General features: G+C 58.8%; 3 protein-coding genes and 3 long non-coding RNA genes across 17 annotated transcripts; 3 read left to right on the forward strand and 3 right to left on the reverse strand.

The window, feature by feature from the left end:
* Positions 1 to 425: 425 nt before the first annotated feature.
* Positions 426 to 25,581, reverse strand: ULK1 (unc-51 like autophagy activating kinase 1). Of its 3 annotated transcripts, XM_008253189.4 has the most exons (28): positions 25,098 to 25,581; positions 24,775 to 24,867; positions 24,632 to 24,673; positions 16,347 to 16,379; positions 16,096 to 16,132; positions 13,646 to 13,819; positions 13,501 to 13,574; positions 12,978 to 13,079; positions 12,314 to 12,372; positions 12,153 to 12,235; positions 11,749 to 11,799; positions 11,351 to 11,439; positions 10,644 to 10,791; positions 9,752 to 9,812; positions 9,504 to 9,593; positions 9,012 to 9,137; positions 8,584 to 8,741; positions 8,406 to 8,492; positions 7,386 to 7,654; positions 6,275 to 6,468; positions 5,945 to 6,054; positions 5,722 to 5,865; positions 5,043 to 5,215; positions 4,796 to 4,968; positions 4,469 to 4,587; positions 3,917 to 4,074; positions 2,231 to 2,366; positions 426 to 2,157 (listed from the first exon to the last, which is right to left on the reverse strand). In XM_008253189.4, the coding sequence occupies exons 1-28, from the start codon at positions 25,206 to 25,208 to the stop codon at positions 2,102 to 2,104; spliced, it is 3,150 nt and encodes a 1,049-aa protein (XP_008251411.2). In that variant the 5' UTR covers positions 25,209 to 25,581; the 3' UTR covers positions 426 to 2,101. The 3 variants fall into 3 exon arrangements, with proteins under 3 accessions (XP_008251411.2, XP_017195724.2, XP_051685806.1); XM_017340235.3 differs by lacking the exon at positions 24,632 to 24,673; XM_051829846.2 differs by lacking the exons at positions 24,632 to 24,673; positions 24,775 to 24,867.
* On the forward strand, positions 23,779 to 28,513 carry LOC138847451 (uncharacterized). Its single transcript, XR_011385292.1, has 2 exons — positions 23,779 to 24,204; positions 28,286 to 28,513. It is a non-coding gene; the product is annotated as an uncharacterized lncRNA (long non-coding RNA).
* Positions 28,514 to 37,472: 8,959 nt separating this feature from the next.
* MMP17 (matrix metallopeptidase 17) lies at positions 37,473 to 56,174 on the reverse strand. Of its 3 annotated transcripts, none has more exons than XM_070066272.1 (10): positions 55,931 to 56,174; positions 48,233 to 48,365; positions 47,769 to 47,898; positions 46,805 to 47,088; positions 46,202 to 46,378; positions 44,911 to 45,010; positions 42,495 to 42,577; positions 42,247 to 42,399; positions 38,849 to 39,106; positions 37,473 to 38,359 (listed from the first exon to the last, which is right to left on the reverse strand). In XM_070066272.1, exons 1-10 carry the CDS (start codon positions 56,090 to 56,092, stop codon positions 38,052 to 38,054), a joined length of 1,788 nt encoding a protein of 595 aa, XP_069922373.1. In that variant the 5' UTR covers positions 56,093 to 56,174; the 3' UTR covers positions 37,473 to 38,051. The 3 variants fall into 3 exon arrangements, with proteins under 3 accessions (XP_069922373.1, XP_069922374.1, XP_069922375.1); XM_070066273.1 differs by lacking the exon at positions 55,931 to 56,174 and adding an exon at positions 52,295 to 52,388; XM_070066274.1 differs by lacking the exon at positions 55,931 to 56,174 and having other exon boundaries at positions 48,131 to 48,268.
* On the forward strand, positions 52,449 to 79,334 carry LOC127488405 (uncharacterized). 2 transcript variants are annotated; one of them, XR_011385293.1, is made up of 5 exons: positions 52,449 to 53,047; positions 63,490 to 63,612; positions 68,231 to 69,266; positions 71,151 to 71,504; positions 73,003 to 79,334. It is a non-coding gene; the product is annotated as an uncharacterized lncRNA (long non-coding RNA). The 2 variants fall into 2 exon arrangements; XR_007916106.2 differs by lacking the exon at positions 52,449 to 53,047 and adding an exon at positions 56,195 to 56,344.
* On the reverse strand, positions 74,437 to 151,812 carry SFSWAP (splicing factor SWAP). Of its 4 annotated transcripts, none has more exons than XM_008250412.4 (18): positions 151,442 to 151,812; positions 149,298 to 149,467; positions 148,583 to 148,714; positions 142,730 to 142,815; positions 135,219 to 135,429; positions 133,948 to 134,060; positions 130,380 to 130,515; positions 108,308 to 108,590; positions 107,549 to 107,680; positions 106,982 to 107,075; positions 106,081 to 106,252; positions 99,131 to 99,361; positions 97,523 to 97,713; positions 91,694 to 91,959; positions 85,397 to 85,522; positions 76,249 to 76,449; positions 75,252 to 75,324; positions 74,437 to 74,810 (listed from the first exon to the last, which is right to left on the reverse strand). In XM_008250412.4, the coding sequence occupies exons 1-18, from the start codon at positions 151,657 to 151,659 to the stop codon at positions 74,745 to 74,747; spliced, it is 2,901 nt and encodes a 966-aa protein (XP_008248634.2). In that variant the 5' UTR covers positions 151,660 to 151,812; the 3' UTR covers positions 74,437 to 74,744. The 4 variants fall into 4 exon arrangements, with proteins under 4 accessions (XP_008248634.2, XP_002722731.2, XP_051693590.2 ...); XM_002722685.5 differs by having other exon boundaries at positions 135,204 to 135,429; XM_051837630.2 differs by having other exon boundaries at positions 135,204 to 135,429; positions 149,345 to 149,467; positions 151,442 to 151,784.
* Positions 151,813 to 153,042: 1,230 nt separating this feature from the next.
* Positions 153,043 to 170,766, forward strand: LOC127488406 (uncharacterized). Of its 4 annotated transcripts, none has more exons than XR_011385290.1 (6): positions 153,043 to 154,614; positions 160,629 to 160,781; positions 165,608 to 166,677; positions 166,832 to 166,903; positions 167,284 to 167,479; positions 170,372 to 170,766. It is a non-coding gene; the product is annotated as an uncharacterized lncRNA (long non-coding RNA). The 4 variants fall into 4 exon arrangements; XR_011385289.1 differs by lacking the exon at positions 153,043 to 154,614 and having other exon boundaries at positions 158,874 to 160,781; positions 165,608 to 165,794; positions 166,566 to 166,677; XR_011385291.1 differs by lacking the exon at positions 153,043 to 154,614 and having other exon boundaries at positions 158,874 to 160,781; positions 165,608 to 165,769; positions 166,566 to 166,677.
* Positions 170,767 to 278,992: the final 108,226 nt, after the last annotated feature.

Below are 278,992 nucleotides of genomic sequence, written 5' to 3' on the forward strand. Positions count from 1 at the left end.
GGCCGGCCGCTCCTGCTCAGACCCAGGGCCCCCCTCCACCGCCCGCCAGCACCACCGGCTCTCCCGCGACCTCAGTGCTGACACTGCGCTGGCCTTTCTGGGAAGCTGGTGAGAATGATCTCAGGTTCAAATTTCGCAACAAACTCAACAACAAATAGGCAAACCCAACGAAAACAGGCTGAGGACGTGGACAACCCTCCAAAGACAGCCGTCGTGGGGGTGAAGCTAGGTGCTGCCCGTAACTGTGGCAGCCCCGGGAGAACCCTCCGCGGCCCAGGGCCCTCCGTGGGCACGCGCCCTGGGGCGTGCTCCCAGAGCTGGGTCCACCTGACACAGGCGTGAGACCCCGGGCTCCTGCACTTTGGCTGGAGGAACAGACAGACGCCTCCTCTGAGAAGCGAAGTGACCTTCCGTGACACCAAGGCAACAATTCCAAAGGTTTATTTCCATTTAACCTGACGTCACACGATGTAACGAAAAAGGGACTCACAAAATGTGTTAAAACAGACGGAGGGCAGAGCACTGTCTCTCGGAGAACAGGCCACGCAACCACAGGCAGCGTTCACGGCCGGGGCCCTGGATCCCACTTGGGACACACACACGCACACACAGGGGCACACAGGGTGGCCACGGGACAAGGGCACACCGGGATGCCGGGCGGGGCCCCAGCCGTGGCGCCAGCTTCTCAGAGGCTGGGCTGTGGCAGCCGCAAAGCAATAAATACTAACGTGGGACATGCAGCAGGGAGGGACGGAGTCACGGGCGGTGACAACACAGACGCGTCACGGGGATTCTGTCTTCTGAGTCCAAGCACAGTGGCGATATTTCAAGTATTGCAAAGAAAAACACGTGTATCTGTGTCTGTGTCATATGACCTCTGAACACCTTGCTCTGGGTGCCACGGACCCACGTCTGCCTCCTGTGGACTCTCCGGGGTACATTCAAGTAGATTCAGGCAGAGCTGAGCCACAGAGGCCACACAGGCCCCAGCCTGTGCCTGTCCTGGGAGCTGGAGGGGGCCTCTTCCTACCCCCTCCAACAAGGACTGCCTGCCTCGGCAGGAGGGGCGGGGCCGCCCCCAGGTCCGCAGTGACCCGTGACAAGCAGCCATCTTGACACCAATCTGACAGCTAGAGCTCGGCGGGGGAGGGTCTTGCATGTTGTTGTGTGTGTTGTGCCTGTCCACCACGTCAGGTGTGGGATGAGTGCTATCCACCTGCCTAATGTGTCCCCTGGGCAGGACAGCGGGTGCACACAGCCACAGTCACGCCCTCACACACGCACCCACACGCAGTCACACACACGCAGCCAGTACCGTCTGCCCCACGGTAAGGCCAAGGCCCAACTCTGTCCCTGTCCCTGCTTTCAAAAACAATGCCTTAAACGTTTGCAAGTTTTCTTCTTTAAAGAAAAAATCAGCTTAAAAAAATGAGACACGGCCTGGGGGGAAGGCAGACGGCGACCTCCATGGCCGGGGCGGGAGCTCGGAGCTTCACCCGGTCTGCCGCTGCACACCGCACCCAGGCCAGGCCCGCACTTGCTCACGGAGCTGCGTACACACGCACACGCGTGAGAGGAAGCAGACACACACCTCGCAAGGCCGCAGCCAGACAGCAGATCCTGCCCCTCGGTCCGTGTGGTGGGCCCAGTCTCCATCTGCATAAAGTGCTCAGGTGATTGACAAAGCTGGGCGGGCGGTCTCTGAGGGGGGGGTCCTGGAGAAGAGGAGGCCACGCCCCTCTCCCGGGGCAGAGCCACCGGGCAGCGAGGCCGTGAGGACAAGCTCTCTTTGGCATGGAGTCAGCGGTGCTGTCTCAAGGCCTTGAACTGTCCGGGGGTCTTGGCAGTAGCAGGGTCCCCGCGTCCCACCTGCCCCCGGCACCCCTGCCTGGCGGGAAAGTTCCGCGAGTCCGGCCACAGAGGGAAGCAGCGCTCTGAGCAGCCGCAGTCCTCCACGGCCAGGACGCCTCCCGCCCTGGCTCCGTCGGGGGCCTCAGCACCATCCAGCAGCCCCGGGGCCGGCAGGCTTGTCCCGGCAGGTCCACCAGCACACTGAGCCCATCCCGCGGGGCTCGGGCACGGCGAGCTGGGCTCCGGGTGGTCAGGCACCAATGCCGGTCAGCAGAGCCGAGAGTCTCCGCTCGATGCACAGTTTGCCTACGGGAGGAGGAGGCGGCGGCGTAAGGCGGGAGCACCGCTGGGCCCGCCCCCACGGGCCGCCCCCACTCACACTTGGCGATGTTCTCAATGTCGGCCTGGTCAGACAGCAGCTGCTGCAGCCCCTCCAGGAGCAGCAGGGCCTTGTGGTAGCGTGGCACGCAGCCCTCATGGTGCTGGAACATCTCGTCCAGGGCGGCCGACTGCACCTGCAGGGGAAGGCAGAGGCTGGGCCGGATGCCGTGTGTTGGGATGCCATGTGTCGGGATACTCCTGTGTCGGGATGCTCCTGTGTCAGGATACTCCTGTGTCGGGATACTCCTGTGTCGGGATACTCCTGTGTCGGGATGCTATGTGTCAGGATACTCCTGTGTCGGGATACTCCTGTGTCAGGATACTCCTGTGTCGGGATGCCATGTGTCGGGATGCTATGTGTCAGGATACTCCTGTGTCAGGATACTCCTGTGTCGGGATACTCCTGTGTCGGGATACTCCTGTGTCGGGATGCCATGTGTCGGGATGCTATGTGTCGGGATACTCCTGTGTCGGGATACTCCTGTGTCGGGATACTCCTGTGTCGGGATACTCCTGTGTCGGGATGCCATGTGTCGGGATGCTATGTGTCGGGATACTCCTGTGTCAGGATACTCCTGTGTCGGGATACTCCTGTGTCGGGATACTCCTGTGTCAGGATACTCCTGTGTCGGGATACTCCTGTGTCGGGATACTCCTGTGTCGGGATGCCATGTGTCGGGATGCTATGTGTCAGGATACTCCTGTGTCGGGATACTCCTGTGTCGGGATACTCCTGTGTCGGGATGCCATGTGTCGGGATGCTATGTGTCGGGATACTCCTGTGTCAGGATACTCCTGTGTCGGGATACTCCTGTGTCGGGATACTCCTGTGTCGGGATACTCCTGTGTCGGGATACTCCTGTGTCGGGATGCCATGTGTCGGGATGCTATGTGTCAGGATACTCCTGTGTCAGGATACTCCTGTGTCGGGATACTCCTGTGTCGGGATACTCCTGTGTCGGGATGCCATGTGTCAGGATGCTATGTGTCGGGATGCTATGTGTCAGGATACTCCTGTGTCAGGATACTCCTGTGTCAGGATACTCCTGCGTCGGGATACTCCTGTGTCAGGATACTCCTGTGTCGGGATGCTCCTGTGTCGGGATACTCCTGTGTCAGGATACTCCTGTGTCGGGATACTCCTGTGTCGGGATGCCATGTGTTGGGATGCTATGTGTCGCGAGTGCATAGGAACCGTGCGGGAGCCCTGGCAGAGGCGGCTGTGGGGACCAGCACTGTGGGTGACCACAGGCTCAACGGCAGCCACTCCTGACTGAGCAGGAAGTGGAGCAGTCAGACTTCGCCCTGCACATCGCTTTGGGCTGGATTTCGTGCCGAGTGAGTGGCCCTCAGTGTAGGGGCTGCAGGCCGGGGCCCAGCAGTCCGCGAAGGACCTCGAGGCCAACTTGCCTGAAGACCAGGTCTCACCTCAACTGGGGACAGAGCTGGGAGGCGGGGCACGGGCACAAGCTGCCTGGGCTGCGGCTCTGCGGTGGACAGAGGCAGGGGCCCAGTGCCAAGCGCCCTGCAGGGCGACTGGAGGCCCCTCCTTGGGCATGCTGGCTCTGGAGTTTGAGACCCCACGGGGACAGTACTGTCCCAGGAGTGACAGCCTCACGCCCGTCAAGGCCCTGGCTCAGGCAGCAGACCTGGCCTGGGAGTGGGGACCCTCTCGCCCCGTTACCATCTGCACGGCGTGGCTGAAGATGAGCTTCTCGGCGGTGATGCTGTGGACGCGGTCCAGCAGTCGCTGCTTGTCCAGGAAGAAGCGCTGCAGGCGCAGGCGCAGGCCCTGGCAGGACACCACGCTGGCCTTGTACAGCGCGTTCAGCTTGCGCACCACTGTGGGCAAGTCCTGAGGTCAGCCCAGGCCCTCGGCAGGGGGCTGGTGTGACCGCGGGCAGGGGAGGGGACCAGACGCGGGGCTCGGGTCGGCAGAACAGCACACCCAGTGGGGCCTGCCGGGCCCAGCAGGGTAGAAGGTTTATGAGATGTGTCCCCTCTTGCTCCCTACACTCTCTCCAGCCCTTAGCAACCAGCCAGCTCCGTACCATGTCCCAGGGCCACCGTGTGACCTCACACCCTCTGTGCTCTGTACCTGAGCACTTGCCCTCCCAGGTGGTCTCCCAGCCAGCCCAAGGGCCCTATCACCCTCCCCCTACCCACTGCCACCTGACTCCTCCCCCACACCCAGCGTCCAGCGGCTCCCAGGGGGGCTAGGTCTGCTCTCCCTCACCTTGCTTCACGGTAGATGACAGGCAGAGCTTGCCGGCCCGGATCTGGTCTATGGCTGTCTGCAGGCCAGCAGACAACAGCTCGGCCACCTTCAGGTACAACACCAGCTGCTCTGCGAAGCTGGAGGGGGCAGGAGGGGCAGGGTCAGCAGAGCTGGCCCCCAGACCAGCAGCCCCCCCCCACCTCCTGAAATCACCAGCGGGCCCCCAGGCCAGCCCCCCCCCACCTCCTGAAATCAGCAGTGGGCCCCCAAGCCAGTGCCCCCACAGTCCCCCACCCCCACCCTGTAAAATCAGCAGTGGCCCCAGGCCAGCCCCCAGTCGCCCACCCCCACTCGCGGCTCAGCAGGCTGATCTGGTCGGCCACCACGCTCTCCTGCAGCTGGGACTCGGGGGCCGCGGCCGCCTCGCTGGCGCTGCCCTTCAGGGCGGCGATCTCCAGGACGTGCTGGACGAAGACGAGCGTGAAGCGCAGGCTGTGCAGGATCTCCGTGTGCTCTTGCTGTGGAGAGCGTGGGCGAGTGGCGGGACCGTCCCGCCGGCAGGGAGCCCCCCCGCCCCCCGCCCAGCGCTCACCTCCATGAGCGTCTCCTCAGGGAGGTCGGGGGCTTCAAAGGTCACAGCCCCCTCCAGGTTGGCGGCAATGGGGTCGGCAAAGCTGCAGCAGTGGCCAGGGGCCGGCAGCTCTGGAGCAGCCTCGCCGCAGGCCCCGACCACCAGGGGGCGCGTGGAGGAGCCGGCAGGGCCCACTGCGGACAGCAGGCAGGTGAGGGCGCCCGCCGCAGACCTGTCCCCACCCCACCTGGGCCCCTCACTCCCCACTTCACCCCCGCAGCCGGGCCCTGCGACAGAGACCGGGCCTCGGAACGCCTCCCGTCTGCAGGAGGCGGGGGGCGCGGACTGAGGGTGTCTGGGTGAAGAAGTGGGGACTTGAGCAGGGGCTCGCAGAGCGCAGGGCAGCCACCACCCTGCTGCACACGTGGCGGGACCCAGGACTGGAAGCCCACCAGCACAGGATGGCCTACCAGGGCAGCTGGGCATGGGGCTGGGCGCCCCTGGGGCAGGGGCTGCAACCACACTTTTCGCCTGATCTGGTTTTGCTGATCCAGGCCGACCCCCACTTCACAGACGGGAAGACTGAGCAGGGATTTCTGAGGTGTGCACCCTGCTTCCTCCATCTGTCCCTGCTGACAGCCACAGTCCAGTGACTGCCAAGTCGAGGCTCCCCAGGGTGTTGCGGCCAACAGGCCCTCACCTGAGAAGGCTGCAGTGCGTGGGCCCTGGGGCGGCGTGGTCCCACTTGGGGGAGAGCCCACGGTGAATACCACCGGCGCCGGGCTGCTGGCCCCGCCAGCACGAGCTCCTGGGTGCAGGTTCCCTCCGAAGCCAGCAGAGGGCGCTGCGGAAAAAGGTGCTCAGGGGCCGGTCCTTTCTTCACCTCCTAGCCGACACCCGGTTCCCACAGCCCAGATGCCCACCAGTGTCCATGGGCTTCTCCTGCAGGCTGTCTGTGCTGCCCCAGTCCGAGGCCTGCGTCCCAAATGCTGCCCTGAGCAGCAGGTCGGTGAGGCGGCTGGTGCTGAAGGACCTGCGGGAGGTGGCGCAAGTGGCCTGGGTGCCCGTCGGGCAGGTGGGTGGCAGGAGCTGGGGGCCTCCCTCCACAACACGACCCGGCTGGGCACCTGCACTGGGCCAGGCGCCACGGTGCCTGTCTTACAGATGGGCATGGCAGGGCAGGGCCTCAGGGCAAACCAAGTGCAGGCCTGGGTCTCCCCAGCCTCCCAGGAGTACGACACAGGCCAACTCACCGGCCGACGGGGCCCCTGGCATCCTCTGTGGGCCGCAGGCCAGGGCCCAGCTGCTGCCCCTGGAAGGGCCCCACCTCTGAGAGGTCGGGCAGTGTCCGGTTCCGTGGGGGCGTCATCACCATGCCCTGCCGGGCCAGGAGGGTCAGCAGGTTCTGGGAGCTGGGGGTCTTGGGGAAGTCGAAGGAGGACATGGCCTGGTGAAGGAGGGGTGGCGCTGAGAACGGCCCGGCTGGCACAGCAGAGCCTCAGCACCAGGGCGGGGGGTGCTGGCACTGGGCCTGGCTCCTCCCAGGGACAGTGTGTGGCCCAGGGACAGCATCAGGGTGGGGGGCGCTGGCGCTGGGTGGGCCTGGCTCCTCCCAGGGACAGTGTGTGGCCCAGGGACAGCAGGTCCCGCTCCACCCCAGAGGACCAGCACACACAGCACACTTCACACATGTGCACATGTAACACAACACATACGCTTACGCGCCTACGGCTCACAGGCATTATGTGTGTGCACACACTCACAGAGTGTAACACAAAACACCGCATGCATGGGCCTGCCCTCACAGCCCTGGGAAGTGGCCACTGCTCTGGGCCTATTCTGCAGACTGGGAAACTGAGGCAGGGAGATGGGAGCTATACCATTCCCCTGTGGTGACCCGCAGCCTGGTGCTGCCACAGCCCCACACCGCACAGCAGAGCAGGGCGGCCTAGGGGCCTCAACGGGCAGGACATGGGACGTTGGTCAAGGTGAGACGAGCCACGTGTCCCCACCCCACCAGGCCTCTGCCCAGGGGGGTGCAAGGCCGCCAGGCCCTTCGACAAAGGAACACTGCACTTCCAGGCAGTGTGGGGTACAGGCCTTGCAAGCCCCAGGCGGCTCTGCCCCGGCCTCCTACAGGGAGGCCCAGGGACACGCAGTGAGTGCCAGGTGCAGCGACTGGCTGTGCTGACCCATGCAGCAGCCGAGTCTCCACCTGCCCCTGGCTCACTGACCGGCTCAGAGCCTGGGCCACATAGGAGGCCCGGTGGCCCAAGCCCAGGCCCAGGCCAGTTGAGGGAAAAGGGCAACCCAGCCATCTCCTTGCCGGGGCTCTGTGGCCCAGACTCGTCTCCACACTGTTACCTTGGTGGGGGAGCCCAGGATGGGGGGCAAGGGGTTCCTCTGCAGGAAGTCGGGCAGCTTGGGTGAGCCGCGCAGGGGCCGGCAGGACTGCAGACCATGGGACGGCTGGGGAGGGCTGGCCTGTGGGGGGCTGAAGGCCACGCCTAGCGGGTCCGTGGGTGGCTTGGGCAGCTTGGGGCGGACGACATGCAGGTCAGACAGGTTGGGGGCGCTGTGCAGGCGATAGCCCAGGCCGGTGGAGCGGGGCGAGTGCTCGGGAGCAGAGGAGCCTGGGGACGGGACGCACCTCATTACCACACTCCTGGCCGCCAAGAGGACAGCAGGTCTGGCTACTGCCAGAGACCACCAACACGCACGAGGCCTCGGGACAGCCGGGCCCTGCTGCAACCCCACCACCACAGGCACCCAAGGCCGTATGCCCTACTCCTCATCTGTTTTTCTTTTTTCTAATTTGAGAGGCAGAGAGCTAGACCACCACACTGCTGGCTCACCCCCAAAACGCCTGCAGTGCCCCCCCCCAACCAAGCAGGGACCTCACTGCAGCTCTCCCCCGTGGGTGGCAGAGACCCATCTGCTGGAGCCATCCCGCCTCCCCCAAGCGTCCGCAGTCACGGGAAGCTGGAGCCAGGAGCCTGGGCTGGTCAAGCCCAGGCCATCCAATGAGGGATGTGGGTGTCCCCATCGGCACCTTCACCACGAGGACAAATGTCCACCCACCCCCATTCTCCATCTTGCACAGGGAAAGGGTGGTGAGGCCTGCCACGCCCCAGGGCTACACCGCTGCAGAGTGACCTGGACGTGGCCCTACAGCTGGGCTCTGTGACCCCCAGATTCATTCGTGCCGGTCACGCCCATCTCATCAAATCCCTGACTTCTTAACTTGGAAGAAATCAGCGCTAAACACAGAAGGACAGTCCCCCAGGCAAGGGTGGCCAGCCCAGTTCCCCTGTCCACATGCCCAGCTCAAAGCCTGCAGCTGCACTACCTGGACAGGGCACCTGCCTGGACACGGGGACATACCTGGACGCGGGGACCTGCCAGTCCGCATCTCAGCTGCTTGTGGGGAGGGAGCCCTGCTCCAGCCCAGCCGCTCAGGGATGGCTCCAACTGGGGGAACGAGGGGCCGCCAGGGTGAAGACAGACAGAAATGGCAGGCTCTCCCCCACCCCACCACGGCCCTGGGAGACCTCAGGCTCACCTTGCGGAGACGGTGTGTAGGGTCGGCCCCCACCCAGGGACAACTTCCTGGCCAGGAGGGCTCCGTCAGTGTGGGCTGGGGGCGAGGGGCTGGCCCTGGCCAAGCTCAGAGGGCTGGTGCTGCCTGACCTGCGAATGGCAGGAGACCTGGAGGAGGACCTGTAGCAGGGCGGGCACGAGGAGGTGAGCCCCCCACTCCCCGCTCGGCTGTGGGCACCCTCCCCCGAGGTCACGGTCCCTGCAAAGGTAACCACAGCCCAAGCGGCCTTCTGTGAATCAGAGTGTCACTGAAATCTGCCAAATTAACATCGTCTTTGTAAACTCACGATGTTACGCTGCTATCTACCAGGAAACTCAGAAGAACCCCAGCACGTCCACCAGGAGAATGGTGCTGCAGAATCAGGCAGTGTGCCGGGGCCCTGCACTCACCGGGGCGCCTGGTGCTGGGTGGGGGACTGCAGGTTCTGCTCGATGCGCTGGTAGTTGTGCACCTGCGTAGGCACTGGGATGGGGACAGAGGCACCACACCTGGAGCTGGAGAACGGGCCAGCCCGGCTGTGTGGAGAGAGGGGGCACAGGCACAGGGGTACAGCGTGAGCCCAGGCCCGGACACGCCAGGGTGAGTGGAGCGGTGGCCACTTGGGTCCCAGTCACCAGGTAGCTGGCCCTCCACCCTGGGCGCCCAGGCTGCAGCCAGCCACGGCAGGAGTGGGTAGGTCTGTAGGTGGTCCCAGACCCACCCAACCCCAGATCGGGGGCCATCTGTGGAGGCGTGGTGTCCAGGCAGGTAGGAGGGAGGCAGGGCCTCTGGACACACTGTTCCTGGCCTGGCTCTGCCTCATCTTGGTGGTCTCAACTGGGAAGCAACCCAGACACAGGCTCAGAGATTAGCCCACAGCCCATCCCGCTCAGCCTGCTCACCCTGAGGGGCTGGGGGTGCTACTGCATGGGGGGGATGGAGAAGGAGTCCGGCCGTGGCTGTCCAGGCCAGCAGAGGCCACCAGCGAGCTCCTGGGGACGGAAGGGACAGAGAGGGGCGTCTTCAGGCCGAGCACTCAGACCTGGAACATCCCCTGTCCCGAGTGTGGCACCTGTGTCCTTCCCAAACCTCCGACCCCAGCCCCTGAAGATCACCCTCCCTTGCCCTAAACAGAGGGCTAGGGGCTCACCCACTGTACAGCAGGCTGTCCGGCAGGGGCTTGGCACCAGCCGCCTCAGCCACCAGGTCACCTGTGGAAGAAGCGCACGTCTGCCCTGGCCATCTGCTGCACTCCCTGAGCGCCCCACACTTGGGTCCACAGGTCCTCTCCTCAGGTGGGGGGGGACTCCTGGTAGGGAGGCCACTGGCTCACACGTGTCACATGGGGCACACAGCACAGGCGGTAAGGTCCTGGCTACACTGGCCTGCCCCACACAGGGCACCATGTCCCTTCTCTTGTTCACACCCAACAGACTGGCCAACTCCAGGAGGGGTGACCACAGCCCCCCTCTGGTCCCACCCCACTCAGAACACCCAGGTTCCTGCCCCTGAAGTGGCTGCCCTGTGGCCCGGCCCCATCAGGAACCCTCTTCCTCTCTGCCTGAGGCTGGGCTTGGAACTCGCCACCCTCATTGCCACTGCGTAGCCTGTGCACGCCCAGGGGCCGAGCCTTGAGGTCTCGGGTGGCTGGGGACAGACGGAAGGCTCAGAGCACAGGGTCAGGACAGCTGTTGTGGCCCCGGTCACTCTGAGGAGGGCAGGTCCAAACGCACAGCAGTGACCGGGGAGGGCAGATGGGGGCACTGCGGACCGAGCCAGCTGAGCTGAGGGCCAGTCTGTGGGAGCAGCAGGAGCAGGCCCCGCACAGGCCAGAGACCATCTGCTGACCACTGCTGACTCCAGCAGGGTTTGGCCTGAGCAGGCACAGGCAGGCCACACAAAGCTCCTGACTGTCCATAGCAGACACGGGGTCTGCACGGCGCACATGCAACATGCGCACACATGTGTGGGGTCCATCCAACATGCCTGCTGCACCCCCCCCCAAGCACCTGGAGCGTGTCTGCCCCCCGCAGGGCCCTGACCTGGAAACTGGGCGGGGACCATGACGAAGTCGTCTGTGTCGCAGGAGTCCTTGCTGCTGCCCCCTGAGTCGCGCGAGCCATGCAGGAAGCCGGCAGCCGCAGCCGGGGAGGTGAGCGTCTTCTGTAACGGGGGCATCTCCCCCAGGGACTGGGGGTCAGGACGGAGCCAGTGAGTTTGAGGGGTGACTTCTGCCTCTTCTCGGCCTCAGGAAGCCCAGGGCCCAGTGCACTTCCCAGGAAGACGGCCATCTGGCCCTGACCTCACAGGGACGCTCACCTAACCCACGGGATGCCAGTTTGGGGATGGTAGCTTCCTGTCCCCTGGCCATGTCGGCGGCCCTGCCGCACGGCCAGTGCTGCACTAGGCACTCAGGACACCGAGAGTGAGGCCCAGGTCCCAGAAGCAGGTCCAGCCACTGCTCCAGGGCAGCTCTGCCGAGGGCCACACCCCCACATCTCAGCCGTCTCTTAGCTCAGACCCAGGCACAGTGCAGAGACCACGGAGCCTTTCCCAGGCACAGGCCCGTGTACAGACCCCACCCTTCGAGTCACCCCAAGGCGGGCCACTGCTCCCCAGCAGACGAGGGGAGCTGGAGCACAGGTGCCAACGGGGGAGGCCCCAGGAACCAGCCCCTCCCACAGGCAGGCCAGCACCCACGCACACGGAGCGAGCGCTGCCACGAAAGCCAGCGAGCAGGGGGACTCACCGGTGGGGAAGCCAGATGGGAGGTGCAGCTGCTGCTGGAGCTGCTGCCAGACCCTGAGCTTGGGTACGAGGGCACAGGCACGGGCGGGGCTGGGAGGGGGAGCTGCCGTCAGTCTGCAGGCCTTCTCCGACCCCCAGCCCGCCTGTGCGCGGGGCCTGCACTGCCCCGGAGGTTGAGCGTGAGTACCGGATCTGCACCAACCCTCGGCGGCCCCTCCACGTCACTGCCACCACCACGAAACCAGCTGGCAGCTGTCCCCAGGCGGCACAGCCCTCCCCCCACCGCCCCCAGGACACCCCATGGGCTTGGGGCCCACCCTCCCCAGTCCAGCACGTGGCGGGTGGGTCCAGATGCCGAGGCAGGAAGGGTACAGGCCACACGGCCCACACAGGACTCACACTTCTTGACCGAGGCGCTGGCGTCGAGGAAAGGGTGATGGAAGAACTCATCTGCGGAGAAGCAGCGGCGCCTCAGAGGGGCCCCGCCTGGGCGGCAGGGGGCTGGCCGGAGCTCCAGCGGGCTTTGGCACCTGTCTCCATGGCACCCCGCCTCGCCCACCAATGCAGGTGTTCCCAGCGCTGGCCCCACCCAAGCCAGGTTTCAGCCTTGCTGCTGGGAGAAGCCCGGGCACCCCGGACACCAGGGCACCCGGCCCATGGCCCACTGCTCACCCAGTGCCCAGGCTGGGGGCGCAGGTGCATGGGACCAAGCCAGGTGGGCCCCCGCCCAGACAAGCAAGTGCTGCAGACGGCTGAGGCAGAGGGGCGCCTGTCGGCTACGGCCGCCTGGGGCCTGCACTCACCGAAGTCCATGCGCTCTTTATGGTTGCGCTGCAGCAGGGCCAGGAGCAGCTGCCTGAGGGGGGCTGAGGTCTCGCGGGGGATGCTGAGGGATCAGGACAAGGCAGGGCTCAGCAGGGAGCCTGGGAACAGAGCCCTCCACGGGAGCGGGGCGGGTGCTTACGTGGGGACCAGCGTCTTGTTCTTCTCGTAGAACAGGCGGAGGTCCTGGGGGCTGCTGGCCTGGTGGGGAGCACAGCTTCAGCACCCCAGCGGCCCCGGCCCACCTCCCACCACGCTGTAGATGAGCAGGACCATGGTCTGGTCTCCAGCGGCCCTCAGCTGCCACGCTGCCTCCACATCTCCCCTCCCAGCCCCACCCCCGCCACGTAGGGCGGCCAGGTGGGCCAGAGGGAGGCATCACGCCTCCCTGCCACCCAAGGCAGCAGGGGTCTGGCGCCAGTGCTTGGCTGCTTTTCACGACTGATGGGTATCCCGCCCCAGAAAGGAGCCTGGGACAGTGGTGCCTGCTGGAGACCTGGCCAAGAGCCTCGAGGGCTCACATCCAGGACCACAGAGGGCAGTCAGAATGGGCCATGGCCAGTACAGGGCCCCTGCAGGAAGCAGGTCTGGGTCCTCTCGGGCTCAGGGCAATCCCCCCATGCAGGGGGCTAGGGCCACTGGGAAGGGAGGTGGGGGCCAGCAGCCTGTTCCCCCATGTGCACACATGAGGTGGGCTGACCAGTGGGGACTAGGCCCATGGGGGACACTGCCTTGGGGCTGGTCCTGCCCACTTACCCACACCCTCACTGTCCCTAACCAGGACTCCCATCTGTGGTCCCACACACCTGGAAGGGCGCCTTCCCCGTCAGGCACTGGTAAACGATGGTGCCGATACTCCACAGGTCTGCCTTCCCATCGTAGTGCTGGGACATGATCACCTCGGGGGCCTGTGGGTGTGAGAAACAGCTCAGCGCCACAGCCAACAGCAGACACCTCACACACTGACCAAGGAGCAGGTGCCAGCCACACAGCAGCCAATCCGAACAGAGACCCACCAGACTAACCAATCAGAGCAGACATCAGCCAAGCACCAGCCAATCAGAGCAGACACCTGCCAGTCTCCAACCAATTAGAGCAAACGGCAGCCAAGTTACCAGCTAATCAGAGCAGATGCCAGTCATGCCCCACAACGATTAAGACACCTGTTGGCAGCAGCCAATTAGAGCAGGCAACGCTCAAGCACCAGTCAGGCACCCACCCATCAGAGCAGGCGCACAGGAAACAAGTTCAGCCCACACTGCCGGCTGCAGTGAGGCCACAGAAGGGCTCTGCTGTGGCCTCGTGGGCTTGCGTGCCAGGGCCACGTACCATGTACATGGGGGAGCCGCAGAGCGTGGCCGCCATCATGTTGCTCTGGAGGTAGCGCGCGAACCCGAAGTCAGCTGCGGGAGAGACACGGTGAGCAGGCGGGAGCCCAGGCCGGCACGCGCCCGCGCCCGCGCCGGGGCCTCACCGATCTTGACGCGGATGTTGCTGGGGTTGGCGCGGCGCCCTCCGGGGTTGGCCAGCAGGATGTTCTGGGGCTTCAGGTCGCGGTGGATGATGCCTTTGCTGTGCAGCAGCCGCATGGCGCCGGCGATCTGCTGCAGGAACAGCCGGATGGTGTCCTCGCTCAGCGTCCGCATGGCTGCGGGGAGAGGCGGACTCAGGCCTGCCCCACGGGACACCCCAAGTCCAGAGGGGTGTGGCCTGGTCCTCCCAGCCACAGGGACCCACGCCCAGCAGGAAGCAGGCAGACCTTCACCACAAACCAGTCACCATGGGAGACCAAGTGCACCCGTGACCTGCAAGCCGGCAAGGCAGGCCCTCCACCCTGGCCTCCGGCTGTCACCCTCCCCGACATCAGCCCAACTGCCAGTACTCTGTCCGCCAAGGCGTGTCACGGCCGCCCCTGGCTCCAACTAGCCTGCTCTTGCCCATGCAAACACCAGCATGGCCGCGCTGCGAGGGGAGGGGTCCCCAGGGCCCAGGCCCACTGTGGCCTTCAGTGAGAGAAGCCTGGACCCATGAACCTGGGGCAGGGCCAAGGTCACAGCACAGCTATGGGCTCAAGGCAGGGAGCTGCTCGGGCTCGCAGAGGCCACCAGCGGCCAAGCCCTGGGGGCTGCAAGGAAAACACAAGGGCCAGCAGCAGAGACAGGCAGAGAAACTGACATAGGCCCCCCCACGCCACACAGACATGCAGACCCAGTCACACAGCATACAGCACACACACACACATATCTCACAGTCACACACATACAGATATACACATCTCACAGACCCAGTCTCACACACACACACACACACACACACACACCACACAGAGATACAGGGCACACAGACCCAGTCACACAGCATACAGCACACACACATCACATCTTACAGACCCAGTCTCTCTCTCTCTCACACACACACACACCAACACACCACAGAGGCCAACAGCCCCAGAGACACACACTGATCTCCCACTACTATCCGGGCCCACTCCTGGCCTCTTCAGAGTCAGGCTCACCCCAGCCTCAGTTCTGGGTGCCCTACACCTGCCCCAGGTCTCCAGCCCCTCCTCCGGAATAAGGAGGCTTCCACAGCAGAGAGGCAGCCGTGGCACAGGCCCACACACAACACAGGCACAAGAATGGATGCGTGGCCAGCGTTAGCATTAACCTCGATGCCAGCTTGTGGACAAGTGCCCTGGGCCTCCAAGCTCCTCCTCTCCAAGGGCAGGTGGCGCCCACGGCTGGCCTGGGACCAACCTGACACCTGCGCAGCCTGGAGGCAGGCCAGGGACCGCCTGGTCACTGAAGGTCAAGGGCTCAGCAGGCAGCGTGGTAGCCACGGGGGAAGAAAGCACTCAGTGAGCAGGCAGAGCCCAGCATGGTGTAGCCATGTGGGCAGCCAGGTGTGGCTGGCAGCTGAGTGCCCAGGGCCATGGGCCTGAGGGCCAGCAGCCTCACCCTGGCCCCTGGCCCACCCTGCACACCACAGCAAGGAAGAGCTCTCTGCTGGCCGCCTGCACTGCCTCCTCTCCCACTGCCAGCTCTGGAGCCCCACCTGCCCACTGACCTGGATTCCTGATCCCCAACCTGCTGGACTCCCCACCCCTGAGTGGTGCCGGGTCTGCAAATGTGCCCCCCCAATCCACGTGGACTCCTCGTCCTACAGCGATGGACTCAGAGGGGCCCTATGGCAGGCAAACAGGCCGACAGGACCACTGCCTTGTAAGGGCCCGTGGGCACGTGTCTGTCCCTTTAGCCACGTGAGAACACAGCAGCTTCGCACAGGCGCAGGCAGGCAGTCTGTGTTGTTGACAATCAACCTGCTCTGTTCTGTCACTCTGTCCTCCCAGACGCTTGGGCCAAGCCCCTGGAATGATCTCTGACCATGTCTGCACCAGCTCCAACCAGATACCCTCACCACCACCAAGGCCCTGCTGGCACCTCCAGCCTGGACAGTCTGAGCCCCTACCCACAGGGTCCCTGACCTGTCCTTCCTGGCACCTGCCCTTTAGCCTCCCTGCTCTGTGGCTGTGTCCCCTGCGCCCAGCCGGCCACACACTCAACCCCACCACTCAGAAAACTGCAGGCCCACCCCCTGCATGGCTGCCTGCCAGGGCACTCGCTCCCTCCCACGACACCGTCACTTACACATCTGGCTCACGCCAACCCCTGCCCCAAGCTGTGAGAACAGAACCCTGGGCACAGTGCCCTCCCCAGGCAGGTGGGAGCTGCTCCAGAGCCGCTGGTGGGGACGGCTCGTGGACAGCATCACAAGACGTGAAACACCAGGGCCCCCTTCCATCTACCCCAGGGTGCTGGGCGAAGAGAAAGCCCAAGCAAATCACCAGGGGCAGCTGGGGCCAGGCCACCTCCCAAGTGGCACCAGGGTGACCCACAGCCCCCGGCAGCCTCAGGGCCCACTCACTGTGCAGGTAGTCAGCCAGGTCCCCGCCGTTACAGTACTGCAAGAGAGCACACCCCATCAGGAAGTGGCCAGAGGCCCAGGATGGACCTTCCAGCCCTGCCCGGTACCCCCAGGCTCATCCCCAAGTGTGCCCAGCAACCCCGGCGAAGACGCTAACAGTGGGCACTCGTCACCTCCGCAGGCCCTCACCACAGCCCCCCTCTGGTGCCCAGTGCTGTGGACATGCAGCCGTAGGGTCGCAGGATACTCACCTCCATGACCAGGTAGACAGAGTTGGCCATTTCCTGCAGGTCAGAGAAGGGCTGTAAGAGGCGGAAGTGCCTCCGGATCCCGCTGGGCACCACCCAGGGAGTAGACAAAGCCAGGCCACCAGGCTGCCAGCCCATGGTGCTGGGCTTGCCTGCTCAGCAGCCGGGAGGCAGCCCACGTGAGACAGTGGGCTCTGGAGGTGGCGTTGGCTGTGTCTTGTGGCTACTTGGAAAACGGGCTTGAGGGGCAGGAACAGAGACCAACGGGGTGGGCTGGAGCCAGCAGGCCTCGGCAGGGTGGGGCCTCCATCCTAGCCATGACAACTCCTGGCTCGGGTGACCAGCCAGCAGGAAGGGTTCAGGTGTGTGGCAGGCTCGACCCTCAGGCAGTGGGAACTGCTCCGTTCCAGCTCCGGAACCAGAACCCGAACCGGAACAACAGATTACAGAGGCATCCAGCCTCTCTGATAGGCCTCGTGGGGGTCTGGCTATGGTCCCTGGGCCTGAAAGCCCCCAGCGCTGGTGGGCCAGGGCAGCATCCTACCCAGCCCTGGGCTCAAACACAGCTCAGCCCAGGTGGTGCCAAGCACACCCTCATCTGGGAGTCACTGCTTCAGAGTGCCTAGGGATGCCGAGTGGGTGTGGCCTGCGCCCGAGCCAGCTGGAAGCAGGGACTTCCCCGTAGCACATCCCTCACCCACGTAACAGGCGAGCCTTCCTCACCCCACTTCACAGATGTGGATGCCGAGTCAAACCTGGCACCCTGTGTTCCACCTCCAGGTGGGGATGCCCCAGCCCGGGAGCAAGGTCCCCTCACCCCCAGGAGTGCTCGCCCTTGAGGACAGGAGGAGGAAGCCCATCCCAGGCCCCGCTTCCTCTAGTCTGCTCCAAGGCAACTCTGGCCGGGGACGGACCCAAACACCCCAGACTGTCTCCAGGCGGTGGCTGTGAGCCACCAGGAGCTACAGGTGAGCTCCACCCCGCAGCCCAGAGACCTGCCCCTCCCACCACACCCCAGGGTCCTTGCTTGCTGTCACTCAGCCCATCCCCTCACCCTGGCAGGACAGAGGACCCCAACGCCAGCTCAGCCCACAGTCCTAGGAAGCCCAGGCCTGCGTCAGAGATGCTCCGGGCAGAGGGATGTGGAGCTGCTGAGTGACCAGTCCCTGAGAACGACAAGCCTCCACCCTGCCCCAGGGCTGCCAGTGCACGGCTGCATGCCTGGGCCCTGCCGGGTGAGTAGGCGGCAGGCTTGCAACCTCACAGCGAGTGGCTTGGCAGGGAGGTTGGGAAGCTGAGACAGGGCCTAGGGAAGGAGGGCGCTGTCCACAAAGGCAGGCCTCGGCCCACCCGACCCAGGAGTCCCTGGCAGGCTCTGCCCCACCCAAGTGAGGGAGGCCAGCTGCTGGGGAGAGATAACCCTGGCAGCAGGGGCAGGCACCTGGTGGTCAGGCAGGAGATCCAAGGCTAGGGCAGTGAGGAGAGAGGTGGGGCCCGGAAGCCCTCAGAGCCCACACTCCCCAGGCCCTGCAGCGCACTGTCCACACCTGCCTCGCGCGAGCGCCAGGGGCAGGCACCCAACTGGACAGACCAGAGAGGCTGCATCCCCTCGCACTGGGAGATACTCCGCAGTGGCAGAGCTCATTGGCCCTGCCCTCCAGGGCCCCAACCCACCCCGGGGGCCAGGACTGACCAGGACGAGGGCGTGGCACCAATGACAGAGGCAGCGCTGGACCGGCGGGGACGCTAGGCCAAGGTGGTGCGGGCGCAGGAGCCCTGCACCTCCTCACCTGGGGCACCATGAGCCCCACCCACCCACAGCAGCCTCCTCCCACACAGAAAGGCAAGGCTCATGGGAGCACGCCTGCCACAAGCTGTCACCTGCCCACAGAACTCTGCTGCCACCCCCACCTGCTGCCCCTGCCACCCAGGCCACTTGGGTCTCGCTTGTGTACACAGCCTGTGGCTCTCCATCCACCTCACTGATGCTGGAGCCCCCGGCCACGGCCTTGCCCACTGAGACGCACCTTCCCAGAGGGGCCCCTGCCCCCACCCCACCGTGCTGGCCTGCTTCCCGGCTCCCTGAAACCACGGTGGGTGTGGCCCAGGCTCACGGCTGCCAGAGCTGTGGGTGCCAGTGGCTCCATCCTTGTCTCTCAGCTGCTCCTTGCTGGTCACCTCTGCCCAGTCTGCCACCCCACAGCCTCCCCAGGCACAGGACCTGGGGCAGCGGGGCTGGGGGCCACCTCACCACAGGGCACGGGGGCCTGAGGATCCCACGCACAGCTTCCCACCACCCTGAGGTGGAGGGCAGCTGCGGACAGCGCCCACTAGGCTGTGCGCCTATCTCCCCACCCGCGAGCCGGATCCTCGGAAGCCCACAGGCCAGCCCCGACCCAGGTGACTGGGATGCTCGTGAGCACGCTGTGTCCACTGGGATGTGGCAGGGCCAGGCCAGCTGCTCTGCGTCCCGTCCCGTGCGTCCGCCTCCCCCTTCCAGAGGAGGGGACACGAGAAGGCGGGACCAAGCATCGCAGCAGCAGCTGCCCTGGGCCACCACGCCAGGCCGGGCTCTCCCAGCTCTCCCTGCGACCTGCACTCTCGGGCTCTCCCAGCTCTCCCTGCGACCTGCACTCTCGGGCTCCTGGGGCAGCAGGGGCCACAGCTGTCCACCCCACAGGACCCACCCAGAAGCCAGACACTTCAGGCCCCACTGCCACCAGCCTCTGCAGGGCCAAGTTTGGCTTTCACAGGCATCCCCGGGGAGTGGGGGCCAGGCGGGCACCAGGCACCCAGCCAGTCCCCTTAGACGATCGAATGGCCAAGAAACGGCTTCACCACTTTCACCCACCTGATCGCAGAGGCCCTGGCCACATCCCACTCGGTGGGGTGGGCGGCAGCCACCAGGCGGGTCCTGCCCTTGGACCTGTGATACCCGGACATGCACGCCCAGACACAGTGAGAAGACTCGGTCTCTCAAGTGAGCACAACAGGCTCCCCACGTCATCACTCCCTCCCCTTGAGGGTAGGTCCACCCAGAAGGAACGGGGTGGAAGTCAGAACCAGTCCTGGTTACTGCTGGCCCTCAGCAGAGCTGGAAAGGAAACCCAGACGCCCAGCGGGGCGGACCCTAAAGAGTAACCCCAGCCTTGTGCACCCAGGCTCTCAGGACAGGGGTGGGAGTGTAGCCTAGTGGTTAAGACGTCCACCTCCCACACAGCACTGTGGGGTTCAGTTCCTGGCTCCGGCGTCAGTTTCCTCCTAATAGACACCCTGGTGGGCCACAGTGATGGCACAAGTGCCTGAGTCTCTGCCACCCACATGGGAGACACGGACTGAGCTCCCGGCCCAGCCTTGGCAGAGCTGTTGCAGTACCTGGGGACTGAACCAGGCGTGGCAGCCTTCACTCTGTGACTGTCTCCCTCTCACTCTCTGCCTCTCAAATAAATGATAACACTTGGGGCCCATGCTGCGGTGCTACAAGTTAAACTGCCACCTGTGACACCAGCATCCCCTATGAGTGCCGGTTCCAGTCCCGGCTGCTCCACTTCCGATCCAGCTCTCTGCTGTGGCCTGGGAAAGCAGTAGAAGATGGCCCAAGTGCTTGGGCCCCTGCACCCACGTGGGAGACCCAGAAGAAGCTCCTGGCTCCTGGCTTCAGATCAGCACAGCCCCGACCGTTGCAGCCACTTGGGGAGTGAGCGGCAGATGAGAGACCTTGGTCTCCTTTCTGTTTCTCTCTAACTCTGCCTTTCAAATAAATACATAAATCTTAAAAAAAAAAAAAAAAAAGGCAGGCCAGCGCCGCGGCTCACTAGGCTAATCCTCTGCCTTGCGGCGCCGGCACACCAGGTTCTAGTCCCGGTCGGGGCGCCGGATTCTGTCCTGGTTGCCCCTCTTCCAGGCCAGCTCTCTGCTGTGGCCAGGGAGTGCAGTGGAAGATGGCCCAAGTACTTGGGCCCTGCACCCCATGGGAGACCAGGATAAGTACCTGGCTCCTGCCATCGGATCAGCGCGGTGCGCCGGCTGTGGCAGCCTTTGGAGGGTGAACCAACGGCAAAAGGAAGACCTTTCTCTCTGTCTCTCTCTCTCACTGTCCACTCGGCCTGTCAAAAAATTAAAAAAAAAAAAAAAAAAAAGGCAGCGAAGATGGCCCAAATGCTTGGATCCCTGCCACCCATGTCAGAGACGCAGATGAAGCTCCTGGCTTCTAGTAGATGGAACATTTCTCTGTCTCTCCCTCTCTGTAGCTCTGCCTTTCAAAAAAATAAACAAATCTTTAAAAAATAAAATAAGACTTAAAAGGGGAGCGCTAAGTCAACACCCTTGGGATGAGGCTGGCCAGGCTCGCCGCCCTCCACACGCAGCACGGCTGGCTCCAGAGGCCAGTGTCGCAGGGAGCCTGGCACGGGCATCTGGGCACGTAGGAGGCCACCTCACCCCACCCCTGGGAACACTAAGGTGCTTTGCTTAATAGGATCCCTCTGCCAATCCCAGTCCTGTCTGCTGATCCTGGGCTGGGCCTGGAGGGCAGGCACAGACCCAGTTAACTCTTCCAGAGCCGGCCTTCTGGGTCCCGGGAGGCAGCAAAAGCCACAGCTGGGGCCTGGACAGAGCCACCCTGCCCCCGAAGCCCTGTGTTTCTGGACAGCTCCCAAAAGGGAAGAGATGCTGGCCCCACCCTGAGGAGGAAGCCCTGCTGCTGCCCATTGTTCACCGGCCCCTACTCCGGCCACCAGCTTCCCTCTCTGCCCCTCCCTCTTCTCTGACCAGGGTTCTACCAGGGAGCTCAGCAGCAGGGGGCTGGCTGCTGCCTGGGCCCCTCAGAGCCCGTGGGAGCCAGGCAGACACAACCTACACATGCCCCCCAAACCTGCTTGTAGCAGCGCGGTCCAGATGGACCCGCACCCCAGGGAGCAGTCCCACGACACCACACAGCCACACAAGGCACCAGCAGCCACCCGCAGAAGCCCCGAGCACCCCAGACGTAAGGCGGAGCCTCCGCTCCGAAAGCTCAAGACCGGCAGGCATCCCGGTGTCGGCAGCCAGGCTCCGCCAGGAGGCGAGAGCAGCAGGACAGTGACCACCGCTGGAGGACCAGCGAGGAGGGCGGGGGCCGGGCTCGGGGCAGCCACGCCCATGCCCACTCCACACGCGCCACCTTCAGTCAGGAGTGCTTCCTGTTTCAAAACCTAAAAGCAAGGCGGGGGGGGGGGGCCTAAAACAATGCCACATAAAACAAAACAGTGTGGCAGGAGCCTCCCAGAGCCTGCCGCGAAGACCATCCCAGGCCTCATCTGGGCTCAGCCCAGCCCCCACCACAGTCTGGAGGGCACCAAGTTAGCACAGGTGTCCACCAGCAGCCGACGGCGCACAGGAAGCAAGGCTGCGGGAGGTGTCACCCCTCTTCCCCGGGGACACTGGAAGCCCCCAGCACCTGTGCCAATAACAAGGCAGGTGACACAGACAAGAGAGCAAAGGCCACGCGGGCCTGCCGTTCCCGTTCAACACGGCTGAGCAAACCAACCTAACACAGTGAGGACAAAACCCCCCACCTCAACAGACAAGAGACCACCTCGGCACCTCCAGGGCTCCCAGCACAGCGAACACTCAGGCGTCAACCCCACGTGGGTGGGGAAGGGAGGCACCAGGAGCCTCCTCACCCAAACTCACAGACAGACTGCGTGGCTCCCGTCCTAGCAGTCAGGGAGACCCCGACCCAGCAGGGGTGCCACTCCCCACCCTGCACACGGCCCGATGCACAGGCCCAAGAGCCCAGCCGGCAGCAATGTGGGGGGCCTGTGGCTGAGGGACCACGTTGCCTCCTGGAGGACCTCGGACGACGGCTCCCGGGAACACACCCTACTTCTACAGATCTGCGATCCGGCGGGTTGGGCCGCAGCCTGTGACGCCGGCATCCCACAAACGCAGCACCAGTTCTGATCCCGGCTGCTCCATTTCTGGTCCCGCTCCCTGCTGACAGCCCGTGTGCTCAGGATCCTGGGCCCACGCAGTAGGCTCGGATAAAGCTCCTGACTTCAGCCTGGAGTCAACCAGTGGATCGAGGATCTCTCTCTCTCTCTCTCTCTAGTAACTCTGCCTTTCAAACAAATATCCACCTAGCAGCGCCGGCACACCGGGTTCTAGTCCCGGTCGGGGCGCCGGATTCTATCCCGGTTGCCCCTCTTCCAGGCCAGCTCTCTGCTGTGGCCCAGGAGTACAGTGGAGGATGGCCCAAGTGCTTGGGCCCTGCACCCCATGGGAGACCAGGAGAAGCACCTGGCTCCTGGCTTCGGATCAGCGCGGTGCGCCGGCCACAGCAGCCATTGGAGGGTGAACCAAAGGCAAAAGGAAGACCTTTCTCTCTCTCTCTCTCACTATCCACTCTGTCAAAAAAAAATCACAAATCTTTCTACAGACTGACAGCTGGCACGGCGGAGTAAAGGCACAGTCTCAACCACACGGCCTGGTGACAGCCCAGGGGACCACACACATCCTGTGAGTAGGGGTCCACCCCAGTCTACCGGCAGGAAGAGGTGCAGGCGGGACACACCGCCCCTGCACAGCAGAGCCAGGGCTGCTGCCTGGCGGCTCACCACGGTCCAGCTCAGAACCACTGTGCTCACGGCGACTGAGAAGGTGCAACCCTTCCGGTGCGGATTGAGACAAAAGAGAACCTTCTCCAAGATACATGCTTACAGGGAGAAAGGCCACAGTGCGGAACAGCAGCTGGGGCAGATCCGGGGGCCACCTATGGCGGCGCGTGAGGGCAGCAGCGGACCCCAATAAGGGGTGGGGGCCCCAGGATGACTTGTGACCTGTACTGCTCAGGGCTTTCTTTTCTTGGTCAAATCATCTGTTGCCGATTTTTAAAAACAAATCCGTTGTTTCTGGACCCTGGTGTCTGGGTCAGCCCAAAGCTTTAAGGACACAGGGAACAATCCCCAGATCCAGGGGGGGACCCCAGGCCGTCCAGGGAGGCGCCGGCCGGCACTTCTCAGCCCGTCCTGAGCGGGGCAGCCAGTGTCGCTAACGCTGGAGGAGGTGGCAGGTGCTCGGAGCCAGGTGTGTGGCCCAGAGGTGTGTGTGTGCAGAGGTGTTAAGGAGGCAGCCACTGGGAGCCCAGCATGGAGGGAACACAGGTGGGGGGTGCAAGGCAAGCGGAGGGTGCGCGAGGGGGTCCGGGTCCCACAAGTGCGGATGCCAAGAGGCTTCAGAAAATGGAGAGGGGAGAGAAAAACAGCGGTGAAGAGGGTGCAGAGGGAGAGGGAAGGGAGGAGGGAGGGCGGGAGGCGGCTCCTGGACCCAGAACACGATGTCTCTGCTGGGTTCCAGGTACTCGCTGTCACTCTGGACCTGGGCCCTCCCCACGTCACCCCATGACACGCCACAGCCCCCAAGGCCATAGCACACTGGACAGCGAGGGAGGGAGGGAGGGGAGGAAGGAGGGAGGCGGCCGGCTGGGAACTTCCCTCAGCCAGGGCTGGTCCCGTGGCCTCAGTAAACAGCTTTCAAAACCATTAGTCAGCACTTCGACTGGCAGATCTGCGCCTCAGGTTCCTGGTCCCCAAGCCGGGCATCTAGGGTCCCCGACCTCTGCCTGCCGCTGCCGCGCCCAGGGGCTGGGGGACAGCACGGCAGGCAGGCCAGCTCCTCGGCCTGCCTGCTGTCCAGGGCCAGCCAGACCTGGGGTGGCCTCATCGACAGCAGACGGCGGGTGGCTGCTCCGTGCCACCAGCCCAGCCCCCGCTGCCAGCAAGAAGGCATCGCCTGCAGCCCCTCCCCCAGGCTGACGCAGCGAGAGGCCAGCCAATGCCAGGCCACCGGAGCAATGTCAACAAAACAACCACCGGCCAGACAGGTGGGCCAGCAGGGGGCCCCGCTGACTGGCAGTCGGGGCTACCACTGGTTCGGACTCCGGGTGGGGGTACCCACCACCGGCCACGCTGCTGTCAGCCCACCCGTTGTCCTCTGCCCGCCCCCCCCCCCCCCGCATCGCCCGCTCAGGCAGCCGGACAAGCTGGGAGCTCCCCAATACAGCAAGGGGAAGCCAGGCCACAGACCTGGGCTGTTGATGGGGTGTCTGGGGTCCCCTCAAGGCCTCAGAACTAGCTCGGCCAGAGACACACCACGGCTACAGCCAATGCCCAACTCCTCCCGCCCGCGAAGGACACAGGCCCGCGACCCCCCATGACTGACCAGGGCCTTGGGCGCCTGGCTGCCTGGGGCTGAGGCCCGGGTGGCAGCCCTCCTACCCTACCCCCACCCGCAGCAGCCCGGTGGCTCACCTGGAAGTCATATAATGCCACAATGTTTTCGTGTTTCAGTTCCTAGGACAGAAACCCAGGTTCCCGGTGAGCTGGAGGGAGGGAGGCCGGCGAGGACTGGCCCTCACCCTGTCTCCCGGCCGCTGCCCGGCCAGTCCGCTCACCTTTAGGATTTTAATCTCCTTCCCCAACAGCGTCTGGGACTTGGCAAGGTTCTTCTTGTTAATGCACTTGACTGCGACCTCTAGGTCATGCTTCTGAAACCCAGAGAGGGACCCTTCAGGGGGGGCTATCCCGGGGCTGACCCCAGGCCTGGGACACGCAGGTGACCCGCGCCGTCCCGGAGAGGTCTCGGGACGGAACTCCACCTCCGCAGGAGGCGGCCCAGGGAGCTCCTTTGGGGGAAGGGCCCCCCGGCCAGGGGTGCCCCCGGGGCCGGGGCTCCCGGATGCCGGTCCCAGGGCGGGCCGCACGCGCCGGGGCTCACCTCCCGGTGGCGGCCCTTGAACACCACCGCGAAGGCGCCGTGGCCGATCAGGTCCTTGCGGGAGAACTCGAACTTGCCCACGGTCTCGATGCCGCCGCGGCCGGGCTCCATGGCGCGCGCGGGCCGGGGGCGCGGGCCCGGGCGCGCGGGACTCAGGCGGAGGCTCGGGCCGGGGCCCGCGGGCCGGGGGCGCGGGGCCGGGCGCGCGGGGCCGGGCGCGGGCGCATCGCCGGGGCCGCGCGCCCCATCGGGCAGGCCGGGGCCGGGTCCCAGCCCCGCGGGCCGACGAGGCCGGGAGAGCGCTCCTTCTGAGGGCTCGCCGCGGCGCTGCGGATACGAATCCGAGTCCAAACCCGACTCCGGCCGAGGCCCCGGCTCCAACTCGGGCTCGGACTAAGACTCCAACTCGGGCTCCGACCCCGGCCGGGAAACAAAAGAGCTGCGGCGCTTGGGCCTCTGAGCCCCAGACGCCAGCGCAGCCGCACTGCGCGCCGGGCCGGGAGGCGGGGCCTTGGGGAGGCGGGACCTAGGGGAGGCGGGGCCTGCTGCCGGCCAGGCCTAGTGGGTACCGGGGCGGGGGGGCGGGGACTGGCGGGGGCGGTGCCTCGAGGAGGCGGGGTCTGGAGACCGGCGGGACATAGCGTGCGTCGGGGCGGGGCCCCTAATGGGCGGAGCTAGATGTATGGGCGGGGCCAGTCTGTTGTGGGCGGAGCTAAGCCGGGGCCGTGCAGCCAGCGGCCGGGCGTGGGCCCAGGGTCCCTGTCTGGGCCCCGCCCGCCGGGTTTCCTTCCGCGGCCCGCAGACCTGGGCGGTGGCTTCTCCCCTCCCTGGTCTCCAGAGAGACGCCAGTAATATCTGGGGCGTGGCGTGTGCGCCCAGGGACCGGGTCGCGGTGGAGTGAGTCACAGCGCATGCGTTTCTGTCCAGCTGTAGGCGGGACCGGCTGCACCGAAACCTGGGAGCCGGCGCAGGTCCACCGGGTCGCGGCCGGTGCTCTGCGGGCGGTCCATGGCCTTAAATAAACACGCGAGTGCGCGCGCTCCGAAGAGACGCAGGTGCAGAGCCCCGTGCCTGCGGCTCCGCGCTCTCGAGGCAGGCCGCGTGCCTCGCGGAGGCCAGCGCGCTCACCACGGCGACCGCCTGGGGGGCCTGCCCCCACATCCCGGTGTAAGCTGGGGGGCTTGCTCGCATTCAAGAGCAGGACTCACAAGCACTGCATTTGCAAATGCGGGGTTCTGATCCGCCCTCACCACCCCGGGCCTCAGCCAGTCCTGGAAGCCCTCTCCCAACACCAGGGTTCCCTCAGGCCCCCACCCTGGGGCCCTGGGTCTCCTGGTCCAGCCTTGGCTTTTTCAAATGAGGAGACTCCAAGGGCCACGTGGTCAGCACAGCCCCATTTCCTTCCCGCCTTTGTTCCACCAGTGTTTGTGAACACCCACTACCATGCACTGTGAACAGGGCTCCTGCCCTCGGGGGCTTCCAGCCCAGGGGCTGGCTTGGGGGCAGGGGACGCTAAGGTGCCAGGACTGCAGGGACCACGCGAGGCTGTGCCTGTGGACATGCTTGGTGGGGACAGCGAAGGGCAGAGAGGAGGGCCCGATGGCAGGGTGGGATTTGCATCTGGAAGATGGTTCAGTCCACAAGAAAGCTAGGGGTCTTTGCTTATATTTTTAAGATTTGTTTATTTATTTGAAAGGCAGACTGAGGGGCTGGTGCTGTGGCATAGCAGGTTAAGCCTCTGCCTCCGACGCCGGCATCCCATATGGGAACTGGTTCAAGACCCAGCTGCTCCACTTCCGGCCCAGCTCCCTGCTAGTGGCCTGGGAAAGCTGTGAGACCGCCACAACACACACCAAACACCGGAGTACGGAAAAGGGTTTATTGGAGGAAACCCAACAGACCAGAGGGAAGGGGCGAAGAATCCCATGAGGACGGGGATGGGGCTGACACCGGGGGTTGGGCCATGTGGCTACCTGGCTTCCAGCAATGGCGGCAGGGCGAGAGACTAGGATGGTGTCAGGGCTGCACCATTTTACTAACAAAAGCAGCCGAAGATGGCCCAAACGCTTGGGTCCCTGCACCCACGTGGGAGACCCAGAAGAGGCCCCTGCTCCTGGCTTCTGCCTGGCCCAGCCCTGGCCATTGCAGCTCTTGAGGAGTGAACCAGTGGATGGAAGACTCTCTCTCTCTCTCTCTCTCTCTCTCTCTCTCTCTTCCCTCTACCCCATTCTGGATTTCAATTAAAGAAATCTTTATAAAAACCTAAGTTGTTAGTAAAATGGCACAGTCTTATCTGTGGTGCAACCTACGCCCCAAAGCCATCCTAGGCTGTAGCCCCTGGCGCCAAGGCCCAACCACAGCTGTCGGCTCCACCCCCATCCTAATCAGATTCGCTGTTCCTGCTTCCCTGCCCGCCCGCTGGCAAAGTTTTAAGAGGACCTGTTCCTGAACACTTGGCTCGCTCTCTCAATCTGTCTCTCTCTCCTACACTCTCCTCCTCTTTTCCCGCTTCGCCCCTGCCCTCCGGTCTGTTGGGTCTCCCCCAGTAAACACTTCTGCTGACTCCGGCGTTTGGTGTGTTCTGCGGCGGCCTTACAACAGTGGCCACAGATACAGCCAAAACCCTGGCAATCAATCACCCTGGAGCTAGGCGACCGTGGGGGGGGGGGGGAGGGGCTGACCGGCTTCCCAGATGCAGTCCTCACAGCAGGCTGGGGCCCAGGCCACCTGAGGCCCTCCAGGCCAGGGTGGAGCTGGGCGGGGCTCTCTGTGCCCCCGGGAGCAGTGATGATCAGAGAGAGGACTGGGCTGAGTTCTCCAGAGCTCTCCAGACCCCCCACCCGCGGCCCCAGGCTAGGTCTGTCCTGGATCCCAGCCCTCCAGACAGCTTCTCAGAACCAGGGCTGGCACCGGAGGCTTCAGCCACTTCGCACCAAAGGAGAGGCATCAGGGAAGGGCCCACCCTTGGGGCTGGGGCTGGGGCTGGGGCTGGGAGGGGGCTTACCTGCTGGCTCTGGAGGATTGAGTGGTGACAGCCTGAGGACCCAGGGGACGTCAACCCCAGTACCCGCGGGGCCCCAAGAAGCCATCTTATACCTAGGTGTTTACACAAAACCATTTCTGGGGGCTGGCACCGTGGCCGCCTGCAGCGCCGGCATCCCATAAGGGCTGCTTCTCTTCCGATCCAGCTCTCCGTATGGCCCGGGAAAGCAGTGGAAGACGGCCCTAGTGCTTGGACCCCTGCACCCACGTGGGAGACCTGGAACAAGCTCCTGGCTCCTGGCTTTGGGTTGGCCCAGCTCTGGCCATTGCGCCTATTTGAGGAGTGAACCAGCCGATGGAAGACCTCTTTCTCTCTGTCTGTAACTCTGCCTCTCAAATACATAAATAAAATCTTAGAGAGAGAGAGAGAGAAATGTTCTCAGCTTTATTCCTAATAGCCCAAAGCCAGAGGCAACCCCATGATGGAGTGGAGAGTCCTTGAGCAGGGACACTGCGGGGATACCCCCGCCACACCTGCCTGCCCTGCCGCAGGGCCCGAGAGCCAGGAGCAGAGGCTCTGTGCCGAGCCGAGCCGAGCGGTTCCTGTGCAGGGGTCTGGAAGGGAGGTCAGCGGATGTGGATGGTGGCTCCCTGGGAAAGGCAGCAGAGAGCCCCAGGGTGGTGGACAACTGGGGCGGGGGGCCGGGCACGCACATTTGTCCAAACTCACTGACCTGCCTGTGTGTGACTGCTGCCTCGGCGGAGTGGGTCTGAAATGCTCAGACAGCCAGGCCACCACGGGGATGAACGGCACTGCCCTCGGGATGGAGACAGACACACGGCCGCACAGGCAAGCCCAGAGAGGCTGGCGGGGCCAGAGTGACTGGGGTCTCCTCCGGTGGTGGTGAGAGGTTTGGGCCTGGACAGAGCGGGTGGTTGTACGGTGTCCTGCGACACCTCCGAATTGCCCACGGTGTCATTTCACATCACATGAAACTCAGCGAGGAGAGGAAGAAGGAGGATGGGGGAGGAAGGGGCTGGGGGTGGTCCAGGCAGTCACTACCCCTGAGTGGAAGGAGCCACCCCTGCCTGCCCAGGGGCTGAGGGCACCGGGGAGCCTTGTGGAGGTGGCCAGGGTGGCCAGGAGGGGGGTTGACGGGGTCCAGGCACACACGGCTTTATCCAGCCACCTTCCCAGCCTCCCGAGGCTCCAGTCCTTGAACTTCAGCCCCTTCCAAAGGAGGCCCAAGCTGGCCAGGAGCCTGCAGCTGGCCAGACTGGTTCCTCAGGAGGCCTCAGTCTTGCCGGTGACTCAGCCGGACACAGCCACAGCCAGCCCCGGCTCCTGCATGGACGGTCAGGGGCCTCGAGGGACATCCTAAAGACACGCAGAGCTCCTGCTGGGCTGAGTCACAAAGGGCCTGGGGCCAGCAGCAGGGCTGGAGCCTCCCCTGAGCGCCTCACCCAGACTCCCGTGCCAGCACCCCTGGTCCCCTCTCCTCATCTCCCCAACCTGGCAGTCCTGCCCTCCCACCTCGGCAAGTGGCACCACTCCCCAGGGGCTGCTCCTAGCCAGCCAACCACTCATCTACTTTCCTCTTCTGCCCAAGTCCATCCCCCATGGCCACCCCCAGTCCAAGCTGCTGTCATCTCTCCCTGGGCCACCCCAGAAGTCCCCTGATGAGCACAGCATGGTCTTCCCCCTTTGTCCCGCCCACCTGATGGGCACAGGGCCTTGGCACTGACTGGCTGTTTGTCCAAATGCTGCTTTGGCTCCAGGATTGCCTCCTGAAGTCACTGGCCGTCACTGCATCTAAGACAAGCCTTCCCCCAGCCCACCACTGCTCATAACGACGGGTAGCCCTGGACCAACGATGACAATAAGGGACCTCTGAGGTTGGACAAGAGACAGCCACCTCTTTTTTTTTTTTTTTTTTAAGATGTATTTATTTATTTAAAAGTCAGAGTCAGAGAAAATCAGCATGCTTCCATCCACTGCTTCACTCCCCAGATGGCCTCGATGGCCAGGGCTGGGCCAGGGCTGGGCCAGGGCGAAGCCAGGAGCCTAGAACTCCGCGGGCGCAGGGGCCCAAGCACTTGGGTGTCTCCTGCTGCTTTCCTGAGCACATCAGCAGGGAGCTGAATTGGAAGTGGAGCAGCTGGGACTTTGAACTGGTGCTCACATGGGATGCCAGAGTTGCAGGTGGTAGCTGAATTCGATACACCACAGCGCCGGCCTTGACAGTCACATCTTAATCCCTCTTCTCTGGACCTCAGTTTCCTGCTCTGTAAAATGGGCAAAGTCCAGGGCTGGTGCTGTGGCGCAGCGGGTTAGAGCCCTGGCCTGTGGCACTGGCATAGCACATGGGCGCTGGTTCAAGTCCCCAGTGTTGCACTTCTGATCTAGCTCCCTGCTAATGTGCCCGGGAAAGCAATGGAAGGTGGCCCAAGTGATTAAGTCTCTGCACTCATGTGGGATGCCAAATGGCTACAACGGCCGGAGCTGTGCTGATCTGAAGCCAGCAGTCAGGAGCTTCCTCCAGGTCTCCCACTCAGGTGCAGGGGCCCAAGCACTTGGACCATCTTCCACTGCTTTCCCAGGCCACAGCAGAGAGCTGGATCGGAAGTGGAACAGCCAGGACTGGAACCGGCACTCATAGGGGATGCCAGCACTGCAGGCAACGGCTTTACCGGCTACACCATAGCATGGGCCCCCTGACTTTCAAATAGACAAATAAATCTTTAAAAAAGAAAATGCCTGGGGCCAGCGCTGTGGTGCAGCGGGTTAATACCCCGGCCTGAAGTGCCGGCATCCCATATGGGCGCCGGTTTGAGACCTGGCAACTCCACTTCTGATCCAGCTCTCTGCTGTGGCCTGGGAGAGCAGTGGAAGATGGCCCAAGTCCTTGGGCCACTGCACCCACGTGGGAGACCCAGAAGAAGCTCCTGGCTCCTGGCTTTGGATTGGTGCAGCTCTGGCTGTTGCGGCCATCAGGGGAGTGGACCAGCAGATGGATGACCTCTCTGTCTCTCTGTAACTCTGCCTTTCAAATAAACAAATAAATCTTATAAAAAAATAACAGGTGAGAAGAATGGCAGCTCCCAGGGCTGGGGGAGGATGGTGAGGAGAGACTGTTCGTGACCGTGGGTTTTCTTTGGGGGTAATGGAATGTTCTGGAACTAGAGAGCATTGTGACTGTAATAAAGTCACTGCACTGGACACTTGAGGATGGATGATTTTGTTGTGTGAATGAATGTCACCTCAAATAAAAAGAGAAAGTTCCCAAGGAGGTTGCTCCGAGGGGTCTGGGAAAGGTACTAAGACCACTCGCTCACCGGGCACCAAACCCACCACAAAGGGCACCTGTTCGTCAGCGAGGGGCAGGGGACACGGAGAATGTGCAGGTTGGCCTATTTCCCGGGACAGAAAGGAGGCCGCAGTCGGGGGACAGATGGGCCTTAGGCGGGCTGCTCCCTAGCAAGTCCTCGCCCGCCTGCCTGGGTAACCGCAGCCTCAAGGCCTGGGAGTCTGAGCTGCCTGCCACGCCAGGGCTGCCCTTGCTCTGAGCTGAGTCCACTCGCGGTGGGTGGCAGGTGGCTGACGGGCCAGCAAGCCTCTCCCATCCGCACAGGTGCAGTCACCCTCCCTCCAGGTGCTCCTCCATTTGCAGGCTCCTTCAGTATCCTCTGTGTCTGCTTTCTGTCCCAGCGTCCTGAGGGCCTGGCTCCCTCCTCGAACAACAAGTGGAGTGAAATCTCTCACACTGCTTCACTCTGGATCCCTTCTGCATAAGCTCACACACGGCACACACCGCGCCCCGTGGCTGAGCCCCGCGCGCACTCGTCCGCGGTCCTGAGGCGGACGTGTTTCCACGGCTGTTCTGAAAGGGCGGTGGACACTGCTCTCCCCTCCTGGGCTGCAGGACTTCCTCGGGGGCGTTTCCCAGGCGGCATCGGGCAAAGCAGCCGTTTGCATTGGTCCAGGTTCAAGAGTGCAGAGTGCCTGTCTTCCCCAGCCTCTGCCTCCAGAGCAACGCTCTACGTACGAGGTAGGTGCCGGGGCTCCAGGCGGAGCCGTTCCTCCAGCCGGCAGGAGCCAGGTGCAGGAGGGTCCCCAGGGATGGAGTGGGAGACGCAGCAAGGAGCACTATCGGGTGCGTGCAGCTGACAGGTGGGAGAGTGAAGGGGGGGGGGAGCTGGGCTGTCGCTGTCCTCAGTGGGAGTGGGGGTGGGTGGGAAGACAGCGCACAGCAACGAGGCCAAGGGAATCCAAGGACCGAGAGCCATCCCGAGTCTCCCATCTCCTTGCCCTTTGCTCTGCACGAGGAGGCTGGGGTCCCTACAGGGCTGTCTGGGGCCTCCGCTGTGACTCTGACCAGGCAGGGCCTCTATCAGTGGCCTCCTTGGGCGGCCTGCTCTCTGCCATCTGTGCGCTTCTCCTGGAGAGGATGTGCTCTGACCTCACCCGTAGCCCCTGGTGGGGCCCTAACTGATGTTTCTGTGACCTGCGGGATAGGAGGGGCATTTGTCAGGCCGGTGCTCCTGGAGGCCCAGCTTGCCAAACCCAGGAGGTGCATGCTAAATGGGGCCCACTGGAGTGCAGGGCCCTCAGAGCGGGGTGCAGAACACGGGGGACAGCGTGGACGACACGTGAGGACCCCCACCAGGCGCAGGACAGACGGACCGCACTACAGGAGGTGCTGAGGTTCCTCCTGCACAGACAGGAAGTAGACCGGAGGGCCTGAGGTGAGGGTGGGGGCGGAGTGCTGGGCTCAGGGCTTCCTGCGGATGATGCAATGTCCTACAGTTGGGGGAGGGGTCGCCAGCACGTGAGTGACCTGCATGGCCCCCTGGTAGATGCCGCATTGTGCCTGTTTCACAATAAAGTGACCTTTAGGTCTGAACTGAAATGAAGAATCAGTGACCGAGGCAATCAGCCGTCTCGGCGACAGAACCGCAGGAGCCTGGTGGTGAGAGGTGGTGGGTGCACCGGGCCCCGGGGGCCACTCCCAGCCTGGGCACAGCCACCTGCAAGTGGCCTCTGTGTGTCTCCCCAGCCTGAGCCTTTTGCACAGCTGGGCCCTCCCCGGGAAGGCTCGTCCCCCCTCCTGGGGCCCTCCCTGACTGCTCGGCCTCAGCCTCTGTTAGTGATGGCAGTGCCTCTCTGACTCAGAGGTCGCCAGCTCCTGCGAGCCTGATACTGGGGTCCAGGGCTCCAAAGCCCAGGGTGCACCCCTGTACGAGGCACCTACTAGGTGGGAGATGGGGGCCCACCCACCCAGGTATACTTGATGCCAGGTCCCCCTCACAAAACTGGCTTTGCCTCGAGGGTTTGTCCAGCGACTGCCTGGGCGGGGGGGGGAGGATGGAAGACGTCAGCCTCAGCCATTCTCCCTCACGGCCCAAGAGATAAACACTGGAATGCATTCCTTGCCCTTGAATCTCAATTGGGCTCACACCCTATTGGCTTCATACTCCACCCCCCAGGGCCACCTGAGAACAGATGCTGAAACACTTGAAAGACCAGTTCCAGGAATTCCCCTCTGCCTGCTGCCCCCCACCCCACCCCCACCCCAGACCTCCTAGAATATAAAAAGGCCCAACCCCCAGGGCCGGGGCCGCGTGCTCTATCTGCGTGCACGGGCAGCTGGTCCCCACTACGAGTCTGTTTTCTCTAAATTCGGTCTGGCTGTAAATCCGCACACCGCCTCCTGTGTTCTGCGCCCATTTTTGTAACGTTTATGGTGCCCATGTGAGGAGGCACCGGGAGTCCCTGTGCTGCAACCACAAGGCCAGGTGTGGCCTGCACACAGCTCTCTGCTCCACACTCAGCTCACACCCGGGCCACACACCTTGCTTTCAGCAGATTCAGGCCTGCGGGGCTGGGGTGGGGGGCTGAGCCTGCAGGCCCCGGGAGGAGGGGCACAGAGGCCGTGAGGCTGGGGGCCCAGGGATGGCAGAGGCCAGCTGTGCTGCAAGCAGGGGGCGGATTGCATCAGGGTCTGTTCGGAGGGGCATCCCGGGTGACGCAACCCTGGCCGCTGGAGAGCCCCGTCTCCGAGCCCAGAGCCGGCCCCTGCGGCTCCACTCCCGCCCCGCCCTTCCTGGGCTTGTCAATGCTCCTGGGGCCTGCCTGCCTCGGGGGTCAGCACAGGCCTGCCTGTCACTCCCCAGGTGGGTGTGGCCCCGCACCTGTCTGCCTGTCACTCGGGGTGGGTGTGGCTGCTTGTGGATGGGATGGCGGCCACTGCAGCCTGGGTCTGGACTCCTCTCCCCTCCCAGGCTTCCTGTCAGTCCCATGGACTGCCAGGGGTGAGCAAGTGACTGTGTCCCAGAGGGCGCCTGTGAAGTGGGCCGCACCCAGTACCTCTGCCTGGATTCCCCTGGCCCTCAGAACAAAACCCAAAGTCGCCCACGGGGTGAGGAGCTGCCCCTGCCTCTGGGCCCTCAGCTCACTCGTGCCTCAGGGCCGTCCACACACAGCCCCTCCAGGTGGGTCCCATCCCACTCCCTGCTCTCCTGTCCTGCAGGGCATCCCAGCTTCAGCCCGCCCCTGCTGGGGGTCCAGCTCCTGTCTCCCCGGCTGTCTCCTCAGCGACCATACCGTGGGCTGATTTCACAGATGCAAGTCTGGCTGGTTGTGGCCACAAACACAAGTGCCAGGCTTCACAAATGTTTGTTCAGCGAATAAGCGATGACAGGGATGCCATGCGTACGGAGCTCAGCCACTTGCCCGTGGCACCAGGTGCTGTGCCGGGAGGAAGTCCAGGCCATAAAGAGGCTCTGGCTCAGAGCCAGTGAAAAACAGCCATGAGGGGAGCAGCCGGGCCTGTCCGTGGGACCCCAAAGGAGAAGGGAAAACCAGACAGACAGACAGACAGACAGCGCTGCTGCTGCGTTGGGGCCGAGCAGCAGGGTCCGGGCTCTGCTGGGCATCTCTCTCTGCAGGTGCAGCTGGGTCCTGCAAACCCTTCGTGCGCCCACAGGAAGGAGGGGACCGTTGAGCCAGCAGGGGCCCTGAAGACCCCAGGGGCTGGAGGACATGGACAGCCTGGCCCTGGCGTCCACTCAGTTCCCTGGGACTCCTTGGCCTGCTGCACACACCTGGGGCCGGGGCGGCTGAGACCCTGACCCCTGGGCTTCTCCCCAGCTGTGCTGCTCAAGAAGCACCTGGTCCTTGTCGATTCACTGCCCCCTCAGCCTCAGTTTCCTCATCTGGACAATGGGTGTGCCGCTTTCTTGCTAGGAGGATTCAAGGAGTTGTTTGTGAAACACCAAACAGAGCCTGGATTCCAGGGTGATCTGAGCCCCCATCATCTGCTCGACAGGTTTCTCAAGGAGGCCCTGGAAAGACAGCAGTGAGTGGGGAGCGGCGTCCAGAGCCTGGCCTGGGCCCCCCCTCCCTGTCTGTGGTGGGCTCTTTGCAGCCCCTCATCCTCACGAGGCAGCCCTGACCCCAGGGCAATGGTGTTAGCAGGCAGGGCCTCTGGGGGTGGTCAGGGTTGGGTGGGGTCACGGGGGCCTCGAGGTGATGTGGCTGGCTTTCCCCTCCAGGGCAGGACAGCTGACCAGATATCCAGCCCAGCCTGGGGAGTAAGCAGCTTGGGCCGCCCATGTGTGGTGTCCTGTGACAGAGCTGAGCTGACACCATGCCTCACTTTCCCCACCTGCAGCGGGCGTCGGTATAAACATGCTGTGGCCTCCACCCCATGCACACGGGGAACACGTGGGTTTGCTCGCAGGCTGGGCCATGCGGAGGCCTCCACACTTCCTGCCCAGGGCCCCCTGGGCTGCAGGCTGCCAATGCCACTTCCCCAGCAGAGCCAGCATAGCCGGCCTGAAAAACCGGACTTTCACAGGAAATCTCCAGGGGTTTCAATGGTGACCACTGGGGCATCGTGGTTCTTGGACATCCCTGCTCAAGACGCAGGACCCACGGAGGCAAGCACCAGCCCACGCCCCCCATAAGTGCTAGGTCAGACTGAGGGGCTATGCAGGCGGATGGCGAGCTGAGATGGCGCCACGCTGACCGGGGCCCTTCTGTGGACGGCAGAACCCGAGCAGGGCTCCACTGCATCCACACCACTTCCTGGAGGACGTCCTGGGAGAAACACAGAGAGGTGCCCAGGGTCGCCAGGCGGTTCAGGGGAGACGGCTCTTCTCGTCTGCTGGAGGGGCCCCCGACGTGCTCACACACCCAGGCCCCACCGCGCCGCTCACGGAGACCACGGCTGCGTGGAGAGGGCGGGCTGCGGCCTGGGGAGCCAGCTGCTGCCTCCTCACCGAGGAGCAGAACTGGTGGGAAGTTTTACAAAAGATCACAACAGCAGCAAGAAGCCAGCGGCACAGAGCCCGGCCGGGCCCAGCCCCAGGGTCCCCGCTGGGCCGGTTCCCTGTCGACCGCCCCGCCCCAGAGTGGCTCCTGCCACAGCCGATGACCCGGGGGACGCAGACAGGTGCCCGGTGCATGCCGGGGTGTCCCTGAGAAAGGCAGGGAGCCTGCTCCCGCCTGGGAAGGGAGGTGGTCCTTCCCATCTGCCTAGAGGCCAGAGACCCTCCTGGCTCCAAGGAGGAGGCAGCGGTGTGACCGGGACGCAGAGTGTGACCAGGCTTGGTGAGAAAGTGACCAGACACAGGGGCCCCAGGTGTGCCACTGGGTGCCGCTGGCCGGGGCCCCAGGGAGAAATCCTGCTCCGCAGCAGCCCATCTCTTCTGCCACCCGGCCACCCACCCCTCCCAACTGCACCCACTTCTGTTCCAGAAGTAGAAGGTCCCTCCCAGTCCCAGGGATGACCTGCTGCTGAGTCCAAGCTAGGGGGCCTGCGGGGGCTCTATGTTGCCATGGTGACCGGGGCATGGACAGGCAGGGTCAGGAATGCCCCCGGTGTCAGCAGCACCCCAGGAGGACACACACGTCAGCCAGGGGCAGCGGCTCTCTGGAGGACGAAGAGGCCGGCCTGTGGGTGAGCCAGGCCAGACGGCCGCCCCACATTTCCCCAGGTGGAACCCGGCCGCCTGGGGTGGGCAGTGTCCTGAGGAATACCACTGAGTGTGGACGTGCATCTGGCTCTGCACAGACCATGGCCCACACAAAGCAGGCTCAGCATTGCTGGCGAAGGGACACTGTGAGGTCCAGATAAGCGTCCCAACAACAACCCACTGACCCTCGCCCGCAGCCTGAGGCTCACTTCCTCACCCTGGGCCTCAACACTCCCACCTGTGAAATGGACAGAATGACTCCTGAGAACATGGACTCAGGAGCCACTGTACAGAAAGGGGCCAATGGCCTTGATAGACTGACCACCCACAGGCATCCTGAGAGCTCCCTGCCACCTGGAGCCCAGGTGGATTTGTGTCAGGGCCACGCAACCCCTCAGGGAGCCGAGCTCAGCCTTATGAAGCGGGGCGGGGGGTCATGTTTGTCTGAAATGCGGCACAAGAGGCTGGTTTGTGTTGGGGCCGTGGGCCCACTGGGGACAAAGCCCCACAGCGGGGTGGGGCACCAGGGCAGCAATGTGCACACGTGGGGGTGGGCAGCGCAGAAGGGAAGGGGGTCCTGGCCCCCTGCTAGGCTGCTCCTCCAGGCCAGGAGAGGTTGGGGGCAGCCGTGGCTTACTGAGCACCTGCTCAGGGTGGACAGCCGTCCGCTTGTCAGTCAAGTTTTGCAGGACCTGGTCACTTGCTGGGTGGCAGGGCAGCTTCATGGCCCAGCCTGGCCATCTCCCCAGCCCACAGCCAGCAGCCAGGGCCCCAAAGGTGCAGGCAGCAGGGAGGGCCGGGGTGCTGGGCCATGGGCAGCCCTGGGGTGGCAGGGGCAGTGTCCTCTGCTGGCCTCTTCCCTCCTCTGCAAGGCCAGGCTGCAGGGCACTGGCTCCGGGTACTGCAGGGGCAGTGGCGCCAGCCCTCGCCCTCCGTGGTCCCAGTTGTCCTGGCTCCTCTGTCCCTTCATAGGCTGTGCCACTGGCTGTCGTGTCAGGACCTGGCTGCTGTCCACAGTGCGCTGGGCGGCAGCAGCAGCAGCAGCAGCAGTGTGGCAGCTGCCCGAAGAGGGGGGGCGTGGGAGGTGCAGGAGCAGACCTCATAGCTGTTCCCTGAGCGGCTCTGGCCATGCTGTCCGGGCTGTGCGGCCCTGTCCACGCCTACTGCCTCAGTGTCCTCGTCCTGGGGCTCTCCGCAGACCAGCCAGTCCCGGGCCGTGGACTGCGGGTACCCGGGTGCTGCCTCCAGCTCGCCGTCCAGCACTTTCCAGTACTCAGGACCACGGAAGAAGTAGGAGGCGCCTGGGGAGGGGAGAGGCGAGCTGAGCTCTGGGCTGGGCTCCACCCACACCAAGGGGCTGAAGCATGAGAGGCCCCAGTGAGACAGCAGGAGGACGGGTAAGGAAGAACTGCAGGGCCAGGGGGAGCCCCGGGGGCTCTCAGACAGGGCCATCTTCACCTGAGCCTCAAGGGCACCCACGTGAGCCTGGAAGGCCCAGGAGGGGCTGCTGGAGGCTGGAGCTGCCTCTGAGCTGAGCACTTGGTCAGAGGCCTGCAGCAGGGAAGCCGGGGCTGTGTGGTTGTCTGGGAGGAGGGCACAGCAGGTGGCAAGGCCCTGGGGTGGGTGCACCGGGTATGTGAGAAGCATCACACGGGGCCGTGTCGTCTGTGGGGAACCTGTCCACGCTAGGGCTGGACACGCACTGGCTCTGGGTAGCCCCCAACCACCCGTGTGACTCCTGATCTGCAGATGAAGACAGGCCGCACAGCCCGGCCCCGCCCGGCGCTCACCGTCGGACCAGCGCATGGCGTCGTCCAGCATGCTGGGGACGCCCCTCCACAGGGGGCTCTGAGCGGGGTAGCCGGGGTCCATGCGCCGCGTGTGGTCATCGTAGCGCCAGTACCGCTGGCCCTTAAAGAAATAAGTCCTGTCATTGTGCGCCCAGGAGAAGGCGGCGTCGACGCCGCCGGGTGGGAGGCTGAAGTCAGAGATGGGCCGCGGGTATCCTTCCTCCACGTTATTGTCCTTAAACACCCAGTATCTGTCTCCTGGGGGCGAGAGAAAGAGCATGGGCCGGGGCTCGGCCCCACCCCAAGGGGCAGGGGGCCCCGGCCTTCCCTCCTCCCCGCCCAGGCAAGGGGACGGGGCAGCACGAATCTGAATGGCCATTGAGCGCCTACTGTGTGCCTGGCAGGGACAGCAGCCTGCAGCCCAGCGCTGCCGTGGCAGCTGCTGCACACAGGGCGCAGTGAGCGGGGGAGCAGCGGCCAGCGCTCGGCCTGGACACACGCAGCAGTTTGGAAATCCGCCTGCAGAGGCTGGAGTGGACGTCTCCCCAGAGAAGACGTACGGGTGGCCAACAGCATACAGCGAGGTGCTTGGCCTCACCAACGGCCACAGAGCCCAGGGAGGGCGCGGCACACCCGCGAGGACGGCTGTTGCCCCACACACAGATGATCCCAAGTGCTGGCAGGCAGGTGAGCCGTTGGAAGCCTTGGGCGCTGATGGTGGAGCCCCTGTGGGAAATGGTACATGGTTTCTTAAACAATCTAAAAACAGGATTACAGGGGCCAGCACTGTGGCGTAGCAGGTAAAACTGCTGTCCGTAGTGCCGGCATCCCATATGGGCAACAGTTCTAGTCCCGGCTGCTCCACTTCCGATCCAGCTCTTTGCTATGGCCTGGAAAGCCGTAGAAGATGGCCCAAGTCCTTGGGCCCCTGTACCCACGTGGGAGACCCGGAAGAAACTCCTGGCTCCTGGCTTCAGATCGGTGCGACTCTGACTGTTGCGGCCATTCGGGGAGTGAGCCAATGGATAGAAGGCTTCTCTCTCCCTCTGCCTCTCTATAACTGTGCCTTTCAAATAAAATAAATAAATCTTAAAAAAAAAAAAAAAAGCCACCAGAATTATACCATGATTCAGGATCGCACACCACCTGGCATCCATCCAGAAGACTGACCTCAGTGTCTCAGAGAGACAATGCTGCACCAGCGCTCACAGCAGCTGAAGAGTGAAGGCAGCCCAGCGTCCACCTACACCATGCTCCCCGGCACAAACCAGTATTACAGCCTCGAAAAGGAAGGAGATCAGGCCAGTGTGGCGGCGTAATGGGTTAAGCCCCTTTGCAAGACTGGCACCCCACAGCAGCAGCTGGGCTGGAATTCAGCTTCCTGCTGATGGGCGTGGGAAGGCAGTGGGACGGCCCACGTGCTCGGACACCTGGGTGGAGCTCCTAGCTCCTGGCCTCAGCCTGGCCCAGATCTGGCTGTGGCAGCCACTGGGGAACTGGACCAGCAGATGGAAGATCTCTCCTTCTCTCTCTCTTGCTCTGCCTTTCAAATAATCAAAAAACAAACAAACAAAAAACAGAGGCGGTGTGTGGTGAGAAGAAACCATCTCTAAGGGGATGAGGTGGTGCACCAGCCCCATTTAAGCCGCCACCCGCCATCCCATACTGGAACTCTGGCTCAAGTCCCAGCTGCTCCGCTTCCCTTCCAGCTCCCTGCTAACGCATCTGGGAAAGCAGCAGAAGATGGCCCAAGTAGTTGGGCCCCTGCTTCCTATGCGGGAGACCGAGATGGAGTTCCAGGCTCTGGGGCTCCGGCCTGCTCCAGCCCTGGCCATTGCAGCCATTGCAGGTGTGAACCAGAACATGGAAGATTTCTCTCTGTCCCTCCCTCACTCTGTAACTCTGATTTGCAAATTAATTAGTTTAAAAAGAGACAGTGAGGTGAACACAACATAAAGACGATGTTAAAATTGGATTAAAAAATCCTCTGGAATCCGCTGGACCCTGTGCTGCTCCTTCTGTCTCACACAGGTCCCTGTGGACAGCTTCCTGGGCCACCTCTGCCCAAGGCCTTGGCCTGTGCCTTCCACTGGCCCAGCCTCCCAAGTGGTCGCTGCTCAGCTCACCAGTGACAATGCCCATAGCCAGCACCTGTAAGGGCTGAGCAGGAGATGGGAATGGGGTGTGGGGGGGAAGCAGCTCCCCTAACACATGCGTCAGGCAGAGGGGCATCTCCTGAGTCTGGGAGCCGCCCTGCTGCACTGTGCTGCAGCGCCCCCATGCGCACATCCGCGCAACCTCAGACGTGGCTGAAGACGGAGAAGGTGTCTTTCCAGAGGTCATTAAGAGCAGCCACGCAGAATTAGGGCCAGCTAGGCCGGCGCTGCGGCTCACTAGGCTAATCCTCCACCTAGTGGCGCCGGCACACCAGGTTCTAGTCCCAGTCGGGGCGCCAGATTCTGTCCCGGTTGCCCCTCTTCCAGGCCAGCCCTCTGCTGTGGCCAGGGAGTGCAGTGGAGGATGGCCCAGGTGCTTGGGCCCTGCACCCCATGGGAGACCAGGAAAAGCACCTGGCTCCTGGCTCCTGCCATCAGATCAGCGCGGTGCGCCGGCCGCAGCGCGCCGGCCGCGCCGGCCATTGGAGGGTGAACCAACGGCAAAGGAAGACCTTTCTCTCTGTCTCTCTCTCTCACTGTCCACTCTGCCTGTCAAAAAAAAAAAAAAAAAAAAAAAAAAAAAATTAGGGCCCGCTCAACCTGGGGACTGGTGTCCTTGTGAGAAGCCCAGGAGTATGGCTGGTGCCACCTGCCGCTGAGAGAGGCCCCAGTGGGAGATCTCGGGCCTCTGTCCTCAGGATCCGTGGTCCACAGCACCACCTGCTACTCCGGTGTGGACACCTGTGCCCTGCACCGCCTCTACTCCTGCCCTTAACTCCCACGTGGACATGAGCGAAAGGCCTGCGCAGATACGACGACAAAGGCTGTCCACAGAGCTGGGGCAGGGTTCAGGGCCAGCTGGGCTTTCCTCCCCACCGCCCTGGGCACCCTCTCTGCCTCAGGGCCTTTGCCGGGGCAGCTCCCTTGGCCTGGAACTCTGCCCTGGTTCTCTGCTCAGACAGCGTCTCCCCCAGAGGCTGTCTGGGCAGCAGGCCTCCCTCTCCCTCAGCCCCTGAAAGTCACTCCTTACTCTCGCGGGCTTCACAGTGCCCAGCAGAAGGGGCACCTGCAGGCCTACCAAGGACGAGGCACACAGTAGGCGCTCAACACGCATCCATCCAGTGCTGCTCTGTGCACGGTGCCGGCAGGCGGAGCAAACCTGCTGCCCCAGCAGATCGCAGGCGCGTGAGCCGCGGGGGCGCCGGCTGCGGCTGCGGTCGGTGAGGCCAGTGGGCCGCCCACCTTTGAAGAAGACAATCTTGTGGTCGCTGGTGCGCTCGTAGACGGCGTCCACACTGTCCAGGTGCAGCGGCAGGCCCCGCCAGAAGCGGTGCATCTGTGCCGGCTGCAGGGACACCAGGTGCCGATCCCGGGTCAGGCGCCAGAAGTACTTGCCTGGGGACAGAGGGGAGGGCGGCCTTGGGCTGATGGGTCTAAACCCCAGGGTGCGCCATGCCCTTCGGCCGCCCCCAAGGGACGCCGGGGCTTACCTTTGAAGAAGAAGGCTTCGCCACGGATCTGGGCCACCGCGTCGAAGTGGGTGCTACACCGGTGAGGCACGTCTTTCCGGGGCCTGCAGGGCAGAGGGCCCCCACCCAACCTGAGCCACTGTGGGAGCCCATTGGTGCCCGCGGGCTCTGAGGTGTGCACAGCTGCCACATCACGGTGGGGGGCAGGGGAGAAGGTGAAGGAGACGGAGGCCCTGGCCACTGTTGCACAGGCTGGTGCAGCTCTCACCTCGGGGCAAACGCAGCAGCAGGGGCACGTGGGGATTGGTGGTCTCCTGCGCTCTGGCCAGCAGGTCCACTCTTGCTGCAGCTGTGCCCGCAGGAGGCCAAGTCCAGCCCCAGAACTGCACCCCTACAGAAAGCGCAGCCGCAGCAATGCTACCCATCACGCAGCAGAGAACCTGAAGCACACATGCTTCTCAAGGAGACGCAGGTGCAGGTCTCCAGGGTGTTAACACAAAGCCACATGCAGCAGTCTGCGGCCTTCTGCACATCCGAGCCCTTGCATGCGCGCCGGGCACCGGGGAAGGGACCACACACGGAAGTCTGCCCCAGGGAGAATGGGGTCGTGGGGCCAGGGCAGGTGTCTCTGCACCTTTTGCAGGTTGTGGCATTGGCATGTACCTCCCATCCCGTCAGAACGTGACTCAGAACCACTGGGACAGCAGCAGGTAGGGCAGGGCAGCGTGCAGCCAAGTGAGAGTCCAGAACCACTGATGGTTGCAGACCAAGCCCTAAGCAGACCGTGTTGCCCCACAGGCCCGAGTTGTGTGTCCAGGCAGCAGTAGGCGAGGGGTGGGGGCACAGGGACACTTGCTTTCCTAAGGGCGGGTCCGCGGCTGCCCCTTGAAAGTGGCACCTCTGTTCTAATCAAGTGAGGCTGGAGGGAGCCCTGTGACCTCGGGGGCTGGGTCACAAAGGACACAGCTGCTGCCTGGCCACTGGGTCCTGGGCCACATCAGCTCTCAGGAACATCCCCAGGAACCCGGTCACCACACTCTGAGCCAGAGCCCAAGGGCCAGCCACAGGCACCTGCCCAGGGCCACAGGCTGGGCCCCTCCAGTCAGCCCAGCTCAGGCACCTGACGCTGAGTTAAGATGCACCCAGCCTTGGGTGCCTGCAATGTGGCATCCTCTGTGAGAGCAGGGGATGAGTCCCAGCTGCTCCACTTCCGATCCCGCTCCCTGCTGATGCACCTGCCAATGCAGAAGACGACCCAAGTGCTTGGGCCCCGCCACCCATGTGGGAGACCTGGATGGAGTTCCAGAATCCTGGGTTCGGCCTGTCTGTTGCCACCATTTGGGGAGTGAATCAGTGGATGAAAGATCTCCCTCTTTGTCTTTGTAACTCTGCCTTTCAAATCAATAAATACATTTTTTTAAAAAAGATTTATTTATTGATTTGAAAGGCAAAGTTACAGAGAGCCAGAGGCAGACAGAAAGAGAGAGGTCTGTCACCCACTGGTTCACTCTCCAAATGGCAGCAATGGCTGGAGCTGGGCTGATCTGAAGCCAGGAGCCAGGAGCATCTTCCAGGTCTCCTATGTGGGTGCAGGGGCCCAAGCACATGGGCCATCTTCTATTGCTTTCCCAGGCCATAGCAGAGAGCAGGATTGGAAGTGGAGCAGCCAGGACTCAAACCAGCACCCATACAGGATGCCAGCACTACAGGTGGCAGCTTAACCCACTATGCCACAGAGTCGGCTCCAATAAGCAAATCTTTTTTTTTTTTTCTTCTTCCATTCGTTCACCCCCCAAGTGGCCACTATGGGTGGTGCGTTGTGGCCAGCGCACTGTGCAATCCGAAGCCAGGAGCCAGGTGCTTCCTCCTGGTCTCCCATGTGGGTGCAGGGCCCAAGGACCTGGACCATCCTCCACTGCACTCCTGTGACACAGCAGAGAGCTGCACTGGAAGAGGAGCAACCGGGACAGAATCCGGCGCCCCAACCAGGACTAGAGCGCGGGGTGCCGGCGCCGCAGGCAGAGGATTAGCCTAGTGAGCCATGGCACCGGCCTAAATAAATCTTTTTTTTTAAAAATTGCCCCTAGGCTTGTATTCCTTGGCCAACATCTCTGCCCCTGGGGGATAGAGACCAGCTGCTGGCTTCCTGGCCCCCAGATCCCTGAGCTTAATGAAACGGTGGTGGTGTGGTGGCACCGGGAGGGTTGCCTGTTCACGGTAGGAGAGGGCAGCAACTTGAACTGTGTGCAGGGACCCCTGGCGGGGTCGAGGGAAGCAGGTGCTCCCGTCTCTGACTGTAGGAGCTTGAGAAAATAGCGAATGTGGTTGTTGGCTCTTCCCAGGCTGAGCCACGGCTGAGGGTGGATGTTGCCTGGGATGGGGCGGCACCAGCAAGGACCCACAGACACAGCGTGTGGCAATCGTGGGCCATGCTTACGCGGTGCTGGAGCGATTGTCCGGGGGCTCCGGCAGTAGGGGCGGCTCCTCTGCCTCGGGGGTGTCTGGTTGCGCTGTGGGGGACACAGACTCCCGTACACCTGTGAGAGGAGGAGGAAGAGGGGACACTAAACCCTGGGCCACCCACCTTCCTTCAAACTCCCAGGCCCCTGGGATCCTAGGGGTGGACCCGAGGCCCCTTGGCTGATGTACATGATGACTATCTCATGGACCAGATGCGGGGGCAGCAGCGTGGAGCTGGGTGGACCCTACTCCAGAAGCCATGTTGGTCCCAGGAGGGGCTGGACCACCTGGGCATACCTGTGGAACGCACAGCAGTTCTCTCAGGGCACAAATGCTGCTACACTCTCCCACTTCACACATGTCCTCCAGAGAATGCAAGGGAGGGCACAACACGCCTGCACAGATGTCACAGCACAGCTCACAACGTGTCCACACACCATCACAGCACGGCTCACAACGTGTCCACACACCATCACAGCACAGCTCACAACGCGTCCACACACCATCACAGCACGGCTCACAACACGCATGAACACAGATGTCACAGCACAGCTCACAACATGTCCACACAGCACATCATACCACAGGTCACAACATGTCCACACACCATCACAGCACAGCTCACAACATGTCCACACACCATCACAGCACAGGTCACAACATGTCCACACACCATCACAGCACGGCTCACAACGTGTCCACACACCATCACAGCACGGCTCACAACGTGTCCACACACCATCACAGCACGGCTCACAACGTGTCCACATACCATCACAGCACGGCTCACAACACACATGCACACAGATGTCACAGCATGGCTCACAACACGCCTGCACAGATGTCACAGCACAGCTCACAACATGTCCACACAGCACGTCACACCACAGGTCACAACATACTTGCACACCATGTCACGGCACAACTCACAACACATCCACACACCAACATCATAGCACAGCTCACAACATACCTATACACACATCACAGCACAGCTCACACGGATGCCGGCACTGCAGGCAGAGGATTAACCAGCTGTGCCACAGTGCCGGCCCCGTCACAACATACCTAGACACACACCTCAGAGTACAGCTCACAATGTGACCACACACCACCACAGCACAGCTCAACACGCCAGCACACTGATGTTCACAGCATGGCTCACAACAGGCAGCGGGGGAAACAGCCCAGATGCCCACATGCCCTTGGGGTCCCAGGACCCTCCCAGTCTTCCTGGCGGCCTGTGGAGGGCGCCAGGGCACACTCACCATACAGCTGCCAGACGCGCACTCTGTCCTCATAGGGGAGCCCATAGCGCAGTGGGTCACCCACGGGGCCCTGGTAGTACGGCCGCATGATGGAGCGTGTGGCGGCAACATGGCCCAGCCCAATGGCATGGCCAAACTCATGGACAGCCACTGCAAACAGGTCCATCCCTTGGGCATCTGGGAACACAGGAGCCATGTGAGCCAGGGAGGGGTGGGAGGGACCCTGTGCCTGTGGGGTTCCCCTCCACCCTGGCTGTGCTGGGTGCCCTGTCCTGGTCACAGGCTCTGTGAGGCTGCATGGGCAGCCTGTGCTGCCTAAGGCCATGGACTCAGAGTTCTGACACTGCGGGGGTCAACCTACAGCCCATGTGACCGCCCTGATCTCCCCTCCTGGAGGAAAACCCACAGGGAGGGAACCCAGCTAGGCTGCCCACAGATGCCTGGTGACGACTTGGGAGCCCAATGGATGTGCAGATGTGCGAGTCCTGGCGTTTGGGGGCTGGCTATGCAGGACAGCGACTTGTCTGCTCTTACGGGGTGGGTGTGGCTCCTATATCTCCATGAGGTCTGCAGGGCGCCCAGGGATCCGTGCCCCAGACGTACCCGATGAGCGGAAGGTCCAGGCCTCGTCGTCATCAAAGTGGGTGTCCCCGGCCGTGTGGTGGTCGCCGGGGAAGAAGGCATGGGCCACGGTGCCGCCGGGGCCGTCGAAGGGGTAGCCATCGTTGTGGTCGGCCTTGGAGAAGTCGATCTGGATGTCGGCGGCGCTGCCCGCCACCTCGTGGAAGTTCAGCGGTGTGATGTCACTCCAGACTTTGAGGGCGTAGTACATGAGCGCCCGCACGGTGTCCCGGCCCAGCGGTGAGTCCCGGGGGAAGGTTCGGACCCTGAGGGCAGGGTCAGATCAGCGCTCAGGACACCAGGAACACAGCCCCAAGGGCCTTCCCTGGAAGCCCCTCCCCAGGTTAAGCCCCACGGGCCGCCCTGTGTCTTCCGCCTCTGCCCCTCCCAGGAGCTCACTGGGGTGGATGAGGGACCCTGGGGACCAATAAGGATCAGCTTCCAAGGCAGGGTGTCAGAGCCAGGCCCCTTGGCAGGAAACAGCCTGCCTGCCTGCCACACCTGGCCCTGAAGGGGGCCTCTGCTCACAGGTTCACACACTAGCCAGGGCCCAGCCCAGGCGTGGTGGACCCGAGTCCCACAAAACCCACAGCCTGATGTGGAAAGAGGGTGAGGATTGGGTTGACGAGGAGTACAGAGCCCTGCATTCAGGGAGCGTCCCTCTTAGAGACAGAGGTGGGCACAGGCAGAGACCGAAGGGCTGGGGGGGACCTGCCCTGCCCGCACTGTCCCTCTTAGAGACAGAGGTGGACACAGGCAGAGACTGAAGGGCTGGGGGACCCGCCCTGCCCACACCTTCACTTTGGACTTATGGCCCCCAGGGCAGACAGCGAAACTCCTGCTGTCTGAAGTCAATGCACATGACAGGGGGCAGCCATGGGCCCAGCAAGGACACTGCCTGCCAGGGTCTGGAAGCCCCACAGTCCTGCTCCTCCCAGGCACCCACCTCCATGACAGGTTTCTCTTGTTCCACTTGGTCGGGGCTGGAGCCTGGCGCCTCCGTCGAGCCTGGGCCACAGGGGGCAGGTCCGGGAGGGAACAGCGCGGGGTCTTCATGAGTGCCAAGGTGGCTTCGTCTGCAGGGGTGGGTGGAGTTCAGGAGGCAGGCCAAGCTCACAACCCGCTGCACGAGGGATACCAAGGGTCTCCCCAGAAGTGGGAGCCTCGACTCCAGACACGGGTCCCTGTCTCGGTCCGACACCCACCCCCAAGGCCTGGTGGGGGAATGAGGCTCAACCTCGAGCTACCTGAGGCCCACACAGAAGGGTTTATGTCTAGGGCCCAGGACTGAGGCAAATTCAAACTTACGGCCTGGCCCTGAGCACCGAGAGCGGCCAGCGGCAGGGCCCTGACTGGGGCAGAGGGGTGTGGTGGAGCTAGCACAGCCCCAGCAGGGACCAGAGAGCTAACCCAGGATGCCGGTGGTCTCCAGGCCGCCAAACTGCTGCATGGCTGTGATGGCCTTGGACAGTTCCTCTTGCGTCTGCAGCTGCCCGGTGGTGGAGTCCGCCGGGGGCAGGTAGCCAAACCTGCTCAGCCACTCCTGGGGGCAGAGGGCACAGAGCAGAGTGAGGGGCTGCAACAGAGGCCCAGCTCCCCCAGGGGCGCCTGCACGGGCCACGGCTGCTGCGGGGGCCAGGCCTCTCCCAGCCCCCAGCCCTGCCAGCCCCCAGTGGGCCTCCTGCTCCTTTCCCAGCTGCCTGCAGCAGCTGCCAGAGAAGTGTCTTATTCAGCCGGAGCCCTTTAGGTGGGAAGAGCCTGTGCAGTGCAAAACCCAGACAGCAGCTCTCAGAGGCCCGCCTCACCTCACGCCTCTGAGGCAGCACAAGGCCCAGGGACACTTAAGAGTGAAATGTAAAAGTTCCTGAACATGGCCAGTGCCACAGGCAGGCCCCACGCTCGTTTGTGAGGGGCGTCTCACATCCCAGTTCAGAATGCCAGCTGAGGAGGGCAAGGGGTTCAGGCCCCAGATGCTAGGAATCGAGCCACAAACTGCATGCTCATAGAGGAGCACACCCAGAGGAGAAGCACACCCAGAGGAGCAGCACACACACAGAGGAGCAGCACACACACAGAGGAGCAGCACACACCCAGAGGAGCAGCACACACACAGAGGAGCAGCACACCCAGAGGAGAAGCACACACAGAGGAGCAGCACACCTAGAGGAGAAGCACACCCAGAGGAGAAGCACACCCAGAGGAGCAGCACACACACAGAGGAGCAGCACACACAGAGGAGCAGCACACACAGAGAGGAGCAGCACACACAGAAGAGAAGCACAGCCAGAGGAGAAGCACACACAGAGGAGAAGCACACCCAAAGGAGAAGCACACACAGAGGAGACGCACACCCAGGGGAGCAGCACACCTAGAGGAGAAGCACACCCAGAGGAGAAGCACACACACAGAGGAGCAGCACACACAGAAGAGAAGCACAGCCAGAGAAGCACACACAGAGGAGAAGCACACCGAGGGGAGCAGCACACACAGAGGAGAAGCACACACAGAGGAGCAGCACACCCAGGGGAGAAGCACACCCAGAGGAGAAGCACACACACAGGGGAGCAGCACACCCAGGGGAACAGCACTCGCTAAGGTGCTGCCCCATAAGGCAGGGAGGAACCCAGGCTTGAGACAGGCTGCCCAGGTCCAACCCCAGTGGCCACCTCTATGCTTTGTGACCTGGGACAACTCAGCCATGGCCGCTGGCCGTTCCCTCAGCTGTGGGACCAAAGCCCTTACTTCTCAGGGTGGCGTGAGTCAGGACGTGGAAGGCAGCAGCGGCTGGCCCAGCGTCACAGGAGACGGCTCTGCAGGAAGGGGTGGGCGAGGCAGAGCCAAGCCCCACCACAGCCCCACTCATTTCTGCCACTCCTGGGCACAGGAAGCGCCCCCGCCACTTGGCAGGCGGCCCCCACGCCTGCATCAGTCTCCTCTACTTGCAAACCGTGCCCCCTCCCACTGCACGACTGCTCTGGCCACCTCCTAACAGCCCCTGCCACGTGGACAGCACCAGGGCGGGCCCACTGCTGCCCAACCCTGACGCCCCAGGCAGCTGACACGCCTGCTACCCCGGCTTTCAGGGATCCCCTGGGCGTCTGTCCCGGACCTGCTTCCAAGAGACTAAGCTCGGTGCTGTGCGGGCCTGTTTAGTGGGTACCTGGAAAATTCATGCCATGCATTTCCACTGGGCCCTGAAGCTTGGGAGGCTCCAGTGTTGGGTGGTGGTCCCCCGGCCCAGGGGCAGGGGCACCCTGCACGTCCAGGCCCAGCAGGTGGGGTGGGAGTGCGGCTCTACCATCCAGCGTTCCCAGAGGCCTCAGTCACCCCTGACCAGGAGGGGTGGTCTCCATGATTTGCATACAGTTTGCATACACCTGCAGCCAACAAGCCAGCCCCTGTTCCCAGAGATCAGTGCTTTCCAGGGTCCTTGCTCCTCCTTCACCCCTCCCCAAATGCTCCCAACACATGCGCTCCCCACTCAGTCCCAGCCTGGGGGGGCCAAGGCTGTGAGTGCAGGACTAGGGCATCTTGGACATTTCTCTGAGGGCGCAGGGCAGGCCTGGGACCCAGGGTGGACTTCCACGAGCAGAGGGACCTGGGAGAAGCACCCTTTGCTACCCCCATGTCGGGTGGCAACAGCGCAGACAGGAGTGAGGGTCTGTGGCCCTGGATGGTCTGTTTCAGAGAGCTCCCCGCCACGCCATTCCCATCACTTCAAACACTGAAATGCACCCACATCAGTCATCTCAGGATTTCCTGAGCCAGGCTCCTGCCCGTCACCGGCGGAGGGCACATCAAACAAGAGGCAGCCTGAGGGCCAGCACTGTGGCGGAGCGGGTAAAGCCACACTTGCAACACTGGCATCCCATACGGACGCTGGTTTGAGTCCTGGCTGCTCCACTTCCGATCCAGCTCCCTGCCAGTGTGCCTGGAAAAGCAGTGAAGATGGCCCAAGTGCTTGGGCCCCTGCACCCACATGGGAGACCTGGAAGAAGCGCCTGCCTCCTGGCTTCAGCACGGCCCAGCTCTGGCCATGGTGGCCATCTGGGGAGTGAACCAGAGGATGGAAAATCTCTGTCTCTCCCTCTCTTCCTGTAACTCTGGCTTTCAAATAAATAAATAAATCTTTAAAAAAAAAAGTAGTCTCACAAACATTTCACCTATGCATATTTTTGCAAAACAATTTTTACAAACATTTAAAATTCTTGATTCTGAAGTCTTTTCAAACATCAGGAAACACACAAATGCATACCCACATTTCTTAGTCTTTAGTTAAGCTCAGGTTTAGGCTGTAGGGCCATCTGTCACTTCCTCCAGGAAGCCCTCTGGAGTTTCCTCAGACCACACATGATGACCCATGAAGACAAGCTCCCTCCCCGCTCTCCAAGGAATGGCTCACAGAAGCGTGCCCCTCTCCTACCCAGGCCAGCTGCCTCCAGGGCCTTTGTGGCCTGTGAACTGGGATAGCAGCGGGGACAGCCCCTGCTTGAGGGACTCCCAGAGGCGGAAGGCACAGCATTCCTGGCGGAGCCTGGGCCCCACCGGCAATGAGGTGAAGGCAGGTGGCGGTAGCTGCAGGTGTGAGGCCAGCCCGGGCCGCAACCTGCAGGACAAGGGCCAGGCCTGGGTTTCAGGGGCTGCCTGTGACCCTCTAGTCTCCAGGGCTGGGCTTCAAGGTCAAGGCCACTGGTTCCTGCCTGGCCCTGGGAGCACGGAGTTCACAGCACCTGCTGGAGTTGGAGCACAGAATGGGACCAACTCCAGGGCTGGCCTGGTGCCTGTCCCACAGGTCTGGGCTTGGGGAGGAGCTGCACCATCAGTCCCGGACAGGGCAGACCCCTCCCATGCCACCAGCACCACCCAGCCTGGACTCGTGCCCTTCCCCTCCGGGGCCCAGCACACAGGCCTGCGGTGGGACTCGGCCAGAATGGGAGGCTACAATCAGCGCCCCAGCTCGCTAGGGGAACCCCAGGGAGGTGTCTGACAGCAGCACAAGCCCCGACGGGTTCAGGGGACATTAGCAGCTGCAGGCCACAGAGGGGGGCCAGCTGCCTTGCTGGGCCTTCAAGTCCACGAGGTGCCCCAGCCCAGCCGGCTCCTTCCCGTTCTCCCAGACCCTGCTGGGAGGAGCAATCGCCCCGGCTGAGCCTCCAGGAGGGAGGCAGGCTCCCGAAGTCCAGGGCGTGTGGTCACGGCCCCGTAGCAGATCCATTTGGAAATGTCAAACAGGGCTAATGGGCTGGCGAGGCGGGAGCGTCAGCCAGCGGGAGAAGCCGGGCCCGGAGGAACGAAGGTTGCACAGAAGCCAGCGTAGCCAGCACCTGCCGGGCCCACCCCCAGCACCCCACCCTCACCACCGGGGTGGACGAGCCCCTCCCTCCACCACCGTGGGGCCTGGGGCAGGAAGACCCCCCGGGGACACAGACCCCCCCTCCTTCCAGGTGTCCCCATCCTCACCCCAATACCTACCCCAATCCCTGCTGCTGCGGATGGCAGCAGACCGGGGACCCAGTCCTCCTCTGCCTGCTTCCTACCCACCCACCCTTGGGCCCCCCCCCCGCTGTCGCCACGGAGACCGCTGTCTCCAGGGCAACGGAGGCTGTGGAAGGCGGAGCTGCAGCAGCGCTGGGGTGAACCTTCCAGAAGGCCACTGGGGAGGGGGTGGGCACAGAGCCCCAGCCCCGCAGCAGCCTCCCCAGGCTGGTGGCAGTCCCCACAGCTGCCCTCCTGCTCCTCCCGAGGACGGTCGGGGACCTGAGCAGAGGCAGAGCCTGCCACACACAGACAAGCGGCGCCCGCAGCCCACCCCAGCCCTGGAAAGTTTGTCACCCTTTGCCACAACGTGCGTCTTCCTGCGGCTCTCCCCAGGCAGGGCGCTGTGGAATCCCTGAGGAAGATTTTCAGTCCTGCAGAGTGCGGTCAGCCACCCGCCCTGACCCAGCGAGCTGTGGCTGAGCTGACGGCCCACCTCTCACTCCTGGGGCCCGGTGCCAGCAGCCCCATCTCACAGACAGGAAAACCGAGGCTCAGAGACTACAGCGGGGCAGGGGCTGCATCTGCACTCTCGCAGCCCTGGCCAAGAGGAGGTCAGCGGGCAGGCAGGACGTCCCGCCTTCCCTGGGCCCTGCTAATGACCTCACTGCAGAGGCCTCGGCCACTCCTCGCACACTCAAGCCCCTCTCACCCCCAGGTGGGCAGTGTTACCTTGACCTCCACTCACAGGTAAGGAACTGAAGCCCAAAGAGTTGGGTACCCTGCCTGTGTCACACAGCACGCGGTCAGGGCCAGAGCTGTGGTCCGGCTCCAGCACCTGTGTCTGACCCACTCAGCCCCTCCAGGGGGCAGAGGAAGGGTGCTGGGTGCCCTGCACCCACCTTCCCCTGGGGGAGACTCCCGGACGCCTCTCAGGGTCCCCCTGCCGGTCCTGAGCACTCCCTGTGCTGGGAGCTGGACCCGTCCAGCCATTCGTTTGGCAGTGGACAGTGCTCAGCGAAGACAAATGACAAACGGTGACCAAGCAAATACGTGGGTCCTGGACGGTCACTGTGTGAGGAAAGATGCCCACAGTTGGGCAACCCCAACAGCTCCAGTTAAGGCCCCTCCCACGCCCTGCCCGACTCGGTGCTTGGCAGGTGCAGTGAGTAACTGGGAAGTTAACCTATGGCGCAGGCACTGTGCACAGGAGGAAACAGGCTGGGACGCTGACCCACAGTCCATGGCCAGCAGGAACAGCTGTGTCAGGATCCCCGGCTCACAGGGTCCAGGGCCTACCCCGTACCCGCTAGGCTGTGGGGGGTGCTGATCAAGCGAGCGCTCGGAGCATCTTGGGCAGGGGCGGGCAGACACAGGAAGAGAAGCAGCACAAAGAACAGCGAGTGCAAGGGCCGGGAGGCAGGAGCAGCCTGGGATGCCCAGGCAACAGGAAGAAGCCGGTGACCTGGCGCACGGGTGGGGGTGGGAGAAGCAGGCATCCAGGTGGTGTGGACCCTGGGGCCAGGAAAGGAGCAGGCCCTGCCCAGACCCCCTGTGCCCCACCACTGCCAGGGAGGGTGGTCAGCAGGCTCGCAGTGCGTGTGGGCAGTGTGCCCGGCACACACCCCACACCCACACCCACGGCCCCCAGTCGAGTCTTACGGGAAGCTGAGATCCACCATCCACAGACAGGCATCCCCAGAGCACCCCTGGAAACCCCCAGGGAGGCCCCATGGTGGGCAGCACCCTGCTTTGCCGAGACCCCCCAAACCCCTCCGCACCAGCCCGGCACGAGCCTCAGGAGTACGGCCCAGCAAGCCGCGCCAGCCTCTTCTCAGGGCTCCGTGCTCCACCCGGGGGACCGAGCCCTGGCACTCAGACCTGCTGCCTGGGGTCGGGGGCAGGACACTTCTGAAGCCACCAGGACAGCCATGGAGGGACCACGGAGCCAGGGACTCGCGGACACTCAGTTTCAGTCCAGGGCTCGCGGCTGATTTCCTCAGGGGGTGCACGGGGGCTCAGCTTTGCCTGGGTGCTGTTCCTGAGGGCTGAAGGACCCACAGGCGGCCACGGAGGACAGGATGAGGAGGCTGACCCGGGAGGGGGCCACCAGGCGCCCTCAGGTGCTCCAGCCACCACTCTCTGGCCCCGCGCACGCCCTCGGGCCTCCAAGGCCACCCCTGCACGGCCAGCCCGATCTCACCTCTGGGTGGGGGTCGTAGGAGCCCTGGCGCCTGCCCAGATGGCGTTGCTGGGAACTTTAGAAAACGGCTCACCCCCATGTCACCAGCACCTGCCCCGGGGGTCCCATCCAGACCCGGATCCCTCACGCTCGCTGCCCGGCTGTGACCAGGGCTCCTGGTCCCCATGCTATTGGGAACGACCCTCCGTCCTCGCCTGGGCCAGGCCCCATGAGGTGGCCGCTGGGCAGTGGAGTGCGACGTGGTGACCGGGAGACCAGGCGGCTCCAGCTTCGGGTGGATGTGGCCAGGACAGAAGCTTGGGAGAGCACAGACAGTGGGCAGCCGGCACCATCTGCGTGGGAACAGGGACCCCATACGCCCTCCTCCTGCTGTGCACGCCCGGGAGGCGCTCAGGGCCAAGAGGGGAGGCAGCCCCTTTCGGACCCCTTCCAACTCAGGCACCGCCGGCTCAGCAAACTGGAGGCCGGCGGCTCAAGGCCCAGCGAGGGGCTTTGTCCAGCGCCTCCTGGAAGCCCCCCACCCCCCCACCCCTCCAGGCGGGAGGCCTCAATCCAGGCTTTGTGCGCGGCTCCCGGGGTGGGCTGCTACCCGCAGAGGCCGGGCCGCACTCACAAAGGGGCCCTTCTCCTCCCGGGCCGGCCGGAGGCAGCGGCCCCAGGGCAGCGGGGCGGGGCGCACGGGAGCCCTCGCCCCGGTCTCGGGACCCTGCTTGCCGCTCGCGCGCGCTCCCGACGGCCGGCAGAGGGCGCCCGGCACCGCCGCTCGGGAGCAGCGGCCGCTGAGCCGCCGTCCCGGGGCCCGCGGGCGGCTGCACCTCGCCGCACGCCCGGGCCGAGGGAGGGGTGGCCGGGGCGCCCGAGGCCGGCGGGGCGCGGGTCTGCGCCGGCCCCTCTCCCGCGGAGGGCGGGCGGGCGGCGAGGAAGTTCCCGCGCGCCGCGGCTCAGCAGCCCACTCGGCTGGCGGGGGCTCCGGCTGGGGTGACCCGGGTTCCGCGCCACAGACGGCCCGATGTAGGGGCCCCCAGGTGCCGGCGTGCGGTGCCCTCCGGACCCTGCGGGCCAAGCCACGCGGACACGGGGTCCACGAAGCCACCGCGGCGCCCGCTCCGAGCTCCCGGCTGCGACCTGGATTCGGCGCCCCCCGGTGCAGAGCCCGAGACCACCACGTCTGAGCCCAGCCTCGGGGCCGCCGCCCGCGCAGCCAGCGGCGCGTGGGAAGGGCCCAGGGCTGGACCGAGCGGGTCCGGGGGGCGGCGGAGCTCGGCGGCACCGGGAGAGGCGCCCCCGCGCGCAGCCCGCTCAGGCTGTGCCCACGCGGGACCCGCGGGCGACGGCCACCCGGCACGAGACCGCCCCGCGCGCGCTTCGGCGGCCCAGCCCGGGGCACGGGCGCAGGACCAGGGCCCGCCGCGCTCCCGCCGCGCACTCACCGCTCCCAGGCTGAGGTCCTCCGCGCGGGGCGCGGGCGCCGAGCGGCCGCCGCGGCCTCCCAGCAGCAGCAGCAGCAGCGGCAGCAGCGGCAGCAGCGGCGGCGGCGGCGGCGGCAGCAACGGCGCGGGCGGGCCGGGACCGCGGGCGGCGCGGCGCCCCATCCCGCTCGAGGGCCCCGGCTGCGGGAGAGGCTGCGCGCCCGACCCCCGCTCCGCGCCCGCGCCCCGCGCCCGGCTCTCAGCACCCCGCGCGACTGGCCCGCCCTGGGGCGGAGCCAGGCTAATATATGCTAAGATATGCTAATGCAAGGCGCGCCCGCCGCCTCCTTAAAGGGACCACGCCGGGGACGCGGGAATCCCCGCCCGGCAGCCCCTCCGCGGCCTGCGGGACTCGGCAGAGCAGGAAGCGGACGGGTGTGTGAGGGTCTCCACCCGGGCGGGGGCTGTGGCCGCGGTTATCCCGGACCCCGCCGCGGCCGCCGCAGCGCGCCAGGCAGACGCTGGATGGAGCCCGCGCACCGCGGGAGAGGGCGGGGCCGGGGCGGGGGCTGAAGATGGGGTCTGCGGGGTCGGGGTCTGCGCAGGGTCGGGGTCTGAGGGGGGATGGGGTCTGAGGGGGTCGGGGTCTGAGGGAAAGAGAGGATACGAGGAGGGGTCTGAGGAGGAGTCAGGGGGGTCAGGGTCCGAGGAGCCCTCGAGGTCTGAGAAGAGGATGGGGTCTGAGGGGGTCGGGGTCTGAGGGGGGATGGGGTCTGAGGGGGGTTGGGGTCTGAGGGGGTCGGGGTCTGAGGGGGGATGGGGTCTGAGGGGGTTGGGGTCTGAGGGGGTCGGGGTCTGAGGGGGGATGGGGTCTGAGGGGGTCGGGGTCTGAGGGGGTCGGGGTCTGAGGGGGTTGGGGTCTGAGGGGGTCGGGGTCTGAGGGGGGATGGGGTCTGAGGGGGTCGGGGTCTGAGGGGGGATGGGGTCTGAGGGGGGATGGGGTCTGAGGGGGTTGGGGTCTGAGGGGGTTGGGGTCTGAGGGGGTCGGGGTCTGAGGGGGGATGGGGTCTGAGGGGGTTGGGGTCTGAGGGGGTCGGGGTCTGAGGGGGTTGCGGTCTGAGGGGGGTTGCGGTCTGAGGGGGGATGGGGTCTGAGGGGGTCGGGGTCTGAGGGGGGATGGGGTCTGAGGGGGTTGGGGTCTGAGGGGGTCGGGGTCTGAGGGGGTTGGGGTCTGAGGGGATGGGGTCTGAGGGGGTCGGGGTCTGAGGGGGGTTGGGGTCTGAGGGGGTCGGGGTCTGAGGGGGTTGGGGTCTGAGGGGGTTGGGGTCTGAGGGGGTCGGGGTCTGAGGGGGTTGCGGTCTGAGGGGGGTTGCGGTCTGAGGGGGTCGGGGTCTGAGGGGGTCGGGGTCTGAGGGGGGATGGGGTCTGAGGGGGTCGGGGTCTGAGGGGGATGGGGTCTAAGGGGGGATGGGGTCTGAGGGGGTCGGGGTCTGAGGGGGTCGGGGTCTGAGGGGGTCGGGGTGTGAGGGGGTCGGGGTCTGAGGGGGTCGGGGTCTGAGGGGGTCGGGGTCTGAGGGGGGTTGGGGTCTGAGGGGGTCGGGGTCTGAGGGGGGATGGGGTCTGAGGGGGTTGGGGTCTGAGGGGGTCGGGGTCTGAGGGGGTCGGGGTCTGAGGGGGGTTGGGGTCTGAGGGGGATGGGGTGTGAGGGGGGTTGGGGTCTGAGGAGGGGATGGGGTCTGAGGGGGTCGGGGTCTGAAGGGGTCGGGGTCTGAGGGGGTCGGGGTCTGAGGGGGGTTGGGGTCTGAGGGGGTCGGGGTCTGAGGGGGGATGGGGTCTGAGGGGGTCGGGGTCTGAGGGGGTCGGGGTCTGAAGGGGTCGGGGTCTGAGGGGGATGGGGTCTAAGGGGGGATGGGGTCTGAGGGGGTCGGGGTCTGAGGGGGTCGGGGTGTGAGGGGGTCGGGGTCTGAGGGGGTTGGAGTCTGAGGGGATGGGGTCTGAGGGGGGTCGGGGTCTGAGGGGGGTTGGGGTCTGAGGGGGTCGGGGTCTGAGGGGGTCGGGGTCTGAGGGGGGTTGGGGTCTGAGGGGGATGGGGTGTGAGGGGGGATGGGGTCTGAGGGGGTTGGGGTCTGAGGAGGGGATGGGGTCTGAGGGGGTCGGGGTCTGAGGGGGTCGGGGTCTGAGGGGGGTCGGGGTCTGAGGGGGTTGGGGTCTGAGGGGGGTTGGGGTCTGAGGGGGGATGGGGTCTGAGGGGGTTGGGGTCTGAGGGGGTTGGGGTCTGAGGGGGGTTGGGGTCTGAGGAGGGGATGGGGTCTGAGGGGGATGGGGTGTGAGGGGGGATGGGGTCTGAGGGGGTCGGGGTCTGAGGGGATCGGGGTCTGAGGGGGTCGGGGTCTGAGGGGGTCGGGGTCTGAGGGGGGATGGGGTCTGAGGGGGTCGGGGTCTGAGGAGGGTTGGGGTCTGAGGAGGGGATGGGGTCTGAGGGGGTTGGGGTCTGAGGGGGTCGGGGTCTGAGGGGGGTCGGGGTCTGAGGGGGTCGGGGTCTGAGGGGGGTTGGAGTCTGAGGGGGGATGGGATCTGAGGGGGTCGGGGTCTGAGGGGAGATGGGGTCTGAGGGGGTCGGGGTCTGAGGGGGTTGGGGTCTGAGGGGGTCGAGGTCTGAGGGGGTCGGGGTCTGAGGGGGTCGGGGTCTGAGGGGGGATGGGGTCTGAGGGGGTCGGGGTCTGAGGGGGTCGGGGTCTGAGGGGAGATGGGGTCTGAGGGGGTCGGGGTCTGAGGGGGTTGAGGTCTGAGGGGGTTGGAGTCTGAGGGGGTTGGGGTCTGAGGGGATGGGGTCTGAGGGGATCGGGGTCTGAGGGGGGATGGGGTCTGAGGGGGTTGGGGTCTGAGGGGGTCGGGGTCTGAGGGGGTCGGGGTCTGAGGGGGTTGGGGTCTGAGGGGGTCGAGGTCTGAGGGGGTTGGGGTCTGAGGAGGGGATGGGGTCTGAGGGGGTTGGGGTCTGAGGGGGTTGGAGACTGAGGGGGTCGAGGTCTGAGGGGAGATGGGGTCTGAGGGGGTTGGGGTCTGACGGGGTTGGGGTCTGAGGGGGGATGGGGTCAGAAGGGCGTTCCCCTCTGAGGAGAGGATGAGTTTGGCGGCGAGTCTGAGCAAGGGAGCTGAGGAGAGGGCTCAGACTGGGGCTCAGAGTGGGGGGCTGGGATGGTTGAGGGAGGCCTGAGTTGCAGAAACCTGGGTGGGGGTCATTTGGGGAGACGGAGATGGGAGCCTGGAAGCCAAGCAGTGTGGCTCCACCGGAGGTCTGTGGTCGCGGCAGGTGGGGGGGGCAAGCACCAACGGGGCTGCGTTTGGGAGGGGGGCTAGGCGTGTACCCCACCATGCTCAGCACCTTACATGCCACAGGACTTCAGAAAGTTTAAGGAAAATGTGTATTGTGAAATCTGCAACTATGCATGATTTCTTTGCCCCCAAATAAACATCTTTTTATTCCATTTTCCATGAACTCTTTGAAATGCCTTCATGTATGGCTTTACTACTTCTATCCTTTTTTTTTTTTTTTTTTTTTTTTTTTTTTTTTTTTTTTAAGATTTATTTATTTATTTGAAAGGCAGAGTTAGAGGCAGGGAGAGAAAGGAGAGAAAGAGAAAAGTCTTCCATCCATTGGTTCACTCCCCAAATGACCGCAATGGCCGGAGCTGGGCCGATCCGAAGCCAGGAGCCAGGAAGTCCCTCCAGGTCCCCCACGTGGCTGCAGGGACCCAAGGACTTGGCCATCTTCCACTGCTCTCCCAGGCCACAGCAGAGAGCTGGATCAGAAGTGGAGCAGCCGGGACCTGAACTGGTGCCCATATGGGATGCCAGCATAGCAGGTGGTGGCTTTACCATCTGTGCCACAGCATGGGCCCCTCTCATACATACATACATATATATATACACATATACATATATATATATTTAAAGATTTATTTATTTATTTGAAAGAGTTAAAGAGAGAGAGAGAGAAAGAGAGAGGTCTTCTATCCACTGGTTCACTCCCAAGATGACTGCAACAGTCAGAGCTGTGCTGATCTGAAGTCAAGAATCAGGAGCTTCTACCAGGTCTCCCACGCAGGTGCAGGGGCCTGAGCACTTGGGCCATCTTCCACTGATTTCCCAGGCCATAGCAGAGAGCTGGATCGGAAGAGGAGCAGCCGGGACTCAAACCTGTGCCCATATGGGATGCCGGCACTGCAGGCAGCGGCTTTACCAGCTACGCCGTGGGACCGGCCCTCTCATATCCTTTTATGAGACGGAAACCATGATTCTCATTTTGCAAATGAGGAAACTGAGGACTGGAGAAGTGACCTGTGGTGGGATCACAGAGCCGGCCAGTGGGGGAAGGACACCCAGCTGCTTCCCTCTCCAGCCCCTCCCCCGAGCTGTGTTGTGAAGATCGAGGTCCCATTCTACTGACAGGGACACTGAGGCTCAAGTGCTTCCAGAGCCACACTCCCCTGTCTGAGGGTGGGCCCCCTCCACTCTGGGAAGGCCGGTTCCGGGCAGAGCCCCCTCCTCACAGCTGTGGCTCTGGCTCCACCTGTCCCTGCTGCCCTTGCACCTCAGGAGCCCCTTCTGGGGTGTGGAGGTTCTGCAGCTGCTTCAGGCCACCATGTGGACTCCTCCAGGTCCCATGCCCCACAGAACCCTGGCATTTCTGAGCTTTGATCAAGTGCGTCAGGAGGGCAGAGACCCAACTCAAATGAGTTCTAGTTAAGGAAAGGAATTTTGAGTTCACTAAACTGGGACAACCCCGAGCAGATAACATCAGGCAAGGCTGCATCAGGCTGCACGGCAAAAGCTTAGCACCTGATTCCTCTCTCTCCCCGTCTCTGTGTGGGGCGGCGACAATGACATCCCAAGTCCAGCCAGAGACACTGTCTTTCTCCAGACCAAGTCCCAAGGCTGTCTCTCATTAGCTCATTTGGGCTGTGTGTCCATCCCTGAACTGATCGTGCGGTCTGTGAGATGCCTAGGCTGGGAGAGATTTTCTAAAGGGATTTGGAGGTGCTGAGGGTAGAGTACAGGAGAGTGGATGGCAGGCAAGGCTGGGTCAAGGAGCAAGGATGACAGTTTGTGTTGGCTGAGCCCACTACGTAACACTAACTGCACTGGAGACTCAGAAGGGAACCCTGGCTGGGGGACTGTGGAAGGCACTGTGTACGGGGAGAGGACAAGTAACAGGATGCCGGCCTCACAGAGGGCTGATCAGCAGTGAAGGGAGGCGGCTGTTTACCAGACTTGAATGACAGGGGCTTAGGCTGCCAGATGAACACTAGAAAAGACTTCATAGGCAGGCCGATCCACCTCCCTGCTGACCCACCTGGGAAAGCAGCAGAGAATGGCCTAAGGGCCTGGGCCCCTGCTGTCCTCGTGGGAGACCTGGAAGAAGTTCCTGGCTCCTAGCTTCAGTCTGGCCCAGCCCTGGCCATTGTGGTCATTTGGAGAGTGAACCAGCAGGTGGAAGACCTGTCTCTGCCTCTCTCTCTCTCTCTCTCTCTCTCTCTCTCTCTCTCTCTGCCTCTCAGATCCAGGCAGGGGCTGGTACACTACACAGATGCGTGGCTTGGTGCCAGGCACGTGTTCCTTCGTGGTGGGGCTGCGTGGCACCATGCTGCAGGATGCCCTTCCAGCCTCTCACCAGTCTGGCATTAGCACTGAGATGCAGCTTTACCCCATCAGACTGGCAGCGCGGAGCACACCGCACACCCCCACAGCCGGGACTCTGGCTGCTGATTCAGCCTTCTGGAAGGTGCTGGGAGCAGTGTCAACATTCAAGAAACATAGTTTAGGGCCCAGAGTTCTTGGAATCTGTGCTAGAAAAATGTTCCCATCCTTGCACAAGAAAGCTCGTGGAGGGGTACACCACAAGAATGCTGCTGAATGATTTGTAGTGGGAAGCAGTTCAGAAACTGCCTGTCTGCAGCAGGCTGGCTGAGCCAGGGCCCGGTGTACCACCCGGCGGGCCTGGCGAGGGCATGGCTGGGGGCTGGGGTCCGACCTGCGGAGCCCGTGTCCCACCGTGGGGAAATGGGCCACCAGGATGCTCTGTAAGCTGGTGGCCACCCTGAACTGACCACACTGGGAATTCCCAACGGATGGAATGCCACATCAAGGCTGGGAAGAATGGATTAGACCCATGGTACCAACAGGTCGCTCAGACTGAGTGAAAATTGTAAGAACAGAAAATCAGGAAAAAGAACAGGAGACAGTGACCACGCATTTACCACGTGTGACCCACACACCTGGGGCATGTCAGCGGAGCCCTCGACCCACCCAGTTGCCCTAGCTCTGACCTCAGCACTTTCAGCTTTCCTCAGATAATGCCCCCTGCAGCCCAGGGTCCCACCGTCCAGGGGTTTAGTGATGCTGGCCCTCGCCCTGGAGCTGGGCCCCTCCTCAGGCCCAGGAGAAGCAGCCGTGAGACTTCTGTGGGAGCTGTTTGAGTCTCCCTGGAAGGGTTTACTGAGCTAGAAGAATCGTGGCCCACGTTGGGAGCGTGTGCCGTGGTGTGTTTGTGGTGGCGGGGGAGGCGGGGTGTGCAAAGCAGAGAGAAAGGTGCGCGGGAGAGCACGGTGGCGGCTCAGGTGAGAGGGGGAGGTGGAGCAGCCCACCTGAGCTGCGTCACGTCCTGCTGCCTCCCGCACCTGTCCTCTCTGTCCTGCAGCCGTGGGCTGTGGGAACCCACCGCGCCCGAGGGCGTCCATCCCTGACCTGAACGGGAAGGACCTGTACCCCGGCCTTGGGGTGACTGACGTTGTCCATGTTGTTTTGTTTTTGAAAGAGAGAGAGAGAGAGAGAGAGAGGGAGAGAGAGGGAATCTTCCATCTTTCCACCTGATGGTTTGCTCCCCAAATGGCTGCAGTGGCTGGGCCAGGAGCCAGGAGCTTCAGCCAGGTCTCCCACATAGGTGGGAGGGGTCCAAGCACTCTGGCCAGCCTCTGCTGCTTTCCCGGGCACATCAGGAGGGAGCTGGATCAGAAGTGGGGCAGCTGGGACGTGAACCAGCACCCACATGGGATGCTGGCCGTGCAGGCAGGCTGCTTAACCACTCCAGCACAGTGCAGGCCCCTGTCCGTAGGTCTTGAGACCACCCTCAGCCTCTGGCCTCCCCGTCCCCTTGGCCCAGGCTCTAGGGAGCACTTCCTCCTGAGTCCCTGTCACCTCTGCTGGGGTCTGCTCAGGTGACTCGGGCCAAGACGGGCAGGCGTTCAACGACTGAGGAGGCTCAAAGGCCCTCAGCATGCTGGGCTGCATTTCCGCTCCCAGCATGCTTGTGTAGCAAAGAGCCAAGGATAGAAACAGGAGTGTGTGCTGCAGGCAGGGGCTGACGCATGTGCACAGGACAGGACCCCCTTCTTGGGCCCTGAGACCTGCACTGGGGCCAGGCCAGGCCAGGCACTGGGCACGACAGAGACCACAAGGGCCCAGATCCCTATTGTGCAGGGCTGGGGACAGAAACAAGGGTGGGTGAATCAGGACATGCGGTGCAGGGAGGTGGCCCTGCAGGTACCTAGGTGCTACTCCCAACCTGGGAATGTCGCCTACAGGGCAAGCCCATCGGGAGAAAATCCTGGATTTTTTGCTGGTTCTTCAAGGAGGCGGGGGGAGCAGCAGTAGGAAGCACAAGTTGGGAGCCTGCAGAAGATCCACCTGGATGCCCACCCAGCAAGGTGAGCCTGGACCACTGGCCTTCGGAGCTGCGGGAGAGGGAGCGTGTGTTTGTGGGGATTTGATCTGCCAGCCCCTGGGTGCCCTCGCGTCTCCTGTAGCGTGGAGACGCAGGGGCTGGGAGGGTCAGAGGACTGTGACAAGGAATCAGGGGTCGGCTTAGCAAAGGCCTGAGTGGGGTGAGGGAAGTGCGCAAATACTTCACCGTCACCCGACAGCCCCACAATGCACCACACATCCCACCTGGTCCCACAGCCGTGGCCAGCTCAGCGTGTGTGTGAGCTCTCTGTGATGGTCTCGGAACACGTGCCCGTCGCCAGGCTGCACCTGAGGGAAGAGGGCACGGCCCTAAGCCAGCCTCTGTGTTTCAGAGGAGGTGGGGCTGGCGTGCAGGGAGTGGGAAGGCTTTGGAACACAAACTTGGACGCTTTTAAAATTTAAAATTTTTTAAAAAGATTTATTTATTTGAAAGGCAGAGTTACAGAGAGAAAAGGAGAGGCAGAGAGAGAGAGAGGGAGATCCCATTCACCGACTCAGTTCCCCAAGTGTCCACAATGGCCGAGGCCAGGAGCCAGGAAGTCGATCCAGGTCTCCCCCCTGGGTGACAGGGACACAGTCCCTCGAGCCAGCACCTGCTGCCTCCCAGGGTCTGCGTTGGCAGGAAGCTGGGACTGGACCTGGACCCAGGCACTCTGTGTGGTGCGGCATCCTGTGTGCTGCGCCCCACCAGCCCCCAGCCGGTTACTTCAGTGAGGGTGCAGCGTGCAGTGCAGCGGTGCTGAGCACAGAAGCGCTGCTGTTGGCAGCGCCTCACCACCCCTCCCAGGACTTTCTCATCCTCCCAGGCTGAGCCTCTGTCCCCGTCCAGCACTGACTCAGCGTGTGCCCTTCTGTGGCTGGCTTATCTCCCGAGACACTGAAATTCTGGCAATGCAGACGGGCCTCTCCTGGGCCAGGCGGGGTCCTCCTGTGTGGAGGCCCCCTTTCCCTCCTCCGTTCCTGTGAGGGTGGGCGCTTGGGTTCAGTACCCTTGGTAGTGTGGCTTTTGCCACCAGGCCCTTCCTGTCAAAGAGCGCCCCCTGCCTTTAGTGCCCTCACCTTGGCAGCGTGGTGTCACAGCTCCCCACTGTCCCCCTGCTCCCTGCTGTGTTTCTGGGTCCCCCTTCCCCATGTCCTCCTCTGCCACCCCCACTGCTGGCCTGGTGCGACTCTGTGGCAGGCTTCCTGGGCATCCCTGGGGGGCGAGCTGCAGATCCCTTGGACCAAAGCCCGACCCCCTGCTGCTCCTGCTTGGGCTCCTTGGATCCGTGGTGGATTCCATTGTCAACCCAGAAGCTCGGGCCAGAGACCTGGGCACCATTAGTTACTTATTTCTAGGACAACGTAATGTGTCTTTATCCCAGAAGTGCTCACTCTTTACGAAAGGAAATAAATCTCTTGCCGGCGCCGCGGCTCACTAGGCTAATCCTCCACCTTGTGGCGCCGGCACACCGGGTTCTAGTCCTGGTCGGGGCACCGGATTCTGTCCTGGTTACCCCTCTTCCAGTCCAGCTCTCTGCTGTGGCCAGGGAGTGCAGTGGAGGATGGCCCAAGTCCTTGGGCCCTGTACCCCATGTGAGACCAGGAGAAGCACCTGGCTCCTGCCTTCGGATCAGAGCGGTGCGCAGACCGCGGCAGCCATTGGAGGGTGAACCAACGGCAAAGGAAGACCTTTCTCTCTGTCTCTCTCACTGTCCACTCTGCCTGTCAAAAAAAAAAAAAAAAAAAAAAAAGGAAATAAATCTCTTATTAAATTCCACGAATATTGCCTTTGCTGCTTCTCAGTTCCCTAGTCCCAGCTGTTTGCGGCAGAGGGGGTGGCCTACCATCAATCATGGGCCATTTGGGAAGATCAGCTCTGGTGCCTGGGAGCGGGATGCCTGTCCCAAACGGCCACTAGCGAAGTGGCTGTCCACAGCCACAGCAGCCAGAAGGCCACACCCACCCTCCCAAATTCAGAACTCAGATTTACAGGAAAATGGGTGTAGCAGGGGCTGGCACCCCATATTGAGTGCTTGGGTTCAGGTCCCAACTCCTCTCTTCCAATCCGGCTTCCTACTCACGTGCATCTGGGGAGGGAGCAGGACTTAGGTCCCTGCCACCCACTCAGGAGACCTGGATGGAGTCCAGACTTCCACCTGGCAGTGGCTGTGCCGGTTTCCCACTGACTGCCCTGCCCAGGTGTTTCAGAGACGGTCCCTCGGCTGATTCTTTTCTTGTGATCAGCCCAGAGTCAGGTTGTTTTCAGAAGACCATGCCGTCGACAGATGACTCCCTCCTGCTGGTGTTCTTTGTAAGGAGTCCAGGTGCCTCCACACAGCCCTCACGGAGTAGGGTTGAGCTGTACCTTCTTGAGGGGCCAGCGGCTGCCTAGTGACATTTTGCTCAAGCACAGATCATGTATGTGACGGTGGCGCTAACAGTCCCCAGCCTGGTACATTGCCGCTGTCTGTCTCCGGAGTCCACCTGGCTACAGCGCTCGGAATACTCCCTGGCGCTAAGCACTGCACGGTGCCTGGAGTGCTGCATGGGGATTTGTCTTTCCCTACGGTTCGCTGGTCACTGACTACTTCTGTCACTGACACCTGCATGGCCTGATGGTATTTGTCTTTTTTTTTTTTTTTTTTTTTTTTTGATAGGCAGAGCTAGACAGAGAGAGAGAAACAGAGAGAAAGGTCTTCCTTCTGTTGGTTCACCCCCCAAATGGCCGCTATGGCTGGTGCTGCACCGATCCAAAGCCAGTAACCAGGTGCTTCTCCTGGTCTCCCATGCGGGTGCAGAGCCCAAGGACTTGGGCCATCCTCCACTGCACTCCCTGGCTACAGCAGAGAGCTGGCCTGGAAGAGGAGCAACCGAGACAGAATCAGCACCCCAACCAGGACTAAAACCTCGAGTGCCGGTGCTGCAGGCGAAGGATTAGCCAAGTGAGCCACAGCGCTGGCTCTTTTTTTTTTAGATTTTTATTTATTTGAAAGAGTTACACAGAAAGAGGAGAGGTAGAGAGAGAGAGGTCTTCCATCTGCTGGTTCACTCCCCAATTGGCTGCAACAGCTGGAGCTGTGCTTATCTGAAGCCAGGATCCAGGAGCTTCCTCTAGGTCTCCCACGCAGGTGCAGGAGCCCAAGGACTTGGTCCATCCTCTACTGATTTCCCAGGCCATAGCAGAGAGCTGGATCGGAAGTGGAGCAGCAGGGACTCAAACCTGTGCCCATATGGGATGCCAGCACTGCAGGCTGTGGCTTTACCCGACGTCACAGTGCCAGCCAGCCCTGGTATTTATCTTATACTTTGTATAAATCCAATGCATGTTATTTTTTTTTAAGATTTTTTTTTTATTTATTTGAGAGGTAGAGTTACAGACAGTGAGAGAGGGAGAGACAGAAAGGTCTTCCTTCCACTGGTTCACCCCCCACATGGCCGCAACGGCCAAAGCTGGGTCGCTCCAAAGCCAGGAGCCAGGAGCTTCTTCTGGGTCTCTCACATTGGTGCAAGAGCCCAAGCGCTTGGGCCGTTGTCAGAAGAGGAGCAGCTGGTGCTCATCTGGGATGCCGGCGCCACAGGCGGAAGCGTGGCCCACTAGGCCGCAGCCCCGGGCCTCCATGTACACCATTATCACTCAGGCTGTTCTGGCGGACTTTGCTCCTTGGATCCTCGTCCCTGTGACAGGGCCTTGGGGTGGATGTGTGTCTTGGGCATTTCCCCACTTGGAATTGCGAGGTGCTCCAGCCGGGACTCGGCCACTCCCCCAAGGAGCCGGGTTCCTCGTGCCGGGGAATGGACCCAGAAACCTGTCTGCTGAGCCTGCTGTGCACTGCCGGGACCTCGTGGTCAGCTGAAAGAACCACGCGTGTGCACTGAGCCTCGGGCGCCCCAACACTCACGTGCGGCCTGCTGAGCGCGCATTCTCACAGATGTGCCCCCCGATCCGGCAGCACCTGGACGGTTACTCATCCTGGGGTTTGTGGCCTCCCTCCCTCCTCCAGCTTCTGCCCTGCACCCTGTCTCTCCCAGGCCCCCCTGCTTGTAGATTGCACCGTCTGGCCTCCCTGCTCTCCGTCTCACTGTTCACCCTGATTTATGTCTCCAGGGAGCTCGGCAGGAGCCCGGCACAGGGACACTTCCTCCAGACCCACTGTGCTCTGTGCTCAGCTCGTGACTGGGACACGGACAGCGAGCCCAGGGCTCCCGGGGGTGCGGCGGCCCACAGAGGTCCTGGCCGTTGCACACATGTCTGTTTTTGCAGTTTTTTGAGAGGGTAGGACCTGCCATCTTCAGAAAGGAATCTGGAGAGTTTCCAAGGGGCAAGGCTTCCCCGGACCCCTCCGCCACCTTGGCCTGACAGCTCCTGGGCCCTCTGAGGGAGGGCACAAGGCACCTCTGTTCTAGTTTGAAATCCGATGAACATGAGATCCTCCGAAGGGCTTTCTCATATCCTGTGTCTCAACATTTGCCATTCCCCAAGCTGTGCCGCTGAATAGCTGATGAACTTGTAATTAGAGCAACTTTTCAAGTAGGCGAGTTGGGCGGGGCCCCTCCCTCCGGATTGCCGTGACCAATGGATGCTGGCGCTGCCCTTTCCAGGGATCCTGGTGGCCTGAGACCCTGCAGACTGCAGACATGGTGCATGCTGGGATTGCATCGTCGGCAGCTCCACGGACGCTGGGGCCCGAATCACCCAGGAGCCGGGTGAGACCACGACCTCCCGGCCTCGTCACGGAGGCCTTGGCCTTTTCTCCCGAGGACCTGGCCTCCTGCACCCCTCCTTTTCCAGAGGATGAAAATGTCCTGTAGTACCCCGTGGCTGCGCAGCTGTGAATATATTGAAACTTAAAAAACAATGTATTTGAGAGTGGAGAGAAACAGAGACAGAGTGACATTTTCCACCTGCTGTTTCACTCCCCCAGATGTCTGCGAGGGCCAGGGCTGGGCTGGGCGGAAGCCAGGAGCCAGGATCTCCATCCAAGCCTCGCGTGGCAGCAGCCCCTGGCTCCCCTGGGCACTGACCCGGCCCCGCTGGGTTCATCAGGAGCCGCCCATCCCCTTTCCTGGAACTCAAAGAAGCAGCAGAAACGATGGGATGTGCTGGGCTCGTTGGCTTCTCTACTGCTTGGCAGCTGCTGACGGCCACTCCCGCTCTGGGGACCTTTGCAGTGACCTGGCCCCTGGCCATCCCTCCACTGCCCGGCAGCGAGCCAAAGACCCCAACTGGTGCGACGTTTACTGCAGGGGCTGAGCCCAAAGATCCAAAAGAGGAGGGAGGAGCCTGCTGCCGCCGTGCTCCGTCAGCTCCTCAGGGAGGAGGGAGCCGGGAGAGCGGGGAGCATCTGTTCTTCTCCCAGCCATCACCGGGATCCCTAGGTCCCACAGAAGGGCTGTGTCCTGGAGAGAGGTCTGCTGGGATCACATGACGCTCTGAAAACCAACCATCCCGAGGGCCGCCTGCGAATCCTGCCAGCGGTCTCGCAGGTGGAGGTGTGAGTGACTGAGTGATCATGGGGAGGGCGGCAAAAAGTCAGGAAATGGACAAGCAAGGGAAAAGAATTTGCAACCCACATCACACAGAGCTCATCACCCTCATATACAAGTGGCTCCTGAAATCAACAAGACCAGCAATTCAGTAAGTATTAGAAAAGGGATGTAAGCAATTCATAGAAAACTTAGCAAAAAAAAAAAATCATCATACAGAAAAAAAAACTTAGCAAAAGTATGTGAAAACTCTTGTTTGTATTTATTTAATGTCAGATTTATTAGCTGTAATTCAAATATCACATTTAAAGTTTGCAATTAAATGGATTCAGGAGGTGGGCATTTGGCCTACAGTTAAATGGTGTTTAGGATGCCTGCATCCCATATCAGAGTGCTGGCGTTCAAGGCCCAGCCCCGCTCTTGAGTCCAGCTTCTTATTAATGCCACACTGAGAGGCAGCAGGTGATGGCTCAAGTGCTTGGGCCCCTGTGACCCACGAGGCAGACCTGGATTGAGATCCTGGCTGTTGGATTTGACCCAGATCAGCCCTGGCCATTGTAGCATTTGGGGAGTGAAGTGGTGGATGGAAGACCTTGCTCTGCCTCTCTCTCTCTCACACACACACACACAATTTAAAGAAAAGGTTTCTGTACGCTGACAGCTGCACAAGTACCTGTCCGTTGCAGAACATTTCCATTGTCCTGTGCCAGTCTGCTCACCACTCCCCTTCCTTATGGACTTGCTTATTCGGAATACTTCGTAGAAATGGGACCTTGAGCGGAATGACTGGGCGGGGAGCTCTGTGTACAGCTTCCAGGGCGGCTGCACCCGTAAGGGAGGTCTAGAGGCTCCAAGCTCCTGGCTTTGGCCTGCCCAGCTCCAGCCCTGCAACCATCTCGGGAGTGAACCAGCAGATGGAGGACCTCTCTCTAACTCTGACTTTCAAATAAATAAGTAAATCTTAAAAGAAAAAACCTTCTTAGCTATTTTGAAATAATCCGTTAGTGGTCAGTACACAGTCCACTTTTGAGCCTTCCTGCCAGGGGCTGGCGAGCTTCACCCGCAGGCCAGCCGAGCCTCCTGCCTGTCTTCCCACAGCCTGTGGCCTAGATGGCTTCCATATTTTTAACTGTAAAGTAAATATTAAAACAAGCTTGTTTAGCTGGCGCTGCGGCTCAATAGGCTAATCCTCCGCCTGCGGCGCCAGCACCCCAGGTTCTAGTCCTGGTTGGGGCGCCAGATTCTGTCCCGGTTGCTCCTCTTCCAGTCCAGCTCTCTGCTGTGGCCAGGGAGTGCAGTGGAGGATGACCCAAGTGCTTGGGCCCTGCACCCCATGGGAGACCAGGAGAAGCACCTGGCTCCTGCCTTCGGATCAGAGCGGTGCGCAGACCGCGGCAGCCATTGGAGGGTGAACCAACGGCAAAGGAAGACCTTTCTCTCTGTCTCTCTCACTGTCCACTCTGCCTGTCAAAAAAAAAAAAAAAAAAAAAAAGTTTGTTCAATGTAAAAATGACATGAATTTTGAAGGTTTCCTGGCGCATGGCTGTGTCTGCCCAGCTACACGCCCCTGTTTTAGGCCAAAGATGTTGGTGCAGGCATGAGAAGTAACGACCGGGTGAGATCACTTAGGGCAGTGTTCAACCGTCCTGTGTGAGAGGCCTGGCTGATCAGCAGAGAGGTGTCCACACGCAGGGGTGCCACTCAGCTATACAAAGCACCCAGGCTTCCTTGGGCGGTGGTGGCAGCAGCAGCCGGGGTGGGTGGGGGGCTCTGGAGACCCAAGCTCCAGGTAGGGTAAAACAAGGACCTTAGGCGAAAACAAAGAATTCCAGTTAATGACAATATTGGTTCCCTAATTACAGTGAGTGCACCCTCTTGCAAGGTGCCAACGGCAGGGGAAACGATGTCAGCACCCTTTCTGTGTAGACATTCCAAGACATTCTGTAATAGCCAAAGCACAAGGGGGCAGGCACACAAGGTACCACTTCCTGCGTGTGGATCCGAAGGGGGTAACATCTGCTTCTGCTCCTAACAGGGCACTTGGAGCTTTCCCAGGAAGCCTGCAGGCAGACACCGGACCGATCGCTTCTTGAAGACAAACCAACCCCACTCGGTGGAAACCGCCCGCTGCAATCGGCCTCGGCTGAGGTTTCAGCCTTCTCGGCAGCACGTGGCCACCGAGCGCATCACTCCCATGTTTCTTGTCCTCTCCTTGTTCGCAGCACTCCCACCAGGTTCTGAGGATCAGAACTCCCATCAGGGCTAAGGCCTAAAGACCTGGACAGGCCGCATCTGACCGAGCAGGGTGCTCGCCTGGGCCACACACAACCTTGGCACAGAGACGCCAAGCACAGGATGACTGGCCAAACAGCAACCTTGCTAAAAACAGGTGGGTGTGTATGTTTGGAGATCAACTTTTTTTTTTTTTAAGGTCTATTTATTTGAAAGACAGGGTATGGTTGACCTTCTGTCCACTGGCGCTCTCCACAAACGGCCACAACAGCCAGAGCTGGGCCGGCAAAGCCAGGAGCCAGGAGCACCATCCTGGCCTCCTACATGGGGTGACAGGGGCCCAAGTACTTGGGCCATCTTCCAGTGACATCCCAGGCACGTTAGTGGGATGTTGTACGTGGAGCAGCTGGGACTGGAACTGGCACTCAGACATGGGATGCTTGTGTGGCAGGCAGTGCCTTAACCCGCAGTGCCCTAACAACGGCCCCAGGAAGGAGTCGTCTCAAAGGGGAGCGGCTCCGCTTGCCAGGTACGTTCCTGGCGCCAACTTTTCCAAGGATGAAAGCTGGGGCTCACACCCTTGGCCACCTCTCTGGTTGATCCGCAAGCAGGATGCTCTTGGGAAGGGAGGGGAGGGGAGGGGAGGGGAGGGAAGAGAAGGGAGTGTTCAAGTGTTCAGGAGTGACACAGAATCATGCGTAATGTCTGTCACACACACGTGAAAAGCCTGACCTAGAATTCCAAATGACAGACAGGATGGTGTGCTGTTTAATCAGCCCGGGGACGCAGAGAGGTCGGGGTGTGTGTGTGAGTGCAGTCTGAGGCGCAGTGACCAGGGGGATCCCAGGCTTTTCCTGGACTGATTCTCCAACCACCCAGGAACTCAGGGCGAGAAGACCCCATACAAAGCAGGTCACTGTGGAGCCCCCCTCCATCTTCCGCTGATGTGAAGTCATACAGAGCCCCCCCACCAAGTCCATGCCATGTTTCCTCTGGGTGACTGCCCCCCACAGTTCACGGCGAGGTCCTGAGGCCACACCAGCAGTGTCACCTGGGATCCCAGAGCACCTTGAAGCCAACCCACCCCTAAGCCGGTGAGCAAGACCAGTGTGCTCGTGCCCCACAGAGTCGTCCCTAGTGTGGGACCGTGCAGAGACCACGGCAGATGTTCCCTGTCAGTCCAGGCCGCTGCCCCTGGGCTTAGCTGTCCGCAGAGGGCGCATCCACTGGGCATCTCGGTCCTGCCCACGTCTGGTCCCTGACTTCCCCTCAATGAGAGCCCTGAGAGTGGACACCTACAAAGCTCAACAAGGGGACCCTCACGTGAACCAGAGGGGCTCAGAGTAAACGGGGATGGCGCAGAGCCTGACCGCAGGCACAAGTTCTGATGAGCTGGCACCCAGGAGCCGTGACAAAAATGAAGGACTAAGAAATTTTTCCATGTTTAGAAAATCGTGAACAAAATCAAGAGAAATAAGTTGAGATAAAAGTATAAACAACACAAATCAAGAATCTTTAATATGTAGTTACAATTCTGTAAGAAATGCAGTAACAGACAACACAGTTCAGAAAAAAACCAGACGCATTTCTGAAGAGAAGCTGCTCACCTTTAAAAAACGGAACTAAAATGCGACCTTTTCGTCTCCCAGATGCAGCAGATGAAACGCTGGAGATTACACTGTCCTGGGGAGCATGTAGAAAAGGACTCGGATTTTGCTGGCCAGGAGCCCCTTCCAGAAGGCAGCTGCTGTGTGGAGACCGGGGGTGCGTGTACCTCTCGCCAGGACCCTGCGCTCGCGTCTGCACAAGGATCCTCACTGTGGCAGGGAGACCACGAGCACCCAAGGGGCAACCAGCGGGAAGGGGAATGAAACCCCAGTGCAGCCCAACTGCACGCAGCAGGTGTGCGGAGTGCGCTGGCGTGTGTAGGTGCAGACACCACGTGCAGTGGATGGAAGGAGGTGGGTGTGAGCGCTGACACAGCACTGCCCCGACTGTGCAGCGCAGGTGCGTACGGCGTGTGAAGCACCCGTCTGTGGTGTGCCTGCAGCCACGTGGAGGGCCTTGGTGGGAGGGGGCAGGCAGAGCAGGGGTGGCTCTTGCTCTGCCCCACCTGGGCACCTGCGGCACTTCCAAGCTGCTCCAGTCCTCCTGCCCTCGGTGCTGGGTGCCCCAGCCCAGGCCCACCTTCTGTGGCCCCTTTGTTCCACACGTCCTGCCCCCATCAGCCACAGGAGGAGTTTCTGGAGTGGAACTGCATGGCCCCAGTGGGAGCTCCAGAAGTTTTCTATTTCATTATTTTTTTAAAAATATTTGAGAGGTGGGGGGTGGAGGAACATGTGTGGGGGTGTGTGTGTGCACGCTGGGCCCGGCAGAAGCCTGGAGCTCTGAACTCCACCCAGGTCTCCCACGTGGGTGGCAGACCCAGGTGCTTGCTGCTCTGCCTCCCAGGGTGCACTGCAGAGCGGGAGGTGGGGGGAAGCAGTCAGGACTCCAACTAGGGATTCCTGAAACGGGACGCTGGCGTCCCAAGGTGGCATAACCTGCTGCACTACAACGCACCTGTCCCCCAGATTCTGCTTTGTAAAGGGGAAAACTTCAGCTCCAGTTCTGAAACACTTGATGAAAGCAATGTTCGGAGCCTCAAAATGCGGACAAGTCAGCAGGTCCCTATTTTTGGTGTCAGGACCAGCACCTTAGGGGCCCAGCACGCGGGCGCTGAAGAGGCAAGGCCTCAATGGCCGGAATCTCAGGTGACACACGAACCTGCAATTTTCAGCGATGCGGCCAGAATCTGTGGAGGTCCAAAGCACCCGGGTCTCAGGAAGCCCCACAGGGAGCAGGCGCTGCGCGGGCGGCGCTGACGGGGGTGGGGGTGGGGGTGGGGCACGTTCCCTTCACGGCAGCCAGTGCAGGGAGCCAGGGACAGGCACAGTGGCTGGGGAGGGTGTCACCCCCCGACCCCGCAGCAGGCCCAGCAACTGCCCATACACCCCGCAGCCTCTGTGGTAATGCATGTGCTTCAAATAATAGACAACAAACGGTAAAGACAAAGCCAGTGGGCAGAGAAGGAAGAAACTGTCTCCAAGTTGCTAGCTAGAAAAGGTGGTTTCCTCCCATTTTATTTGATAATACATTTTCACAGAAACATGATCTTATTTACAAATATACAGGTAAGAGACTGCTGGTCAGAAATCTTAAACTGAAAATGTCATCAAAAATTAATTTACAAAAACCACCCATTGTCCACGGAGTCCCAGGGTGAGGTGTGGCGGTGCTCCACGGCGGGCCTCCCCATCCCGCGACCTCGGCTGCACGGACGGGGCTACGGGCCCAACACCGGCCACCAGCGCTCGGCCATGCCTGGGCTGGGCTCTCCCCACGGCGGGTGGCCGTCTCAGGAGGCACTGGTTTGTAAGTTTTTGGAAGCTGCAAGCATTGCTCTTACTTTGGCCATGAGATCCTGTGCAAGGGGAGACAGAGGAGAACCGTGAACGCCCAGTTCAGACCTGGGCGCCATACAACCCCCGAGGTGAGAGACACTTGGCGTGGTGGCAAAGAGAGGTGCTGCGACGCCAACGGAGGCAGCCGAGGGCAGAGGCGGTGCGGCAGCTCAAGTGCAGTTTCAGCGAGGCCGCCGTCGTGGTCACGGGCTCGACCCGCTGACGTGACCTGAAGGGCCGGGTCGAGGGCGCAGGCTGCGTCGCTGCCCCATGAGGCCCCCAGAAGGGCACCTGGCTCCAGGTCACGCGGCTGCTGAAGACGAGGCTGCCCAGGAAACGGAGACCCAGGAGGGGCCAGGCCCCCGGCAACCCCCCAGTGTGGGCAGCTGGTGTCAGCGCAGGCGTGAGAGGACAGGGAGCAACGCGCGCAGAGAGACGCGGAGCAGACGCTCCCTTCTCACCTGAGTGATTTTGCTCTGCACAGAGGACACGATTGCGGAGGAGATCTGCCCGTCCTTTTCCTGAGAGACTCCCCTGGTGAGAGAGAGCGCAGAGGCTGGGACACACCCGAGACACGTGCCACGCACCGCACAGCTCCCTCCCGCAGCCAGGCGGCCGCAGCGGAGTGCCCGTAAACCAGCACCATCACACTTTACAAAATGCACCTGGCTCTCTACACCAGCATTCAGAGAACAACTGGAAAGGGAGAAGGCACTGCAGACGGCCCGCCCCGGGGTCACGACTCACTGCACTCAGTGCGTGCGCGCTCCGGGGCCGCCTGTGGGCCCTATATGCCCCGAGCTGCACCGAGGCTGTGAAGCGCTCCAGCGAGCTGGGGTCTCTGGGGAGAGCCAGCATCCACACCCAAACGCAGCAAAGCTCATTCCAAAGGCCCTGCCAGCGAGTGGGATGCGTGGGCATCTGACTTCGGGTGCTTGTAAATGCACCCCAGATGGGAAAGCCCCCGACAACGTGGGCTGCTGTCCCCAGGAGCCACGTGCCTGGACAGTGCTGCTGGCTTTCATGCCTTGGTGCCCATCAGCTGCACTTGCTGGTTTACCCCCAGCCTTTGTGGCTACTGACAGAGGAGCTCTGAGTCCCCGGGACCCCAGTGCCTGGTCCTCTTGGTCCTCTACATGCATGCCATGGATCCCGAGGACTGGCTACTGTCCTACCCCTTACCCAGGGAAAAACCCCATGGGCTGGGCTGCTCCAGAGGTGTGACTGAGACGCAGGTGCAGCTGTGACTGGGGGCTGCACTGCTGTGCTGTCGCCCTGGGGCCTCAGGGGCTCCTCACCCACAGCAGGGCTCCGGCTCCTGACAAGCACGCTCCCTCTGAGCTCGGGACACTTGCTCCAGGACACCAGGACCCCACTCCCCAGGGCCTCCTGACCACCCTCAGTGCCCGCCAACCCCCGTCCTCCCCTGTGGAGAAGCTCCCGGAGGTCAGGGGTCACCTGGAGCGCTCCTGGCTGGAGCCACGACTCTCCACAGGAGAGATGCTGGCTGAATGGGCCGAGTGTGCCGAGTGTGCCGAGTGTGCCGAATGGGTCACGGGCCGGTGTGCCGCCTGCTTCCTTGGGGACCCTGATGGCGAGCGGGCCTTAGACTTGGTCTGCGACCGTGACCTCCGCTTCTTCTTCTTCTCATGGGGGCTCCTGGAAGGAAAGTGCTTTGTGAGAGTCACATCTGGTGTGAAGGGTTAAAGTCCTGAGAGGAGGGCTTGGGTCTGAGCTAGTTTTTTTTTTTTTAAATAACAACTTCTGTGAAAGGGGTGTGGGGCAGAGGTGTGTTTGTGGATAGAAGTGAGATCTCTGATCTCTTGGTTCACTCCCCAAACAGCAAGAGCAGCCGGGGCTGGGCCAGGCTGGAGCCGGGAGCCGGGAGCTCCACCCTGGTCTCCGACATGGGGGCAGAGACCCAGGCACGTGGCCACCTGCTGCTGCTCCCCCGCTATGAGCTGCCAGCATCGCCAGCAGTGGCTTAACCTGCGTGCCCCAACAGCCCCCTGAGTGTTTTTAAGTAAATGGGTTTTTCAAGGGACAAGTCAGTGACTGAACCTTTCACATTAATTTCTTTTGAAGGCATGTTAGCTCATACCTGACAGTCAAGGGGAGCAAGAGCCCAGGGAGCAAGCGGTCTCCAGGAGGCGGAGGTAACGCCTGTGGTGCCAAACACGCCATCGCGCCCGACACTGCTTCCATCTGTGCGGATTTAATGACAATTCCCAGAAGGCCACGGGAATGTCCAAAGCCAAGCGCCGCACATGCAGCAGCTCAGTGACCACGAGTCACCTGCATCTCAGGTGGATGCTGCACTGTGCCAGTGGCTGCCCTGACGCTCAGCTGTGACCACTGCCCCGCACTTGCCACACCAAGAGTTCTGCGTGGAGAATACTTCCCAGACTCTGCCCGCTCCCCGGCATCGCCGGTCCGATCTCCACATCCTTCCTGACCCCCAGGAAGCCTTCAGAGTAGATGCGCTTGGTGAGATGGTGCGTGCTGCAGGCCTGGGCCCTGTCCACTCTGCCCTCCTAACTCCTCTTTCGGAACCTCCCCGGCATCCGACAGACGCTGCAGCCACCCGTCTGCACTTGGTCTTTGGTCACTGCTGAAACACTGTCTGCATGGATGAGGCGCCTTGCGTTCTCAGGCTGGGGCTTCCTTCCCCCTCCCTTTGGGCTGTAAAGTGATCCCTGGCAGCCAGCACCCCTCTCTGCTGACTCTGCGTCTCTCTGGGGTTACTGGCACGGCTCAGAGTCTGGGCCTCCTAGGGAGACACATCTGGCCTGCCACCATCCTTGTCAACAGCACCCTGGGCCAAGGCTTGCACAGTGTGGCTCTGTGACCACCACCTGCCTCCAGCACCCTACCAGCACCCTTGGAGGTGCTTACAGACAAGCAAACAGCAGCAGCAGCCCGGGGCTCAGACGGCTGTGGGTCCCAGCACATCACCCTGTGACAGGGACAGCTCGGCTGCCTGAGTGACAGGTGTCCCTGGGGAGCCTGCCTCTGCCCAGCAAGGAGGAAAGGTAACAGACACTGCCCTCAGGGGAGCACACAGCGAGTTGTCACAGAAGGCATGTTCTGAACTGCTAAACATGTGCCAGTGTTTCAAAGGAAGCAGGAACCACCACCACCACCAGGTTGGCCTTGACGTCCGTCCCATGTGACTGGCACCCCACATCTGGCTCAGTCACACTGCTGGGTGATGAGTACACAGCAGGCGCTAATCAGCAGCTCGTCTTAGCGCGATTTGACCTCACCTGTCAGGACTCGCTTCTCTCTGTTTCAAAGATTTATTTTACTTGAAAGGCAGAGTTAGAGCGAGCGAGCGCTGAGTCCAGCCCCTCCCCACCGCCCTAGACAAGGCTTCAGGGTATTCAATAGTCTCTGCTACCCCGGGACACACACTCATCTCCCCAGGAACACAAGGGGTACTGCCCTAGATAAATGTTTGTTTTTTAAGATTTATTTATTTGAGAGGCAGAGTTACAGACAGTGAGAGGGAGAGACAAAGTCTTCCATCTCACTCCCCAGATGGCCTCAATGGCCAGAGCCGCGCTGATCTGAAGCCAGGAGCCAGGAGCTTCATCTGGGTCTCCCACGTGGGTGCAGGGCCCAAGCACTTGGGCCACCTTCCACTCCTTTCCCAGGTGCATCAGCAGAGAGCTGGATTGGAACTGGAGCAGCTGGGACTTGAACTGCAAATCCCCTTGACAGACTTTGAGCCTGTGCTGCAGTTCACTCATTTTAGGAAACGATGAGGCAGAGCAGTCAAGGGGAGAGCAGTCGTCTGTGCTGCCAGCCTGGCACAGTGCACACCGTGACCAGACCCACTCCCCCCAGGAGCCCACTTTTCTGGAATGTTCCCTCAGCACCCCTTCCCTGCCCTCCAAGGCACCTGCTGTTTGGACCGCTATTGCGCCTTTCAGCGCCACGCCCTCTGCTGGGCAGAGTGTCTCTGATCTCCCGGAAGCGCGGGCACCAAGTTTAAGTCCAAGAACCACCTCTGTCTCAACACCCTGGCTGCTGACCGTTCTTGGCAGTTAGGAGCCAAGTTGTTTCTGTGGCCAAATGTTTGCAGAGAACAAATGCCTGGAGTGAAAGGGGCAGAGCAGCGGGCGTGGCTGGATTCCTCCGGCAATGGTCAGGCCGTGCCCGAAGCGACAGGCCTGTTCACACCCACCAGTGCCAGCACCTGGTGCCCCTGGGGACGACGGCCGACCGTCCGTCACAGGCATATTCCCTCTGACAGTGACTTCCTGTGTGAAGCGTCTCCTGGCATTCCAGCACTGGCACAGGCCTCTGTCACAGATACTTGCTAAGTCTGGGGCTTCCCTGTTCCTGTTCTCGACTAGGCCTCGCACGGTAGGGATTTCTACTTCCTGAGGAATCTACGTTACTTCCACGTGAACAAACATAGTTGTGTATTTTTCTTTAGCCTAACAGTTCTAGGTTTTCCCATTTAGCTCCACGATACACCGCAAGGTCGCGTTTCCATTCTGGTACCCAGCTGTCCAGATGCAGACTTTTCCTTGCTCACGGAACTGATTTAGGACGTTTGTCAAAAATCATTCAGCGGGCCGGCGCTGCGGCTCACTAGGCTAATCCTCCGCCTAGCGGCGCCGGCACACCGGGTTCTAGTCCCGGTCGGGGCACCGGATTCTGTCCCGGTTGCCCCTCTTCCAGGCCAGCTCTCTGCTGTGGCCAGGGAGTGCAGTGGAGGATGGCCCAGGTGCTTGGGCCCTGCACCCCATGGGAGACCAGGAGAAGCACCCGGCTCCTGGCTCCTGCCATCGGATCAGCGCGGTGCGCCGGCTGCGGCAGCCATTGGAGGGTGAACCAACGGCAAAAGGAAGACCTTTCTCTCTGTCTCTCTCTCTCACTATCCACTCTGCCTGTCAAAAAAAAAAAAAAAAAAAAAAAAAAAAAAAAAATCATTCAGCCATGAAAGTGTTGGTTTTTTCCCCCCTGGAATTTGTAGTTTTAAAACTTTTGTTTTCATTTGAGAGGCGCGGGGGGTTGGGGGAAGGAGAGGTAGAGGGAAGGAGATTCAATCTTCAATCCACTAGTTCACCCCCTAAACGCCTGCCAACAGTCAGAGCTGGAACAGGACAAATCCAGGAGTCCATAAATCACTCCAGGTCTCCCACATGGGTGGCAGAGGCCCAACTTTCTGAGCTGTCAACTGCTGCCTCCCATACGTACATCAGTAGGAAGCCGGATTGTTCGTGGAGTAGCTGGGACTTTAGCCAGGCACTCCCATGTGGGATGAGGGTGTCTCAAGTAGCAACTTCACTGCTGCGCCAATGCCCACCCCCCTTTTAAAAAAGATTTATTATTTGGGGCTGGCGCCATGGTGCAGTAGGTTAATCCTCCGCCTGTGGCACTGGCATCCCATATGGGTGCCAGTTCTAGTGCCAGTTGCTCCACTTCCAATCCACTCTCTGCTATGGCCTGGGAGAGCAGTAGAGGATGGCCCAAGTCCTTGGACTCCTGCACCCGTGTGGGAGACCGGGAAGAAGCACCTGGCTCCTGGCTTCGGATCAGCGCAGCTCCGACCACTGCAGCCAATTGGAGAGTGAACCATCGGAAGGAAGACCTTTCTTTTCTCCCTCTCACTGTCTGTAACTCTACCTTTCAAATAAAATAAATAAAATCTTAAAAAAAAGATTTATTATTTGGGAGGCAGGGTGACAGAAAGAGAGCTTCCATCTACTTGTTCACTCCCCAAATGGCTAGGGATAGGCCAGGCCGAAGCCTAGAGCCAGGAACACCATCTGGCGCCAAAGTAACCGAACCAGCACCTGTGTCTCCCAGGTGCAATTAGCAGGCAGGCAGATCAGAGCTGGGGCTCAGACCGGCACTCCGACCCGGATGTGGGCGTTCCAAGTGGTGGCTCCCCCTGTGCCACGGTGCGCTGGCCCAGCCCTGCTTTCTCGAGTGTGTGAGTTTACTGTGCTGAAACCTGGCCTGGCATTTGGTGGGCAGGTCTGAAATTCTAAGTGCAGTTTACTTAGCAGATAGGGAGCTGTCAGATGGCCCATTCACTCCAGCGCTACTCCCGTAACTTGGCTTCCTTTCAGGAATCCGTTCATTTCATCTAAGTTGTCAAGTTAACTGGAGTAAGATTTATTTCCTTATTATCTCTTTAATGTGGGAAAGGCCTTTCATTCTGGATCAATCTAACTTAAGATGTTGTCAGTTTTTTCATCATTTTCAAGGAACTACCTCCTATTTTCACTCATTTCCTCTGCTGGTCTGTTCCCTACTCTTGCTCTCTGACCCTTTGTCTTCTCCTTACTTGGGGCTGAATTAGCTCCTCTTCTTCCAGGCTCCTAGGACAGATCACAGTTTCTAGAGCTTTCTTTTCTTTTTAAAAGATTTATTTATTTATTTATTTGAAAGTCAGAGTTGCATAGATAGAGAAGGAGAGGCAGAGAGGGAGAGAGGGAGAGTCTTCCTTCCGCTGGTTCACTTCCCAGTTGGCTGCAACGGCCGGAGCTGTGCCAATCTGAAGCCAGGAGCCAGGAGCTTCCTCTAGGTCTCCCACGTGGGTGCAGGGGCCCAGGGACTTGGGCCATCTTCTACTGCCTTCCCAGGCCATAGCAGAGAGCTGGGTTGGAGTGGAGCATCTAGGACTCGAACTGGTGCCCATACGGGATGCAGGCACTGCTTTATCAGCTATGCCACAGTGCAGGCCCCTCTTTTGGTTTCTGATACAAACATTTAAAGCTACGCCTTTGCTTGTAATCACAGCTGTATACTACAGATCTGAACAGGTTACATTTCAATTATAAGCATCTTCAAATCACTTCTCAGTTTTTCTGTGCTTTCTTCCAGCTAGGACTTCAAAGCATGTTGTTGAACTTCCAAGTAACTGGGGGTTTTCCACACCCTCTCACAGATGTCCAGTGCTAAGGCCACATGGTGAGAGAATCCGGTCTTCCGGAACTCACTGAACACGACCTTGGCCAGTGTGTGTGTCCTTGGCCTCTGTGGCTGAAATGTTGGGCTGGACTTAGGGGGTGAGAATGGCCCACATTCCTGTATCCATATTCCATGGTATCTACTTAAACCTCTCTCTCTCTCTCTCTCTCTCTCTACCTACCTATCTATATTTATTTATTTGAAAGTCAGAGTTAGAGATCCTGCAAGAGATCTTCCAGATGGCTGCAACAGGCCGGGCTCGGCCAGGACAAAGCCAGAAGCCAGGAGCTTCATCCGGGTCTCCCACACGGGTGCAGGGACACATGGACTTGGGTCACCCCCACTGGTTTTCTCAGTCCATTAGCAGTAAGCTGGATCAGAAGTGGGAAAGCCGGGACATGAACTGGTGCCCACGTGGGATGCAGCGAGGGCTGCGGCTTTCCCTGGTACGCGTCACACTGACCCAGCTCTGTCACTTTCTGCTTCCAGGGTTCTAAAGCTCCTTCACCCCACACACACTGAAGATGCTCCTGTGGTGGAGAGCACTAATTCCCTTCAGGAAACTTGCCGCAGTCCCCTTAGGAGAGCAGCCGCACCGCCTACCTCATCACTAACACAGGGTGGCATCTCTTCATCTTTTAAATTTCAATTCATCTGTATACACCCATTTTAAAGGAGTTTATTTGAAGGGATGAGTGAGAGAAGGAGACAGAGATCTTCCACCTGCTGGTTCACTCGCCCAGTGACCAAAATGGCCAGGCCTGGCCAGGAGCCTGAACTCCATCTGGGTCTCCCATGTGTGTGGCAGGGGCCCAAGTATGTGGGTCATCCTCTGCTGCTTTCCCAGGCTTATTAGCAGGGAGCTGGATGGGAAGTGGAGCAGCCGGGACTTGAACTGGTGCTCTGAGACGGGATGCTGGCACTGCAGGCAGTGGCTTCCCCTGCTGTGCCACAACCTCTGGCCCTCAACTCATTTGTGGATCTGAACTGTCTGTGAACAGCTTGACTTTAGGTCTTGCTTTCTGATTGAGCCTAAAATCTCTTTTAACTAGTTTTAAGTCTGCTTACATTTAATGCAATTCTAAGAAGACTTCAAAAGTTTATGGGAAATTGGCTGTCGCCGCGGCTCAGTAGGCTAATCCTCCGCCTTGCGGCGCCGGCACACCGGGTTCTAGTCCCGGTCGGGGTGCTGGATTCTGTCCCAGTTGCCCCTCTTCCAGGCCAGCTCTCTGCTGTGGCCAGGGAGTGCAGTGGAGGATGGCCCAAGTGCTTGGGCCCTGCACCCCATGGGAGACCAGGAGAAGCACTTGGCTCCTGCCTTCGGATCGGCGTGGTGTGCCGGCCACGGCGGCCACTGGAGGGTGAACCAACGGCAAAAGGAAGACCTTTCTTTCTGTCTCTCTCTCTCACTGTCCACTCTGTGGAAAAAAAAAAAAAAAAAAAGTTTATGGGAAATTGAATTAAAAATATGAGTTTATTTTGGTGTAAATTTTTTTGAAATCAGTGCAGTTTTTCTTTCTTTTTCAAAAAAGATTTATTTATTTATTTGAATTACACAGAGAGAGAAGGAGAGGCAGAGAGAGAGGTCTTCTATCTGATGGTTCACTCCTCAACTGGTGGCAACGGCCGGAGCTGAGCTGATCCGGAGCCAGGAGCTTGTTCCGGGTCTCCCGTGTGGGGGCAGGGGCCCAGGGACCTGGGCATCCTCTACTGCTTTCCCCGGCCACAGCAGAGAGCTGGGTCAGCAGTGGAGCAGCCGGGACTGGAACTGGTGCCTGCAAGCAGTGGCTACCAGCTACACCACAGCGCCGGCCCCACGTGTCTTTTTTTCACTCTCCTGCCCTTGTCGGCCTTCTGAACCTAAAGTGTGTAAGTTCTCCCTTACTGGCTTTCCAGCAACGGCAAAGAGACTGCTGCAGGGGTCCAGCCAGACCACGAGTCGGGGACTCCACGTGCAGTGCAGGAGACAGCAGCAGCTTCCACACAGGACAGACACGTGGCCTTGGCCAGCGTCGTGGAAGCACCAGAAGTCCCACAGCAAACATTAGCACCAACTAGCCATTATTTGTCACAAATAACTGGGACTGGCACTTGGTGTTGTGAGGAAGGCTACTGCCTGCAACCACCGGCATCTCATATGGGCACCGGTTCAAGTCCTGGCCGCTCCAGATCCAATCCAGCTCCCTGCTAATGGGCCTGGGAAAAGCAGCGGTGGATGGTCCAAGTGCCTAGGCCCCTGCACCCACCTGAAGAAGCTCCTGGCTTTGGTCTGGCACACTTCTGGCTGTTGCAGCCATTTGAGAGTGAACCAGCAGATGGAAGGCTGATCTCTTTCTCTCCCTCTCTCAGGTCTTTCAAAAATAAACAAACAATCGAAACATCCCATTAAAGTGTATTGTGACATGATTTGGTCAACATTGTTTTAAAAAATACTATAATGCACTCAAAATAATCTTTGTGCGTGCTGCTGCTTTGTTTCCACACTGAAACAATTTTGCTCCTCAAAAATACCAAAATGCCCGATCTTGATCTCCAAACACTAACGGGGCTGGGATCCCTGGAGAGACGGCCCAGAAAGCTTTCTCGAAAGGTAAAGCGTTGTCAAGGTGAGCCGTCAGTGCGGGACAGGGAGGAGTGCAGAGCGGCCGGGCACCCCCGCAGCAGGCGCCCACCTGTCGGCTTGGGTGCCGTCACAGGAGTAAGAGGACAACGTGGCAGGTTGATCAGTCGCACAGCCGACAATGACGATCTCCGGACTCTGGGTTTGTGAGTAAGGCTAAGGGGCCGGCACATGGCACAGGGGGCTAAGCCTCTGCCTGTCCCTGCGGTTCCTCTTCCAATCCTGCTCCCTGCTGTGGCCTGGGAGAGCAGCAGAAGATGGCCTGAGTGCTTGGGCCCTGCACTCACGTGGGAGACCCAGAACAAGATCCAGGCTTTGGACTGGCCCAGCTCCGGCTGTTGTGGCCATGTGCAGAGTAAACCAGCGGATGGACGACCTCTCTCTCTGTCTTTCCCTCTCTCTGCCTGTAACTCTACCTCTCAAAGAAATAAATAAAATCTTAAGAAAGAAAGAAAAAAACCCCAACAATCAATAAGACTACAAAGCAGCCAGTCACTCCCACGCACAGCTGCCGAGCTGCCGGCACAGCCGGGAACCTGTCCTGTGGCTTGCTGAGGGCCCAGCGGGGATGTCAGAGAGTGACGCATCCCCTCCTGGCCGAGCCCGAGGGCACGGCTGCGTCCCGATCTAGTCACCACCCTCTGAAGAGGCTTCTTTTAAGGCAGGGTAACTGGAGGGCAGGCAAGACTATCTCACTGCAAGGCACCGAGCTCAGCCCGTGCTCCGTGCACGCCAGAGGCAGTGAGCGTGGGCTCCAGTGCGGGCGGGTCTCACGGCCACTGCACTGCACCAGTCACCAGTGCTGAGGACAAGACGTGGTTCACGAGTGTGTGAACTTGACACGAGACTGTCCAGTTCATGTAACAGCGTTTCTAAGTAACAGGGAGCACTTGATCAAATGATGGCTCCTCTTGAGGCAGGGGCTGGGCGTGCGCCCCAGGGGCAGCCTCAGGCATGCTCCGGGCAGCCCAGCCCGGCCCCCGTCCAGCGCTGACTGCGAAGAACGAGCTCCTGTGGGCTTGGCGCCCCCCTCCTCGCGCACAGGCCACCTACCTGGAGCGGGTCCGCTTCCTGCTTGCCCCAGGGCTGCTGCTCATTCGGTAGGCAGTGGGGACGCCTCTCTCCTCCCTCCGTCTCTCGGGAGAGTGGGCTCTCCTCCGAGGGGACCGGGAGCGTGACCTGCACAGAGACGACACGGCCTTTAGGCTGGCTGCCTGCATCGGACCCCCATCACTCTGGGGCCCGTCTGCTGCCTCTGCAGCGCTGACGCCGCCCAGGCTTTGGAGCCCCTGCCAAAGCCTTACTGCTCTAGCGACACGGCTTCATGTGCTGGGGTAGGCACGTTCTTTTTTTTTTTTTCTTTTTTCTTTGACAGGCAGAGTGGACAGTGAGAGAGAGACAGAGAGAAAGGTCTTCCTTTGCCGTTGGTTCACCCTCCAATGGCCGCTGCGGCCAGCGCGCTGCGGCTGGCGCACCGCGCTGATCCGAAGCCAGGAGCCAGGTGCTTCTCCTGGTCTCCCATGGGGTGCAGGGCCCAAGCACCTGGGCCATCCTCCACTGCACTCCCTGGCCACAGCAGAGGGCTGGCCTGGAAGAGGGGCAACCGGGACAGAATCCGGCGCCCCGACCGGGACTAGAACCCGGTGTGCCGGCTTTTTTTTTCTTTTTTTTAAGGCACGGTTCTTATGCTCTAGTGACACGGCTTCACACGGTGCTGGGGTAGGCACGGTTTCCCTCTCACTCTATGCCACCATGTTGAAGCTAAGCATTTAACCAAGGCCAAGCCCACTGGGAGGCTGGAACCGTGTGCCGCTGCTCCCAGTGGTCAACAAAGATGCACCTTGCGGTCAGTGTCTACAATCTGGGTGGGCTGCTCTCCACAACGCCTCTGCCTTCACTCGCCTTCTCTGCCGAACAGCCCTGGTTCCCTGGGGTATCCTATCAACACCATCACCTCCCAGGGAGTCGTTTCCAGTTGCCTGAGCGTGGCATGAGAAGAGTCTGGAAGCCTCTCTTGCGAGCTGACCATGAGGCCCCTGGGCACAGATCAAGAATGTGCTGGGGTCACTGGCGCAGAGCCCAACACCTCCGAGTCAGCTGAGAACATTCCATCCTCATGACAGCTGAGGCTGAATGATGTACGTCTGAGAGCTCACTGGTGCAGAATTACCGCTACCATTTACTCTCCCTTTCCATGCACATGTGGTTATATAATCTGCATGCGGCACTGAGACCTGGAGACCCTCACCCCTCCGGGGGAGTTAGGGTCCTTTCTGTAGGGCCCCTTAACAGTGGCTTTAGAACTTACATTTTATTTCTTTGTTCACTTAGTAAAATTACTGTTTTGGGAAAATCTGCAATAAACAGAAATTTGGGGGAAAAAACCATTTCTTTCAGATCTGTTTCCATGACAACATACTCAAAAACAATATAAAGAGCAATTTGATTTTGTCATTTAAACAGGTTCTATATAAGGTTATTTTAATTACAATAAAACACAACAAACAAGACACACTGTTGTTCCAAAGATCAACTTATCATCCCATTGCACTTTTGTCATGAAAAAAACCCTGAGTCATTCCTGAGAAAAACAAAACAAAACAAGCCGTAATGGCCACGAATTAGCCCACTCTGGGGAAGTAATCCACGGGATGAGCCTGCTGTGGAGAAACCAAACCACAGAACGAGCCCAGTCCAGGGAAAGCAATCCACGGGACGAGCCCACTACGGGGAAACCAACCACAGAATTAACTTGTGACGGGACACCAACTCAGCTTCACGGTCTTCCCAGCATGCCTGCTTTGAAACTTAGAAATGCTTTGGTTTTATTCCCTGTGATTTACATAACAGATGAAAAAGGTGAGTGCTTCAACACAGACGTCCACAGTAAACTCAGTAATCGGGGCGAGAATCTCGTTTTTAACGCCCGAAATGTGCAACTCTGAAATGTAGCGCCACTGCACTGGCTCTTGGTGTTCTTAAAGGAAGCCACAGCAAACCAACCTTCTAGTTTTGCTTTGCCTAAAGAAGCTTTAACGTGTTTTGTTCTGTTCCTCTGACTCCGTGATCCTGTGCAGGAACTAGGAGCCCCACTCCGTGAGCACACCGCGGGCCTGAGCTCGCCAGGCCTCCTGGTAACACGCCTCAGGACTCAGCAGAAGGCACCTCAGTGCCATCTCAGTCCAGAGATTTCTCCGCACACGCTCAGGGATCACACCTGCGGAAGCTGCTTCACCCCTACTAACCCACTTCCCCTCCCTGCTCACAGGTCTCCAGTAGCTAAGTAATCAAACAGGGGACCTCGTGGCCAGGCTCTGCCTCTACCCAGCTTCAACAGCCAGGAGGCTCTTAGCTTCTAGTTTTTCCAAGTCTACCCATGGATCAAATTTCACCCATAAATTCTCCGTCATCTGCTAAGCTTGGTGAGCTGCCCGACCTGTACCGTATGATGCAGATGTCCTGTATTTCACCTGGGCTTGGGCGCAGTTCACTAACCACATAAACTGTCCTCACACCAGCGTGTTAACCACGACCACAGAGAAACTTCAAGCACCTCATTGCTTCCTTTTAGGAACGGGGCGCAAGTTAAGTTAATTTAATTGATGGAAAAAGGGCAGTAAAGTGTCACAAATTTCAAGCTCAACCCGATCCTGCTTTCACCTGCTGGGATTATGAGTGCTGAATAAAACTGTTACAAAGAAATTCAGATCTAGAATTACTTCTCCTCCAAGTCTAGGCTAACTCTGGCAAAAGGTAATCTCTCCAAAAGTTTAAAAAAGCTAAGCATTAAAATTGACTTTTAGGTAGCAGGTACACTGTATTAGTACTTCTTCATTCCATTCAGACAGAGACCCTGATGTGATATAAAAATACAAATGAAAACAGGAACTAACACAAGCATCTCTGTTCACTGATGCTGATCTAAGACTGCGTACCACCCTGTCGTAACCCGTGTCCTGGAGAAGTGACAAGCTGCCTACAAAGCTGGAGACTTTCTAAGACTGATCTGCCTTGGAGATCTGGTCACCCACACACCTGCGATTCAGACACCGCGGATGGACTTCAAGTGTCAACAGCACCTCCAGGGGTTTCCCATCTCCATTTTCTGCATTTTGCACAAGATCTCAATATAAAAAAGCAAATGCATTCAAGAGCGGCAGTGCTGTAGTTAGAAGTGAGAACATCAGCATTCACTCCGAGCTGCCAGCAGTCAGGCCCCGTCAGTGTCAGGCCCAAGAAGCAAGTGTGACAGCATGGCTCTGGTGGCCTATTCTCCCTGGACAGACAGAGAGGAGCACTGCCCTTCTGGTCACTCCAAACTGCTGTGTCTTCAGTCCGTCCAGATCCCTGGGAATGCCCAGTGCCTGCACAGACCAGAGGGAAGACCCGGATCTGCAGCCGGCCTGGGAAGACGCATTCCTACCCAGTGAAACTGGGACTTGCTACTTTCAGGAGTGAGAGCTCAGAAACCAGCAGCGCCGTGACCCGAGGTCCTCAGAGTCCTGAGACCAGGACAGCCAGGCTCGCCGCCCGCCCTCCACCCCTGGGCACCCAGATGATGGAGGCTTATCCAGGAGCACACGCCTGGCGCAACTTCCAGGACAAACATGGTGGTCAGACCTCGGAAGGTCTGTTCTACAATATTCTTATTTTATAATAGGGCTGCTCTTTGCATTCATATAACTGCAAAGTACACATCAAAGATTTGACTCAGTGAACTTAAAAATCAGTTCTATTAACTGTAGGTCAAATTAAGATAAAATTAGTGGTCTACAGTAACAGAAATCTACTTAGCACATTTTTAGCTTTTTAAAAAAAAATTTTTTTTTTTTTTTGGACAGAGTGGACAGTGAGAGAGACAGAGAGAAAGGTCTTCCTTTTCCGTTGGTTCACCCTCCAATGGCCACTGCGGCCGGCGCACCACGCTGATCCGATGGCAGGAGCCAGGTGCTTCTCCTGGTCTCCCATGGGGTGCAGGGCCCAAGGACTTGGGCCATCCTCCACTGCACTCCCTGGCCACAGCAGAGAGCTGGCCTGGAAGAGGGGCAACCGGGACAGAATCCGGCGCCCCGACCGGGACTAGAACCCGGTGTGCCGGTGCCGCAAGGCGGAGGATTAGTCTAGTGAGCCGCGGCGCTGGCTCTTAGCTTTTTCTTTTAACTGAAACTTAAAAACCAAGGAGTAAGATTTTACATCTTCTTTGTCAGCACTAGTTTTGTAAGAGTGCTGCATATCAAGACATATATCTGTATGTAAAATAATATACAGATTAAATCTATTCTAAAATAAAAAACTATTTGCAGACATCATATATCAAAGGAGATACTCTGTCACAGTCAACAGAAACGTAAACCTAGAAGCCTGAAGTCCCAAGTGTTAGGAGAGCAGTTTCAGTTGTGAACGCAACAACTGTGGGAAAACATCCTATGGACTCTCCTCAAAACTGAGCAGTCGGAATTCATGGAAATATCAGGCATCGGAAGCTAAACTAGCTTTTCCCAGCACAGGACGGACACAGCGGCCTTGACACTTCCTGTGCCCAAGACCAGGAGTCCTGTGCACTGAACACTTGCATGTTCTTTATTCTTCAACAGATGTATTTATTTATTTGAAAAGCAGTTAGAGAGAGGGAGACACAGAGAGAGAGGTCTTCCATCCACTGGTTCACTCCCCAGATGCCCGCAACAGACAGGGCTGGGCCAGGCCAAAGCCAGGAGCCAGGAGCTTCTTCCAGGTCTCCCACAAAAGTGCAGAGACCCAAGCACTTGGGCCATCTTCTGCTGCTTTCCCAGCTGCACTAGCAGGAAGCTGGATTGGAGGCAGAGCAGCTGGCACTCCACTGGATGCCCATATGGGATGCTGGCGCCACAGGCGGTGGATTAATACCCTGTACCTTTGCTGGAGCAAATGACAGCAGGAAGAACTTTACCAGGCCTGTTACTATCTGGCTTGAAGGTAAAGGGTTCATGTGGGCCACTGCTATTGATTTGCACACATGTGGTATCACAGGAAATTTTCTAAATGAGAAAATTTAAAAAAGGTTTGATATGTATTAAAAATTTCCTGGAGCTTTCAAAAATTAAAAGCAGGTCATAGCTAAATTATTAATTTAATTAAAGAATGAGCTGTGTCTGTGTAATGGTAGAAAGTCATGGAACTTTAGAAACCAGCACAGATGCAGATGGCCGAAACCTCATCACCTATCAGAGTAAGGCACATCGAGTAAGTGGAAGTGCCCGTCAAAGGTTTCAGACTTGGCATGCGTGAAAGGAACGCCCCCTGCTTTCAGGACAGATTCAGAGAGGGACACGTGTGCAATTACATTTTCTCTAAAACATATACGCGGTGATGTTGTGCACAGTGGGTTAAGCCACTGCCTGAGACACTGGCATCCATCTAGCCTGTTCCACTTCCAACCCAGCTCCCTGCTAATGTGCCTGGGAAGGCAGGCGGGATGCTGGCCCAGGTCCTTCGGCCCAGCAACCACGGGGGAGATCCGCAAGGGGCTCCTGGCTTCAGACCGGCCCAGCTCTGGCAGCTGTGGCCATCTGAGGAGTGAGCCAGCGATGGAAGACCTCTCCTTTCTGTCTCTCCCTCTGACTCCGCCTTTCGAATAAATAGAGGCCAAGGCTTCTGTATTTTTCCTAAGGAAAGGAACGACTCCAGGAGGAAGAGGAACCCCAGCCACGTAAGCGCCGTGTGAAGGCGCTCAGGAGGTCCGTGGGCAGCGCAGAGCCGAGCAGCAGGAGGACCGAGCCTCCCGCGGGCGGGCCACCGTGCTGACTCTTCAACAGGCGGTGACTTCCGGGAACACTGCCTAGTTCCCGTTTGTTACTACTGCTTCCAGAATGAGATTTATCCTCTCTGCTTTCTCCAAAACGGGCTCCTCTGAAAGGCGTTTGTTCGGCAATGACTCTCGGGAGGCCCCGAGAATTAAACAAGGCAACGATCTGTGCCGCTGGTTCATCTTCCACGTGGAACCACCTGAACCCAGGCCCCCGGGAAGCGCGCCTCTTCCAAAGGAAGTTGGCACAGACAAGCGTCACTAAGGGCCAACACCCCACCCTGTGAGGGTTCCACATTCAGTAGTCGCGAGGCTCCTTCTAGCACCCGTTGGAATTTAACACCTTTGGCTGTAGTAGATAAGCTCTGAAAAGTTAAGTCTAAAACAAACAAAGAAATGTTTTAAAAAGCTGTGATTTGGACTACAGGATGGAGACACACACATGTCTACACGGCAACAGTTTCACTTGTTTTAAACTTTCTGCCCAGCTCTACTGGGCCACAGGTGAGGGCAGTGTCCAGCACTCCCACAGACGCAAGAGGGGGCGGGCCCACCTGCACACCCACCTCGACCGCCGCACCGTCCGATAGGCACTGGGAAGCGAGTGCTTTGCTTTCGAATGGGACCGAGACCCAGACTTGGACGACGAGTGGCCCTTGGGAGAGCGAGACCTCGTGCGCGACCTTTTCCTGTGCTTTTTCTTTTTCTTTTCTCTCTCCTCCTCTCTTGGTGCATCTCTGCTTTTGCTGGAAGGCCTTTCGGGCAGCTTAGCTTCCGAAGCAGGAAGGGACCTGCTTCCTGCCAGGAGAGGACTCGGTGCAGCACCGGCTTCCTGGGAACAAAGCAGAGATGTGGTGTGAACAGGGAGGTGCCGACACTGACGCCTCCGAGCGGCTTCGCCTGTGGGTGCCCCCCAGTGCCGCACCTCCTTTGTCTCTGCGGCACGGGGGACACTGTCGAAACAATCCCATGATGCCAGAGCGAGGGCCTCTGAGACGCCAGCATGCTGTATCAGAGTGCTGGCTGCTGTTAGCCTGGCCTGGTCCCAGCCACGTGGGGACTGAACCCAAGGATGAAGATCCCTGTCTCTCCACCACTCTGCCTTTCAAATAAATAAAACAAAACCAGAAAGAAGCCAGTACTGGCTCTGCTGGAGAGCGGGCAGCATTGCAGATCCTGTCACAAAGAAGCTGTCATTCGCTCGTCAGTGATTTTATCTCACCACTGAAAAACGGAGCAGGCTTTTTAATAGTCTCTGAAAATGACTACTGAAAACCAGGCATGCACATACATGGGAAGCACACGGTCCTTTCAGACGCACCCTGATGAGCTCTGCCCACGGAGCCCCAGCACGCACATCACAAAACAGAGCCTGGGGACTGCAAGGTGCAGTCGTCCGCCTCCAGCCCTCCTGTCCTCCCTGACAAAGGCCACTCCTCCAGTGAACTTCAACCACAGTCACCAAACACCGAGCAGAGCAGGCAGGTTTCGCACCCAGACTGAGGGGTCAGAGGGTGGGAGACAAGTCAAGTCAGGTGCTCTGGTTGGCCCCTCGCCTCCTGGACTGCACCCTCACCCTGCAGAGAGGGACAAGGGACCTGCAGGCCCTGCCTGGGCAGGAGCTCGTGAGAGCCATCAGCACCGTGGACAGCATTTACAAACCTGCAAGTGCTAAGGGTTTTCCTTTCCTGGGTCTGCTGTGACAAAGCCAACGGGAACGAGGGAAAACAGCACTGTCCAGGCGATTCTTGCCAAGTTACGCTTCTGATTTTGACTATGAGATGAAAACACAACTTGGGGTGCTTGATGGGGTGGGCGTCCACCCAGAATCACAAAGTGTCAGTCAGGGCAGCCTGAACCTCTCCTGCTAGCCTCACTGCACGGCTGTGACACACATCACTCACCAAGGGCAGAGGGTCTCAGAGGTGGGAGTGTGTGAACAGCAGGAGGCTGACCCCAAGTCTTCTCCCCAAAGTCCATTTCCAGTGAAAACTCTCTGGGAACCAGGGTCTCAGCAGGAGAGGCCACAGGTGTCCTGGCCCCCTAGACTTAGCTTCATTCATTTAGTCACTCATTCATTCATCTGACAGAGTGGACAGTGAGAGAGAGATAGGGAGAAAGGTCTTCCTTCTGTTGGTTCACCCCTCAAATGGCCGCCATGGCTGGTGTTGCACCGATTCGAAGCCAGGAGCCAGGTGCTTCCTCCTGGTCTCCCATGCGGGAGCAGGGCCCAAGCACTTGGGCTATCCTCCACTGCCTTCCTGGGCCACAGCAGAGAGCTGGACTGGAAGAGGAGCAACTGGGACTAGAACCCGGTGCCCATATGAGATGCCGGTGCCGTAGGCGGAGGATTAACCAAGTGACCACGGGGCCGGCCCCTTGGCTCCCTTCCTGAACCCCCACGTTGCCCAGACCACCTCTCAGGGAAATTTATTTTATCGTGGAAGAGCTCCTAGCAGCAAGGTCCTTTCTGCTTCAGATTCTGCCAGTGCAGCGAGGCCTTTCAGGTTGGGTGTGAGCCATCTTCAAACGTGTGAACTTGGGACAAGAAGTCCACCTCTGCAGTCCCTCCCTCCAGCTCCAGCTGAGCGCTGTCTGTGAGCACACACACACACACAACGCCACCCTAACAAAGACGTGACAAACGCTGCCTGTGCCAGCCCACCCTCTCCACACACAGAGGGCAAAGGCCACGGGAGCGGCCGAGTGCACTCCAGCCCTGGGGTGGTGAGGGGAGCCCCAGTCTGTGCAGCAGGAGACCCGCGGGGTCGTGTGGGGCTCAGCTGGGAGCTGCAGGCTGAGAGGACACCATCACTAGACCACAAGGCAGCTCTATGATCTGAAAATTCCTGTGCCACACGTTAATAAGGTGGGCACGTGGCGGGAGGGGTGAGGAAGCTACCGTGTGGAACCTCAGCGCCACGGGCCGAGGCTGGCGCCCCGTGAACCACAGGGAAGTCCACTCCTTTCCGAGGCAAGGCACAGGCATTTCCATGGAAAACGATGAAAAGTCCGTTACACGAGAACTAAGACCTACATCCCAGCCTCGGGAAGTGCGTGCTCTGCCACGAGGAGGCGCACGCGGCTGCTGCCCTTCCTCTGGGGCTCCCCACGCTCACAGGCCCACGCCCTGCTCCGCCTAGCAACACGCTCCAGGAGGGGGAGGGGCAGGGCAATGCGGCCCCTGGCCAAGTCTGCTCAAGGCCAGCCCTGATGCCAGAGGAGCCAACAGGTGAGGGGAGCCAGCCCCGCAGCCACGTCTCCGAGTCTCTCAACTGTGCCATTCTTTTTTTTTAAGGATTTTATTTATTTATTTATTTATTTATTTTATTTATTTATTTATTTTATTTATTTGAGAGGTGGAGTTACAGACAGTGAAGGGGAGAGACAGAGAGAAAGGTCTTCCTTCTGTTGGTTCACTCCCCAAATGGCCATTATAGCTAGAGCTGCAATCCGAAGCCAGGAGCCAGGAGCTTCCTCCAGGTCTCCCACATGGGCGCAGGGGCCTAAGGACTTGGGCCTCCTCTACTGCTTTCCCAGGCCACAGCAGAGAGCTGGATTGAAGAGGAGCAGCCGGGACTAGAACCGGTGCCCATTTGGGATGCCAGCGCCTCAGGTGGAGGATTAACCTACTGTGCCACAGCGCCGGCCCCTCAACTGTGCTATTCTTGCTTGTCCCTATCTGTCGGTCCACGTAACGCTTACTCCACTATCCTGGTCAGGGTTTCCACTCCATTTCCATAAAGGAGGACAGCCTCAGCCAGTATTTTCCAATACACTGTAACCAGGTCACTGTAACAGAACAATTACCTCACCTCCAGGGTGAAAACTGAAAATGGCAACGACCTTGGGCAGGCTGATTTATTGTGTTGACCTTTTTTTTTTTTAGCTTAAAAGTATTAAAAGGACATTTTAAAATCTAGTAGTCAAATTCAGAGCAAAAAAGTTAAAGAAAACAAATGCCCAGAAGCAGTTAACGCAGCAACAGACGTGCGGAGCCGAGCGCAGGGCCCTGGGGTGCCGTCCACACGGCTCTTCTGTGGGCTCTGAACGTACTGTCCCCTGCTCAGCGCAGACGCCACTGAGCAGCTAGCACGCCCTCTTTCCCCACAGTGGCCACCACAATCGCACTCCCTGCAGGGTGCACCCTGAGGAGCCGGTCACGTGACCTGCCCAAGGCCACTCCTGGCTCAGGACCTGTGCCTCCTGCCCGATGCACTGTTAGCTGCCCAGGGGCTGCAGCGGCGGGGCTCACCTTAGGCCTTGCAGCCCACTGCCGCCGACACGAGGAGGACACTTCCTGGCCTCAACACCCCCAGTGCTGAGGCTGCTCTGAGCACGCGGCTCGGAGTGGCTGGTGCAGGCAGCCCTGAGGCACAGGCCCTGTGGGCAGTGTGCTCCCTGGGTTCTGTGAGGGATGGGCCAGGGGCTGCTTCAGGAAGCTATGCGGACTGCTGGGGACACGGGCCGCGAGTGGGCACTGCCTGTGGGCATTAACCTTTTGGACCTCTCTATCCATGGATTCAGATGAGGGGAGGTGGTCAGACAGTTGTGCGCCCCCAGTCCCTGTAAAAAGCACAGGGACTCAGGTGCACCAGGGCCATGATGCACTCTGGAGCTCTGTGCAGTGATGGAGAGGCAGAGGGCCCAGAAGACGCGTCTTTGCTGCCTGCCATGAACCCACGGCACACTGCCCCCACCCGCCTGGCACGGCTGTGCTCCAACCATTTAGGGAGTGGTGGGATGTGCGCTATCGCAGCCCTGACAGATGCCACAAACAAGACGGTAAAGCCATTAGGAAAAGTTAAAAAAAAAAAAAAAATCGACACTCAATTAACTGCTTCCTCCAGCCCTCACTGCAAAAAGGAGCCATTCTGTCCCTGTACCATTAGGGTGGGCAGCTCAGCCACACGTGGAGTGCTAGAAGTACGGCTGGAAGCTACCAGGCTGGAGAGCACACGCCTCAGACATCATTTCCAGTCTGACCGCGAGAGCTGGCTTCACCAAAAAAGAGCCTCCTTCGGCCCACCGCCGCGAGCAAGTGCCCTGGAGAGTTAGGTGGCCACTGTGGCAGATGCGTGGTGTCCTAAGGACAGACATGACTGGACAAGGTGCGGTCAGCGTGACGGCGACACACGTGGGGGTGTTCTAGGGGCAGATATGCAGTTAACATGACAGCGGCACATGTACAGATGGTGGTGGTGTGGTAAGGACACACGTGACTGATGGTTACGGTGCCTGTAACACCCCAAGCATCACTTAAATATTGATATGGAAAGATCCATACGTAATGGAAAAAAAGTGAGAAGTCAGAATAACCTACAGGGTATGGTCCCACTACTGTAATATTTAAAATCCATATGGAGATGTTTTCCCCCTTCAGAAATCCAAGAAACAAAATGTGGTCTATCTACAAGATGAGGCGTAAGGCAGTCTTCAGAAAGTTCATGCAAGTGTGTATTATAAAAACTATACACGGACTTCACAATTTTTTTCCAGCAGAACATTTCGATTCCCTCTTCCTTTCAAATCCCATCTGAAGTTCCCTGGTGTCACCAGCCGGGAAAAGGAGGGAGCTCTGGACACGAGGCTCGTAGTGAGCCAGCCACAAAGGACCAGCACCGGCTCCCCCGACCAGGGTCCCGGGAAGCACAGCAGGGTGCTGGGGGAGGCTGCACGCATGGCTCCATTTTACCACAAAGCAATGCCGGAAACTGTCCTCGTCATAGGAGCTACAAAACAGTCACAGGAAATGTTCACAGGTTTTCCTGCTTCACACTTTGCTCTTGGTGCGCTGTGAAGACTGTACCGCTCCTGCCAAATGGTGCATCAGGCTCTTGAGCGTCCTTACGCCACCCTGCAGGCAACGCCTCACAAAGCTGGCCTGGGCTGTTCACAGCCGACAGACCAGGAGTCCCATGATCTCCCAAGTACCTGCTCCTGAGCCTGGGGCCTCCTACCACAACACGCGGCGGCCACGCGTGCTCACGCAGAAGCCTTCTCTGGAGCCCAGAGCTCTACTGCTGCACAGCAGGCGGGCATCAATACCCCTGAGCAAAGCGCACACACAGCCCTGACCAAGGCGGGGTGGGGCGGGGCGGGGCGGGTGGGGGTCCACGCTGCTTCGTGCTAAGAATGTTTCTGAAGAAGCTCTTTGCTCCTGGGTCCCTAATGGCTGCACTGGCCAGGGCTGAGCCAGTATAAAGCAGGAGCCCGGGACTCCCAGCCCAGCCCCACAGCCGCTTTCTCAGACTCACAGCTACAAGGTGCAAGTCTGGTCTCACAGAGGGAGGCCTGGTGTGTGCTGCCCCTTACTCTGGCTGCAGGAAGCCACACCACATCCCCTTCCCGCCCTACTCCCTCCAGAACACGGACAGGTTATCCCCGGAACACACCTCGGCACTGAAAGAAGTCTCTTCCATTTTCCCAACGTCTGCTTCTGGCAGAGGATTTTTCAAGGTCTGTAGGAACAGAGCCGCTTTCCGTTTCCGTTCTGCCTGAAGCTGCTTCTCCTTCGACTCCTTGGACGCCTGGGCAAGCTTCTCCCGGGCGGCGGCAGCAAGGCGGTCCTCCAGCTTTTGCTTTGCTTAGGAACAGACAAGGGGACAGTGAGGCGTGCAGCAAGTGGAAGCTCATCCTGCTACGTGACTTTTCATGGGCATCAGAAGGGCAACATTATGCAGTTAAACAAACAAAAAAACCCAACACACGAGACAAGCCTGATTGTGAGAGAGTCGCCTTTTGTTGCTGTTGACATTTAATTTTCTTTCTTTCTTTCTTTCTTTCTTTCTTTCTTTCTTTCTTTCTTTCTTTCTTTCTTTCTTTCTTTCTTTCTTTCTTTCTTTCTTTCTTTCATTTTTTGACAGGCAGAGTGGATAGTGAGAGAGTGAGAGAGAGAGAGAGAGAGAAAGAAAGGTCTTCCATATAGTGAGAGAGTGAGAGAGAGAGAGAGAGAGAGAGAGAAAGAAAGGTCTTCCTTTGCTGTTGGTTCACCCTCCAATGGCCGCAGCAGCCGGTGCACTGCGCTGATCCGATGGCAGGAGCCAGGTACTTAACCTGGTCTCCCATGGGGTGCAGGGCCCAAGTACTTGGGCCATTCTCCACTGCACTCCTTGGCCACAGCAGAGAGCTGGCCTGGAAGAGGGGCAACCGGGATAGAATCCGGCACCCTGACCGGGACTAGAACCCGGTATGCTGGCGCCGCAAGGCGGAGGATTAGCCTAGTGAGCTGTGGCGCCAGCCGACATTTAATTTTCAAAGTCAGAAGGTGAGGGAGTTCATCCTAGCAAAAGCTGGAGGACGGGGAGACCCCAGCATGGCCCCCACAAACATGCAATGAGCACTCTGGAAAAAGCTTTACTCCAAAGGATCTGATAAGCTCATCAGTGTCCACACCGGCAGTACAGATGCAGGCACACGTACGAGCTGCCTGGGGAGGGCAGCCGTGGCATGGGCCAGGCTCCTGGCAGAAAGGCACACTGCAGGTAAGTCACTCCCCATCAACGCTGCTTCATCTGTCTGTACACAGAATAAGCGACTTGAGAAGACCAATTAGGACAGCTCAAAGTCACGCATGCAGCTGACAACCACTGCAATGCCTCCCACACGCTGCTGCCACACAAAGGCGCCGTGGCCTGTGAGGAGGAGCCAGGGCCAGGCAGTCAGCTCGCACGCATCATCTAAAAGCCCCATGGTTGAGCTGACAGACAGCCTCACAAAAGGGCATGCCCCAGTGTGGCCTGGTGGCCTGTGCAGGGCACAGAGCATGGCACACAGCGGGTGCGTCAGCTGTGACGGCCAGCACGGCTTCTCCGAGGACAACCACCAGAGGCACTGCTCCTGCTGCTGCACACAACACACCACTGTCCTAACACTCAGCTCCCCATGGTTCATGTTTCCAATCCTCATGTCCCAGTTGGCAGTCTCGGTATTTCTGGCTTAGCAGATAAATCTTTAATTTGCATATTTTCTTTCTTTCAGAAGTTTAAAAGCTACCAACCAACCTTGCTTTGCTTCTAGCTCCTCCTGGGTCAGCTGCGGCTTCTTCTCCTCCATGACCACACAGGGTGGGGGGGGCGCGGGGTGAGGGGCGGCGGCGCTGCCTGAGCTCTCGGGGCCCTCTGTGCTCTCCTCGCCCTCATCACTGTCATCGTCAAGCCTCACTCGGTTTTTCTCCAGGGGAAGGAGGTCATTCTCCTTGGCCTTGATTGCAAAGCTTATTGGAGCAAACGAAGCTGGCGAGGAAAGGGGAAATGTGCATTTTTAGGCAACTAGAAGTACACAGCAGGAACTGTCCCAGGCCCCCACCTCCTTGAGTCTCAGTGGGTGGCAAGGAGGCAACTGCGCTGGAGCCACATCTCATGCCGAAACAGGGTGAGAGGGATGCTCACAGGGCCAGAGTGGTGTTGTTAAATGCCCATGGCAAGTGGGACGGCTGGGCAGTGAGCCATGTCCAGCACTGGGCAGCTCACACTGAGAACTGTTTGCAAACTGAGAGCAGCAGGGCCTGCGCGGCCTTGGTGCTACCCAGGGCTGTGGTAGGCTCCCGCTCACTGAATGCCAGAGTGTGGCCACTTGTAATTCTAAATGGTCAATTTTTGTTATTTTTCTTCTTTAAAACTTATCCCCAGCTCAGCATGTAGCTGAATTTGCATTATGGAGGTTTATGATGTGTCTTCACTATAAAAAATACTTTCGACAACAATCCCAGCTACACAAGTCTTTTCTTACAAAGCAAAATTACAGAACCCATCCCTTTGTCCAGCTAATGTTGTATTGGCTGCCTACTCTGTGACGGGCATATCAGACGATTCTCTACACCCCTGAGACCAATTTACACCCAGTATAGCAGAAATGTAGCTGGTGTATTTTTCCCCTTAGAAATTTTGAAAATGTAATTTAAGAGAAAAATAAAGGCCCCAAAGGGAAAATCTTTCCAGTGCTCTCCCCCACCGAGTCCACATAATACACCCGTGTCTCTCTAAGATGCTAGGGCACACGGCTCCTAACAAAAGCTAACGGGTTGCAGCAGGATCCTTTAGTTTTCAAAGCCATGAGTTCCTACTTATGAAGGACATTCAAGGACACCCCAAGGCAGGGAGTTCAGTGCCTGGCACAGCCGCCACTCTGGGAGGGAAGGGGGTCCCGGGCAGGCAGGGCATGTTCTGGAGGAGCTGGCACCGACGCTGGGGTCCTGTCTCTCGGGCTCTCAAAGCAAGGCAGGGAGGGAGAAGCCCAGGCTCTCTGCCTCCGCCAGGGGCTGGCGCCAAGGACGCCCCTCAGGCAGGAGCTGCCCTCTCCTGCACAGCCCTGCTGTGCTTTCTGCTGCTGGTCCCAGCCTCGGGCGGGAAGGAGGTCTGCACCTGCACAGAGCAGAGCACCAAGCCGCCACCGCTCGGGCAGCAACTTTCACTCCACCTTCTAGCCTCGAAACCAACAGTCAAGCTGTGCAGCGTCTCAGTCAACGACAGCCGGCAGGAATCACGGAGGCCCCATGCTAACACACAGCTTTATCCATCATTCCAATTTTTAGCATACGAGCTGCCGAAGTGAGCACTACTTTATCCACTGTAACCTCCTTCACGTGTTGGTGGTGACACTGCGTCCACGCACTGACTGCCTGCAGTCCACACAGCGGCAGTACAGTGACCACAGCCCATGACACATGACCGTGACTGAGGTGTGGCTGGCTCATGCTGACTACTCACTGTCGAAGCGCATTCCTTCTACTTACTGGCTGTGAGCTGTGCTTTGCTGGGAGCCGCCTCACAACAACCACAGGCTGTGCTCACCGTGTCTCTCGCTGGCATCCAGAGGTCACGTTGTGGGACCCACAGCCCACCCACCTGGGTTTCTCTAACAGCACTCTGCGGTGCCCACACCATGGAAACCAATGACACACAACTGTATTCTACACAGGATCAGACACCAACTCAGATTCAGATACGAAAAGTACTGCAATGTAATTAGTACATGGCCCAGCTCTAGTCACTGTGGCCATTTAGGGCGTGAACCTGCAGATGAAGACCTCTCTGTCTCTCTCTGCCTCACCTTCTCTCTCTGTTAACTCTGCCTCTCAAATAAGAAAGTAGATCTTAAAAAATGTACTGCATGTGTCAGATGTGACGTGACTGTTACTGCTTGTGAGGAAGCCCAGCATGCACTCTCAGGAAACACACTGCTGTCTCAGCTCGCGCTGAGGTGCACAGCGACCACCAGCTACACAGGGGGTGCTCTGGTGCTGCACCGCACGGGGGCTTCTGCAACAACCCACTGACTCACAGCCTGCTTACCACTTTAACACATGCCTGGGTTCAGCTTAATGTTTTAATATTCATACTTTAAGTGACAGTGGCCTGAACACCACCAAACTTTCAGAGCTTCAGAAGGTTCCTTCTTCTTTTTAAGGGAAAGGTTTATTGTCAGGTGGGGAAACCCAAACCCAACAGGCTGGAGGGAGAGGGCGACAAAGCAAGAGAGAACACACATATGCAGGAAGCAGGTTCTGTTACAGTCCTGCAGGGCGTAAGGAAGGGGGAGCAGTGAATCCCGGCAGGGTGGGGGTGGAGCTGACGCCTGTGGTTGGGCCGTGGGGTCACCTGACTTCTAGCCAGCCAGGCTGAGCTTAGGAACAAAGCTTACTGTACATGGTGGTGACTGGAGAATTCCGCCCCCAGCCCCCTTTTTAAAGATTTATTTATTTACTTGGAAGTCAGAGTTACACAGAGAGAAGGTAAGGCAGAGAGAGAGAGAGAAGGTAAGGCAGAGAGAGAGAGAGAGAGAGAGAAGGTAAGGCAGAGAGAGAGAGAGAGAGAGAGAGAGAATGAGAATCTTCCATCTGCTGGTTCACCACCATCTTTTGCATTCCCAGGCCACAACAGAGAGTTGGACTGGAAGTGGAATAACCGGGACTGGAACTGGCGCCCATATGGGATGCTGGCACTGCAGGCGGTGGCTTTAACCGTGATACCACAGTGCTGGCCCCTCCCTCTTAAGAAAGACACTTGGATACAGGTGTCCTGTTTCTCAAAGAGTGAATTAATGCGACCATTCACTCGTCTCAGCCCACTGTCCAGTTGGAGCAGTATTTCACCAGTACTTTGAAAATTCTTTAGGTCTACAGATCTGTGTCAGTTTCCTATCTCTGATCGAAACTTCAGCTATTTACATTTTCTTAGAAAATATTCTAATTCATGGGCTGGCGCTGTGGAGCAGCGGCTAAAGCCCTGGCCTGAAGCGCCAGCATCCCATATGGGCGCTGGTTCTAGTCCCAGTTGCTCCTCTTCCGATCCAGCTCTCTGCTATGGCCTGGGATAGTAGTAGAAGATGGCCCAAGTCCTTGGGCCCCTGCACCCACGTGGGAGACCCAGAAGAAGCTCCTGGCTTCGGATCAGCGCAGCTCCAGGCGTTGTGGCCATCTGGGGAGTGAACCAGCGGATGGAAGACCTCTCTGTTTCTACCTCTCTCTTGTAACTCTGTCTTTCAAATAGATAAAATAAATCTTAAAAAAAAAAAAAGAAAATATTTTAATTCATTCAAATTCAAATATACATTCTTATATATTTTAAAATATATAAGATATATTCATGCTATAAATTTGCATTTGCTTTTTTCTGTATTAAACATGAACAATGACTACATATTTTACTGGCCTTTTATTATTTTCTCACTCATTTCCACTTTGATTTAAAAAATGTATTTATGGGGCCAGCGCTACGGCGCCGGTTTGGGTCTTGGCTGTGCCTCTCCCAATCCAGCTCTCTGCTATGGCTTGGGAAAGCAGCGTAAGATGGCCCAAACATTTGGGCCCCTGCACCCTGCCCAGGACCCAGAAGAAGCTCCTAGCTCCTGGCTTTGGATCGGCCCAGCTCCGGCCATTGCCACCATTTGGAGAGTGAACCAGCTGATGGAAGACCTCTCTGTCTGTATGTAACACTACCTCTCAAATAAATATATAAAATCTTAAAAAGGATGTATTTATTAGAAAGGCAGTGAGACAAAGAACTATTCCATCTGCAGTTTATTCCTCCAGTGTTTCCAACAGCTAGGACGGGGCCAGACTGAAGCCAGGAGCCCAAACTCCATCCAAGTCTCCCACGTGGGTCCAGAGTACTTAAACCAGCACTGCAGCTGCCCCGGGCCAGGAACCTGGACTTGGGAGTGAAACTGGCATGTGACCCTGCGGGCTGAGGGCTCACAGGGAAAGGACCTTGTACGTGGCATCTTCACCACCGCGCCAACACCTGCTTCTCTGCCTTCACTGCTACTGACTCCCTTTCGCGCTCTCTGCCGTCATTTTTACAGATCTCCACCTCCCAGGACGCACCTATGGCGGCTTCTCAGGTTCCAGAGTTCAACGCCTGCTTTGTTTCTGCATGCACCTAAGTCATTACACAATGTCTGAACAGACAGGGCTGCTTCCCTGACGGCGCTGGACAGGTGATGTCCGGGGCCCTGCCCGTGTAGCGCTGTGCCCACAGGTGGCTCTGCTCAGCACTCGGGTCTTCACCCAGCAGTGCATGTGTTCCCTTTTTTTCTTTTTTTAAATATTTATTTATTTATTTGAAAGAGTTACACAGAGAGAGGAGAGGCAGAGAGAGAGAGAGAGAGGTCTTCCATCTGCTGGTTCACTCCCCAACTGGCCGCAATGGCCAGAGCTGCGCCGATCCGACGCCAGGAGCCAGGAGCTTCTCCTGGGGCCAACGGACCTGGGCCATCTTCTACTGCTTTCCCAGGCCATAGCAGAGAGCCGGACTGGAAATGGAGCAGCTGGGACTCAAACCGGCACCCATATGGGATGCTGGTGCTTCAGGCCAGGGTGTTAACCCGCTGAGCCACAGCAACGGCTCCTGCACGTGGCACGTGTTCCTATCACCCAGACTTGCCACAGGAGTGCCACGACCACCGTCCACAGGCAGGACAGCTGCTGCTTCCTACCCGGAAGCTTCTTCTACCTCTATCCACCCTGTCCTTCCAGATCTGGTAGGTTCCTGACTTACTTTCTCATCCATTCTGATTCTCAGTGCTTTCACTGTAGCAGGTGTCAGATTAGCAGTTGCTCCAGCTTTGTAGGATTTTCTATTTTATGAAATGCAAACTAGAGATTTACAAAGTTCTCAGCTACTCCTTGGGGTCTATTCCAGAGATACCCACAGGCCTGGGAACAACTCTCCTGTCCCCCCGCCCCCCCGGGTGCTGTGCTCTCTAGAATCCACAGTGGGGTAGGTCCTGTCAGGTGTTGTAAGCCTCTGCTTAGAGATCTCAGCCTGTCTACTGCAGAGGGAAACTGGGTGAGCCGCACGGCGAGTACGGGAGTCCCGTGGGGCAGCTGCCTGGGAACCCAGCATCCACCCCCGTCTTCCACAGCTGGCTCAGGCAGACCTGGGCTGTGGGGTTCCTTCCTTGGGGTGCTGCTGTCTCCTGGGTGCTCCTCGGGGAGTCACAGCCAATGAAGCCCAAAGGGTTTCCTCCCCTTGGAAGTCAACTCTCACCAGGCTTATCCTTCGACAGGTGGGTGGCATTGCCTCCTGGTTTCCTTTTCTTTTCTGACAGGCAGAGTGGACAGTGAGAGTGAGAGTGAGAGAGAGAGAGAGAGAGAGAGAGACAGAGAGAAAGGTCTTCCTTTATGGTTGGTTCACTCTCCAATGGCCGCTGCGGCTGGCGTGCCTCCTGGTCTCTCATGGGGTGCAGGGCCCAAGCACCTGGGCCATCCTCCACTGTACTCCCTGGCCACAGCAGAGAGCTGGACTGGAAGAGGGGCAACTGGGACAGAAACCGGCGCCCCGACCGGGACTAGAACCCAGGGTGCCGGCGCCGCAGGCGGAGGATTAGCCAAGTGAGCCGCGGTGCCAGCCACCTCCTGGTTTCTTTAGCAATATCGTCCGTACCCTCTGCTGACGACTCTCTTTAGGTTATTGCAGTCAGACTCTGCAGGTGGCGGGAAGGGACCCATGTGACCAGGAAACCTGGAAACCTCTAGGGACCTTTCCAGTGGTTCCGTGTGGTCACCCACATAACTGTTGTCTGTGTCCAGGTCAGTGTGGTCACTCTACATGGCTGCTGACCCATCAGATGCTTCTCCATGCAAAACCAGGAGTTCTGGCCCTGGCCGTGTCCGTCCATACCGCATCTGTGCTGTCTTTCCTTCTGACCCAGAGCGCCCAGTCCACAACACTTGGATCTCTGTCACAGCTCTACTCCAGGCCAGCAATCTACCAAAAACCTCCTTAACAATTCCTCTTCCCAACCTCTTCAAAGTCACCGACTGGATGGACCCCAGACCTGTAAGGTCAGCCTCCCCACCCCCGGCAGGCTGCAGGGTCCCACGAGGAAGGAAAGCCTCATGACACGGCCACGGCCACATCTCCATTCAGACCGGGTTTCATATCACATCCACGTAGTTCCTGTGGTCCACCCTGTCTGCACGAGCCAAGCACTCACATCATGAGGCCTCTGCCCATGGCCGTGGCCCTCCGTCCCTGGGGATCCCAGCCGAACACCCTTCTCTCCACAAGGCCTTTCTCAGAGGCCCCAGGCAGAATCAGCTCCTGGGCACGTGGTCTGCCTTTTCTTCTACTGCCCTCTACACATGCTATGTCTGCTCCAAGAAAGTCTCCTTCCAAGAACACAGCCAGGTAAGCACACCTGAGCCAGCCAGGTGTTGCCTGGTAGAGATTCTCAATGCACCTGCTCTGACAAATAAACTGACCTTCAGTGCTACAAAAGTCTGCAGTTTCAGAAGCTTGAGGGAGTATGAAACATTATTTGAAATTTTCTATACACTGCCATCAAACTGCCAAGAAGAGGGTGTCCAACAAGGTTTCCATGAGCCTCGCTTATGCTCACACAACCCCAGATGCCACATCAAGGGACAGGGATCGAGTGGGGAGCTTTGTCACTCTCACTGAAGATGCTGCCATTGGCCAAGACTTCCCCTTAAAGCAGCATTACCTACCTTTCACCAGCTTCCCGTCGGCCAGGGTTTTGCCGGATGGCACCTCCCTCTTCCCAGCCGAGCCTCCTCTGCCTCCCACCTCAGCCGTGTCCTCAGGGGCTCCGTCTTCCCCAGCATCGCGGGGCTTTTCAGAGGCAGGTTCTGCAGACGCCTCTTCCGGGGTCGACACGGCCTAGAGAGAGTGAGCACTGTCACCAGCCGCTGCACAGGCTCCATTCAGAATGTGCCAGAACGGGCAATTCCCTCACTAGACCTAAGGAGCGCTGGGGAATACCGCTTCAGACTCCGAGAGCCCTAGGATGCCTGTGCAGCCGCTCCCACAGTGTCTGGGAAACCCACTCATCCTCTTCCCTAGAGATGCGTCCACTTCCTTCCGTCTGAGCAACGAGACAGGGTCTGAAGGCACTGACCGATCATCTTTCTGGCAAAACTGTCAGGTGTCCATGACACTCAGAGGACTACAGGCCACGAAGAAATGCTTCCACACACACCCGTACCACGGTGGGGACAGACAGGGGGAGGGGTGGGCAGCAGCTGGCTGGGGTCCTGGTGCAGCTGTAGCACGTGAGGGGTTTCTGCCCAACAGACTTAATCCAGGTCAACATAACAGACGCAGATACACAGCCTTAAGCAGTGGCCCAGCAAAACACCCACTGCTGGAACAAGAAAACTTTTGTTTAGAACAGGCTGGGCAAGCGACCCTTGCAGTGTGACCTGAGTGGACACTTCCAACAGATCTGAAGTGCGCTGTGATGGGATGGGAGAAGCTGAAGACAGCACACGTGGGATCTGCACTGGCAGGATCCAGTGCAGCCTGCACACACCGAGGACACAGTCGCCGTGTCTGAGAGCAGGAGCCCCTGAGGAAGAGCGCCCCCCCACCCCCCACCCAGCCCCGTACCTGTGTGCTCCCTCCCCCTTCTTTCTGGAGGAAGAACTGCTTCTTAAACTCGTAATAGGCATTGTACTGGTGCCACGGCTGCAGGAACTCAAACCTATGAACGGAAAAAGAAAGTCAAGTCATCCAAAAAAGACGAGCACAAGCAGCCAAAGCCGGCAATACTTCCGATGTGTTCACCGGCCACTTCCTAGGGCCCAGACCCCTCCCAAGGACTGAGCTTTCATCAGGTGCCCTGCCCACTTCACTGGTGAGGGAGCCTGAGCCGCAGCCCACACTCAAACTCCGCTTCGAGGGGCAGAACGCTCGTCCATTTTCAGAAACAAACGTCTGTCTAGATTTTTAAGGCAGTCTTAGGAAGAATGACTTCTATTCCAGCCTTTTATTTTAGTCAGCTTCAGCAAATGCAAACACAAAATAGGTACCACAATAAAAACAAACAAAACACCACCTCACTCTAAGTAACTTAACAAGGTCAACTAGAAAATACAGTTCCCTGAAGACACATGAACCAAGAAAAGGGTAAAAAACAAAGGAATTCCACAGCTTGCTTTAAAAACTTCATCTCACCTCTGATCATTCTTGGCACGAACGCTGGTCTCAAATTTAAGGCCGTTCCTAGCAACGTACTCTGCCAGCTTGTCAATCACAGGCTGGATGTCGGGGGGAGGGGGGATGATCGCAGCCACGGGGGCAAGTGCACTGTGGAGAGAGGTTGGTGAGCACCCGGCCCCATCTCAACAGCACTACGTAAGGCTCTCTTGGGGCCTCAGGTGCTCACGCAAACACAGAGGTTAGAAATCAGCACGGAGGCTCTCGACTTGTGCTGCACAAACTACAGTCAGTGCATTTAAGCCGGGCCCAGAGAACCGCTGCCAACAGTGGAATGGGGATTTTACTGAAAAGCAAGACAGCAACAAACTAAGGTTTACTTTTTTCCTAATTAACATTTCCCTCCAATCACGAGCTAATCTTTAGAAACAACCAAGAATCAGTCACGTGTTGATTTTTATTATAGTAAAAAGTCAGCTAGCAGGATTCAACATCTTTCATTACCCATTTGACATTTTTAGCATGATCAGAGAGCGGGCCATTTTTGCAGAAATAGACAGGTGCTCTGTCAAATTTCCCGAGCCTCTTTTAAACAGGACACACTCCAGTCCACATGCCCTGAGGGTGCCCTGCCTACTGAGACCTGAGCTCGCTCCAGTCCCAGGAACTCCAGGGAACTGTGTGGCTTGACAACTTCACTTTCACCACTGCTGTGGAGACCTGTGTACATGACCCAGATCACGAAGCCCACAGAGGCACCAGAAGCCGTGCACGCACCTTGTGGTAGAGGAGGTGGAGGTGGTGGTGGTAGTGGTGGTGGTGGGGGTGGTGGTGGTGGTGGCTGCCCCACTGCTTGTTTCGGCTGTGGTTGGGGGAGGTGGAGGTGTGGTTCCGGGAGGTGGTGGAGCAGTGGTTGTCACCCCAGGGGAGCTGGACACAGTCACTCCAGCAGGAAGGGTGCTGTAGTAAGTGGCCACATCAATCCCCGGAGGGGGAGGGGCCAGACAGTAGGTGCCATCCGGTAACATGTAGTAGCTGTAATACATGGCGGCCACCGTTGCTGTGAAGAGACACATTTTGGGGGAGTGAGAGTAGTGATGACAGACAAGTGTACACTGCAGGAAGAGATGCATCATCAAATGCTACGACCACTTCTGTGCATTTTCAACCACAGGGTTTTCTTTTTCTGATAGGCCTTTTTCTGAAAGGCTGCTCATGAAACACACATTCGGGGGCCGGCGCTGTGGCGCAGCGGGTTGACGCCCTGGCCTGCAGTGCCGGCATCTCATATGGGCGCTGGTTCTAGTCCTGGCTGCTCCTCTTCCGATCCAGCTCTCTGCTGTGGCCTGGGAAAGCAGTAGAAGATGGCCCAGGTCCTTGGGCCCCTGCACCCACGTGGGAGACCTGAAGAAGCTCCTGGCTCCTGGCTTCAGATCGGCCCAGCTCCGGCCACTGCGGCCAACTAGGGAGTGAACCAACAGATGGAAGACCTCTCTCTCTCTCTGCCTCTGTGTAACTCTGACTTTCAAATAAATAAATAAATAAAAAAGGGAAACACGCATTTGGCAAAGCCAAGACACACCAGGGACAAATGTCAAGTAAATGGGCACAAGGATGCCCAAAGTAACTGACTGAACTTCCTCTAGGAGCAGCCTGTCACTGCTCTGCCCGCCGAGACGTCCCGTGCTTCTGAGAGCAACTGTGGAGAGGCACCTTGTGCTTCTCACTCAAACGTTCATCTTGGAAACCTCTCCACCCACAGACCTGCTCCTCACCTCCCCCACGAAATCCTGATGGCACTCAGGCTGCTCAGGGACCGCATCACACACAGTAATGCACAGTGGCTCCCCACTGCTGCACACATGCCAGCCCCTGCAAGATGGCAATCCACTGTTTTAACAGAAGTCCTACACGGGGACTGGCAACGTGGTGCAGTGGGTAAAGTCCTTGTCTGCAGTGCCGGCATCCCATATGGGCACTGGTTCAAGTCTTGGCTGCTTCACTTCCAATCCAGCTCCCTGCTAATGGCCTGGGCAACAGCAGAAGATGGCCCAAGTCTTGGGCCTCTGTACCCATGTGGGAGACCTGGATGAAGCTCCTGGCTTTGGCCTGACCCAGTGCTGCCTGTTGTGGTCATGAGAGTGAACCAGTGGACTGAAGATCTTTCTCTCTCTCCTGCTCTGTCTTACCCTCTCTGGAACTTTATCTTTTTCTTTTTTTTTAAAAAAAAAAAAAAGGTTTATTTATTCATTTTAAAGTCAGAGTTATAGAGAGAGAGGCAGAGAGAGAGAGAGGTCTTCCATATATTTGTTCACTCCCCAGTTGGCTGCAACGGCTGGAGCTGCGCTGATCCGAAGCCAGGAGGCAGGAGTCTCCTCTGGGTCCCCGATGTGGGTGCAGGGGCCCAAGGACTTGGGCCACCTTCCACCACTTTCCCAGGCCACAGCATAGAGCTGGATCAGAAGTGGAGCAGTGGGCCGGTGCCATGGCTCACTAGGCTAATCCTCCACCTTGCGGCGCCGGCACACCGGGTTCTAGTCCCGGTCGGGGTGCCGGATTCTGTCCCGGTTGCCCCTCTTCCAGGCCAGCTCTCTGCTGTGGCCCAGGAGTGCAGTGGAGGATGGCCCAAGTGCTTGGGCCCTGCACCCGCATGGGAGACCAGGAGAAGCACCTGGCTCCTGCCTGCGGATCAGCATGGTGCGCCGGCCGCGGTGGCCATTGGAGGGTGAACCAACGGCAAAAGGAAAACCTTTCTCTCTTGTCTCTCTCACTGTCCACTCTGCCTGTCCAAAAAAAAAAAAAAAAAAAAAAGTGGAGCAGCCAGGACTCATACTGGCGCCCATATGGGATGCCAACACTGCAGGCAATGGTTTTACCCACTATGCCACAGCACCGGCCCCTCAACTAATCCCTTTTAAAGCAGTGATGTTTGAGAACAAAAGTGAAAGCTCTATGCTACCCATGGCTTCCAGTAACGAGTGCCACACAGGGAAGAGCACTGCAGAAGTAGTGATGTAAACGTTCTCAAAGGAAGCTGAGGGTGGAGACCACGTGGTCCACAGGGGCTGTGGGCATTTTCACGGCTGTTACTGACGTACACGTGCGTGAACTCCCCAAGCTACTCTCAATGCTTGCAAGCACTGCTCTAAATCTTCAAGGTGGGACACACAGCCCCAGCACACTTGCACTCCAGGGTCTGCACGGGAAGACGGGCTGAGGCTTGAGACAGAGCACCTGTGCAAACAGGGCTGGAGCCTTCCGGGCCCCGGAAAGGCAGAGAGCAGTCTTTGTTATCCCTATGATCCCAGCGCACCTGCCTGCTGATGGACAGACGGATACACCGGTTACACACAGGCTTTCCCTGGCAAAACTAGGCTTGTGCTTCTGTGAGACACAGTATCACCTTGAGAGGATGGACCGCCACTCTCCCCACTCCCACCACGGATCCTGAGGTGTGTCCTTGCGCCCACCGTGGGTGTCTGGGTATCTTGGGGAGTGTGGGCAGGCCTGACAGTGCTCTCTGAGACACCCCTGGAGGAACTGCTCATGGGAGACTGAGACTCCCGGTTCTGGAGGTTCCCAGTTTGTCACGTGATGAGTGAGCGCAGAGGGAAGGCTCTCATGGTGACACAGGAAGCAGAGACATCACCCTACAAAGCCACCAGAACCCGATCACTTGCCAAAGGCCCCACCTGCAGGCACCACTGGACCAGGCCCCCGCCCTAGCTGGGACCCTCAGGCTTGAACCTCCTGTGGGCTGGGAGTGAAGTCCCGTTCAGACCACAGCACTGACTGAAGTGACCGCAGCTCTGTGGGCTGCTGCCAGGTCCTAACCCTCCTATGTCACCAGGAAGGACAAGACCTCTTGTCCTGTCCTGGCTGGTGGCCTCTAGCCTAAAAAGCAGCAAAGTGTATTATTAATTGCAGCCAAAATGAGTAACATATCTCAATTTGCAAAAAAGAAGACAGTTTACAGTTTCAGATAACTGCATTCAGTGTAGCTCCAACTTGGATTCCTTGTGTGACAGAAATGCTTTCAAAATGGATCATTCCTTCAGAAATACAAATTTGCAGGCTTGTCAGTGCACATGACCCCCTCAAACCTCCTGCCACGCTGAATTAAAACAAAGTGTTCAGAGAGCAGCGTTGCAAGACGGAAGACTGACTCAGAAACTCACTCACTACAGACCCTAAAAATGCTGGATAAAACATGGCAGAAAGTGGAGATGTACAGCAAGCTTGCAAAAAGAAATGGGGCTGTCTCTGGGTGTGAGCACGTGACAGGAGAACCTGAATGCTGGAACCACTGTGCTGCCACCTGCCCGGCTGATGTCTTCGCCACGCAGACTGTAGTTCCTTCCCTACAGTATTTCAATCACACAATGAAAAGGTGAACAGCCATCTGAACACCTGCCCCGATCTCTAAACCACCCCCGAGAAAGGAAGCCTGTAACAGCGGTGCCTCCACGCCAAGGCAGCACCCCGGGAACTCCTGCACGGCCTCGGAGACCTGCGGCTTTTAGGGGAGGGGTCACAGCGGCTCTCGTCCCGACACCTGAGAGCCTGCCTCTGCCTGCCGCGAAGCCCCTCCGAGGTTCCCCTCCCACTCCTCAGGCGGGCGGGCGGGCGAGTGGGCTTCACCCTGGACCTCGGGACTCACGCCCCTGCCGCAATCCCTGTGACACTAGGGCTGCTGGCACAGCTACTGCCCCGAGGGTGGCACACCTTAAAAACCGCGACAGCAAAGTCTCAGCAGCTTGCCCAGCTCCCGGCCTGGGAAGAACGTGTGGTAAGGACCATGGCAGCTGACTGCAAGGCCCACCTGCTGCTAAGACACCCGAGAGCTCGAATACCCGGCAGGAGGCTCAGGCCAGTCAGGCTCCCTGGTTACAGGCACCACACAGCCGGCTCCAGGACACAGGCCTTTCCAGCCCCACGTGGTGGTTCCCACTGTGCCGCGCCACTTGACCGAGGTAAGAATAGAGGTAAACGCGGCAGAGGCCCGGCAGTGAGCCACATCTGCGTGGAGGGAAGTCACCCTGCCTGCCACGAAGGGCGGATCCCCCCGCCCGCCCTCTTCAGGCACCACAGCGTAGCACGCCTTCTTAGATTACTTCTTGTTCTTAGGGTTTTATGTGGATTTCCTGAGGGGCCTGGGTCACAGAGGGAGTTAAACACTGACAAGATGTCACTCTAATCAAGAAGCACTCAGTGGCACAAAAGCCTCCCTCAAACAAACCCACCAGACAAACCCTAAGAGGCACCCACAGAGTGGCGTGGACAAACCATGCTGTTCACAGCCACGAGGCACAGCCGCCAGCTCTCCGTCCCTGGCCGACTGCCTCAGCACCTCCCACAGGCCCTCTGTGCGGTGGCTTCTCACAGGGAAACTCACTCAACCTGCTTTCCTAACAGTTCACTCTGAAGACAAGCAACTGTGCGTGTATGAAACATGCAAACGGCTTTATTGAGTTCTATGGAGAAAAGCACGCATGTTCTAACGTCACATCCATCTATGCAATACAGGAACGCTAACGCGACAGCACTGTCTTAGCCACCAAGCACTTCCGCTGAGCACATCTGCAAAGCAGCAACAAGGCAGCAGATTGGCCGTCGTCACCCGCACAGCTCCACAGCTGGCACGGGAGTTTGCTCAGAGTCCACTCCCCTGCAGGGGAGTACCACACAGGTACCGTTTCCCCTGACACACACGCACCTACGATCAAAGTTTACAATCCGGCACAGGAAGGGGCTCACGTCTCTAACAAGGCACAGGAGTTGGCCTCGTGGTGGAGAGACCCACACCCCACTCTGGAGGGTCTGGTTAGTCTTGGCTAGGTTCCCGATTCCTGCTTCTGCTAACGCACACTCTGGGAGGCAGGAGGTGACGGCTCAAGGACTGGGTCCCTGCCCACCAGGTGGGAGACTCAGACTAATCTCCTCCCAGCTTCTGCCTGCAGTGTGGATCAGCCCGGCTGCCGTGCACACCCAGGGAGCTGAACCAACGGACAGAGGCTCTCTGTTTCCCTCCCTTTCTCAAATAAATTTAAAAAAATTAAAATTCCACTAACAGTATGCTGCCACAAAAGTTTTGTGAATGTGGTCTCTCCCTCTCTCAATATCTTACCAAACTGCCCTCACCCTTCTGTGACGGTGCAGAAGGTTGTGATGAGACGAAGTGAGGCTCGGGACTGAGGCGGGGTTACTACCTAAGGGTCACCTGGACAGAAGCGCTGAGATCCCGTGCGTGACTGCAGGAGGGGAGCGCACGCAGCCCGAGTGCTGCCAACCAGGGACGGCTCAGAGCACAGGCGGGGAGCAGCACTGGGGCGGACAGGGAGCTCTGAGCGGCAGGAGACTTAAAGCTTTTGAAGGCTCTATTTCGATGACTTTTCATTGAGTATTTTCAAACTCTGGCCAACTGTGGGTAACTCAAAACTGTGGAGGGGAGGATGGCTGTGGACTCATTTGCTTGCTGCCTGCTTTGCCCACGGAGCAGAGGTTCCCAGGGATGGAACTGGTCACCGTGTGGCCAGCACGGCACCTGCTATGAGCGCCCGTCCGCGGGCAGGAGCCTGCAGCAGCAGGGGTTTCTCAGCAGCAGTGAGGCCAAGCTCTCAGGCAAGCGGCACCCACCCCGTCTCCGTGGCCTTTCTTGGAGAGTTACTGCTGGACACGCTCCAGCAGACCCACAGGATCAAACACACAGCAGCAACAACCAGAACAGGAAAACCCAGGCACCAGTGCCAGACAGCAACAGAGGTGAGAGGCTGAGAGTGCAGCCCTCCAGGTGGGGCAGCTCCAGACACAACCACATAAATCCGCCCAATCAGTCTGCACATCCAGTGGCCATGGCAGACACACCTGCTCTGCCCTTAGTTCTAGCTGCAGATCCGAAGAACCAAAAACCAGAATGGCACAGAAACAGTGTCAGAGGAGTCTGACCACTCGACGGCTCTGCCAGACAGCAAGGAAGCACGCACGTCCAAGCCGGCTATCATCACACTCCAGAGTCTGGACATGAACTTCTCAGAGTGACTCGGGCTGGGCATCAGCAGCACACACGGCCCTCTCCGGGTGCTCCTGAACTGCAAGTTCAAGTGAACAAAACTCTTACTGCTGAGGGCTATGGAGACAACAGAATAGGCTGTGTGGTTACGGGGGAACTGAGGGCACAGACTTTTTATCTAGTTTCCTTGAGGGAGGAATGGAGGCGGCAAGTACTCATCAGCGGTGCACTCCTCAGATTCCTGCAACAAAGCTGGGAACACGCTCCAGCTCTCACACTCGGTGGCAGGACTTGATCACTTGAGTCATCACGGCTGCCTCTCAGGCTCTGCCTTAGGAAGAAGCTGGAGTCCGAGGCCTGGAATCAAACCTAGGCACTCTGATATGGGGCGTGGGTGTCCTAACCCCTGGACTGAAGAACGTCCCCCCAAGCATGCACTTGGAGATAGAGTGGCTGGGGAGGGGCTGACACACACATAGGAGGGGAGCCAGTGGTAAGGTCCTGGGCTGGAGTTCCCACAGCCTGCTTGGGCACAAGAAGGATTCTGAGATGGAAATGGATGGAATGGCACCAGAGGATTTTGAGTTGCAATGTGATGAGATGTGATTTAAGGGTCACGCTGACTGCTGGAGGGAACAGGGCCATAGGATGGCAGCCTAATAATGAGAGGCTGCAGGAGGAGGCAAGGCCAGGGAGATGGCCGCCAAGACCAGGGGTGGAGGTGGCGACCACTGTCAGATTTGACTTTCTAAACACAGTTACAAAGGTCATATGCTGGATGAGATGTGGTAGGGGAGAGGCAGGGCACACTGGCAACACCCGAAGCGGGGAACAGAGGGAGGTCTACTGTCCTGCTCAGAGTGCCTTTTTTTATTTTAAAGATTTATTTATTTATTTATTTGAAAGTCAGAGTTACACAGAGAGAGGAGAGGCAGAGAGAGAGGTCTTCCATCCGATAGTTCACTCCCCAGATGGCCACAATGGCCGGAGCTGCACTGATCCAAAGCCAGGAGCCAGGAGCTTCCTCCAAGTCTCCCACGCAGGTGCAGGTGCCCAAGGACTCGAGCCATTTTCTACTGCCTTCCCAGGCCATAGCAGAGAGCTGGATTGGAAGAGGAGCAGCTGGGACGAGAACTGGCGCCCATATGGGATGCCAGTGCTTCAGTCCAGGGCGTTAACCCACCGCACCACAGCGCCGGCCCCTCAAGAGTGCCTTTTAAGATCCTCATGCTGGGGCTGGCGCTGGGGCTTAGTGGTAAAGCCGCCGCCTGCAGTGCCGGCATGCTATATGGTCACAGATCCAAGTCCCAGCTGCTCCACTTCCTATCCAGCTCTCTGCTGTGGCCTGAGAAAGCAGTAGAAGATGGTCCAAGTCCCTGGGCCCTCGCACCCACATGGGAGACCCAGAAGCTCCTGGCTCCTAGCTTCGGATCAGCTCAGCTCCAGCCATTGTGGCCATCTGGATGGCCAACCAGTGGATGGAAGAAATATGTCTCTTTGCCTCTGGGTAACCCTGCCTTTCAAAAAAAAGTGGAACAGTCAGGACTCAAACTGGAGCCACATGAGATGCCAGTGTCGCAGGCAGCACCTTAATCTGCTGTGCCACAAAGCGAGTCCCATAACCACCTGGCATTTTCTACTTAACCCAAAGCTGGGACACTTTCTGCCTTTCACAAACTTCAACTTTTATTTTAAAAAATAAAAGGCATGAACCGGCGCCATGGCTCACTTGGCTAATCCTCTGCCTACGGCGCTGGCATCCCGTATGGGCGCCAGGTTCTAGTCCCGGTTGCTCCTCTTCCAGTCCAGCTCTCTGCTGTGGCCTGGGAAGGCAGTGGGGGATGGCCCAAGTACTTGGGCACCTGCACCCGTGTGGGAGTCCAGGAGGAAGCACCTGGCTCCTGATTGGTGTAGCGCGCCGGCCGTAGTGGCCACTTGGGGGGCGAACCAACAGAAGGAAGACCTTTCTCTCTGTCTCTCTCACTGTCTAACTCTGCCTGTTAAAAAAAAAAAAAAAAGGCAGGCCGGCTATTTGGTCAAGTGGTAAGAGTGCCCGGGTCTGATTCCTGGCTTTGACTCCTGAATCCAGCTTCCTGTCCATGTAGACCCCAGAAGGCAGGAGGTATGGCTCAAGTACTTGGATCCCTGTCACTCAGGTGGGAGGCCTGGATTAAGTTCCTGGCTCCCAGCATCAGCCTAGCTCAGCTCGGACTACTGTGGGCATTTGGGCAGTGAACTGGGAGATGGGAGCTATACATTTCAAATACAATCCTTAGGAAAATACCTTTTTCTAAGAAGTTGTTTGAAATGTTCTCATAATCTGGCTGTATGAAAATTTCAAAAAATATTCCCCAAAGTATGGGAGACTGTAGGTAAAATCTGTCATTAATCCCAGAGTTATGTGGCTTTCCTGTGCTCTCTCCATCTTGTCCACAGGTACAGGGCTTCTCCAAGACACAAAGGAACTACAGTACTGGGCCTATCCCTGACACGCAGGTGGGGCTTCCTCTCCAATCTAGGCCACTGATCAACCCGCAAATAAACTAATCTGCAAACTTCCCAATTGCAAACTAATGTTGCAAACTTCCCAAACCACAATTTATGCTCACTGATTCATACTGAATATTCAAGAGGCCTCTAGGAGGAAACCTCCAAGCAGCAGGAGTCCTGGACAACAGCACTGGAGACCTCCTGGGCACTGCTTGGGGACTGTGCCCAGGCTTCGCACACCTGCTGCGAAGAGGACCTGCTTCCAGTAGATCTACTCGGCTGACAGTCTTAGTCCATAACGTGAAATTCTACATTATCTTTTTGCTCAAAATAAACCTCACCAGTGGATAATAAAACCACTGTTTTATTAGCTGTTGACTCAGATCCCTGAAACATGTCGCCATTCTGAGGTCTGGCAGGCTCTTGCCAGCAGCCTGATCTGTCTACAGATGGAGTTAGGCTTTCTTCACTCTGAAAACCTAAACCCAGTAAAGGTCAAAATTACCTGAGCTCAACTAACAACAAAATTCGTATTAACTGCTAGTATTGCCAAGGGCAAGGACAGCACCTAAGGAAGCAGGTGGTGCTCCCCACCCCCGCCCCAGGAGCAGAGGAAGAACACAAGGCAGGGAAGCCCACTGTCTGAGACAGCTCCTGAGACCACCCACGGCCTCCCTGCCCTGCTTCTTCTAGGCAGGGCAGCTGTCTATTAGCGCTTTATAACACAAAGTCTGTTAGGGAAAATGCATCAAACAAAACTCCTAAAAATGCTAAGTCCACAGTTTTTAAGTAAGAAACATTACTGCACTTCCAATGCCCCAAATACTGACAAGCACTTATGACCTGGCTCACCACACACTGCATCCATGTATGCTGCAGCTGAGCAGGGCCCGGCGGCCTGTGCACAGCTCACACGTGCACCACAGCCACGGCCTCGTCTGCTCTTCTGTAACTCCCCGACAACGTGGCATGTCTAACACATCCTCAGACAAGGAGACTCACTTCAACACCAGCAAATGGGAAAGGAGACCGCATGACTTGGGTACTGATGTAAGACTGACATGTGAAGTCAGGAAATTAGCAAAATGAATCTGTGTTAGACACACGAACAAACTACTTTGGAATACTAGCCCAATGTGTTTAAAAATTCTCTCTTTTTGGCAAATTATAGTTTTCTCTGGAATTTTTTTTTTTTTACAGGCAGAGTGGACAGTGAAAGAGACAGAGAGAAAGGTCTTCCTTTGCCGTTGGTTCATCCTCCAATGGCCGCTGCGGCCGGCGCACCGCGCTGATCTGAAGGCAGGAGCCAGGTGCTTCTCCTGGTCTCCCATGGGGTGCAGGGCCCAAGTACTTGGGCCATCCTCCACTGCACTCCCGGGCCACAGTAGAGAGCTGGCCTGGAAGAGGGGCAACCGGGACAGAATCCGGCACCCCGACCGGGACTAGAAACTGAGGTGCCGGTGCCGCTAGGCGGAGGATTAGCCTATTGAGCCGTGGCGCTGGCCTCTGGAAAATCTTTATCAGTGATCCTCAAGTAAGAGCTTTTTGAGCCTTGCTAAATAAAAATAGCTTCCAAAGAGTTCTAGGGAAACACAGAAAATGGCTGAAGTGAGCCCTGAGCCCCACCGTGAAGAGGGGGGCCATGGGAGCCCTTGATCTGCAATGGATCCTCCCAGAGGGGAAAGACTCCAGGCTCTGGAGTCCTGCAGCAGTGTGGTCTTCCTAGCATCTCCTGAGAGCAGGTGGGAACGGGCCTCTCCGAGGTGGCTGCACTTGGAGGAAAAGCAATGCCCTGTACACCGGCTTCGTGAGAGGAAGGGTGAGAGGAAGAGGCCAGGGGAGGAAGGAGAAAAGGGAGGAGCACCACACGCAGGCCACACAAACTCAATCCTGAAGAAAACACGACCACAGGAGCCCTGGAGCCATGTGAGCCACAGACACATCTGGGGAAGCAGAGAGAAGGCGAGGCCACCAGATGAAGTCAGGCCTCCTGCCTGCTGGTGCCACCAGTGCAGAATGGGGTTTCCAATTTAAAAGGTTAGCGGAAAAATCCAACAATGCTATTTCATGATACGACAGTGACACAAAACTCTGCTGTCTTTTCATGAAGTCTCACTAGTGGCCAGCCACACGAGTTTGCAACTACCTGAGGCCACTTCCACATGATAGCCAAAGGACTGGATGGCTGTGACAGATCGTGTGACGTGCAAAGTGGGAAAGATTTACTCTCCAGACATTTACAGGAAAAGTACGACCTCTGCTGCGGAGCTTAGAAATCAAACCGAGGGACAGAACCCCACCATTACAGAGCCAACGGTAGCTGAGCTTCAAGCAATAGAACAGACATGGATAGAAGATGAAGTCCCCCCACAAAGTAGGAGCCAGAGAGGGATGGCGACTGAAACAGAGCCAATGGCAGACTTGGCCCAGACACTGGGGTCCTGCAAGCAGAGAGCCCCGAGGAAAGGTAACTCCGTGATGCTCCGGGCAGCTGTGGCTCAGCGGCAGACATTTCAGACAAAGGCTCAGTACAGCACAAGGGGCCACAAATGAAAATCAACTAAGAAATAGGGGTGACAGTGTGGTGCAGTGGGTAAAGCCGCTGCCTGTGACCCTGACATCCCATATGGGAGCCAGTTCAACCCTTGTTGCTCCACTTCCAACTCAGCTCTCTGCTAATGTGCCTGGAAAAAACAGCAGACGCCCATGCACCCACAGGGGAGAAGCGGATGAAGCTCCTGGCTCCTGGCTTCCACCGGATGGAAGACCTCTCTGCCTTTTCCTCTCTTTCAAAGAAATAAAATATTTTTAAAAAAATATAAATACACAAACACAGCTAGTCAACAAGATCCAGCCAAACCAGGTTTCTGGTGATATAAAGGACTGTGCTAGATTCTGGTTTACAAAGACGTGGGGAGAAAAGTGTCACCAAGAACTTTATACCCAGATGACCTGTCCTTTTTACACAAGGATAAAGGCAGTTGTTGTTGTTTTTTTTTTTTTTTTTAAAGATTTTTTTATTTGAAAGAGTTACAGAGAGAGAAGGAGAGGCAGAGAGAGAGGTTTACTCCACAACTGGCCGCAACGGCCGGAGCTGTGCTGATCCCAAAGCCAGGAGCTTCTTCCACATCTCTCACGTGGGTGCAGGGGCCCAAAGACTTGGGCCATCTTTTACTGCTTTCCCAGGCCACAGCAGAGAGATGGATTGGAAATAGAGCAGCCGGGACTCAAACCGGAGGGCAGGCAGTTTACAGGAAGAATGAAGGCATGCTATTTCATGATGAATACCTCTAGTTTCATAGCCAGAAGTGTTGAGGATCCAAATATACAGCTTGAAAAGAAAATCAACTACAGGTACAACCTCTTACTTTCTCCTTATAAGTTTTCTTAACTTTAGAGTTCTAGCAGAAATGCATTCTTGAGGTCTGAAGTCTATCAATTAGTTTGCTTTTAGATTAGAGGTGTTTGTGTTAAATTCAAGTGAAATTACATTTATGTCCATTTTAATATAAATAGTTCTGCCAACACAAGTTTTAACCTGATTTTAGCACAAAGAAGACCTTTTATTTTTCAAATACAAGGCTCTTTCTCTCCTTGTATCCCCACCATCACTGCTGTGTGAACAATGCCCACTAATGCTAACAACAGTGATTTCTAGATGGTGGTCTCTCGAGTAATATTTTTTCTTTTTTCCTTTTGCTTCCCTTGACTTACAATAAAGCCATTTTTAAAAACAGTTTGGAAAATAAAGCACCTCAAGGTCATGATTTTCAGAAATGAAGAAATGCCGTAAGCAACATTTTAAAGTGGGAGAGAAGAAAAAAAAATCTATTCACAAGAAATGGTTTCACTTAAGCTATTTATAGAACAACACATTTTAAGAAAACACAGCTACAACAGTGGGCAGTATTTTAGCATCTCTGCCTCCTGCACATTCATTTAATTTATCATGTTTTTCTGCAAGGATTGTAGTTAAATAACTGAAACTAAGTAATACAAACTAGAGAGCACTACACAGTTTCCTGCAAGGCTAAGGAATGAAGGCAACTGTTAGATGTACATGTCTACAGCTGAGGAGCTCCTAGAACAAATGCGTTCCATGTGAAGACAGGCTCTTTCTGCAGGTTACCCAGTGTAGAAGACTCACCTGCACGGCTGAGGACAACCCAAGGAGATCACTAAATACCAAGCAACGAGATGGAAATGCAGGCGACTCCGGCGCCTGCACCAAGCCACGCAAGTGGTGAGGGGCAGGGTCTACTAGGCCGGCTTTCACTGAATACCCAACACCATTCACAGCAATGACAGCACTGTAAGGAATTAATACACAGTACTGAGTTTCAGAACAAGACCTGCACGTCTTCTGGGGAGGAAACAGGCTACACTGCACAAGCTCCAGGCAGCACCAGCAGCTCCTGCCAGCTGGGCAGGCCTGTTTCTCACCCATGCTGCGACACAGAAGCACATGGCATTTCCTCCCATTTGCCACCGATTCCCCTGGCTCTCCCCTCCTCAGGAGCATCAGGGCTCTCCCTGACGTGCAGGCTTCTGTCTGGGGCGCCAGCCTATGAGACTTCATTAGTCTTCCACCGAGCAATCTTTCACTACTACTGAAAAATCTCACAAGGCACATTCCTGTAGCCACTCTGGGGAGCCATGTGTCACTGGAGGTTCCTTCTGCATTTTTATCTAAGTCACATAGACAGCCCAGAACACTCAATTTACCTCAACTCTAATAATCAGCGATACATATGCTGGCACCATCCTGACGCACCCACACAGCCAGTGGCCTGAGGGCTGCTTCTCCATGGAGCCAGGTTCTGAGATCAGCAGGGACGAAGCCTGCAGATGGGGGATGATCTTTAGAGAAGGCACGGCCGGGGCCGGCTCTGTAGTGTAGCAGGTGAAGCTGCTGCCTGCGGTGCCGGTAACCCATATGGGTGCTGGTTCGAGACCTGGCTGCTTCACTTCTGATCCAGCTCTCTGCTATGGCCTGGGAAAGCAGAAGATGGCCCAGGTCCTTGGGCCCCTGTAGCCATGTGGAAGACCTGGAGGAAGTTCCTGGCTCTTGACTTTGGATCAGCACAGCTCTGGCCACTGGGGCCAACTGGGGAGTGAACCAGTGGATGGAAGACCTCTCTCTCTCTCTCTCTCTGCCTCTCCTTCTCTCATTGTGTAACTGTGATGTTCAAATAAAATAAATAAATATAAAAAAAAAAAAGGCATAGCTGTTCTCACCTCTAAAATTTTTCTACTCAACTGGTTTTTCCCATTTGACAGTAGAAGTTGTTTACATACTAGACACCTTCCCCCGTTAATTAAACAGAACTGTCTGCTGGCTCCAGATGATGACCTGCACCCTGCTGGAGCACTCTAACTTTCCTAGAAGTCCCACTTGTGGCACTTGCTGGGGAAGGGATTGTGCTGTGACTGTTTCTGAGAGACACTCTTCCTCGTAGGCCTGGTGCCTCCTCCTCTGCTCTGCATCCTGAAGACGCTGCAGGCGTTCCAGTGGACTGGCAGCTGTATGCCGGTGAGCAGGCCCACAGCCAACATCAGGCGAGCAGGGCTCCACTTGAGAAGGTGACATCTTTGTGCTGCTAGCTCAGAAAAAAGCTTACTATTTTGACACAGTTAACTAAAACTTATGCAAGCAGATGAAACCTTGGTGAGAAAACACAATTACGAAGCTACAAGCACCAGGTAAAAGGCCATTGCTTTAAAGCACCATGTGAGGGCGAGCACTACAGCACAGCAGGTTAAGCCTCTGCCTGTGGCACTGACATTCCACACTGGCATTGGTTGGAGTCCCAGCTGCTCCACTTCTGATCCAGCTCTCTGCTATGGCCTGGGAAAGCATATGGCCCAAGTCCTTGAGCCCCTGCACCCATGTGGGAGACCAAAGAAGCTCCAGGTTCTCTTTCCACCCAGATCCAGCTGTTGTGGCGGGTGGAAGACCTTTCTCTGTCTCACCTTCTTAACTCTGCCTCTCAAATAAATAAATGAATAAATAAAATTTTTAAAACAAAAAACTGAAGCAAGGCCTTGGGATCACCCAGCCTTCTGATACTGCATGCTGGGCACTCGCCTCGTTGCACAGAAACCCAGACTGGAGATTTGGCTCTTGTGAGAACTGCAGGATGCCAGCGTCCACAGCCCCACGGCAAATGGGCAAATAGCACATTCACGCTTCAAATGAAAAGATGCACTGCTGGAGCATGGTCAGGGCACTGCTTAAGACACCTTACAACCCACACTGGAGAGCCAGTTTGAGTCCTGGCTGCCTGCACTTCTAAAGCCAGCTTCCTACTAACATGCCTGGGAAGTAACAGACGACGCCCAAAGACTTGGCCCCTGCCACCCATGTCAGAAACCAGGATGATTCGATGTGACTTCCACTGTAAGATCACTTTTTAATACCCAACAGGAAATGGATCCCTTTATTATGCTTCTTTCACCCACTTTTCAAATCCTGGCTCAGTATGGTTTTAGACCACAGAACCACCTGTTAGGTAAGAGCACAGGGGGCAGCCTCGTGGAGGAGCTGGTAAAGCCGCTGCCGGCAGTGCTGGCATCCGTCCGAGCCCCAGCGGCTCCACTTCCTATCCAGCTCCCTGCTCATGTGCCTGGGAAAGCAGCAGCAGATGGCCCAAGTCCTTGGGTCCCTACGTGTATGTGGGAGATCCAGAGGCAGCTCCTGGCTCCTGGCTTCAGACAGGACTAGCTCCAGCCACGGCAACCATTTGGGGACTGAACCAGCAGATGAAGATCTCTCTTTCCCTCTCTGTAAACTCTGCCTTGCAAATAAATAAATCTTTAAAAAAATAAAAACTAAAAAAGACTAAAGCACCCCATGCCCGCTCCTTCAGCCCCTGCTTCACTGGATGCTCCCAGTGTGGACTCGAGTGTGTCAGAGATAACTGGCCTTCAGCATCTCCACTCAGAGTTTATCAAGTGCACTTCTGCTCCCACCGGTACTTCAACGGTGCACATGGGCAATCTGGCAAAGTCCCCCAGCCGGGGCAGGCAGAGCTGGGGAGGCCCCTTTCAGGAGTGGACAGAACAGGCACCCTTCACAGCCATAAAGCTCTCTGCAGGTGAAGCCATGAGGCACAGCCCTGGCCGTTTTACAATTTTCCAGCGTCTCTCGTCCTCCAAATCACTTAAGGACTTAGCACTGCCGGTGCCAGCGAAGCCTGACTCCGGGTAACCTGAACTTGCGGTACCAATGCCACCTTGCACGGTCTCGGCACTAGCTCTGATGCAGCTGCCTGTGTTCACACACTTGCTCCCTGGGACATGTGCACAAACAGGTACGAGTACTCAGGGGCTTCTCTACCGAGTCCAGGGTACCTGGGCAGTTGTACTTCTTGTGATCAGCCTTTTTCTTTTTTTCCAAAATTTATTTGTGAGTGAGTGAGTGAGTGAGAGAGAGAATGCATGTGTGCTTTCATCTGCTGGTTCACTCCCCAGATGCCACAACAGCCAAAGCTGCAAACACGACCTAGGTTGTCACCGGAGTGGCAGGAACCCAATCACTTGAGCCATGACTGCTGCCTCCCATGCTTTATGTCAGCAGAAAGCTGGGGTCGGGAGCCAGAGCTGGGAACTGAACCCAGCACTCTGGATGTGGGAGTGTTAACTACTAGACTAATAAAGTATTCTCATTCTCCTTCCATGTTCACTTTCAAGTCCTCTTGGGTTACATCTTGATGAGCCACAGACAAACTCATTCTCTTCATGAAAACCAGGAAGTGTGTATCTTTAGTCTTCTAAATTATGAGTCCAGCATGCAACACATTCTGTGTATGAGCCACAAGCAGCCAGGATGCAGCTTCCAGCCCTGAGAGCAGTAGAAGCAGTGATAAGCCAGTTCCATTTGCTGGGAATGCTGCTGTCCACTGTCCAGGATGCGTCCTGGCCACCCCGTGGCACTGCCTGTCAGGTCTCAGTGTGGCGCCACGCCTCTCCAGGGGCCGCTGAGTCCTCAGCTGACGCCTGCCCCAGGGCGCGATCAGACCTCCCGCGTGGTTAGGGGGTCTTGTTTGTGTTCAGCCGGCCAGGCTTCATCACCTTTGAGCACAAGGCTGGCCTCTGGGGCAGCTGGGCACCAGGGTATACACCCAGGTCACTGACTTGCCTGTCTGGGGAGCAGCCTTGTCAAGACTGAGCTCCAGCATGCGGCCCTCCACGGCTGTCTGGAGGAGGCCACTGACAGCAGCTATTTCCCTCAGGGGTGGGCTACAGATGTCTGGGTGGCCTCCCCCTTCTCTGGGACATGTGCCGGCCATGAGCCTCCCAGGGAAATGTGTGAGGCTGTCCTCACCTCTGCTCAGGGACCTACAACAGGCAGGGTGCCGCAGGCACTCAGTGCTTCTGCTGCACAGGCCTGCTTCTTGCAGAAGACACGATACTTCATTCTGAGATCTCTCTCCTGCAGCCCACATGAACTACCCCTACCCCAAAGCAGGACTGAAAACCCAGAAACCCTCACACTGCAGGGGCTTCAGAGCTCTGTAGGCTCAGCCCTTGTCCCTTGTTAGAAACCAGGAGAAGGAGAAGGCACAGATGGACGAGGAAAACTCAGAGGGCTGAGCAGCCCCTGACGAGAGGCGAGGCCTTCCCGTCCCAGGAAGTCCTCACCACTCTGGCTGCTCTTCAGAAGCTGATGTTGTCGGCCCAGGCCGGCAGACCCTTCCCCTAGCATTTCTCCTGTCCGCTGGTATTTGCAGCTGTGTGTGAGATACAGGCCACACGCCGTCCACCGCACCTGTGTGCTTTACCCCACGCTTTCTGCCTCAGAGCAGGCGGTGGCGCTGTGTGAGCTCTACTGTAGCCCCGCCTTGGCGCCTGGGCTCAGCCACCCTCCCCAGACCTCGTACCAGAGGATGGACAGTCTCCCAGCAGTGATCGGCAATGCTCAAGACAGCTTTCTAAATCTAGAGCATCTTCCAAGTGAAGAGACCACATTTAATCCCGCCTCTGAAAATTACTCCAGTGCCTGTGAATCCCGCTCCTCCTCTGCACACAGCAAGTCCTGCAGCACCAAGAGCTGTCTGTGCTCTCAGCACGGAGAGGGGCACCCCAGAGACCGCTACAGACACCACGGAAAGCCCGTGGGAGCAGGGCTCCTACAAGCCAGAGCGCGCAAGGTCTCAAGCTCTCCTGCGAGGCCAGGAGCTCCCAGAAGGAAATGGTCTCCCCAAGGCTTCCCCTGCAAGGGCAGCAGCAGTGACCGGGACAGGCGTCTACACCACAGCCTACAGGCACAGCCTGTGAATGGCACCTGGTGGGACTCTCAGGATCAAGTCACAGTCTGCTCCTGGCTTCTGCTTCAGAGTGTTCTCATTAGAAATACTGCATCGACCTTTCAAAGCACAGGGCAGTGCACACTCATGGAGATTTGGACATCAGGGACCAGCACGTGCGCAGCAGGTTAAGCTGCTGTGCGCAGCAACGGCATCCCATATGGGCGCCGGTTCGAGCCCCAGCTGCTCCTCTTCCAATCTAGCTCCCTGCTGTGGCCTGGGAAAGCAGCAGAGGATGGCCCAAGTGCTTGGGCCCCTGCACCACGTGGGAGACCTGGAGGAAGCTCCTGGCTCCCGGCTTCAGCCTGGCCCAGCTCTAGCTGCTGAGGACACGGGGGAGGGAACCAGTGGATGGAAGATCTCTGTAACTCTTTCAAATAAATAAATGAATCTTAAAAAAAAATTTGTAAAAGAAAAACACGCAGAGGACAGCACTGTGGCATGGTGGGTCAAGCTGCCATTTGAGACACCCGCATCTACTTAATGTACCTGGAAAAGCAGCGTCTGACGGCCCTGCCACCCATGTGGGACATCCAGATGGAGCTCCTGGCTCCTGGTTTAGCCCTGGTCAGCCTCAGTCGTTGTAGTCATTTGGGTGAATGAACCAACAGATGGAAGATCTATCTCTTCCTTGCTCTAACTTTGCATTTGAAATAAATAAATCAATCGTTAACAAAGAAAAGAGAGGCCGGCATTGTGGTGTAGCAGATAAAGCCACCGCCTTCAGTGTTGGCATCCCATACAGGTGCCGGTTCTAGAGTCCTGGCTGCTCCACTTCCCATCCAGCTCTCTATGGCCTGGGAAAGCAGGAGAAGATGGCCCAAGTCCTTGGGCCCCTGCACCCGTGTGGGAGACCGGGAAGAAGCTCCTGGCTCCTGGCTTCGGATCAGCACAGCTCTGGCCATTGTGGTCACATGGGGAGTGAACCAGTGGATGGAAGATCTCTTTCTCTCTGCCTTTCTGTAACTCTGCTTCTCAAATAATCTTTTTTTTTTTTTTTTTGACAGGCAGAGTGGATAGTGAGAGAGAGAGTGAGAAAGGTCTTCCTTTTTGCTGTTGGTTCACCCTCCAGTGGCCACCACAGCTGGTGCGCTGCGGCCGGCGCACCACGCTAATCCGAAGGCAGGAGCCAGGTGCTTCTCCTGGTCTCCCATGGGGTGCAGGGCCCAAGCACTTGGGCCATCCTCCACTGCCTTCCCGGGCCACAGCAGAGAGCTGGCCTGGAAGAGGGGCAACCAGGAAAGAATCCGGCGCTCTGACTGGGACTAGAACCCAATGTGCCGGCGCCGCTAGGTGGAGGATTAGCCTATTGAGCCGCAGCGCCGGCCTCTCAAATAATCTTAAAAAAAAAAAAAAAACCAAACCAAACCAAACCAAACCAAAACAAAAAACAGAAAGAAAAAGCGTTATCTTGAACTACAGAACAGGGAAACTAAAACTCAAAACCACCATCAGTTTTTCCTCTATTTGAGCTGGATCTGTAAATAATTTAAATAATGTAAACAACCCATGACTGATCATGAATCAGTACTGCATCAACCAGCCTGTGGATTCCAGGCAGTTCCCAAATCATGACAGACCTCGGCAGAGACAGCTACGGCTGCTGCCACTCCCGCCCCCCCCCCCCCCCCCGCCAGGAGGAGCCACACAGGACCGCAGGCCCTCAGCTGCCTCACTGCACAGCCACCAGAGCAGACAAGAGGTGGCCGTGGGCACGAGATCAGGGAAAGATGGCGGGTGGAGAGGAGGTGCCGCGTGGGCTGGACACGCCGGTGCAGCGTGCAGCGCGACGCTGTGCCCTCTGGGATGCTGCGACAGTGGGGAAACTCTGCTTCAGGTCACACAGGACAGCTGACCGACCGAGCCAAGGGTTTCCATTTGTTCTTCAAGGCTTCACTGTGATTTAGAGCCAGAGCTCTGGCTTCTGGGCCTTTCAGGAAACTGCAGTCAGGCCACATCTCCTCCCAGACGCTGTCCTCAGGCAGGCAGGCAGGCAGCTGTGGTGGTGGCCCCGGTAAGCAGACTGAGTACTGGGCTCAGGGCTCTGACCTTCGGGGCTGACCCAGGAACGTGTCTAAAACCTGTAGTCCGAATGCCAGCTACCTCACTCCCACAAACACGCCCCCACTTTTCCTGTGTACAGACGAGGAGGACTTCAAAACAATTACAGAACTGAGAGGGCCCCTGCTGGAGCACCTCCTATCAGGAAACAGCAAAATGGAGAGAATCAGGCGATCCTGACTCTCGGGGCTCTCCCAGAGGAGGGCTGCCTCGGCTCCTCTGGCCTCTGGGGGTCACAGGAGTGAGCAAGCTGTCTGGAATACCGTCTTCCACAGCACCATACCTGTTTCAGGCCACCACCCACCTAGACGGCTGCACGTCCTGTCAGTGACCCCTCTGCCGCCTGCCCAGCCCTGCAGGGTTTGTGCTGCCCCATGGCTCGCCTCCGTACAGAACTGTGCGTTCACTAGCAACAGACCCTCTGCTCTGAGCTTCCATTTTCCTCCTCTGCAGCAGTGTGATGGCTGCAGGGAGCGAGCAGACATGCGCACACATCTGACAGGCTTGGAAACGGACAGCAGGGGGTGATGGGACGGCACCTCTGTCGTGCACATGAGGAGGGCAGCTGCACAGCGCTTCCTGTTGCTGCTGAGTGGGCGTGGGGTCTGCACACTGTCGTGCAGGCTGGCGGAGCCCTGGGCAGCGCATCCCGTGGGGGTATTTGCATCATGTGCCCACCACAGATCCCAATCACCCCATCAGCGCAATTCTGACACAGGTCAGCTCCGATGCACATGATCCAACTCACTGACCACTTACAGAGATTTTCGGAGTTCTTGACTCTAAGAGGGTCCTCTGGGAACATGTCCAAAGTTCACTCAAGTAACTGATTTTTCAAGTCTAACAACGTTCATCTAGGACATCAAAATGATACATTAGCTTGTGCCAATGCTAAAAGGCAAGTGCAAAAGGAGTTACCACATTTAACAAAAGCTTGTCCCAGGTAAAGAGCAGCTCCTATTCTGCCACAGACACAGACAAGCTTTGCAGCTGGTCACATCTGCGTGCGACGCTCGTGGAACACATGAACTCCCGTGGCCTTGCTCAGGTGCTCCTCTCACTCAACATTTAACCTCTGAATAAAATAATTAAATGAAGACCCGACCCTGAGATCAAAGTCACTTTAAAATCTTCAAAGATTTACCTTCAGTTGGTAAAATCTGTATGTAATTAAAAAGATAAAAGAATGGCAATCAGTGAGAATAAGAAATGTGACTGGTGCACACTCTAGCTGGCCTTCTGTACATCATAATAAACATACACAGACATTTTTGGGCCGCGAGTCTGTAAGCCACACTATGCAACAACCATTCACGTTGTGTTAGGTGTTGTAAGTAATGCAGTTCACGAGAGGAACCAAGTTCTATGCAAATACAGGGATATGAGCGGGTGCGCGCTTTGCTATCTGTGGGGGCCACAGGTCCTAAGGGACAACTGTCCACGCTGTGTGCCTTTTTAAAGAAAGCAACCATGGCAGACAATACACTAAGGTGTGTCCACACAATATCCAACCCCTTTGTTTTTAACCACACACACATGCACGTGCCACATCTCCCTGACTCTGCACGTCAACAGCAGGATGATTTGTAGTGTTCACAGTTTACACAGGCCTGTGTCTGCCCAGCACCTGTTCTCCTTCAAAGAGCTGTGTTCAGAGCAGCCATGTGGGCAACTGCAGGCCTCGTTTCCTGCCTCTCCCTGCCACACTGCTCGAGTCACATACAGTAAGACAGGTCACTGAGGGTGGCTTCTGAGATCTTTAAAGAGGGACAGAAGCAGCCAGCATCTGCTTTCAGTCTTTGCCTTCCTGGGATGCAGAGCTGGTGGGGGAGATGGGGCAGCCACCCTGCCAACATTAAGTCGGCCAGGGGCTGATGGAGGTGCGCAGCGCCACAGCACAGTGCACTAAGTCTGGACCGCCTCCCTCTCCATTCTCCCCAGGGAAAGAGCCTTCCAGTCAGAACGCACAGCGAGTACTCACAGTCCGCCGTGTACTCCACTTGGGAGGGCTGTGCAGCGCTGCCATCTGTGTTTTGCGTGGTGGGAGTGGTGCTGTCAGCCTGGGCCTTGCGGACAAGCGCTGCCAGTGGGTGATCTGGGTCCACCACCTTCAAGGGCTGGGGACAGAGAAGACATAGCTCAGCACTTTCTATAGCGGAACCACACAGGACTCCTCTGTTACAAAAGGCACAACTCAATTTCATTTATTTATTTAAAGCTTGTATTTACTAATTTACTGTTTTAAGAATTTATTTTGTGGGGCTGGTGCTGTGGTGCAGTAGGTTATAGCCCTGGCCTAAAGTGCTGGCTTCCCATATGGGCACCAGTTTGAGTCCTGGCTGCTCTACTTCCAATCCAGCTCCCTGTTAATGCGCCTGGGAAAGCAGTGGAGGATGGCCCAAGTCCTTGGGCCCCTGCACCCACATGGGAGACTTGGTAGAAGCTCCTGGCTTCACATCGGCACACCTCTAGCCATTGGAGCCATTTGCACAGTGAACGAGTGGATGGAGAACTCTCTTTGTCTCTACCTCTCTCTCTGCAACTCTTTCAAATAAATAAACGTAAATCTTTAGAAAAATTTATTTGTGAGGCAAACACACACACCCCAGACAGAGACAGAGACAGATAGGGAGAGCTTCCATCCACTGGTTTACTTCAAGGCACAGGGGCTGAGCCAGAGGCAGGAACCAGGTCTCCTGAATGGGTGGCAGGAAACTGATTATTTGTGCCATCACTACTGCCTCCAGGGTCTGCATCAGCAGAAAGCTCAGTCAGGAACCCAGGCCTCTGATGTGAAACATGAGTGTCTTAACCACTGACTAAATGCCAGCTCCCTCAACCCACTTGAGAAAACAGCGCATGTGCCGTAAAAATCCTCCACACACAGCACAGTATACACAGTGACAGATGCAGGGCCAAGATGGAGTCTCTGTGGTCAGACCCAGCACAAAGCAGACCTCAAGTGCCATCACCAGAGACAGCCAGAACCACAGCCCTAAACCAACAATGCTTCTGCTGCCTGTGCCACATGGGACTGACACCAGCTCTGACACTGACTCTTCTAGACAAAGAGAACTGTTTCAATACAACTTAGGAACCCTCAGTCTACTTTTAAATACCCTGCCTTCCTCTGCTTCCCTGGACGTGCCTACAGATTTCAGACTGCAGAGTAAAATCACTGTCTGAGAGCCCCGTTTGTTGTCACATGGCAGGTAACACACAGTGTGGAAGGCACACTGGAAGGCCCTGATTTGCCATGGCCCAATGCTCCTGCTGCCTAAGCCCCAGAGGAATTCAGTGACAACATGACTTCGTCTCGGTAACAAACATTACAGGAAGGAAGGCTGACCACTATTGCCCAAAGTCCAACTCACATAAAACTGCAACCCTGTTCTCTTTTAAGTTCTGACGTCTAATCACCAACAGTTCCATAGTCCTGTCAACCAGCAATGATCTGCCACGGATCAGGCACTCTGCAAAACTGCGCAAAGCCAAGTGCTCGAGTCTAAGGGCCCCTGTATTTGTATCACAAATGGCCACAAGACAGTGCCCAGTGATTTCTTTTTTTTTTTTTAAAGATTTTATTTATTTAATTGAGAGGTAGAGTTATAGACAGAGGGAGAGACAGAGAGCAAGGTCTTCCATCTGCTGGTTCACTCCCCAAATGGCCACAACTGCCAGAGCTGTGCCAATCCGAAGCCAGGAGCCAGGTGCTTCTTCCCGGTCTCCCACGAGGGTGCAGGGGCCCAAGGACTTGGGCCATCTTTCACTGCTTTCCCAGGCCATAGCAGAGAGCTTGAATGGAAGTGGAGCAGATGGGTCTCAAACTGGCGCTCACATGGGATGCCAGTGCTTCAGGCCAGGGTGTTAACCCACTGTGCCTCATCGCTGGCCTCCCAGTGATTTTTTTTTCTAAGGATGAGGGGAAGAGCAGAAGTAAAAACATTCACTCAGAAACTTTCTATGGGGGCCCAGCATTGTGGCACAGTGGGTTAAGTCACCACCTGTGATACCAGCATTCCATATGTGTGCCAGTTTGAGTCCTGGTGCTCTACTTCCAATCCAGCTCTCTGCAAATGCACCTGGGAAAGCAGCAGCAGATGGCCCAAGTGCTTGGGGCCCTGCACCCACATGGGAGACCCAGATGGAGTTCCAGGCTCCTGGCTTCAGCCTGGCCCAGTCCTGGCTGTTGCAGCCATTTGGGAAGTAAACCAGTGAATGAAAGATCTCTTTCTCTCTGTATTTCTCCTTCTCACTCTTGTCATTCTGCCTTTCAAATAAATGGATCTTAAAAATAATCGAAATACTTTCTATGAAGGTAACGCAGGGTGTCAAGCAGCAAAGGTTCTTAATGCCCAGACAACATTAGAGTCTACGGGACAAAACAATTTCCAAACCTTCACCAACACTCAAATTAGTCTTTTAAAATTTTTCGTGCTGTTTATTAGAGAAAGGAAGAGAGAGCACGTGTGTGAGAATGTTCTCATCTGCTGGTTCCCTCCCTAATGCCTGAAACTGCCTAGCAGGAGCTGAGGTGAAAAGTCAGCCACTGGGGGCCGGTGTTGTGGTAAAGCAGCTCAAGCCACCATATGTAACTGGCATCCCTTATGGGCACCAGTTTCTGTCCTGGCTGTTTCTCTTCTGATCCAGCACACTGCTAATGGCCTAGAAAAACCAATGGAAGATGGCCCAAGTGTTTGGGACCCCACCACCCACATGGGAGACCTGGATGAACCTCCTGGCTTTGGCCTGGAAGACCGATCTCTCGTTCTCTAACTCTGACCTTCAACTAAATAAGTCTTTAAAAATAAATAAATAAAAGTCAGCCACTCTGAGGCCAGTGTTGTAGCAGTGGGTAAAGCTGCTGCCTGTGGTGCCAGCCTCCCTTATGGGTGTGGTTTGAGTCCTGGCTGCTCTACTTCCAATCCAGCTTGCTGTTAAGGTGCCTGGGAGAGTAGTGTAAGATGGCCTGTCTGGGCCCTGCCACCCAGGTGGGAGACCACAATGGAGTTCCTGGCTCCTGGCTTCAGTCTGGCCCAGACCTTGCTACCTGAGCCATCTGGGAAGTGAAGCAGTGGATGGAAGATCTCTCTCCTCTCCCATGTGGGTGGCCGGGACTTAACTTCTCGAGCCATCACCCGCTGCCTCCTCGGCTCTGCACTGGCAGGCAGCTGGAATTAGGAGCAGGAGCTGGAGCTGGAGCTGGGAGTTGAACCCAGGTACTCGGATGCAGGATGTGGGCATCTCAGCCCTAGGCCCAAAGCCTGATCTAAACATTCTACTTACTCTACATATCCTGAGGGTAAAATTATAATACAGTGAAAATAACTTGTTCATGAAATCTGTAACAGATAATTCTGAGATAAAGGAAGCAAAGTATCTGTCACCAAGCTAAAAATAAAATGCACGATACAGCTTAATGAAAACAAAATTAAGACAGAAAACAAAACAGAGCTGTTAACAAGAAATGACATGCTTGGTGCTTTCCAAAATTAATGTAGCAGAAGTCTGGCTTTGGCATAAAAGGCACAGTCCAATGAGACAGCCACCTTCATCAGCTCCTCAAGGCGGTCACACTTCTTGGAGGCAAAGAGAGACGGGTGCAGGTAATTCCCATCTTCCTCATCATCCTCCTCCTCATTGTCAGAGTTGGTGCCCGATTCTGAAATCAAAACCACATTTCAGTATTTTGGTCTACACTGGGGGAAAAACGACAAATAAATTACGCAAAAACACAGCAGCAGACAAAGGCAGAGCTCTGTCTATCCATTCCTTGGTTATCTGCCCCGACCACCTTTGGAGAGCACCCCCCAGAGCCCCCGGTTTTCAGAAGGAAGCCAGGCGGGGAGGTGCAGGAGTCCTGCCACTGGCATCCCCTCCACAATTAACCACTCATAGCAATGCTGGAGCTTTGGGCTTGTTTTTGTTTTTAAAGGAAGAAATCTTATTGATTTATGAGAAGAAAAAAATACCAACAGAAATAAAAAGCCATGACAAATGAAACTGGAGATGAGATCTGCAGTAAGGAGCAGGCAGTGGCGCTGAGCCTCCCGTCTCACTCAGCCTGCAAACAGGTCACGTGAGGACACAAAGGGCTTCTCAGGGCAGGTGGGGCACAGAGGTGAGCACACTGCCTGAGACACCCACACTCTCTACTGGGGTGCCGACTTCAAGTTCCTGCTCTGCACCTGATTCTAGCTCCCTGCTACTGTGCACCCTGGGAGGCAGCGGGTGATGGGTCAAGTTCTTAGGGCCCTGCCATGCACACAGAAGTCCTGGATGGAGTTCTTGGCTGGCTTCAGTCTGGCCCAGCCTCAGCTATTGCAGGTATTTGGGGAGTGAACCAGCAAATGGAAGATCTCTGTCTCTCTGCCTTGCAAATGAATAAAATACACAAAGAGAGACGGACTTGTCTCTGAGTATAATTTAAAAATGCCCTTTGCCTAAGAATTCCAATAAATTTACTTCACAAAAATAACAGTGTCAAGTCAATCCTAGTAAAATCAACAATTTTCATGTTGTGGGTATGGACATGTGACACAAGCCTGTGCCCTGGGAGAACAGCCTGGCAGCAAGGGAGGACCCTTATCTTCGTGGGATGTGAGCAGCCAAGATGAGGGCCAACTTCTGACCTGGATACTCAGCTTCCAACCACGTCAGCATGTGGCATCACCGCACCTGTCTCCAGAGGCTACCCAGCACCTAACGAGTGCCAGGGCAGGCCCGAGGCTGCCTTCAGGACGGGCGTCTACGCTTCCCCAGGAGTTCCCGCCAGCCACGCACCCAGCACAGTGGGGCCACGTACTTTTGCCCTCCTCACTTTTGCTGTCTGCCGGCGCCGTGTACCGCCCTTCTCTCATGGCTTTCTGGATGAATCTGTAGTAGGGGTTGAGGTAGTGGTCGAAGCGCAGGAAGTCGAACTGGGAGTTCCGTGCTTGCCTGGCTTTCAACATGATCTCAAACTGCGCCCCCTGCCTGCACACGAAATTGGCCGTGCGCTCGATGATGGCATGCATTTTGGCTGTTGGTGGCTGTGAGAAAACACACACAAATGTTACCAGTTTGTCTCCTTTCCCACTGGCCACCTAATGCAACTACAAGCAGAGACAGGGGCCGTGCTGTGGTGCAGCAGGTTAAGCCACAATCTGTAGTACTGGCATCCCACATCAGCGCTGGTTTGAATCCCGGCTGCTCCACTTGCGATCCAGCTCCCTGCTAATGCTTCTGGAAGAGCAGCGGAGGATGGCTCAGGTCCTTGGGCCTTTATACCCACGTGGGAGACCTGGAAGAAGTTCCTGGCTTCAGCCTGGACAGCCCTGGTCGTTGCAGCCATTTGGGGAATGAACCAGCAGATGAGGGATCTCTCTCTCTCTTTCCTTCTCCCTCTTTGTGGCTCTGTCTTTTGAATAAATAAATAAATTTTAAAAAGAAGACGACAACGACGACACCCTGGTCTTGATGTCCATTTAGAAGCTGAGAGACATCCACACCGGCAGAGCCCAGTACGAGCACGGACTGTCCCTGGTGACGTGAAGCTGCGTCTGTCTCTGAAATCTGGTGAGGATTTGCTGGGGAGAAAATGCACTTATGGAGGTGAACCATTGCACTTCTGAACAGAACCCATGGGAGGCAAACTTTTTTTGTAGCCATCAACATAATTTTTTTTTTAAAGATTTACTTGAAAGTCAGAGTTACCCAGAGAAAGGAAGACACACAGACAGACAGACAGACACACACACACTCTGTTCCACCCACTGGTACACTCCCCAAATGGCTGCAATGGCTACAGCTGGGCCAGGCTGAAGCCAGGAAGTAGAAGCTTCATCGGGGCCCCCCATGAAAGCCAAGCATTTGAGCCATCCTCCACTGCTTTCCCAGACACATTAGCAAGGAGCCAGCTTGGAAATGGAGTAACCGTGAATCGAACTGGCTCCCACATGGGATGCTGGCCCTGCAGGCAGTGGCTATACCTGCTGTGCCATAGCACTGGCCCCAAATCCACATCTTTCTATGTAACAGGGGTCTTTGTTCTTTTTTAAAGATTAATTTTTCTATTTGAAAGGCAAAAATAGAGAGAGAGAGAGAGAGCGCCCGCGAACAGGAGAGATAGAGAGATTGTGCATCTGCTGGTTCACTCCCCAGATGGTCACCCAGGTTGAAGCTGGGCCAATCCTAAGCCAGGAGCCTCTCCAGGTCTCCCACGTGAGTGCAGGGGCCCAAGCACTTGGGCATCTTCCACTGCTCTCCCAGGTGATTCGCAGGGAGCTGGATCTGAAGTGGAGCAGCCGGGTCTCAAACTGGTGCCCATGTGGGATGAGGGCACTACAGGTGGCGGGCGACTTTACCCTATGCCACAGCGAAACAGGGATCTTAACTTGGGCCCTGGCGTGCACTGAGGCTGTGAATGTTCTGAGATCATATGTAAGTTTGCACCTAACATATGGAACTTTCTGGGGAGAAAGGAGCAGATTTAACCACTTCTCAAGGGCCTGAGAATCACTCCTCTTTCCTAGCTCTCACAGCATGGAGGCCACGTTACCATGTCAAGTATCTTTACTCCTGTACCTGAGGCCTGCTCCCCATGTCCTCGTTTCTATTCCCTGGAAGACGCTGCTGATGGCTCCAGCTTGCTGGCACTCTCATTTAGAGCACAATGTCCCCAAATGAAAGACAGCTCAAGCAAGGCGTGGCCACAGCAGGGTGGGACACCTGTGTGGCAAAACCCTTGGCTGCCTTACACTGAGTTTGTTTACTTTTTTTAGATTTATTTTATTTCAAAGAATTACAGAGAGAGGCAGAGGGCTTCCATCCACTGGTTCACTCCCCAAATGACCCCAACAGCCAGAGCTGAGCTGATCCGAAGCCAGGAGCCAGGAGCTTCTTCCAGGTCTCTCACACAGGTGCAGGGGCCCAAGCACTCGGGCCATCTTCTACTGTTTTCCCAGGCCATAGCAGAGCGCTGGATTGGAATTGGAGCATATGGGATGCCAGTCCTGCAGGCCGGGGCTTTAACCCGCTGCACCACGGCGCTGGCCCCTACACTGAGTTTACTCACTAGCTGGCAAACCCTGCCCTGCCCTTCACATGCTGCGAATGAGTTACTTTTCCCTCAACCCGCACTTGGCACTTCTTGCCCATGCGTTAATTTTTTTGGTCTGGAAACTAGAAGTCATTCATCCAAACTGCCCTTAGTATCAATGAAGAAATTAAAGCGAAGAAATTATACACAAATGCAACTGAAAGTCACCCTCATTTAAGATGGGCAGTTAAGGATTCAAGATGCTCACAGTAATCTCAGGGCCGCATCCTTCCTAAAATATATGGATCGATTTTCAAATCTAATCTTTGCATTAACAACACCCTTCTCACTTAAAAAGGATAAATTCCACTAATTTCCAAATAAATTAGATTCCACGTCAAAGGCCTGCTGTGAGCTGAAACAGGGACCCTGCTGCCGACTGTCACTGGCTTTGGCTACACAGAAGACTCATTTCTAAGACGGCATCTCCATTGCCAGCCAGTGACTAACGATCCCTTCAGAATACTGACCCCTGAAGGAAAGTATGTGAGTCCTCCCAGTACGGGCTCTGCACTGACCAAATCAACTTCCTGGTCTAAAATAGCTTAAAAGTGGGACCACTAAGCATGTAATATTACGACAGCAGTTAAAAAGCAAAGGCCAAGAGTCTGGTGTTGTGGCACAGCTCCCTGATAATGGCCTGGGAAAGCAGTGGAAAATGGACCAAGTGTTTGGGTTCCTGGCTTTGGCGTGGCCCAGTCTTGGCCGCTGTGGCCATTTGGGGGAATGAACCAGTGGATGGAAAATGTCTCTGCCTTTCAAATGAACCAATTTCTGGGGGAAAAAAAGGCAAATAATTTTATAAATGAACACTGATCATACATAAACAGGAACTTCAAGGTCTGCTATCAAGAGTTAAGTGGGTATGAAGGAGAAGAAGCTATTCTTTCCTCTATTATTAAAATATGATGCTTGTTTTTCATGAATCCATTTCCATTTAAGAACATCATGGGGGGCTGGCACTGTGGTGTAGCAGGTAAAGCCGCTGCCTGCGGTGCTGGCATCCCTTATGGGCGCTGGGTCAAGTCCTGCTTGCTCCACTTCCAATCCAGCTCTCTGCTGTGGCCTGGGAAGCAGTGGAAGATGGCCCAAGTCCTTGGGCCCCTGCACCCGCGTGGGAGACCTGGAGGAAGCTCCTGGCTCCTGGCTTTGAATCGGCACAGCTCCGGCCACTGCGGTCAACTGGGGAGTGAACCAGAGGACGGAAGACCTCCCCCCGCCTCTCTGCCTCTCCTTCTCTCTCTGTGTAACTCTTTCATATAAAATAAATCTTTAAAAAAAAAAAAATCATGGTCACCCCTACTATACATGATATTTTAAAGGCACAGTCAACATATAAATACGAATGTGTTACAAAGGCTACCTGAAAGAGGGAAACATCTTTAAGATCCAAAAAGAGTGGGGAAGCCTGCTGTTTAGGGGCCGGCGCTGAGGCGCAGGGGGTTAAGCCGCCACTTGTAGTGCTGGCATCCCATATGGGCGCCGGTTTAAGACCCGACTGCTCTACTTCTGATCCAACTCTCTGTTGTGGCCTAGGAAAGCAGTAGAGGATGGCCCAAGTCCTTGGGCCCCTGCACCCGCATGGGAGACCCAGAAGAAGCTCCTGGCTCCTGGCTTCGGATTGGTGCAGCTCCAGCCATTGTGGGCAACTGGGGAGTGAACCATCGGATGGAAGACCTCTCCTCTGTGTAACTCTTTCAAATAAATAAATAAATCCTTGAAAAAAAAAGAAAAAAGAAAAAAAAGCTGACGAGTCCCCAGAAGGGGGCTAACGCCACTCTTCTCATTCAGAATTCCATGAACATGGCTTCCATCTCCGAAGAAGGGACTCTGGTGGACTACTTCTACAGACAGGAAACCCACATCACTGTAAGCCCTCCCAGCTTTTGAAAATGTCAGAATGCAGAGCCCAGAATTTCAATACCCGTGATGCCCACAGCCCTGGATTAACAACAGACTGAGTCACAACTCCCAGGAGGTGCAGCAGGAAACATGGGAAAGCACTCCCAAGCCCTAGAAGTAGGAAAGTTCTTCCAAAGCCCTGCAGCCACACGGGAGTAGTGGAACATGTCGGCCCCCATCAGTAACCCTACACTCTGCGTGGAACGTCACAGAGGCTGCCGCAAAACGCCTGGAGGAACACTGCAAGACAGTGGAGCGCAGGCCTGTGCCAAGTGCCCTTCCCAATGGGAAGAAAAGGCCACCCCACCATGGGAACGCCAGGAGGGCTCCACTCCATGACGGTGGGAGCTCAACCATGCTGAGAACAAGGCTCTGAGAGGGATGGTAGCTGATAAACCTCACGCTATGGCTCTAGGCCCAGAGTGGGCCACTGGGCTGCATCAAGGCCTGGCCACACCTCTACACCTCAGTGTCTTTCATCTGGAGAATGGAAAACTGTACCTACTTCCCAGAGTTCATCTGAGTACTAAGTGAAAAACACAATTCAAGAATCCTGGTACACAGCAGGCGCTCAGTAAGCACTTATCATGCTAGTAGAACCCTAACAGGCCAAGACGTCACATGTGACAGCAAGGACACACCACACCCTTTCCCCTTTTCCTTTCTGTCCACGAGCACGGCTCCCTTAGCAATATCCCAGCTCCATCTGTCAGGGAACAGACGGTACCTGGTGCTCAGAAGGTCACTGTGCCACCTCCAGCATTTCAGGAGAGGGAAGACAGGTGGACAGTACAGACTCTCCGCTTCCCACCTTGCCTGGGCAGTAGGTGCCAAAGTCTCCAACACGGTGCACACGGTCAGAGGTGAAGGGCACAGCAGATGATTCGACAGCACGGAACCCGGGACAGAGGGAGCTGCTCCGGCTCCAAAAGCACACACGTGATCAGGGCTGGTCCACATGCGGGAACTCAGGGAGCAGACAGAGGGTGTCCAGGCTGCCACCAAACTGACACCTGACTGGACACACCCACACTACGCTGGACAAGATGTGGGGCTACCTGTTTGGTGAAAAAACTGGAACTTCTCAGGGAACTGAGAATCGTATTCATAGAACCAATGTCAGCAGCTAAAATAAAGCTGTCAGCTCACCTGATGGCTCACGTCTAGAGGCCCAGTGACACAAGATGGGAGAACCACACGAGGTGTCCCCACGTGCCAGCCAGACACCGAGTGGAAGTGAGCTGGGCCCCTGTGTTCTGATTTCACTGGGTGTGACCTGAAAGTTTAGTTTACAAACCAAGAATGCCCTGAATCTCCTGCCTTCAGCAGCCACACCAGCCTTCCTTGGTCAGTGGCCACACAACTCTGCTCAGAGGCCACAGCAGTCCCTCTATCCCGGCCTGGACATCCCAAAGTTCAGCTCCAAAACGGAGCTTCTGATACAAGCACTTCTGCCTTCTGTACTTCTCCACTAGCACAGACGATGTACATAATGAAATACTGCCAGAGGAATCACAACACTGGCACTGACCTAAGGAAGACCAGTCCTGCCCCTGGCCTCAACCACAGCCCCAACGTGGTCAGAGCAACTCCACCAAGAGACCCCACTCTACCCACAGTGGAGTCACTACACACGGAGGTTGGCCTGGCTCGCCAACAGGTGACAGACGTGTGCGGTTCTGCTGGACAATTCATCAGCCAGAGGGGTTGACACTGACACCAAACACCTTGACCAGGATTCAACAGGATTGTGCTTGCACAAACAATTCTAAAAGCCATCTGCAGGGCCGGCATCCCATATGGGAGATGGTTCAAGTCCCAGCTGCTCCATTACTGATCCAGTTCCCTGCTAATGTGCCTGGGGAAGCAGCAGCAGCAGCAGGTGTTCCAAGTCTCCTGGCTTCAGCCTGACCTAGCCCGGGCCATTACGGCCATTTGGGGAGTGAAACAGTGAGGCAAGATCTCTCTTTGGCTCTTCCTCTCTCCATAACTCTGACTTTCAAATACATCAATAAAATTTAAGAAATACAAGTAAAATTTCGGGGCTGGTGCTGTGGTGCAGTGGGTTAACGCCCTGGCTTGAAGCACCAGCATCTCATATGGGCGCTGGTTCTAGTCCTGGCTGCTCCTCTTCCTCTCTGCTATGGCCTGGGATAGCAGTAGAAGATGGCCCAAGTCCTTGGGCCCCTGCACCCGTGTGGGAGACCCAAAAGAAGCTCCTGGCTTCTATTGGTGTAGCTCCAGCTGCTGTGGCCATCTGGGGAGTGAGCCAGCGGATGGAAGACCTCTCTCTTTCTCTACCTCTCTCTGTAACTCTGTCTTTCAAATAAATAAATCTTAAAAAAAAAAGTAAAATTCCATATGGTCAATGTTAAATACAAATTTGTTACCATTAGATAATGGAGCAACTGCGATTTTTCTCAGCTTAATGTCAATGGGTCTCTCCCACAGAACAAATGGCCTATTTCAGAACAAATAAGTAAGAAAGGTATTAACACTGCAGCTTTGTCACTTGCAACCCAGCCAGGAGAATGTCAAGAGAAAACTTCAGGGCAGGCGTAAACACGTGGGCACCCCTGCCAAGTATGCACAGGCAACAGAAGCATCAGGAGCACCCCAGTACAGACAGAACAACCCCCTGAAGCACAGGCAGCCGAGGTGGCACCTAGGGATGACCGTGGTCCAAGGTCCCTCCTGCCACAGATAAGCCCAGTTCTTGACTTTCCCAAGCCTCTGTCTCTTAGCTGGAGGGGAAAGTGACAGCAGTTCCCTCACAGGTGTCAGCACCCCGAAATTCAACATACAAAGTGGCTTAGCACAGAGCCCAGAGTACAAAAACTCCTCAATAAACCATCAGAAAACAAAAGAGGAGAAAGCTGCCTGTTATAAATTAGCCCTAATGGAACAAGGAACCGAAGCAGTGTGTGGAGAGTGGCTGAGCTGGAGACAGCAAATGCCTGCGGGCGGGGTCCAGGACAGGACGCCTAGTGGGCAGCACAGCCCTGAAGCATGACAGGAAATCCCCTACCAACTGTGAAGTGCCCACAGACACCAAACCAGAAGCTACTTGCCCCACGTGGCTGATGCCCACTTCCCAGGAACCTGACTCCTCTCCACACTGGTCCAACCTGGGCCCAACTCTGGGAGCCCAGAGACCCAATCCAAAGTCCCTGATGCTCTGATGGAGTCACTATGCTGTGACCCATCCACTTCCTCCCCCAGACCCTCGTAACAGTGCGCTGACGCATCACACACCTAAGCAGTGGCTGCTATCGTCATCACGTCCGCACACAAGCACACGTAACGAACAGTGACAACGGGAGTCATGCTTGGGGGAGGAAGACACCTACCAGCTCCACGTCAGATGGGACATTCAATCCTAAGGGGGCAACGAAAGGTTCTTCATTTTCCTCCAAATTTTCTGCCTCATTTTTTTCTGTAAATAAATAAAACAAAAAACTTCAAAAATGGAGTCAGGACCTGGAATGTGCGCATGTGGATGCTGACGTGAGAGGTGGGACGCCACCTGCATGGCAGGGAAGGGAATGCAGAGGGGCTGGGACATGACCTTCCCTCGCTTCTTACACAGACGTTCCCAGGAAAATACCAGTGGTCACTATGGCATGAAAGTAACCATCAGGTTACACAAACTAAAATCACAGTAAGACACCATTTCACAGCTAGCACATCTTTTTTTTTTTTTTTTTTTAAAGATTTTATTTATTTGAAAGGCAGAGCAACAGAGAGGCAGAGAGGCAGAGATGGGGGGGGGGACGATAGAGAGTCAGTCTTCCACCTGCTGGTTCACTCTCCAAATAGCCGCGATGGCTGCAGCTGAGCCAATCAGAAGCCAGGAGCTTCTTCTAAGTCCCCCATATGGGTGCAGGAGCCTAAGCATTTGGGCAATTTTCCACTGCTTTCCCAGGCACATTAGCAGTGGGGCAACCCATATGGGCACTGGCTGGAGTCCTGGGCACTCCACTCCCAAACCAACTCCCTGCTAATGTACTGTAACTCTGTGTTTTTCAAATAAAAATAAATCTTTTTAAGAAACGGAAAACAAAGGCAGGAGCTTCGCTTAGCATTTAGAAGCATCCCTTCCCCAGCCCCCACACCACTGCCATCAGAGTGCTTGGTTCCTTTCCTGGCTGTTGTTCCTGACTCCAGCTTCCTGCTGATGCAGACCCTGGGAGGCTAAATTCAAACACAGTGCAATGGCCAGGGCAGGTGTCTATCCACAGTGAGCAACTGCCAAGGCGGGAGCAGTGAGCAGCATCCTGGTTCCTGCCGTCCCCGTTTCCTGTCAGGAACTCCCTCAGAGCAGGTGGAGCAGCAGAGGGAGTGCTGACAAGCGCCAGGCCAGGTCAGCGCTGGGACTCAGGCGAGGGCCCCACTCGTCTCCTCAGTCGTTCCAGGCTGTGTGAGTTCAGGGACACAATCGGCGTGAACGCCTCGAACAAAACCCTAGACACTTGGCACTGAGTATCTCAGAGAGAGCTTTCTCTTCATCTCCCAGCCCCTTTTATGAATGTTCACATTAAAATGATGCTGCTAAGACCTCACCCAACAACTTCTATGGATTCCTGACAGCATCAGGCAGAAGACAAGGTAATCAATTCCCAAATAGCTGACTCTCACCATCAAAGTGTGAAACAGGAGGGCCCATCTGTCAAGGTTTCTCCACCCTACAAAACTACCTCTCTTTCATTAACAACCAGATGTATTCTTTTCTACTTCTGTTTATTTCATTTTTAAAGATTTTATTTATTTATTTGAAAGTCAGAGTTACACAGAGAGGAGAGGCAGAGAGAGAGAGAGAGAGAGGAGGGAGGGAGGGAGGGGTGTCTTCCATCTGATGGTTCACTCCCTAATTGGCCACAACGGCTGGAGCTATGCTGATCCGAAGCCCGGAGCCAGGAGCTTCTTCCAGGTCTCCCGTGTGGGTGCAGGGGCCCAAGGACGTGGGCCATCTTCTACTGCTTTCCCAGGCCACAGCAGAGAGCTGGATCAGAAGTGGAGCAGCTGGGTCTCGAACCGGCGCCCATATGGGATGCTGGCACTGTAGGTGGCAGCTTAACCTGCTGTGCCACAGCGTTGCCCCCTCCCCCTTTTTAAGATTTATGTATTTATTTGAAAGTCAGAGTTACACAGAGAGGAGAGTGGGGGTGAGGGGGGAGTAGAGGGGCAGGCTGTTCGTTTAATTAACAAAATGTCCAGGTTGTATAAAGCCTGCAAAATCACCTGGTTTGGCCCTGCCAGGGCACTCATAGGCAAGACTCGAAGGTCAATACATCTACAGCAGGCTACTTTTAAAGCTGGTAATTCTGAGGGCCGGCACTGTGGCGTAGCGGGTAAAGCCACCGCCTGTAGTGCCAGCATCCTATATGGGTGCTGGTTCTAGTCCTGCTGCTTCTGATCCCGCTCTCTGCTATGGCCTTGGGAAGCAGAAGATGGCCCAAGTCCTTGGGCACCTGCACCCGCGTGTGAGACCCAGAAGAAGCTCCTGGCTTCAGATTGGCACAGCTCCAGCCGTTGCGGTTAACTGGGGAGTGAACCAGCAGATGGAAGACCTCTCTCTCTCTCTCTCCTTCTTTCTCTGTGTAACTCTTTCAAATAAATAAATAAATCCTTTAAAAAAAAAAAAAAAGCTGGTAATTCTGTAAGGCCCCCAAATTATGTCATAGACATCCAAATGGCCTGAGGCAGGAAAACAGGCTCCACACCCCTAAGCTATACAAATAGCTATATTTTGGCCGGCACTGTGGCTCACTAGGCTAATCCTCCGCCTTGTGGCACCGGCACACCAGGTTCTAGTCCCGGTCGGGGCTCCGGATTCTGTCCCGGTTGCCCCTCTTCCAGGCCAGCTCTCTGCTGTGGCCAGGGAGTGCAGTGGAGGATGGCCCAAGTGCTTGGGCCCTGCACCCCATGGGAGACCAGGATAAGCGCCTGGCTCCTGCCATCCGATCAGTGCGGTGCGCCGGCCGTGGCGGCCATTGGAGGGTGAACCAACGGCAAAAGGAAGACCTTTCTCTCTGTCTCTGTCTCTCTCACTGTCCACTCTGCCTGTCAAAAAAAAAAAAAAAAAAAAAAAAGGCTATATTTTCCAACTTTCTGATTCCCAAGGCACCTAAATACATTTCAAAAATTACCAATTTAGCAACAGTGAAATGTAATCAAAACATAGTGAAAAACTAAAAAGCTAGCATTTTAAGATTTCAACATCTCAGACCTTTCAAAAACAGACTGTTAGAGAAACAAATGCTAAATCTTCACCAGAACAGAAAAGCCTAGAAAAGGCAACCATCGGCAAAGCTCTCGACCAGACTCCACTCCTCTCATAATCAACAGGGGGACCCTGGGGCAGGTGTTACTGCAAAACCTGGGCGCTACTGCCTGATGCCACTCAGCTGCACCACCAACTCCACTGAGCGAGAGCTGCTCTGCTTCTGCTCAAGGGCCCCAGGTCTTGTCTAAGAATGACAAGTAGGGGCCAGCATGTGGCACAGCAGGCTAAGCTGCGGTCTGCGGCACCGGCATCTCATATAGGAGCATCTGTTCAAGTACTGGCTACTCAGCTTCCACTCCAGTTCCCTGCTAATGCACCTGAGAAAACAGGTGGGGAGAACGTGACACTCAACTGGGCTGTTAACGATACTGGAAAGCAAACTTCTATAAACCTCTGTGCATGTACGTGGTATTTTATTTGTATTAATGCAAGTTAAACATAAAATATCAAGACAGAAGTTTCATATGGGCCCACTTCACATTAACAAAAAGTCATAAGCATATAAGAGAAAGTTCTGAGAACATAATTATAGAAAGAGTAATATAAAATAAGAAAGAAATTTAAAGAGGAAACCACTAATACTTACAAGATAAACTAAGTCACACTGAAGTTATAAACATTCAGTAATTACAAAAAAGTTTGTGTCATTGAGACCAACAACGACACTGCAACAACAATCCACCACTGAGAACAGGGACTGACAAACCCTTTCTGTAAAATGCTGAGAGTAAATATTCCAGTTTAGGGGGTCGGATGGTTCCTGGAGAATCCATAGAACCCTGCAGAGTCCAAAAACCTCAATACCATGAAACAAACAGGCTGGCAGTTATGGGCGGCTGATCCCTAAGCTAGAAGGTTAGGAAATTAACAGAATGGCTTTTTCTCAAGACTGTCACTAGAATCTTTGGGGAGGGGAAGAAAAACAAATATATATTTCAGTTCTTCATTAGTGAGATAGTGATAGTATGCATTCCTTTCTTTCTGGATTTAAAGCAGAAATACTGTTCGCGGTTCAGAGATGAGACAGCAAAATCTGAACTATCCAGAAACCCAAAAGGGTAATTTCCTCTGGATAAACAAGTGAACGGTCACTTGTTAGACCTGCAAGAATATTTTCAGCGTATCACCTCTGAGGGATGGTTAAGTTCCGCAACTAGCCTTTGACTCAGCATAGTCAGTTATACCAGCAAAGTATCCGCAAAGTTCATAAAACCCGCCACGAATGTGGAGGACCACAGAAAGGCCCAAAGCTGGCCTGCACATGCGTGAACCATGCCACCACGATTCCCAAGATCCTGCCCTACGTGCAAGCATGGGGAGAGCCTTGTGGGGCTGTAGGGTGGAGGGGCAGAGAGCATCCTGCTTTCCCATTAAACGGCTGTAAGCACTTCACACTCACTAAAGAGATTTGTGCTTTAGAAGACAACAAATAATCCCCAAATAACAGATTAAGTCAGCTGTAAAGTTCACTCTGTAGAATATGACTCTAGCTTGTTACTCTACATATTGGGTTTCTAATTTAAAGTCAGAAGTCATCCAGCCTTAATGTTCCAGCTGTCTCGTTGTTCCTGATGACCAGTGGTGGATCATCAGGCAAATGCTATGACATGGTGTTCTAGGGGCTTACAGAAGGAACTGGGGACATGTGTTCCAGTCTAACATGAGCCCAGAATTCTGGCTGTTCCATTTTTATAGCCAAAGTTCCCAGCAAAGCACCAGTTAAAAACCATTTTATACAGGTATCATTTTAAAGTACCGTGATTAAGTATATGCCCTACGTCCTGTCAAAGACCACCAGGAAATCCTGTGCTGTCTCCTCTTGGGAGTAACCGTGTGGCCCCTGGACGGCCACTACTTCAGTGGAGGGTGTGTACAGGCAGGAAGTACACATGAGGATGAGGGAAAGGCGACATTAGCGTAGCCTAATTCATGCCTATTTTCAAGGGCTGGCACTGTGGCGTTGCAGGATAAGCCGCTGCCTACAGCACCAGCCTTCCATCTGTGTACCGGACTGAGTTCTGGCTGCTCCACTTCCAATCCAGCAGTGGAGAACGGTCCAAAGGCTTGGGCCCCTGCACTCTTGTGAAAGACCTGGAAGCTCCCGGTTTCAGCCTGGCCCAGCCCTGGTTCTTGTGGCCATGTAGGGAGTGAACCAGCGGATGGAAGATGTCTCTCTCTGTCTCTCCCTCCCTCTCTGTAACTCTTTCAAATAAATAAAATAGATTTTTTTTTTTTTAAATTTTTTGACAGGCAGAGTGGACAGTGAGAGAGACAGAGAGAAAGGTCTTCCTTTTGCCGTTGGTTCACTGGCTGCCGCGGCCGGCGCACCGCGCTGATCCGATGGCAGGAGCCAGGAGCCAGGTGCTTTTCCTGGTCTCCCATGGGGTGCAGGGCCCAAGCACCTGGGCCATCCTCCACTGCACTCCCGGGCCACAGCAGAGAGCTGGCCTGGAAGAGGGGCAACCGGGACAGAATCCGGCGCCCCAACCGGGACTAGAACCCGGTGTGCCGGCACCGCTAGGCGGAGGATTAGCCTAGTGAGCCGTAGCGCCGGCCAATAAAATAGATCTAAAAAAAAAAAAAAAAAAAAAAAAAAAAAAAAAGCCTCTTATTTCAATGCCCCGAGAATGAACCACAGTACATTAGCAATCCTGACTCCAGGAAACCTGGATTGGGTAACTCCCTGCTCTCTCAATCAGAGAAAATACAAACAACAAGGCAGCTGGGAACCAGTGCAGACAACCAAGTCCGACTCACTCTCCAGCTCCAGGACAATTTACTTTCTAGTTCCTGGGTTTGCTTGAACAAAGGGAGAATGCCACTAAGCTTGTGCGCGTGTCCCAAGGCTGGTACGCGTGGTAAGCGATGGACGCAGCGTCCTGCCACACAGCTCGCCCAGGCAGCGCCTGCCCCTCACCTCTCTGTCGGGAAGGCTCTTCCTCCTCCGTGGGCTCCGACGGGTCATAATAGTCGCTGCCGTAAGTGAACCCCACAGCGTTGTAGCTGCCATCCTCGGCTAATGCTTCACTCAATCGCTTGTATTCTTCCTCTTGAATAAAAATGAGAGTTTTATTAACAAAATGGAAATTAACTGAGAAAAATTGACATACTTCTAAAGTTGTAGCTACCAGTAAAGCGTACAACACACTTTCTCAACCTCTTTGAGGCGAAAATGAGTTTAAAAGTCACACTTTACATCTATCAATATGTACTTTTGCCAGTACATGTTTACCCACAGACAGAAGAATACAGGCCTTTTGTGGAAAATTTCTTCCTGCTGAGAAAATTTTGGGATTAAGAACTGTATTAAAGATTGTTAAGGCAAAGACAAGAACATCATTTTTTAATTCATACAATACTGTTAAAGAAGAACAGTTAAAAGAGTTTTTGTTTTTGTTTTTTTTTTTCAAATCCCAGTCTGCCCTCAAAAGCTGGGAAAATTCTCTGTGGCTCTATATATAAACTATCCTGAGGTCCTCTCAGAACGCAAAGACTCCTGCTTTTCCAATCCACTGGGTACTGTCAAGATAACATCAGAAAGAGTGAGTATAAAAATGAATGGGAGTAAATTTTTAAATACTTAAAAAATTTGTAAAAGTTGGTTGCTTAAGTAAGTTTTTCTTGAGCAGTACCTTGCCTCGCCTCCTCCTCAAGCAAGTCCGTATGCAAGGCTAAATACCTCTCTTCATCACACAGGGCCTCTACTCGTGCCTCCTCTTCGGACAGCTGGTAGTCTCTGTTCCACGTGGCGTACTCAGCATCGTACTCAGAAAGGTCATGCAGGTGACCACGCCCATCGTATCTGTAATATGAGCGCGCTGGTCAGGGGACAGAAACCAACGTCCAGGGGGGTGTGTGTGCGTGACATCTTACAGGCATACTTACCACGTGAAACAAAGAGATAAAAACATTAAAGCAAATACAAGAAAATTCTCAAATATATTTTTAACTCAGCTAGTTATATCTCACCTACTTTTAAACTCAAGTTATCTTAACAAAGTACAAATTCCTTTCTACAGTATGGTAAGAATTTTAATTAAAAGCAAACAATGCTTTAATAGCGTAAGTGGTGTTGGTGTCCACCTCACTGGCAGTTCTTACCGCTTTTATGGTTTGGGCAACCATGGAATGCCCTTTCAAAAATCTTTTTGTCTGTAAAGTTAAATATCATAGCTTACATTCACACAAACCGAATACATAAATACCTATCCGTAAGAACCAAACGGTCGAAATTTCCTCGCTTCTTTCTGCTAGTCCCGAACTCTCAGGAGAAATCTTCACCAAAGAAACTTGCGTCCATTGGAGGTAAAATCTTGGCTAGGCTCGCCCCCTAGCCACTTGGCTGAGGAAATAAGTGCTGGTTACGTGATAGAGAGACACACATACATAGGAACAGTGACATATACGTGCAGTTTAAGGAGGTTCACTGGAACAGCACACCACCACAGGTGCAGGATCGGTATCTCCTCTACACTACACTCCCAGGAACCACACACTCGGGGACATGTCCACGTTTCTCTAGCACAGACCGACAGGCAATGTGGTCCAGTTGGGAATAAAGAGCCGTTCTGCTCTGCTTCTAAAGCAAGACTCAGCGAAGATGCCATGAGCCTGCAGCTAACACATCAGCGTTGCAAAACAAATGTAGAGCACCAGGCAAAAGTCCGCTTACTTTCTTAATGCCGACTTTTGTAATGGGGACAAAATTACTAATGTGGGAAAAAAAGGCCCAACATGCCAAGGTAGCCAAGGTACTGCATTTTATTAAGTTCCAAAATTAGTTTTCCTTCGACGTAAACCTCCTTAACTTACAATTGTGGCTTATCATTTACAACCATTGCACATGTACATGTGTGGCGTTTGCTCCCCGCCAGGCTTGGAAGCCCTAACTCAGACCACACAGCATACAAGGAACGCTGCAGAGAGAGCCCAGACTTCCACGATAACGTCACAAGCGACAGCGAGGCGTCCAGCGGGAGCCCGGCTCCGAGGCACAGCTGCGGCCGGACAGCGCAGACCTGCCGCCCCCTCCCAGTCCTCGCGGTCTCCCCTGACTCCACGCGGGCAGGCGGGGAGGGAGCGGGCCCAGGCGGGCCTCGGCGCGTCCGTGGCGCCCAGCTCAGGGGGCTGCCCTACAGTCACGTTCCGGGGCTCTGCGGGGTCCAGTCTTAGGGTCTCAACGCCGGCTTCCTTCACGCGCCGCTACTCGCAGTCTAACGCTGGGTCACCAGTGGGCAGCCTCGCAGTCCGCGACCGGAAGGAGTGTCGCCAAACCGCCCCCCGCCCGCCCCGCGAAAAACAAGGCCCGGGGGGAAGGGGGTGCGCGCTGGCGGTGGGGGGAGCAAACACCCTGCATCATGTCATGTCACCCTCTTCGAATCAGACCTTCCAGAGCCCCCCGGTCTCGGGCCCCTGCCCGTCGCCGCCAACGGCCTCCAGGGTGATTACCTAAAGCAGCTCTGGCGCGGACAGACCCTTCGGTGCCGGGACAGCGAAACCTGCCCTAAGGACACCGCCTGTGGGAGCAAGGTCAGCTGCCCGCACCCCCTCACCCCGACGAGCCGGCGGGGAGCGCGCGGCGGGGGCGGAGGCGGCCGGTTCTGCCGGCCGGAGCCTCGGGGCAGGTTTCGCCATCCCAGTCCGCAGGCACAGGGCCCCGGGCGCGGGAGGGAGTCCCCGGGTCCCCGCCGGCTCCGCGGCACCCAGTGTCCATCGGACGGACTCGAGCGGGAGGGGTGGGGGGAGGGGAGGCCCGGCGGGCCGGGGAGAAACCGACCTGTCGATGAGGATCTTGTGGTCCCCCATCCACGGGATGAGGTGTTGTCCCTGCTCCTGGGCCAGCGCCCGCTCGTCGTCCCGGAACAGCTTGCAGGCATAGCCGAAAACCAGCAGCTCCACTCGGCTGCTCGCGCCACCGGCACCGCCAGGCCCGGCCTCCTCCTTGGCGCCCCCTTTCCTCTCGGGCTTGGCGCGGCCCCCGCCCGCGCCGTACATGACAGCGTCCCCGGCGCCCCGGCCGGTCCCCTCCGCGCCGCGCGACGCCCCCGACGGCTCCGCTGGCCGCCCTCTCAGTCAAAAGCTCCGCATCCCGGCCCCAACCTCAACACCGCCGCCATAGCGGGCCACAAAATGGAGGCGGCGCAACTTCCGGCGGGAAGGCCCGCACTTCCGGCGCGCGGGTTCGGCAGATTCGCCACGGCTCGGCGGGCCGCCCTGGCCACCGCAGAAGGTGTTCGCTTGGTTTTCGCCCTCGGACGGCCCGCCACGGCGGGGGCTGCCGCGAGCGGGGCGCGCACATTTTTAAATTCCGTATTGGCTGCGGTCGTTGGGGGCGTGACGAAAGCGCTGCGCGGGCGCGCGTCCGGTCGCTCCCCGCGCGCTCTTTTCGTGGGGCCGCAGCGGCTGCCGCCGGGCCGCATTTCTGCTCGGTCACCGAGAGGGTCTTCTCCCGCGGCCCGCTCAGCTCGGGAGGCGGCCAGGGCGGCCGTCCGGGGCTGGCGCGTGTCCCGGGGGTGGTCCCCTGGCGGTCTCCCGGGCTCTTTTAGCGCAGTCTTTTCGGGTCAGCAGGTCAAGGGGGCGGAGTGCAAAGGCTGCTGCTTTGGGGTCGGGTCGCTTCTCGGCCCTCCGGGGACGCCTTCCCGAGCGCCCGGTTCCTGGAGGGCCCGCCCTCCCGGCTTCTGAGACCCCCTTCTCCCGTGAAATGGAGGAGGTCTGGCTGCAGCCCGCACGTTCCCAGGTCGCGGAGCTCTGAGGTCTTAAGGGCTTGGCTTGAGGTTTTTCCTAGCAGCCCCAGGGCGGGAGGTGACGGCAACCTGCCCCGAGGCCCCAGGCCGAGCCCAGTCCAAATTTCCCCCTGGACTGGATGTCGCTGACCGCCCACCGGGGGCTAGGCGCCCTCAGACCAACCCCAGCTGCTTGCCCAGCGCTCTGCAGATAAACACCTCTGTCGACGCCTGTCAGTCATGGGCTGGCTGCCCGCGGGCAAGAGGACTCAGGCTTTGGGGTTCTAGGACGTTTCTGCTTGGAAGGTTGAAGTGAGGTCACGTGCGCTGCTGGAGACGGGATCCTCACACGCGTGTGTGAATGACCTGATGGACAGGTTTCTGGGCTGTTGAGGGAATGGTCAGGCTCCGGCACCGTGTCCTCAGCCCTGTTGTGACACGTCTAGAAGGCCCTCACCAGCACCTGGGCGATGCTCTAGCGCTGGCAGCCAGGTCCACCTGTATTCTTGTAGATGACCAGGCTTTCTGCTACAACAGCAGGAAACGGAGGCTAATGTTAACAGACTTCGGAAAACTGAACAAGCAGGTCCCACCAAACGGCCTTCTCTCTGTAACACTGCCTTTCAAATGAATACAAAAAAAAAAAAAAAAAAAAAAAATAGGAAACCATGTTGGACCATGGGGCCTTACTTGGGTTCAGTCAACCCAGTTTGTGCACCTACAGCATGCTGGGTGCTGGAGTGACTCCCGGAAGGCGGTAGAGTTCATGGTGCGAGGAAGCCCGAGTCGGTCACCTGGTATCCCCAGAAACCACCAAGGCTCTGGTTAACGAGAATGGAGACTGTCATGCTATCAGCTGGAAATCCGATGTAGTGACAAACCATGCGACCACTGCAGTAGGACAGGCCAATGAGCTGTGGCCTGGCGAATGAGCTGTTCTCTCAGTGACGAAGAAGAGGGAGATGGGTATTCGTCAGGCTCGGCTCTGCCGTCAGCCGCATGCGGGAAACAGGTACACACAGGCCTTGCACACAGGGGCGTGAAACCTGTCTGCACTCAGCTTACCCAGCGCTTTCCCCAGCTGGCACCACGGGGGCTGCTCATGAGCCTGCGCCGAGCCCCAGGAGAGTGGTACAGGGCAGGGGAGACTGCCCCAGGGCCAGCACAGGGTAGGGGAGACCGCCCCAGGGCCAGCACAGGGCAGGGGAGACCGCCCCAGGGCCAGCTCAGGGCAGGGGAGACCGCCCCAGGGCCAGCTCGGGGCAGGGGAGACCGCCCCAGGGCCAGCACAGGGCAGGGGAGACCGCCCCAGGGCAGGGGAATGGTGCCTGCTGGTGCTGGAGGGTCGCAGTCAGTAGAGCTGAAGTCTGGGAGGCCCATGCAGGGGCCTGGGTTGCAGAGCAGAGGAGGGGCTTCCCCCTCCGCCCGCCCGTCAGTGCCCAGCAGCGGGGCCTCGCCACTTGGTCCTCAAGGGGCAGAGCTGGAAATGAGAGTTTTTGGGAGGCTCACAGATGCCTGGTGGTGGTGAGACCAAGTCTGCCCGTCCTCCGGCCACCAGCCGCCGAGTGCTTGGCTTGGTGAAGGGCGTTTTGCGTCAAGCCTCCACCCGGCATCCTTGTGTTTCCGTGAATCTGCGACGCCTCTGCCAGGGAGGACGCGTGACAGGCACGGAAGTCTCATTTCCTTCAGCCCGTCCACCGGGGCTTATCTTTAAAGTCCAGCAACAGCCAGCGTAGAGTAAGCGGCGCTGTTTCCATTCCTCTCCTCTGGGCCGCTTCACCGCGGGAAGATCTCCACTTCCAGCCGTTCTGTTTCTCTGGAGCCCAGCTCTGGGCCTGAAGGCTTGTGCACTCCCTGCGCGCTCCCACCGTGGACGGAGGCCCCGCAGTGTGCCGCCAGCCGGGGCTGCCCGCCGCTGCACTCCCTCCTTCCCACAGCTCCTAGCCCAGAAACACCCCGAGCGTGCCGCGCACTCCTCACAGCGGCGCTGGCCCTCACCTCTCTCCCCAGTTGGTGTTACTTTCTGACTTAACCCTGAAGTTCTGTTGTGGGATGGGGATCCCCAAAATATGTAGTGGGGATCAGGAGCCCTGGCTGGGCCGAGAGACCCCCATCCAGACTTAGTCCACATTCTTTCTGTGCATAAGAACACAACTGGGAGTCAGAGAGGAAAAGCAGGATTGATGGAAAGGCAAACGGGTCCTCCCGAGAAGAATAGTACACAGAAGTGAGTACACACTCAGGCGTGAGTACACGCTCAAGCCTGAGTGCACACTCAGGTGTGAGTACATGCTCAGGTGTGAGTACACACTCAGGCATGAGTACACAGGTAAGTGCATGCTCAGGTGTGAGTACACACTCAGGTGTGAGTACAAGCTCAGGTGTGAGTACACAGGTGAGTACATTCAGGTGAGTACACGCTCAAGTGTGAGTGCCCACTCAGGTGTGAGCACACAGGTGAGTACATTCAGGTGTGAGTACACAGGTGAGTACATTCAGGTGAGTACATGCTCAGGTGTGAGTACATGCTCAGGTGTGAGCACACAGCTGAGTACATTCAGGTGTGAGTACAAGCTCAGGTGTGAGTACACGCTCAAGTGTGAGTGCACACTCAGGTGTGAGCACACAGGTGAGTACATTCAGGTGTGAGTACACAGGTGAGTACATTCAGGTGAGTACATGCTCAGGTGTGAGTACATGCTCAGGTGTGAGCACACAGCTGAGTACATTCAGGTGTGAGTACATGCTCAGGTGTGAGTACACGCTCAAGTGTGAGTGCACACTCAGGTGTGAGCACACAGGTGAGTACATTCAGGTGTGAGTACACAGGTGAGTACATTCAGGTGAGTACATGCTCAGGTGTGAGTACATGCTCAGGTGTGAGCACACAGCTGAGTACATTCAGGTGTGAGTACAAGCTCAGGTGTGAGTACACGCTCAGGTGTGAGTGCACACTCAGGTGTGAGCACACAGGTGAGTACATTCAGGTGTGAGTACACAGGTGAGTACATTCAGGTGAGTACATGCTCAGGTGTGAGTACATGCTCAGGTGTGAGCACACAGCTGAGTACATTCAGGTGTGAGTACAAGCTCAGGTGTGAGTACACGCTCAAGTGTGAGTGCACACTCAGGTGTGAGCACACAGGTGAGTACATTCAGGTGTGAGTACACAGGTGAGTACATGCTCAGGTGTGAGTACAAGCTCAGGTTGAGTACACAGGTGAGTACATTCAGGTGTGAGTACAAGCTCAGGTGTGAGTACACACTCAGGTGTGAGTGTGCACTCAGGTGTGAGTACATTCTCATGTGAGTGCACACAGGTGTGAGTACACAGGTGAGTACATTCAGGTGTGAGTGCACACTCAGGTGTGTACATGCTCAGGTGTGAGAGCACACTGAGGTGTGAATACATTCAGGTGTGAGTGCACACATGTGTGAGTATGTACTCATGTGAGTGCACACAGGTGTGAGTACATTCAGGTGTGAGTGCACACAGGTGTGAGCACATGCTTATGTGAGTGCACACAGGTGAATACATTCAGGTGTGAGTGCACACTCAGGTGTGTACATGCTCAGGTGTGAGTACACGCTCAGGTGTGAGTGCACACTGAGGTGTGAGTACATTCAGGTGTGAGTGCACACAGGTGTGAGTACATGCTCATGTGACTGCACACAGGTGTGGGTGCACACTCAGGTGTGAGCACACAGCTGAGTACATTCAGGTGTGAGTACACACTCTGGTGTGAGTGCACACTGAGGTGTGAGTACATTCAGGTGTGAGTGCACACAGGTGTGAGTACGTGCTCATGTGAGTGCACACAGGTGAGTACATTCAGGTGTGGCTACACGCTCAGGTGTGTGTACACAGGTGTGAGTACACATTCCGGTGTGAATGTAGGCAAGCTCAAGAGAGAGCATTGCTCCCACCAGGCTGGGTTGCTCTTTGTCTAGGGCAGGGAGGTGCCTGGGGCAGGGCTGCAGTGCTCAGGGAGATCTCTGGAAAGTGAGGCTCAGCTGTGTGAGGAGGGGCGGGTGTGAGTACATGCTCAGGTGTGAGTGCACACTCAGGTGTGAGTGCACACAGGGAGGTGCCTGGGGCAGGGCTGCAGTGCTCAGGGAGATCTCTGGAAAGTGAGGCTCAGCTGTGTGAGGAGGGGCGGGTGTGAGTACATGCTCAGGTGTGAGTGCACACTCAGGTGTGAGTGCACACAGGGAGGTGCCTGGGGCAGGGCTGCAGTGCTCAGGGAGATCTCTGGAAAGTGAGGCTCAGCTGTGTGAGGAGGGGCGGGTGTGAGTACATGCTCAGGTGTGAGTGCACACTCAGGTGTGAGTGCACACAGGGAGGTGCCTGGGGCAGGGCTGCAGTGCTCAGGGAGATCTCTGGAAAGTGAGGCTCAGCTGTGTGAGGAGGGCGGGTGTGAGTACATGCTCAGGTGTGAGTGCACACTCAGGTGTGAGTGCACACAGGGAGGTGCCTGGGGCAGGGCTGCAGTGCTCAGGGAGATCTCTGGAAAGTGAGGCTCAGCTGTGTGAGGAGGGCGGGTGTGAGTACATGCTCAGGTGTGAGTGCACACTCAGGTGTGAGTGCACACAGGGAGGTGCCTGGGGCAGGGCTGCAGTGCTCAGGGAGATCTCTGGAAAGTGAGGCTCAGCTGTGTGAGGAGGGCGGGTGTGTCGAGCCTTCAGCCATGGGCAGTCAGTGCTTAGGTGATGGGATTTGGGGGTGGCTCCTCCTGACTCCCTGCCTCGCCCACATCACAAGCCCTTGAGCCATCACCTGCTGCCTCCCAGGTGGCACTGTCGCTGGAGGGAGCGGGGCTTGAACCCAAGCACTCTGATGTGGGATGCGCTGTTGCAAAAGCCCACCCCTCTCCTGCCACTCCACCCTCCCTGCTGAACGCACCAGAGGGCCCCACATTCACTTTATGTGACCTCAGGTGGCCAAAGGGATATTGCAGAGGGGTTGAGTTAAGTCCTGAGCTGGGAGATCTGCCTAGATGACCGGAGTGGTCCTAAGGGGAGGGAGCAGTGGACCAGCGAGGAAAGGTCGTGTGACTACAGAAGCCCAGGCTGGTGCCACATGGGGGCTTCCAGGAGCTGAAGAGGTGGGAGTCTGCTCCACGGACCCCTGATTTTAACCCTTTAACTCCCTGTGGGCTGCTAGAGTCCAGGAGACAAGAACACAGGTCTGCGTTGCTTTCTGGCACTGTCCGTGGTCATTTGTTATGGAGCCCTAGGAGATGGACATACACAGGGAGCTCCAATCTTTATTATTGGTGGGCTTGAAAATGCTTTCCACACAGGGCAGCACTTGGCTGACCCTCTTGTGGTCAGTTCTGTGCCCCCTCCCCAGTACGCCTCAGTGTGGTCAGTCCTCCCCCAGTCCTCACTGTGCTCAATCCTCCCCCAGCACTCTCTGTGCTCAGTCCTCCCCCAGCCCTCACTGTGCTCAGTCCTCTCTCAGCACTCAGTGTGGTCAGTCCTCCCCCAGCCCTCAGTGTGCTCAGTCCTCCCCCAGCCCTCACTGTGCTCAGTCCTCCCCCAGCCCTCACTGTTTCAGTCCTCACCCTCCCAGCCCTCACTGTGCTCAGTCCTCCCCCAGCACTCTCTGTGCTCACTCCTCCCCAGCCCTCACTGCATCAGTCCTCACCCTCCCAGCCCTCTCTGTGGTCAGTCCTCCCCCAGCCCTCACTGTGCTCAGTCCTCCCCCAGCACTCTCTGTGCTCACTCCTCCCCAGCCCTCACTGCGTCAGTCCTCACCCTCCCAGCCCTCTCTGTGGTCAGTCCTCCCCCAGCTCTCACTGTGTTAGTCCTCCCCCAGCCCTCACTGTGCTCAGTCCTCCCCCAGCATTCTCTGTGCTCAGTCCTCCCCCAGCCCTCAGTGTGCTCAGTCCTCCCCAGCTCTCACTGTGTCAGTCCTCCCCAGCCCTCACTGTTTCAGTCCTCACCCTCCCAGCCCTCTCTGTGGTCAGCCCCCCATCACTGTGCTCTGTCCTCCCCAGCCCTCACTGTGCTCAGTCCTCCCCTCCAGCCCTTACTGTGCTTAGTCCCCTCAGTCCTCACTGTGCTCAGTCCTCCCTCAGCCCTCACTGTGCTCAGTCCTCACTCCCAGCACTCTCTGTGCTCAGTCCTCACTCCCAGCACTCTCTGTGCTCAGTCCTCCCCAGCTCTCACTGTGCCCAGTCCTCAATCCCAGCACTCTCTGTGCTCAGTGCTCACTCCCAGCACTCTCTGTGCTCAGTCCTTCCCAGCATCACTGTGATCAGTCCTCCCCAGCACTCTCTTGCTAAGTCCTCCCCCAGCCCTCACTGTGCTCAGTCCTCCCCCAGCCCTCACTGTGCTCAGTCCTCCCCCAGCACTCTGTGCTCAGTCCTCCCTCAGCTCTCACTGTGCTCAGTCCTCCCCAGCCCTCACTGTGCTCAGTCCTCCCCAGCACTCTCTGTGCTCAGTCCTCAATCCCAGCACTCTCTGTGCTCAGTCCTCACTGTGCTCAGTCCTCCCCCAGCCCTCACTGTGCTCAGTCCTCCCCAGCCCTCTCTGTGCTCAGTCAACCCTGCTGTGTGCAAGTGCAGGGACTTCCTCCTCCTTGCCACCTCCTTGTCACTGTTGACGTCCAGTGACAGCCCCCAAGGCCACGGGACTCAGAGGAGCCACGTGGGGTAACCTGGTGAGGTCTCAGGATGCAGATGGGCATCACTCAGTTGGTAGTGACCAGCAGCAGCCGCGACCCAGGGGATCCCAAACCTTGCAGGAGGGCGTGGGGGTGGGACCACAGGTAAGAGAAAAGGCCCCTGGCAGATGGTGAGAGGGGCCAGCTCTGCCCCTGTTGGAGCCCTGGAGGAGGTGGAAGGGAGAGGACATTCCATGAGCTCAGGATCCATGCCCAGGACAGGGATCACTCCTGGGCAGCACCAGGGAGGGCAGAGCCCAGCACAGCCGGGGCCTGGAGGGGACAGAGAGGAGTCACCTTGTACCTGGTACTGAGGGAGCCTCCAGCCATAGAACCCTGGGGGGATGGAGGGTGGTTCTGCTGCAGCGCCCCCAGGTCAAGGGCCAAGGCCAGGAAAACAGCCGGCCACAGAGCCGTCCGTGCTGGCTGATGCTGTAGCCGGCCCAGTGCTGAGTTCCTGTGACGGCACCACGTGGGCAGCCTGGGTCCCGGCACACAAGCGCGGCGGGGGTGGTACAGCAGCGAGGAGGTGGCGACGGCGACTGCTACCTTTGCTGGGAATTCCCGTAACTGGTGTCTGACGGCCGGCTCACGCTCCCCTGAAATTTAACAACCAGCTCTCGCAGCCTGTGTGAGCTGACCCTGGGGCCCTGCTATGGAAGCCCCTTCCTGGAGGGCCAGACAACATCAGGGACCAAGTGGCCTCCTTGGGCCCCGCCCCAGCTCCCTGGGTTCAGCAGCAACCTGGGCAGAGCCCCAGCGAGCTGGGGTCCACACAGGAAGAATGGGGCACAGAGAGAAATTCAAGTCACTCGTCTGCCTTAGAGGAAGTTGTGTTCTCACCTGTCAGAGGCTGAGGGTGGAGGAGCCTCCCGCTAAAAAGAACGGATAAGCGCTTTGGCCAAGAGGTCTTGGGTCAATTTGTCTCTCTCTCTCTCTTTAAGATTTATTTATTTTACTTGAGTGGCAGAGTTACAGACAGAGAGAGGTCTTCCACTCACCGGTTCACTCCCCCAGTGGCCGTAATGGCTGGCTCTGGGCCAATCCTAAGCCAGGAGCCAGGAGCTTCTTCCGGGTCTCCTGTGCAGGTGCAGGGGCCCAAGCATTTGGGCCGTCCTCTACTGCTTTACCAGGCCGTAGCACAGAACTTGATCCTAAGTGGAGCAGCCAGGACTGGAACCAGTGCCCATATGGGATACCGGCACTGCAGGCGGCAGCTTTACCTACCATGCCACAGTGCCGGCCCCGCAAAAGGTTGTTTCTTTAGCGGCTTTCAGATGGGTGCAGCCCTCCCCAGCTTGGGGCTTGGGCACTCCCGGGTGCCTGTGGGGGCTGCTGTGTTTGGCTGTGGTCTGTTGAAGCCTGAAGAGGGTGGGAACTTGACTGACCATGGGGGACCGTGGAAGGTGATCAGGGTTACATAGGGTCATCAGGGGACACCCCACGATGATCCTGGTGGCAACGTAAGAAGAGAGACAGAGGCCACAGGACACTCGTGCTCCCTGTGCTGCCCTGAGCCACCTCTGGCCTCCCACAACAAGCAGACCCTCAGCAGCCCCCTCTCTTCACAGGTAGCCTCGGGTGTCCCATTACAGTCGGGCAAAACAGTCTCATACAGCAGTCTCTGTGGGTGTTCCTTCCGGAATGACGGAAATGCTACTCACTCTAATTGGATCATTACCCAATGTCTACATGGATCAAACGTTCACAGTGTAAATGCATAGGTATGATTACGCGTCAATCACAATTGAAGAAATTGAAGAAAAAAACAAATGTAACAGAGTGCAGGGGCGGGGCCTTTAAGAGGTGATTAGGCCATGAGGTCATCACCCATGAATGGGTTAAGACATCATTGCGAAGCTGGTCATCGGTCATCGTCAAGCCGGTCATTGTCACAGAGCTGGGTCATCACAGGGCTGGGTCAATGTTAGGGGTGAGTCATTGTCAGACTGTGTCCTCTGGGGGCGGGTCACCGTCGGGGTGAGTCACTATCATGGAGCGGTCTTGGTCCAGGGGCAGGTCATCTCCACAGGAGCGGTCATTGTCACAGAGCGGGGGCGTCACTGTGGCAGTGGTCATTGTAACAGAGCCAGTCCACCCCCAAGTCTCTTGCCCTCTCTCGCCCTCTGCCACGGGACATGCAGCCCGAAGGCCCTGGCCGGAGGCCCGCACCCTGACCATGGGTGCCGCGGCCTCCAGAGCTGAGGGAGCTGCCTCTCCCTCCGTCGGTACCAGGTCGGGGTCCCGAGGCACAGCGCAGGGTGCACACACGGCCCCAGCGCCGCTGTGCGTTCGTCAGCAGACCTGGACCACGTGGGTCAAGAGTGCAGGGGAGGGGGGCGGCCCTGAGCCCTGGCTTCCTGAGGTCCCCATGGCTCCCGGGAGCCTCTGCGACCCCCGGAGCCGACCCCGTGCTGGCCAAGCCCCCTGCCCCGCGCCTGTGTTCTTCTCGTTCCCCCCGGCCAGTTCCCTCTGCTTCCCTGGGGCCCTGCGGGCGGGGCTGCGGGAGGCGCAGGACGCTCGCTGTGGGGCGCCATGCCCGAGATAGGCTGGGGTCCAGCCGGAATCCTGTACCCACGGCTGTGCGACCGACACAGAAACTGGGAGACGATGGTGCCCACGCGCCTCCTGCGCATTAGCTTCTATTCCTGCCAGGTGGTGGCCTCACCTGGGCCGTGCCCCCTGCTCAGGGGTCCATGCCAGCCCCGAAAATCTGGCCCTCTGTCGTCCACACCAGATGCCCTTCCAGCCTTGCCCGACCTGGGGCCTCCTCCAGCCACCATGCCCCTGGGGTCCCTGCTCTGTGAGGAGAAGACTGGCCACAAGGCTCTCACCGCCCAAAGCCCTCTCAGAGCCCCAGTCCTGGGTGCACCTGTCTGGACCCAGCTCTCTGAGCCCTACTGCAGCCTCCTCCAGGTATTCCATGCGGTCAGCCAGAGTCAGCCCTGGGCCCCCACCCCAGGAGGAAGAGCGCCGCTCACCGACCCACACACCCGCTTTCACTCAGCTTGTGCATGTGAGGGGACTGGGTCTGGGGGCCGCAGGAGGGACCTCGGCTGGGCCCAGCCACACGGGGCTGAACAAGTGTCCTCGTGGCCACTCGATTGTCCTCCCCTGAGCGTGACCGTGGGGGTGGCAGTGACCACAGACAGCCGTGGGCTCTGGCAGGGCACTGTGGGTCCCCAGGAGTGCTGTGTCCCTTGGTGCTTGGGCCACCAGGGTAAGCCTTGGCCCAGTGGATGGTGTTCAAAGTGGCTTCCACCTTGACAGGGCAGACGTGTGGCTGAAGTGGCCCAGGCTCTCGCTCCCACCTGTGCTCCAGGGAGACTTATGCTGGCGTTGCCCTGGCAGCTGTTGCCATGGTCCCTGAGTACCAGGGACTCTGAGTCCACAGTGAGCCTGTGAAGAGCCAGTAGCCTCCCCCGTCAGATGTGTGGATGCCCATGGACACGGACCTCTGCCCAGCTCTGTCCTCTGAGCACACCAGGAGCTCCTCCCCTTTCTCAACCTCTGTCCAGGGCAGGGGCCAGGGGTTCCTGCAGTGGCTCCCTCTTCCCCCTCCCAAGGACCCTGCCTGGTGTGCACGTCACTGTCTCTGGACTTGGGAGAGGCTACGCATGCCCCCGGCTGCCCCAGAGGGGCGTCTGTGGGTGGCCACAGAGAGCACAGAAGCTGCCTGTGTCCTCACCCCTCCTGAGCCTGCTCCCATTGGCCCTCCTGGCCCATCCAGAGTGCCTGCCTCTGTCCACCTGATGCTGCCCTTGCCCTCTCTCCACACCCCTGCAGGCCACATCTCTGTCCCTGCCTGTAGGGCAAGGCTCCTGCCCCAGCTCCCTCTGTCTGTCTGGAGCCAGTCTCCACTCTGCCCTCTCCTGTGGTCTCGGGCCTCACCCTGGCTACAGCATGTGAGGAGTCAGACCTGGTTAGAGCCCACCTGGGCCACCTCTACCCACCCTGGTAAACAGATGCCTGTCTGGGGATGCTCACATCAGAAACAACCCTCGCTCCCTCAGTGATGGACGTTTGCGTGTGAATGCTTGTATGTGTGCACGTGATGCACATGTATCCATGTATGTATATACATGCGTGTGAGCACTTCGGCGTGTGTCACACATGTGCCTGTGTGTGAGTATGTGTGCAGACACAATGTTGGTGTTTGTACCCAAGTTCCTGTGTGCCTGTGTGTGTGTGCATGTGTGTGTGTGACCATGTATGCAGACACAATGTTAGTGTGAGTGCCTAGGTTCCTATGTGCCTGGGTGTGTGTGCCTGTGAGAGCACGTAGGTGCCTGCATGTGTGTGTGTGTGTGTGTGAGTGATTCTGCATGTGCCTGTGTGGGCATGTGTGTGCCTGTGTGTGTGTGATTGTGTGTGCCTGTGTGGGCATGTGATCATGTGTGTACCTGTGTGTGATCATGTGTGTGCCTGTGTGTGCATGTGTGTACCTGTGTGTGCCTGTGTGTGCCTCTGTGTGTGCCTGTGTGTGTGTGCCTGTGTGGGCGTGTGTGTGCCTGTGTGTGTGATCGTGTGTGTATGTGTGCCTGTGTGTGCCTGTGTGTGTGTGTGCCCCTGCCCAGCACCCCTCCCCCAGTCTGCTGTCTGACTGATGAGGCTCGGTCCTGCCCCTGAGCCCCATGGGAAGGCAGCTGAACCACACCTGGTCACTGGGATCCTCCATTTCCCCAGCTGCCCCGGATGCCTCCAGGGTGGCCACAGGCTGGACCATCCCACTGTCACTGTCAGGAAAGAGAAGTTGTGGGTGCTGAGACCTGTGGGCCCACGAGTGCCCCAGTGCTGCCATTGAGAAAAGTCTCCTGCTGATGTGGGGGCGGGGAAGGGAGAGGGAGCGAGCAAGACAGTTTCATGGGTCAAACCCTGGCCCAGGCTGTGCCCGAGGCCATCTCTCCTGAATTAACTATGCCTGTGCAGGGGCCAGTGAACCCCTTTGCTGCTTCAGTATCGACCCCTGGGATTTCTTTCCAAATTAAGCGGACAGCCTCACGTGTGTCCTCCAGTGTGGGACGCCTGTCTTCAACGCCAGATGCAATGTGGACAGATTGTCCACAGTGGACTGGGCCACGGTGTCTGTGGGCAGGAGACCCAGGACCAGCAGCTCAGTGTCCTCAGTCCCCAACTGCCCACGCACCCCTACCCCACGAGGGTCAACAGGGCCGCTGTGGCCCCAATCCCCTGGGAGACCACACACAGCACTGCAACCCCGGGGACTGCCTGCAGGCTGCTCTGCCTGTGTTGGGCGGGAAAAGTGATTCCTCCCTGGGACCGCACCGTCCACTCCACAGTCACCACCTGAAAACTCAAGTCCCCCCGGCTCAGCCCCAGGGCATCACAGTGAGGGTGGACTTGAATGCAGGTGCAGGATGCCCAGGAACGTCCAGCGGCCCCTAGGGAGGTCTGCTGGACCACACCTGTCACGCTACCAGGAGCTGCCTGGTCTCTCATGCAAGACGCCTCCAGCGCCCTCTCCTCCGGCCCTGCTGTCCTCACACATACGCCTGCTGTGGTCTGCACGAGGCCATTCAAGCGCACGTCCCCCAAGCACAGCTCAGGGCTCCTGTCTGCACCGCGCCGGTGACCTGGCATCGCGGGGGCTCCTCACCGCCGTCCCCAGACAGGAATACATCCCTGCTCGCCGGAGCTCGCCTCTCCTCCGTCCTACCACGCCGAGCATTTCGCTTGGGTTTGCCGGCTGCTTGTAATTTATTTCCTGCGAATTGGTTGTTTACAACTTGGCTCGAGTTGTTGATCTCCCTGTGCCCCTTTAAAGACACACTGACAGGGAGGGAGGCAGACGCGTCTTCTCCACCTCGTGCTCATCTCCTCCCTCGCGGGCTCTCCAGGCTTCAGAAAACTAAATTCCGGCGCAGTCAGACCTGCGTGTTCCTTACTTTCTGCATATTTTTCTCTTGTGAAGGGGTCTGTCTCTCCAGGTTGGAGCGTCTCCCATTTTCGTCCGAAGCTTCTCATGGTTTGGTTCCACAGTCAGGTTGCAGGTCCATCTGAAATCCTCTGAGGGAATGGTGGGAGGTGGGAGGTTAGTTTCCTTCCTTCCTGTAGGAGAACAGGCAGTGTCCCACACCGCGTCTCACCCCCAGCTCCTGCAGAGGGGAAGTGCTGTGTTGCCCCGGGGTCCACACGCGCCACTTCTGCGCGTTCCATCCTGCTCCGCCCCTCTGCCTGCTCCACTCTGCCCTGCGCCCTGCACACCTGTTGGCGCTGAAAACGGGGAGAGAATCCCCACTTTCTCCCCCTCCTCCTCCCTTTCTTCTTAATCTTCTCCGCGGTGTTCTTGCACTCCCTCTTCACGGTGAATGTGGAATCCATTCGTCAAGGTCCCTAACCCTGTGCGGAGACTTTGGTGGGTGCTGCACTGTGTGTGGGTTAGAATGGGGGAAGGCGGCCGCACAAGGGCAGGCTCCCGGTGTGGGGAGGCAGCGGGGTCCTCCGCTGGGGCGGCGTGGGGGCGACCTGCAGGGGGCGGCACCTCACACCTCACAAGGTCCTGCAGCTCACTGGGCTCTCTCGCCCGCAGCTGGGATTCAGACCTGGGACACTCCTGATCCAGGCCTGGCGGGGGCCGGCCCCTTCCCGGGGAGCTTTGAGAAGTGGGTCTGACCCACCACCTGAACGTGCCGGTCAGCAAGGTCCGGGGCCCTGGTCAGTTGCCTGGGCAGCTGCTGCTGAGGACACAGGAGTACGGCCTCTCCCCCACCCCGCAGGTCCTTGGGATGATGCCAGCCCTTCCCTTGGGCCCCGGGAGCCGTCAGTCTGGGGCAGCTCCCTCCCACCCCCGGGTGGGGGCTGAGGATCTGCAGGTCCACTCAGGTCCTGAGTCTGGAAGGAAGAGCCGGGGGCAGAGGGGAGGGAGCAGGGTGGCCCCACCACAGCCCCGCGATGCCTTCCCGAGAGGTGGTTCTACTTCCTGTCCTGTGTGCTCTGCTTTGGGGACCCTCCTGCAGCCCCTCAGCTGCCCGGCCTCCTTCCCTTCACTCCAGGCCGCCTGGGCTGCACCTGCTGCCTGACCGCCCTCGGGCGCAGCCCTGCTGCAGTGACAGCGCCGCCTCTCGCGGCCTCCCCCGGCCCACGCCCGTCCTCCCCGGCTCCTGCTCCTGTCCTTCCCGGCCCCTGGGCCCGTCCTCCTCTGCCCTCTGCCCGTCCTCCCCGGCCCCTGCTCCCGTCCTCCCTGGCTCTTGCTCTGGTCCTCCCCAGCCCCTGGGCCCGTCCTCCCTGGCTCTTGCTCCGGTCCTCCCCGGCTCCTGCTCCCATCCTCCCCGGCCCCTGCTCCCGTCCTCCCCGGCTCTTGCTCCTGTCCTCCCCAGCCCCTGGGCCCGTCCTCCCCGGCCCCTGCGCCCATCCTTCCCAGCTTCTGCTCCCATCCTCCCCAGCCCCTCCTCCCGTCCTCCTCTGCCCTCCGCCCTTATCTCGGGGAACACAGGCAGCAGCCCTGCACCTGAGCCACCGCCTTGCACCACCCTCTCTGCTGTTATCAGGAGCTCCTCACATCCAATTCACCAGGAAGCCCTGAGGACACGGACCGGGATCCAGAGCCGAAATCCAATTAAGCGGGACTGGGGCTGTGGCTGCCTCTCTGTCCACTTCCTGGTCAGTTCTGCTGAGTGGAGAGAGATGGGGGCCCCCGAGACCTGTGCCGCGGGACGCTGGGACTGGAACTGGGGCTGTGTCTGCCTCCACGTGTGGGGATATCACGGAGAGACAGTGCCTGGCCCAGCCCAAGGAGCCCCTCCTGTCCCCACAGCTCACAGCCCGTGCACCAGGACCGGTGGCAGAGCAGACCCACCCGTGGACAAGCTGGGAGCCCCGGGCCCTGGTGAGGCGTGAGGGCTCTGCCCAGCCGTCTGAGGCTGGTTGTGCAAAGCAGGTGGAGCCTGTGGGGGTGGAGCAGCAGGTGTCCTGGTCTAACCTCTGCTGGGGAAGACCTCAGGCCCCTGGGAACTGCCTGCAGGGCCAGGCACAGCCGCAGCCAGGGCATCCCCGCAGGGTCAAGGGGGCACACGGGGCCCCATGGCCTCCTGCTGGGCTGTGGAGTGCCCAGTGCTGAAGCCACGGTCAGGGTGGAGCCATGCGGGGATTCTGAAAGGCAGCCCACAAAATCCCAGGCTTTGGTTCAGTTACAGAAGGCAGGACATGTCCTTTCTCGTGGAAAGATTGTGGATAAGGGAGATTTCTAAAAGTTTATTTATTTGAAAGGTTCAGCAACAGGATGGGGGAAGGAAGTAAGAAGGGAAGGAGAGAGAAGGAGGACAAGAGAGCGAGAGCGAGAGTGAGATCTTCCGTTCACGGATTTATTCTCCAAAGGCCTGAAGCACCTGAGACTGACCGGGTCAAAACCAGGGCTCCAGCACAGGTGGCAGGGACCCGAGGACTTGGGCCACCATTTGCTAAGGTAGATTGTAAACGTTTGCTTGTTTTCATTTTATTTGAAAGGCAAAGAGACTGAGACAGAGAGAGAACTTCCATCCGCTGCTTCACTCTCCAAATGCCTGCAACAGCTGGGGCGGCTAAGCTGAAGCCAGGAGCCAGAAACTCAGCCTGGGGCTCCTGTGTGGGAGTACCCGAGTACCTGAGCACTCCCACGTGGGATCACCCGAGAACCCGAGCACTCCCACGTGGGAGTGCCTGATGCCTGAGTACTCCCATGTGGGACTGCCTGAGTACCCGAGTACCCCCATGTGGGATCACCCAAGTACCTGAGTACCCCCATGTAGGAGTGCCTGATGCCTGAGTACTCCCATGTGGGACTGCCTGAGTACCCGAGTACCCCCATGTGGGATCACCCAAGTACCCGAGTACCCCCACATGGGAGTGCCTGATGCCTGAGTACTCCCATGTGGGACTGCCTGAGTGCCTGAGTACTCCCATGTGGGATCACCCAAGTACCCGAGTACCCCCACGTGGGAGTGCCTGATGCCTGAGTACTCCCATGTGGGACTGCCTGAGTACCCGAGTACTCCCACGTGGGCGTGCCTGATGCCCGAGCACTCCCATGTGGGAGTGCCTGAGTACCCGAGTACCCCCATGTGGGATCACCCGAGTACCCGAGTACCCCCATGTGGGATCACCCAAGTACCTAAGTACTCCCATGTGGGAGTGCCTGATGCCTGAGTACTCCCATGTGGGAGTGCCTGAGTATGGCTCAGGTACTTGAGCCATCACCTGCTACTTCCCAAGGTGCTCATTAGCCGGAAGCTGGAATTGGAAGTGGAGCTGGCACTCGTGCCCAGGAACTCCGATCCGGCATGTGGGTGCCCCAAGTGGCGTCCTGGCCTCTGTGCTAAACGCCTTCTCTGAGCGCTTGCAGATGAGCGGGATCACGGGCAGGGGCTCGCCAGGGGAGCGGAAGTGCTGAACAAGTGCCGGTTGCTGCAGGAGCGCCCTCTCTTTCAGCTGCAGGGCGACTTGAGGACACAGCAACATCTCTGAGCCTCAGGTTATCCACCTACAGAATGGGTAGAATAGTTCCTAATTTTGTTCCCTCAGGGGCAATACTTAGGGATGAGTGAGGAAGCAATGCAATGACTCTGAGGTTCGGAGACCTCCAGCCCTCCCCAGAGCCCTCCCCACACCCTCGGGGCCTGGTCTCAGAAGGATGAGCGTCAGGGACCTCAGAACACCCCAGAGCAGGGGCCCAGGCTGCCTCCCGGAGAAGAGCACCTAACGGCCCCACCATGCACCCGGGGGGCCCCCGGGGCCCCTCAGCCAAGAGCAGCCAGGCTGTCAGCAGGGGCCGTGTGCACGGGGGCCACGAGGGGGGCGTAGAGTGGGCCTTGGAGGGACTGAGAGGCCTCGAGCCAGGACACGAGCTGGGTCCGGGCACGGAAGTCTTGCCTCACCAGGGGGCTGATCCGAGTTTCCAGGAGCAGCGGCTCCAGCGTCAGAGTGACCGCTCTGCTGGCCACCTCGCGCTGCTGCGCGTGCTGTCTTGAGCAGTCACTCGGGTGGCTGGTGGTGAGCACCCATGTCCGGGTAAGCACAGTGGTTCTGATGTGACAATGTGACAATCAAACAAGGTGGCGTCTGGTTAAATGAACATGTCAGATTCTTTTAACCAAAAGACAATGGGTTCCAGACCTGGTGGCATAAATCTTTCTCCTCTGTTTCTCTCATGGAGAATTCTCCAAGGTAAGGAATGGGTCAAAGACTAACACAGCAGGTGCGTCCCAGTTCCAGTTACTCACCAAACTCCCTCTAACTGCTGCCCTGATCACCTTCTCCCACTGCTCCATCAAGTGCCCAAGGGAAGCCACTCGGATGAGTTGGGAGGGTCAGGTGCTGGGTGGATGGGATGAGAGTTGGAGCGAGGGTCGTTAGTGAACAGAAGTGAGAAGACAAGGAAGTGGAAGTGGGTTGAAATGGGAGTGGATGAGCAGGTGGAAGGATGGAAGAATGGGTGAGAGGCTGGGTGTGTGTGCAGAATGGTGGCCAGACAGTGGGACAGGTGGATGGGTTAGTGAGTAACTGGGTGGCTGGGTGGAAGGAAAGAAGGACTGATGAGGGTGAGTGAACGAACAGTGACGAGATGAACAGACAAATGTTTAGACAGTCACATGACAATGGGTGGGTTGATGGATGGGCTGACAGGACTTGGGTATGAAGTGAGTGGAGGATAAGTGTATGAATGAGGGATGGAAGAGTGGGACTCTAGGATGATGAATGAAATGGGCCATCCACCCTCCCATCCATCCATCCACACACCCATCCATCCACACACCAAGCTACCCCCTCACCCACCTATTCATCCATCCATCCTCCCAGTTGCCAAACCATCCATCCATCGACCCATCCACCCGTCCATCTACTGATCTGTCCACCCACCCACCCGCTCAACCACCCACCTGCTCAACCACCCACCCATCCATCCAAACACCCAGCCACCCACTCATCCACCCATCTATCCATCCAATTGCTGATCTGTCCATCCATCCATCCACCACCCACCCACTTATCCATCCATCCAGGCATGCGTCCAATTCTCCTTTGTGTCCATCCTGTAGAAGAGAACCTAGTTACTAAATGTTATTCATCCCCCAGTGTGGCTTTGCTTTTCCCTATTTCAGTATTTGTTGAAACAAGGGTCAAATGGGGATTCAAAATTCCTTATTTTATGTCTGCGTTAGTGCATTTTTCATACAAATCACTTCATAGTTCTTTCATCTTTACAATCGTTAACCTCACAAAATCTACTTCTGGTAATTCATCCAACAGATGGGCTCCCAAATGTGCTTGAATAATTGCATGAAAGATGTTTCTTTTTTCGCTTTGTTTCTTGCTCAAACAGCTTTATTGTTGTGGAACCGACACATGAAAATGTAAAAAGAAAAATATTGTAGGGCGTAGGCATCTGCGCTGTTGGGAACCCATTACTACAGTCGAGGCAGCGCCGCACCCTCCGCCTCCGGCTTCTGTGCTCCCTCCTCGTCTTGGAGGTCAGGGCAGGTGACACAACTCCTTCCCTAGCGATTGGCAAGGCACAGCGCTGAGAGCCCAGGTGTGTGTGGAGCAGGCTCCCGAACTCACTCCTCTCTCATGACTGAACTGTTTACCACACGGCTGTGCCTCCGAAGTCTAGAAACTACAGAGCATCTATCAGCAGTGGCTGACACATGAGCCACGGGGCGGCCGTGCCCAGGAACACTGAGCAACCACTAGAAACAAGGAAAGTCTTCCTGTGCTGCTGTGAGCAGATTCCAAGACAAGCTCCGTGTAAAAAGCAGGGTGCAGAACACGGTGCATGGCGTGTGCCGTGTTCAGTGGGAGCAGTGTCGGGTGGGTGTGGCGTGTGGCGTGTTCAGTGGGAGCAGTGTCGGGCGGGTGTGGCGTGTGCCGTGTTCAGGGGAGCAGTGTTGGGTGGGTGTGTGGCGTGTGTCGTGTCTCAGTGGGAGCAGTGTTGGGTGGGTGTGGCGTGTGCCGTGTTCAGGGGAGCAGTGTCACGCGGTGTGTGGCGTGTGCCGTGTTCAGGGGAGCAGTGTCGGGTGGGTGTGGCATTGCCGTGTTCAATGGGAGCAGTGTTGGGTGGGTGTGGCGTGTGCCGTGTTCAGGGGAGCAGTGTCGGGTGGGTGTGGTGTGTGCCGTGTTCAATGGGAGCAGTGTTGGGTGGGTGTGGCGTGTGCCGTGTTCAGGGCAGCAGTGTCGGGTGGGTGTGGCGTGTGCCATGTTCAGGGGAGCAGTGTCGGGTGGGTGTGGCGTTGCTGTGTTCAATGGGAGCAGTGTCGGGTGGGTGTGGCGTGTGCCGTGTTCAGGGGAGCAGTGTCGGGTGGGTGTGGTGTGTGGGGGAGATGCAGTGCTTTGGCGGTGTGGGAGTCTATGTTTGCTGGATGTGGAATTCCAGGGAAACTCAGAATGGCAGGCATCAGCCACATTCATCCAGCTCCCAAGGGCGCTGCCGATGAGTGTGCTGTCCCTCTGTGTCTTCTAGACGGTTTAATCCACTCCTTCTCTCAGGACAGGCAGGGTCTGTGCCCTGGGGCTGGGATGTGATCCGCGCACTGCAGCTTGCTCACTGTCTGTGCTTCCCACGCGTTTCCGGAGGACCGGTGCTCTTTCGTGGCAAACCCAGTCCTCGGCTTTGGGAAGCTTCCCCCACGCTCTCCCCTGCAAATCCCCGCCTTGGCGATCTGTTCTCTCTGGGGCTGCAGCTTTCCTACGCTGCTGCCTTCTACACCACAGCCCTCACTCCCACCCTGCCTTCCCCCTTCTCCTCATCCACGTTCTTCTTGTTTTCATTTGGTTGTTGTGGGTTTTAGTCTCCAGAGCTCCGCCTTGTTCCGTGGCTGTCACTGCTCCCTGGACAACTGCTCCTCCCCCAGCCCAGGACAGCCCTGCCTGCTTTGGTCCTTGGTGGCTCTCCAGAAGTGAGGTGGCCTCTCCCAGTCCACCCCTCATCCTCAGTCAGGGGTCCTGATGGAGAAGCGTGGCTGTCAGGGGAGGGGTCCCGGGGACGGGGAGTCCTGAGTCAGGGGTCCTGTGGAGGCGGCGTGGCTGTCAGGGGAGGGGCCCCGGGGACGGGGAGTCCTGAGTCAGGGGTCCTGTGGAGGCGGCGTGGCTGTCAGGGGAGGGGCCCCGGGGACGGGGAGTCCTGAGTCAGGGGTCCTGTGGAGGCGGCGTGGCTGTCAGGGGAGGGGCCCCGGGGACGGGGAGTCCTGAGTCAGGGGTCCTGTGGAGGCGGCGTGGCTGTCAGGGGAGGGGCCCCGGGGACGGGGAGCCCGCACCCCTCCCCTCTCCCTCTGGGGTCACACTCTCGCTGTGCCGTCTGTCCACCCCCTGCCCCTCACAGAGGTGCCGCCCCCTCGCAGGTGCACCTGACAGGTGAGGAGCCCTGTGAGTAACTCCCGTTGCTGTGGTGGAGGCCGTACCGTGCAGTGGACCCGAGGGCGGAGCCTGCCCGGGTGACCGTGCCCTGCCCTGCCGAGTGCCCTTGCATCGAGTCCCTGCCTCCTGTGGCGGATGATGGCTCCAGCCCCGAGGGCAGGTGTGGCGTGCACCCAGCCGTCCTTCCTGCCTGCCCTCAGGGGCGGGCCTGGGCTTGGCGCAGGCGCAGCTCCCGGGTGGCGCCTGCCATTGCCGCCTGTGCCTGTTTCACTGAGGCTGCAGAGCGCGGTGTCTGTTTGCCAGGAGCAGTGACCCAATGTCACGGCTGGCTCCCAGACAGCTGTCCTCGGAGACAGACGGCCACTCACATAAATGGCAATTTGCCTTACACTCCTGGGCTGGTCCAGTTCCCAGGGACCTCGGGTGTTCCGGCAGCCGCACACATTCCTGCTGAACCACTGGCGTGGATCGACCCCAGCGGACGGGGCACATGCATCTCAGCACGAGCCAGCCGGGTCCTGTGCCCGCCTGGGCCAGCAGTGTGGGCCCCACGCAGTGTCCACACGGGCTGTGGACCACGATCCCACACAGCCGGGAGCAGGGGGAAGCGAGCAGGTCCCGTGGGTGACTGGGGCAGAAAGCATCTCCCGTGGCAGGCGTTGGCCCCATGGTGCAGATGCCCGCGTCCCTCCTGCCAGTACCTGGGTTCGAATCCTGGCTCCGCTCCTGACTCCAGCTTCCTGGCAGGCACTGGTTATGGCTCAAGTGGTTCAGTCCCTGCCACTCCCGTAGGAGACAGGCGGGCACGAGTCGCTGTCTTTCCCCCAAGTCCTTCTCAGCACCACCTGGCCACACCCTGTGGCACGTGGACAAGCCAGTCTCCCCTAGTCAGTTTGCGTTTTCAACAGACAGAGTGAGTTCATTAGTGCCAAGAAATGCCAATTCCGTCAACCCCCTGTTCCTGCTCGTGCGGCCTGATTGCAGATGGGGAGACTCAGAGCCTGGCCGAGCTGGAGCTGGGAGCAGCTGCTCTGCTCCCTGGGCTGGCGGGGGCTGCTGGGCGCTGGGAGGGAGGAGCTGCCCCCTCAGCTGAGGCCCCTGCAGGGCCAGCAGGGTGGGGGCAGCGTGGGTGCTCGGCAGGGGCCTCCGTGAATGAGGCCAGCGATGGATTCAGACCCCGGCCGCAGCCCCACGCGGCCACACCTGAGGACGTCCTGAGTGTCAGAGGGGATGTCCCGGCCTCCATGTTTAGGGCTGGGGGCCGGGCCGGGGGAGGGCAAGCAGCCAAGGGGTCTGGGCCAGGGGCTGTCCCAGGTGCTGCTCTCCGGACTCTGCTCGCCCCCAGGGCAGGCGGATTCCAGGTGGGCCATCGTCAGCACGGGTCTCTGGGGTCCTTGATCTTCCCACTGGGATAGCAGGGGCCCAAGCACTGGGCCATCTTCTGCCGCTTTCCCAGCCATCAGCAGGGAGCTGGATTGGAAGTGAAGCAGCTGAGACTCAAGCTGGTGCCCATATGGGGTGCCGGCTCTGCAGGTGGTGGCTTTACCGGCTATACCACGTGTGGGTCGTGAGAGCTGCTCTTGGTGGAGGGAGAACACAGCTCCACCAACACAGGCGGAGCAGCGGGGCCTCCGTGGAGAATGTGTGGAATGCGGTGAGAACAGGCATTGAAGAGGGAGGGGCGGTGAGAAGGCTGGCCGTCTTTGCGCACAGGGGAGGTGGCAGGCTCACCATACAGTGGTGGTGTTTACCACCCACGAGCCAGTGCGCCCGTGCAACAGGTCGCTTGCTTTCAAATAAAACATTCAGTGTGGGCTCAAAGCCTCGAGGGCCAACGGCTTTGCAGTCTCCCACCAGCCAGACGCTGCGTGAGGTCTGCTGGGGCGCAGGTGGCCAGGGCCCCGGGAGAGGGGTTGCCCGGGCTTCTGAGCACAGGTGGTAGTCCGGGGAGGGGGGTCCCGGGACCAGGAAGGGGGTGGCTGTTGGGAAGAAGGAGTCCAGGGGAAGCCAAAGACAGCTCCCTGAGACCCAGGTCTGGGCACGTGGGGAGGGAGGGACAGGTCGCAGGGCAGATGGAGGCTCCCAGAGCCCGCAGTGTGGCCGCGTACGGCTGAGACCGAAGGGACCCCTGTCCTGAGGTGGGGCCCCAGAGTCTGCGTTCCCACGAGCTGGGCTCCTTGGACCCACAGCACAGACTCCCTCCCCTCTCAAATCCCCACTTGGGTGGGCAGGGGAGGACTGGGCGGCTCCCCCACAAGGATGTTCCCAGGTGCCCCGGCCGCTTCCTCCCTCCACCTCACATCCCCAGAGTTGCCCCACGCCCCAGACCAGGAAGCCCTGGTCCAGCCAATGCCCAGCGGGGACACTCAGAGCAGATCCAGCCTCGTGCAGTTGGAGAAACTGAGAGAGAGCCATCGCAGCCGCGGGGCCCTTCCTCGCTCCTGGAGGAGGCAGATCCACCTCCCCTCCCCGAGAGGCGGTGAACCTGCGTCCTCCCTGGCTTCCCCCGGCTGCAGTGACTTCCAACGGTCCCTCCCGGAAGGAGAGGGGTCAGGAGCACGTGGGGTCGCAGGACTCCCGTGCCTCTGAGTGCACAGTTTACCTCCTCTTCTACCTCGGGGCTGAATTCCCATCCTGGTACAGCCGGGGCAGCGGCTGGGTCGTCTCGGCTCACACAGACCCCGGTGACGGGAACGGAGCTGGTGGCAGCCTGGGCCTGCAGACAACATCGGCACCGTGGAGCGAGGGCAGCCAGCTCCCCTCCCCTGCACCTGACTTCTGGGGGTCTTACCTCTGGAGCCCAGCAAGCTGCATGGGAGGCACCCAGACCCTGGCAGCAGCGCTCTCTACCCCAGGGGCTCACGGAGCCCATGCAGGACTCCCTGGAAGATGCAGGGGGTGGCAGTGTGGGGGCCCCCTGCCAGGACACAGCACTGGTGCCCCTGGAGCCCTGCCCACCATGCTGTACATAGCACCTGGTGCCCCTGGAGCCCCGCCCCCCATGCTACGTCCCTGGGCCTGGGTGGGGCTGCTGGTCTCATCCAGGACACGGTGGGAGAGGCTGAAGCCTGGAGTGGGGAGAGGTCAGAGGTCAGGGTGGCCCCGTGAAAGAGGGGCGTGGACGCTCCCCCGCAGCAGTGGGGAGCCATGGAGGAGGGGTGCAGAGCAGCTCGCTCTGTCCCCAGGGAGCCTCCTGGCTGGTGCTGGGCCCTCAGCCCCTCCTGCCCTGGGAACTCTGACCTTTGCCCTGAGGGAGGCCACAGCTGCAGGAAGGGCCAGGGGCAGAGCCTGGCACTGCAGCCTCTCTCGGTGCCCCCTGGAGCCTGCGGGCCGAGGCTGAGCTAGAAATAGAGCCTTAGTGACCCCTGCCCAGCACAGGGCACAGCCGCTGACCGAGGCCCCGCCCCTTCCTGCTCCCCAGACAAGGCCGCCCTGTGTGCTCTCCCAGCCCTCTCACAAGCGCCCACCCTCCCCAGACGGCCCAGCTGCGGCCCTGCCTCCCTCGCCCCGCCCCTGGGCCCTGCACTTCGGGTCAGGCAGGAAGGGGAGCAGAGGGGGCGAGGCAGAGCCCCCAGCCGCCCCTCCCCCACAGCCTCACCCGCTAGACGGGGTGATGCCAGGCGTCCCGGCCCTACCCAGGCAGCAGCAGCAGCAGCAGAGCCTGGGGCGCCTCTGCCTGCAGGGAGACAGCTGCTACGCGTGTGCACAGTGTGCGTGTGGCTGCAGGAAGCCTGCCAGTGCATGTCCACGTGCGTGTGCTCACAGAGCCCTGGCTCTCGGCCAGGTTGTAGGTGGGATCCTCCAGCTTCCTCCCACCACCAGCAGGGCAGCTTTTGCAGGCCCCGCCGGTCCACTGCAGCTGAAGGTGACCCCGACCCAGCAACCCACTCCCAGCAATCCGCCTCCTCCAGGGGGCTCATAGCCGCAGGAAGTGCTCAGATGCACGGTGGGGGTGGGGCCCTGCATGGTCTGGGGGGGGGCAGCTTTTCCTGTCCCCAGGACTGAAGGGCAGTGTCCAGGCCGGGAGGGATCTGGCTGTCCACGTGGTGAGCAGGGGAGGAGGTGACAGCTCCATGTGTCTGACCACACAGCTGCTCCAGCCTCCTCCTCCCAAACAGTGGGGGCCTTTGTGTCCCCTGCCCCTGGGGACGGAGCCCTCCTAAGGGGGCCAAGGCAGGCCTGGCTCACAGAGGTCAGCTCTGGGGACAAGGACCCTCTGTGTGCCAGCTGGGGCCTCGGGCACTGCCTCTTGGGAAAGATGCTCCTGGCAGTGGACAGAGTCGCCGTCCCTGAGGGGTCACCAGCTGCCCCTTGTGTCCTGCTGGAGCTCACCTGCCTGTCTCCAGGCCTCACTACCCTACCTTAGTCCGAGAGACTCATGGGAAGCTCCAGGGACAAGCGGGCCACACCTTGTAATCAGCATATTCCACTCTGTGGCCCCGGGATTAGCTCAGGGGTGGTCGTGTTGTTACAAAAAAGAATTCAGCCATGAGACAGAGTGGTGGAAAGCAAAATAGCGAGGTTTATTAGGGCAGGGACATCCGTATGAATGGACAGGCACCTCTCCAGACAGAACCTGAGAGAGAGTGCCCAGTCGCTCAGACTTGGGGAGAGCGAGGTTACATGGTTGAGTGGGGAGAGTACACCTGGGCAGGCCAGGCGGGCGGCTCAGCAGAGAGACAGAGGGCTGAGCGCGCAGGCCGGGTAAGGCCGGGGTTTTTAAGGGGATGGGTCTTGCCTTCCCGCCTTTTCCCTCTCCCTCTTCTTCTCCTCTGGGACAAAGGATTTGCTGGATGTAAATACGAAAAATTCCTTTCTGAGCCCCCCCCCCCCCCCCCCCAGTTATCGGACAGAGGAAGCCTGGCTGGCATTGCCCCTATTAAAGGAAGGATGGTTATCGGTTATCGGGATGACTTTGAGATGTGGGTGCTGGACCCAGGTGTTAACTCCTTAGGCCTTTGTCGCACACACATAAGCTCATTTCTGACTTCCTACCTAACAATGTGACCTCAGCCAGTCCAATCAGAATCTGTCGTGGGACTTTGCCTGAGGCCCCTTGAGACCTCCGGGCTGCCTGCTGGGAGCAGTAGGGTCTGGGTCAGGGACCCAGAGGCAGTGCTGGGGCCCCTGTGGATTTAGGGGCAGCAGGGTGTTTTATCTTTAAAAATTAGAAGGAAAACAGGGTTCTTAGCTCAAAGAATGTGTTTTAATGTGTAATATCAACCTATTCATCTTCACGCCAGTCATAAAGCATAATTGGAAATATTATGTTAAAGAGGAAGGAGCCGTGTGGGCAAGGTGGCCCAGAGCCACAGAAGGCACCACTCAGCTCTGCCCGTCCCCTGCTGCCTCGCGGGAGGCTGTGTCAGGGGAGCCAGGGCAGAGATGGGCGGGGCAGGAATGCCCAGGGCTGGGTCAGGCCCCGCTGGAGGAGCCGGCACAAAGCATGGCCTCATAGCGCCTCCTGGCTTCCAGACCTACAGATGGGAGGTCAGGGCCCAGAGGGGCACTGCGGCCAGCTGCTCAGGGGTGGCGTCAGCTTGGGTGCTAGGGGTGTGGCTGCAGAGTCCAAGCTTGGCAGGCCAGGGCTGACCCTGGCGCCGCAGGGCTCCGACTCAGGCCAGCACAGACGGAGGCAGGAACAGAGCCTCACTCCGCATGGCCCTACCCCGTCTCGGTGACCCTGGCACCAGCAGCACAGACTCAAGATGGCGATGGCTAGAGAGGGCCTGTCTTCTCGGCAGCCAGCAAGATTAATCAGGTGGCACCGCGGGCCTGAGGTTCCGGCTCTGCACGTGTTTGTGTGTGTGCAAGCCTTGCATGACTGCACGTGTGTGCGTGTGTGCGTGGTGTTGAGTTGGTCTGTGCGACCCCTCGGGCCCCGGGCAGAGCAGGCAGGGTGATTCAGAGGCATGTTGTCCCTTCCCATGCACTCAGCACCTCCAGCCAAGCGCACTGGCACACCAGCTTCACCACTTCCTGTTGACCCCCGGCTGCCCACGCAGAGAGCAGCGGCCTCACCCCTGGAGCCACCCAGAGCCTCTTCCTGGCTGAGGTTTGCTCTCCAGCACCACCGGGGCCTTTCAGGATGCGGAGGCCGCCGAGCAGGAGCCTCCCCGGTCCCTCGGGCAGGGCAGCGGGGCCCGGCTGCAGCGTTCTGGGGGCACGGAGTGGATTCTCAGGAGCCCAGGACCTGGAGGAGGCAGGAAGGGACTTTGAAGAGTGCGTTCCCGTGAGAGTCTGGCTGCGTGGGGAGCTCCTCTGCCGGACCAGACGCCTCTAGGGGAACCCGTGAAGAGCACGGATCCCTGGGTCCCAGCCCGGAGTGCAGAGTGGGAGGGGCCCAGTCGCTGCGTCTCAGCGCCTCCCCAGAATGTCCAAGCTCCAGGAAGGGCGGGCGTGCGCAGGGGAAGCATCATCCCCTCCCCCGTCCAGGCGCTCAGCAGGCGGTCATCTCTCTCCCAGGAGCTGAGGGCAGAGAGGCGAGTGTGCGGGTGGCCGGGTTGGATCACCGTGGGCCTCCCAGCGCTCAGTGGGCACCTGCAGAGGCTCACAGAGGCAGGGTCAGCACCCGTGTTTTGTTGACGGCCAGGCTGAGCGAGCTGTCTTCCTGCCTGGGGCTGGGCAGCGGCAGCAGGGCCTCCTCCCCTGCCCGCTCCACCCAGGCCCGAGGGAGATGCACGCCTCATGCCAGAGCACACACAAACACACACGCGTGCACAGACACGTGTGTGCACAGTCCTGCTGCCTGAGAGGCTGCCGTCTTCACAGGAGTCGTCAGTTTCCCCAGCACAGCGGGGCCCATGAAGTATTTACGGCAGTGTGGACGGTCCCGCAGATCACGGGCACGGGGGAGGGGCCCACAGGGAGAGGGAGAAGCCACCTTTCAGGGCCAGCATTGGGGGTCCGCGTTCCTTCCTTTGTCTCTGGCTGTGGCCTCGTTTCCACTACAAGGTACTGAACCCACGTACTCTGATGGGGGACGCCAGGGTCTTAGCTACAAGGCTGAACACCTGCTCCCTGGACGCTGGCTTCCCGAATGGTTCAGGAGCGAGGGAGGGGGAAGGCCGGGGTGAAGAGGTTGAGAGGAGGCAGCTCAGCTCCCTCGGCTCCGTGGAGTGTCAACAACGCACGCGGAAGGTCGGCAGGGGCCCTGGAGGGGGAGTCCAGAGCGAGGCTCAGGGCCGCTGGATGCTGAACGCGGAGGGTGACTGAGACCCCGGACCCTGAGCCCCGGAGGGACGATAAGTTGAAAACCTGGAGGGCCACCTAAGGGCATGGAGGGCTCAGCCTTGGTCTGGATAAGGAAGGAGCCAGCGGAGCTCTCCCCTGCACTCAGCTGGACGCTGGCTACCAGCATCCAGTGCCAGGCCTCCCGCAGGCCCCCAGAGCTGCAGCCGGCCCTGGGCCACTGGCCAGCTTCATCTCCAGATCAGGAAATGCGACCTTCTGCTTTGGGGGCAGCCGTGGGGCTGGCTACCAGCATCCAGTGCCAGGCCTCCCGCAGGCCCCCAGAGCTGCAGCCAGCCCTGGGCCACTGGCCGGCTTCATCTCCAGATCAGGAAATGCGACCTTCTGCTTTGGGGGCAGCCGTGGGGCTGGCTACCAGCATCCAGTGCCAGGCCTCTCGCAGGCCCCCAGAGCTGCAGCCAGCCCTGGGCCACTGGCCGGCTTCATCTCCAGATCAGGAAATGCGACCTTCTGCTTTGGGGGCAGCCGTGGGGCTGACCCAGCTCAGAGCTCTCTCTAGGGAGGAAATCGGTGCTCTTGAGTGAATTAAGCGAATCCTCATGTTTCTTGTTCTTATCTCGTGCATAGCAACGGGAAAGAGGCTCTTCCCGGAGGACCAATTAGTCCCGAGTGCTCCTGCCTGGAGCAGAGCGCACGGCTGCCCCGTGCTCCGCCCCTCCCCCACCCTGGAGCCGCTTGGCCTCTGCACCAGCTTGGCCCCCACCCGTGGCGCCAGCTGTCCCCCTCCACTCTCACAACTCCTCGTAAATCTCTCCTGAGCGCCCCAGCGGCTGGGCGGCTGCCCGTGCTCTGCCTGACGGTCGGCAAATGGCACTGGGGTCTGGGGTGGCTTGGCTGGGTGACCTGAGGCTGGGCGAGCGATGGCCCTCAAAGGCATTCAAAGCTGGTGTGGGTTTGGTTCCCCACCACAGCCAACTGGTCTGAGAGAGGGCCCAGGCCCTGCGTTTCTCGTCACGCGGCTGAGCCGGGCAGGCCCTGTGGGGGTGGCCGAGCCGCTCCGGGGCGTCCTTTCTGGGACCAGAGCTACGGTTGGTGCAGGCCAGGCCTCTGCAGGGAGGAGGCCCTGGGGACAGGTCCTGTCTGATCAGACTCGGCCCGGGCCAGGGCAGCTTCCCGCTATCGCTGTTGCACAAGATGCCCCCAGGGTCTGCACCTCCAGAGACACGGGGGGGGGGGGGTCAAAGGAGGGCGGGGGCCAGGGTGGAGGGCGCCCCCAGCGGGAGGCTAGGTGTTTAGGCACTGTTAGGGAGCGTGGTGGGGGAGGGAGAGAGATGGGGGAGAGGACCTGCTTATAATGTAAATTAGGGAGAGCTGCGCCCCAGTTAAAGCTGTGAGTGTGCATCCCAGGCCCTGGGACGCACAGCGCGGGAGACACCCTCCCAGCTCTCCTGAGGGTCTCAGGGGCACCAGTGGGTGAACGGGGAAATTAACAGTGAAAGCAGAATGCCTGGACATCTGTGCCAGGGAAACAGGAGAGTCCTTCCAAGTAAGTGTTCACTTCGGAGGAAGGCAGGGGCCATGCACTGCATCACAGAGAGCGAGCTCACCTTCCACCTGCGGATGCTGGTGTTTATTTGTTAGGGGTGCTTCTGCTGGACAGCCCCCAGGACCCATGTCCAGGAGCCTTGCAGCCTGCGTAGCAGGGAGGGGACAGGCACAGCCTACCCCGTCCCACGACACAGCCCGCGGCAGCCCCTCTGCGGCAGGGAGCGGGAGTGCAGGCAACGGGCTGCAGAGGCTCCAGGGTCCGGGGCTCCCCCCTTCCCCCGGAGAGCAGGGGGCGCAGACCTGGCCTCAGTGCCCCTCCCCTAGGCCACGGGGCCGTGTCCTGCTCTGTGACGCCGTGCATAGCCGAGCAGCCTTGGGCTCCCTGGGCAGCCTTGGGCTCCCTGGGCCGTTTCCCAGCTCACAGGTGGGGGGTGGCCGTGTCTGCCCAAGAAGTTACCAGTGAGACGCAGCTGAAGGCCAGCAGAGAAGCAGGGTCATTCCCACGCAGGGCACGGCTGCCCTACAGCGTCCCGGGATATCGACTGCGTCTGCGAATCTGGCTTCTCCCACAGTCCCCGGCGCCCCACTGAGCATGCTCAGAGCTCGGACCAGCAGAGTGTCTGCGGTGTCCTTGGTTCCCAAGGCCAGATCCAAGGTCATGACAGGCGTAGCGTGAGAGTCCCACACCCACACTGAGCTTGTTGGGTTCTCAGCCCCTGTCCCCTGGACCTCCCTCTCAGCATTCACAGAGAGAATGCATGCAGGTGTGGGTGGTGATCGGCCTTTTTTTTTTGACAGGCATAGTGGACAGTGAGAGAGACAGAGAGAGAGAGAGAGAGAGAAAGGTCTTCCTTTTTCCGTTAGTTCACCCCCCAAATGGCCGCTGCGGCCGGCGTACCGCGCCGATCTGAAGCCAGGAGCCAAGTGCTTCTCCTGGTCTCCCATGGGGTGCAGGGCCCAAGCACTTGGGCCATCCTCCACTGCCTTCCCAGGCCACAGCGGAGAGCTGGCCTGGAAGAGGAGCAACTGGGACAGAATCTGGTGCCCCAACTGGGACTAGAACCCGGGGTATTGGTGCCACAGGCGGAGGATTAGCCTAGTGAGCCGCGGCGCTGGCCGGGTGGCTGACCTTTGAACCCAGGGGAGCTCCTCCTTCCCTGCTTGGGTGTATGCCTGCCTCCTGGGGTGCAGGGGCCTCACCTTGCAGTCAGGCCCCTGCCATGGGGACGGCAGGGCAGCGAGGGGGGTCCCTGGGGACCTAGGCCCTTCAGTCTCACTTCTCAGCCTCTGGTGAGCGTCCTCCTCAGGGAACAGGTAATGTGGCTCCCCGGGGGTCTGGGTGGGCGGGACAGGCGGGGACCCCTGGTGCAGATGGGGCCGTGGTCGGTGCACACTAGACGTCTGCTGTGTTCCAGAAACTGGGCTTCTGTGGCTGCCAGTTGGGTCCAGTGCCGGAGACCAGAGAATGCCGGGCGCAGTGAATGGAGTCCTAACTGCCCACTCTGGCCTTGGCCTTCCTTCCCCAGCTGGGGTCTGTCTGATTGTATTTGGTTGGAACAAACTTCAAACACCCTATTGGCACTGGGAGAATCTTAGCCAGCAGACGGAGGGGTGAGTGACCCTGGGATTTGGGGCTGGGCCGGGCCAGCCAGGTCGCGATGACAGACTGACCGTTTGGCTGACGCTGGGTTCAGGCGGAGACTGGCTGTCTGACCGCTGGGGAAAGGAGCCTCCCGGCAGGCCCCGAGTGCCGCGTGCCAAGTGCCGTAGACCAGGCGCAGACGCAGCCTCGCCTCCCCCTGGCTGCGTAGCTTCTGTCCATCTCTGCTAACTGTAAAATGATCGGGGTCGGCGTGACTGGATGAAGGGAACAGCGTTAGTAGAGGAGTGGGGGACTGAACACTGAGGGCGGTGCCCTGCCAAGGGGAACAAAGGGGAGGGAACAGGCTCCCAGAGCCTGAGCAGCCGGCGCCCCCCCAGGGGTTTCCAGCTGCTGACTCGGGAGTGCCTCATGTGCGATGACTATATACAATTTTTATTTGTAGTTAAACCCGTTAAAAATTTTATTTATTTGAAAGGCAGAGTTAGAGAGAAGGAGAGACAGAGATCTTTCATCTGCTGGTTCCCTCCCCAAATGGCTGAACAGCTGGAGTTGGGCTGGTTCAAAGCCAGAGGCCAGAAACTCCATCCGGGTCTCCCATGTGGGTGCAGGGCCCAAGCACTGGGGCCGTGTCCTGCTGCTTTCCCAGGCCACAGCAGGGTGCTGGATCAGAAGTGGAGCAGCCGGGACCCGAATGAGTGCCTATGTGGGATGCCAGCACCGAAGGTGGCGGCTTTTACTTGCAACGGCCCCAGTTAAAACCTTTTAAAAAAGAAATATAATTAAAAAAAATTTTTTTGGCCGGCGCCGTGGCTCAGTAGGCTAATCTTCCACCTGCGGTGCCAGCACCCCAGGTTCTAGTCCTGGTCGGGGCGCCGGATTCTGTCCCGGTTGCCCCTCTTCCAGGCCAGCCCTCTGCTGTGACCCGGGAGTGCAGTGGAGGATGGCCCAGGTACTTGGGCCCTGCACCCCATGGGAGACCAGGAGAAGCACCTGGCTCCTGGCTTCGGATCAGTGCAGTGCGCCGGCCGCGGCGGCCATTGGAGGGTGAACCAACGGCAAAGGAAGACCTTTCTCTCTGTCTTTCTCTCTCACTGTCCACCCTGCCTGTAAAAAAAAAAAAAAATTTTTTTTTAATCAGCAGACTTGCTTAACTCATTTATTGTTTTTTGTCGTGGGTTCCTAGGACTTTCTGCATTCAAGATTCTGCTGTCTGTAAATGCAGGCTTGCTTTTCCCGTGGCATCCGCCTCTCTGCCCTGGCTTGAACCCCAGCCTCATGGCAGGGCCGGGGTAAGGGCAGAGTCGCCTGGACTTTGGTTTTAGGGCGAATTGCTCAGTCTTTCACAGACGCACGCTGTCACGTGGAGGGGTTTCTCCTCTGCTTCAGTGTTGACTGTTTAAATGCATTGTCGGTGCTTCCTTCTCATCTTTTGGGATCATACTGTGAGTTTTGTCCTTTATTCCAGGGACGTTTTGTCACACACTGGTAGGTGTTTCAGCTATTAAACCAACATTTCATTCCTGGTGTCAATCCCACCGCGCCGGCGGTGTATACAGGGAGCTGGATTCGGTCTGCTCGTTTGCAAAAGGGATTTGGCACCTGTGTTCACGAGGCGCATTGATTTGCAGTTTTCTGTGGGTTGCTTTTGTCTGGGTTTGCTGTCGGTGACTGCCACACAGAGGTGATCTGGGAAACGCTCCCGTCTCTATTTATTGGGAGAGTTTGCAGAGGATTGCTGTTAATGCTTCTTTAAATGTTTGCTCGAACTCACCACAGAGCTCCCTGCGCTTGGGGTTTTCTTTGTGGGAAGTGTAAAAGCGACCAATTCAACTCTCTGCCTGTTCCCGGTCTTTTCATGTTCTTCGCTTTTGTGTCACTTCCGGTTGATTTTGTTTCTGCGAATCCGCCCGTTCTGTCCACAGTCACTCGCGCTGTCTTACAGTGATTTTGCTGTCATTTCTGAGTGACCGGCAGCGACATCCCTCCATTCATTCCTGATCTCAGAAATCTGAGTGTTCCCTCGTCTTTGTTAGCGTAGCTAAGGGCTGTCAGTTTTGGGCTGGTTGATTTCGTGCACTTCCTCTGTGCCGTGGACTCTCTGTGGCTTCCTTCCCTCTGCTCGCTGTGGCTCTGTTGGCTCAGATCGTCCTCAGTCCCCGGGCGCTGCTGTCACCGGCTGAGGTCTTTGTTGTTTCCTCCCGCAGGCGTTCACCTCTGTGAAGGTCACTGGCCGGCGCCTTTGCTGGCTGTGCTGCGGCTTCATTGCTGTCCACCTTCGTCAGCCTTCCGGTTTCTTCGCTGACCCACTGCGGGTGGTTGTTGAATTTCGGTGTTTCCAAAACTCCTTCTCTTTATTGATTCTAATTTAATTCCATTTTTATTGGAGATCATAGTCTGCATGATTTGAAGACTTTAAGACAGGGTGGAGATGTATAAGCCCACACAGTCGCTTGACCTGGCCCTGCAAGGCAACAGCAGGCAGGGTGGGAAATTCAATACATCTGCAGCAGGCTGATTTGTAAGCTGGTAATTCTGTGTGGCCCCCAAATTATGTTATCATAAATATTCAAATGGCCCCTGGCAGAGAAAACATTGCCCTCCCCTGCAAAACTTATGGTCAACCCAGGAGAATCTTCCCCCTTCACCTGATAAGAATGTTTATCACTGTTGTCAGCTTATCAGAACTGACTCCAGTTAAAGCTAATTTAATTTTGACAAGTTACAGGAATGTTACTCTTACCTAGCGCTGCCCTCCCCTCCTCCCACTTGGTGCAGTGGTTGGTCTACGCGTCCTGTCTGGATAGAGTGCACGCCTAACCACGCTGCTGTTGTTAGTTTGCACCGTCTCCGTCTTTAGGTGAGGCTAGAAGGAAGAGCAGGCCGGTGTTTACTGGTTTGCCGCTCTTGCCGCTTGCCTGCTTCTGCATTTCATTCTGGTGCTGTGTATTCTCTTAGCTTTTGTTCATTTATATATTATATATATATTTTAAAGGCTTATTTATTTATTTGAAAGGCAGAGTTACAGAGAGGCAGAGGCAGAGAGAGAGAGAGAGAGAGAGAGAGAGAGAGAGAGGTCTTTCTTCTGCTGGTTCACTCCCCAGTTGGCTGTGATGGCTGGAGCTGTGCCGATCCACAGCCAGGAACCAGGAGCTTCTTCTGGGAAGTGGGAGCAGAGGCCCAGACACTTGGGCATCCTCCACCGCTTCCCAGGCCACAGCAGGGAGCTGGGTGGGGAGTGGAGCAGCCGGGACTCCATCAGGGACCTCATGGGAGGCAGGCACTTGACCTACCACACCCAGTGCCGCCCCTTGGTGCTTCTGTTTTTTAAAGATTTATTTTCTGGTTGAGTTGAGAGAGAGGGAGAGAGAGGGAGAGGGAGAGGGGGAGAGAGAGAGAGAGGGAGAGGGGGAGAGAGGGAGAGGGGGAGAGAGCGAGAGAGAGGGGGAGAGGGGGAGAGAGGGAGAGGGGGAGAGAGGGAGAGGGGGAGAGAGCGAGAGAGAGGGGGAGAGGGGGAGAGGGGGAGAGGGGGAGAGAGAGATTGATCTTGTATCTGTTGCTTCATTCCCCAAACGGCCACAACACTGGGGCTGTGTCAGGCAAAGCCAGGACACAGGAGCTCGATCCGGGTCTCCCACGTGGGTGCAGGTGCCCAGCACTTGGTCATCTTCTGCTATGTTCCCAGGTTCATCAGCAGGGAGTTGGGTCAGAAGTAGAGCAGCTGGAACTCGAGCTGGTGCCCATAAGGAGTGTTGGCACTGCAGGCAGCGGCTTAACCTGCTGTGCCATGATGCCAGACCCTCTTTTTAGGGTTTTTAAGAGATAGTTTTACTCGGGGCCGGCGCTGAGATGCAGCGGGTTAAAGCCCTAGCTAGCCTGCAGTGCCGGCATTCCATATGGGCACCAGTTTGAGTCCCGGCTGCTCCTCTTCCGATCCAGCTCTCTGCTGTGGCCTGGGAAAGCAGTAGAAGATGGCCCAAGTCCTTGGGTCCCTGCACCACATGGGAGACCTGCAGGAAGCTCCTGGCTCCTGGCTTTGGATCAGCGCAGCTCTGGCCATTGTGGTCATTTGGGGAGTGAACCAGCGGATGGAAGATCTTTCTCTCTCCCCCACTCTGTAACTCTTTCCAACAATAAATTAAAGACAGAAAGAAGCCGGCTGTTTCGGTAACTGAGGCTCCCTTCTCCCGCTCCTGTCTGCCCGGGGCTGCCCTGCGAGTGTTGCTGTGCTCCGTGGACCCCTCGGGCCTCTGGGGCTGCATTCATTGTTGCTCATTCTTGTTTTCTGCTCCCAGACTCCCTTCACGCAGCTGTCTTCAATGCTAGGGAAGTTTTCCTCTGCCACTTCAAGTGGGTCATTCGGCGCCGCTGGTGGCTTTTTTATTTCAGTGCTTGTCAAATCTGAAATTTCTGTTTTGATTTAAAAGCAATTTCTATGTACTTGTGACACCACATATGTGAGACACTGTTCTGTTTCCACGAAATCCTGAAGACAGAGTTTCTTTTCTTCCTTGGAGGCTTTGCTGAGCGCCCAGCAGGGCGTGTTCAGGGGGCCTCGGAGGTCCTGGCAGAAGGCACAGCCCCGCCCCAGCTCTCCCCTCCTGTCAGCCCCCCAGGCCCTTCCTGGTGGCCTGGTGGTGCACACGGCCCTGCAGGTGCACCCGGCCTTCTCAGTGAGGAGGGCTCAGCGGAGGGGGGGGGGGGGCTGGTGAGGGACCTGGAGCTGGGCACCCCCCCCGGCAGTCCCCTTGCTGTAGCCCTGCACTGCTCACTGCCCACCCTCCCAGGCTGACCCTGCGTGACTGCGGGCTCGGCACCCCGCTCCCCAGTGTGGCTGTGGGCTCGGCACCCCGCTCCCCAGTGTGGCTGTAGGCTCGGCACCCCGCTTCCCCATCGTGCCCTTGAGCCTCACTTCTTCATCACGCATGAGGTGCCGTGAACACTGCGTGCTGAGCCCCGTGCAGGGACATCGCGGTGTGTGCCAGCACGTCTGGGATCTCCAGCTCTCCCGCTCTCCAGTACTGCTGCTGCTGCTCTCTGGGGCCCACACCTTGAGAACCTGGGCCAGCAGAAGCTGATTTTGGGTGCAGAATCTGTCATTCACTGTTGCAGACCTGGGGTTGAGCAGCTCTGGGTCTGTGCAGAAAACGAAGTGGATCAACAAAGCCATCAGGTTCTTGGGCAGGTGCTGGGGCCTGGGTGCCTGGTCTGGCCTGGTCGGGCAGGTGCTGGGGCCTGGGTGCCTGGTCTGGTCTGGTCGGGCAGGTGCTGGGGCCTGGGTGCCTGGTCTGGCCTGGTCGGGCAGGTGCTGGGGCCTGGGTGCCTGGTCTGGCCTGGTCGGGCAGGTGCTGGGGCCTGGGTGCCTGGTTTGGACTGGTCGGGCAGGTGCTGGGGCCTGGGTGCCTGGTCTGGCCGGGGTCGGGCAGGTGCTGGGGCCTGGGTGCCTGCTCTGGCCTGGTCGGGCAGGTGCTGGGGCCTGGGTGCTGGGCTCCTCCAGTCCAGGGTCATGTGTCCAGAGGCCTGAACTTGAGAGCAGCCCTAGGCTGTGGGGCCAAGGGCCACCCTGCTGCTTAGAGCTGGGGGCCGCCGTGCAGCCCAGGCCCTCGCTGTGGTGCGGTCTCAGTCCTGCCCATCGAGTCTGCTTTCCTTCCGAGCCAGCACGAGTAGTGGTCACCACTCAGGAGGCTGTCGGTTCACGCACTCAGGAGGCCCCGGGTGCTGGGTGCCGGGTCTGTTGGCAGAACATGTGGGCTGCTTTCTGCCGTCCCGGGACGCAGTGAGGGACCCACCGGGGACCGCGACAGCAGAGACTGCAGCAGGTGGTGCTGGCGATGGCACGAAGCTCCTGTGGCCACCGTGCTGGTCCTGGCCTTGTCCGTCCACCATGGGCTCTGGGTCTAGGGCTCCCGCTGCCCTCCTCTGACCTAGCAATGGAAGCCTCGGTGGGGCAAACACAGAGACCCGGGGGGGGGGTCTGCCCCTCCCCCACGGCCTCATATTGGGGTGTCCTGTCAGGGTCTGCATCTTGGAGAGCAAGGGTGGGAGAGAAAACCCTGGAACAGGAAACAGAACAAAGCCGACCCCTGAAAGCCGCGTGGAGGGGGGTCCCAAGCTGACCACCCCCTGGGATTCAGGGGAGTGATTCTGGGTGGGTGGGGGAGGCTGGGGACCACAGTGTAGCCAGAGGCGTTTGTGTCCCCAGGGTTCCTGTTTGCTGCAATCCCACTCTGACAGCACCCAGGCAGCAAGACTCCCCGGGGACCAGGGGCTCCTCACGGGGACTTGAACCCTCTGGTCAAAGACTTGTGGCCAAGTCACACTGGCCACCAACGGGCTGCCCCACCGGTTATATTTGCTGCTGATGTCTGACGGGTGGGAGATTTCACACGTCAAGATAGACCCACAGGTTCACATGAGAAATAGGGCCTGGCGTCAGCTGGGCCGTGGACGGGACGTGTGCGCCCTCTGATCACTGTGTCCAGTTGTCTGTTGTCACCCTTTAGCCAGGCCATCAGGTTGTCGTCTGAGGCCCCGTAGGTCCCTGTAATTGTGTGAGTTTCTGTCTCTCCTGCTGGCGCTGGAGTATAAGAGTTGATTGACAGCAGTTGCAAAGGCAGCGCTGCTTCCTGCGCGAGCAGCCTTGTTCTATGCGCGTTGGGGCTGCACAGTGCAGGGACGAGGCTTCTCGGGCTGAGAGTGCCTTAGGCCATCACAAAGCCCATATTTTCCACCAAGAGATGTAGTTTCAAAGTCGAGCTGCGACAATTTAAAATGTCCTTGCTGTGACATTTGCAAAGGGAAAAAAAGCTGATATTAAACAGGGGACTTGATTTCAACAAGGTTGCAGAATACAAGATCAATACACAAAGATCAGTTGTATTTCTATACGCTTGCAACTGAAAGTTGAAAATGAATTTAAGATAACAATTCCATTTACAATAACATCGAAAAGCATAAAATGCTCAGGCATAAACTTAACAAGCACAAAAATGTATGCTTTGAAAACTGCTAAGCATTTCTGAGAAAAATTAAAGACCCAGATAAACGGAAAAGCCCTCAGGTTACCGGATTGGAAGACAGAATCAAGCTGCAACACGCCCAAGTCCATCTCCAGATTCTACACCATTGTCGCTCCCCTAGCTGGCTTCTTTGTACAAATTTCTAAACTGGTTCTAAAGTTTGTACGGTGGGGAGGGGGCTGCTTGGTGGTGGTTAGGATGCCCGTGTCCCGCAGCAGGTGCCTGGGTTCAACGCCTGGCTCCAGCTCCTGACTGCGGCTTCTTGGGGCTGCAGACCCTGGGAGGCAGCAGAGGATGGTCAGGCAGCAGGGTTCCTGCCACTCACACGGGGGACCTGGATTAAGTTCCCGGCTCCCGGCTAAGGCCCTCCTGGCCATTGTGGGCATTTGAGGAACAGACCAGCGATGGGAGCTTTCTCTCTGTGCGTGTCTGTCTTGCCTCAGTCTCTATGTCTCAAATAAATGAATACAGTTAAAATGATAAAATTCATACCCAATTGCAAGGGATGCAGAATAGTCAAAATAATCTTTAAAAAAAGATTTATTTATTATTTGAAGGTCAGAGTTAGAGAGAGGAGAGACAGGCAGAGAGAGAGAGAGAGAGAGAGAGAGGTCTTCCATCTGCTGGTTCACTCCCCAGTTGGCTGCAGCGGCTGGAGCTGTGCCAATCCGAAGCCAGAGCTTCTTCTGGGTCTCCCACACAGGTGCAGGGACCCAAGCACTTGGGCCATTTTCTACTGCTTTCCCAGGCCATAGCAGAGAGCTGGATCGGAAGTGGAGCAGCTGGGACTTGAACCAGCACTCATATGAGATGTCGGCACTGCAGGCGGCGGCTTTACCTGCTACGCCACAGCACTGGCCCCAAAATAATCTTGAAAAGGAGACTGGGAGCACTGATATTGTAGCATAGTGGAGTAAGCCTCCTCCTGCAGTGCCGGCATCCCGTGTGGGTGCCAGTTCGAGTCCTGGCTGCTCCACTTCCAACCCGACTCCCTGATGATGCACCTGGGAAAGCAGCGGAGGTGGGCCCAAGTGCTGGGCCTCTGTACCACCCACATGGGAGACCTGGATGAGGCGCCCGACCCCTGGCTTTGGCCTGGCACAACCCTAGCCACTGAAGCCATCTGCAGAGCGAAGAAGCAGATGGAGGATCCTTATCTGTCTCTCCCTCTCTCAAATAAATAGACACATCTTTAAAAGAAGACCATCCATCAGGATAATCAGGGGGCGTGGGTCTGTCCCAGCTCTGCTTCCGACCCAGCTTCCTGCTTTTGCACACCTGGGGCAGCAGGTGATGGCCAAGTACTTGGGTCCCTGCCACCCATGTGGGAGACCTGTACAGAGCGCTGGGCTCCTAGCTCCGGCCTGGCCCAGCCCTGGCTGTCGTGTGTTATTGTGGTGAATCAGGTGAGCTTGGAGTAACGAACAGAAGCCGCGGCCGGTCCTGCTCTTCTCTCTTTTTAGGATCATTTCTCCCTTCTTCATCTCGCTCTCTGAGTTCCTCTCCTCCCTGCCCTCTTTTCTCCTCCATTTCCGCCCAGGCTGTGCCTCCAGTGTCAGCCCACGTGGACCTCAGGGTCAGACGACCAGGGCTTCCAACGTGGGACGATTCTCTCCGCAGTCCCGCAGGAACTGAGGGCCAGACAGAGCGCACGGCCTTGTGCGTGGGGAGGGCAGGGAGCTGGGGCCGGAGAAGCCAGAGCCTCCTCGGGACCACGCAGGCCCTGCCCCACCACCCCCCTTCAGAGAAGGCGGGAGATCTCTTGAGTGTCCAGACGCGAAGCAATCGAGGTAACGGGACAGGCTTCCTTCATTTCAACACAGCTGCTCAAGCTTCTGGACTGGACGTGTCGGTTCCAAGTTACCGAGCGGGTGTGGGTGCAGGAATGACAATGAGCTTCGGGCACAGGTGGACCCAGGACCCGCCAGGCCATCAGTGTGTCCCTGCCTTCCAGCTGCCTCCCGGGGGCCCCCGGCACAGGCTGCCCACCGCAACTCCAGGGACCCGTCCCCACCTGAGCGGCAGGGGTGCTCCACCTGCTGGCCCCGCCCAAGGCCCAGCCAGGTCATGTGACCACTCCTGTCCTCTCCAGAGCCCATCACTGCGCCTGGGAGAGGGCGTGGCGACTCCACGGGCTAACCTGAGCCTTGTACTGCACCCGAATCGCTCTGAGAAGGGGGAACCCTGCTTTCCCAGGAAGCCAATGAGGCTGCAGGACCAGGGGATGTCCCGTAAGTGGATGCTGGAGGCTGCGCGCGTGTGGGGAGTCTCAGCCCCTGCCCGCGTGGACGCAGGTCCCCTGCCGGGTGCTGGCCGTGCTCCTGCACTACTTCTTCCTGAGCGTCTTCGCGTGGATGCTGGTGGAGGGGCTGCATCTCTACAGCATGGTGGTCACCGTCTTCGGGTCAGAAGACAGCAAGCACCTCTACTACTACGGGACGTGACGGAGCTGGGGTGGGGACTCGACGGGGCTGGGGTGGGGACGTGACGGAGCTGGGGTGGGGACGTGACGGGGCTGGGGTGGGGACGTGACGGGGCTGGGGTGGGGTGGGTGATGTGGGGTGGGGGCAGGACACGGTGGGGCAGGTGGGGACGTGACGGGGCTGGGGTGGGGATGTGACGGGGCTGGGGTGGGGACGTGACGGGGCTGGGGTGGGGACTTGACGGGGCTGGGGTGGGGTGGATGATGTGGGGTGGGGACTCGACGGGGCTGGGGTGGGGTGGGTGATGTGGGGTGGGGGCAGGACACGGTGGGGCAGGTACGGACGCGACGGGGCTGGAGTGGGGACGCGACGGGGCTGGGGTGGGGACGTGACGGGTCTGGGGTGGGGACGCGACAGGGCTGGGGTGGGGACGTGACGGGGCTGGGGTGGGGTGGGCGGGGTGGGGGATGGGATGGGTGATGTGCGGGGGGTGTGGGATGGATGTGAGATGGGACGGGTGGGGTAGGTGGGGCGGGGGAGCGGGGTGGGCTAGAGCAGCTGTGCCTTCACCTTCACCTCCTTGCCCCACCCTGCCCTGGCAGGGTGGGACCCGTTGTGCACTTGTTGGCTTGGTTTGTTTAGCCCCCTCGTCTTCCGTGGAGCGTCGCGGTGCACACAGGAGGCCCCGTGGCCTGCAGCAGTGTTGCGCTGCAGAGCTACCGTCTTGCATGGGCTGTGCTTGGTTTTAGTTCTCTCCAAACACCTGAACTTTCAGGATCCTCATTATGCAGGGAGTAGATAAGCATATTTACTCTGTGCTTTGAACTGGCAAATACGATTTCTTCTCAGAGGAAGTGGAGAGGAAATACACCCGCTCTCTGCTGGCTCTCCGGGGGCGGCGGCTTCACCACTGCCCGGGAGATCGGGGGGAGCAGCAGGGAGGTGGGGGGTGCTCCTGGAGGAGGGGGCGCCCAGCCCGAGGTCAGGGAGGACAGTGGGCGAGGGGAGCAGCCGGAGAGAGGGGCTGAGGAGAGGGCTTGTGGGGCTCGTGTGTTACCGTCCCTGGGGCTGGTCGTGGCACAGCCTCAGGGAGCCCTCGTGGGGATCAGGAGCTCGTGCTGGGGCTCCCCGGCGAGGAGCCGAGCTCAGTGAAGTCAGAGACTCCCACGTGGGCCGTCTCCCCAGGGAAAGCCCCTGGAGATGAGAGGGACAGCCCTGCGGTCCCTCTTCCTGTGTTTCCTCGCTCCCAGCTCTGAGGGGTCCTCCCGTGTGGCGTCTTTGGGCCTCACTCTGAGATGGGGGCAGCTGAGGGACATATGCACGTGCACACGCAGATAATGCACAATGCAATGCACATGCTTATAGACGCACAGGTGCATAAATGCACACATGCGTGTCCACACAGAGACACGAATGCACCGGCACACACGTGTACACACCCACACACCCGCTTATACAGATCCACAATGCACATGCATGCACAGAGAGGTGCAAACGTGCACACAATGCAGGATGCATTCAGAGATGTACACATGCACACCCATGCGTACACACACGACACACACGTGTGCATGCACAGAGACACACGACACACATGTGTGCACAGAGATGCAAACGTGCACACGATGCAGGATGCATTCAGAGATGTACACATGCACACCATGTGCACACACATGACACACGTGTGCACACACAGAGACACACGACACACATGTGTGCACAGAGAGATGTGCGCATCTCACAAGGAACACAGAGGCCCACACGCATGCATACGCATCACGCATGTATCACAGGTGGCAGAGAATTAATTCAGCCGCGCTAGGAGCTCCTCCTCCTGAGCCTCTGTGGTCAGGGCCACTGGTTTCTCACGGCCTATGACAGGGTCACGAGACAGCGACTGGGCAGCAGCCCAGCCTGCGCCGCGTTCGGGCACAGACACGGTTAGGTGTCAGAGCTTACAGTGGTCTCTGGGGGGAATTGTAAGAGCTTGCGCCCTGGGCTCTGACCCCTCCTGGCAGGCGGAGCCGTGCGCCTCGCATGGCCGAGGCGGCCCCCGAGGGAGGCTGAGCCTGTGGCTCCGGAGAGAAGCCCCCTGAGAAGCCCCCTGCAGCCTGCAGCTCCATCCGTCTTCCTGTCAGCGCTCCTTCATTAATTTCATCAGGAGCTTGCACACTGCAGCGTTCGCTCTGACGGGCTGGAGTTGGCGCTGGGCCTAAGTAAAGACTGCGCAGGCAGCAGGTTCTCCTCCCCTTCAGCTATTAATTAAGGAGCCGGAGGCAAGGCCACTTTGCAGGAAGAGCGCCTCGGAGAGACGTTTCTGCCCCTTGGATCCCGCCCTGGCCCTGCTCCAACCCTCAAACAGACGCACGCTGACGGGAGCGCTGCCAACGGGCGCCTCCCGCGGACTTCCCTCCGCACGTCAAGCCGGTGCCAGGAAGCCCGCAGTGAGCAGAGGTGGACGACAAACCTCTCGCCCTCCAGAAGCCAGCGAGGACGCCAGGAAGGGAGCTGAGCGAAACGGCCGCGCCGTGAGCCCCGGATCACAGGCTCAGGGGCGGAGGCGGGGCTGCCTCACGTCCCCATGATGTCGCCTGCTTTCTTTTCGGTGCTCACGCTCCACCGGAGCTGGAATTGTCACCGCCGACTGGGATCCCACCTCCCTCCGGGGCTGTGTCTCGGTTCCAGGAGGACTCGGCCCACAGAGGGGAGGTGCAGGCGGGTGCGTTGCTGCTGTACCAACGAGCCCCGACTGTGCAAGGCTCAGAACAGCCGGCGCTTTTCCTTGTCAGTCCTTGTGTCTCCCACGGCTGGCTTCCAGCATGGGGCCAGGAGTCCAGAACTAAGCCTAGGTCTCTCCGAGTGGCAGAGGCCCAAGTGCTGAGCCATCGCCTGCTGCCTCCCGGGTGTGCAGCCCAGAGCGGGAGCAGGAACTCAAACTCAGGGACTCGGTTAGGAGGCGCGGATGACTAACCAGCTTTTTTTTTTTTTTAAGATTTATTTATTTATTTGAAAGTCAGAGTTATACAGAGAGAGAAGGAGAGGCAGAGAGAGAGAGAGGTCTTCCATCCTATGGTTCACTCCCCAATTGGCTGCAATGGCTGGAGTTGCGCTGATCCGAACCCAGGACCTAGGAGCTTCTTCCGGGTCTCCCACGTGGGTGCAGGGGCTCAAGGACTTGGGCCACCTTCTACTGCTTTCCCAGGCCACAGCAGAGAGCTGGATCGGAAGTGGAGCAGCCAGGTCTTGAACCAGCGCCCATGTGGGATGCCAGCATTTCAGGTCAGGGTGTCAACCCGCTGTGTCACAGCGCCGGCCCCTTAACCAGCTTTTTAAGTGCTAGCCAAATGCCTGCCCTGGCCCTTTAGAAGGTGACGGGTTAAGATCTTGGCACACATTATCTTACTTACCCTCCTCAATAATCACTTGTTGAATGATGAACAAACCCAGCAAACAGCGCCAGGACTCTGAAGTCGGCGTTTACTTACCGTAAACTCTGTCCACACAGCACTGGTGCTTCCTCCCCTCCCCCCGCCCCTGCTGCTGTTCCCGGTGCTTGTTGTCAGCCAGGAATGTGTTGTCACAGTGAGCACACCTGGACAGGTTGCCGCAGGGCAGCCGAGCTCAGAGAGGCGACTCACTCACTCGGCATCGCCCAGCCACGGGCAGGAAGAGCCTGGATTTGAACAGGGAATCTGTCCCCACAGTGGGGTTCCAAGAGCCCCACCACTGCCCACCAGACACACTGCAAGGATCATCTCATGATGACCCACGACGGGGGTCCCGTCCGCGTGGGAAAGCGGTTCGCTGCGCTCTTGTGCGGCTAGAGCTGGGGAAGATGTGCACGGGCAGCCGACGAGCCGGACTCCGCAGAGCTGGCGCATTATCCTCACCAGGTGAGGGTTCCCTTCCAGGCACGTCACGTCGGCGTCTGGCCAGGCTGCTGTGTGTGCTCCTGTCCCGATGGCCTGGAAGCGCCCGCTCTCAGTCCCCAGGGAAGCCGGTCTCTGTGCTCTCAGCGGGGTGCTCACAGGGTCCCATGCACGCTCAGGACGGGGTTCAGAGGTCGTGTTCCCCAAGACCAGGGCCCGGGATGTCCACTTTCTCGTGGGGAGCAAACTTGTGGCCTCAGCTTGTTGCACCTGCTCAGGCACCTGCTCGTCCCTGGGCCCTGGCTGCAGGTGCCTGTCAGCTCTGCCCCGGAGCCGAGCCCCGTGCTGGCGCTCAGGTTTGGCGCTGTTCTTGATGACTGAGTCCTTGGCATAACTCAGGGACACTTGTTAATCACACACGTCGTCGCGCTCAATAAAGAGCCGCTAAATTTCTGTGAACTTCAACCACAAAACACACGCAACCTGAAGATGCGCTGCGGGGGCTCCCACGGGTGCCGCCTTAGCGGGTCACAGAGCGCGGGGCTCTGACACCGCCCTCCGCCCCTCACTGGCGGCTCCCACGGGACGCGGCCTCACCGGGTCATGGAGCGCGGGGCTCTGACACTGCCCTCCGCCCCTCACTGGTGGCTCCCACGGGACGCGGCCTCACCGGGTCACGGAGCAAGGGGCTCTGACGCCGCCCCTCTGTCCTCACTGCTGCAGTTTCACTCTAACGCAGTCGAGTTTCAGAGTCGCACAGCTCCCCCAGAGGCCTCTTTTCCAGGTGATTAATCAGATCTGACACTCAGGAGCTTGCCTGGAGCTGGCTCTGCCCCAGACGCGCGGAGAGCGCCAGCTCTGAGGCGTTCAGGCCCAGGGCAGGTGCAGCCTTCCCTCCTCCTCCCTGCCCTGCTGCCCCAAGGGCCAGGCTGAATGCCCCAGGCTGGGTGTCCCCGGGCAGCAGGAGCCATGGCCAGGGCTCGCGCGGAGCTGGGCGCTCTCACCCAACAGGTTCCCGGCTCTCCGTCATTGCAGCGATCTGAGACCAGCTGCTTCCTGGGGCCGCAGCCCCTCTGGTTGCAGGCGTCTGGGGAGGGAGCCGGAGGTGGAAGGCCTCTGTCTCTTCCTGTCTGTCACTCTGCCTTTAGTTAGGTAAAATGAACCAGGAGCTGTTCCTCCTGTGCCTCCCCTCTGGGGAGAGGCTCGCTGGGTGGGGCAGGGGCGAGTCCTCTGCGCCCCTCACCTCCACCCTGCCCTGCGCAGGGAGTGGAGGGTGGAGCCCGCTGCGCTGGGGTGGCTGCGTCAGACGCAGGCCCCGCGGAGGGCGCTCGGTTTTCTGAGCGGCCAGAGCGCGGGGTGCTAGGATCGGGTTCACGTGGACGCGTGCTGGGGGAGGGGCGGGGCCGGGTGTCCCGTCCGTGTCACCTCGGTGAGGAGAGCTGTGTGCCCTGCTGCCCGTCTGAGGTGCGTGTGCACCTGGCACTCGGAGCCCTGGCAGCTGTGCACTGCCCTCGGGAAGAGACGCTGCTTCCCCACGGGCAGGGCAGGTCCCAGAGCTGTTTGGAACCTCGAGCTCTTGGAGAAGGTCCGAGGCTCTGGGAGGTGCTGGCCCAGCACGGTTCAAAGCGCTTCATTCTGACGCGGGAGCTTTCTTCCCAGTGCCAAGCCTCAGCCTCTCGGGCGCTTTGCAAAGAATCGGGCAGACTCAACCTCAAGAGGCAGAAACGGACTCGGAGCTTTTGCAAAACTGAGCGTTTACTGGCTTGTGTGACAAAGATGTGCAGGGAGGGGACCCGTGTGTGCCACTGTGGGTTAAGCGCCGCCAGCATCCCATATCAAGTGCCGCGCCAGTCCTGGCTGCTCCGCTTCCAATCCAGCTCCCTGCTAATGCTCCCGGGAAGGCAGCAGAAGACGGTCCAAGTGCTTGGGCTTCTGCACCGCGTGCGAGACCCAGATGGTTTCGTGCACTTGCGTCATCCCCGCTCCAGCTGTGAGGACCAGAAACAGCACCCGCTCTGCCTGCCTGGACGCGCAGATCTGGCCGCACACAGAGCCCAGCCTGACGGCGAGGCCAGGCCAGGTCTGCTGGAGATGGTGACTGCTCTTAAACGGGGGCGGGGACTGTGGGGCCGCATCCGGTCTTAGGGGAAGTGTTAGAGTCTGAAAAAGCCCACCGCCCGAGGAACGACTCCAAGAGACTTTTCTCTCATGCAACCAGCAAAGGGTTAAAGATTTATTGATTATCCAGCATGCTGGGGCTGTCTGATCATACATGAACAGAGCAGCCCCGAATAACCAAAGGTTAGGGTTTATAAAGGCAAAAACCGCAAAACCGGGAAGGGGGGAATACATGGTTGCTATGCACGGTTGCTATATACAGTTGTTAAAATCAAAATAGAGTACACAAAATCAAAAGAGAGTATATGGTTACTGGGGTCAACATAACCTAAAGCCTAAGTGAAATTAATATTCATCATAATCTTGACAATACCAGTTACAATATTACAATTAGCAATTAGGACTTGATATTAATGTAAGACACAGACAAATCACATCTTTATTATTAGCCCAGGTAACCCAGGTTCAACCTTTCTACTTTTAAGCTTGAGCGATCATGCTAGGGGGGTTTTGTGCTCTGCCAAAGGTGATGTAGTGCACTGCTATTGTCCGACTATTTGAGATCATAGTTTCAGACCAGAGTCTCACAGTGGGGGGGGGGTGCTTTCCCAGAATGCAGTCTCAAGTGCTCCAAAATGGAGTCCCTACTGTCAAGGTGCTACTTCACTCTGTCTTATTTTTACAGCTGCACCAGGAAGGTTTAAACCTGTAAGCTTAAGCTTAACTTTTTACACCTGCACATATACAATTTTAACTTTTCAGAAGGACATCACGGTCCCCAGGCCTGAGCCGCCACACTGAACGCACAGCTGGTGGGGCCGCAGCTGGGCTGGCGCTGTGGTTCAGGAACAGGCTTGCCCTCCCTCTCAAGGACAGGGGCTTCGCTCTGCTGTCCTGGGGAAGCTGGGACCATCGTCAGCCAGGCTGGGGCAGCCGGGAGGGGACAGGAGGGGGGCCCTCGCTGAGGGTGCTTCCCCGCGGACCGCTGAGCCCGTGCTGTGCTGCCCCAGGACGACTGCGCAGCCCATCGCCTGCCCGGCTTCTGGAAGTCGGCCTTGATGAAGGCAGAGTGCTCCTCTCAGCAGCGTCTCAGCGCTGTGCATTGTGTCGGAGCCAGCTGGAGCCTGCGGGTGCCCACCGCCTGCGGGCCGCGTCTCCGCCTCAGGAAGCCTCTGCCGAGCGAGTGCCAGGCCACCCAGCCGAGGTCGGGAAGCGCTCCTGGTTTCTGGGCAGGACAGGCTGGGGAGCCCCTCACCCACTCCTCCACGCAGCCGTGCCCTCTCGAGGGGGCTGCTGGCAGCTTTGCAGGGGCCGTTCAGACCCCTGGGGCGCTCGCCCTTCCCACGGGGCCTCCGCACTCGGGAGGCCGCTCCTCGGCCTGCCCTGGGCACCACAGGTGCAGGAGCCTCCTGAGGCGCTGGCGCCTGTCTGGGGCGTCGCGTGTCTCCCCGCCCAGGAGCTGACCACTCTCCTCCCAAGACAGGCCCTTTGATGGGGTTTCAGTCCAGCCCAGCTGCTGGGGGTCTGTCCCTGTGTCCTGGAGACCACAGGTGGCCTGGGCGTTCTGTGCAATGAGATCCACCTGTTGGGGAGGTCAGCGAAGTGCAGAGGTCGGGGGTCCACCCCAGTCGGCCTGTAGTCGGGACAGGGAAGGGGTGTGCTTGCTGGGACCCCTTCCTGCCCTGTGAACCAAGCAGCTCCGGAGCAGACTCTGGGGGGAGAACGCGCGGCCGGGCAGACCGGCTCCGCTGTCTAGACCAGGCCCGCGCTGGGAAGAGTGCGGTGGCTGTGCCGTTGGTTGAGGACAGCCCCTGTGTGTTCCCAGGGTGTATACAACCCATGGATGTTTCTAGACACAGATTTACTTTCCTTGGGGCTTCCTCTTGGCTGCGGGTGATTCAGCCGCGTGCTGTGCATTTCCCAGCCCTGGGGGGTTTCCTGCTGCCTTTCTCGCATTGATTTCTTTATGGAGTTAAAGACGACACAGCTGTGCGTGACTTCCTGTGCTCCCCGCGGCCCAGGGTCTGGCCAGCTTGGTGAGCGTTCTGCCTGCCCCCGAGGCCACGCGGGCCCTGTGCTGAGCAGAACGCTCTGGAACCCCTCAGTCCAGCTGGCTGGGGTGCCGCTCTGCCTGCAGCGTCTTCAGTTCCCGAGAGCGGGGCTGAGTGCTCGTCTGTGGATGCTGGCATGTGGACAGCGCGGGGACCGCCTGGAGCCTGTACTCTGCTGTGGCCTGCTCCCTCCCCGCAGCTCCTTGCCCTGGTCCACTTTGCCTGCGCCAGTGTGCTCACTCGGGCCCCGCGTCCATTAACGTGAGCACGGGGCACCTGCCCCCGTCTCTCCACTCTCCACAGAAACACGTGGGACTTTTTTTTTTGACAGGCAGAGTGGACAGTGAGAGAGAGAGACAGAGAGAAAGGTCTTCCTTTGCCGTTGGTTCACCCTCCAATGGCTGCCACGGCCGGTGCACTGTGCTGAACCGATGGCAGGAGCCAGGTGCTTCTCCTGGTCTCCCATGGGGTGCAGGGCCCAAGCACTTGGGCATCCTCCACTGCCTTCCCAGGCCACAGCAGAGAGCTGGCTTGGAAGAGGGGCAACCGGGACAGAATCCGGCGCCCGACCGGGACTAGAACCCGGGGTGCCGGCGCCGCAAGGCGGAGGATTAGCCTGGTGAGCCGCGGCGCCGGCCACGTGGGACTTTCTAAGTGGGCTGCCTACAGTGTCTCCTCAGCGCTTGTGTTTGTGTCCGCCCGTCAGGCTCTGCAGCCTGCTGTGCTCTGACCACCGCATTTTACACGGTTGCTGATGGAGAGCTCAGCAGTTACCATCTTGCTAGTTGCTTTGCCTTTTTCTGATTCTGTTTATTTTCCCCTCTGGCTTGGCTGGCTCTAGCCGAGCATTTGTCCTTGCAGCCACGTGCCGCTGAGCGGTAGGGGTTCGTGTTGGGCAGGGAGTCGCTGGCCGGGATTTTGTCCTTGTGGGAACATGCACGCGGGCTGTCCTTGGCTGAATGTTCCGTGACACATGGCTGCATTCCACTTCACCTTCTCCCTTGGCTTCTGCTTATAACTTGCTTTACATTTTGCTGGCTGAGTCGTGATTTGCAGCAGCCATTTTTAAATGGTTTGAGTGCATCTTCAGCTGGGGGTGAGGACCTGCAACCAAGTGTCCCTGCCCCACTGCCACTGTTGTCATGTCCCCCAGTCTCCCACGCTGCACACTCTGCTCACCACTGCGGTCATCTGAGTCCATGGGCAGCTGTAGTAGGCGCCATAGACTTGAGGCTCACACAACTGACATTCATTTCCTTGGCATTCCGGGGACCGATGCGTCTAGGACCAGGGTGCACCCCAAGTAAAGTGCTTCACGCTCAGTGTGAGACCTGACGCTTGGGCTCCTGCCAGTCTGGGTACAACCTGGGCCGAGACGCATGGGCACTGACCAGGCAGGCGTGGGCCTGGAGGGAGGACCACCTGCCTCGGGCGCCAGGACCCCCGACTTTCTCTCCACTGGAATTAAGTCTCAGCACAAACTGCCCCCCATAAAAGCAGTGGTTCTCCGAATTCCCCGGGCTCTGGGCACGCCTCTGCGTGGACAGGGAGCAGTGACCCAGGGAAGCCAGCAGGGCATCGTCTCTGGAGGGCCTTGTGCTGTGGTCCTGCTGAGCCACCTCTCCTGGGGTGTGGCTGAGGGCACAGGTGTCACTTGTGCAACTACTCTGCTCCCAATATCCCGGGACAGGCCCGTCGTCCTCACGTGGTGGGTTAAAACAGGGGCTTTCAAGCAGGCTTGGCATTTTTTTTTTGACAGGCAGAGTGGACAGTGAGAGAGAGAGAGAGACAGAGAGAAAGGTCTTCCTTTGCCATTGGTTCACCCTCCAATGGCTGCTGCGGCTGGCGTACCGCGCTGATCTGAAGGCAGGAGCCAGGTGCTTCTCCTGGTCTCCCATGGGGTGCAGGGCCCAAACACTTGGGCCATCCTCCACTGCACTCCCTGGCCACAGCAGAGAGCTGGCCTGGGAGAGGGGCAACCGGGACAGAATCTGGCGCCCCGACCGGGACTAGAACCCGGTGTGCCGGCGCCGCAAGGTGGAGGATTAGCCTATTGAGCCACGGAGCCGGCCACAGGCTTGGCATTTTTAAAGGAGGAGGGAAAGGGTCTGGGTGCAGCACAGCCCTGCAAACCCGTGCTGGGCCCTGGAGCGGAAGGAATCCAGGGCTCTCTTCCCCTTGCTGGCCTGCCTGCCCTGTCCTATTTCAGGACCCTGGACAGCTTCCCCGGCGCGGAGCAGGTGGTGCTGGCGTCCCTGGCTCCAGCCTTCCAGAAGGTTCCCGGCAAGGAGGGGCTAGGCGAGGCAGCAGACCGAGCTCCTGCTGCTGTGGCTTCCGGTGTCAGTGAATCCCCTGCTGCCTACACCGCTTTGTGCTGGGTTTCTGTCATTTGCAGGGCCCTGATGGACACGGGCAGGAAAGCCCACAGGGCAGCAGGGTGTGGGAGTGGGATTCCCCGAGGGAACCTGCCCAGCTCGGGTGGACCGGCACGTTGGGCAGCTCTGATCTGAGTGCCGAGAGCTGAGGATGCTTGTGTATGCACACACGCCCCCCCGGCGTGTGCTGGATCTCCATTCTCGCCCTCGCCACGTTGCTGTCAGGGCTCCCGCCAGCATCTCATGGTCTGCCCGGCTCTGGGGTGCAGTGTGTACCCCAAACTACAGGGAGAGAGTTGGGAAGGTGGCTTCTCACGGGGATTTGGGGTTGTGAGGATGTTTAGGGCCTAGACCGTGGCCACCTATGGACAGTAAGTGGACCTCCCAGGTGAGATATGACCTTCCCTTCCAGAGTAAGGGTCGTGTCCCAGTCCACCCACACACTGCCTGGGGCACACGGGGACCTGCGCCTGGGCCCGGGACCTGAGGGGTGAAGACAGAACGTGTGACCTCCCGGGCCCTGGCCTTTGCTGTGCTGACTTCGTGGTGTGTCGATGGTCATTTCCGTTTTCCAGAATTTAAATGAAAAACATGTCGCGTGCCAGCAACGCTTGACTTTATCAGGCATCAACAGAACTGAAGCTGACTTTGCTCCAGTTTATTCTTTCTGATCTGAGAGCGAAAGCGGTCAGTGCTCGGGCAGCCAATCGGTGAGACCGCACAGTGACTTCCAAACGCTGCACGTGTTCTGTGGGCCTCGTCAGCCCCTGGGCTCCTTGGGGGCTGTGTCCGTGGGGGAGGACACCCGTGTCCCCACTGCAAGCAGCCAGGCACTGACGTGGCGGTGGGGGCTGATGGGGATTCGTGAATGAGCAGAGTGTGTGGTGGTTGTCTGGGGGCTCTCCTGGGGTGTGTGTGGCAGGGGACGGGCCAGTGCCACTCACAGCCACAGCTGAGGCAGCTGGAGGGGTGTGTGTGTCTGGGGGGAGGGCCCCATGGTGCGGGGGCTGCTGGGCCAACAGGGCTGAGGGGCTCGGAGGGAACCGGGAGGGGTGAGCTGAGCTTCACCACAAGGACGCCCCAGGAACAGGAGGGGTGGGGGCCTGGGGAGGCGCTGCCTGTGCACGCAGGCCAGGGCGCTGGCAGGGCTGGCCCGTGGAGAGCACACTCCACGGTGAGCGGCTCCCTGCACTGAAACACGGAGCGCAGGGAGGGCTGCTCCCCCGGTGTGGGCTCAGGGCCTGGGGCTCCGGGGGCTCCGGGGGCTCCGGGGGCTCCGGGGGCGGCCCTGCCTGGTGTCAGACGTGCGCCTCGTCACGCTGCAGCCCCGTCATCCTTCCCGAGTCCTCAGCGGCCACAGGGCCCCAGCTGCACCTTCTCAGGGTCTCCCGGGACACCCTGGGGCTTTGCTGTCAACAGCAACAGTGACCCAGCAGAGCCAGTGGGTCAGGGGCAGCCCCGGCATCTCCCAGAGTCACCTGGGCCTTCCAGCTCCACGCCTTTGCTTTCAGTCCAGGGTCCTCTGTGCCCGCCTGCTCGGGGCTCAGTGAGGGACGAGATGGGGTGCTTCCCTTGTTTTGGCTTTGGCATTTTCTTAAAAGACACAAAGACAAAAGCCAAAAACCCTGATGTATTGGTCATGATTTCAGACTCTGGAGAAAGAAGCAGAGAATGTTCAGTTTTTGCGAGTGGGACCTAGGGCCCTGGGGTGGGGAGTGAGGGCGAGGCCCCCAGAGGGGACTCCTGAGCTGGGGGCTTGTGGTGGAGGCTCACCCACGGCCCGAGGGCCACCCCCAGCAGGGCTGATCCTGGGAGCACCGTGTGGCATCGGGGAATGAAGTGCATCAGGGCTGCGGCCCCACCTGCCCGGCTTCCTCCTGGGCCAGGGCCCTCACCTCCTGCACTCGACGAGGGGACGCCCACACGCCAGCCTCAGAGCGCTCCGTCTAGGTGACCCTCCCCAAGGCTTCTATCCTTGTGTTCCCATAAGAACACAAGCTGTCGCTTTAGAAGCAGCACGTGGGATACCTGTGGCTCAGGGACCATTCCTTCCACATCCTGTCTCTCCAGGATCTAAGGCTGTGGTTACTAACGCACGGGATTGCGTTTCTGGGAGACAGGTGTTTATCCTCACTTAGGAACACTGCGGAGCGTGCTGGCCGGGGCCTCCTGGGGGCTGAGGCGCTGGAACTGGCCTGGCTTTCACCAGGATTCGCTGCCAGGAGCTGCCGGCGCCTGGTCCTGGGTGTCTGTCAGGGAGGCTCCTCTGGCCGGGTCCCAGCTCCTCCCGGGAGGCGCTGGGCCCTGTGAGCAGCATTTCCCACGTTCGTCCCTTTGTTCCTGTGCACATCCGTTCCCTTGGTGATCCCTCCTCAGAGCGGTCCTGGGGCTCCGCTGCCCTTTGGGGTTGCAGAGACCACAGACTGAGTGCCGGCCTCTAGGCACATGCACTGCTGTGCTGCCCCGTGAGGCAAGTGGCAGGTGCTGTGGGGTCTAAGGACCAATCCTTGGTGCTCACCTGGGTGGGGGAGAATGTGCGTGTCAGGTGACTGAGTGGGGGTCAGGGCCCCCCAGGATCTGCACAGGAGATCACACTGCGTCATTCTGATGGTGAGAGGCTGTCAATACCCCTTCAAGCAGGGTGAGACCAGCACTGCTAAGTCAGACAGATGGGCCTTAATTAAAGCAGGCAGGGCCAAGTGCACTCGGCACACTCTCCAGAATGCAGCCTGGGACACCTGCCAGCGCTGGCCAGGAGGGGCGTGGACTGGGAGCGGCAGCGTTTGTTCCCCGGATGCCCCCGCCCCGATGCAGCTCGCGTGTTGTTCACGCTCAGACTGTGCTGTCAGGTGGGGGCATCTCTGTCACGTCCTGCCACCGTGGGGCCCGCGGCCCCTCCTCGCAGACGCCAGCGAGCAGGTAGGGGCGATGAGCGTGCAGGGGGTGTCCGCCCTTTCTCCTGGACACTTCGGTCTTGGGCTCCCGGTGAGGCTGCCGGGATCAGTCCAAGGAAGTGAACCTCCTCTTGGGCGGCACCGCTGCATCTCTGTGGTCGTGGTAAGCGAGCTCCACCTCCCGAGAGCCACTTTGGCCTCGGTGTGAATTCTGAGAGCCGATTCCTCTAGCAGGGGCCACACCGCCAGTGCTGCCCCATGGCCTCCTCTTGGGCGCAGGAGTGGCCCCTGCTGCCTGGGTGAGGAGCCACACACCAACACAACCCAGCCTTGCCTGGGTCTGTGGAGTTCTGTCCTGATGGCTTCTGCTCTGTGGGCGTCACTGTGTCCCAACTCAGAGGCATTTGCTGGGCGGGAAGGGAGGGCAGGGATGGGCTGATGCTCCACACGTCTCTTTGTGGAGGTCACGGCCCCTTCAGGGAATGCAGGGTGTATTCATTTATTTTATTTGATTTTGACAGAGTTAGTGAGAGAGAGAGACAGAGAGAGTTACAGACAGTGAGAGAGAGAGAGAGAGAGAGAGAGAGAAAGGGTCTTCCTTCCATTGGTTCACCCCCCCTAATGGCTGCTATGGCCGGTGCTGCGCTGATCCCAAGCCAGGAGCCAGGTGCTTCCCTTGGTCTCCCATGTGGGTGCAGGGACCCAAGCACTTGGGCCATCCTCTACTGCCTTCCTGGGCCACAGCAGAGAGCTGGACTGGAAGAGGAGAAACCGGGACTAGTACCCGGTGCCCCGACCAGGACTAGAACCCGGGGTGCCAGCGCCGCAGGCTGAGGATTAGCCTAGTGAGGCAGGGCGCCAGCCCGCAGGGTGTATTCTAACCTCAGGTGCCCGTGTCCTGCCTGTGGAATTCTTGGAAGCCATGGTGTTGAGGCTGATCATTTGCGCTTGGCCCCTAGACAGCAACTCCTCACGTCTCTTCTCATAGGGGAATCGTGTGCAGAGCAGCACACAGCCCTGTGTCTCCAGCTCCTGCTGTCCTTAAGTGCTGCCAACAGTGCCTGATTCGTCTGGGCACAGATCCAAGAGGTCCCTGGCCGTGGTCGTGGATTGGAGGCGGCTCATAAGCATATGTGGGGGCGGCACACGTCTGCGTCTGGGTGCTGGGAGGACAGGGCTTCCCTGGAGGATGGTGGGAGCTGGCAGAATCTCATTGCAGGTGGAGTCCGGGAAGGGGTCGGGGCAGCAGGGGACAGGTAGGAGGCTTTTCTATGGAAACCGAGATGCCTGAGCGAGTCTCTAAAGAGGGGGTGGCTGGCAGTCGAGCCTGCGGCATGCTGGCTGTGAGGGGTCACCGGGGGAGGCGAGACAGGGATGGAGGCAGGAAGAAAGTGGAGGAGGCAGTGCCGGGGAAAGCAATCAGGGATGCATTTCCCCAGGTGGCGGACCTGCTTCCCCTCAAGTGCTTCTGGGAGAAGATGAAGTCAAAGCTGTGCCATGGTGGACTGTCCCTCAGCAGGAGGGCCCCCCTCACTGCGGTCAAGGGCGGGCGTCGGGGGTGAAGCCAGTGAAGGGGCTGGGGCTGAGGGAGGGAGAGGGGCTGTGAGGGCGGGTCCTGGGGGCTGCTCTCACACGTCCTCTGGCAGAGGAGTGATCTTTCTTCCCCTGGACAGATGCGCTTAGAGATTTAATCAGGAGAGTGATGGGCCTAATGGAGTCTGTCCAGAGAAATGAGATAATGGCCCGGCTCCTGCGCGGCTCCGCCTGTTCCCATAATTGCATAGTCCGGGGGCCCCTCTGCTTTTATTAGGCTAACAAGCCACGTCTGTCGGGGCCGTGGTGAATGGTGCCCTCCCTCTGCTCTGCTCCTGGCTTCACTGGTCTCCTGGGCTCCCAGAGCTCTCCTAAGGGAACTTTCTCTCATCTCCTTGGTGGGTCTTGCTGGTCAGGCTCTCCCTGTGCGGGTGGGGATCCTGGGCACACACAGCCTCCTGCCTGGCCCTGCCGGGAGAGCTACTGGCGCTCACCTGGGATGCAGGCAGCAGCGGCCGTGGCTTTGTGTGAAGCTGGTCCAAGCCTGGAGGAGATCAGATAAGGAAGGAACACAGAGTCAGAGAAGGACAGTAGCCTTCCTGTCCAGGCTCAGGGAATGCAGCTGTGGGGGCTGGGGCTCAAGCAGCCATCGTGGAGCACAGGAGGCACTGTTCACTGAGCACACCCTGGGAACAGGTGGAGGAGCCCCTTTCCCTGTGGCAGTGAGCGATGACACAGTCCTGGACCCCAGATCTCTGTGCCTGTTGTCTGAAGGAGAAGCTTCTGTCTGGTCCAAGGGGCTGTGCTTTGTTGTTCCCACTCACGGCTGACTCCCACCCTGACTCGTGTGGCCACACCCAGTTTCCCAGTCCTCAGTGTGGTGCTGATTGGAGCAAGCGCCCGGCCTCGGGCTCCTCGGAAGACAGGGTGCGCGCGAGGATGAGTGCTGCTAGTCCTGCTGACAGTGCACCTGCTCACGCAGATGTCCAGCCTGGACTGGAACCTGGGAGTCTGCATTTTTCACTCCCTTGGGATGCTGTGCTGCCTGGTTTGCAGGGGCCTGGAACTTACCTGCACTGCAGGGTCCCAGCCCAGGTGTGTTCCCACCTGCTCTGCCTGCCCAACCCCCCAACCCCTGGGATAGCTCCTGTCCAGCCGCTGCCCATAGGAGCAGCCTCCACAAACAGCAAGCAGCAAAGAGGATTCTCACTGGGTAGCCAGGTGTGGACGCTGGCCCTGCCGTGAGGGCACCCCGGGGGCCACTCTGTGACTCTTCAGCCTTGAGGCGCAGGGTGTGTGCTTCCTGTACTTACCTGGCTGCTCCTGGCTCCATTCTGCGGCACAGCCTTCTTGCATCTGGAAGCCAGGGAGTGGGGCATCCGTGGCAGAGCACATCCAAGGCCCGGCCAGCCCCAGCACGTCGTGAGCAGTGATGGCTGCAGGTTGCTGGTTGAGGTTCAGCGTCAGCGAGTCTTCTGTGTGTGATGAGCCGCTGGGAGCTGTGGGCAGACATCCCACTCACACCTGAGGGTGCTGGGCTTCTTTCAAAGCAGAGTCTGGCTGAAGTCAGCTGGGGTCCCCTCCCCTGCGCCCACCCTCCTACTGGCCAGAGCACAGGTTCTCACTGTGAGTGTGATGGCACAGGTGCAGGTCCTGGACTGGAGCCTCGTCACCCCACTCTGTGGCCGAGGGCTGCACTCCTCAGCATCTTGTCATGACCACGTTAACCTGCGTGGCGCCAGCCTGGGCCCTGGTCTGCTTCTCACACAGCCGAGCGTTCTGCCTGTGCAGGCTCTGCTGCCGCCTGAGCCAAGTGTTCCCACACGGTTTTTTTTTGAAAGGGAAATCAATTTTTGCCTTTATGCCAATAGCACAATTTATTGTTTTTAATTTTAAAAAAGCTTTTAGAACAATTTTACAACCAGCCTTTGAATATCAAACCCCTACTTAAAATTCACTTCCAATTGTTATTGATTGCTGTGGCATGAATCAGGGCTGACATCAAGCTCTGGGCTCGGCCTCGTCCAATGGGCTTGTGTGTGCCCCAGTATCCAGCTGCCACTCACTTTGTTTGCAAGATAACCGCTATTTAATAAAACAGCTCTTTATTACAAAACATATCCTATGGAAAAATTTGAAGTCTATATACAAGAAAAAGGAAGAAAAAATTGCTCATAATCATATCACCAAGGCAGAACCACAGGAGGTTGGTGTTTTTAGACACAAGTGTGCGTGTGTGAGCGTGGGTGTGCACATCCGACATACCCAAGCACCGTCTTCCAAGTGGCTATGGCTCACTCCACGTACACTGAACGTCCTCCTCTGACAGTGACAGTTCCCTCTGATGGACTTCAGAACTACTGGCCGTGTCCTACCCTGCAGAGGGTCAGTCAGATGGTGGTGGGGGAGTGTCCCATCCTCTGGTTTCTGGGCTTTCTGCATTCAGCACCACGTCACTGAAGATGGAGGCTACAGCACACACCTCCTGGATGTAACTGTTGCTATCTTTGCCCCTATCAGATATGTGGGACAGTCTGGAAGCAGGGTTGCTGGGTCAAAGCAGCTCTGATGTGAACTGTTACTGCAGAGGGAATGGTGGTGCCCATCTGCCCACGTCTCAGCCCACGTGAGGTGCTAAGGTGCTCTGTCTTGCAGTGTGTAGGGGTCACTTATTCACTCACCCACCCAGTACCCTTTGCTCAGCCACTCTGGGCCAGGCTCTTCCAGGAGCTGGGCCCCCGGTACCTAACCATAGACATAGATCTTGGGCTGCTTCCAGTTTGGTGGAGAGAGCGGGGAGAGGCCTGCACAGAGCAGGTGAATGTGGGTGATCATTAGTAACCTGCGAGGCAGTGCCTGATTTGTAAGTGTCTGTGGACAGCTGTCCCTCCACTCTGACGCCTCCTCGGGTGACCTTCCCTGCTGGGGTGTCTGTGGAGCCCCTTTTATACCGGGGAGGGCTACCTGTGGTGGCTCTTGGGAGTCCCTGTGCATCTGAGCACCTCACAGCAGCACCCAGTGAGCAGCTGGGCTGGAGAGGAATCCCTCAGGCCATCACTGAGCACCTACTGTGTACATCACGATGCCAGGACCTCGTTGCTGCCATTATTGAGCACTCATACGTCCACAGTGCCACCGCTCCTAAGCACGATCCGTGATGCCAGGTAGTCGCTGGGCACTTACCATCGGCACCTACAGTGCCAGGACATCTCCAAGGGCTTACTGTGTGCATCTACAGCCCCAGGATCTCAGGGCCTGGTACTAATGGCCCTGGACCCTCAGTGACTCACATCTTGGCTTTCCTCGCCCATCCATCCTTTGATTGGCACAGGGAGAACTGTCTGGTGTTCTGACTCATCTTGGAGCAAGGACACCTTTTCAAGAGCCATCCCTCATCCCCAGAGCATCTCGTACATTCAAACTCGGAGCCACACAGAACTAAGATTCGTTTTTAGAATCCAGCATAACCTCTAAGTTTACATGCAAAATAACTAATTGTATAGTACTGGGCCTTAGTCAATTCTATAATTGTGGTTGTATCACAATTGGGCTGACTCAGCTCAGGACTGGCCTCTCATGTTCTCTCAGGGAGGTGTGGCTCTGGATCTACCTGGTTTTGAGCCCATCAGCTCCCACCGTCTCAGATGTCCATCAAGAAACCGATCCTATGAACAGAGGCACAATGGATGGCAGGAAGGAAGGGGGCCAGCTCAGGCCAGCTGGGTCAGACGTGGACTTCCGCTACAAGCTCCACTTCAGGGCTGTCCTGGAGGGTGCTGACAGTCACTTCCTCTCTGGCCAGCCTTGGATAGGTGAGGACTCATCTGGTGCCAACCACAGCCTCACTGCCACCCCAATAATCCTGAGCAAATCAGCAGTGCCAAAGGAAAGAGGCGCCTCCTGGTCAGATGGTGCTTTCTCCCCTACTTTCTCTAAGAATCCCTAGGGGGGATCTGAAAAATCAACACAGTTCAATGTGTGGTAGAAGTGAGTTTTCTTATTGGGTGGTTTAAAATGAGATGGATTAAAACAGAGTTCCGCCGGCGCCGCGGCTCACTAGGCTAATCCTCCGCCTAGCGGCGCCGGCACACCGGGTTCTAGTCCCGGTCAGGGCGCCGGATTCTGTCCCGGTTGCCCCCCTTCCAGGCCAGCCCTCTGCTGTGGCCAGGGAGTGCAGTGGAGGATGGCCCAGGTGCTTGGGCCCTGCATCCCATGGGAGACCAGGAAAAGCACCTGGCTCCTGGCTCCTGCCATCGGATCAGCGCGGTGCGCCGGCCGCAGCGCGCCGGCCGCGGCGACCATTGGAGGGTGAACCAACGGCAAAAGGAAGACCTTTCTCTCTGTCTCTCTCTCTCACTGTCCACTCTGCCTGTAAAAAAAAAAAAAAAAAACAAAAACAAACAAACAAAAAAAACAGAGTTCCACCTGCAGGTGGTGTTAGGAGAGGGGAGGTACCATGTGCATCTGTCCTGGGGCTGTAGATCAAAGCCATGGCTGGATCCGAGTCATCTGGGGGACACTGGACAACCCTGATTTCCAAACTCTGCCCAGCCCAGTTACACCAGCACCTCTGAAGGCGAGGCTGGCTCTTTGAGAGCTAGAGGCCTCTCCCCACTCAAGCCAAGCTTGGGCACAAGGTGAGCAGGAAGCGGGCAGCTCTCCAGGGCAGTGTCCAGCTCCCCTTCATCCTCTCAGTCACCCTTCCTCCCAGAGCCACAGTGTTCACCAAAACACCCTCTTCTTGGGGTGGAGCCCTCCTCACTGGCCAAAGCCCTGGGTAGGCTGAAGACTGATATTTTTGACATTAAGTGTCCAGATCCCTCTCTGTGACTGGGTCCCTGTTCCCCCCCTGGAGCCTCCTCCACTTCCTGAGCCCCCTTCTCAGTGTCAGGTGTTGCTACGACAGATTTTTGTACCTAAGGGGTCTTCATCTGCTCACCTCAGGGCCTTTGCACCCACTGTTCCCCTGCCTGGAAAGTCATAGCTATGGTTTCAAGTCCTTCAGGGGTTACAGACCCAAACCTTGTTGTGTATCTTCAAAACTCCCTGTCGTCTTTTGTCCCAAATCTGTCATAGAGTCCAGGCTGTGTTTTTATCGCAGCATCCCTTCTCTGTAACTCCAGATTGCGAATCTGAGGGCAGCAGAGCAATCCTTTTTGCAGACTTAGATTTTCAGCACCATGGACAGAGCCTGGCCCCTGGAAAACGTTGGATGGTGTGGTCCCATTACTGAAGCAACTTCACAGCCAAGGGGCTGACCAACGGTGGCCATCATCCCAGATTCCAGGGCTGCTGGACACTCTGATACACGGGGCAGATGGCCCAAAGAGGTCAGTCCTTTCTGACGGGCCCTCAGGCCTACACTCGTTCACCCCACAGTAGTCCTGGCCATGTGACTGGTCCATACGATCGCCTGCCTGGGAGGGTCCTTGGCAGTGCACACACTTGACATCTGCCACCACGGCAAAGCTCCAGCAGGGTCCGCACCAGGCACATTGTGGGATACGGAGGCTGTAAGCGCGTAATTATCCTCAAAGGGGATCTTGTGTCCTTTTTTCTTCTAAATACATTTAAGCATTATGAACTTTTAATTAAAACTAAGATGGGTGTCCTTCTGCACTAAGATCATGCATAAGAAATGAGAAAATGGAAATGGTGCTAAAAGGTTTGAATGTTTCTCATGCAAGGTAATTGCAATGCTGTTTCAAGACATGCCTTTTGTTCCTGAAAATTGAAATTAGACTTTGATGTCTTTTGAGAGCTTTGTAATTCACAGACCCTCCTTTCTCAGTCTTCCAGCCTCCACCAAAAGCACTGGCGACAGGTGACACTCAGAGGGGGGCTGAGGACAAGCTTGGGCAGAGCTGCCATAACGGGGTGGGCCAGCTCCCAGCTCATCCCAGGGGGGCAGCAGGAGTGCATGAGAAGGGTGCAGGTGACTGTCATGGAGTCCCAGAGTGACCTTCCACTTCCCCAGGAGCTCAAGTCCAAGGCCGTGTTACACCCACAGGCCGTAATCTCTGCTACAGACAGCGTGGTCCCAAGAGCGGACCTGGACTCCGGCCAGCGCCAAGCATCAGAAACACTTGCAAATTTAATGGCTTCTCGCAGAGAACTTCGGGTGCTCTCCCCCGGCCCAACTCTGATATCCTGAGCACAAGATGTGAAGCAAAGGGGTACGTGCTTGGCTTAGGAGCACACTCAGCTTTGCACCCCTTCCTGGGTGTTTCTCTTGAGGACCTAGTGATGGCACGACCTTTCAGGGACAGCTTCTGTCAGCTCCACCGCGGTGAGCCACCCACAGCAGCCGTGGCAGGCGCGTTGCTTTAGAAGTGAAGAATGGAAAGCCCCTGCCCCTGGAAGCCACGTGTGAAATCGCTTCCTACCTTTTCCTCAGCAGGGTCTTTGGCCTCGTTGTCTTTGAGCTCTCCCGTCTGAGAACACAAGCGTTCCCTGTTCTTACACCTGCCCCTCCTGATTCCTCCTGATGGCTGATGCCAGAGGCCGCCCAGATCTCAGGGTCACCCCAGGTCCCAGCTTGGCGGTCACCACAGAGCTCAGAAGCCCCACTTCCAACAGTGGGAGAGGCCTTGGCAGCAGGACAGGACCGGGACAGATTCACAGGGCAACTCAATGAAGAACATCCGTGTAAGCTCTTTTTCATCTAAGCAATGAAGGTTTCACTGCCAAGTATTTACTGCACCTGTGACGCTGGAAAAGACGTGGACTCCGGAGGGTCATTTTACTTAAACACCTTAGTGTTCTCCACGGACACCTGAAAGAGGGTGACTTAGAATGTGTGATGTGCTGTTCCAAAACCAGTTGAGACCGGTGCACTGACGCTGCTGCTTTCTCGGAACCCATCACTGAAGCCGAGCCAACTGCCCTTCTCTTCCCAACACTCGGGTTTCCACCAGTTGCATTTCCCAGAGCATCGGCGCTCGGGATGAAAGGGAGTGTGGGCCACACCTGGCCCTCCAGCAGCCTGAGGTCTGAGTCTGGGGCTGCAGTGGCAGCCTGGGGGTGAGACCCGCGGGCAGCGTCTCTGTCACCTGCATGCGCAGCCTGCACCTCTCCCGTCTGGCCCCGTGTTTACTGTCCTGGGTGTGACTTAAGGGCTGCCTGTGTACGTTACATACGGAAGTGCTATGTGGTGATGTGGTGAGTCACTTGTGTGTGCTGTTTCTCCGTGTCCCGTGTATGTTCTTAGAAGTGTTATCTGAGGTGCTCCTCCTATACTGCTGTCTGGATGTTACCTTTGTGTATGAACTACATGTGCGCTGCAGTGTGTTACACCTGGTTTACCTGATCACACGCTCCCCTGGGCTACTTGGCGAATGTTATTTTCCATGCGTTATGAGTATACTGACAATATGTGACCTGCATTGGCTGCTCCGTGTCATCGTTTGTGTGCAGCCTACACCCCGTGGGACCGAGGGCGTGGGGTCAGCGGGGCCGCACCCCGGGCCTGGCCCCCAGCTGGTCCCTGACGCAGGGTGCACGAGCGCCGCCTCCGGAGCTCAGCCTGCCCACCCCACCGGGGCTCCTGACCCAGAGGAAAAGGCCTGGGGGGTGGGGAGGCGATGCAGGCCGCGCTGGTGAGGAGCTTGGCGGGCTCTGCCAGGTACCCGGCCTACGCTTGGGTGGATTGCTCACGCGTGTCCATTAGTGTGGGCTGCTTGTGTGTCTTGTCTGCATCCTGTGTCCATGCTGCCTCTCCATTACTTGAATGTGTCACTTTTATGACACTTGTACATGTCACTGGTGCTAATTAGCGCCTCATTACTGTAATGAAATACACAAGGCAGCCTAATTTTGTAGAGCAAAGAGGCTTATTTTGGTCCCACAGTTCTGGAGGTTCAGGTCCAAGATCAGTTAGTCCCTTAGTTGGGCCTCTGATGAGGGTAGCAGATGGCAATGGTGGAGTGTGCAGAGGAAGAATCACATGGTGTCAGGAAGCAGGGAGAGTGGCTGGGTCCAAACTCAGGTTTTTATGGCAACCTTCTGTGAGCACCACCTACTGAAGGGCACACCCTCAAAGAACTAGGGACAGCCCACTAGGCCCCACCTCCCACAGGTTCCACCCGGCCCAACAGTGCCACATCATGTGACCGGTGCTTGCTGCTAGTTTCACATGGTCTGACATGTACACGATTCATGTGAGTGTGCGGGTTATTCACACGACTGTAGGTGTCTGAGGTGCTGCCTGTGGGTGACGTCTGGGTTTCACCCAGCTGTGTTGCCCCTGCAAGCTCTCAGCGCAGGGGTAACGCCCGTCCTCCACTCTGGTGTGAGGGCAGGCAGAGGCAAGACTGGCAGAGACTTGGGGAAACCCTGGGTCTTCAACCTCCCCTAGAAGTCGGGGTCCATCCGGGTACCTGGCAGAGCCCGCCAAGCTCCTCACCAGCGCGGCCTGCATCGCCTCCCCACCCCCCCGGCCTTTTCCTCCGGGTCAGGAGCCCCGGCGGGGTGGGCAGGCTGAGCTCCGGAGACGGCGCTCATGCACCCCGCGTCAGGGGCCAGCTGGGGGCCAGGCCCGGGTGCGCCCCGCTGACCCCACGCCCTCGGTCCCACGGGCAGATGCAGAGGCGCGGACGGAGCCCAGCCCCGGGGCGCCTCCGCTCAGCGCCCCCATCCTCCCCACGTCCCGGAGGCCCGGAGGCAGCGAGGCGAAGGGGGCGAGCCCACGGCCTCCCCGGACCCGCTTCTGAACCACGAGGACGCCCACGCCGAGCCGCGCCACCCACCTCGGAGCTGCCCGGGAGAGCGGGCGGGACGCGGCTCGGCGAGGAACCCGGCTGCCGCTGGCGGGGCTCCGGGGAGGTCACGAGAACGGAGGCTGTTTTCATGGAAACCTCAGCTGTCCGCCGTTACTGATTCCCACCAGGCTGCGACTCCCTCCAGGTCACCGTGCAGCGACGCCCCCGCATCCTCTGACGCGAGGCGCTCCCTTCAGTCCTGGCGCCAAGTCCCCACGCTCATTCTGATTGGACTGGCCCAGGCCACGTGATCACCCCTGCACCAATCACCGGAGCCAGGGCAAAGCGTGTGGAAAGTGTAACAGCCTCTCCAATTGGCTCCGGGGCAAGTCCCGCTGCTGATTCCGATTTACTCGGCCGAGGCCGTGCACCGATCCGGGAGGCCGGGCGCGGGAGCCGCAATTGGCCGGTCCGAGCTGCTCCCCGGAGCACGGGTGAGGCCCCAGGCAGATGCAGAGCAGGGGTGCACACCCTGACCGGGGCCAGAGTGAGTCTCTGAGGCCCCCGCCTGGGGACATGGCCCCGGCACGGGGTTCGCGCTTCCGGGCCGGGCCGTTGTCTGGACGGCCTCTGGCCTCAGCCACTCCAGGCGCTTTGGGTGGCCCTGACCAGAGCTTGGCCACGCTGCCGGGCCCTCCCCTTGTGCTGTGGAGCCTCCCGCTCCGTGGCCCGTCCCGCGGGGATCCTCCTACGTGAGCAGTGTTAGTCCGGAGTGTGTCCCAGGGGACTTGGCGTTGTTCACCAGGTAGCAAATACGCCGCCCTGGGGGGTTCTGGATTTGTGTCCTGCATCCCTGATGTCTGGTCTTGGAAACTTGGATGGCCCAGCGTGTCAGAGCGCTGCTGATGTAACTGTGCCTGGGAATTTGCACTCCACTTGGGGGCCAGAGAAGCGATAATTGACTGACATTGAGCGCCCCAGGAGGCGTGGCTGGGAGGCCTTCTGCAGCGGGAGTGCTGTCTAGTGGCCAGGCTGGAGCTGAGCGCACAGCAGCCCCCACGGTCCTGCTTCCAGGCGAGGGGGCACCCGCGGGTGGGCCCAGAGCCCACGGCTCTGCAGGCCTCCCTCCCTGCTCGGGGATAGTTCACTGCAACTAAAATGAAGACTCCAGAAACATCCGAGGCTAGCCCATTTCTGGGTTCCTCTTCTCCTCCGTGGCGCAGCCCATCGGAGCCCCTGGGAAGCTCTGGTTCTGCAGAGCTGTGGCCTCTGGGGGGAGAGTTCACAGTTATTTTTTATTTTTATTTTTTGACAGGCAGAGTGGACAGTGAGAGAGAGAGAGAGAGAGAGAGAGAGAGAAAGGTCTTCCTTTGCCATTGGTTTACCCTCCAATGGCCGCCGTGGCCGGCGCACCGCGCTGATCTGATGGCAGGAGCCATGTACTTATCCTGGTCTCCCATGGGGTGCAGGGGCCCAAGTACTAGGGCCATCTTCTACTGCTTTCCCAGGCCGTAGCAGGGAGCCAGGTATGATGTGGATCCGCTGGGACTTGGACCGGTACCGATATGGGATGCTGGCGTCACAGGCAACAGCCTCACCCGCTATGCCACACGCTGGCCCCTGCTTTGTATAAATTTCAAAGAGGATGCACGTGGAAACAAATGTAGAAGGGATTAAATTAATGTTCAGAGTCACATTCGGACTTTACAGAGGCCCGCCCCCGGCTGCCACTGGTCAGCGTCCACGTTTTACACAAACTGTTGGTTTCCATCGGTCACGGGGCTGGAGACGCTGCCCGCCTGGGGGCCCACGTGAGAAGCTGCCCCACAGGGCCCCGGGAGCCGGCCTCGGCCGATGTGTGGGGATGAGCAGCGTCGGTGAGATGCGTGTGGGGCGCAGCAGGTGCTCGCCCGCCCGGGCTCTGTGAGTCCTCGCCCCAGCCTGTGGGCAGTGACGGTGACCGTGTGTAGATGGCAGCCGAGTCCCACAGCTGGCCATGGTCTTGCCCTGGCTGACTCTACCAACGCGTTACAAGGACTCTGATGAGTGGGGACACAGAGTTGGAGAAGGAGACACGGGAGGGAAGGGAGGGATGGTGAGCATGCGTTGGAGGTGCGGCTCGTCAGCACAGGTGAGGGGTCACTGACACAGCTCCTGCACCTGGTTCAGGGTGACACCTCAGCCATTCCCTGAGAGCCTGCCACAGGCAGGGAAGGTTCTGGAACTTGTGTGGGACCCGCCCCACACGAAAGCTCTGACTTTCCCGCAAGAGGAAGCTCCATTGCACACAGTGATAACTTGTTCTTTACCGGCTGCCTCCTGTCCTACCCCCTTGCCCACACCTCTCCCCTGGGTCACCTCCCAAGTACACTGCTTGCCCAGAGTCTGTCCCGGGCCTTCCTGATTTGGGGTGGGGGGGCACAGATGAAGACAACATACATAGTAGGTAGACTCTCTTGGGTTTCTGACAGGTGAGATGTGGGGTGTGAGACAGAATCCGTGGGTGAAGTCTGCGTTTTGCCCAGGTGGCACTCTGTGCAGTCGCAGGTTATGGGAAGGAGGAGCGCCAGGCAGACGGTGAGGGTCCCAGCATTCAGACCCTTCCTCGCAGCTGGGGATTCAGCCGGCAGCACGACGGCGGCAGATCCCCGCGCCGTCGGTCTTCCCCGGTCTGGCTCACAGCACCCGAGACTCACTCGTTCTCCTCTCTGGGCGAGTGACCGCTCGGGTTGCTGGCAGGGAGCACCGCTCGTGTGGGAGTCCAGACACTGTCTCAGAGATCACTCCACTGGCCGCCTCGTTTCCAGCCACACGAGACTGTGAAAAGGTTCCTCTTAGGAATTAACGTTTCATGCTTGGTTTCCGCCTGATGGTGCGCTCACTGCGGAATTGAGTTACATTGACTTCAATGCTTGTGCATTTAGTTGAGTTTATCTCCAGTGTGCACTTCTCATCAGCAAATGGGTTTTTCAACTTTGCTTTGGTACAGCCTGGGAATTGTAAAAGGTGCTCCAGCTGGGAACTTTAACCTTTTCTTTGCAAATGTGGATACCACAGGACGCGCGGGTGCGCTTGGCAACAGCTGTTATCTGGGGGTTGCTTGTTCCACACCCTCCTTGTTCTCCAGGCGTCTGAAGATGGACTCCCAACCAAAGCAGTCGCCCACCTGGGAGGTTTCGGTTTGTTCTGCTGTGCAGAAAGAGGGTTTTCCTGTGGTCTTTCCTTTATTGTCATAAAGGCGGTCACCTGCTGTCACCTGAGAGACCCTGCTAGCGCTGCACTGTTGCTGCTGCTGAGGGAAGATGGCTACACCGTCATGCTCTTCAGGAACTGTGCGTCCTTCACAAAGACTAACATGAAACCTCCGGTCTGTTCTTCCTGCCCCCCCCCCAAGATTTATTTTGATTTATTTGAAAGAGTTGCAGAGAGAGAGAGGTCTTCCATCCGCTTGTTCACTCCCCAAATGGCAGCAATAGTCAGAGCTGAGCTGATCCAAAGTCAGAAGCCGGGGGCTTCTTCCAGGTCTCCCACACGGGTGCAGGGGTCCAAGCACTTGGACCGTCTTCTACTGCTTTCCCAGGTGCATTAGCAGGGAGCTGGATAGGAAGCAGAGCAGCCAAGACTTGAACCAGTGCCCATATGGGATGCTGGCACTGTGGCACAGCGGGCTAAAGCCCTGGCCTGCCCGTCTCCCTGTTGTTTTTAAGACTCAGCACATGGTCCCTGAGCTAGAGACTACATTTCCCAGGCTCCTCTGTGAAAGATGTGGCCAAAGGCCCAAGTTCCAGCCAATGGGAGGTGAGCAGGTGTGACACGCTAATCTATGGTGACTTCCTTGAAAGGAGGCTGACCGGCTTGCGCTTCCTGTCCCTTTCCCCCTCGTGAAGGCTGAAATTCAGATGTGGGGTGGGCTCCTGGGCTCAGCCATGTGGACAAGGGCAGTGCTGCAGGAGGGCAGAGCCAAGAGATGCAAAGAGCCCTGGGCTCCGCCAGCTCAGAGGCCACGTGGGCTGGACCTTCAGGATGCTTTACGTGGTCGGGGCTGAAAACTGTGAGAAGTGGCCGCTGCTTAGCAGGTGAGGGGTTCCGGAAACTGTGACTTCTGGTTTTCTTAGCCAGGACTCTGTAACCCTGAGCTCCGTTCCCATGGGCTGAGTGTGGACTTCTCATGGCTGCGCCCTCTCGCCACTAGCTCACCCAGCCACACCTGCTCTGGCAAACTCCGGCTTGACACGGCTGGGGGTGTCCTGTGTGTGCCAGCTGGCACCCCCCATATTCACTGCACGGGCCTTTGGGACCATGAGACTCCTCCTGAGCCCGGGAAGGCTTGCCTGTCCAGTCAGATGAGCCTACCGACATCCAGCCCATCCCGGGATAACATCCCGAGGAGAGGAACGGAATGGGAGAACTTTGGCTCAAGTGCACAGTGGTGTGAGTGATGGCTCCAGAAGTCGTGCACACCTAACCCCTGGACCTGTGGACACGCCCCTTTCTGTGGGAAGCGAGGCCTTGCAGCTGGGATGAAAGGTGGGAGGGCACTGAGGGCACCCTTTCCCAGCAGGCAGAGAGCGAGCCCGGAAACCAGGATGAGCCACAGTCCGAGGCGGCTCAGCCATCACTGGCGTTGAAGACAGAGGGTGGGCAAGAGCGGGGCACGCACTGGGCCTTAGAAGATGGAAAGCCTCGGCTGGCGGTTAGCAAGGGAACTGGGGTCTCGGGCTACAGCCACAGGGAGCGGAGTTCTCTGACAGCCCACGTCACAGCCCCAGGGAGCGGAGTTCTCTGACAGCCCACGTCACAGCCACAGGGAGCGGAGTTCTCTGACAGCCACGTCACAGCCACAGGGAGTGGAGTTCTCTGACAGCCACGTCACAGCCACAGGGAGCGGAGTTCTCACAGCCCACGTCACAGCCCCAGGGAGCGGAGTTCTCTGACAGCCACGTCGCAGCCACAGGGAGCGGAGTTCTCTGACAGCCCATGTCACAGCCACAGGGAGCGGAGTTCTCTGACAGCCACGTCACAGCCACAGGGAGTGGAGTTCTCTGACAGCCACGTCACAGCCACAGGGAGCGGAGTTCTCACAGCCCACGTCACAGCCACAGGGAGCGGAGTTCTCTGACAGCCACGTCACAGCCCCAGGGAGCGGAGTTCTCTGACAGCCCACCTCACAGCCACAGGGAACGGAGTTCTCTGACAGCCACGTCACAGCCACAGGGAGTGGAGTTCTCTGACAGCCACGTCACAGCCACAGGGAGCGGAGTTCTCTGACAGCCACGTCACAGCCAGAGGGAACGGAGTTCTCACAACCCACGTCACAGCCACAGGGAACGGAGTTCTCTGACAGCCCACGTCATAGCCACAGGGAGCTGAGTTCTCTGACAGCCACGTCACAGCCACAGGGAGCGGAGTTCTCTGACAGCCACGTCACAGCCCCAGGGAGCGGAGTTCTCTGACAGCCCACGTCACAGCCCCAGGGAGCGGAGTTCTCTGACAGCCACGTCACAGCCACAGGGAGCGGAGTTCTCTGACAGCCCACGTCACAGCCACAGGGAGTGGAGTTCTCTGACAGCCACGTCACAGCCACAGGGAGCTGAGTTCTCACAGCCCACGTCACAGCCACAGGGAGCGGAGTTCTCTGACAGCCACGTCACAGCCACAGGGAGCTGAGTTCTCACAACCCACGTCACAGCTACAGGGAGTGGAGTTCTCTGACAGCCCACCTCACAGCCACAGGGAGCGGAGTTCTCTGACAGCCACGTCACAGCCACAGGGAGCGGAGTTCTCTGACAGCCACGTCACAGCCACAGGGAGTGGAGTTCTCTGACAGCCACGTCACAGCCACAGGGAGCTGAGTTCTCACAGCCCACGTCACAGCCACAGGGAGCGGAGTTCTCTGACAGCCACGTCACAGCCACAGGGAGCTGAGTTCTCACAGCCCACGTCACAGCCACAGGGAGCGGAGTTCTCTGACAGCCCACATCACAGCCACAGGGAGCGGAGTTCTCACAGCCCACATCACAGCCCCAGGGAGCGGAGTTCTCTGACAGCCACGTCACAGCCACAGGGAGCGGAGTTCTCTGACAGCCCACGTCACAGCCACAGGGAGCGGAGTTCTCTGACAGCCACGTCACAGCCACAGGGAGCGGAGTTCTCACAGCCCACGTCACAGCCACAGGGAGCGGAGTTCTCTGACAGCCCACGTCACAGCCACAGGGTGCGGAGTTCTCTGACAGCCACGTCACAGCCCCAGGGAGCGGAGTTCTCTGACAGCCCATGTCACAGCCACAGGGAGCGGAGTTCTCTGACAGCCCCAGGGAGCGGAGTTCTGACAGCCCACATCACAGCCACAGGGAGCGGAGTTCTCTGACAGCCCACGTCACAGCCCCAGGGAGCAGAGTTCTCTGACAGCCCACGCCACAGCCACAGGGAGCGGAGTTCTCTGACAGCCACGTCACAGCCACAGGGAACGGAGTTCTCACAGCCCACGTCACAGCCACAGGGAGCGGAGTTCTCTGACAGCCACGTCACAGCCACAGGGAGCGGAGTTCTCTGACAGCCACGTCACAGCCCCAGGGAGCGGAGTTCTCTGACAGCCACGTCACAGCCACAGGGAGCGGAGTTCTCACAGCCCACGTCACAGCCACAGGGAGCGGAGTTCTCTGACAGCCCACGTCACAGCCACAGGGAGCGGAGTTCTCTGACAGCCACGTCACAGCCCCAGGGAGTGGAGTTCTCTGACAGCCCACGTCACAGCCACAGGGAGCGGAGTTCTCTGACAGCCACAGGGAGCGGAGTTCTGACAGCCCACGTCACAGCCACAGGGAGCGGAGTTCTCTGACAGCCACGTCACAGCCACAGGGAGCAGAGTTCTCTGACAGCCCACGTCACAGCCCCAGGGAGCAGAGTTCTCTGACAGCCCACGTCACAGCCACAGGGAGCGGAGTTCTCTGACAGCCACGTCACAGCCACAGGGAGCGAGTTCTCTGACAGCCACGTCTAGCCACAGGGAGCGGAGTTCTCTGACAGCCCACGTCACAGCCACAGGGAGTGGAGTTCTCTGACAGCCACATCACAGCCCCAGGGAGCGGAGTTCTCTGACAGCCACGTCACAGCCACAGGGAGCGGAGTTCTCTGACAGCCCACGTCACAGCCACAGGGAGCGGAGTTCTCTGACAGCCACGTCACAGCCACAGGGAGCGGAGTTCTCTGACAGCCCACGTGACCAGGGAAGTGGCTCCTTCCCTGGAGTCCCCAGAAGGGAACGCAGTGAGCAGCATTGCTGCTGGCACAGGGAGATCCACGCCTGACCTCTGACCTGCTGGCTCTGAGAAAACGCTCTTGGGTTTTCTAAGCCACCGGGTTTGCGGCCATTTGTGAGGGCAGCAGTGGCCACCCCACCTGCGGCCAGGTGTGTGAACGAGGTCTGGGGGGGGCAGGGCTGACCTTGGGACGGAGAACAGGAGTGGCAGCAGGTGAGTCAGCAGTGACTCCGGCGTCCTGGCGGGGAGAAGTGGGTCGGCCCCAAGCACCGCCACCGCCGGAACCGGGACCCTGCGAGTTCACCGCCCGCCCCCGGAGCCCCCGCTGGCATCTGCGTAGCAGACCTGCGGAGCAGCCGCGGCCGGCGTCCTCACGGCTGGGGGAGAACACGTGTGAGCCCCGGTGTTTATTCTGTCCGTCAAGGCTGCCGCGTCTGTGCCTTTGTGTCCTGGCGGTGGACGCGGCGCAGCGACCCTGGGAGGAACAGTGCTCCCAGGGGCTGGGCTTCCACGCTTCCTACAGGCTCCCGGGGAGGGGTCTCGTTCCCAGTAGGTCGGAACCACACACCATCATTACAGAGTAGCTGTGGAGTTTCGGCTTCCTTTGTCACCACCAGGTGTACCAGCTCAGGTGTGGCCTGTGCAGGTGACACATTTGTCCTAAGAGCCCACATGGGGTTGTCAGGATGATGTCAAACCTGGATCCAAGTCTGTGTCCACGACCAGGAGCTCGGCCGTCCCAAACCTCCTCCACGTTCAACATTGCAGCTGGTCCACGTCAGCTCTGAACTGTGGGCCAGGCCCGCCCCGGGCTGCTGAGTGTGAGCAGTGGGAAGGCCAGGTTCTTTGATCAACTCGCGGTCAGAAATGTGGGGATGCGGGCGAACTGGGACGGCTGAAATCTGCACCGTCTGCACCCGGGGGTGTTTTCACTTTGCCTCCACGTTTGTAGGCTGAAGCCCTAATCCGCAGGGTGATAGCTTTAGGAGGTGGGGCTTTTGGAGGTCATTAGGTCACGGGACGGAGCCCTCATGAACGGCGTTGGTGCCTTTACAGAGGTGGGACCGTGGCAAAGCTGGCGGTCTACAGCCCAGGAGAGCAGCCCCACCAGACCCGGCCGTGCTGCCACCCTGATGGAGGCTTCCTAGCTTCTGTCTGATGCACCGCGCTGTGTTGTTTTGCAGTCTGAACAGCGTCCCACAGAACTGGTGTGTTCTCACCTACGTGACACACTTCAGCTGCGTCCCCCCGTCACCGCCCCCCCCCCCCCGCATCTCCTACAGTCAGGTGCAGCTACAGCACCCCCTGCAGGCAGAAGGAGGTCCTTCCTGAGAGGGAGCCATGGGGCTGGGTGCTGGGAGGCGGGCGGGAAGGTCGCGTTCTCCCACAGATGGGGTGCCACGGGGGAGCGTTTGTGTCCCCTCCAGAATCCGCACGGGGCCGAAAATCCCAAATGCAGCAGTGTGAAACGCGGGGCTTTCAGGAGGCTTCATGCCACGAAGGCACAGCCGTTGTGAGTGGGGTCGGTGACCTTGGCTTCCAGGCTGGGGGACGGTGTCCCTCTGCTTGGGAGGACACAAAGAGACATCACCGTGGGAGTACGAAGCAGCCCTCACCACACACCCACCTGCACGTGCCTTGACTGTGCACACCCCAGCCTCAGAGCTGGGAGAAGACGATTCCTGTTGTTTACAAATCGTTCTGTCCCTGGCGTTCTGCTACAGCAGCACAGACGGCTGAGAGGTGGGGCACGGGGGACGCCCGGGCATCAGGGCCCTGGAAGTGTCCTGGAGCCACGTCCCCTGGCAGGTGGGTCAGGCAAGCGAGCTTTGTGTGCGTGGGAGGGAGGGGGGAGAGAAACACGGCACTGGCTGCTTCGGGGCCCGAGGGAGCGCCAGGAGAGCCACGCAATTTCTGCTCTCCCTCAGGTATAAATTAGAAGCCATCCGGAGCGGTGACTGGGAACCCAGGAGACGCTGTCTCCAGCTGGCAGGCGGCGAAGGGGCTGTGCGTGAGCCGCTCATGACCCACGGGCAGGCAGGGAACGCAGGGCTGCGCGAATCAGAAAGTCTATTTTAGTCAAGAGGAAAAATAGCACAACGGTGCTTCCAGGGCTGCTCTTCGCCTAAGCCCTAGGTTTAAGCAGTGACACCGAGGCGGTGAGACACACAGGTTGACGCTCCCGGAGAGGAATTCAAATGCACATTAAAGAGGAAGAAATATTTGAGTCCGGGCTGCTGATAATGAGGAAGATGGGAAAGGAGTCGGCAAAAGTCTGTGGGCCCGGTGGTTCATTCACACGAGCCTGAGCATGACAAATGCAAAGATTGGTTCTGCCTGTGTTCCTGAAGAGGTGACCTTGTGGGTGTGGAGCAGCCACCGCACTCACTGAGCACCTGCCGTGTGACAGGCCTGTGCTGGTCACTCCACACCCCGCGAGGGAGGTCCTGTGCCACCCACAGTTCATTTCAGCCGGGAAACTGGGGCACATGGAGATTGCGGAGTTGACCAAAGGCCACACGTCGGGGTGGGGGGTCTAGGAGCCCGCATCGCTTCACACATGAGAAGTGACACATGTGACGGTGATGCCATGCACAGGGCTATAGCAAGGATGGCAGTATGTTAGAGTGACACATCACTCAGGTTTAGTTTAAATTCAATTCCTTTAAAAATCATGGTGGGGGCTGGCGCCACGGCTCACTAGGCTAATCCACCTTGCGGAGCCGGCACACCGGGTTCTAGTCCTTGTTGGGGCGCCGGATTCTGTCCCGGTTGCCCCTCTTCCAGGCCAGCTCTCTGCTGTGGCCCGGGAGTGCAGTGGAGGATGGCCCAGGTGCTTGGGCCCTGCACCCCATGGGAGACCAGGATAAGTACCTGGCTCCTGCCATCGGATCAGCGCAGTGCGCCAGCCGCGGCGGCCATTGGAGGGTGAACCAACGGCAAAGGAAGACCTTTCTCTCTGTCTCTCTCTCTCACTGTCCACTCTGCCTGTCAAAAAATAAAAAGTAAAAAATAAAGGTCTCGAGAGTAGGCCCTGGGTGCTGTCCTCTGGCTGTGGTTGGTGAAAGGGAAGGAGGCGGCTGTGCGCTAAAATCCCTTCCGGACGCTTCCTCCTCCACTGCTCTCCTGCCTCCCCGGTTCACCGAGAGATCTGCTGCGACACGGGGTCCAGGGAAGGAGGAGAGCCGCCCTTCTGGGGACTGAAGTCCCCTTGATGCTGATGCTGAGCGACCTTTGACACCTCCATCCTCCCAGCAGCAGTGCCTCTCCCTCCGCTCCCCTCTGATCCTGAACCGACTTCCCAATCACCAGGGTGTCCTCCGCTCAGCCGTGCTTTCTCCCCAGCCTCGCCTACGGAGACGCGGCCCACGCTAACCAACCCCAGCCTGAGCGAGCGCTCCGCGGATGGGTGCAGGAACCACATGGGCACCCCTAGCTTCAGGCACCCCCAGGTGTGCACAGGTCCTCTCTCCTCCATGCCCCCTCCACACTCTCCATGCCTGGTCCCCTCCGCCCACTCTCCACACCACTGGACAACACCTGCCACAGCCACGGTGTCCTTCCTGGGGACGAACCGGCTGAACACCTCAGGTTCACAAGGGAATGTGTGACACAGGGCAGCCATTCTCGAGGGTGGCCACCAGGGCCTCGTCTGTCTTCCTCCCCTGAACTCCTCCGAGCCCATCCGCTGTAAAAATGCAGGAGAGTGTTTCCCTGCTAAGGCAGGACAGCCAGACCCCAGTCCTGGGACACCTCCAACCTGGGGGTCAGCCTCACCCACACCCCAGGGGGCCGGGGGACAGACCCCAGTCCTGGAGGCCCCTCCCCACCTGGGGGTCAGCCTCACCCACACCCCAGGGGGCCGAGGGACAGACCCCAGTCCTGGGACACCTCCCCACCTGGGGGTCAGCCTCACCCACACCCCAGGGGCCCGGGGGACAGACCCCAGTCCTGGGACCCCTCCCCACCTGGGGGTCAGCCTCACCCACACCCCAGGGGGCCGGGGGACAGACCCCAGTCCTGGGGGCCCCTCCCACCTGGGGGTCAGCCGCACCCACACCCCAGGGGGCCGGGGGACAGACCCCAGTCCTGGGGGCCCCTCCCACCTGGGGGTCAGCCTCACCCACACCCCAGGGGGCCGGGGGACAGACCTCAGTCCTGGGGGCCCCTCCCACCGACCCCACAAAAGGGAGGTTCCCGTGAAAGAGCAGCATTGATGACAGGCCAAGCAGCCCTCTGATGGCGTGGGCAGAGAAGGACGCAGCCGGACCCTGCTGGAGCAGTTAGCACTGTGAGGGCTACACGTGGGCAGAGGTCCCAGAGCAGTGTCCCTTCCGACAGGAGCAGGTGTCACGGGTGAGGCCAGTGGAGTCCGCAGCCGGGTTCAGGGATGACTGGGATAGTCAGAGACCTTTGAAAAGGACTGGGTGGAGGAGAGGAAGAATGTCCCAGATGTCAGGCCAGGTGACCCTGCTCGCACAGGGACAGAAGGTGACAGCTGCTGCTGGCATGGGGAGGGGTCCCAGGTCTCTTGGGAGAAGGTGCCACGGCTGTCCAGCAGCCTCTGCCTGACCCTGGGGTTCCCTTCGCAGGCATTTCCCAGCTCTGAAAAGGAAACCACACCTTTCCCAACATCCCTTGCAGACCTTCCCAGTGTCCCTTGTAGGCGCCTCATGCGACCCAGCCCCACCAACCAGAACCCTCCCATGAGCTCTGTGCTGGAAGAGTCCCAGGAGGAAGATGGTGCGAGGCAGAATCTTCTGGTAAGTCCTGGAACCCTGGAGATCAGGGGAGCCATGAAGGAGTGCTCAGGCCAGTTCCCAGAGACGGAGGGTGGGGTCAGTGAGCGCGGGGCCTGATGAGTGACTACCTACATCCCGCCCCCCACCCCCGCCCCCGCCCCGCCACCAGCCTAGTGTTGCATTTGTGCCCTGGATTCTCAGCACCCAGGAAGGGTCTAGGGGCTTCCTGCTGGCCACACTGGCCACCTGGGGAACCGGCTTCATCGGGTGCGATAGCAATGCAGTCCCAGACCCCACCCAGACCTGCAGGGTCAGCCCTGTGTTTTTTCACAAGACGCCGGTGATGTGCACGCACACTGGGGTGTGGGAGCCATGGCTGTACTGGGTCTGCTTCCTACCTAATCCAGGTGGAGGGCGAAAGTGGTGGAAGACGGCCCAGGTGTGTGTGCCCCTACTACCCACATGGGAGACCCGAGTGGAGTTCCAGGCTCCTGACGGCCGTTGCAGCCATGTGGCAAGGGAACCAGTGGATGAAAGATCTCTGTCTCTCTCTCCAACTCTGCCTTTGAAATCAGTCAATCTTAAAAAAAAAAAAAAAAGGATTCTGATGATGCAGACGCCTGGGAGGAATTTGACCAGGGAGTGAGAAGGAGCTGGTTTATCCTTTAGAAGTCTGTTCTGCTGCTGCAGGCCAGGTCAGGGTCCTGGCACGGTCTGGAGTAAACACAGATGCACACCTGAGAGAGGACTCAGCCACACACTGGGAGGGACTGAGAGGCACTCACTCCCTTGTGAGAATCCAGATTATCCTCTTCCACACACAGCGGTACAGAGAACAGTGTCACTGTCACACACACAGGGGCACAGAGAACAGTACAGTGTCACTGTCACACACACAGGAGAACAGAGAACAAACAGTACAGTGTCACTGTCACACACATAGGGGCAGAGAACAGTGTCACTGTCACACACACAGAGGGGCACAGAGAACAGCAGCACTACCACACACACAGGAGAACAGAGTAGTGTCACTGTCATATACACAGGGGCACAGAGAACAGCGTCACTGCCACACACAGAGGGACACAGAGAACAGCGTCACTGCCACACACACAGGGACACAGAGAACAGCGTCACTGTCACACACACAGGGGCAGAGAACAGTGTCACTGTCACACACACAGAGGGGCACAGAGAACAGTACAGTGTCACTGTCACACACACAAGGACACAGAGAGCAGTGTCACTGTCACACACACAGGGGCAGAGAACAGTGTCACTGTCATATACACAGGGGCACAGAGCACAGAGAACAGCGTCACTGCCACACACACAGGAGAACAGAGAACAGCGTCACTGTCACACACACAGGGGCACAGAGAACAGCGTCACTGCCACACACACAGGGGCACAGAGAACAGTACAGTGTCACTGTCACACACACAGGGACACAGAGAACAGCAGCACTACCACACACACAGGAGAACAGAGTAGTGTCACTGTCATATACACAGGGACACAGAGCACAGAGAACAGCGTCACTGCCACACACACAGGGGCACAGAGAACAGTGTCACTGTCATATACACAGAGCACAGAGAACAGTGTCACTGTCACACACAGGGGCACAGAGAACAGCGTCACTGTCATATACACAGAGCACAGAGCACAGTACAGTGTCACTGCCACACACACAGGGGCACAGAGAACAGTACAGTGTCACTGTCACACACACAGGGGCAGAGAACAGTGTCACTGTCACACACACAGGGGCAGAGAACAGTGTCACTGTCATATACACAGGGACACAGAGAGCAGCGTCACTGCCACACACAGAGCACAGAGAACAGTGTCACTGTCATATACACAGAGCACAGAGAACAGTGTCACTGTCACACACAGGGGCACAGAGAACAGCGTCACTGTCATATACACAGAGCACAGAGCACAGTACAGTGTCACTGCCACACACACAGGGGCACAGAGAACAGTACAGTGTCACTGTCACACACACAGGGGCAGAGAACAGTGTCACTGTCACACACACAGGGGCAGAGAACAGTGTCACTGTCATATACACAGGGACACAGAGAGCAGCGTCACTGCCACACACAGAGCACAGAGAACAGTGTCACTGTCATATACACAGAGCACAGAGAACAGTGTCACTGTCACACACACAGGGGCAGAGAACAGTGTCACTGTCATATACACAGGGACACAGAGAGCAGCGTCACTGCCACACACAGAGCACAGAGAACAGTGTCACTGTCATATACACAGAGCACAGAGAACAGTGTCACTGTCACACACAGGACTACAGAGAACAGCGTCACTACCACACACACAGGAGAACAGAGAACAGTACAGTGTCACTGTCACACACAGGGGCACAGAGAACAGTACAGTGTCACTGTCACACACACAGCGGCAGAGAACAGCGTCACTGCCACACACACAGCACAGAGAGCAGTGTCACTGTCACACACACAGGGGCAGAGAGAACAGTGTCACTGTCACACACACAGGGGCAGAGAGAACAGTGTCACTGTCACACACAGGGGCACAGAGAACAGCGTCACTGCCACACACTCAGTATTACAGAGAACAGTGTCACTGTCATATACACAGGAGCACAGAGCACAGAGAACAGCGTCACTGCCACACACTCAGTATTACAGAGAACAGTGTCACTGTCATATACACAGGAGCACAGAGCACAGAGAACAGTGTCACTGCCACACACACAGGGGCAGAGAGAACGGTGTCACTGTCACACACAGGGGCACAGAGAACAGCATCACTGTCACACACACAGAGGGACACAGAAAACAGTGTCACTGCCACACACACAGGGGCAGAGAACAGTGTCACTGTCACACACACAGAGCACAGAGAACAGTGTCACTGTCACACACACAGAGCACAGAGAACAGCATCACTGCCACACACACAGAGCACAGAGAACAGCATCACTGTCACACAGAGCACAGAGAACAGCATCACTGTCACACGGACACAGAGAACAGTGTCACTGTCACACACACAGAGCACAGAGAACACCGTCACTGTCACACACAGAGAGCACAGAGAACAGCGTCACTGTCACACACACAGAGCACAGAAAACAGTGTCACTGTCACACACACAGGGGCACAGAGAACAGCGTCACTGTCACACACACAGAGCACAGAGAACAGCATCACTGTCACACACAGAGCACAGAGAACAGCGTCACTGTCACACACACAGGGACACAGAGAACAGTGTCACTGTCATACACACAGAGGGACACAGAGAACAGCGTCACTGCCACACACACAGGGGCAGAGAACAGTGTCACTGTCACACACACAGAGCACATAGAACAGTGTCACTGTCACACACAGGGACACAGAGAACAGCGTCACTGTCACACACACAGAGCACAAACAGTGTCACTGTCACACACACAGGGACACAGAGAACAGCGTCACTGCCACACACACAGAGCACAGAGAACAGTCACTGTCACACACACAGAGAACAGTGTCACTGTCACACACACAGGGACACAGAGAACAGTGTCACTGTCACACACAGGACACAGAGAACAGCGTCATTGTCACACACACAGAGCACAGAGAACAGCGTCACTGTCACACACACAGAGCACAGAGAACAGTGTCACAGTCACACACACAGGGACACAGAGAACAGCGTCACTGCCATGCACACAGGAGGACTGAGCACAGAGAACAGTGTCAGGTGCAAAGCGAGATGACTTGGCCCAGAGGTCTCCTTTCTGTCCCTAAAACTGCAGGCAGGAGCTAAGCCTGCCCGACTGTGGCCTCTCACCCTGCACTGGACCTCGCAGCGGCCGCTGAACAGCCACAGCGCAGGCCCCCGGCAGCCGAGGGCAGGAAGACGGACCCCACACCGAGCAGTCCCAGCTCCAGGCCAGAAGGAACGCCAGGGTGCCGCCTCTGCCGGGAAGGGGGCTGGGCTCAGCTCCTCACGCTGCACGCAGTACGGCTGACACGTGATGGCTTCCAGCTGGGCTGCGAGTGACCGCCAGCACCCTGGGCAGCGCGTTTGCTGATCAAGGGCTCCTTCGTCCTCCACAGGGCAGACAGAGCAGGCAAGCCGCGTGCCAAGACCTCAGGCTGGAACCACATGGCGTGTGTCATCTGTGTAGCAGCAAGGGACTTGTCACAGACGCCACGGGGACATCGGCTCCTGCCCGTGATTCCACTGTCAACACTGGCTTACGATCGCGCCAAGTCTGTCCGACTGATCCGTTTCAAAGGAAGAAAATCCCATTTGAGAGACAGTAATCGCCTGGTGCCTTCTACTTGAAATTACAGCTCCATGAAACCTCATTGATGTCTAGACTGAAAGACACTGAGGTTTGCTTATTTAACCACACTTCCTGTCGCCCGTGGGGAGCTGCTTTTCCAGTGGCCGACCGCCTATTCCGTGAGACTGGTGTTGGAAGTGCAGTGTGGGAGGGCTCCTGGAGTCTGGGACCCTCAGGGTTGGTCTCAAGGATGCGGTGCTGCCCCACCCCTGCGTTCCTTCCCCTGCGTGCAGGGCCACCCCTGTGGGCTGCAAGTCCCAGGACCTGACTGGGCTGGTCCTGGCTGGACTGGCCCCGGGAGGCAGCAGAGCAGGGTGTGGAAAAAGGACACAAGGTCCCCCGCCTCTGGGCCCCACCTCTGCAGGGGCTCCAGTTCCCTCCAAGGGACCACTCCCTGGCTGGTCTGTGCCAGCGGGGTGCATGGCTCATCTGCGCCCTGCGCCCATTCCCTCCCTAGCATTTCCACACGGATCCCGTCACCCCTCCCAGGAGGCAGCGCCGGCCGTGAACTGCTTCCCTGGGTGGACCTCCTGCTGCCACTTGGGCGTCTACACTCCCGACTTCATCTTCCTGTCATCACCACGCACCTCCACCCTGGCACCCACGGCCCCCTGTTGCCCAGGCCCGCCTCGGGGCCTCTGCTCCTGCGTCCGGCTTGTGTGCACCCGTGTGAGGGCCAGCTCAGGACAACCTCTACAGTGCACCAGTCCCGACCATGTGCTGTGCTCCGTCCTTCCAAGCCTGTGTGCTTGCGGGGTTACGGGGATGCCGCACGTGTCCACTTCCTGCCACCTGTTATTCATCCACCGCCCACAAGGGAGGTGCTAATCAGGGATAACTGTAGTCGCTGTGACAGCTTGATGACCAGGACTTTCTTGGTTGTGGGTGACCGAAATCCTGACTCGAACTGGCTCCAGCAAGAGGGAAAGCTTGTTGTCTCACATGGTCTAACGACCCACGGGTGCGATGGCGTCAGGAACGGCTGGGTCCAAGAGACTTCCAGGATGCCCTCTTTGAACCTGTGAGTCCCCTGTAGTAGCTGCACTCTCGGGCTGCCGTCCCAGCTGGTGTGCAGACGTCTCCGAGGTGCGCGGTCTGCGTCTCAGCCTCTCTGGAACCCTACGGATCAGGGAGTGCATCACTCTCCAGCACTTCCAACAAAACGGCCAAGATTTCTTTGTCTCCCCATGGCCTTGGGTCACAAATATGTCTGTCCCTGTAGCCACGGGATGTAGTGTTCATATTGCCTGAGACACAGGCCGCGGAGTCATGGTATGTATTTGAGGAGGTACCCAGGGGTCACACACACCCTTCCCCCTCGCTCCCCAACACTGACACCTGGCAAAACCATGGCCGGATATCACAGCCGGAGAACCAACGCTGAGGTCTTGCCAGGAGGAAAAAGTGGCCGCCCTGGCCAAAACGTCCAGCAGATGGGCCTCCACCGTGCACCCACCACGTGCCAGATGTCTCTGTGTGTGCCTTGGCCTGTTCGCCAGAAGCCAGCACAGAGTGGCTAAGCCCCAGCACAGGGGCCCCAGGCGGCAGGGTGTGGGTGGGTGGGTGGGGGAGGTTCTCAGAGCCTTGCTGGCTATGCTTTGGCTTTGCAAGGACAGTGTGTGCACGCAGGCTGCCTAACTAAAGATTAATTTCCAAGGATGTTGCCTTTTAATGTGTTGGTGAATCATTGTGTAATTAACATTAATTTTTAAAATGGAAATAAAGTGAAATAGTCTCCACTGTCTGCAGGCAGAGTGCCTCCCAGCTACTGCAGAGCTCGGGACGTCACTGGCAGAGAGCCTGCGCCCTCGTGCCCCTCCCAGGCCAGCACAGCGAGGTGGGCACCCGGCGTGGCTGTGGGTGACTGCGCGTTCTACTGGGGGCAGAGGGCTGCGTGTTGCTCTCAGGCTCCAGACTACAGGGGATGCTTCCTGTGGTGGCTGGGGAGGGTCCCTGCCTCTGAAGGGAGGAGCCGTCCTCAGGGAGTGGTCATTCCTCCAGGGTGTGGTCATGGAGGCAGCAGGTGCTGCCGTCTGTCCCGGGAAGGAGACAGGCTGTGGGTGCTCTTCTACTGAGCAGGGGACGGGGACTCCTGATACAACCTGCTCCGTGCACACGCCCTCCTCAAGGCACGCACGAACTCCCTGGGGACACATTCGTGGGGGAAGAGCCACAGAGGGGGAGGGCGGCCAACCGCGCCACTGGGCTGGTGTCCCCACGTGCCCCATGCTAGGTGTTGCCGGCTGACACGCTATTCACCACAACCCTGGGGCCACCGATTCTGCAGAAGGGGAGCTCAGGCTGCCCTGAGCCCACACCTGTGTCTGAGGGAACACGGCCTGTGCTCCTCACCGCAGCCTCCCACGTCCTGGCCCCACGGACGCCGCTCACGAGCAGTGTGCCCGGGGACCCGGGGCATTGGCGGTTGAGCCTTCTGATTTTCTGTGTCTCACAGAAGTGAAAGGACGGTAATGTCCGTGTGTGTGTGTGGGGGCGGTGCTGGGGGGGGGGAGCGCAGGGAGTCTCCACACTCTTCATTCTGACTCTGACTGTCCTCACTCCTTGCCATCACCAGTGCCACCCGTGTCAGTGTCCAGTTCACCATCACCAGCATCACCATCCTTGTTGTATGGCTTCACCTTCATGATACTCACTAGCACAATCACAATACTCAGCTATCCCCACCGTCATCATGACCTTCGTCACCATCAATGTCACCTTCATACCACCACCACCACCAGGACAGCCATCACTGAATGCAGTTCTCAACACGTCCCCATAGTTGCTCTCAACATGTCCCATCTGTTCTCCTCTGTTGCGTCACAAACCTAGAAGACAGGTGCCATCTCCATCCCCATTGTAATGGTGAAGAAACTGAGCCATGGCAGCCAAGAGACTCAGCTGACTTTGTCCAGGTGGCGAGTGGCACAGCCTTCCTCTGACTGCCCAGTCCGGCCCACGTCCATGCAGCAGGCACTCACTACATTGCACAAATGCCCCAGCTCTAGGGACAGCACGGACAGGCTTTGCTCCCCACCCCTGGGATCCTGACCTCACCCCAGCTGTCCCAGAAGATGCACCACGTGCCCCAGGGCTGCATCAGACATGCCCATGCGGCAGGCCCAGTGGACGCCCCCTCTTCACTGAGCCCTCCTGTCCCAGGAACCATCTCCCCAGCTCCAGGGGCGCACACGCTGCTGCTGCTCCCCACTGCCACCCACCACCGCAGCACCATCCTGAGGGGTGCGGGAGGCTGTCCTCCCATCGGGCAGACCACCCAGCCTAGTGCCCCAGGCACCTTCCCAGGATGGTCCAGAGACAGCTTTGTTGTTGTCCAGCAGGGGCCCTAATGGTGGACTCCAGGGCTGGTGGGGTGGGGTGGGGGGAGGAAGGGGAGGAGGAGGAGGAGCCTGTCACCTGAAATACCTGGCCCCTCACACCCTCACAGCTGCACAGCTGCCGGCTTGGACATGCATCTGCCGCTCCTGCCTGTCTGGAGCCCCTGGCTCTGCTGTGAACGGGATGTGGGCTACAGAGGGATACTGACTTTGAGTGAAACAAGACTGAAGCCGAGAGACAGCCGACCTCTCCTACAGCTGGGTTGACATCTCTTAACGGAGGGAATTCACTCCTGATTTGATCTCTAGTGACAGGTTTATCTTTTCTCCTAGAAAATCTGTCCGCTTACAAACCAGTGTTCTCACTGACGCAAGATCAGCACACAGACTTGGAACTGCTTGTTTAAAAGCCTCAGCCCGTGCTTCCCAGCGAGAGCTGAAAGGGCAGAGCTGGCCTCCTGGGAAGCCTGACCCCTCCGTGGGCACTCTGGCAGGAGCGGACTCTGTCTGGTCCTTAGGGATCCCAGCCCAAGGATGTGGACCCCAGACCTCCCCGGGCTGGTGTTCAGGGAGAAGACCTGTTCTTCACAGTGCTTGCTCCGTGCTGGCCACATCCATCACGCTTTAGTCGCAGGACTGCTCACTCAGCCCTCACCCTAAGGTGCAGATGGGGAAACTGAGGCACAGAGTGGTTCATTCACCTGTCCAAAGGCACAACACAGTGAGTGAAGGACTAGGGTTGTCATCATACTTGTCATTATCTTCTCCATAATCATCACCATTGCCAACACTACAACATCATCATCACCGCCATCACCATTACCATCATCTTCACCAACACCACCGTCATTACTGCCGTCATCGCCGTCAACATCGTTGGTGTCATCCCTTCCTGTTTTCTTTTTAAAAAAGTTATTTATTTATTTGAAAGTCAGAGTTACACACACACACACACACACACAGAGGGAGGGAGGGAGAGAGGGAGAGAGGTCTACCCGCTGGTTCACTCCCCAATTGGCCACAACAGCTGGAGTTGTGCAGATCCAAAGCCAGGAGCCAGGAGCCAGGAGCCTCCTCTGGGTCTCCCGTGCGGGTGCAGGGCCCAAGCACTTGTGCATCCTCCACCACTTTCCCAGGCCACAGCAGAGAGCTGGATTGGAAGTGGAGCAGCCGGGACTCAAACTGGCACCCACATGGGATGCTGGCACTGCAGGCGGCAGCTTTACCCGCTACGCCACAGCACCCCCCCATCCTAGCTTCTTATTTCAATGAGTGTATTTCTTTTTTGTATGCTATTGATTTCTTTGAGGAAATGTGGTCATTTTTAACTGAGGTTTTGCCTAGCTTATTTGAATTATTTTTAAAAAGCTTAACAAATAAATGAACCAAATACAAAGAGGATGCGTTGAGGTATCATGAAATTGAAAATAAATGGGACTGGTGCTGTGGCATGGCAGGTTAAGCCTCCAGCTGCAGCGCCAGCACCCCTTATGGGCGCTGATTCGTGTCCCTGCTGCTCCTCTTCCAGTCCAGCTCCCTGCTAATGGCCTGGGAAAACAGTGGGAGATGGGCCAAGTGCTTGGGCCCTGCACCCACAGGGAGACCTGGAGAAGCTCCTGGCTCCTGGCTGTGGCCTGGCCCAGCTCTGGCCGTTGTGGCCATCTGGGGCATGAACTAGCAGATGGAAGAGCTCTCTCTCTCTCTGTTTCTCCCTCTCTCTGTCTGTAACTCTGCCTCTCAAATAAATAAATATTTTTAAAAATATTAAAAAGAAAAAATTAAAAAACCCCAGAAAATAAATGACTGTGGAACAAGAGGAGAGGAGTGGTTATTTATTTTCCCCAGCAGTATTTTGACAGCACGCCTCCCAGTATTATGTTTATGCAAAGATATGCAAATATTTCTTCACCAAACACAGCAGAAGGCAGCACACAGCGTCCCACAGCGGCATCCTCACTGGAAGACACCTCACAGCACTGCACGCCCCCGGGCGCCCCCACCTGTCCTCACCGCGGACCCCCAGTCTCCCTCTTGCTACCCAGACCTCACGGTCTCCTGGTCTCCGACCCACATCCTCCAGGGGCCCCTCCCGCCCCCGCCCCCTGAGCTGTTCCCCTCCTGTGGTTCCTGCTCTGAATGACCCTGCCCACACCGTCTCTGAGGACCCCCCCACCCCGAGCTGGGCCCTGGGGACCGGGTCAGCCCCAGCGGGCGTCCCTGGAGCACTCACCACAGCAGGCACCAGTGCTCCGATTCCCTCAGCCGACGGCAGCCCTGGGAGGCACTTTCTGCTCCGTCCCGTTAGACGGAAAGGAAATGGGAAAGAGGCCGCACAGGGGGCGGGAGCCGGATTTCACCCCAGGCTGTCTACGTCCAGAACTGAGCCCCGATGCCTGCCCGCGAGCAGGGGCCGTGACCTGAGACTGTGTTCTGGGGAAGCCAGGCGGTGCCCAGCGCGCTCTGGGCAGCTGGGACTCATTTGCTCGCAAGTGGCAGAAAACCCAACTCTAATCAGCTTTTGGCAAAATGGTGGTTTTCAGATTCAAGGAGGCTGAGGGCTGGAGCCGGCTTCCCCAGGCTGGGCCCAGGCTGGACAGTGTCACAGGGCCCACGTTCTCTCTCTCTCTCACTCTCTCTCAGTCTCTCAGTCTCTCTCTCTCTCTCTCTCTCTCTCCATGTCTCCGTCTCATTTCTTCTTCTGGCTCGGGTCCATTCTTCATGGGTACAAGCCGGATGCAGAGATGCAGCTTCCCCATGTCCTAGACTGGACAAGGCTGGCTGAGTGACAGAGTTCTCATCTACTGGCTCCTCAAATGCTCACAATGGCCGGAGCAGGCTAAAGCTGGGAGCTGAGAACTCAGTTCATGTCTCTCGAGTGGGTGGCAGGAATCCAGCACTTGGGCCATCACTTGTCGCCTCCGAGGGTGCACATTAGCAGGGAGCTGGAACTGGGAGCCCAGCTAGAACACCCGGCATTCAGAATGGGATGTGTGTGTCCCCCTGGCAGCTTAGCCTCTATGCCAAGCACCACTCCTCTTTATGATATTCGTAACTTTTTCTGTAATTGCTTTTAGATGACGAGATCATTATATTATCAGACTATTCAAGGTGTCTAAATGAGGGCCCAGAGCCATGTGATCCTGGGACTATGTCTGTGTTGGGGATCACCCAGGGAGGACTTGGGCTTGGGCCTGACTCGCGTAGGCTGATGGGTCCTAACGTCACCATGATGGCTACCAACCAGGGTCCTCTTTGTATTGTCATGAAATTATCAGTAACATTCACAAGACGTAGTTTCCAACAAAAATTTACAATTTGAAAGACACCTTCATAGGCTATGATACTTGTTTCTAAAATCCTTATATAAACAAAGACTTGGATGTCATGAAAGTGATATACTGTAAAAGAATGCTAACAGGAAGAACAGAGTCAGGTTTAATGGATAAATTATGCATTTCATAAAGCTAAGAGCCTTCAGGAGGGAGGTGGACTGGGCAGGCATCTGGGACGTGGCTGCTGAGGACGCGAGGTGACAAGTGGCGCCATCTGGCCTGGAGGACGAGGTTCTGAATGGCTCTGCAGCCTGGAGTCTCTGCTTGTTGAAATTAACTCACTATAAATCATCCTGTCACAACCTTTTCCCAGTTGGTTTCCGTGGAGTTGCTGCTCATTTCTTCTGCGTTAGAAATCGCCCTGGGCATCAGGAGAAACTTGATAAACGACATTCGGCAGGTGCCGACCCTGGAGAGGACGCCTCGGGTCCCCCAGCTGTGTGCTGGGTGCCTGCTCATTCTATGAAGCAGTTTTGCCCCTCCGCAGCCAGCAGCAGGAGCCGGCTCCGGTGGGCGAGGGCGAGACCAGGTGCAAACCACAGCAGTGCCGTGGCGGCTGCGCCCGCGGCCCCCCCGACCTCACAGGTGTGACCCCGAGGGCCCAGCTCCGCCGGCTCCTCCAGCCCTGGCCTCGGCTCGGCCCCAGGTGGGGACGTTCACCTGACCGCACCTCCTTTACTGCCTGGGCAAGCTGACCCTCGGAGTCTCTTCCCTTTCTCACGACCGGGACACTGGGCCAGGGAGCTGTCGGCGGTGCACGGAAAGCAGTCTGGGGAGCAGCAACTGAGAGCAGGCGCAGGCCTGTGTCCCGTCTCCCCCACCGCCCCCGCCACCCTCTGTGGCTCTGGAGTCCCTGCTCCTGTCTCCTGCCCAGCTCTTGTAAGTACGCACACGAAGTCCCCGTCTTCAAACTCCCCAAGCAGCCTTCTCTCCACTCGTGTCCTTTATTTCTCCTCCAATTCGTAGCTAAATGTTTCACAACTTTATGGCCATAAAATTAAATTTAATCTCCTTTTACTGGGATGAAAATGCCGCGACTTTAAAGGAATGTCCTCTCTTATCACGTAGATTGTGAATTTCCAAGTCTCTTCCTAAGTGACCTTTACTGTGTGTAGGTGGGCTTTCCATGCACCCAAAACACGCGTGTGTGTGTGTGCGTCGCGTCATTTCTCTGCAGCTTGCGCTCGTGTCCTCCAGAGCTTTCTCCCCCTTCTCCCTCTCCTGGCTGGTAAGGAACACACCGTGCGTCGGTCCCACATTTTTAGCCTGTGTCATTCACGAATCTCCTAATTAAAGTCGACTCCTTCTGCATCGTAATCAGCTCCTCCAGGCCTCGTCCAGGGACCTGCGGCTGTTACCCTGCAGCTGTTAGCTGGGCTCTCGCTTCCTCTGCGCCAGCGCTCAGCAGTTAACTCCCGTCCCTCCAAGCCGTGGAGTGCTTTGCCCGCTGGACTCCGTGCCTCCCAGGCTGTGCTCCTGCACGGAATTCCTGATCCTAGGAGGGTCCCTGCCGTTAATCTCGCGCTTTGTTCTGCATCTTTAGAGAGATTCTGAGTACTGCGCTCATCTGGCAAGCTGGGCACGTTGTCCGGGCTGCGCGTCCTTCATTTTCTGTCTGAGCCTTTTGCAGGCTTCCAAGAGCTTTGCTTGTCACTCCTTCCAGGGCCTCTCTCCTCACTGGGGCGGGGCAGAGCTGACAGCACCCGGTGAGCCCCTCAGCCTGCACTTGGGGGCTGTGCTTGGCTCTGGCCAGCAGGCGCGGTGCGGGTGAGCTGAGCCCCTGGGACCGGGGCAACACCTGTCCCCGCTATGGCCTGGAATAGAACCCCAGGAGCACTGAGCTGGTGACCCACCCACGTGTGGACAGAGGCCCGTGGCTGTAATTTCTCATTACCAGGGGCAGCCATGACCGCAGGTGTGGGCGTCACATTTGCACCCTGCAGAACTTGTCAGTGCCTTTAACGAGGGTGCGGGTCTCTGGGGGCACTGGGCCACAGGGATTCTCCCCACTCCCCCAGGGCCGACTCTGCTCCTGCCTTCGGCTGCCCCAGCCTCAGAGCCCAGTGTCTGTGCTGGGGAGTGCCAGCCCCTTTGGCCTGGGCTTCTCGGGCACAGCTGTGGACCCCGTCGTGCGTCACCAAGGCAGAGGGCTCTGGGGGCGTCACCCGCCAGCCTGGGGCTCACCTCAGGGTGACTCTGGGCGCCAGGCCAACCGGGGGCTGCTGTACTGTCTGGGCAGGATGAGTCCGGTGCCAGCAGGTCCACTCAGCCTGCCCAGTGCTTCCCGTGGCAGGGTGCGGAGGAAAGACGTGCAAGTCAGGGCCAGCGCGCGCTCCGGCTCAGAGCGAGGCTTCTTCCTGCCACCGGCAGCCGCTTCTGGCCCCCACCTAGCATCTGTGTGGAGACCTCGCCTCACAGACTCAGGGCCTGTGGGGGAACCCAAGCGCCCCAGGGCGCCCATAAACGCGTCCGTGTGGCTCTGGCCCCGCGTCCTCATGGTCTAAGTCCCCGCCGGCGATGCCAGCCCTGGGCGTGCAGAGGCCAAAGGAGCCAGGCCGGGCTCTCTTCCCCATCACTGATGTGGACACCAGGACGCTCCAGGTGAGGCCCTGGGGGTTGGAGAAGGACACCTGGGTGGAGCCAGGGTACAGCCCCAGGTCCACCGTCCATCCTGGACACAGAGCTGGACCCCATTTCCCAGCCTGCCTTGCAGTCTGGAGTCCCGTGAGCAGGACCCTGAGCCTCCCCTGTAGACACAGGTGTGGGTACATCAGTTGCTGAAAGGGAGTTAAGTGTACTCTGTTCCTTAGATCAGATTAGGCCCTGGGCTGGGCTTGACACTCTTGGCCAGCAGGAGGCGCTGTGCCAGCTCTGACACCGGCGGGCTCCATCGCCCAGACCCTGGCCTGGCTGAGGGTGAGGTAACAATTGGCAAGGGTGGCTTGGGGACTGTGGGCGCCCTGCCCATCTGCCTCCCAAGTCTGGCATCGGAAGCTGGAGCAGAGGAGGTGTCCTGGGAACTTTCTAGAGCCCTGGTTGTGTGCTGCAGGCAGAACCCACAGCCACGTGGGGACCGTGTGAGGGATCCGACACCAGGAAGCGCCAGGGCTCCAGGCTGGGGCTCCCGGGGAACTTGAGGCGAGTGTGAGGGGGCTCTGGGCAGTGCTCCCGGCCCTGGCCTTCAGTCCAGGGAGTGAGACGGGAGTGAGACACATGCCACCTGTACTGCGTGTGTGCCGTTAAAGAGAAAGTTGAGGAGCAGAGATTCAGTGCCCCTGTTCACGGGAAGTGGGCGCTGGAGTGGAGGGTCCCACGGTTTCGCTGCTGTCCGCCATTTGCTGTTTCCCCAGCCTCTCCCTTCCTGTGTTTATGAGGAATGATGTGCACAACTCAGGCAATTAAGTAAATGGGAGGCCTTTAAAAAACTGGCTTTGTTTCCTGGCCGGCGCCTTCTTCCCTGGGCACGTCTCTTAGCGAGAACAGCCCCCCCCTCCCGTTTCCCCATCTTTGTAAATGCATGCTGGCCAGCTCCCCCGGGCTTAGCAGAGACCAAGGAAAAGTCAACCAGGAAGCAGTCAGCGCTGGTCTAAACACAACCCGAGACACAGGACACACATTTTGTGCACTTAAACTTTAGTCTCCTCTGCTTGCCCCGGTGGAAAAGACGCCAGGGAATAAAACAAGTCAGGGAACAAAGCCCCAGGGACTCGTGATTTATTTGCCTTAAGAATAGTTAATTACTTTTTTAATAATGGTGGCCTGGTGGGAAGATTCTTTTATAAGGAGATTTTATTTTGTTTATTTGAAAGGCAGAGTTACAGAGAGGAGAGACAGAGAGAGAGAGGGAGAGAGAGAGAGAGATCTTCCATCTGCTGGTTCACTCCCCGGATGGCCAGGGCCAGGTGCACCTTCCTGCCCACCTGTGGGAGGAGCGGCTTTGTTTCACTCCCAGGGTCCGGAAGCCAGCAGCAGCCCTGCTGATGTTCCCAACAGCATCAGAAGGAGGTGAAATTTTAGGAGATTCAAAGCGATGATTGTGACCTTGTGCCTTTCTTCCTGTGAAACACACAGAAAGGTAATTCCATCTTTGTAAGGTGTCTCAGCCAGGGCAGGTGTGTGGTATAACAGGTTAAGCCGCGGGCTGCAGTGCCAGAATCTCACGTGGGCACGGGTTCGAGTCACAGACCGGCCCCTCTGGCTCTTGCTCCCACCTTTTGGTGGCCTCCACACATGTGGGGAGGAGACCATGATGCACGCTTCAAATTAACATCCTTCCCCAGTGGTGCGACAGACAGAGAAAAAGATGAAGCGTCACTGAGGAGTGTGCCAGCTTTGCTCCTGAAGCAAACAGCAAGGCAGGATACATTTGTAAAGAGGTTTAGATCAGGCCATGGTTTGGGAGGTTCTCAGTCCAAGATCAGGGGCCCCATCTTGGGCAGTGCTGAACTTCGCGTGTGAGATGGGCTCATATCCATCTGTGTCTGTCCTCAGAAGGTCACCAGGCGTGGATCAAGGGGGCTGCACCCTAGTGACCTCAGCCAGGCACTTCCAGAGGCCCCACCTCTGAATGCCTTCATCAAACTCCGTTTCTACCTTCTTGGTACCATTAACCCAAGACTTTGGGGACCGAGTCCCTGCGTTCAGGGAGACAGCTGTTCTGACCACGGCGTTGGTGTGGGTGGGACCGGCACGCAGGGGTCAGGCCTGGACCCCTCACTGCGAGAAGTCAGTGCATTCTCATGGTCCTGCACAGATTTCCACCAGGCATGGCCCACGGCTGGATCCACAGAGGCATGAAGGGGCCTGCAGTTTCCAGCATGACGGGGACCCCGGGGTTAGCGTCACGGACATTCAACAGGAAGTCACTGGATCAAGGCCACGTGGGACCTTACCTGGGCAACTCAGACAGCCAGAGTGAAAGAGTACTGTTGGGTGTAACGTCACTCAGTGGAAGAGCAGTCCTGGGACATTAACCCTGAGAGCGTCTCCCCAGGGCTGGCTGGGGCACTCTGGGGTTGAGGACATTGGTTACCACGCTGGACTCTCCCTCCCCCCAGCCAGGACCATCTGAGTGTCCTCCCGCAGGCAGGAGGTTCATTACTGTCCACCAGCAGCTTCTGCAAAGCGGGTGACATGTCACGTTGTAATGACAGCCTCACCTACCGCGGTTGTGCTCTTAGTACAATGCCATAATTACACATTTGCAGCCTGCAATCATCCACTGGAGAGGCTCTGTTCTGTCATCTGGCCACAGTCTGTCACGCTGCACCTCCGCAACCCTGGGCAGCCAACAAGAAGGTGCCTTCCGGGAGGCTGCTGGGGGTGCCTGGTGTGGACTGGCGGCAGAAGTGCCAGTTGTGAAAAACGCGTTCAGGGCCCGGTGGGAAGCTTCAAGTTACGAGAGCAAGGAGTTGCATGGCTGGAACGCAGACAGCAAATGCGCTCGCACGCTGGCTGTTTCTCTCCCTCCCCGACTGCAGAGATTATAAACTGCTGGTGTTGCTCAGAGCCGAGGGCTGGGTTTTCACCTAAATGCTTAGAGCCAGTGAGTACACAGGTGGGTGTGTGAAAACCACTCACCGGCTCGGGTCAGTGAGTGCCCGCCCCTCACTGAACAGCTGCCCTGTTGGGACATCTGGAAGCTTTGTGGCAGAGGCCTGTGCGGGAAGCAAGGTTGGAGTCCTGCAGCCAGCGCTGGGAACAGGGGTGAGATCGTGGATGCAAGATGAGTTCCAGGGAGCCTGGGGCCGGAGGAGGCTGCGGGGCCCTCTCGGCGGTGGACCTGGGCCTCCTGTTTTTTTGGTGCCAGTGTCAACCAGGGCCAAAGCCAGGACATGGTAAGAGGAAAACTTCAGACTGATAGCCTGTCTCAATATGGGCATAGAACTCATGGAATGTGAGAGTATTTCAAAGTTCATGAAAATGGCTGCCGCCGTGGCTCACTAGGCTAATCCTCTGCCTTGCTGTGCCGGCACACCGGGTTCTAGTCCCGGTCAGGGCACCGGATTCTGTCCCGGTTGCCCTTCTTCCAGGCCAGCTCTCTGCTGTGGCCAGGGAGTGCAGTGGAGGATGGCCCAAGTGCTTGGGCCCTGCACCCCATGGGAGACCAGGAGAAGCACCTGGCTCCTGCCATTGGATCAGCGCGGTGCGCCGGCCGCAGCACGGTGACCATTGGAGGGTGAACCAACGGCAAAAGGAAGACCTTTCTCTCTGTCTCTCTCTCACTGTCCACTCTGCCTGTAAAAAAAAAAAGTTCATGAAAATGAAATTAGAATATCTATACATAGAGGCTGGCACTGTGGTGTAGCGGGCCAAGCCTCTGCCAGTGGTGCTAGCCTCCAGATGGATGCCGGTTCTAGTCCTGGCTGCTCCTCTCCTGATCCAGCTCTCTACTTAGGGCTGGGGAAGGCAGTGGAAGATGGCCCAAGTGCCTGGGCCCCTGCACCTGCATGAGAGACCCAGAAGAAGCTCCTGGCTTCAGCCTGGCCCAGCTCCAGCCGTTGTAGCCATTTGGAGAGTGAACCAGTGGATGGAAGACCTTTCTGTCTCTCCCTCCCTGTAACTAAATAAATAACATCTAAAAAGAATCTTTGCATAGTTTTTCCACAATACACTTTCCATGAACTTTTTGAAGACCCTACATATGCATGGGTACCAGAATTATTTGTACCTTGGGACAGGTATTTGACCTAGTGGTTAAGACTGTGGTGGTGAGGAGGTGCTGTGGCACAGTGGGTAAGGCTGCCCACCGGGACAGCGTCATGCCTGGTAAGTTCTAGCTACTCTGTGCTTCTGATCCGGATTCCTGTTAATGTGCCTCAAAGGCGGCACATGATGGTTCAAGTACTTGGGTCCCTGCCACCCACAGGAGAGGCCTGGGCCATGTCATCAGGATAGTGGATGAAAGCCACGTGATTATCTCAACAGATGCGGAAGAGGCATTCGACAAAGCCAACGCTTCTCATGAGAAAAGCACTCAGCAAGCTAGAAAGAGGAGAGACTGTCGACAACCTAAGGGCACCTACGAAAAACCACAGCTTGCATCAGACTTAAAGACGACAGGATGGGGCTGGTGCTGTGGCTTAGCGGGTGAAGCTGCCGCCTGCAGTGCCAGCATCCTATATGGGCGCTGGTTCAAGTCCTGGCTGGTCTACTTTCAACCCAGCTCTCTGCTGTGGCCTGGGAAAGCAGTAGAAGATGGCCCAAGTCCTTGGGCCCCTGCACCCATGTGGGAAGACCAGGAGGATTGGTGCAGCCAACTGGGGAGTGAACCAGCAATGGAAGACCTCTCTCTCTCTCTCTCTCTCTCTGCCTCTCCTCTCTCCGTGTAACTCTGACTTTCAAATACATAAATAAATCTTAAAAAAAAAAAAAAAGGCCAGTGCTGCAGCTCACTAGGCTAATCCTCCGCCTGCAGTGCCGGCACACCGGGTTCTAGTCCCGGCCGGGGTGCTGGATTCTGTCCCGGTTGCCCCTCTTCCAGGCCAGCTCTCTGCTGTGACCAGGGAGTGCAGTGGAGGATGGCCCAAGTGCTTGGGCCCTGCACCCCATGGGAGACCAGGAGAAGCACCTGGTTCCTGGCTTCGGATCGGTGCAGCACCACCGGCCGCAGTGCACTGGCTGTAGCAGCCACTTGGGGGGTGAACCAACGGCAAAGGAAGACCTTTCTCTCTCTCTCTCACTGTCTAACTCTGCCTGTCAAAAATAAAAAATAATAAAAAATATGACAGGTCAGAAACTCTCCTTGTTGGGTATAGAAAGGTGAGGACTCTGCACCTTTCTCTCTGCTCTCCTCAGCGTCACGTGGAGGTTCCACTGAGAGCAATTAGGGAAGAAAACAAAATGAAGGAAGAGCGAAATGACCTCACGGAGGAGACCTTCCCACGACCCGGCGATTCCACGGACGTTACTGGCACTTTCTTATTCCAAACACCACGCACGCTCACTGCAGGACGCTCAGTGAATAGAGAAGCAGGAAGAGAAGTGGGCGCTCGCCACCGGCTCCTGCTGCGCAGCTCACAAGTGACTCACGCCGGGAGAGGCCCTCGCACTGCCAGGTTAGGCTGCCCCGGCCCTCGCACCGCCAGCTGTGTAGAGGTTTTCAACATGAAAAGGTCTCCTGGGTCTCTTTCAGTGCTGCACCGTGCTCCCTCTGCACCCTGCACCGTGCTCCCCCTGCACTGTGCTCCCCCTGCACCCTGCACCGTGCTCCCCCCTGCAGTGTTCCCTCTGCGCCCTGCACTGTGCTCCCCCTGCACAGTGCTCCCTCTGCGCCCTGCACTGTGCTCCCCCTGCACTGTGCTCCCTCTGCGCCCTGCACTGTGCTCCCCCTGCACTGTGTTCCCTCTGCGCCCTGCACTGTGCTCCCCCTGCACTGTGCTCCCCCTGCACAGTGCTCCCTCTGCGCCCTGCACTGTGCTCCCCCTGCACTGTGCTCCCTCTGCGCCCTGCACTGTGCTCCCCCTGCACAGTGCTCCCTCTGCGCCCTGCACTGTGCTCCCCCTGCACTGTGCTCCCCTTGCACCATGCTCTCCCTGCACCCTGCACTGTGCAACCCCTGTACCCTGCACCATGCTCCCCCTGCACTGTGTTCCCCCTGCACTGTGCTCTCCCTGTACCCTGCACCATGCTCCCCCTGCACTGTGCTCCCCTTACACTGTGCTCCCCCTGCACCGTGCTCTCCCTGCACCGTGCTCTCCCTGCACCGTGCTCCCCCTGCACCATGCTCCCCCTGCACTGGGCTGCCCTGTGTGCACCTTGCAGTGATGGGAGAACCCGCCTGAGCTGGTATCCTAGAATCTTTGCAAGGAGGCGATGGGTGGGGGCTGCTGCACAGAATGCTCTTCAAGGCTGCAGCCCCCAGACCTGGAAGTCAGTTTGGTCAGGCACTGATGGGGCGGCTCCTGCTGCAGACATTGTGAGGGGACAGGGGCCCTCATGGCCACAGGGGGTGGGACTGTGGTCTGCACGTGGCACCCTGCGTCCGCCACGCTGCCGGCTGCATCCTAGGCACGCTCCAGCTCTCCACGATGGGCGCTGTGCTCCGGCCCCAAGCTCGCCTCCCTCCCCAGTGCCGCCTGTCCCTGCTTGGGGAGCCCCCGGGAGCCCAGGCCAGGCGACCAGGCAGGCACACGGAGGAAAGCGGAGCTCAGAGCAGGCAGATGCTGCCCACTGCCCCCGGAGCCCCTGGATCCAGCCCCCACCCCACCCCCCACGTTGTCTGAGTGGGGTTGGAGTTGGTCCTGTCCCTGACAAGCACAGTCCTGCTGGGGACCTTCTCTGTCCCTCCCACCCTGACTTCTGGGCCTGGGAACTTGGGAGGAGTATGAGGGGTGGGAGGAGCCAGGCTGGGAGGCCCCTCCTCCAGCGCAGGGCTGATGGTCTGGAAATGCCATGTCCACTGAAGCCCTCAGCAGCCTCCTGGGACCCCTGCCCGCCCCCTCCCCACGTGGAGCCCCCAGACCCTCCCATCTGCTCCAGGGAGCCTGAGCTGCTGCCCCTCACACCCTCCGGGTCCACCTGCCCTGCCCTGCCCCAAGCCCTGTCCAGGCTCCCCCTCCTCTGAGGTTGGAAGCCTCTGGCCTCTAGCTCTGTGAGACCCCCCAGGCAGGGGCGGCCCCTCCTCCTGGCTCACTGGGCTCCCAGCAGAGCCCAAGGCCTGGCAGCGAGGATCCCGTGGTGACCCCCACCAGTGCGGGTTCCTGCAGACGGAGAGGAGAGGGGGAGGGTCCTGGGCTGCTGACCACTGCCATCTCATTAGGCTGCTGCCTCCCGCAGAGGCCAGGCGTCACCAACAGCACTGCGGAGGCATGCCCCTGCCGGAGGAAAGTCCAGTCAGCCGCTGCGCTCCGCGCTGGGGAGTCCGCGGGGGTGGGTGGGGTGAAGGACTCGGCTCTCCTGACCGCAGCGGCCCTGCGGGAGGAGGCTGCGGACAAATGACCCCCCCGGGGACGTCGCTCAGCCCTTTCTGCTTCGGAGCAGCCTGCGGGCTCGCGGGCAGGGCGGGCAGGGCAGGGAGCCAGGCAGGCGCCAGGTGGGCCGGGCCGGTGGGCTCCTCGCAGTCCCTGCTCTCCCAGTCCTGAGACCCCGCGCGGCCCCTGCCTGTCCCGCGGCCCTGGCGGGAGGGGGGCGCGGCCGGGCTCCACCGGGAACGCCCTGGATGGGATGCGCCGCCCCCTGCGTCGGGGAGCCCCGCACGTGGGGATCCCGCACCGCGTTGTTGGTTTGTTGTTGCGCTTGGAGTGGACCTGGCTCCGCTGCGTGATTCCCGCCGCGGCCTGCGGGAGCGCCTGTTTCGCTGAGTGCCCCGCTGCCTCTGCGCGCTGGGTTCCTCAGCCCAGGCGCCGGCTCTGCACCGCGCACTGCGCCCTTCCTCGCGCTGGGCCCCGGTGCGGGCTCTGAGCGCACAGCGCGAGTCTCCACTGCCTTCTCACCATGGTGGCCACCTCCCGTGTCCCACTGCTGAGGACGGGATCTGCACTGGCGGCGGCCGCAGGGCAGCGCTGACGCCCGCCTGCCCTGCCCTGCCCTCTGTGAACGAGCGACGTCATCTTCCTCCCAGTGTGAGGCGGCCAAGTCTCAGCCAGGAACAGGCCCTCTCTGGGCACTGGGCACTCTGCATAGGGGCCTGGGGAAGTCCAGGGCGAGCTCCCAAAGGAGCAGAGGCCCCGGAGCTGGAGCTGGACGGTTTCCCTTGGGCCACCAGCTCTGCCCTCTGCTGTGTGTGGTTCTCAGAATAACTGTGGATGTGCAGACTGCCCGTGCCCAGAGCCCCCAGAGATGTTGGGGGGGGGGACCTGTGCTGCTCCCCACTTCTCTGGAGCAGGCTTCCCTCCGAGCTGTAGCCCAGCGACTCCTGTCACACCCAGGTCTGTAGCCTCGGGCGGCTGCCTCCCGGGCCCCCATCTGGGGTGCAGGCGGTGCAGGTGCAGTGGAGACCAAGGCCGCTCTCTGAGCCTCGGGGATGGACCACAGATCTGAGACTTCCGCCCCTGGCGTCTGGTCTGGGGTTGACAATCAGCTTCGTGTGACGTGCGTGAGTCAGCTCTGTCTCCCTGGGCCAGAGGGACCGGGCATGGGGGACCTGACAGGACCTGGGGACAGGGCAGGAGTGTGTTCTCCTGTTTCTGGGGTTGGCACAGAGATGAGCTCCGGTCAGGGCAAGTCTGCTCTGGGCACGGTGATGGCGAACCTGCTTCCCACGTGGAGGGACAGCTGACCTGAGGACCGGTCGGCTTTGAAACCAGAATGTGTAGAGGCCAGTGGGACCTAAAGGGAGGCCGGGCAGTGCCAGGCCTGAGAATAATGTGCACATCACCAGGTCAGGCCCTGTCCAGGCCCTCAAGCCCTGGACAGCTACTCAGGGAGCACAGCGCACCCCTGGCAGCCTGGGAGCTCCGGGGGAAGGAGGCTGGCTTCTCCCAAGTGAAAGAATGAGCTGGAGCTGGGGGAGGCGGGGCCTCTGTTCTCACCCGCCCAGCCTGTGAGACCCCGGACACGTCCTGTTCTCTGGCCTCAGTGTCCTCTGCCATCACCAGAGGCTGCTCGGGTCAGTGGGGTCGAGGAGCAGGTGCCCCAGCCGGGCCCCTCTGCTCCGCTGGGCTCTGACCTGCACGGGGGCCTGAGGGCGGGACTGCGGAACTGAGAAGCCAGCAGACTCCAGGGTAGCGCCAGCAGGACCTACGGGGGCCCAGACGGGGGGGCAGAGAGACAGAGGAGCTGGGAGTGTGGAGACCACACAGCCCGGGCCTCAGAGGCTCAGGGGTGCCTGGGCCCCTCCTCCTCTTCCTCTGTTGCTTGCCTCTGCCCACCGTTGTCCAAGCTAGCTGGAAGCTGGTGACCTGGAAGCTGGAAGCGGAGGTCGACCTCCTGGACACTGGGCAGGGGAGGCCGAGGGCAGATCTGAGCTCAGGGGAGCAAGACACCGCCGTGCAGCTTCCCCCCACGGTCAGGTTCTCCTCTGATCACGGCCTCTCCTGCCTTTTGCTATTTGTTTATTTGAAATTCAGTTACACAGAGAGGGAGAGAGAGGGAATCTTTCATCCGCTGGTTCACTTCCCAAATGCCTGCCTGGCCTGGGCTCAGTCAGGCTGAAGCCAGGAGCCAGGAGCTTCTTCTGGGTCTCCCGTGTGGGTGCAGGGGCCCAAGCACTTGGGTCACCTTCTGCTGCTTTCCCAGGCACCTTAGCCAGGAGCTGGATTGGAAATGGAACAGCTGGGTCTTGAACTGGCGCCCACATGGGATGCTGGCGTCTAAGGCTGTGGCTTTACCCAGTAAACAACGTTGGCCCTCTTGTGCCTTTTAGAAATCCTGGTCCAGTCCCCATTGGGTCCCAGGTTACACTGGGAGAGGGGGTCTGCCTCCGTCCAGCCTGAGGGGCCCCTGTTTCCCCCCTGGACTGGTTCTTGGGTTCTCTGGTTCTGTGCCCACGTGCGAGGACAGTGGCACAGTTGCCTCGGTGGTGGCTGGAGGAGCTCTGAGTGGGTGTCAGCGGCCTGGCGCTCGCCTGGCTGCCGTGCCTGCCCAGTGGCACTGTGGGGCCAGGGGGCTCTGCCCTGGGAGTGCTGAGCACAGGGCGGCAGGGCGGAGCTCTCCCCTGCTCCCTGCAGCCCCTCGTCCGCCGCGGCCCCGCAGTCAACCCTCGATCCTCTCCATAGCCACGCTGAGCTCCATGAATTCAAATAGATGCATTTTTTGTGAGGTAGAAATGAGAACAATAATCCAACCTGAATTATAAATTAAGTTTAACAATGGAGTGCTTATTACGCACTGCTCCGTCTGGTCTGCGTCGTGCGCTCTGCGTCCATTTGCATCTGCTCTGAGCTTATTCTGCAGGGCCTGGGAGCTCTGTGGTCCCCGTGACTGGCAGGTGTGCAAGGGCAGTTCTGATAGATCAGCCTCACCCTCTGCACCCAGCACAGGACCTGGATGTACCTGCATCCTGCTGGGGCGCTGTGGGGGCAGATGTGGGTGCGGGGAGGAGCCGGGAAGGGATTTAAGCCCTGGAGGATTCCACTTGATTGGTATTCTGAGAGGTGGCTCTGGTCCCATGCAGCGGGTGAGGCGGCGGAGGGCGAGGCGGAGCCGACAGGAGACGAGGAGGCGCGTTCACCTGGCAGAGATGGTTTGGCAGGGGGAGTCGTGGGTGAGAGGGGGCCCAGCTCAGAAAGGTTAGGAGGTCAAACCCAGGACCAGGGAGGGGGCCCCATCAGCCTGTCTCACAGCAGAGACAGGTTCGGGGGCACGGTCTCCCCAGCAGTCTCTGCCCAGCCCTGGAAGTGGGGATGGGAAGTGGGCTCCAGTCTGTCCTGAAAATCCGCTGCCTCGGGCCCTCCCCACAGGCCACCACGCAGACACAGCCCTCATTCTCCTGGCACGAGAGTGAGCAGTGCAGAGAACAACTGCTGACGCCCTGGCCAGGCTTCCGCACCGTCTCTCGCTGCTTCTGCCGCCGCAGCCGCCTTGGGCAGGGTGCAGAGGTCGTGGTGCTGAGGGGCTCCTGTGCAGACCTGCACACTGGTGCTGGGGGAGCCGCAGGCTGTCCCTGGGGAGGGCACGGGGTGGGGGCCTGCTCCTCCTCCTCCTGTGCTCTGCCCCAGGTGGGGACACAGAACAGGCACCAAGCAAAGGCCCAGAGCTGCCTGCCTGCCCACTGCGAGCTGTGAGGTTTTTCAGGCGTGTGCACACCAGGGGTGGTACACAGCTCTGGCTCTCTGCAGCTGTCAGAGCTCATTCTGCCCACCGGGTGGGCGCTCATGCTCCCTGGGGCCCAGGGGAAGCCAGGGGTCAAGTCAGAGGGCGGGGCCAGGCTGGAAGGATGTGGTCAAAGAGGGTGGACTTGGGTGCCAGAGGTGGAGGGTGTGGTTAGTGCAAGGGGTGGGGTCAAGCCAAAGGGATGGGTTCTCATGGGATGATGGGGAAGTGGAGACAGGTGGGAGGGTGTGGCCTCTCCATGCTATCCTCCAATAGGAGGGCAGAAAGACTCCTTAATGCCCGCCCTCCTGAGTCCCCGTGGGTCTCAGCCCCTGCCTCACTGCTTCCATGTTTTCTGGGCTTCTGTCTTTGCTGTTGATTCTCCTGGACCCAAGCGTTCGAAGCGGGGCTAAGCCAGGGAGACCCCTCTGTTCCCCTGGAGAACGTGGGGAGGGGAGTGTGGGGGAATGCCACGCCCCAGCTCAGCCCCAGCCCCAGCCCCAGCGCCAGCCCTCGGCAGGCTGTGGGACACAGGAGGAGGTGAGATGGTTCTCTCCTGGGCCAACAGCAGTTCCAGTGCAGCCCAGCACAGGTGAGAAGCTGCAAAGGGAGGTAACAAAAGGTGCCCAGTGGGCTCCGATTCCAGGCTGTTACGAACACTCGGCACCAGGAGTCCTGCCTGCGAATCACCAGCACACGCGTCTCCTGCCTGCGTGTAATTCTAGGCTGTTTTGTTGACTTCACAGAAGCTTGTTGTCTGAGAAATGTCAACATGCAGCCCTTCTCCCATTTCTTTAATCCTCTTTTTATGATTTTTCTATGCAGAAATTTGTTCTTTCAGGGTAGGCTGGCGCAGAGAGACGAGCCGGGTGCAGGTGTCGCCATCGCCAAACTGGAGCACACTTTGTTCCGCTTCAGCCCCGTGGGCCCTCGAAGTCCTCGTGGATCCCAGCCCCCGGCTCTCTGTGTCCCCATTCAGCCTGCCTCGAGGTCCTTCTGATCGCCCTGTGCTGCCCGGGAGGGACGACCGTGGCCCAGCTGGCCCTGTCCCCACCCTCCGTCTTGTTTCTACTTCTGTGTGAAGGGGCACACCGTATACAGCAGATGAGAGAGAGCGGGTGGCACACGGAGCTTGGCCCCGCGCTGGCATAAAAGTCGGCCCCACGTCACCACCAGGACCGCGAAGCTGTTTCCTCAGAGGCGTGGTTCTGTGGTGGCTCCTGGTCACCCAGACACTGAGGGTGTCTCCCCAGCTCCCACGCGAAGGCAGCGGGACTCCCAGGGGCCGGGAGCTTTTCCTGGCCACAGCCAGCACGGGGCAGAGGCAGCGCTGGTGTCCTGGACCTCCTCAGCACGCTCTCTCTTGCTCCATTTCTTATCATTTCAGTCATTTTTTAAATTTCTATTTTTTTGAAAGGCAGACAGACAGGAATCTCGCACCTGCTGGTTCGCTCTCCACATGCTCCTAACAGCAGGGGGTGGGCCAGACCAAAGCCAGCAGCAGGGATGTGAGTACTCGAGCCGTCACCGGCTGCCTCCCACACACTGGCAGGAAACTGGAGCCGACAGCAGAGCCAACATCAAACCAGGCGCTCCAGGTAGTGTGGGCACGGGCGCCCCAAGTGGCGGCCTAACCGCTGTGACAAGTGTCCGCGCCCATTTCTGATGGTTCCAAGTGCAGCGACAGAGTCTCTGTAGGACAGTACGAAGTGGATGTCAACGTTTCACTCTAATTCCTATTTCTCCGAGACTCACTCCGAGACCAAGACGAATGTAGCTCATTCTTCTGCTGCTGCCTGCTGCCTTATCTCGCAGGCTGTCTCTCCCTTCCCGGGGGTCTGTGGAGGGCATAGGCACGCTGTTGGTGTCACTTGCTCTTGTGTTAGCATTTGGTTCTTCATTCCACCGCTTCCACCTCACTGGTGAAATCCCACAGCTGTCCTGCATGGGCTTCTTTGTCCGTATCTTTATTAGCTCCTTTAACATAGTCATAGCTGTTATTTAAAATCCCCGAACAGTTCTGACATCAGCACCACATTTGAGTAATCTTGGTGATTGCTTTGTCTCCTGACAGTGGACTGCTTTCTCCTTGTGTTTCGTAATTTTTGGCTGATGGATGGGCATCGGCATGTGGAACAGAAGTTGAGATGAATACCGCAGAATGGAATGATTTATGTGTAGGAATTGGCATTCCTCTGTGTGCTCAGGCCTTTCTCCGGGGTTGGGGGCTTGTGAATCTGTGCAGAAGGGATCCATCCTTCCAGTTCCTCCCTCCTCGGGAAACTTGGCACTGGCTCTTCCCTTTGTGTAGAGTGTTCTCAACACATCCCTGGCTGACTCGGGCTTTCAGCGCAAACGGCACTTCCGAGGCACCAGGATCCCTTACCCCGGGAAGCGGCCTCCTCAGTCGCTGTCTAGCTTGTCGTCTGCATTTAGGCTGCGCGTCTGTCATGAAGACGTCTGGGTTTAAGGCTTCTCCTGTCTGTGTTCTAAGCAGACAAGGGCCTTATTAGCCTTGATCTTCACTTGTCCACGGCGCCTGGACCGTGCCGGTGACAGCAGATGGCACAGACGGCTCCCCCGGCGAATGGGACCAGCAAGCGGGTGAGCGTGCGGAGTGCGTGTTGACGGTGACGGTGAAGCGCTGCTGCCTGTCCTCCTGTCGGGGCTCCCCCCACCCCCGGGCTCCTGGAGGCAGCGGCCCCCGAGGCTGAGGCGAGGGCCAGGCCCTCATCGCGGCTCCCTCACCCCTGCCCTGTCTCCCCTCCTCTTTCTTCCCTCCTGCTTTCCCGGGTCTGTCCTCCGCTTCTCCACGTCCCCCGGAACGTGGCTGAGTGGCCCCAGGCCCAGCCTGCTGACCCCACCGGTCGGTGCACGCAGGCCAGCTTCCTCGGCCCCGGGAAGATTGACCTCCTGGGAGAGAAAACAGGTCTTCATGTTGCTCCTGAGCCCTTCGGCAAACTTGGCATTTGTTACGGTCTATTCCCTGTATCTCCCGCGGCACGCACTTAAGCGTGGTGAGCACAGATCCCCGAGCCGTCACTCAGCCGTGCACAATGACTAACTCTTCTCTGGCTAAATATAGTCTCTCTGGAGCCGCGCTCTGCCTAATGGCAGGAGACAATAGGCGCCTCCCAGCTGAGTTGGTTCAATGCGGAGGGCCAGACAACCCCCAGACCATTAAGGAGTCCTCCCTCCCTGAGGTCAGCCGCATATTACACCCCCACTCAGGGTCTGGTCCACTCCCTGCCTGGCGCCAGCTCTCCCAACCCAGGGTGGCTCGCTGGCTGCCACGTGCCCCGTGGGACTTGGGCTCACCACGACCCTGCACGCAGTGGGAGGTGAGACCGAGAGTCTGTCCAGCAGCCCACCCCCGCCCTGCCCTCACTCTGGCAGTGTGGGGTCTGCTCAGGGCTGCTGCCTCCAGGCCCCCGGGTGGGGTGGACCCGCATCCCACTCACAGTCAGCTGGCCTTTTGCAGTTGAGGGTTGAACTGGGGAGGGGTTGGGTGAAGGCCCTTCTGTAGACCCTCCCACGTCTGTCTCTTCTCAGATGGTTTCCTCTCCCCAACCCAGAGGTGACTCTTGGCTGCCTTGGGACTTGGGGAGCCTCGCTCAGGAAGCGTTCCCCCGAGTCTTCCCACCCTGGGGTGCAGGGGTGTTCTGGAGACGAACAAGCACACATTCTGCGTGGAGCGAGGGGCCGGGGCAGAGACACGCTGTCCTGCTGTGCTGGCCACGGCTTTCCCCCACAGGGATCACCACCCCACCCTGCACTGCACTGCAGGCGGCTCGGCTCGACGAGGGGCGGAGCTGCCCTCTGTGCTCCCCAGCCCTGCTCAGGGTGTCCCCGAGTTCCCTGGGCTTCTGCCAGCCTGGGTTCCAGAGCAGACCCCCGGAAGCACAGGGGTCAGGCCCTCCGTGGCTGACAGTGCACTGGTCAGGGCCTCGGCCAGTCTCCCACACATCGCCCGAGTGATGTGGGGGCTTTCACCATCTCTTAGCCGCTCGGACAAGTCAGAGACCACCCAGTCCCTGAGAACCTGCACACGAGGGGCGATCACGAGACCACCCGGGAGCCGTGGATGAGCGCTCCGGGGCAGAGACCAGCGGCTGTTCTAGGGGACGCGATAGAAAAGAAGCAAACGCTGGACAGAGGCCCTCACCAGGTCTCTCTGCATGACAGGCGCAGCGACAGGACAGCCCAGCTCGCAGCTGCCCCCTGCTCTCGGAGCCTTGGCTGCCACCGGGACTGCGGCTACCTCCCAGGCCCACCGCGAAGACCAGCGAGGCTGCTCCGGTGATGCGGCAGAGTGGCGCCTGCCTGGTCTCGCGGCGTGCTCTAGAGGCGCCCAGCGTGACTACCCGGTGAGTCACCTGGCACGGGAAAGAGGGAGAAGCTGGAAGAGAGGCAGGGGACCCCTTCTGTGACTACAGACACAAGGGCCAGGCCTCGCCAGCACCTCGGGTCGTCTCTGGGCCTTCCCTCTGCACCAGGGAGCAAACGGAACCTGTTCCCTGAGGACACAGGAGTCTACGCTGAGGACGCAGGGACAGGAAGGCTGTGCCTCACGGCGTGAGGGTTCAGCTGCACCAACAGGGACCTCCCGCAAGAGCAGCCTAGGTGAGGGGGGATTCCCTGTGTCGTCAGCAGTCCAGGGACACGGGTGGCCCCAGCCTCTCAGCATCACCACTCTAAGTCACTTCCTCTTGCAGCAGTGGCCAGAAGTCGGTCACGTGACCACACCCTCAGCAATGGAAGCCGGGAACTGTACTCTTTGTTCTGGGAAACCACGTGTTCCGCCAGCCAGGGGGCTCCAGTGCTCCAGCTCCACAGGAGGGGATGGACTCGGGGGGCAGCACTCACAGCCCCACGGGCAGGCCCAGGGGCTGCCCCTGCAGCTTTGATAGCCCTTCCCGCTTACGGCTGTAAACCAGCCGACAGGAGCCAGGCGGAGCTGGAGAGACTGATTTCAGCTGGGCGGACGTCACGGACAAGCCTGGGAAGGAAGCACACAGGAGGTGCCACCCAGGCTGGAGTTCAAGTGCACGAGAACTGCTGTCTGAGAAGGAGCTGGATTATACAGACTGAAACTTAAAGCTAAGACCATGAAGAGGAGACGCAGACACTGCTCCTGAATGCATTCCAGTCACGGCAGCCAGAGGAGCCCACAGGGGCCGCCTGATGCCACTTGGAAGTCGCTGTGTGCTGCCAGCGACATAGCAGGTGGGCAGCAAGCCTGAACCATGGGGCTGGAGCAGGCCTGGCCGCGTGGTGTGCGGCTCCTCACTCTGGATTCTGGCACACGCACCTGTGTGCACCTGGGCTTCCTGGGCCTCGGCAGACAGCCCCGGGCTGTCTGGCTGTGCAGTCACGTGTGTGCAGAAGGCTGAGGAGGCCCCCGGGGGCTCACTTCCCAGGGCTGCGTCTATGGAAGGTTCTGTCTTTATCTGACGCTCGGGGGCAGGATTGGCCCCAGGAGTGAAAGGCAAGTTAGAGACCACCGTGTAGGAAAATCCCACTCAGGAGAGAGAGGCTGGCCCCCCACAGCTCAGACGTGGGCTTGGTGCCTCAGCCTGGGCTGTGTGTTCCAGTTCCCTCCTGAGGGTGATTTCCCGCATGGCGCCGGGACTGGTGTGCACGCACACAGAGAAGAGCCTGGCTCGCGCCTGGCTGGGGGGGTCTCCCTGGGCAGAGGGAGGAGCTCCCCAGGAGCATCAGAGCCATGCAGGGAGAGGGCTGTTGCAGAGAAGGGTGGCTTTGGATTCCCGTGGCACAGGAAGAACAGCTGACACGTGGATCTTACGAAATGCATAAGTGGCTTGTCACGCTGATGACTGCTGGAGAGGCTGGCGGCCACTCCCCTGACCCAAGAAAAGCCCCCTGGAGGCCTTGCCTGGGGTGTTTCGGTGGAGCTGACATGAAGCCAGCAGGAAGAGATGCCTCATGCTCTCTGCCACCTGGAGACGGCTGCTCTCCCTTGACGAGGACTCGAGCCAGCGCCTCACTGAGCAGAGGGGTGGGTTGGACCTCCCAGGTCCTGCTTCTCTGAGGGCCCCCGGTCCCTGGGTGCACAGCTGTGTCAGGGCTCCGCACAGGGCTACCTGGAGAGAGGCGGCGGCAGGGGCCAGCAGAGCAGACAAGGTGCAGCACCGCAGAGTGGAGCCACAGGGAGACCCGTGACCCCCCTAAGCCCTGCGGCAGGGCAGGCCCTTGTTATCAGAACGCAGGGGGACGGTCACCTGCCAGGTCACCCCTGGCAGGACCCACCACTCGGGAAGAACCACCACTGTCAAACTTGAGGCAAGAGGAGGCTGTCCTTCCTCCAGCCTCTCCGTCCTCCCACTGTTGAGCCTTCTGCTGGCGACCGTCCCTGGCCAAGTGCGACCGAGTCCCGAGGCTGGAGCCCATGGTGCAGTGCGGGGGCCCAGGCAGAGGTGGGTGCGGTCAGGGCAGGAGGGCAGGCGGGGAACAGCTTGGGCAGAAACAACTGTTCCTGCATTCCTCGACCCCATAAAACTCCCAACGTCCCTCGCAGTTTTTCCCGCTTGACTCCTCACGCCCTGGTTCCACAGCGGACTCCCCAGAGGGTAAGTTTCTCAAGCCAGTTACTAAATCAAGTCCAGGGACCAGTGAAGCTCGGTAGTGCTCGCTGATGACCGTGAAAAGCGAGAGAGCAGGCAGGACCGTCAGCACGCCAGACACACCGGCCCGCCCTGGCCGCCGGTCGCCCACCCTCAGGCGGCGTCCTCAGGGCACCTTGTGACGTCAGGGACCTAGCTGCAGCTGGAGGTGCTTGGCAGCTCTGTTGTCACGAGGGGTTAGGACTCTGCTGCCTAGTGCTGCCGCAGACTTAGTGGCCATCCAGCTTATGTAAGCAGGGATGGGTGGTGGGTGGTGGGTGGTGGGTGGGTGGGGGTACCGATGGATGTGGCTCCTTCCCTGTGAACCAGCCGAGCTTTCAGGAGGGCAGCCCCCTACAGCTCAGCCCCCACCCACCAGTACCTTGAGCCCAGGGATCTCGTTGGGACAAGCCCCGGACTGTCCATGGAGAGCTTCAGTTTGGGAAACTGCGCCCGAGTTTCCCAAACAGCCTCTGAGCTGAGCTGCTCCATAGGCTTTGGTCCGATTCCCTTTCGCTACCGGAACCCCTGCCGGCCTCCCCTGCTCACGCGCAGGTGTCTGTGGGGCGCCAGAGCTTGCAAAACCGCGCAGTTAACCCCCGAGGAGGTGCACCGTTGGGTGTGTGCCGTGCTGAGAGTGACCTGTGGGGTCACAGGGCCTGGGGCCTCCGTGTCCCTTAGCTCAGGTTCTGGTCTCCTTATTCGGACCCGTAGACCCCCGCCCAGGGCTCTCCTTGGGGACCTGAGGACCCCCGCCCGGGGTTCTCCTCGGGGACCTGTGGACCCCCGCCTGGGGCTCTCCTGGGGGACCTGTAGACCCCCGCCCGGGGCTCTCCTCATGGACCTGTAGACCCCGCCCGGGGCTCTCCTCGGGGACCTGTAGACCCCCGCCCGGGGCTCTCCTCGGGGACCTGAGACTTCCCGCCCGGGGCTCTCCTCACGGACCTGTAGACCCCGCCCGGGGCTCTCCTCGGGGACCTGTAGACTCCCGCCCAGGGTTTTCCGAGTCCTGCCTGCCCATGCTGTTCCCCTTCCTGTCCCCTGACTTCCGGCTTGTTCCCAGTCAGGTGTTGGCGATGGCCAGTGTCCTGGGAGCCTGGAGGGAAGAGGAGGTGTGACGTAGCCATGGGCGCCTCCCCAGGGCGCTGCCAGGCCACAGCAGCATGGTGGCAGGGGCAGGCCCCGGGCTCTCGTGGCTCCGCTGTCCCCGCTGACTCCTCCCCTGGTTCCTGGACATGCGGGACTGTGTGAGGTGGGGGACGGGATTAGGACTGAGGCTGATGGTTGTCCACCCAGAGCGCTTTCTCCAAGTTGCCGGACTGTCCTGGAAAAGGGGGCACAGAGGCCACCGGTGTCCTCAGCACCTGCGGTGTTTTCTTGAGGGGCCCTCCAGGTGGCTCGTATGGAGACAGCGGCCCCACTCCCTCCTGCTCCCTCCTGCTCCCGACGTCTCAGAGCTGCGTGGTCCCCACAGGACCCCTTCTCAGAATACTGGAACTGCCTAGGCGTGGGTTTTGTTTCCAGCAGAGTCTGGGCTTGGAACACCCAGACCTGAGCCCCATTTCTTGTGGTTCCTTCCCTGAGATTGCTGGGGACTGAGGGGACAAGGCAGTGGCGTCACTGGCTCTTCGGGCTGCACTTGGACTTCAAGGCGTGGTGAGTTCTCCACTCGGGCCTCTCATGGCAGCAGCCGGCACGAGCTTAGCCGTTCCTGGAAGAGCGGCGCCTGCAGCATGTAACAGTCCGTCCTCCCACTGTTGGGCCTTCTGCTGGCGACCGTCCCTGGCCAAGTGCGACCGAGTCCCGAGGCAGGAGCCCATGGTGCAGTGCATGGAGGCCCAGCCCAGGCAGAGTTAGTGAGAGAGAGAAAGGTCTTCCTTCTGTGGGTTCACCCCCCAAATCGCTTCGTTGCTGCTGTTTGAGAAGAAATTGGTTTTCACAATTTAATTCCAAATGCTTCCCCCAAAAAACTATCCAGAAATAAATGGTGCATCAGAAACGAACGCCAGGACGCTCTGTGGCTTTGCCTCTCGCATCACCTGGAGCTTGTTAGGAATTCCAGCGCCCAGGCCCCCCAGGCCTAGCCAATCAGAACCTACGCTTTAACAAGCCCCGCCGGAGCGCCGTGCTCATTAAGCCTCAGAATCGCTGCTCTGCGGAAACACTTCTCACACCTGCTGCACACCAGGGCCTCCAGGGGACTTTAAAAAGTCTAGGCTGCCAGCTGCCGGAAATTCTGAGCTAATTGGCCTGGAGTGGGGGAGCAGGTGAAGTGCAGGCGGTCCTAACGCCCAGCAGAGTCTCAGAATCGCAGGATGGGGGACCAGGGGGACAGGAACCCAGAGAGCGGTCACTGCAGTAGCCCACAAGGGCTGTGCCTGTGCTGTGAAACCGACAGGTGGCTGTGTTTCTTGTCACAGAACCATCTGGGCTGGGAAGAGAGCAGCCTGAGCCCAGAGCCTGGCTGGGGCTGGCCAGAGCCCACGTACTCTCGGCTGACTTTGTTTTGCCCTTCCTGATCACTTTTTGTTCCCAGGTAGCAAGAATGCACTGGGAGTACACAGACAGCAGACCCTCGCCAGCGCCCCAGCGTGGGGGCAGACTTCTGTGCTCAACCCCAGCCCAGGGTATGGGCGCTGATGAGGGCCGTACACAGTCTCCCTGAGAAAGGACCTGAACGGCTTCCCCAGCCCCATTCGCTGTGAGTGATCCTGCACTCCAGCACGCAGCCATCAGAAGGGCCTAGAATAGCAAGTGTGGTTAATGAGCCCGCGAATTAGAGTTTGTTTTGGCAGAAGAGTATTTCAAAGCAATGGTAGCATTAAAAAAATCCATTCAGGAGAACGTTACGGCAGGAAAACAAAATCAGCGTTGCTTCCTCTGCTAAATTCTCTGGAACATCCCTGAGCTGCCCTTCTTGAAGATGTCCAAGTGGGGCATGGAGGCCGGTGGCCACTTCTCAGTCACTACCATCACCAATGATGCCTGTGGCGTCTAATGAGTGCTGTGTATAACAAGTGCTATGCAATGTGTGATACTGCACCGAGAGGAGGTGCTGCATGTGTTTACCCAGTGCTACATCAACAGCTGCTTCCACTGCAGCTCCTCTCATCAAATCACCATCCTCATCATCACCATCACCACCACCATCACCACCATCACCACCACCATCACCACCACCACTACCACCATCACCATCACCACCATCACCACCACCATCACCACCACCACCACTACCACCACCATCACCACCATCATCACCACCATCATCACCACTACCACCACCATCACCACCATCACCACCATCGCCATCACCATTGCCATCACCACCACCACCACCACCATCACCACAACCACCATCACCACCACCACCACCACTGTCGCTCCCCCTCTTCGTGGAGGAACGACACTAAGCCTGCCTAGGCTTCATATCCGAGTCACGGCACCATTATGTCGCTCCCCCTCTTCACGGAGGAACGACACAGGACCCTGCGCTGTTCTTTTGTCTGCTCGGCCTTCCCCGGGTTTGCTGCTGGTTCTTCCCGGGTTGGCTACCGACCCTTCCACCTCCGTGGAAGGGCGGTTCCCCCTAGCCACTTTCCCCACTTCCGCGGGGGAGCGGCACACCGCCGGCCGGCTCTCTCAGGGGCTGCACAGGTGTTCCTTCAGATAGATGTTCCCCTTAGATGTTCCTGGTGCATGTTGTCTCTCTCCTCCTTTATAGTCCTCTTCCGCCAATCCCAACTCGGCTGCCCACACGCCGAGTACGCTGCTCTCCTCCAATCAGGAGCAGGATCAGCTCCTGGAGGTCATCACTCAAGTTGGCAAGAGGCAGCTGCGTAGAAGCTGTTTTCTCCTCTCCCAGCGCCATATTGTGGGAGAGCAGATGCATAGAATAAGTCTTAATTCCAGTAACTTAGTCTAGTCCGAGTTGCTCCCAGTTGCTCCCCACAACCACCATCACCGCAACCACCATCACCATCACCACCACCATCACCATAACCATCACCATCACCATCACCACCATCACCATCACCACCACCACCACCATAACCACCATCACCACCACCATCACCATAACCATCACCACACCACCACCATCACCATCACCACCACCATCACCACCACCACCACCACCATCACCACCATCACCACCATCACCACCATCACCACCATCACCACCCCTGCCTCCCAAACTGTCACATCACAGATTAGAAACTCAGAGTGAGCAGGGATCTGAACTCCCTCCTCTGGGCCAGCGTGCAGACCTGTGCGTGGCCCGTGCTGTGTGGACCATTACTTGCTGAGTGAGGGTAGGAATTGATTTTTTTTAAAGATGTATTTATTTATTTCAAAGTCAGAGTAATACAGAGAGAGAAGGAGAGGCAGAGAGAGAGAGTTTTCCATCCCATGGTTCACTTCCCAATTAGCTGCAACAACCGGAGCTGCGCCAATCTGAAGCCAGGAGCTTCCCCCAGGTCTCCCATGCAGGAGCAGAGGCCCAAGGCCCTGGGCCATCAGCCATCCTCCACTGCCCTCCCAGGCCATAGCAGAGAGCTGGATCAGAAGAGGAGCAGCTGGGCCTCGAACTGGCGCCCCCATGGGATGCCAGCACTTCAGGCTGGGGCATTAACCGGCTGTGCCACAGCGCTGGCCCTGAGGGTAGCACTTGTTATTCAGGGATACCCGGGCCACAGCTCTGGCTGCAGTGGAATCGGCTGCAGCGCCCACCTCACGAGGAGCTGGCTGCTCCTTGCTGGGGCCCAGGGGTGCAGGATCAACCATGAAAACCACCGTCTCCCTCCTCTGGCCGCTCGTCCAGCCTCAGCTCCACTCCCACACCCTCGGGGTCACACGGGGCCCACGCTGCCTCATTGACTGAGCGCCCAGGCCCGCTAAGTGATGGATTCTGCATCAATACCCATGTGCCCCAGGGGCAGGCTGGGCAGGAAAGCTCTCTAAATAAAGACGTCTACTGATGGGGGTGTGACCCGGGCAGGGAGGCGGGGAGGGAGCGTCCATTGCCTCAGCTGAGGCCAGGCAGGGCCAAGTGGGAGGAGGGGGCAGAGCTGGCTGCCTGGCTGAGTGGGAGGGGCCTGCTGGGTGTGTGGGGAGGGGTGTGGGAGCCGCCCGGGGGAGGGGAGCCCAAGGCACCCAGCTCCCAGGAGGCTGTGCAGCTCAGCGCTTGCCCTTCCCGCCCGCCTCCCTGGAGCTCACCCTGGGAAGGGGTGGCAGTAGATGGGGGCCAGGGACCGAGCCCGGCAGAGACACCGGGTGGTTTCGTGACGGGGCTGAGCAGGCTGGGCCGCCACAGGGGTTTCAGCTATGCAGCGGAGGACTGGTCTGCTGATCCCGATGGAGAAAATGCAAGAAGTGTCCACGGCACCCACTGCTTAGTCACTTCTACATGTTTATTTGCTAAATTGTTACCTACAGACGCTCACCATACACACAAGCACCCAGCGTGAGCCTGGCTCCCTGCTGCTAAGGCACTGTGTGGGTCTTGCTCCTGGTGACTTCTCGGCCCTGGGGGCAGCACTGGAATGGAGTGATTGACAGGCTGAGCCTTCCTGGGCCCTGGGCATCAGCAGAGTTTGTGGTGCCCTCTCCCAAGGGAACCCAGCAAACACCGAGTCCCAGTCCCAGTCATGCCTTGTCCCTGTCCCGCCTCACTGCAGCCAGCAGCATCCCAGGGCAGAGAGGGGAGGGGTTGTGGGGCCACCGGTCAGTCCCTGCAGCTCCAGGACTCCTGTCACCGCCCTGCCCCAGCCACCCTTCCCTTCAGCTGCCCGGTGGCCTTGCAGAGCTGTCAGAAGTGAGGCCCGTGAAGACGCTGGAATGAATGCCACTGCCTCCCTCCCCCTCAGCTCAGGAGTTCCATCAGTGCTGTCGATCCAGACCTGCCTAGGGGACAGCTGGATCCTGGGAATAATTGAGTCATGGATTTTGCCTCTGGCCTTGAGGGGTCCACATGACTGATGTGGGCGACTACTTGATTCTGCAAGCAGGTTGTAGCATCACCAAAGTGGGTGACATTGGCCAGTCCGGGCCGTGGGAAGAGCAGTCTCCCAGCACAGAATCCCGGAGACAGAGCAGGAGCCTTAGGGTTCAGTCCCAAGTGGCCCAGCCCGCCAGGAGCCAAGTCGCCCTGAGAGGGAGCTGCAGGAGGAGCAGCCCCGAGCCGCTGGTCCCCACCAGGGAGTCTGCCCCGGCCAGAGGTCCCCAGACGAAGGAGGACACGGGGGCCCCGTGGAGACGGGAGCACCTGCACATGCTCTGCACCATAGCTGGACGAGGATCGAGGGTGAAGTTTGGGGACCACAGCTCTGCCCGCCAAGCCCTCTCCTCCTCCCGCCCCTGCCTGTGCCAAGCTGTGTCTAACCCAGCACCCGCAAACTACGCGAGGTGGAGCATGTCTTGGTCTACGTCGCCCAGCCTGGACAGGTGCTGGGCCTCTCCTTCCTGGGACAGAGGCGAGATCGCAGGGCGGGCCCAGGGGAGGGCTCCCAGCCAGAGCCCTAGTCCCTGGGGGCATCCGAGCAGGAGGCGTCTCCTTGGTGATCTTTGTGTGGGGACGCCCAGAGACTGCGATGACCGCTGGTCCTGCACGCCTGCTGTCGATTCAGCTCCGCGCGTTGAAGCCTTGTAAAAGTCCCAGCTGTCCCCAGGGAGGACCACGTCCTGGCGCACAGGTGAGCGCGGCAGTCCGGCAGCGCTGGCTCCGGCCGAGGCGGCCTGTGCTCCCATGGCTCCCCAGTGTCCTGGCCTGACCCCGAGTCCAGGGCCGCCTCTGAATCCTGGCCGTGCTGGCCGCATGCAGTGGCCCTGCTGCTAAGCCGGTGTGGGCACTGACGTCACGGGGAGTTTGTGCAGAGCTGAGGGAACAGCCCAGGGCCTCAGCCGATGCTGCAGGAGGCGGCGGGAGGACGTGTGGGCAGTGTGGAGCAGGGAGGCCCGAGGGCTCCAGGGCTCTTCCCAGCTCACTTCCCTTCTTTCTGGGCTGAAGACGGCAAGAGCAGCTGCCCACGGCAGAGGGGACAGCCGGCGTCCCCGCTGACTTACCAGGCTGGCTGCACCCGCGCTGCAGTCCTTGTCAACTTGCCGCCGCCCCAGGGTGTGGACAGGGAGCTTTTGACCTCTGACCTCCAGGCCCAGGTGGGGCCCTGCCCAGTGTCTGGCCCCCCAAGCCCGAGTGCTCCCTGCAGTTGAAGCTGGCAGGAGCGCCCCCAGGGCTGACTTGTGCCTCTTCTCAGCAGGACCGCGGAGCCCGAGCTTCCCGTCTCAGCTCGGACGCTGCGATATCGCGCTCCCTAGCAGGGGATCAGGAAGTGGCAAGCCCAGCCCGCCCAGCCCGCCTCCCTGCTGCCCACCTCCCTGGGCAGCCCGGTGACCCAGCCACCTGGGACCTCTAGCCCGGGTCCTGAAGTCAAGGAGCCTCTTCAGGGAGAAGCCTCCCGTCCTGCCTCCTCCCCCACAGCAGCCCCGCCCTCAGCCCACAATATCTCCTCCCTCTCCCACAGCAGGCTTCAGGATAGTTTGGGTGTCTCCAAAGGCCCACCTATTGAAAGCATGGCCCAAAGTCTTAAGTTAGTACCCAACAGCTCAACGACTGGCGTGGAGACTAGCCCTAACCTTGCGACTGGGAGGTGAGCCACGGGCAGTTGGCTCTCCCAAGAGGGTTGGCTGGGAAGTCGGGGTGGCCTCCTGTCTCCCTCTGCTTCCTAGCTCACCATGTGGTCCTCTGTCCCCGCGTGTCCACCACTACACCGGACTTCAGACCGGTGGGGGCCCGGCCTTGGACTGTGAACCTCCAGACTGTGAAACGAAGCAAAGCTTCCTCCTCCCAGGTGGCCCCTGGCTGACTTCAGCCTTGTGGGGCAGGCTTTGCCGGTCCCTCTTGGGCGCTTGCTTGTCTGAGAGAGAGAGCGGGTGGACGTCAGAAGCCTTGGCCACTGAGCACCTGATCCCAGGGCTGTGTCCATGCATTTGTAGAGCTGAAAAGCGAGTGATTTATGAAAACAAACAGAAGAATCTGTTAGCAAAGACAGTCGTGCAGAGTGCGGTCTGACCTCGAGGACGGCGCTGCCCGTCCCGTCCCGTGCCTCCCGTGCGCACGCATCCCGACCAGCTGCACGCCCGCCTCACAGGCTGCCCCTCCTCCCAGCACCGCCGGCTGCACACCAGGGTGCCACTGCCTTCCTCGTCCTCCTCCTCCCCAACTCTGCAGTAGGAGAGGGGGTGTGTACTTTCATTCCAGGCTCTTGTCACGCACGGACAGGAATTCTTAGTGCTGATGCACAGAAGGCAAGTTTTAAAATCAGGTGAGAAAGTGAACATGTGAGCACGCGGGGTTACTGCACACAGAGAGATACCCACTGTGGGCCCAGGAGGAGGGAGAGGTGGGGGAGGGGAAGCAGAGAAAGCACCCAGCACCCCCTCAGTCATGGTCTGCAGTGGGGGAGAGCGAGAGCGAGCCTTCCAGTGTTGGTCTCTTCTATGAGGTGTGCGAGCGATGCCTCTACAGGTGTGAAGCCACCTGGGAGTTTCGTGATACCTCCATGGTGGAGTTATACATTTGTTCACGGCCTCTCACCCCCAGGTCCCAGATGAAGCAGGTGCACCCTGGGAAAGCAGGTGTTTCGATTGGCAAGTAGGAGGTAGAGTCACACATGGGGCAGTAGCCTGCAGTACTTCCAGCTCAGTGCATCCCGGCCCTTGGGCGTGGGAGTCACCCACCTTCCCACCAAAGAGGGGTCCAGGAGAGGCGGGGAGGGGGAGCCGTGGCCGCAGCCGCTCCCTGCACTGCACCCTGTGTGGGGCAGGGGCGTGACCGGCCCTCCCCTGGGACCACACAACCCCTCCTGCAGGGTCTCAGGATGACCCGAGTTTCAGCCTTTAATGGAAGTTCAGTTTGTGAGTGGTTTCCACAGTGAGGACTCATGCCCCTCCCACGACGACCCCCTCCTCTGAGATCCAGAGGTGGCATGTGTCCCCGCAGAGACACGAGGATATGTGGGGGACTCCCAGGGGGCTTCCAGTCTCACAACCCACCCCCAACTCCACCCCGCCCCCGGCCCGGCCGGCCCTCCTCTGCCTGAGGTTGTTTTCGGTTTTGGCTTTATTTGCTTCGTTTTCTGTCCCCTTCCTTTATTCATGAGAAACCCATCCACTGGAAAAACCAATTAGAAACACAAAAAGGGATTAGCGAGGGCTCTCCTGACGGCAGCCCTGTTGCCATGCGAACATTTTAAACAGCGCTGGGAACACACAGCTGCGCATCCACTCGCCTTAAAATTAAGCACATATTTCCCATCCGGCCTCCTTTCCTGGGTCAGGCTTTGTGTGGTTCCTATGGAAACGCGCGCCGACCCTGCTGGTGCGAGGGTCTTCATGCCGGGGCTTCCTCAGGGAGGCTCGGCCCGGGCTGTGGCCCGGGGGCTGTGCGCCGTGTCTCCGAGCGCTGGTCCCTGATTCCTTCTGGCGCTGTGTGGTCGTCCCAGAGAACGAGGGAATCAGGGTTGCATCCCAGCGAGATGCCGGATTCCAGGGACAGTGAGAGGAGGGCAGAGAAGTCGGTCATCAGAGACTGGAAGGGAAAACCCAAATGCCATTTCCGTGCAGGTTAGCCGGGTGAACCCCTCTGAACGCTGTCACCTGAAATGAGCGTGGCAGATGTGAGGAGAGGCAGATGTGAGGAGAAGGGCTCTAGCAGGGGTCCCCCAGAGAGTATACAGATGGCCCCGAGCTGCTATGGTCTTGAGGGAGGCAGACAGTGGCCTCCAGAGCTCCCCCGGGGGGCTGTGGCCACGGAGCCCCATCCTACATCTGTCATGCTGGGTGTGAGTGCACTGGGAGTGGGGGCTGCCTCCTGTGGCCCCGGCCCCTCTGCTGGCCGTGGCAGACACTGGTGGCTGGTCCGTGGGATTGCCAGTGGCATGGACTCCACCGCACCGGGGCCCCTGAGCCTCACCGCGGATCCTGGTGAGCTCTGCCACCCACAGTAACAACAAGGGCAGAAACGGGCACATACGAAGACAGCGGGCATGTGACTCTGCTGCCCAGAGGCCTCGCAGGCACACAGGAAGTGAACCCGGTCCCTGTCCTCCCGTGTCCCTGAGAAATTCACTCCTCTGCTCCCCAGTGCCCGGGGTCCAGGCAGCTCCAGCCAGCGGGACCCTCAGCCGGCCTCGGGTAGCACTGCCTGTCTCCTGGCTGCCCCTCCAGCCTGGCTGCCCTGGGAGCTGTCAGGATGAGGGAGGGGAGATGGATTCCTGCTGCCATGCAACTGGGGGCCTCTAGGCCCTTGCCCACATGGTTGGCTGAGGGGCGGGGGCTCTGTGGATGTCAGTGCTGGTTTTGTGGGATGAGCCAGGCAGCAGGGGAGGCCTGGGCTGGAGAGGGTTCCAGCATCCCTGCCTGCTCCACACAGACCTGGAGACCCAGCCACACCTGTGTCCACACCGGGAATGAGATTGACAAGGCCGGTGATAACCCAGGGGTGTTGGGTGCACGCTGGCCTCACTGTGGCCTGGGCTGGTTGCCTGACATCCCCGCGTGCACTCAGGTTCAAGGGAGGCAGGGGCTGAAGAGGCCGCAATTTGCATTTCTCCAAATCGACTCATTAGCCTGATGACCTCGGATGTTGATTAAATTAAAACACGCTGTGGCGCGGATGATAGGAAATCTGTGCGATGTGCTGGGCCTGCTGGGTGCAAGCCCTGTTCGGGCGTCTGCAGACTCTCTAAATTAGAGTGCAGCCTGTGGTTGGATCTGGCCCAGCACTCGGCCCGGGAGAGCACCGGGAATGGGCGTCCGGCCACTTCGCCCGTCAGGCCTGGGGGAGGGTGGGGGCAAACATTCAGGAGTGGCCGCGCTGGCTTCATCCGGGCATCAAGTGACCCTGTGGGCCTGTTTGTCACTTTTGTGTGTCTGACCTGGGGTGTGTGCACTGAGGAGATGGGGACAGTGCAGCCAGCGAGCAATCCGGGGGTCCCTGGCTGGTGCCGGCTGAGCTGGGACTCGGGGTCTGGTAGGTTCTGCCTCTGGGCCCTGATCCTTCCAGAAGCTCAGGCCGTCCAGGGGAAAGGCCAAGACAGGTGCCTGCCTCTCACAGAGACATGGGGGCAGGAGGGAGGGCAGCCACAGCACAGCCATGCAGGGACCCTGCCCAGGGTGGGCACAGGACACAGGAGCCGGCTCTGGACCCCAGCTCCCCCTGCCCACCCGCCCCTCTGGACTGTGTACCTCAGGCTCCCGAGGGGAGCCTGTGGGGAGGGGCGGCTTTCCCACCTCAGCAGGCCTGGGGACACCTTCTCCACCAGGTCCCACTGTGCCGTCTGGTCAGTGACCGTGTCCTGTTGTCAGTGCTGCACATGGACTCTGGGTTTTTGTCCAGCTCCTGAGCCATGACAGGGTCCCCTGGATTATGGGGGTCCTCCCTGACCACCCCCTGTTGGGGGCCAGACCCCCACCCCCAGCCCTGGGGAGCGGCCAGCCCCCAGACTGGAGACTTTTCAAAATGGAGTTCCTCTCGCCGGCCAGCAGTTCCCGCAATGGTTCATTTTGGGGTTGGCGTGTCCCCGCCAGGAGCCCGTGGGTGCAGCGTGCGCAGAGCAGGAGCGACACTGGTGTTTCCGTGCGCCTTTGCCGAAGGCGCCGAGCACTGCTTCTTCTTAGTTTTCTCTGGCAGATTTATTTTCACTTTGCACCGTGTTAGTGGGCTCAGCCGGGGCAGAGCCGTTGGAGGGGAGAGTGGCCCTGAGTTCCCTCTGAGCTTTGCCCTCCCTCAGCGTTGTGCAAACAGCTGGGGCCCCGCTGACAGCTGCAGGCGAGGGAGCCCAGGTGGGGCTGCGGGGCTGGAGCCGGGATCCGGCTGACCCCGGCCACGCGGGTGGGACGTTGCCGGTGCTGTGCAGGGGCGTCGTCCAGTCCTGAAGAGAGGCGCAGTCTCTGTGCTGGCCGCTGCTGCCCTCCGGCCCACCCCCACGTCCCCAGGGTGACCACACAGGGCCCCTGCTTCACCCCGGCTGTGCGGAACACCCCTGGGTGGGAACACACTTCCTGCCAGATGCTGGCGGGCACAGTGTTGGACTGAAGTGGACAGGAAATAAAGGCGTGCGGACCCCTCCCCTCCCCCTCCCCTCCCCCTCCCCGTCCATGTGCAAGAGCTCACCCTCCTCCAGCACTGCCCTGGCCCCCGCGGGAGCTGTGCTCAGGGGAGGCGGCCCCACCTCTCAGCCCAGCACTTACCCAGCACAGTGGGGGTGTAGGGGCGAGGACCTGAGGGGGATGGACATGCCCCGGAGGCCCCAGCCGCCTCCCTCTCCCCGTTTGCTTCTAGGCCCTGGAGAGGGCAGAAGCAGCCGCTTGGTGAGAGGCCAGGCGGCTGCGGGGATGCTCGGCTGGTGGTGCCCCTGTGGAGGGCAGGGCTGGGGGCTGCGGGAGCCCCAGGCGCACAGCACGTCTGCCCCAAGGTACCTGGCATGCGCCGATTCCTGCCCTGGCCTGGGAGAAAGGCCGGCGGTCAGCAGGGGCCAGGGCTTGTTGCTCGCACACAGAACCAGCCCCGCATGGCTGCCGGGGGCAGTGGCCTGTGCTTCTCGTCAGAGAGGACTGAAGACGCCAAGGCACACGGCACAGACGGGCGTGCTGCCTCCGCGTCTGTTCTTGGTGTTTGCACACACTGATGTGTGTGTGGGTTTCAAAACGAAATTGAGTCACAATGCACAAGAAGTCCTGTTTGAATGATTGAGTGTTACACCATGGGCGTTTTCCTGATGAACGCAGGCCTGTCCATCCTTGAATTGGGGGCACAGAGTTTTGTGGGGTGCACACACCCTCTTTGTGACCCCGGGGGGTCTCTTACTTGGCCTGACCATGTCCTGCGAACTTGTACCCGAGCGACTTCATCCACGGGGCAGCGTCAGTGAGGCTGGACCCACTGCCCCCAGGACGGCCGTGCCCCCTCCCGGGCTGTGAGGAGACCTCCTGCCCCTGGCCCCAGGCGTGGGCGGTTAGTTTTAGTCTTCGCCAACCAAGCAACCCATAAAGCCTTCTTCTCTCCTTATTTGCGCCTCTCCGCTGGCCGGAGGCGCCGGCTCTGCGGGAATTTCGTGTTCACGCCATCTTCCTCCTCACGAGCCGAGCGTGCTGTTAGCATATTCAGGATGCCACGTACCGTCACACTTTCTCGAAATGCTTTCTCCAGCTCACTGGGCTCGGGTTCCGCAGCATGTAACTTCAGCATCTGCGACTTAAAATCTTGCATTAAATCAAACCCTCTTGGTACCGATTTCCGTTGACAATGCTTAAAAACAATCCCTCTTGACCCTCAAGATTTCAGCTTGTTTTCCTTGACAGTGTGCCAAGCTGCCAGATTTATTTCAAGTTGCAAATTCATCCTCGTCGAATTTCCAGAGCGCTGGCGAAGCCCACAGTTTTGAGGATCTGCTGTGTTCCGGGCCCTGCGCTTAGCGCTGGGGACGGCGTGGACAATTCTGCTTGCCTGGGGCTCACGTCTGGAACACCTTCCTCCCAGAGTGAGTCCCACAGGTGACCGTGGGGAGAGTGACCCAGGACAGGTCAGCTGGGAGCCTGAAGGACATTAGGGCTAAGTGTCCTCGTCAAGGAAGCCCCTGTGCCCCTTCCCCGGGGAGGGGCTGAGCAGCTGTGAGCCGGGAGGGTGCGTCAGCCCTGCACCCCGGTCCCTGGGGCTTTTCTGTGGCAGCAGGACAGGACAGAGACGCCCCGTCCCACTGCAGTCCCCTATTTGTCTGAAAACGGGATTTCCGCGCGTGGTTCCTTTGCATTGGATTCCAGTGGCTGCTGCCGTCGGCGCCCCCAAAACCTCCTCCAGCCTGGCGACTCCTGGCCCCCGTCCCGAGCTTCCCGGCTCCTCCAGCCTGGCGTCTCCTGGCCCCCGTCCCGAGCTTCCCGGCTCCTCCAGCCTGGCGTCTCCTGGCCCCCGTCCCGAGCTTCCCGGCTCCTCCAGCCTGGCGACTCCTGGCCCCCGTCCCGAGCTTCCCGGCTCCTCCAGCCTGGCGTCTCCTGGCCCCCGTCCCGAGCTTCCCGGCTCCTCCAGCCTGGCGACTCCTGGCCCCCGTCCCGAGCTTCCCGGCTCCTCCAGCCTGGCGACTCCTGGCCCCCGTCCCGAGCTTCCCGGCTCCTCCAGCCTGGCGACTCCTGGCCCCCGTCCCGAGCTTCCCGGCTCCTCCAGCCTGGCGTCTCCTGGCCCCCGTCCCGAGCTTCCCGGCTCCTCCAGCCTGGCGACTCCTGGCCCCCGTCCCGAGCTTCCCGGCTCCTCCAGCCTGGCGTCTCCTGGCCCCCGTCCCAAACTTCCCGGCTCCTCCAGCCTGGCGACTCCTGGCCCCCGTCCCGAGCTTCCCGGCTCCTCCAGCCTGGCGTCTCCTGGCCCCCGTCCCGAGCTTCCCGGCTCCTCCAGCCTGGCGACTCCTGGCCCCCGTCCCGAGCTTCCCGGCTCCTCCAGCCTGGCGTCTCCTGGCCCCCGTCCCGAGCTTCCCGGCTCCTCCAGCCTGGCGTCTCCTGGTCCCCGTCCCGAGCTTCCCGGCTCCTCCAGCCTGGCGTCTCCTGGCCCCCGTCCCGAGCTTCCCGGCTCCCACTGGCTCTGGCCACGTGGTTTCAGCGGAGGCTTTGGTGGCTGCTGTCCAACAGCTCCCTGTTCCTGACCGCGCTGCCGAAGGCTTGCCGGTCAAGCCCAAGGCCGAGGAGACCCAGGTCTGCTGGTGAGGCTGCTGCTTTGCTGTCCATATGTCCAGAGGCTCACGTGGCTGACACATGTGACTGGCAGTTTGGAGGGTGGCAGTCTGATGCTGGCAGGGTGACCTCCCCCTTCAGCTCCGTCTGGGAAGACGCCGTGGCCACGTGAGTGCTCCTGAGGAGGTGGGGACGCCCCTCCTCCTCCTGCTCCTGTGGAGGGACCCTGGACTCACGTGAAACACAGAACGTTCCAGAAGGCAGGACCTCACCGAGCCTCCTCTCTTCATCGGCTCCGGGAACGCCCAGGGCTTCTCACATGGTCTGTTTCTTTCTTTCTTTCTTTCTTTTTTTATTTTTATTTTTTTTGACAGGCAGAGTTAGACAGTGAGAGAGAGAGAGAGAGAGAGAGAGAGAGAGAGAGAAAGTCTTCCTTTTTGTGTTGGTTCACCCCCTAAATGGCCACTATGGCCGGTGCACTGCGCTGATCCGAAGGCAGGAGCCAGGTGCTTCTCCTGGTCTCTCATGGGGTGCAGGGCCCAAGCACTTGGGCCATGCTCCACTGCACTCCCGGGCCACAGCAGAGAGCTGGCCTGGAAGAGGGGCAACCGGGACAGGATCCGGCGCCCCAACTGGGACTAGAACCTGGTGTGCTGGCGCCGCAGGCGGAGGATTTGCAAAGTGAGCCTCGGCGCCGGCCTCACATGGTCTGTTTGTTCACACCCCTCACACATTTACTTTACTCCTCTTCTTTTTACTGAGGTGGATTTCACGTAACATTGACTTCTCCGTTTGAAAGGGGACATCCACTCCGTCTTCCAGTCCTCAGACATTTCACCGCCCCCACCTCCCCAGCGCAGCCCAGGACAGCTCTGCGCCTGCCTTCTGTCTCAAGGGTTTGCCAGTCTTGGCATTTAGTGCAGGGGGCGTCGTGCAATATCTGGTTTTTGTTTGTTATCTTACTGGCAACGTGCTGGAAGCTCACCGCAGAGACAGCACACGCCACTGCCTCAGGCCTTTGTCTGGGCGAAGACCGCCCCCCGGTGGGCTCGGCACCCGGCACCTGTGCTGCCAACGCTTGGCTGTGAAGAACAGTGCTGCCTTCCCAGGTAGGGAACTGAGTCGGAAGTGTGGCAGCCGGGACTTGAATTGGCGCCCACGCGGGATGCCAGTGTTGCAGGCAGCAGCTTTGCCTGCTGGGCCACGGTGCGGGCTCTGCGTGGTCCCTCCTGGTGCCTGCTGGGCCACGGGGCGGGCTCTGCGTGGGTCCCTCCTGGTGCCTGCTGGGCCACGGGGCGGGCTCTGTGTGGGTCTCCTGGTGCCTGCTGGGCCACGGTGCGGGCTCTGCGTGGTCCCTCCTGGTGTCTGGTGCCTGCTGGGCCATGGGGCGGGCTCTGCGTGGTCCCTCCTGGTGCCTGCTGGGCCACGGGGCGGGCTCTGCGTGGGTCCCTCCTGGTGCCTGCTGGGCCACGGGGCGGGCTCTGCGTGGTCCCTCCTGGTGCCTTCTGGGCCACGGTGCGGGCTCTGCGTGGGTCCCTCCTGGTGCCTGCTGGGCCACGGGGCGGGCTCTGCGTGGTCCCTCCTGGTGCCTGCTGGGCCATGGTGTGGGCTCTGCGTGGGTCCCTCCTGGTGCCTGCTGGGCCACGGGGCGGGCTCTGCGTGGTCCCTCCTGGTGCCTTCTGGGCCACGGTGCGGGCTCTGCGTGGGTCCCTCCTGGTGCCTGCTGGGCCATGGTGTGGGCTCTGCGTGGGTCCCTCCTGGTGCCTTCTGGGCCACGGGGCGGGCTCTGTGTGGGTCTCCTGGTGCCTGCTGGGCCACGGTGCGGGCTCTGCGTGGGTCCCTCCTGGTGCCTGCTGGGCCACGGTGCGGGCTCTGCGTGGGTCCCTCCTGGTGCCTGGTGCCTGCTGGGCCACGGGGCGGGCTCTGCGTGGGTCCCTCCTGGTGCCTGGTGCCTGCTGGGCCATGGTGTGGGCTCTGCGTGGGTCCCTCCTGGTGCCTGGTGCCTGCTGGGCCACGGTGTGGGCTCTGCGTGGGTCCCTCCTGGTGCCTGCACCGCACGGTTTGGACGCCCGCTTCCTGAGGCGTCACAGAGATGCAGGCCCATCGGCAGTGTTTCCTCCCCCGAACCTGGAATCCGAGAGCTCGGCTCGAGTCTCCCACACAGTGGCAGGAACCCAGGTGCTGAAGTCATGGGCTGCTGCCCCCCAGGGTGCCTGCCAGCAGGAAGCTTCAGGACCCGCCAGGCCTGGACCCTGTGTGCTGCCAGTCCCTCTGAGCCCGTCTTGGCCCAGGTCACACTTCCTCTTCAGGTCTCCCAGGAGACGCCACCTCCTTGGTGGCGCTTCAGGGTCTGAGCCGCCGATGAGGATGGTCCGGGCTTGGGGCACTCGGGGGAGGGGGAGTGCTGTGTGGAGCCTCACCAGGCAGGGCTGCGGCAGGCGGGGCCGTGGGCTGGCATGTGGGGTTCCAGGCGCCAGGCCTTGTCAGTGACACAAGCCAAAGAACCAATGGTAGAACAGCTTTCGCTTCAGCTGGCAAAACTAAAAACAGGTTTTCGTCCCTGGCAACCCAAAGTCCTAACATCAAGTATCTTCTCCAAATGTTTAGAATTTGATCCCTTCCACCGTTGCCATGACAACCCACCCCCCGTATCGCCCTGAGCTGGTTTCGTGAGCACGGAGGTGGGGGGGGGGGGTTGGGAGTGGTGTGGGCCTCCTGACTTCGTCTTCCCTCGTGTTTCCAGGGAATTCCCACCCTGCCCAGCAAGGGGTTGCAACCCTCCCCACTCCCACCCCGTCCAAACCACAAGTCCGCCCGCCCGGTCCCTGTGAGCGGGTACTGATGCTTTGTTCCTACTTCCAGGCAGGGATGCAGCAGTGGCCTGATGGGTTAGGCGGTGCGCAGGGTGCGAGACGGGCAGTGAGCGCCACGGTGTCCCCCACAGACGCCGGCTCAGAAGGAGGAACGTGCGTTCCATCCGGGCGCCTGGTGTCCCCTACTCTCCCCTGCGCTTCTGCAAATTCAAAAGGAAGGTTCGTTTCTTTGCTGAAGGAAGAGATACCGAGCGAGGGCTCTTCACAGGACCCTGTGGACGTCCACAGACTTGACAGCGGGCCCCACCGCCCTGCCCGAGGGACCCAGCGAGGCTGCTGCTCCACGGCCTCCGCATCCCGGAAAGCCCCAGGCCTCCTCCCCACCCGGTGGTGCTGGAGAGCAAACCTCGGCCAGGAAGAGGCTCTGGGCGGCTCCCGGGCGAGGCCGCTGCTCTCTGCGAGCCAGTCGCTGGCCTCCAGACCTGGCTGTGTGGACCCCAGAAAGTGGATGCTGGATCTGCACCCCGCTTGGCCCCCACTCGGCTCCGCTGTGGCCCCCGCTGTGGCCCAGGGAGGAGATGGGGGGTTCCTGGCATGGGAGGAGCCGAGGGCAGGGAGGAAGCAGTCAGCTCGGTGAGCAGTTGCCCTTGGCTGGGGGTGCTGAGGGCGTGGGAAGGGGACACCTGGCCTGCTCTGCCTGGGGCCCGAGGGGTCGCACAGACCAACTTAACGTTACAAGTACACGCACACACACGTGTGCAGTCACACATGTGCGCACACACACACAAGCAAATTGGGAAGGAGTTGCCCACCTGGGCTTCTCCACCTGCCCCAGCTGCTGGCTGCCGTGGTCCTCTGGCTGTCGCCTCTGGCCCCTCCACAGGGGACTCCCGTCAAACACCTGGACAGCTGTGGAGGTCACCTTCTGGGCTCCCCTGCTCCGTGGACGACTGGACCTTGTGAAATCGTGTCTCCGAGACAGCAGGAGCCCGTTTCCCACACTGGAAGGTTTGTAGCCACAGCCAGGGCCCATCTGGTCGGAAATCCAGGTCCCTGCCCGGGCAACAGCTCAGGACATAGAGGGAGGAGGTGATGGGGAGTGAATCAGTGGATGGGGCGGGCGTGAGAGGAACGACCTCTGGGAACACAGGCCGAGCTCACAGCACGTCTGCGTGTGTCCCTTCTCAGCGGCCGTGCCGACGGCTCATGCAGCCCCTCCCTGTTCACAGTCTCAGTGCAACACCGCCAGCAATGAGCAGTGGTCCCCTCAGCCGGCCATCTGCTCCCCTTCCTGCCTGACCCGAGGTGCAGGGCCCAGGGACAGGGGCGGGGGAGGCAGGGCCGCAGCTGGGCCGTCTGGGGAGGATGGGCGCTTGTGAGAGGGCTGGGAGAGCACACAGGGCGGCCTTGTCTGGGGAGCAGGAAGGGGCGGGGCCTCGGTCAGCGGCTGTGCCCTGTGCAGGGCAGGGGTCACTAAGGCTCTATTTCTAGCTCAGCCTCGGCCCGCAGGCTCCAGGGGGCACCGAGAGAGGCTGCAGTGCCAGGCTCTGCCCCTGGCCCTTCCTGCAGCTGTGGCCTCCCTCAGGGCAAAGGTCAGAGTTCCCAGGGCAGGAGGGGGCTGAGGGCCCAGCACCAGCCAGGAGGCTCCCTGGGGACAGAGCCAGCTGCTCTGCACCCCTCCTCCATGGCTCCCCACTGCTGCGGGGGAGCGTCCACGCCCCTCTTTCACGGGGCCACCCTGACCTCTGACCTCTCCCCACTCCAGGCTTCAGCCTCTCCCACCCACTGTGTCCTGGATGAGACCAGCAGCCCCACCCGGGCCCAGGAAAAGCAGTGGAGGGTGGCCCAAGTCCTCGGGCCCCTGCCTGGCTCAGCCCCAGCCATTGTGGCCATCAGTGGATGAAAGAATTCGCGCACACACTCTCTCTCCCTCACACTGACTTTCAAATAAATAAATAAATCAGCTCTCTCTGCACACACACATACTGGAAACTTAGCTAACAAAAGAATTCTCCTGAAAGGGCTCCAGGTGCTAGAATGTTCTGGATTCAGTTCTAATCCCATCACTGGGGCAGACAATTTCTCAGTGTAACTTCTAAATATAGATATGACGTATACATAAATATGCTGGGTGCCGTATTGGGTGCTATATCTTTCATAGAATATACTTTGCAGAATGTAAATTATATCTTAATATCTGGCATCTTAAATATTTAAATTTCTAAATTCATAAAGAAAATGCAGCCTTAAGGAAGTGGATTGGGGGGAACTCCTGAAACCCCCATTGGAGGAATCGCCTGCCGCCTTGTGGTGAGCTGGGGTCTTTGTTACCACGCGGGACAAAGGCCCGGGGTTTCAGGGTGCGGAGGGGTCCCGACGTCCTGGGGAGGAAACAGGGAGTGGCCCCAGGCTCCGCCCAGG

Source organism: Oryctolagus cuniculus, chromosome 21 (genome assembly GCF_964237555.1).
Source record: "Oryctolagus cuniculus chromosome 21, mOryCun1.1, whole genome shotgun sequence".
Classification (NCBI taxonomy): Eukaryota; Metazoa; Chordata; class Mammalia; order Lagomorpha; family Leporidae; genus Oryctolagus; species Oryctolagus cuniculus.

Bases quoted from the DNA above. Each gene is read 5' to 3' on its own strand.
- MMP17 (XM_070066272.1), bottom strand. From the start codon at position 56,092: ATGGGGCGCCGCGCCGCCCGCGGTCCCGGCCCGCCCGCGCCGTTGCTG. The intron at 45,011-46,201 runs GTGAGTGTGCCC...CTCCTCTCACAG, and splicing joins GCGCGTCTGGCAGCTGTATG to GTGTACGGGAGTCTGTGTCC. The intron at 38,360-38,848 runs GTGAGCGCCGGG...TCCCCTCCCCAG, and splicing joins CGCCATGCGCTGGTCCGACG to GCGCCTCCTACTTCTTCCGT.
- ULK1 (XM_008253189.4), bottom strand. From the start codon at position 25,208: ATGGAGCCCGGCCGCGGCGGCATCGAGACCGTGGGCAAGTTCGAGTTC. The intron at 24,674-24,774 runs GTGAGCGGACTG...TTTCTGTCCTAG, and splicing joins AGGAGATTAAAATCCTAAAG to GAACTGAAACACGAAAACAT. The intron at 16,380-24,631 runs GTGAGCCACCGG...TCTGACCTGCAG, and splicing joins TGGCATTATATGACTTCCAG to GAAATGGCCAACTCTGTCTA.
- SFSWAP (XM_002722685.5), bottom strand. From the start codon at position 151,659: ATGTACGGCGCGGGCGGGGGCCGCGCCAAGCCCGAGAGGAAAGGGGGC. The intron at 149,468-151,441 runs GTCGGTTTCTCC...CTCATATTACAG, and splicing joins CACAAGATCCTCATCGACAG to ATACGATGGGCGTGGTCACC. The intron at 97,714-99,130 runs GTTGGTTGGTAG...TCTGTTCCTAAG, and splicing joins GGAGCTAGAAGCAAAGCAAG to CAAAGCAAAAGCTGGAGGAC.